This window comes from Xylocopa sonorina, chromosome 4 (assembly GCF_050948175.1).
Source record: "Xylocopa sonorina isolate GNS202 chromosome 4, iyXylSono1_principal, whole genome shotgun sequence".
Taxonomy (NCBI): domain Eukaryota; kingdom Metazoa; phylum Arthropoda; class Insecta; order Hymenoptera; family Apidae; genus Xylocopa; species Xylocopa sonorina.
The window spans coordinates 6,294,603-6,517,991 of record NC_135196.1 but is presented as its reverse complement, the minus strand read 5'-3'; the positions used below and the strand labels follow the sequence as shown (position 1 = coordinate 6,517,991).

At 36.0% G+C, this 223,389-nt stretch overlaps 21 protein-coding genes and 1 long non-coding RNA gene across 49 annotated transcripts; 10 read left to right on the top strand and 12 right to left on the bottom strand.

The window, feature by feature from the left end:
- The first annotated feature begins 811 nt into the window (after positions 1-811).
- LOC143422832 (cyclin-dependent kinase-like 4) lies at positions 812-9,746 on the top strand. 5 transcript variants are annotated; one of them, XM_076893766.1, is made up of 6 exons: positions 812-1,084; positions 6,178-6,367; positions 8,232-8,579; positions 8,822-9,088; positions 9,201-9,359; positions 9,483-9,746. In XM_076893766.1, the coding sequence occupies exons 1-6, from the start codon at positions 1,017-1,019 to the stop codon at positions 9,627-9,629; spliced, it is 1,179 nt and encodes a 392-aa protein (XP_076749881.1). In that variant the 5' UTR covers positions 812-1,016; the 3' UTR covers positions 9,630-9,746. The 5 variants fall into 5 exon arrangements, with proteins under 5 accessions (XP_076749881.1, XP_076749885.1, XP_076749884.1 ...); XM_076893770.1 differs by having other exon boundaries at positions 1,032-1,131; XM_076893769.1 differs by lacking the exon at positions 812-1,084 and adding an exon at positions 2,507-2,563.
- Positions 9,747-12,482: 2,736 nt separating this feature from the next.
- Dnapol-epsilon58 (DNA polymerase epsilon subunit 2) lies at positions 12,483-14,662 on the top strand. Its single transcript, XM_076893369.1, has 4 exons — positions 12,483-12,555; positions 12,633-13,176; positions 13,593-14,276; positions 14,337-14,662. Exons 1-4 carry the CDS (start codon positions 12,488-12,490, stop codon positions 14,610-14,612), a joined length of 1,572 nt encoding a protein of 523 aa, XP_076749484.1. The 5' UTR covers positions 12,483-12,487; the 3' UTR covers positions 14,613-14,662.
- A 55-nt stretch (positions 14,663-14,717) lies between these two features.
- Positions 14,718-31,408, bottom strand: Hph (HIF prolyl hydroxylase). 2 transcript variants are annotated; one of them, XM_076893358.1, is made up of 5 exons: positions 30,870-31,408; positions 29,933-30,609; positions 18,144-18,263; positions 16,628-16,835; positions 14,718-16,218 (listed from the first exon to the last, which is right to left on the bottom strand). In XM_076893358.1, exons 1-5 carry the CDS (start codon positions 31,264-31,266, stop codon positions 16,187-16,189), a joined length of 1,434 nt encoding a protein of 477 aa, XP_076749473.1. In that variant the 5' UTR covers positions 31,267-31,408; the 3' UTR covers positions 14,718-16,186. The 2 variants fall into 2 exon arrangements, with proteins under 2 accessions (XP_076749473.1, XP_076749474.1); XM_076893359.1 differs by lacking the exon at positions 18,144-18,263.
- LOC143422599 (uncharacterized) lies at positions 18,597-29,249 on the bottom strand. Its single transcript, XM_076893368.1, has 2 exons — positions 28,554-29,249; positions 18,597-18,681 (listed from the first exon to the last, which is right to left on the bottom strand). The coding sequence occupies exon 1, from the start codon at positions 29,027-29,029 to the stop codon at positions 28,658-28,660; it is 372 nt and encodes a 123-aa protein (XP_076749483.1). The 5' UTR covers positions 29,030-29,249; the 3' UTR covers positions 18,597-18,681; positions 28,554-28,657.
- Positions 19,378-20,977, bottom strand: LOC143423170 (uncharacterized). Its single transcript, XM_076894295.1, has 4 exons — positions 20,668-20,977; positions 19,667-19,898; positions 19,575-19,594; positions 19,378-19,506 (listed from the first exon to the last, which is right to left on the bottom strand). The coding sequence occupies exons 1-4, from the start codon at positions 20,740-20,742 to the stop codon at positions 19,378-19,380; spliced, it is 456 nt and encodes a 151-aa protein (XP_076750410.1). The 5' UTR covers positions 20,743-20,977.
- Positions 31,409-31,460: 52 nt separating the features above from the next.
- Positions 31,461-96,391, bottom strand: LOC143422601 (uncharacterized). The gene is made up of 2 exons (XR_013101744.1): positions 96,381-96,391; positions 31,461-31,735 (listed from the first exon to the last, which is right to left on the bottom strand). It is a non-coding gene; the product is annotated as an uncharacterized LOC143422601 (long non-coding RNA).
- Ttc30 (tetratricopeptide repeat domain 30) lies at positions 32,163-36,541 on the top strand. The gene is made up of 9 exons (XM_076893349.1): positions 32,163-32,291; positions 32,448-32,513; positions 32,598-32,936; positions 33,004-33,139; positions 33,227-33,391; positions 33,469-33,737; positions 35,382-35,789; positions 35,873-36,257; positions 36,342-36,541. The coding sequence occupies exons 1-9, from the start codon at positions 32,226-32,228 to the stop codon at positions 36,482-36,484; spliced, it is 1,977 nt and encodes a 658-aa protein (XP_076749464.1). The 5' UTR covers positions 32,163-32,225; the 3' UTR covers positions 36,485-36,541.
- LOC143422594 (zinc finger CCHC domain-containing protein 17) lies at positions 33,164-34,930 on the bottom strand. Its single transcript, XM_076893362.1, has 2 exons — positions 34,642-34,930; positions 33,164-34,560 (listed from the first exon to the last, which is right to left on the bottom strand). The coding sequence occupies exons 1-2, from the start codon at positions 34,756-34,758 to the stop codon at positions 33,892-33,894; spliced, it is 786 nt and encodes a 261-aa protein (XP_076749477.1). The 5' UTR covers positions 34,759-34,930; the 3' UTR covers positions 33,164-33,891.
- Positions 36,692-37,745, top strand: LOC143423090 (26S proteasome non-ATPase regulatory subunit 9). The gene is made up of 4 exons (XM_076894161.1): positions 36,692-36,837; positions 36,979-37,078; positions 37,158-37,342; positions 37,426-37,745. The coding sequence occupies exons 1-4, from the start codon at positions 36,727-36,729 to the stop codon at positions 37,651-37,653; spliced, it is 624 nt and encodes a 207-aa protein (XP_076750276.1). The 5' UTR covers positions 36,692-36,726; the 3' UTR covers positions 37,654-37,745.
- LOC143423091 (uncharacterized) lies at positions 37,743-38,655 on the top strand. Its single transcript, XM_076894162.1, has 3 exons — positions 37,743-37,991; positions 38,053-38,394; positions 38,453-38,655. The coding sequence occupies exons 1-3, from the start codon at positions 37,917-37,919 to the stop codon at positions 38,489-38,491; spliced, it is 456 nt and encodes a 151-aa protein (XP_076750277.1). The 5' UTR covers positions 37,743-37,916; the 3' UTR covers positions 38,492-38,655.
- Positions 39,060-43,829, top strand: Uvrag (UV-resistance associated gene). Of its 2 annotated transcripts, XM_076893869.1 has the most exons (10): positions 39,060-39,075; positions 39,396-39,525; positions 39,834-40,038; positions 40,184-40,771; positions 40,858-41,030; positions 41,132-41,358; positions 41,616-41,786; positions 42,266-43,219; positions 43,314-43,380; positions 43,460-43,829. In XM_076893869.1, exons 2-10 carry the CDS (start codon positions 39,421-39,423, stop codon positions 43,649-43,651), a joined length of 2,682 nt encoding a protein of 893 aa, XP_076749984.1. In that variant the 5' UTR covers positions 39,060-39,075; positions 39,396-39,420; the 3' UTR covers positions 43,652-43,829. The 2 variants fall into 2 exon arrangements, with proteins under 2 accessions (XP_076749984.1, XP_076749985.1); XM_076893870.1 differs by lacking the exons at positions 39,060-39,075; positions 43,314-43,380 and having other exon boundaries at positions 39,111-39,525; positions 43,460-43,624.
- On the bottom strand, positions 45,088-46,947 carry LOC143423065 (retinol dehydrogenase 11). Its single transcript, XM_076894130.1, has 5 exons — positions 46,554-46,947; positions 46,176-46,464; positions 45,828-46,063; positions 45,447-45,744; positions 45,088-45,372 (listed from the first exon to the last, which is right to left on the bottom strand). Exons 2-5 carry the CDS (start codon positions 46,446-46,448, stop codon positions 45,199-45,201), a joined length of 981 nt encoding a protein of 326 aa, XP_076750245.1. The 5' UTR covers positions 46,449-46,464; positions 46,554-46,947; the 3' UTR covers positions 45,088-45,198.
- Svip (small VCP interacting protein) lies at positions 47,655-49,562 on the top strand. Its single transcript, XM_076893794.1, has 3 exons — positions 47,655-47,984; positions 48,073-48,240; positions 48,727-49,562. The coding sequence occupies exons 1-3, from the start codon at positions 47,919-47,921 to the stop codon at positions 48,739-48,741; spliced, it is 249 nt and encodes an 82-aa protein (XP_076749909.1). The 5' UTR covers positions 47,655-47,918; the 3' UTR covers positions 48,742-49,562.
- LOC143422843 (uncharacterized) lies at positions 49,671-75,155 on the bottom strand. Of its 6 annotated transcripts, XM_076893790.1 has the most exons (22): positions 69,589-69,791; positions 65,966-66,141; positions 61,153-61,403; positions 58,276-58,361; positions 57,618-57,810; positions 56,931-57,039; positions 56,675-56,846; positions 56,207-56,432; positions 55,962-56,110; positions 55,607-55,642; positions 55,340-55,434; positions 55,077-55,250; positions 54,850-54,951; positions 53,394-53,489; positions 53,038-53,307; positions 52,680-52,853; positions 52,120-52,318; positions 51,773-51,990; positions 51,448-51,667; positions 50,663-50,783; positions 50,378-50,592; positions 49,671-50,009 (listed from the first exon to the last, which is right to left on the bottom strand). In XM_076893790.1, the coding sequence occupies exons 1-22, from the start codon at positions 69,647-69,649 to the stop codon at positions 49,855-49,857; spliced, it is 3,498 nt and encodes a 1,165-aa protein (XP_076749905.1). In that variant the 5' UTR covers positions 69,650-69,791; the 3' UTR covers positions 49,671-49,854. The 6 variants fall into 6 exon arrangements, with proteins under 6 accessions (XP_076749905.1, XP_076749908.1, XP_076749906.1 ...); XM_076893793.1 differs by lacking the exon at positions 69,589-69,791 and adding an exon at positions 74,940-75,155 and having other exon boundaries at positions 56,675-57,039; XM_076893791.1 differs by lacking the exon at positions 69,589-69,791 and adding an exon at positions 74,001-74,282 and having other exon boundaries at positions 56,675-57,039.
- On the top strand, positions 76,504-79,705 carry Klp64d (kinesin-like protein 64D). The gene is made up of 9 exons (XM_076893727.1): positions 76,504-76,641; positions 76,870-77,288; positions 77,584-77,774; positions 77,849-77,988; positions 78,061-78,258; positions 78,330-78,721; positions 78,787-79,204; positions 79,314-79,439; positions 79,521-79,705. The coding sequence occupies exons 1-9, from the start codon at positions 76,627-76,629 to the stop codon at positions 79,656-79,658; spliced, it is 2,037 nt and encodes a 678-aa protein (XP_076749842.1). The 5' UTR covers positions 76,504-76,626; the 3' UTR covers positions 79,659-79,705.
- On the bottom strand, positions 81,011-83,263 carry LOC143422802 (lysosomal Pro-X carboxypeptidase). Its single transcript, XM_076893728.1, has 7 exons — positions 83,011-83,263; positions 82,667-82,807; positions 82,248-82,528; positions 82,017-82,174; positions 81,778-81,950; positions 81,287-81,636; positions 81,011-81,222 (listed from the first exon to the last, which is right to left on the bottom strand). Exons 1-7 carry the CDS (start codon positions 83,176-83,178, stop codon positions 81,024-81,026), a joined length of 1,470 nt encoding a protein of 489 aa, XP_076749843.1. The 5' UTR covers positions 83,179-83,263; the 3' UTR covers positions 81,011-81,023.
- A 1,818-nt stretch (positions 96,392-98,209) lies between the features above and the next one.
- Positions 98,210-105,361, bottom strand: LOC143422886 (uncharacterized). Of its 2 annotated transcripts, XM_076893857.1 has the most exons (12): positions 104,920-105,361; positions 103,913-104,786; positions 103,749-103,837; positions 103,462-103,662; positions 102,977-103,012; positions 102,553-102,792; positions 102,272-102,444; positions 101,722-102,183; positions 101,311-101,633; positions 101,095-101,198; positions 99,646-101,007; positions 98,210-99,560 (listed from the first exon to the last, which is right to left on the bottom strand). In XM_076893857.1, exons 1-12 carry the CDS (start codon positions 105,034-105,036, stop codon positions 99,345-99,347), a joined length of 4,197 nt encoding a protein of 1,398 aa, XP_076749972.1. In that variant the 5' UTR covers positions 105,037-105,361; the 3' UTR covers positions 98,210-99,344. The 2 variants fall into 2 exon arrangements, with proteins under 2 accessions (XP_076749972.1, XP_076749974.1); XM_076893859.1 differs by lacking the exon at positions 102,977-103,012.
- Positions 105,362-105,372: 11 nt separating this feature from the next.
- On the top strand, positions 105,373-106,625 carry Dtd (D-aminoacyl-tRNA deacylase). The gene is made up of 4 exons (XM_076893860.1): positions 105,373-105,556; positions 105,916-106,006; positions 106,093-106,328; positions 106,493-106,625. The coding sequence occupies exons 1-4, from the start codon at positions 105,514-105,516 to the stop codon at positions 106,591-106,593; spliced, it is 471 nt and encodes a 156-aa protein (XP_076749975.1). The 5' UTR covers positions 105,373-105,513; the 3' UTR covers positions 106,594-106,625.
- A 976-nt stretch (positions 106,626-107,601) lies between these two features.
- Gcc88 (GRIP and coiled-coil domain containing 88 kDa) lies at positions 107,602-117,812 on the top strand. Its single transcript, XM_076894198.1, has 10 exons — positions 107,602-107,708; positions 107,795-107,959; positions 108,021-108,166; positions 108,244-108,478; positions 108,561-108,870; positions 109,085-109,383; positions 109,467-109,924; positions 110,056-110,079; positions 110,160-110,313; positions 117,707-117,812. The coding sequence occupies exons 2-10, from the start codon at positions 107,867-107,869 to the stop codon at positions 117,710-117,712; spliced, it is 1,725 nt and encodes a 574-aa protein (XP_076750313.1). The 5' UTR covers positions 107,602-107,708; positions 107,795-107,866; the 3' UTR covers positions 117,713-117,812.
- Cic (Putative transcription factor capicua) lies at positions 117,805-158,829 on the bottom strand. Of its 14 annotated transcripts, none has more exons than XM_076894183.1 (24): positions 156,785-158,496; positions 156,117-156,333; positions 133,943-134,229; positions 131,055-131,443; positions 129,634-130,204; positions 129,283-129,546; positions 129,067-129,175; positions 128,755-128,961; positions 128,542-128,657; positions 127,582-128,441; positions 127,065-127,281; positions 126,616-126,696; positions 125,685-125,968; positions 125,151-125,561; positions 124,531-124,840; positions 124,120-124,442; positions 123,168-123,393; positions 122,516-122,719; positions 122,112-122,378; positions 121,811-122,009; positions 121,321-121,538; positions 120,755-121,234; positions 119,414-120,347; positions 117,805-119,359 (listed from the first exon to the last, which is right to left on the bottom strand). In XM_076894183.1, the coding sequence occupies exons 4-23, from the start codon at positions 131,421-131,423 to the stop codon at positions 120,277-120,279; spliced, it is 5,787 nt and encodes a 1,928-aa protein (XP_076750298.1). In that variant the 5' UTR covers positions 131,424-131,443; positions 133,943-134,229; positions 156,117-156,333; positions 156,785-158,496; the 3' UTR covers positions 117,805-119,359; positions 119,414-120,276. The 14 variants fall into 14 exon arrangements, with proteins under 14 accessions (XP_076750298.1, XP_076750300.1, XP_076750299.1 ...); XM_076894185.1 differs by having other exon boundaries at positions 157,628-158,496; XM_076894184.1 differs by lacking the exon at positions 156,117-156,333 and having other exon boundaries at positions 156,785-157,077; positions 157,637-158,496.
- LOC143423110 (uncharacterized) lies at positions 155,256-174,287 on the bottom strand. Its single transcript, XM_076894199.1, has 2 exons — positions 174,001-174,287; positions 155,256-155,388 (listed from the first exon to the last, which is right to left on the bottom strand). Exons 1-2 carry the CDS (start codon positions 174,269-174,271, stop codon positions 155,333-155,335), a joined length of 327 nt encoding a protein of 108 aa, XP_076750314.1. The 5' UTR covers positions 174,272-174,287; the 3' UTR covers positions 155,256-155,332.
- Positions 174,288-176,538: 2,251 nt separating this feature from the next.
- Positions 176,539-194,520, bottom strand: Trx (histone lysine N-methyltransferase trithorax). Of its 3 annotated transcripts, XM_076894324.1 has the most exons (11): positions 194,258-194,520; positions 192,192-193,611; positions 190,755-191,306; positions 190,137-190,561; positions 189,862-190,023; positions 189,406-189,801; positions 182,460-189,253; positions 182,105-182,267; positions 181,805-181,951; positions 181,193-181,385; positions 176,539-181,082 (listed from the first exon to the last, which is right to left on the bottom strand). In XM_076894324.1, exons 1-10 carry the CDS (start codon positions 194,420-194,422, stop codon positions 181,212-181,214), a joined length of 10,398 nt encoding a protein of 3,465 aa, XP_076750439.1. In that variant the 5' UTR covers positions 194,423-194,520; the 3' UTR covers positions 176,539-181,082; positions 181,193-181,211. The 3 variants fall into 3 exon arrangements, with proteins under 3 accessions (XP_076750439.1, XP_076750438.1, XP_076750440.1); XM_076894323.1 differs by having other exon boundaries at positions 176,539-181,385; XM_076894325.1 differs by lacking the exon at positions 189,406-189,801 and having other exon boundaries at positions 176,539-181,385.
- Between the last annotated feature and the right edge of the window lie 28,869 nt (positions 194,521-223,389).

Sequence of the window (223,389 nt, the reverse complement as noted above, 5' to 3'; positions counted from 1 at the left end):
TTACATTCTTAATGGAGCATTGAAGAGTGCATTCTTAACGGAGCTAGTCTGAAGAGTAAGGAATTCATTAAAAGATATAAAAACTGCCAGAGATAAACGTTCGTGTATAAATTCGTACGAAGTACATATAAAATAAGAAGAATCCTCTATGTAAATCCCATCGATTTCACTGTACAAATGTTAAATAGTATAAAAATGTGTAATTTATGGTAAAACGACTCACGGTCGAAATGTTCGCACGAAATTTACGAAATTAATTATATGCCTGAATGCTGGTCAGAAAGATACGAATTTATTCCACGTGTACAATAAAAAATATCACGTTCTTGCAGAAGCAGGGGCTACCTCGCGATCAACGCATACGTATTCTGTATATTTATGTAAAAGGAGTCGCTACCATTTAATTCTATGTAAAATAAAACAAAGTTACAAACCGTACAACCCTTACCCTACATCGTTTAATTATTAACTAAGAACGAACGAAGCACTCCAACATTCCAAGAAGTCGCAGCTACATCCCTCGACCCTTTCCATAATAAATAAACATTAATTCACAACGGTTGAAAGAACAATTAATATAAAAAAGAATTAATCCCAAAAACCTCAATTTAATTCCAAACAGAAAGCTGGTGAAATATTAACCAAAGGACAGTTACCAACCAAAGGTACCCTCCCTTTGTCATCATCGATGTTTCGATCTCGATACCAGCAAGTGTGGCATCATCGCGTAAGGGTGCCGTCATTAGGGCGTAGTATTAGAAACGAATTGGCGAACCTGGTCTCATCCGTACAACTCGCACGTATTATCGATCAGTGGTTGATGACGTAGCCAAACAAATGGTCGAACGTCTAATCGGTTTGATTCACTGGTGAAACGTGCCGCTGCCAGTAAAATACGCGCCCTCGCGAATAATGCCGACACACCGTGCACGGTCAACAGCATTCGCAACGAGACCAGCAACGATGCATCTTAAATATTCGATCGAGCAGACGAGATTCCTGTGAGAAGCCTTCGCATGGACAAATGGCTCCAAGATAGGAAGCTTTGGCTTTTCGGTAGCACACTACCCCTGCTACCAAGGAGGTAAACGTTCGCGCTTTCTTCACGCGTTTCTTCTCCATGATTATCGTGTGAGTTTGCTATTATTTTTGCTTCTATATCATTGCACACTGAAATTAAATAAGTGATTCGCACGATAAATAGAAAGGTTGATTTCTTTGTGAGATATCTTTTGTGGTAGCTATTTTATTGCTCGACGATGATGTTTGTCATTTCTTCAGTGGAGAACGTATTAACCGTTCAGCAAAATCCTTTTATCGAATATTCTGAAATGTTTGTCGATTGTGTATTTTTAAAAAGGTGAAAATTCTGAGGTATCTTGCAATATTTTGCTTTCTAGTATCGATGAATATATTCTTCTTTCTTTCTTTGGGATGATTTTTTATGTAATTTTGTGGCAATGCTGCAATTCTTAGTTGATTCATATTTAGAAGAGCTAAATTTTCTTTTATTTCAGTTACTTGTTTTAATTTAGTTATTGTGAGTTTTAGTTTTCGCGAGAGAAATGTATGCGATAGAAAAATACGGGTAAAGAGTACGCTTGCTGGAATCCGAAGAGTTATTCTTTCCAGAACACACGGCTTTGACATTGAATTGAGTCGATCGATATTTGTTACATAGTTTTAACACGCAAGACCGACTGTATGCATTTAAGCACTTTGTGGATGGTCGTTGGATGTGGTCGGTGTATCAACAGGAAAGCAAACTTTTCGCACCTTCTTCAAACTTGAATAATTTTCTTATATTAGTGCAATTGTTCGTGCGTGAACTTTCGGTTACTGAATACTAGAACGAATTAAAAAATTAAAAAATTATGAGAAAATTTATTCCACAACTGATGAGGTACACACTGACATACTTTGATTGCTTTCTACTTAACGAAGTAGAAACGCGCAACTAGTTATCTTAAACTATTATCTCAGTTTGAAATTAAAGAGCAGATTCAACAAATTTTTCATATAAATTATTTATAAGTCTCGTTTACAATTATGTTTAAGACTCTAAAGGAAACGAGATACTCCACTCATGAAATTTATAATTGTTCCACGTTTTAATTACATCATCTGTTTTACTCAAACCTATTTTCGCTACCATCAGTCGTGTATGAATAATACATTATCCACAAACTTTCCTAGTCACTACCGTTCCATTATTAAATAATGAATTTTCTATCTATTTGGTAGATCTGTTTCCTATACACGCGAACGATCGATAAACACGATCTACTTCAGAGCGTAAATCGTCTCTGCGCTGTCGTTGGTGAAATTGACGAAGTTCGTTAGACTATAACTATTGACACCCGCATCTATGACAAAAATAATTCAACCTCGTTCACAGTCGTCATTTAAACATGGACAGTACCGCTAGCTTGATATCGATTGTCAATAATCAAGAGTTCAACAACTACGTAAAGTAGCGCTTTCAACACATTTAGTAGTGCTCGGCATGTTCGACGACGAGGGTGTTGCGCCGTCGAAATTCAATGAACATCTTCGGATTTCTGTACGTATAGAAAAGTTCGTGGTTTATTCGTTGGTTCTGTGGAATAATTAAAAGAGAACACGTATTAACAATTCTTGGAATATTTCACTTAATTATGAGTATTTCAAACGACGATAATAATTTGTTTGACGCAAAGACTGTTGATACTCTTCCATTTCTTATGGTTGGTTCTCGTTTGAATACACAGTTATTTGGGGCTTCTCTAAAATAATAATTATACAAAGTTTTCTCTTCAAGAAGTGCATTGTAATATAAAAATAGAAAGAAGAAGAAATATCGGTTTTGGCAAAGTCTCTAATTCCGTTTCTCACAATGACACAAATCAGAGAATTTTTATTTCTACCTTCTCTGCAGAAAAATGTTCGTTTAATTTCATTTTAGTAACAATTTCCACGCCGTCGTTATAAATACTGTAGCATATAATTATGAACCAGTTTGTATCGTTTCTACCTTCTAATCGAGGTTACAGTACATTATTCATGAAAGGCGAATATGTGCCATTTTCTGTAAGCTTTCTATTGATTACGTCTATGTAATCACAGGATTGGTATCACGATAAACGCACGGAATAAGTATAACTTGGTTCTACGCGCAATTTTAAGTAATAAAGAATTTCTAAATAGGGAAATTTGCCATTTGAAATTAATAGAACTATTTCATACAATTGTTTAAAAGAGAAAATTACTCGATTTTTATAAAATTCTGGCTATAAATACATTTTTAAAAGGTACCATGTACCACCATTTCATTAAAGTGGGTAATTTTCACTTTAAAATGTTTCCTCTTATTAGAGAAAGGTTAAAATAATTATGCGGTTCTTTTGAGGACCTAATTTCGAGCCATTCCAAGTAGCTTACATCAATTCTATTATTTTTCACTTGACGGTAACACGCGAGCCGTTCGATAAGAGTAACAGTAATGGCAGTCATTTTATTGTTCCTTGCACAACCCACTCTTGAAACATCATCCGCAGTGACACAAATTTTTCAATCGGGAACAAGTTCGTTCGCAGACCAACATTTCTTGACCATTACTCGACGAACATTCGATCGTTTGAATTTTACAGAACACCACCGGTTACTACGTAAAAATGGTAACATCAGATGTCGTGACACGTAAAGATTCTACTTTCTACGTTCTTCAAATATTTATAGACATTTCCTGCGCGTTTTCTGTGTGTTATAAAAAATGAAATACCAATTTTCATCCCCTTTCAATTTCGTGTGCCTTTAGTTCGACGCGATGTTGAAAATTGTATGAATCGATTGGAACAATAGGATGGACGATATCGAATGGATTGCAACGAAAATATGAAATACGTATCGAATTGATCTACTGTACGACGTGGTAGCTTGCGATAAAAAAATTTGCGTAATTTCTGATTTCATAAAAAGATCCAATACAGAATTTCGTTATTATATCTTGAATCAATTGGTATATATTTCGACCAGAGAGAATGGACGTTCTATACGTTACAATAAATAATTCGAGCAATCGATTATTTCGCGTATTGGAAAGTACACTCATCGCCCACCATTAACTGAAGTTGATAGATTACGAATGAAGCTCGTGAAATTGGCTAATTCAGTACAATGCAGCTGTGGAGTCGGACCGTTTTCAATTAACACCGTTACAACCCATTTCGATGTCGAGGATGCATTTTCCACCGATTTAAAGCCAATCCCATTGCCAATCGTTACATGATAGGACAGCAAAATTAACGAATACCCGGTGCCACTAATTACTTTTGGTCCCTCACCAAAGAAACACGAATATGCTGATGAACTGTCTTCGTTCGCCTCGATATGGTCAACGATTTAAGATTCGCGAATTATCGGCAGCGCGTGCCACTTTGGTAAGCTGCTGACCTCAACTCTTTTATTAAAACATAAAAATATCAACCGATCGGATAAGAAATGTTGGCTGGCTTGTTGTACAAATTAATTGTGCAAAAGGTAAATAAATCAGAACCACACACGAAACAGCACGAAACATGAAGCTTTCTACCAGAGATTACGCGTTTAGATTTGGTATCCTTGAATTAATCAACTAATTTTAGAGTTGCTGAAATTGTACATATTCTAACAGAAATTTCTTCCATTTCTACATTTCAAATTTTCTACGAACAGCAAGATACCTATCTATTCTTTCGTTTTTCCTTTTCACCATGTGTGTCTTCTCATTTTCTTGCCTTTTTACGTTTCTTACCAATTTTTGACGATTATCCGGAGGACACACGTTACGTATTGCCAGTTGCAATGGGGGGATGAGAGAGTAAATGTTTGCTCGTTACACGAGGTGACACACGAAAGACTCCTCGACATTCGGATGCGAGGCATGAAATTTTTCCAAGAACTAGCCGACATTAGGCGATGAAAGGGCGCCTGCGCCAGATTCCGATTCAAATAAAGCGAAACATGGGAGCTTGACCCTTGGTCATCGACAAGGGTACAGGCCAGTCTACTTCGCAGCCTTTATACCGATAGCATGCTCTTCACGCAACAGTTCACGTCTTTGCCATGCCTTGCCAAATATAAAAAGTGGGTACGAGATCGAGATTTCATTTGAGGCTTCCGGTCTTTTTTCATTCGTCGCTTCTCGAGAAACGTCGAGTACCGCATTACTGCCAACTGTATAGAAGATCGCGCGGAACTTTGGCTACGCTTACGCTTGCTTAAACATAATTTAATTTGCGATTCAGTTTCTCACTTTTGTTTAGACTATTTTTTCATACGCAAACGCAGTGCAAGAAATTACAAACTTGTCTGAAAAAAAACTTCAAACTTTCATCTACTTCTTTGCTTTCGTTTGGCGAACAGTGAAATTCGAGTAATTTCTCTGCTTCAATCGTCGCTTCGCGCTCAGTTCCTCGACCTGAATGTTTAGTTTGTTTAGAATAAGGAAAACGAACGAATGCATCGCCACGGATCGCGATTGTCATTGCACTTCAAAGGGGACACGCGTGCGTTTGCGTGTCACCGTGTACAAAGATAACATCCGCATCGGACTCGTGACTGTGTCACATACTTTAAAATAGGATCCCTCGTCCTCCTCGGCGAAGAAACGAGGAACGCATCGACGTTTTAACATTGTTTCCCTTTTTTGCGGTTTCGTAACCAGCTCGACTGCGATCCTATCGAATAAACAATCGGAAACTCCACGTAACCACGTAATTAAAACAAAACACCGCGAACAATGCAGGATTGTGACAACAATCGTGTATTGTTGCGCATTGGTTGCTTCGAAAAAACAACGTGGAAAAATGACAAAGTCGGAACGTTTTTAGTTACACCTACCATCGCTTTGAAACTCTCTTTTTAATTGTATACAAAAATATCTTCACGACTACTTTATTGCTAACATCACCAATATTTTATCTGATTAAAAGATATTACTTAATTCGTTTATTAAGTAACATCAATTTCTCTCATTTTCTGAGCAATTATCTTTTTAGTAACTCCATCGTTGTTCTTAGAAAACAGCCACGTGGTTACATCAAATAATTACACTGCGACTTATTATCATCCACGATACAGTGTTGCATTTGCAACACTATAATTAATGCAACGAATCGATAGTTATTGTTTAAAAGGAGAAAATTGTCAATTTCGTAGGTCACGCGCGCCCAGCAAGGCGATGGAACGATACGAACGGCTGGCGCGTCTTGGGGAGGGTAGCTATGGTGTCGTCTTCCAGTGTAGAGATCGGCAAACTGGAAAATTGGTCGCTGTGAAGAAGTTCCAGCAGACAGAAGATGATCCTCTGATACGCAAAATCGCATTGCGCGAAATACGACTCCTTAAGGTTAGTGTTTCCATCGAAAACTACGCACGCGTACATTTTAAGAAAATTAAACGCTAACAGTAACGACATAATTGCTATTGCTACTCGCACTTGTCACGACGCAGCTTGCGACATCGTAGAGTATCGTAAATTCGATGCGATACGCTAGATACGATTAGTATAAAATTTCTATACCCTTCTAATCATCCCTGTCGACATTATCACCACTCGAAACTGTAAATATCAACGTTTACAGTTCCGATAGGCACCCGACACGTTTAAAAAGATAACACAGCTTGCACAGCACTTAGAACCGGAAGCTACGCGTCGCACGAGTACAATAAAGTTTCAATATTTAACGTCGAATCGAAAAAGAGATTTCTCCGCCTCTTCAGCATTTGTGGTCTATTTACAAAATTTCGAAGAAGAATCGTCAGATATCAGAAGACGCTTATCATCGACTATCTAGAAAGCAAGGCTCGTGTTTCCACTCGGTTTCTCCGCCCTCTAACACAACTCTAGCTCTCTGTGTAGATACCTTCAGGTGAACGACCTCTTATACCCTGAAAATACTAAAGCTCGCGTCCGCCACCCTCGAATTAAGGAAATTATTCTTGGAAGAATCTTACGAGTCCATCAGTAGGCACGGTTCGAATTAGCCACCCTTCGAACGACGTTAAACGTTACTCTGGCCATTTATGAGGAAAAAAAAAACAGAACGCGACTGACCAATCGAAGAGAAATTCATAATCTTACCGTGCAACGGTATAGCCGCATAAATTCTCCGCTGGCTACAAGAAGTGGCCAACGGTCAATACCGTGGCGGTCAATATCTTGGCGTGTTCTGTTCTAGGCGACCCAACCTTATCGAAATAATCGGTGGGCTCCCTCCGAAACATATGCACATTCAAACGAGCCTCCACTCTGCTCTGACATTTCGCCTCAAGGATATTTTCCTTCGTGCGCGCAATAAATTCAGGCCAGGATGTTAATGATTTCCTTTCGCCACGATCGCTGATCGCGAATCTAAAGCCGGATAGAGGGATTTCGCGCTTGTTTTTACCGCTTATTCGGGTCGCAGAATTTTTATATCTCCTTTTGGGGCTACTTTGCGTATTTAGGTTAAATATATAGTAATTAACTGGGTTGGTATAATAGCCTGAGAGTACAGGAGCTATTCGAGTCCAGTGGGGATTAGTTCCTGATGTTTGGTCAAGCCGAACGGTAGTTGTAGATGACGGTTCTGATTGGAGATTAAATTGACCTATCACGTAAACACGACTACTATATTTACGTTCGAACTACCGGATGCGTGTCGTTTCACTCCTGAGGAAGATACCTGCAATGCTGTCGAAACATCAGGACATAACTTCTATTGGACAACAGTTGTTTAAAGGACAAACATTATAATTGCTAACATTAATTAGAAATCGAGAAATGTATTATTTGGGAATATTCGCTTAAAAATAATTTTTAGTACCTATCATCCTGGACAAATGTATAAAGCTAATAATCGTAATGTAATTACGATCAAGTCTATTGACTAGGAAATTTGAGGCCTACCATTCTGAGTAATTTAATTAAGAAATTTTAAAAACCCTTCTGCCTTGTAATTATAAATATAGGATAATATTGTCCCAGCGATTGAAATATCTTTACGATTTTCTAAATTTCAACCATCAGCAATACTTTACAATAATTACAAGCAACGTACCAAATAATGTTCATTTCAAAGGATTTCTGAGATCTGTGCAGATATATTAACGCGAAGGAAAATTAAGCTAATTAGTTCTTCTTATCGACGAATATTTCCCCAGACCCTGGGAATAATTAAACGAAGCGTCGTTTTCTAAACACGTGGTTCTTTCGATTGCACGGCTTGCAGAATCTTAAGCACCCGAATCTGGTTAATCTTCTGGAGGTGTTCAGGCGGAAGCGGAAATTGCACCTAGTCTTCGAGTACTGCGAGTACACGCTGCTGAACGAGATGGAGAGATATCCGAGCGGGTGCCCGGAAATCACCACGAAGCAACTCACATGGCAAATTCTGCAGGGGATCGCGTATTGCCACAGACTTGGCTGCGTCCATAGGGACGTGAAACCGGAGAATATTTTAATCACTGGCGACGGCGTCGTGAAATTATGCGATTTCGGTTTCGCGCGGATGCTCAGCCCCGGTGAGAATTACACGGAATACGTTGCAACCAGATGGTACAGGGCACCAGAACTGCTGGTAATTTATATTTCCTTTGAGCTACGCTCGTTCATCGCTTATAAAATTAAGCAACTTTAATTATCATCGGACATTAATCGATACAAAGATATTCATAAGACCAGTCATTTATTTAATCTTACAAATAATATATTTCATCGATTAATTTTGTTATTTCTGCGTATATAACGGTTTAGTGATAATTGTATTTTACGAATCGTTTTTAATTACGATTATTAGATGTTACTATGGTATTAAAATAGGTAGGAGATACTCAGTATGGTACACCAGTCGACGTATGGGCAATTGGTTGTGTTTTCGCTGAGCTAATACGAGGAGAGGCACTCTGGCCAGGAAAATCGGATGTCGATCAGTTATATTTAATTCGAAGAACCATTGGCGACTTATTACCAAGGCATATGGCTATATTTCAGCAAAACGAATTCTTCGCTGGTATCACTCTACCAACACCCCAAACCCTCGCACCCCTTGAAACCGCTCTGCCCAATAAAGGCAACACTGCTCTTCAGGTGAATGCTCGCGTCACGTTTTCCATTTCATTCGATTAAAAAAAAAAAATCGTGTAAAACAGCTGCGAGAGAGTGATTGGCACGAAGTTATACATTTTACTTAATTTCACAGCTTGACTTTCTCAAGAAATGTTTAGACAAAGACCCAGACGAGAGATGGTCGTGCGAACGACTTCTGCAGCATCCCTATTTCGAGAACTTTCACTTCAAAATGCCCGAGGCTGAAATGGAAGAGTTCGAGAAGCTTAAAAAGTATCGAGATCGATCACGAGTACGTGCAATCACTTCAAGTTCGAAGTGAAATCGTGCTTCGATATATAATTCGAATAAAACACGATCGTTCAGCGACACTGTCCAAGTGCAACGTTCTAATAATACATCGATTATATTTTAGAATAGCAACTACAGTCAAATGGTATTACCCCAACTTCCCAAAGCTGGTGCTTCGGTGCATAGTCAAAATGAGAATCGGCCGAAAAGCTCCTCCATTCACCATCAGCAGGATTTTGATCACCTGCCTACTATCAAAGGTTGTAATTAAGCTCCTCTGTGATTGTAATATACTTATACATATACATACAAATATATATATATATATTTATTTATTTATTTAATATTTTATAGATTTTCATTGTAAATTAATAATTGTTAAAACATTTGCTTTTTACTTTGCACGTTTGTTTTACTAATTCTTAAAGAGGTTTTGTTCGATTGGCATGATTTCTATGTTACATATACATATTTATTGTATGTATATTATATATGTACATCTTAAAATAAAGTTTTATACAAAACCACCACTCTGTATCGTTTCAACCTGCTATATCAGTAAATGCTATATTCTTCAAAGTGTCAAAGGTTTAATCGAAAACCATACGTGATACAAGTACAGGTACTCGAATTGTTTCTACAAATAGTACATTAATAGATTCAGGTCTGTGTAAACGTAATTAACTTTATCTAGTACTTTAAAAATATATTCTTTTTAAATGTACGTCATAATATATACAAATATTTAAACACGCAGATTAGCTTGAACCTAAATCCGATGTATAAGGCCAGGTTAAGGGCAACCATTCACACCAAAGACTAGCTGTTACGGATCGTTTATTGATAATCATCTTACGCGGCTTTTCGTTTAACTACTCTTCTTTTAAATCTAAATCATCTTCTTTTACATGTAATGGTAATATATAACTTGTAAAGTCCAAAATCTATTACATTCAAATACAATTGTATTTTATTCACCACTTTTTTTCGGCATTATGTATTTGGAATACAGCCTTACAACCGGATGTTCGTGTCGTTGTTGTGGTGGTATAAATTTTTGCTGAACGATGTACCAAGCAACGTGCATACCGAAGAAGGTAATAAGAAACACTTTCGGGAATACATCCATAGTACGTAAAAGATAGTTTACGTTAACAAGAAAATTATCAGCTGAAAATATAAAGGTATAAATACAGAGATCACAGAGCACATTTCTTGATACCGGACGTTTTAGGTTAACTTACAAAGTGTATTATTATAAAGCGTAAACGTAACAACACCGGCTTCTATTAATTATTTACACACTGTTTGAAACGTATAGAGAACATCGTGAGCATATAAATAACTAGGTTATGTAAGTTACATCGACTTCTGTAGCGAATAAAGCTATATCCACAAATGTACAGCAAGATGATTGACAAACTATGCTTTCGATAACACACGTGGATTACGCACAAATTTTACACTATTAAACTTAATTAGATAATTCTTAGCGATAATTGACTACGATACGCATAAAATTTCATTCTATTGGACGTGCAACCATCTCTCCAGAAAGTGCTCAAATTGGTCGCACATCGTTATCGACAACGAAGTGAACTACCGCGCCACTGGCGCCATCTCTGTGGAAAGCGCTGAAACTACTCGCCAATATAGTTCCGCCACCTCTCCGCGAGATGGCGCCACCAGTCGGTCGGTAGTTCACTTCGCTGTCGATAATCGTGAGCGACCAGTTTGAGCACTTTTCACAGAGATGGCGCCACGGGTTCTAGAAGAGGGTTCGTATCGTCTGTCTCACTCTTTCCTATAGCATTCTTATATATCTTTCTCTCTCTTACCTCTAAAGCGCGAGATATACAAGAAATGATAATAAAATTAATGAAATATCTAATAAATTACTGCAAAATTATTGAGGTATACAATAAATTGCAATAATTAATAAAATGTACTATGAATTACTGTAAAACTATCGAAATATACAAGAAATTACAATACAACTATTGAAATATACAATAAATTACAATAAAACTATTGAAATGTACAATAGATTATTATAATACTAGTAAAATGTACAATAAAATATAATGAAATTACTGAAAAATACAAGAACTTGCAATTAAACTATTAAAATATATAAGAAATTGCAATGAGATTAATAGAATTTACAATAAATTATAATATATTAGATTTATTGTAATTTGTTATATATATCATGAGTTTTATTGTAATTTATTGTATATATCATTAATTTTATTGTAATTTATTGTACATTTTACTAGTTTTATTCTAATTTCTTGTATATTTCAATAGTTCTATTTCAATTTCTGGTATATTTGTAATTTCTTACATACTTCAATAGTCTTACTGTAATTAATAGTATGTGTCATTAGTTTTATTGCAGTATATTGTATACTTCAATAGTTTTGCAGTAATTTATTATATATTTCAATAATTTTATTGTCATTTCTTGTATATCTCGCGCTTTAGAGGTAAGAGAGAGAAAGATATATAAAAATGCTATAGGAAAGAGTGAGACAGACGATAGAGACCCTCTTCTGGGACCCGTGGCGCCATCTCTGTGAAAAGTGCTCAAACTGGTCGCTCACGATTATCGACAGCGAAGTGAACTACCGACCGACTGGTGGCGCCATCTCGCGGAGAGGTGGCGGAACTATATTGGCGAGTAGTTTCAGCGCTTTCCACAGAGATGGCGCCAGTGGCGCGGTAGTTCACTTCATCGTCGATAACGATGTGCGACCAGTTTGAACACTTTTCACAGAAATGGCGCCATGGTCGAAAAATGGACTATAGTTCAGTGGCTGTGTAGAACTAATATATGTGAATTTATACAAACGCAAATGCTCTTTCCATGTGACATTACTGTATATTGCAAATAAAAGGCGGGAAATCATTGTGATTGTGCTCTTTAATTACGAAATACCGATTGCATATAGAGATCAATTTCTTCTGTGTGTTAAGATACGATTTTGTAATGTATATTTTATTCTAATTTATGATGTTATTTTTGTGGTATTATCATTAAATTGGAAATAAAAGAGAGTTATTCCTCTAGCTGTAATTCGTAGATTATGTATGTAATATATACTTATCTGTTTATAACTTGTAATTATGGCTGACGAAAAATTGATAAAAACTGTACGCAGTACTTTTTCGTTGTATGGACTTGTACTTTCAAGGTATAGAAATCATTAATTAATGTTTATGTATGTAATGTAATGTATGTACGCAAGAAACAAAATATATTATTGTTTAGAAAGCTCAGCGTTTCACTTGCGAAGGAACTTTTAAATGTAGAGCAGAACGAGCGTGAAGTTTGGCTGACAAAAATAGTGGAGCAAGTTATAGCGCAAAATTTAAGCGATCCGCATGTAACTGTTGAAAATCTAAAATTGGCGATAGAAGAATGTATAAGACCCAATACATTGAAAGATACAGAAACAGTATTAAACGTCATAAATGTATTCCATGTGCCAAAAATTAAATACGACTTGAGTAAGAACAGATTTATTTTGGAATCTGTAACACTGGAATTTTATGGCGATGCACAATATAAATCTACAATATTCAAAGACAGATACGAGTTACTTTGGTACAAAACAATGAGACACGAATTATTTATACCCCCAAAGCTTGGGGAGAAAAAACAGAATTGGATTGAGCTGGTACCAATCGAACATTTACTCAGCGAGAATAAAAAAGGATCTGTTTATGTAATGGGTCTTTTAGCTCAATTAGTAGAGGGTCAATATTATTTAGAGGACCCAGGAGGAAGCATAAAAGTTGATCTCAGAAGAGCAATATCCTTTTAAAACTTTGAAAATAATACCAAACTTTCATGCTATATTCTATATTTAATAATTTTCTTGGTAGCATGAAAACTCTTGGAAACGGTATCGTCTCTCGTGATAAAACTTAAGATAATACTATTGTCAAATAGATTTAATAGTACATGGTGTAAATGTAGCTGCACATAGAAATCGTTTGTTGCAATATTTTTAACTGCATTTTAAGCATTTTTATTATGTTTCTATCTCTCCCGTTATCTCTATCTCTCTCTTACATTCTCTCTATGTCATAAAGATAAGAGTTAATATCTCATTGTCTTTAGACTTATCTTTATGATCTTCTTCTATTCTTAGAAAGAAAAAAATAAACGATCGACGTTTAGTCATTGTGTAAAATAGAAATATTGTTTTCCTTAACATTTCTATACAAGTTTCAAGATGGTTTGGTCATGGAAGCTTCTATAGTAATAGCCAGTGGAGATTTTCGGGATGGTGTTTTACACGTAAATGATATAGGTTTCCCTCCAGCAGAATCGTCTAACAATGCACGCGTTGATTTTGGTAATGCCAATACATTTGGCGGTACACACGATATTTCGTTAAAATTCTCGGAAAAGTTGAAAGCTCACGAAGAGGGTAACAAAGATGGAATGATCGTTTTTGTATCAGAAATGTGGCTAGACGATGAAATCGTCTTACGGAAGTTTAAAGTCATGCTAGAGGGATACTCCGAGTATCCACCTATAGCTTTCGTGTTATGCGGGCATTTTTTAAGCTCTCCTACAAATATATCGAGCGCGCAAAAGTTAAAAGAGGGATTTAAAAGTCTAGCTAATATAATAACGCAGTATCCGGAGATAAAAGAAAATTCCAAATTTATTTTTGTGCCTGCATCAGACGATATCGGAGCGCCGAAAATTTTACCAAGGTTGCCCCTACCGAGGCATCTTACAGAGGATTTTAAGAAGAATGTACCTGGGGCAATATTTGCGACCAATCCATGTAGGATTCAGTATTGTACAAAAGAAATTGTAGTATTAAGAGAAGATATTTTAACAAAAATGTGTAGAAACACCATTCATCTTCCGCAGCATGGCAACATTTATGATCATGTAAGTTTTATCACGAGAAAGGTTTTCCAGTACTCGCTTTAAAATATTGTTTTGTTACAGTACGCAAAATCGATTATCTGCCAGTCGCACTTAACACCTCTAAGCCTTTCGGTGGTACCGATATATTGGAAATACAATCATACGCTGCAACTACATCCCATGCCAGATCTTATCGTAGCTGCGGATAAATTCGAAGCGTACGAGACCACCTACTCGGATTGTCGTGTAATCAATCCTGGATATTTCCCAAAAAATGATCATTCGTTTAAAGTGTACGTTCCAGCGCTAGATTTAATCGAACACTGCGCTATTCCAAAAGATATGGACGGTGCTTGAACATAAATTGTATTTGAAGTTCAAAAATAAACTATGTACCGAGAATACAATACGAAGGGTTCTTGTTGATATAATGCACGATATCTTCCGTTCCTCTATGAACAATTGTGTGCCAATTTTATACAATATTTATTTTCACATCACAATTCTCATCGATTTTACAATACTTCAGGAAAATGCGCCTTCAGTTCATAACTTAATTCACAACAATTTTCACTACTAAAATAAGAGTATATTAAATTAAGTTCGATCACCAAAAATAACTTAATCACTTATTAAAGATACTGGGTAATTTCTTTGTTTTTCGCGTTGAGTGACATAATACAAAATAGACTTGAAGAATAACTTATTAATGATACCTTTACGATCTTATGTACCATCGAGTACGTTTAATATTATCAATATAATACACCTCGCAAAAATTCAACACTTTTTTTCACTCCTTTCTCAGACTGACTAACAAACTTGTATATCAGACTTTCTATGTGGGACACAGGAAGTACGTATTTATTCAATATCTTTCTTTTTTTTTCATTTTTTTTTTGTTATCGATTTATATAAATAGATACATACAATATTAAACACATGTGTTTCTACCTCGTCGCAATGTACATAACAATATTACAGATAAAGACTGGGCCTCGGCGTATCTCAATTCACTGCACTGGAAGCATAAGTCAATTACTGGCCGTTTAATCAAACATCAGTATAAGGATCGTAACTCTGTAGAACAATGCGTAAATATGAGATGCAATAATGAAACGCGATAGTACGATTCGCGAGAACATTACGATTTTGTATTAATAACAAGCATTAATTCTCAAGTATTACAAGTATTAATCGTATTAATACCAGCTATACAGAAGTTAATGGGAACAAATGTATTTATGTAAATATAATAATTAAGGTATAAGTTTCTTTTCTCAGTAAATTTTACGATACATAGAAACATTACTTTTTATTATTTAAATCGCTTTCTTTCGCTAGCACACAACTTTCACTCTCGTTCCACATGCACACACGCACACGCATATATGTATATGCTCGCGCCCCCTCTGTACACTACGTAATTCCAAAAGTCGTACATGAATTACAAATGCTGCAAGGATCTTTTCTTTAGTGCTCCAAATATTAGTAGCTAAATATCGTGTAAATGTAACGAACAAACATTCAACATCGTGACAAGCGAACGCTTAGAACGTTTACTCCTCGAACGTTTGATTACGGTATGAACGTGTTAGAGTGTTAGACGAAAAAAAAAGAGGAAGATTAATAATTAATATATAACTGTGACTCGTAACGGATACGCACACTTACTCGTTGAAATATATTACAGTGCCGCAATATAAAAAAGAAGAAGAACGCGCTTAATATCTATTGCACATCCTTAAATCTTTATATACTCCGATGTCCGTACCTCCTGTAATCTCGACTATATCCATAATACAGAATAATACATAATAATTTATGTACCAGTGCTTTCTTCTTGTAACTATGTACAGGTATAGAAGTTCAGCTAGAAGAGTTACAATTTCAGTCGACGGACGGTGTAACGGTCCTTCAGACTCCATGTCTCACGAACTCTCCTTCTTTGCATGTAACTCTCCTGAAAAGTGAAATGATTCAGATTAGACTATTTAGACTAATTACTAGTACCGTCGGTATTAAAGAGGTACAAAAGGTATTAAAGAACATACAACAAAAATTATATAGACGTTTTAGTATGAAAGGGAAAAATCATGATTAAATAACTTGTTCAGCCTTGTTCGCATATTCTCTCCAATTGGAAAGACTGGAGCAACTCCTATCTCATATACTATGTAGAATGTATACTAAAAGTATCAAACTCGTAAATCTTCTTTCTAATTTAATACACGTTTTACTTTCTTCCTGTAACTGTTGCAAAGCTGTCTGCACTAAATAGTAGTAGAACTAGAGAGCAGCGAAAAATCTACCGCTAATCGAAGCGAAGACTAAATTTATTAAGTAAAACCGAGATATCTATTTCTACCCACTTTCTTTTTGATATCTTAGACAAGCTTGATTCCTTTCGTCTGCGTCGAAGTACCATAGAGTGATCGCGTATCTGGTTTTATATGCCGGTTGTACCTCGTGCGGATTTCTCCTATCGGACCAGAAGAACAGTATTCTATCGAAGAGAGGTTCGATATTCGCCACTTCGTCGCTGCCTTCTGGGAATATCCTCAAGAGGCCACCGTTCTCCTGCAAACACAAAATCAACTATTATATCGATACTATACCGTATTATAATTACTTCAAAATTGTCTTATGATTATGAAAAATAGAGTAGCAAGTGGAGAATTGATTCCAGAAAGTGTTTCTTCATAAATGTATATAAAATTATCGCACACTCAGGGAGAGGCGCGGATGTAAAGCATAACATGGCCATAAGTAGAAATGAATTATGTTTATCATATTATTCTTTATTGAAGTTAATGTTCATTCTTTAAATTATTTATCACATTAATTGCCAGTGTTATCAAATAAAAATCGCACGTGCGATACGTTTACAATCGATATGTTAAGCGCATTGAAACTTACTAGAATGAAAAAACCTAAGAATGTAAATGAACGTTCCAGATTCGATTTGTTCGGTAGGCGGTGAACGCGAAGGTAGCATCATATACGTAAGTTCGTCAACTTTCCTGCCCGTCCTCGTTCGGAGTATGTAATTATGCACGATGAAAGGGTAGGAGTCGCAGGCTGTCGCGCGATATACCTATTTTACACGCTCGACGCTTTTATATATTTCCAAGGTAACACGTGTTTAAACGGCCTCTGCTTCTTTTTTCTTTTTCTGTGCGGGTCAACGTAAATATTGCTCAACGCGAGTTCCTCGTGCATGTCCGGAAGCGTTACATGGAGCAGCTCACGTAGGCCCCTGGACGCCCTTCCTCGTCGGCCCTTGTCCGGAGTATCCGTACTTTTAAAATTCAAATGTTCACGGTCACGTGTACGGGGTGAACGAGAGCCATAAAGTAGCTACGAGAGCACGGCACCGTTCGCGCTGTTACATTACGCCGTTCCAACCGAGGTAATTAGAATCACAGACGGCCTATCCGAGGCGATACATTTTGAGAAACTCACCGTGTTCTCACGCCAACTGTTTCACGCTTCCGTTTCAATCTTCTCTAATTTTCATATCTTATGTTAGCCTCAAATAAATATATAAGCACTAAAGGTACTAAAAATATGATCTGATCGCTTCAATATTATTTTTGTATAAATCTTATAAAGTATCAACTGGAAAGTAGAACCACCTATTGTTCAGATGTTTTTAACGAGTATTAAAACTTTCCAGCTCGTAAAAAAAAGTAAAAAGAAGAGTGTTTCTTCAGACTGTACCTTCTGCGCTCGTGAATAGCGAATAAACGCAATATTGGACGCGACCGTTTTGTACACCACATCGTGGTGTAACGTATATCCATTTGCAGATCGGAAAAGTGTGACAGAGACTGATCTAGAAGCTAGTCGGAACGGCGAGACGGAGGCGATTAAATTGATCCTTACCTTGATATCCCAATCCCGGTTGAGATAGTATATGGCTGTGATGCATCGTCCATCTCGATTGGGATTATCAACGTGTTTCACGTAATGCGAACCGTGACCAGGATAACAAGCCACCATCGCCTGAAAAACAATGCAACGTGTCATTTTCGTCGTGGAAATTAAGCGTCCTTACCAGCAAGCTGTTACCACGAGCTTACGGTCTGAGTAATCACTTAGAATATTGACCAGACGCGTACTCTGTATCCGTGAGTAATCGATTAGCAAATCGCGTGAGATTAGTTCAGGTTTGTACAGTTCATTAATGCCTCGGAGACGCGTGCACACAGCCATCGTGGAGTTCACCAGACATTTTAAATAAAAATGTTACTTCGAAACGTAAATCAATAGTAACAATCGAATCTGGGGAATAGAAGAACAGCAGTACGAGTCTAAATATCACGTTCTATCGTGCTTGCTCCCATTATTCGATTATAGGTACACCATTTACAGTCAACACGGTGATTCAGTTACAATTAACTCTTCTTTCTCCTTCGTTCGTCTAATTTAGAGCAAGAACGATAAGGATAGATGGACGGTGTGATAAAACAAGCGTACGATATCACGGCCAATAGTCTCGAATTATCAAAAGTTAAATAGCTAGGTAGCGTATTTGTAGAAGTTCAATGTGTAAAGAAATAATTTCGTTCTAACACTTTATCAGTGGTTACAAGCTACAACAGATGTTGAAATAAAATATTTTCTCCGGGATTATGGTGTGTACTTAGCGCCGATGGAACACTTTACTCGATCCCAACCTTTCTGGACAATTATCAACTTTACAGGTAAACGTGGTTATTTATATAAAATTGCTGATTAGAAATTATAGAATATTTTGTTTATATTGTAGCAACACCTGTTCTATAGCAAAGTTGTATTGTCTGACGAAGCAGAAGCTTGAAATCAATATTAAAACTCCAAGAATATACTTCATCGATTCAATTTTTGTCAAAGAAACGCTAGATGCACCACTAGTCAACATTCTCTCAGAGACCTTTGAAACATCTTCTAATACATTCATGAATTCAACTAACTTCAATAATTATTTATGCGGCGAATAATGCATGCTTTAATTTCTCAGAATTTTTTTATCAATCCAAGTACTTAAAAAAAACGACATCTTAATTCCAACCGTTGAGACCCAACAATCATATAATTTTCAGATAACTCTTAATCGATGGGGGATGAATTCATTTTTCTACGAAAGTTTAATAAACCATTCGAAAAGCTTCGAGAAGAATTTCGAGCTGCAACTGTTTAAATTTTTACGAAACCTTTCCATAAATCTATTAATTAATCGTGTTATTACACGATTACATATCATATACTGAAATTAATTGGACTAAAATTATTTACTCGTAACAAACTCTTCCTTTAAATCTATTAATATTATACTGCTAAAATGTATGGTTTCACTTTAATGAAATATACAGAGATTAAATTGGGATAAAATTGTACAATTATTTGATCGGATCGTTAAATATCGCAGTTAAAAAGGTATCGGTTATAAATACACACATAGGAAGACAAAAATACAACCCATACAGTAATTGCAGCTGCTTCCTGTTTCCAAAAATATAACCATGAAGATAGCCTGATATTTATGGCTTGTATGCAGTTCAGTGAAACGTACGCAGGAGACATACGTACTATGTACGTGCGGTACCTACTTACATCGCGGTGAATGAAACCTCGTGTACGCCTCGAACCTTTCGTGAGCTACGTCACGTAGCAGAAAGAGCGTGCAATTCCTTTTTAACAATGTTTTCAACAGCTGAAAAGTATGCAACATCAATTTAATCGCCGCAGCAATTGTTTTTAAAGCAACGTTGACAAAATTGATTCACAAGATTCCAAAGGAATTTAAAAATATGTTAGGAACACTTAGTAAACTTTTTCGGCAAACAAACATTGCTTACTTTAATGCTTGTACGTAATGTATGCTAAGAATTCGTTGAAAATGAATTTTGTTTACTTTGAACATTCAGAAAAAGCTTTGTAACAGAAAATAGGTACTTTTCTCAAGAGGATCATCGAGGACAGAGTGATAGATAATCACCAGTAATAAGATAATGAAAATAGTTGTTCCTTTTCTGACTAAATTATGCTTTTCACGAGTGCCGATAAGAATGAATTTTCTACCAAATATGAATGAAAAGATTTCACGATCGTGGAGTATTCAATTAGATCCTTAGACTAATTCTAGAAATGAACTTTGAGGGTGTCTTGTATTGCAAAATAATAATTATAGCATCCACGTTCAAAGAAGACAGAACTTACAAATCGATCATTTCAACAATATTATCAGACTACAGAAATAATATTGTAAAAAGAGTTTAGTTAACGTTTGAGAATGAATGGGGGCCATTTTGAAAGTTTAATAAAGTGAACGTCCACGTGATAAATGTTTCTAAACGTTTCGTGTCACCGATGACAATGTTCGGTTACTAAATAAAGAACAGTGAGTAAGAACAAAGCTTCCTCTCACTGGTTTTCGATTAAATAACATCCTGTCCAGTTGCGATAAAAGGCGGATCACAATTGCCACCGGCTCTCTTCTCATAATTTTCTACGGTTCTCTTTTAATGCGGATTACTAAATACGTCGTCATGTTGATGATTCGAATAGTTACTCAGCACAATGGCACAAGACAACGACCGGCTAGGATCGAATAAAAACAAGATACTTGTTTCGCTGCAACGGGTAAACCGTGTGAGTCACAACTTGCATCAGATGCTATCTGCTACTTGTACGTGGATTCGTGTCTAACAGTACGGGCCCTGATATCTATACAGCTATATCTGAAACACGTACACAATTTTTAATTGACGCTGAGAAACAATTGAAACAATTACATAATTATTCTATTTTAATCACATTCCCTACGATAAACGATATTAATGTTTATAGTATTCCTTGTACAATAAGCGTCTTTTGTTTTTACTAATACTTTTCTGTAACTCTTCTAGCCTATTTTTAACCGAATATAATTGTGGTACGCATGTCTCCAGATTTAGATCTTCCTTCGTCGGGGTTTCAGTTTCTATTTTTAAAAAGGCAGGCAATTGAAGATGTGAAGTTTTACAGATACGCGTTGAATCTCAAGTGTAAGCTGAGATTTATAACAAACCTGGGGGATTCCGTTATTTAATGGCGTATCAGAGGCTACGCGCGTGCTACAATGTCGAGTTCATTGCAAGAAATCTGTGAAACTTTCACGCGCTCGCGACACAATTTTTTACTTCTCGTTCGAACTTAAGCATTTCGTCAAGATTTTTTTCTGCGTTCAATTTTTGTCTGGATACATTGTTGCATTTGAAAAAAGAATTGTATCCATTTCCGTTGAAATGCATAAGAAGCAGAACTCGAAAATAAGGACCGTCTCTGTTTTAATTGTTTCGAAGAATTCAACTGAACACAGCCAAATGTTTTTAAATTGTTTCAAATTGATTCACGCTCCAAATAATATTTGCAACGTAATTAGTATAAAGAAAAGATGTTTCCAACCGAAAATCTTACTCTCCAACATAAATTCGCCGAGCCATAGTTTCCCCGACACATATTTCTTTCTTTCACTGTACAAAATTGTATTCATTAATTCATTTATTCATTCTCGCGCAACGCAAACGTATATTCCCGCAGAAAGAATGGAACACAGCTCTGAACGCCTTTGTTAATTGATTACACAAATTTATTACATCTTCAAGATGGCTGAAACCGTCGTCTTCATCGTGGTACACGGAAACCACAGCCTGCAGACCACAAAGGCGCAAATATTTCTGGTGGGTCTTAATAAATGAAATAAGGTGGTTCGTTTTGAAGTGTAAATATTGAAAGAAAATATATTTCTACGAAGTCTGTTAAGAGACTCGGTAAACCGGATATCGAAGCAGTCGGAGATCTATCAGTGGAACGCTGAACAGCATAGCCAGTCAAAGGTCCCTGAGTGCGCGCACGTGCACAAAAAGGGCTAAGATAGTGGCAAGGTCTCAAGAGGGAGGGCGTATATACAAATGGGGATCGCTTTTCAGCCTTGACCCAAATTGAATGTTAACCTTGCCACTATATCCGGTGGCATGTGTGTCCTCACGTAATCCACGAAGCACGATTTTTCGCCTTTTCGTTTTTATTTTAAAGTATCAACGTACACGTACATCGGCTCGAAGCTTCGCGAGAAATAAGAGACTTTCTCTTAGAAAGAAAAAACTGCTTGTAAATTGCACATTTTCGTCTGTCGTCTTTCCTGTTCGATTCGACCAACATTCCATCGACGTGTTTCGACTAGGCGTAGTGAATTGTTAATACGGCGTTTTTGTGACACGTAAAGTCTGTCTGTACATAAATATAACATTTCGTAAATTCTCTACGAATTTTCCAGCTGCGAAAGCGTTCATGCATTACAAATTGTTGGCTTTCAATGCAGATATCTTTTTCATGATGATGCAACATTAAAATGTGCTTGTATTATGATAATTTGCAAGAATCCAGTATGCACCTTGAGTCATAGTTTGAGTTACAAAAAAAGTACACCTCCTGATCCAAGTGTGTAAAACCCTTATGTCACGCGTTCTTTAAACGTCGAACTAGAATCGCCGATGCCTTTCACCGTGCCAGCTAAAAGAGTAAACTGTGCAAATGGAAAAACCGATCGGTACGAAAGAAAAACATCCAGCCAGAGACAAGCGATACAATTAGAAACAGTTTTTCTTCTAAAGTCTACCATTCAACTTGAAGTACATTCAACATTGATATCAGTAGTTTTCAATAGCTACTATATACAGGCTGATTCACTACTTGTGTGACAAATTTTTACAGCTGACACTACACCTCAAAAGCAACGAAAAAGTTCATATAAACCTAGCTCAGATTTGCAAAAATGGCAGAGAAAATGGCAACGAAAAGGTTGCCGACACTTAGGGTAGTAAAATTGGTTGCTACAAATTTTCTGTAACTTAATGATTAACCCTAATTGAGCTTAATTAACCTTAAAGGCGGCTTCCCACAGAAAATTTGTAATGACCAATTTTAATACCCTAAGTGTTGGCAATCTTTTCATTAAAAAAAATTGGGGGGTTAACCTTTTTTTTTGCGTTGGAGCCCTACATGAGTGAGGAAATCTCTAAAGTATGGAGTGTCTTCTTTAGTGTCCCTAATTTTATAAAAATTTGTCACACGAATAGTGAATCACCCTGTAGAGTACGCCATTAGATTATCTCGACAGACAGACAATTGATACTGAACTTTATCGACGAGCACGTACCGTCTTTTTTTCTTTTTTTTGCGCTAAGACAAGAGACAAACGTTCGTGTAATCGTTCAACTATTGTCTCCCTCGATTTCTATGGTTCGCAAAAGACGTCATTCTTTTCTAACACCAATTATAAAACTACCCACGTAATTCGATGGCTGCAATTAAAAGAGTTACTACGACGTACGCACGTGTTATTTAAACACGTGGCTTTCTTCTTCGAAATTTACGTTTCCCCCTAGGTAAACTCGTTATCTTTGCAGATTATTGAATTTATTAACTGGCAACGACCGATACGATACAGATACGAGTGCAATACGGCGACAAAAAGGCCGATACACTGTACATCTTACGTGCAGCACAGCACGTCTTCCTGATAAGAAATGTAACCTGCCAAAAGTGTCGTTATCGCGATAACAGAGGGATCGCTATCGCTGATTAAAAGCCAGTCGGTACAGAGGATGTGTGCGCACATTACGTGGAAATGTAAAAGGGTCGCTTGATATGAATGGTAACACTGCAGCTGGCGAAATTAATGCAGTCGCATTAAACTGAACAGGAAGTTAAATGGTTCGCGAAACGTGATCATATTGTCACTTTTCCATTTGAGTACATGAAATGCATACACGATAGGATTTTTACAGATTTGAGAAATTCACACAGTTACATACTTGTGAAGTACAACGGTGCACGGTAGGATAACATTCGTGTCATAACTTTAACCCTAAATTATTCGCGTTTAATCGCACAGACATTGCTCCCCAAGAGTACATATACATTACACGTATTGAATTCTTATCATACGATATAAATTATCAGTGTAAAACATTATTTTTTGCCAAATTTCACTACACATACATGTACATGTATCGTAATACCAGTAAATTGTACAAGATAAATATTCAAATGGTTTAAACAATTAAACGCAATATGTTTGATCTAATAATTTCTTAATTTTATCAAGATTGCAGTATTTTAGGATGACCTTCTTTCCTCTCTTAGACTCAAATTTTTAAAATCACAGTGGAATGGAGTACAATGAAGTTGAAGAGTTATAAAAGCTATAAAACTGGTTTTGAAACTTCATTTTATGGAAATAAATTTCAACTTGTACCGTTTGATCGACATTTAGCAAAAAACTCAGTTCCTCTTTTTATCTCTGTATTTGTTTTTCTTTCTTTCCATCAATTCTGTACTTATAAGTTTAATTAAATTGCACCTGTGTGCGAAAATCTAGAAGCATTTAAAATATTAATTAACATTTAACTCGCTTGTGGAGTTTCTCAATCCGTCAGTAAACAAAACCTTCGCTTTGCCGCAACTAACCAATACGAAGCAATGTAATGGATTGAGGAAAGAGGAAAATATTAGAGTATTGTTCGTCTAAAACAAAACAAGCATTACGTAATGTTTCCAGGGAAAAACCGTATCGTCATTACGTGTCTGTCATTATACGTATTTCATAGAACCGGGCGCAAAACATACACATAACATTTGTTACATTTCGAATGGAGGAAATAATTTTGCACTTGAGTCACCGATTAAAATCATACAATTGTTGTACACTGACTAATCGTAGTTAGGTTTCCGCTTAAATGTTTCCAGATAACTCGATTACTCCACGCATTGTTTGAGAAATTTCACTTCGTACTCGACCGCTTATCTTCGCTTAAAACGCTCGTTGCATGTAACAACTGCAGTTTATATGCAAGCAGAAGGATTTAATGTTCTTCGTGGAAACATTTTAAAATACCGCGTACAGTAAATAAGGAAAATTGCATTATTATCTACGTCAAATTTACATCGCGCGCAGATACACGGATGTACGTGCAAATGCGTGTGTCACATACGACGACAATTTTCACGAGCTCAAACACGCGACATTTTACCACGAAGCTAGATTACCTGCTACTGCACAGCTATCAGCAGCTGCAATTGTCGTCTTTTCTATTTTAATGATGTGTGGAACTTGAATTCTTTATTCGATAAATGCAGCCTTCGCTTATTTTTAACATGTAGCTTGTGTATAATTAAGTTAAATCATGATCGTTAAAACTTCCTGCGATAACGGTTAAGAGTAAAAAATTCTGTAATGATACGGTAACAAGACTGTACTTATTTGAGATAGCAATCTAAAAAAGGTAAATATATATGTAAGCAAAGCGAGGAATTTTCGTCTGAGGCCACAAATGAAGACATAATACATGATATGAGCAATATATATTTTATCACTGAAATCTAATAAACTAATCTTTTATATATTAGTAATCAACACTATAAATTAAACATTTTTAGGTCTCTTAAAAGGAGGGATCAATGTAATATTTAGTTAAAATCTAATTCAACATTTACTAAGTATTCTAATAATACAATAGCCAACAGTCTTTTCAACTGGCAGTACTTATTGACAGTCCCGACAGATGATCAAAATTGTTAATAAATTCAGTCGGAAAAGATATCAATTACGTCACGAGACGCAAATCCTTGAAAGTCAGTTTGAAAGAAGACCGTCATCGTCAAGGTACCAGGTAAAAAGATGGACGAGAAGATAGCTAATTTTAATTGCCCAATTGATTAACTTATTTTAATCCATGATACATGTTTCTCAATATTTGTACGTCCTTATTCGTTTAAGTCCACGTGAAAATATCCGCTGCGCGTGAAATAAATAATGAAATATCGAAATGTAAAAATAAGAAAGGAAAAAACATATCATTAAGGACTGCAATGCAGTCATTACAATTACAAATCATACGAAAGACGTGTCAAACCGATCAGAAAGTCAACAAGCACTGGTAAATACCCTTGCGGAAACGCCGTGGTAAAGAAGAATGAAATCGTCCGCAGACGATTGGCACGCTCTCAACCATCCTAACTATATGCGCAAATACATATGAATATATCGTACCTCGTCGATTCTTTCACCTTCACGAAGGTTAAAGAGCGAGATGTAGCCAGGCCGTTTGTAAGGATTTAATCGAAAGTGAACGGCCTGACGCATACATGTTTATTACAATCGTCGAAATAGCTTTTGTATTGTGTACAAATTGAATATTGCATTAAAATAAAAAAAAGAGAACAATTTATTGCAATTATCTGTTCCATAATTAAAGCATTCATTCGGTGATATTTCATTAGGAACATTAGCCTTATATAAAATTATTTTATTTCCTCATTATACCTGCGAAACTTTCAGGTATTTGGTATTAAAGTATAGAATGTAATTTCAGTTTTAACTAAATTGAATTATTTGCAGGAAAAGCAAATGTATTGAACTTGTTCTAGCAAGTACTGTATTCCAAAATTAAAAGAGACTCACGAGCTGCTCGTTATTAGTAGCAACAGCTGCTTTTATTAACCAGAAAGCACGTATATTATAAATAAAGAGATATGTTTCGAAATCTGTGTATATGTCATAAATTTATTATAGAAATTATGTACTTAATTAACTTTGGAATAAAAGTTTTAAGATGTTAAGCTTATGATAATTGTTTTCGACAATATAACACTTCGAAATGCCATTAGACTAAGCTCTTAATGTCACTTAAAGCCTTTAGCCAGGTAGAAATGTCTCTAAATCTATATTAATTTAATAATACTTGTTAAACGCACCATTAATATTTATAAACACACAATTTTATATGAAATAACAAAGTTAAATTAATTTTATAGCACAAATATGCTGTAAAAAATGAGCCTACTTCTACAAGTACTAGCAAAGTTCGAGCAAAATCGACATTAAAACCGTATCGATCCAAAATTTCATTACGTAATGTCGTGCAATTTTATCTATATATAAATATTCAATCACAAAAAATTCTCCATACCGCAATATGTTCAGTTTTCTCATCATATAATATTGATAACAGCAACATACGATATACTTCAAAAAAAAGCTTAATTTTGCCCGTAACTAATTTCTTTCTGTACTGTTCATTTATCATCCACGAGCCAGATTTTGACGCATGTATTTTACAAATACATTTAACCACTATATCATCGTATCTTTTCTGTATTTTACTCAATATGTGAACGAGAAGTTTGGAGTTTCAGCTAGCAATAGCTCAGCAGGATATAATCAAGAATTTATAGTATACAATAAATTTTCTTGTAAGCTATAAGCGGAACCCTGACGAAACAATGTAAACAATCTACACATTTTCAAAAGCGACATGATTTAACAAACTGTCGGACAGCTTCCGTTTCCTAGACTAATTTCTGCCTTTGCTTTACCCCTTAGTAATGTGATTTCAACTAATGTTGATAAAGAAGGAGCGCGAGGAAAAAATCTTTAAACGGAACAACGTTGCGTGAACACAGTGCTAATTGGACGTTCCAATTACAGGCGGCAGATTTGGCGCAAGGCAATAAAAGAATCCGAAGTGTATTGAATATTTTCTCGTCAGCTATAAACGAAAACAGTGACAGAACCGCGCGATATTATTTGATTCAAAAATAGCTATTCGATTGTTCCTCCGACTATTGGACAGACGAAAAAGTTGGATATTTAGTCTGGAAGGAAAATTGATCGTGTGATGATGGGATCGAAACTTTTGTTGAATCATTAGATTCTAACTTTAGAATGATTTTAATCGTCTTTTCTTCATCTTGCGTTACTTGAAAAGAACGTATACGTTGACTACGAATAAAGTCCAACATGAAGTTTAGTGATGCGCATTTCCAAACAGTTTGTTGTGAAATATTACTATACATATTAGCGATAAGTTAACATAGAACAGGGATATTTATAATTTTATACAGAATGTGTACATGTTATGAAGATCAATGAAGAAAAATGAGAACCACTGTTACATGCTGGGAAAACAATGACAAGTGTATATCTTCAATGTTCTTAGTAATATCTTTAAATAAATGCTGTGTAATTCACTAATCCGCTAAAGAAGTACAAATAAAAAAAAGATAATCTTAAAATTTGCAAATCTAATGCTCGTAGAAAACTTCAGTACCGCCATTGCGTTCGCTACTCGCGACCAAATAACGTTCACGCACCCTTTATCCACAAAGTGATCGGACGTATGTACACACGATTAAACACTTGATCTGAATCATAGTAGAGCACATGAATGACGTATTTTCAAAAGATAGACTTTCCCAGTCACAACTGACCATTGATACTTCGAACTTCCCTAAGACCGCCTTGTTTCACTCATTCAGAAGCGATTTGAAGTGTGTTTATAAAAGTCAGGGTAGGTAATCGGAAAAAGCACTTATTATATGTATACATGTTGCTCGGTTTCTGGCATGATATGAAAGCGAGAGTTGGTGAAAGACAAGGAGAAAGAGATAACGAGAAGCGAGCCAGCCGTACGGCGTACGTGACCGACTGCACTTCGTGAGTTCCCACTCTCGTTTCGATTCTCCCGTTCGATGCGCGAGCTACCCAAAAGATCGTTGCAATTTCGGGATCCTGACCTTCTCTGCCTACATACCATTGCTTCTCCACCTCCCTTTCGACAGCCTACGAGATTAAACGCCGATGCTACAGGGACGCAGAGGTCTGGTTTTTCAACGATACGGCGCGGCGCCCGCTCGACGCTGATATCGTTCATCGGAGTTTTACAACAAATCAGGAAACGTGGCATGCTTGTACTTCAATGACTAATTGTAAATGATTCATATTTTCATTATTCTCGCGTCCCGTTAGAAACTTTTCGTCGTCGTCTCTTTTGCACGATATTACTTACGTAGTAATATCAAGCACAACGAATATCGAAGCTGACAGTTGTTTGAAATGTGCGCGACCAATATTATAGTTCTCAAAACGTACAATTTTTAAATAAAGTATTATGTTTCCTGGTTGTATACATTATAATGTACAATCGAAACATAGATACTGAATTGTTTAATTGTTTGGAGAATATATAATTTTGTTTTGACAAATGAAAGTAAAAGTTTAACGAACTAGTTCGAATTTAGTGGTCTAATTATATATTTGATATTTGATATCTTGAGTTGTATTCAACAGAAAACAATTTTCTTGCCAAAGTTTATTTCAAATTAATAGCTATTTAATTATACATTTGAAAAAATGTATATCTCAAATGTAATGAAACATGAGATACATTTATTATCTAATATGAATGTACAAAACAATAGAAATGAAATTTGATTCACTAAAATATTTGAAATATTCTGAGAATTAATTTACTACACACATTAATATTTTATTGTACGATTATAGAAATAATAAAGGAGGTAGTATTGCTAAAAAATATTAGAATAGTAGGAACATTAACATATTCTATTCTAGTCACAAACCTTATTAATAGACATTAATACACTAATTATTAAGATACTACTGTATATCTTATTAATGAATACATAAATGTCCATTTATCATTTAATTGGTATGAATAAACTCTGGCAAAGTTAAACTATTTAAAACAAAATATAGATCAAATTAGGCCAAAGTAATATGTACTTATATGTCATGTATATTAATAATTAAACAAACATGACACTGATGAAAATACATTTATGCTTACCTTTGTTCTTCCATTGATTTGGTAGTTTCCCATTTTCCCATTGTTACACATTTTATTTGCTTTCATAATGACAGCATCGACTCGAGATATGAGCATTCCAATATTTTGACATTGCTTTTCTTTTCCATCGAGCCACGTTATTTGATCACCACGAATTGTCTTTAAGTCATTTGCACCTGTTTTATTGGAAACCAACTGTCCATCCTTAAACAATCCAGCACTGTACAAACTTAAAACTTCGTTCAGCACTGCGAGACCTTTTTCTACTCCTAGAAAATTGTTTACCACGCACAAACCATATTTGTTCATGTCTCTAATCACATCTCTACTCATATTTTCTAGTCTGTCAAAGTTATTTTTATTTTTATGATGGAACGATGGTAGAATGTCTTCCCCGCGAGCTAAACGAATCTCCGGGAAATTCTTCATACCGTTATGATGTTGGGTAGGCATATTTAATTCATCGTCTTGTAAGTTGTCAAGAATTCTTGAACCTTCTAGGCCAGGATTCAGTGATTCTGTTCTGGCACCTAGAATTGTATCCTCAGAACTTCCTTCATACGTTATTGGAGAAGTCCAACCATCCACTCTGCCAGTCCCAGTACCTTTTACTTTGGTGTTACTGGATTTCTTCTTAGAATTTTGGTTTCCTTTATACTCTGTCTGTTTATTGATTTCTGTAAACAAGAGAATGACACAACAATTTTTAATTAAATTACATGAAACCAAAAAAATACGATTGGAAATTTTCTAAAGCATCATACCGAGAATTCATAATATGCAATAAATGATTAGACAACAAAAGGTTATCGTGTTACTGAAACTCATTATGAAACGAGATATTAATTTTACATTCAGTATTTACAGTCGGTGAATTTCTAATAATATCAAACGGTTTGCAGAAACCGTTGCGGAAACAAGATTAAATTTCACGTACCTTCTAGATGTATGGCGTTATTCTGTGTTTTTTGTGCAGTTTTCGATCTTCGCGTTCTTTCTAACACTGACTTCTCGGTTAGGTTATAAACCACTGGGGTAGTTGAAGTCTGGCAGTTCCCGACCGTGGTGTCGTTTTTGGATGGCTTTAGAATGGAATTTTGATTAGCGGTCGAAACTGTGTCCGTTACGATCGATTCCACGACATGAGTCGCGCAAAATTCTTTGTGACGTTTCCAATCCCGCCTTTGATGCTCTTTAGTGCAATAAAAGACGGCCTTGCACCGTGAACACCTTAACAGCTTGTCAGTTCTGTTACAGACAACACAGCCCACCGTTGCACCTATTAGAACATCACCGCCGAGTGTCTGCGCACGACTGACTATCGGTCCGGACATGTTTCGTCGTTTATTTCGCGGCCACGAGTGTCGACATTTCTCCAACGAGGAAAGTCACACACGCACTTAATCTGCGTACGGTACTAGCGCGCTATCGGAATTCCGCAGTGCTTATACGTACGATCGCGGTTCGTTTACACACTACTTACACATGTGTTATCGGATCTGCAAAACACCCATTGGCGAACTGGCTATCAAAACGGCGATTCTCGACATTCGTTAGCTTTTCCAACGCACACACGCGATTTAACGTCCATACGGTCCTCTATCAATATATCCAGTTGTACTGTATTAAATATTTTCTTGGAAAATTCATTTAAAAGTTGGGTTATGTGTGTATGTGTGCGTGCATGGCATTTGCTATTTTGCCCATTCATCCTCCTCAAGAGAGCGCCACTTTATAGCTACGTTTTTGCAGTCAAGTGCATGGATTCGCTGTTTTGCAATCTGATTGTAAAACCATCTTTAACTGTCTGTAGCTGTGTAATTTTTATATGTTCATTTATATATATATTATATTTTGTGGTTAGTTCATGTAGTGAGTTTAAGTAAACGTAAATAAAAAGTAAAGATACTATTGGTAGTGTAATTTTGTACTGTAAGTTATTACAGTTTCTCTATACGAATGAACGTAATAAATATTGCAATGTAATAAAAATACAATATTTGTACGTGTACGAAATGTAATAAAATGTTTTAAAGATACCAAGTTCTTGTGTAGCTATTTTATAACGTATCCCTCTGTTTTTTAAATGCGTATCTTTTTAGTAATAAACATACATATATGTATATGTCTGTAAATCTATATAGAAGAGGCAACTGTTTCCATAGCTACTATACAAGCGCCTATATCAAAACATTAGACACTATACCTATTTACTTATACACTAGACAGTTCATATTTTGTGGTATCAGTAATTTGTTTCTGTTTTTTGAATAAAGAAATATTCTGAAAAAGAATGACTACTTTTATACAAAATGTGCACATTAAAGATGGAGAATACACAAAAACAATTTACTCAATGGTAGAATACTACATTTACATGTAACACGTTTCAACATTTTACTTTCCAATATTTAGAAATGAAACTTTTTTTTCTTAATTATAAGTATTAATATTTAAATAGTTGGTATAATTCTTTTGATATCAAATAGATACTATACAAACATCAATTTTTTAGATTAAAGAACAGCGATATGCAGAAACAATAAAAGTTCTAATTACACTTTTAGATATTTACCCTACTGTACGTACAATTTTGTTAAAGTATCAATTTCTTTACCAACAAATAGTTTCAAGTATTCTAAAGCTTTGATGAATTATTTTACAGTCCAGACCTTGCTTATCTCTACTTGCTCACTGTTACTTTTACACACAAGATTTTATAGCTTCTGCACAATGTTATGAAAAATTAGTTCAATTATGTCCCAATGAAAGCATATACAAGTTATATCATGCCCAATCTTTACATCAAGCCTGTATGTATCAAGAGGCATGGACAATATGTTCTAATATCATTAATCAGGATAACTTAGAATTCAAAGTAAAGAAATTACAAGCAGCAATAAAATATGGGCAAGAAGATATGGTTGCTGCAAAAAATCTAGTAGATCAATGTCCAGTAGATGATGTTGATACAGAAATTAATCTAGGATGCCTTTTATATAAGGTACTAAAGGAATATAGAAATTCTCTTGTAAAAAAAATATTTGATTTTGTATTTTTCTTCTTTTCAGGAAGAACAATACGAACAAGGTTTAAAAAAGTTTGCAAATGCATTACAAATTGCAGGTTTCAAGCCTCACTTATCATATAATGTAGCACTTTGTTACTTTAAATTGAAAGAATATGCTGCATCATTAAAACATATTGGTAAAATTGATATTATACATACTTCAAACTTTATGAGATACTAAAAAATGAACTAAAGATTAAATTTTTATATTAATAATATTTCAGCTGATATTATTGAACAAGGAATAAGAGAACATCCAGAATTAGGAGTGGGCATGACAACTGAAGGTATAGAAGTACGTAGTGTCGGAAATACACTGACACTTCACGAGACAGCCTTAACAGAAGCATTTAACTTAAAAGCAGCTATAGAATTTCAATTACAAAATTGTAATAATTATTATCCTATGAATTAAATTTTGTATAATGTATTTAGTATTACACAATTATTTTTTTGTTATTTGCAGATGAAGCAGCAAAAGAAGCATTAACAGACATGCCTCCTAGATCTGAAGAAGAACTTGATGCTGTTACTTTGCATAACCAAGCTTTAATAAACATGGATACAAAACCAAGTGAAGGATTTGAGAAACTTCAGTTTCTACTACAACAAAATCCATTTCCTCCTGAAACTTTTGCAAATTTATTATTATTATATTGCAAATACCAATATTATGATTTAGCAGCTGATGTTCTTGCTGAAAATGTACATTTGACGTATAAATACTTAACACCAGTAAGTATGATTTTTATTGTTACAGTATTATTTATATATATGTTTACTATGAATATACCTGTCACAATTATTTATTGGAAATACTCTAATATTTTCAAAAGTTACAAAATCAAATTCAAAATTATTTAAAAATTCTAATGTTTTTTTGCATGTTTTACTCATCAGGGTATTTACTTTTCGAATGTTTACACTTCTTCGTACGTTTTTCTGAACTTCCTGAATGCTTTCGTTTATGAGCTTTCACATCGTGACTAGAAAAGCTATCATTAGAATTTTCATTACTAGAAGAATTGTCATATTTCTTCTTCTTCTTCTTCTTTTGATCCTTAGAATACTTCTTCTTTTTCTTTTTTACTACTTCCTTTTCATCAGAATCACTATCAACTGTATCTTGTTTGACCTTTTTTGCTTTCTTCTTCTTTTTTAATTTCTTCTCTTTATGTTTTTTCTCTTTCTGATTTGTATCAGTTTGTGGTTGAGCAGCAACTTCTTCAATTTCTGGGATCAATTCATACTTTTTCCCATCAGGACTCATAAAACAGTCTTTGGATAAGTGACCATCGGTACCACACTTTGTACATGTAGTATTAAGAACTGCTTCTAAATGTATCACTTTACGTTCATGCTTCCCCAAAGTTTTTTTCTTCTGTAGATCTCTTTGCAATTGCACTCCATTTGGATCTAAATCCGTACCATTTCCCTGATTCACATATTTCATGGATAGACCTATTTTACCATCATCTCCGATAGAAATAACTTTGCACCATACACGTTCACCCTTTTGCAAAATCTCTGCAACATTATCTACATGGGCAGAGCTTACCTGATGAAATTAAATGCACATCAGTCACTTGTCTTACAAGATATAAATAAGTAATTTATCCTAAAATATATCTTATAGTACCTGTGATCTGTGTATCAACCCTTGAACAGAGCAGCCTGGAATTCTAATAAAAGCTCCATAATTTTGTACGGACGCAATTTCTCCAAGAAATAATTGATTTAACTTACAGCTAGACATAGTTATAAAAGTTAAGAAAAACACTTCTACCTCATGAGTTATACGGTTAACGCAGTTATTCAGAAAGTAACAAACAAGCGTCCGTCGAACTTGATTGAAAGGTTAGGTTTGTCAACATTATTAAATGCAGGGCTGTAGTAAGTACACTAATTTGAAGGCGCGAGTAGTGTACAGCAGGGTTAAATAATTTTTTACTAATTTTTCATGCGAGTTATAATAATTGCAATCTAAAGTAAGAACAAAAAACTACCGACAAAAAATATTTAAAAAAAATATTCGTTGATTTAATAAAATTGAAAGACAATTATCAAGTATACTTCGATTAAATTAAATTTTCATGTTTTGATTTTATTTATGATTATCAGATTTATGTATAATGAACTATGTGTATTTTTGCCTCAAAAATATGAACTATGGTGTTTCAATCGTTGATACTTTTTAATTTATAAAGCGAAACCGCTTTATTTAAAGATGGATCGTACACGGATCACAAGCCTCAGATTGCTTGTAATTGATATCGCATAAAAATTTAAACGCTTTTACTTGTATCTACTAATTAAACAAAATTTGAAATTCGTAACCGAATTAATTCTATTATAATTAATATTAATGCTTATTCTTAGTATTTATATGACTTTCTTGATGCGCTAATTACACAACAAACATCACCGGAAGAAGCGTATCGTAAATTTGATGATCTCGGTAATAAGCATATGGAAATATTACGAAAAGCAACTAAACGCGTTCAAGAAGCACGATTGAACCATGACGATAGTGCTGTTAAAAAAGCAGTGAACGATTACGAAGAAGCTTTGGAAAGATACGTGCCAGTTTTAATGGCACAAGCTAAAATTTATTGGGAACTTGGAAACTATACGCAAGTTGAGAAAATTTTTAGAAAAAGCGTAGAATTTTGTAATGAACACGATGTGTGGAAACTAAATGTAGCTCATACGCTTTTCATGCAAGAAAATAAGTTTAAAGAAGCGACAGGATTTTATGAGCCAATTGTTAGAAAAAAATACGATAATGTTAGTTATTGTTCAGCTTTTGATACTTCATAACGGCGTTTATAAATCGATATATTCTTTGTTAAATATTATATGAATTTCAGATTTTGGATGTAAGCGCTATAGTACTTGCTAACTTATGCGTAAGCTATATTATGACATCGCAAAATGCGGAAGCTGAGGGATTAATGAAAAAAATAGAAAAAGAAGAGCAAGCAGTTTCGCGAGAAGATCAAGATAAAAAGTTGTTTCACTTATGCATTGTAAATTTAGTAATTGGAACGTTGTATTGCTCGAAAGGAAATTATGAATTTGGTATATCTAGAGTCATGAAAAGTTTGGAACCTTATAACAAAAAATTGGGAACCGATACTTGGTTTTACGCGAAGAGATGTTTTCTCTCCCTTTTAGAGCAATTGGCTAAACAATTAGTAGTTCTAAAAGATACTACACTTCAAGAATGTATACAGTTTTTAGAGCATTGCGAAGGTATATTAAACTTTTCATTTTTGCACAGAACAAACTTTATAAAAGCAGTTATTCGAATTATTCTTATCGCCTTTCTTCTTTTAGTATACGGTAAGGATATTGTAACAGTGGTGGAACAGGCTTTTGATGTGCAAGATATGCTTTCCATTAGCCCACAAAGTAAACAAACGGTAGTTTATGAAGCTCGATATTTGAAAGCTCTGTTTTTAAAATTACAGATGTCCTAGGTATAAATATGTACACGTATATTGTTAATAAACTTTGTACGATATTCATGAACAATGTTTATAAAAATTAAATAAAAACTATTATATACAACTATATATGTGACCTTTCATAAATATGTAACGTGTTGTTAAATATTAGGAATGTTGAAATAAAATTTGTTTTCACACATTTAAATACTTAAATAGGCGGGTATAATAAGTACCTTCCTATCGATTTACTACATACGTCACTGTAAACGAAAATGGTGATCGACATGGAGTTGCAGGAAGCAAAGGATCACGTTCTTCAGCTTATGAAAGATAAAGATAAAATTGAATCCGATTTGAAGGCTTTAAAAGAAATCCTAGATGTTGTATGTATATTAATATACATTAAGAATTACATTAGAGGTTTCTCGAATCGTGTCACTAAAAATATGCTCTCTTTCGCAACAGAATAATCTGTCAAATTTTTGCAAGAATGATCGAATGTTTATATACTATGTAAATTGCAGAATCATGTTGGCATGGATGATCCACTTGTGGACAGCGAAGGGTATCCGCGAAACGACATTGATGTCTATCAAGTCAGACATACAAGATATAAGATAATATGTACGTGAAAATAATTACACAATTTTCTCGCCTGAAATTTTACAACCTCAAACTTATTAATTTGTTCTTAAGTAACTAGGTCTCAGAAACGATCATAAAGCATTGATGAAGAAAATAGAGGAGGGTTTACACAAAGTGCACGCTCTAGCAGGGAATCAATCAGAAACTTCTACCGCAGCTGCAATTAATGTTCAAGATATTACGCAGTTGGATCCTTTCTTAAGGGTGAATTTAGTATCACCAGGTTCTCCAGCTGAAGCAGCGGTAAGAAACATATTTCAAGCCTCTATAATGAAACATGTAAAAGTGATAACTACCTATTTCATTAAATGTTCAATTTTACATAGGGAATCCAAGTGGAAGATCTTATCTTGGAGTTTGGTTCTATTGACTGTCGAAATTTTAAATCATTGAAAGATATTGCGACATTGGTACAAAACAGTAGATATAAAACAGTCAATGTGAAAATTAAACGTGGATCTAATGTCATAGCCTTGACATTAATTCCACGTCCCTGGCTTGGTAATGGTCTCCTGGGTTGCAATGTAATACCTATAGAGACAGTTGAGAGATAAATTCATTTCAGAAATTTTATATTTATAATAATATATTGATTTTGTGTGTATATTATCAATAAAAGGATATTTATAAATTGTTCCATTTGCAATCATTGTGTTAACATTTTTTCATTGTTTGATAACCTTGGGGGTAGCATTAAGGAAATGTTAAATGTATAATCCCAAGATGATGGTCATTTAAACCTTGAAATTTAATATACATAATCTGTTACTGCAAATTCTTGTTCGAGTATTTAAAGTGTTAGAGCTGGTATAAAAACATGCAGATTCTAAGGAGTAACCAGTGGCAAGATAAGAAGCAACAAAACAGTGGCAAGATGCATTTTCCATTGATTGTAAGTTATAATTTATACATATAGTAATATTTGTTGCTTATAAAAATTTCACCTTACATAGGCGATACTCAGTTTAATTGGTTGCGTATGTCAAGTATTAAGTCAAGCTAATACTTACGAATATACTGACCAACGTCCATGGTCAGTTATTTATACCTTACATCCATTTTACAATTCTGAAACATTATTTGAGGTATGGCGCGGAGACAAGAATATCGATATTTCTAGCAATCTAGCAACTATAGCTCCACACGAACAAGAACAGACAGTTTTATATTCTAATGATGTTCAACGTAATGGTACAAACTTAAAGTCACAAGATAATCTATCTTATCTTTTAAGTGAAACAAAAAACATAAATGAAGAACAATTGTCAAAAAATAGACAATGGCTTTCCAGTTACGTAAGTATTTATAATAACAATTTTAAACTCTTGTTATAATAGAATTTCAATGTTACAGAGAAACAGACATAAAGATATGAATCTTCAAAATGAGTAACAAGATACTGTCTGGCTATTAACTGGTTTTACATTCTGATGGAATTATACCATGCATTTACATTTTACATTTTAGTATTGCTATACCTTGGTATTGAATTGTAGAAAATGTGCTTTTAGAAAATTTTATTAAACTAATTCATGTGCAAATTATGGATATTCTTATTTCTAATTCCTAGTAAACAATTATAATATATATGTATATATGTATAGTCTAACTATGTCTAGTATAAACAATTTTATAAAAAACTTTTAAACAAAAATTGTATGATATTAAAAGAACGATAGTTTAGAAGTGTAAAGGTAAAGTAGATAATAAATTTATACGATATAAAGCAAGCATTTCACGTAACATTATTGTGTATACACTATTGTATAAAATACTTGCACAACTCATTTTTATCTTTCGAAGGACGTTATGAAGAATGGTATTTCTATCTATAATAGAGTATTTTATGACGCTGTCGGCATTGAAATGAATCTATTGCTGATAAAACGACTGCTTATATCGCTATGTTCTGCGCCACAGAATATCGTATCATAGATGGGAATACCATTTACTAGAGCGTCCTTTGGATAGTAAGAGTGAGTGAGATGAACAAGCATTATACATATTTAGTGTCAATGCGAAAAACTGTCAAAACTTAGAAAATCATAATGTTTTATAACGGATCTACGTTTAGTTAAGAGAAATAATAATCGTTAACAAATAGAATTAATAAGATTTAATTTTTATGCTAGAGAAATACAATTATTCTACATTATTTCTCATTGTTTACCCAAGTTTTAATAACATATACACTTGTATAACCTAAAAGCTGACTATAATTTTAAATATTATTTAAATTCTGTCATGTAATTATACTGTATCTGTAGATTACTCTATTTTCTTTTAATTGTATTAGTTGTACGGTATTATGAAAGTATACAATGGAGGTTTCAGAGACCAGAAACCTTGTTAGAGATTTAGATTTAACCTTACAACCTCGTATCGCTCCACGGTATAAAACTTGGCTTCCTTTAGCTACACAACAGGTAATTACTCCTACAGAAATTATTCATACGGTGTTTTTAGTTGTCCAAATTTTACATATTATAAATTCACAGTAGTAACCAGTAATGATTGATTTTTAATACAAATAAAGCTCTGAAACATATATAATAATTTATAATACTGTGTACAAAATATGTTTTCTTTTTACATAATCTAAATTACTTTAAATAATTAGAAATAAATTTCATTATCATCACCGTAGCATTTATTTATGTTTTATTATGTTATATAGATTATAAGACTTTATGGATATGCTAATTTAATGTTTATCTTAATAAATGATTTTCAGTTAAGGCTTAGGAATCTTATACAAGTGATAGGATGTAATCTAAAACCAAATGTGAATAATGAAGTTTACTGGTTTTATTATACCTTGCATAGAACAAGTATGTCTTCTCCTTTATACACAAGCGAAGCAATTGATAATATGAATCCAAGATGGTCAAATCTTGAAGTACCAACTATGCATGCCACCGGCTACTCTACTGCCAGTGGTGAGCTTTATAATCTGTTAGTACCTTAAATGTAATCGTGTGTTTATAGGTATATCTAAAATTTAATTTTTGTAATTATACATATTGTAATGTATTCTATGACTTTCTATTTCTACTAAATGAAAAGATATATTTCTTTTGGCAGAAGTTATTATACGATTATGGAAAAGGACAATTGTGGATAACATAACTACTGATGTAACTGTATTTACATGGGGCATATTTTTTACTGGCTTAGCATATATCGGCCCAAAATTGCCAAATAATTTAGAAGTTATTTTAAAAGAAAATTCTCTAATTTTTCAATTTCATGGTGGTTTTTTCACTCCAGTATATTGTTTTATTGAAGCTCCTGAGTTAAAAAGGTATCTGCGAATAAAAGTTAATGCATCTGAAATAAAAGACAGTTACACTGTCAGTAAGCTCGGTAGTTTAAGGAATAAAATGCAAGCACTAAAACAGCAGACAGAATCAGTACAGGTACTTCGGATGCGAATTGCTTCTGGTGATAGCTTTCACACTCCAAAGTACCTTCAATCTTCATTAAATAGATTATTTCAACCTCGTAAAGTGAACAGGGAGAAAAAAGCTGAAATAATAAAAATACGTAAAGAATTAGAGATGGCAAAATTTAGAACAAAATTGTTAGAACAAGAAAGGGCAAGGAAAATGGGAGAATTAAGAATATTAAATCAAATGCATTCTAGTATTATGGAAGAGAATCAAGATTATGGTACTAACTGTCAAATAACATACTTAATAAGATATTTTAATGTAATTAAAATAACTCTGACTGATTCATTTATATTCTATGTATAGGTTCAGATTTAATGGAAAAATATAGAGAACTGTACAAAGACATTGAAAAACTACATGAATGGCGGCAAAATCAAATAGATACAAGAGAAACGTATGTTCAGTTGAGTAGTCAACTTGCTCATAGAAGAAGACAATTGATCTCAGAATTAAGCTTAATATACCCTATTTCTCAGGTACACATGACATTTTACAAGATATTAAATTGCATAAAAAAATAATATAAAATAATATAAATAAATGTATTAAAATAAGTAAATGTATTTACATGCAACAGGATGGGAATGAAAAATTTAGAATACATGACGTTCATTTACCAGATAGTGAAAGTTTAGAATTATCAAATGATACTGAGGTCGCTGTAGCATTGGGATTTGTTGCACATACTACACAAATGATTGCCAATTTTCTTAATATACCAGCTAGATATCCTATTGTACATTATGGATCACGTAGTAAAGTCATAGATCATATTACTGAAAATCTACCCGATAATGAAAGACAGTAAGTTATTTATTTTTGTTCATTTCTCAATTTCTATTTATATTATTGAGCTTTGTTTTGCTCAACTCTTTTCAATTAAGATATCATATGATAGAAGAGATAACTCATGAGTTTTAACAATGTACACAGCAGAAGTTTAATCTATCTAAATTTATATATGTTTTGATAAGTAATTCAACATTTTAAAGAGTATTTTAATCATTACATTCAGTTCAGTATACAGACCAAATGACTGCAATCTAGTTATACTTTTACAGATTTCCTTTATTTGCTCGAAGTAAAGATAAATTACAGTTTCGTTATGCTGTTTACTTACTCAATAAAAATATAGCTCAATTAAGATGGTATTGCGGCCTTCCAACAACGGACTTAAGGGCAACACTTCCGAATCTTGCTACACTGATTAATATTAAACCAAATCAATCGCAGTAAGTTACAGCATAATCATAATTAAATTACACAAGGTATTTGTCAGGATTTTATAAAAACTTTGTTAAATGTATTCTACAATTAAAAATACAATTAAAATATGATATAACAAAAAGTAAATGCTTTATTAACAAGTTACAATAAAAATATTAATCATAAAGAACACCATAATGCTTTTCTTTTTAGTTAATAAGCAATATTCTAGATAATAGATTGATTGAAGGTAGCCCAATCTTTTGACCTCCTAGGCTGTGATTTTAAGTCACAGAAATATATATTCTATAGGTACAGCATTTATATACATATACTTGAAATTTAATATTTAACTTCTTAGTAAAGCATTTATAGGCTTTTTCTTATATAATATTTCAATTTTATTTTAGAATGTAAAATACAGTTGTAAGGTTTATATGGAAACCTGAGAGGCAATTTCTTCATTCAAACATTTTTTAATTAAGAAATTGTTTTTCTTTTGTAGTTTGGATAATTCAAAACGTACATACTCTGCTTCATCATTGGATATTGAAGTAGGAAATAGTAAACAAAGTCTAACGCCACCAATACAGAAAATAATATTTGAAAAATGTCATCGATCTTCACAGTCCATGAGTCAATTGAAAAGCATAAAATCTTCTCTCGGTTCTTCTTTAGATCAAGGTCTAGATAAACCTGTACAGTCACTTGTTCTAGGCAGTCAATCGAAACGAATTTGTAAATCTGAAGAAAGTGCCATAGACAATAAAATGCTGGTACTAGCAAAAGACAGATCAAGCAATAGTAGTAGTGAAACTTTAAATAACGCTATTTTAAATAATATAAACGATACAAACGTTAAAGAAAGCCCTGAGGTGAACAATGAAATCGAAATAGAAAACAATATCGAAGTCATGATACCAACATCAGTATCGAAGTCAACCAATGTTACAGATAGTTTCGAAGGTTCAGTTAGTGTAAGAGATAGAAGCTCCAATTCTATAAGTAGTTGTGAAATGGCACTTAATAGTAGCCAAAATGGAGATGATAGTTCGAACGATAATAACATAATCAAGAAAGACGAAGCTGGAGAGTTTATTTCAGTTACTAACAAAGTCTTAATAAATGTCAACGATGTTGTAAATAATAGTTTAAAAAATGGAAAGCATAGCGAAGAATGTAATTCAGAAAATGAAGCTCCACAAGATTGTGATAATCCTAGAACATTAGTTAATGAAAAAAGTTGCGATATTCAAGAACATGCAACTATTGCAACCGAATCTTTAACGCATAGTAAGGAACATTTCGCTAAGTCGTGTTTGTCATTAGATGACATAATATGTTGTACTTATGAAGAAATTGAGAAGAAACAGAGGACAAGTTCTATTTGTAGTTATCCAGAAGAATGTTCTTCACCGAAAGGTCTAAATTCCCGAAAACGATATAATTCTGAGTCAAAGTAAGGTCTTATTAAAATACATGTATATAAATAATATGTGTATGTTTGTATACGTGCGTGTATAATAACTGTTAAATGATCATTTTTCATGAAGGCAAGATGGAATGGATTCTTTACATTCTAAAAATTGGTGCCGTAATAATACGAGTAGAGAATCAATGGTAAATATATACATATAAATTCTTGTTTATAAATGTATTATTTTACTTGTTATTAATTTAATTTTTACTATTATTCCAGTTGGAAGCGGAACTAATACAAACAGCGCAGAAGACGGATTGTTATGCGTACGACGAAAGGAATAAATGTGACTTTCAAGCATCAAGCGAATACATGGACATTATTAGACGTAGTTCAGAAAATGTATATGCACGCACTGAAGCTTTAGCCAACAAGAAAACCAGTTTTAAAGTTATGAAACCGCGACTGTAATATTTGCATTCTAAAATTTAACGAAGTGCTGTTAATTATTGTGTAATAGTTGATATCTAAATGCACTAGACTAAATAAAAATACAGTGCATGTCATATAGAAAAAATTAAATTGATATGAATGCTAACGTTACATGAAAAACGAAAACCAAATCATCTTGTACATTTTTTTCATTATAAAATATATATAAAAGTTTATATTTATTACATAATAAATTATATATTTTTTGTTAAGTAGAAAATAAATTAATTGCAATTGATGTGTTAAAAATATGTGCTATAAGTTTATATTGCATTTTCTAATTTTTAAATTCAATGAAAAATTTAAGTATAATGTATATACATTTCAGATAATATTATATTTATGTATAATAAATTTCAGTATGCGTGTGTGTATATTTGAATTTTTTATGCATGCGTGCGCGCGGGCGCGTGTGCAATATATGATAAATCGTACAATTAATAATTGTGTTTCCTATCGACTGTGTAATATTGAAAAATATGAGAAAAAATTTCATAAGAATGATTCCTACATATAATATTAACATATGTTTATATTTTTTTAATTATTATGTTACTATGTGATATCTTTAGCATTCCTATATTCAGGTAATATTATTGAATTTACATATATATTTAATAGGGGTTTCGACATACTTAAAACTGAATTCAATGGTATTAATGGAAATTACTATAGTATGCAAAAATTAGATTGTTGATTCTAATACTTTTGTCATAAAACATTCTAATATTTATGCAAACTATGTGTAAGAGGACCAATTGAAACAGTAAAAAGTTATTATTTAATTAAAATACCTTTGTATTAAACATGTGATATAAAATTCATAATCTAAGAATAATGATATTTAATGGAGGAAAACATACAGAAAATAAATTGTTGTTTTATTGTTACAATAAAGTATTTCGTTATAAAAAAAAAGGAAGAGTAGAAGAACGTTAAGTTTGTTATGGAACGTGGCACGTTTTGAATTTTCATTTAAAAACTATATTTAATTATTCCTTACGAATACTACCCTTGCTAAAAATTAATGTAACATATATATTTTGTTCAATTACACAATGAAAATGGAGTATGTTATTTTTTATAAAACATGGTGATATGATATTCTATAAGTTAATTTAGGGTAAGTATATGCCTTTTACTGTCTACCATTGTGTAATATAATTCAATCACAATGAATAGTATATTAAAATATTATATACATATCTGCACACTATAGTACAGAAATGCAATTACAAAATCGCTATTCTTCTTGACGGCGTCAACACTTTTATTTTTCCTGCAGTTTTAAGTATTTAATAAAATTTGACATTTTTTCAACGTTTTAGTGTTTTACAAAATTATATAGTAATATTTTATTCATAACAGTAAGAACAAAAATGTTGCTATTTCTTACAAGATCTATGGCAATAGTTTCTTAAGATTGACTATATTATTACGTTATATTTCCATATAAAAATAAATATTGAATGGCCATTGAGTATATTAAAAGTAAACTAATATGTATATGTTATGCATAAAAATGTTCACTTTAAAGTATCATTAATTCTGGTTAATTTTTCACTCAAATCCCACAAGCGTAGCGCTATATCAGGATCTAAATTCTTTTTTGAGACATAAAGTTTACAATCACGGTAAATATTACCACTTTCGTTAGATATAGATGGCTCTATTGCACAGTGTAACACAGTTTGCGCACCCTGTAATAAAAATACAAATATGAATGCAGTAGGCACCTAAAAGATTAAGATATATAATGTATGACAATATTTACCTGATTTGCAGTACGTAAAAATAATAGAGCAACAGGAGAAAAAATAATATAATGGAACCAACTTCTTTTAACGTTTCTGAATAGTCCTGTATAAGTAAATCCAGGACATACCATGTAGACATTAACACCACTATTTTCTAATCGTTTTGCGAGTTCAATACCAAAATAAGTATTTGCTAATTTCGAATTGCAATAAGCAGGATTCATGCGCCCTTTGATTGTCAATCCTTTCTCACCATTTAGATTTGAAAAATCAATTGTCCCAGATTCAAAAAGCTTGGACGTCACAATAATAATTCTATTGTCAGAAAGCAGCATTAAATATAAACAACTTACAAATTTGCAAAATTATCTAAATAAATATTTTACTTTGTTACATACCTGCTTGGCGTATTTTTTTTCAAATGATCTAAAAGTAAATTTGTTAATAAAAAGTGACCTAAATGATTTATTCCGAAATGAATCTCAAATCCATCTTCAGTTAAAGCGTGTTCTTTGAAAGGAACATATACTCCAGCATTATTAATTAATACATGAACCTCTGCAAAGTTTTTTATTACTTCTGTAGCAAATTCTCTGATCGATTGGAACGATGCCAGATTTAATTGCATTGGTATCTAAAAACATGCATAATAATATATTTTGTTATTAGTTGTTATGTTAATGTATATTGTGTATTATTTTTAATAATTGTTAGAGACAGAGAGGCAATTAAAAAATGATATTTACCAATTCTCCTGTAGATATTTGACTACGTATTTCAGATATAGCACTTCGAGCATTTTGTAAATTTCTACAAGCTAGAATAATTGTAGCTTTCCTTTTAGCCAATTCCTTTACTGTTTCTTTACCGATACCCGAGTTAGCACCTGTCACAATAAATACTCGACCTTGTAAACAATCTGTATTTTTGCATTTCCCCCATATACTTTCACGACATTTTCGTAGTAGTCCGATAAATAATACTACCGGCAAAATGATGTAACACCACGAAGATACCATATTTGCTTGTCAGGAACTATAATAATGCATATAGCTTTCAAACATTTAAGTTAAAAACAATTTGCGTACAATGATTAATCAAAATGAAATACTGTTGATACATACATACTTATGTCCTGTAGTATGTATATATATGTACGTATATATATATTTACTACTTATAAACAAAGAAGTAACAGAATTTTAGAGATCCTTTCGTCTTACAATAAAACCTTGTTTATCACATATTTCGATGCTAGATTTATACTTCACAGATTATACTTTCTTGCAAAAACAAAGATTGTAACTGAGTATGCCTGTAACAATCATAATCTTTATTATATTCTTATTTTCATATTGTTAAGGTTTTAGGATTTCATAGATGAAGACGAGAAAACTAGTTGCTTGTCCAATAAATTGTTGATTTAATTTATAATTGGAATAAAATTAGAAAAAAGAACATTCAGTTCCATGCCGCACGCCATTCCATACAACACAACTTAATAAGATACACTCTAGACTCTGTGCTTTTACTCCAAACCAGCACACAACTATCTGGTGGAGTACACAGGAACTATACGCAGTTTATTTGTAATTTAACTGGGAATCATTCTTATAACCAGATAGAAAACGAAAGTGCTCAATATCTTCCCGGATTTCATTGTCCCGAGGAAAGCGTTGCATCGTGCGACCTTTCCTAAAAAGAGTACAGATCTATCTCTGATTAAGAAGGATAAAAATATCTCCAATACTATTGTATTTTATAGGTTGAGCTAAATTTTAAACTTTTTAAAGCCATATAAGGTGACCAGCAATCCTTTTCAATAGAATCGTCCTTATTTCGTACAATTGACTTGCGCCAAAATGCTAAATAATGTTTCGTAACATTTTGAGTTTCATTTTAAGTTTCAATTGTTAAAACTCTTATTTGTAGGCATTATTTTCATGCAAAATTTCAATTGAATCCGGTGTGATATGTTTCCAGAAGTACAACCGAATCTATTTGTTACATGTATAATTGTTGTACTTTTTCGAATAAACACAATTCTGACGTAATAAATACATATAATCAAGCTCTTTTAAGTTTTTAAGTAATTGCAAAAAATGATTGGTAAAGGATAGACCAATGAGTGACTCATCATAATTAATTATCCCACCATTATTGCTGTTTTGCTTTCTAAAGAAGTTATACAAGAAGTATATAATAATTGTAGGACTCTGTTTAATAAACGGAATTCTATCAAAATTTTGTGTAAATTAAGTGCCATGATCCAAATATTTTGTTATAGTCATTATATATTGTAAAATACCTGTAAATATATACTTGAAAATACCTGTTAAGTGGCAACTCTTATCATTTATGTGATCATATGAAAATCAAAGAGTTATTTATTTGAAGAAGTTTAAGCACACATAAGAAACAAAATTATTATAACACAAATATATAAATTTATCTTCTTAACTCTGTAATAAAATTTAATTATATCTATCATGGGAAATTTATGTTTATCTTGTTGTAAAGAATCATCTTCATGTGAGGATTTAACGCCAGATTTGGTAAGATTTTTAACTGTTTAGGTTATTCAAGTTTTATACTTATTTTTATTCTTACTCTTGCACGACGTTTTTGCACATATGTCTTCAGGAAACTAGAAGAAGGAAGCAGATGGAAGCTGCACAGAGAAGGATTGCTGAGCAACAAACTCGAGGTATTAAAAATGTTGATGCTGTTAGAAGACAAGAAAGATTAGATCAATTACGTGATAAACGCCAAGAACAAGCTGGTAATATGAGTGAACAAAGTAATTTGAAGGTAAGGTGTTCAATTTTTCCACTGTTTATAAATATATATTGTGTATATATATTTTTGTATACATATAATACTTATGCGAGTAATATAAAGTAAATATTTGAAAAATGAAAGGATAGATCTTCATAAAATAAGTAAACAAGTTATCCTTGCATTGTAAAGTACTTCTTGAACCTATTAAGTGAGTAATATAACATATAAATGGCTTTTTTTTCACGAATCAAGATAAAATTATTGTATTAATATTGTACCACCAATATGTGGACTTTTAATAATTAGTCCAATCTTTTCTAGTCATCTCAATTCTTCAAGATTTTTCAAGATCAACATTCTTTCTTTACATTTTTCAAGTCTTTACTGTAGTATTATTTATGTAGTAGCATTACTACATTTATATATTTCCAATAAAATAAAGTATTTATGAGAATTAAATCTTTAGTAAATTTGTATAGTACTATAATGTAATAAACATTTCATTGTTTATTTTAGTGGCAAGTAAGTTAATGAACGAATTGGATGGAAACTAATTTGGTTTATCTGTAAATGTGTATTACAAAACATACAATTATTGTCTAAACTAAGGTTATTAATGATATACACAATGCACAAATGATGTGTACCATACGTGTGTACCAATGGTGTGTGACACTGTATCTTAATTAAATATTGAAAACAGATTTGCATTTTTTGAAATTTAAGTATTGAAAGATTTATACACATGTATACATACACACAAACACAGACATATATATGTATGTTTTTATATTATGTTCTCTATAGTGCCTTAAATACTAATTATAGTAATATTTTATATGATATACAATTGAGAGTATAATTATAAAGCGATTAAGTATGTCAGGAAAGTATAGACACAATGTTATGAACAATTATCATTACAGGTAAATGGTATTTGTTTAGATATTACTGATATTTTTTATATTCCAACACTAAAGATGTCACATGCTTTAACTTTTTAATTAGTAATAATATATTATTAATATTGTTATGAAGAATGTTATTTGTTTGTTGTTATTGAATATATTGTTACTAAAAGATATGTTTTCATAATGTTAACTCAATAGAGATTTATTTATATGGCATATTTAGTAATGAAATTCCAAGCAATTTAATATTTTTTAAAAATTTCTTTCTACAATAAGACAATTGTATGATACAAGGCTAATGACATATTTAAATTATATTTATTTTCTATAATGCAACAAACGCGTTTAGAAATATATAGAATTATTTTGTTAATTATTAAGTGTATAGAATTACTTAAAAATTATATTTTTGTTTTTAATAAATATATTAAAGAGGTTTAAATCGTTTTGTAACGAAAAATGAAATATTATTTTATACACACATTTTGTGGTACGAAAAAGAATGTTAAAATTTTCATTATAAAATAATATTAGAAAATTTATTTATATAAATATATATATGTACACGTAATAAAATATGTAAAATGTGAACTGAATTCGTAAATATGATTATTATTATATTATGCTTCTTCGAAGGAAATTTTTTAATTTGTACAATATGGTGTTTGTTAAATTATAATTCTCAACAAATATATGTACGATTAATTTTAAAATGTACAATTTTAAAGCATTCTTATATCTTTCCTATTCGATGTACCGACCAGGATCGAAATAATTTTTTAGTGGATTTATTTTTCAGTTCTCTTCCATGAGCAATTTGTACTTCTAATGATGCTCCATTATTTAAGGCCAACCATGTATGAATTTCATCAGTCACTGCAGATACACCTAAATACAGTATGAAATATTACTACTGTATACAGGGCTGCATACAATCTAAGTTATCAAATTAAAAATGATTGTTGATATAAACGATTGAAGTGTAACAATATTTCTTTTATTGCTTTTTAGGATCATTCAATGATCGCATTATATATTTTTTAGTAGACTTATTATAGGGTGCATCCTATATTGTAATGTACATATGTATTTCTAAGGATTTTTATTTTCTGTTTAATGAGTTTAAAGTTCACTGACATAGTAGAAATTGCTGCTTACGTTCTATACTAATGTATTATATTGAGAGTATAGGTGAAAAATCGTAAGAAACTTGTTGAAAATGAACAGAATAATTAATAGATTGGACTTAAACGTACCTAATAATTCGTGAAGAGTAATGCGCCGGCTCGCTAATAACTCTTTACCAGCACTTCTGATTTCGAATATTAATAAAGATTGCCTTGGAACGTTATCACCTTCTATGTGAAAGTCTATGCTAAACTGAGGATTAGGCATTGCTGGTAACAGCCGAGATTTCGCTAATGTTTTACCACTATTCGACGAAGATATAATTTTATCAGGACTGGTACATCTAATAATTGTAAATAAAAATCCTTATATTATTTTTATATTAATCTATAAACTTTCAAAAGTATACTCACATTTGAAACTTAATTCGACAATACAATTGAGCGATATGTGCAACGTGGAGACCTTGAGCCTGTAAAACTTTACCTTCTATTCCTGAATATTTTTCCTTAGTGCCATTGGCAACTTGTAATTCTGATTGAATAAATATAGTTGATTAATAAATTCATTAATTTATTGCATAAATATTACGTAATAAAATATTCAACCATCACTAGAATTGTAACCAGTACTAGAAAGATATAATTATCTATTATAGGGTCGAGGAGAGGGTGGTGACGATGAGAGGGTCTAATTTTTGCTGTCCTTCAGAAAGTAAAAAATAATGTTTTATGTTTCTTACGAAGAAATTATTGCTTTTCAATTTTATAGTTGCGAACTCTATAAAGAAATGCGAAAAAGTTCAAGAACATTGCTATGTGAACATGTTTTTTTAAAATAGCTTAGAAACTTTTAAAACTTATGGTTCCATATTTATAATAAGCAAAATAGAGCAGAAATCGATAATTCGAATTTTCCGTGTAATTATTTTCATGATAGAGTGTTGAAACTTGGTGTACAATGTTTCGTATTGATATGATGTCGAATGGTGTAGTGAGAGTCTAATTTGGTACTTTTGACACCTTTTGCTGTCAAATTTGGTATTTTAAAACTTTGCTATAAATAGACTTGATTAGCTGAGTGAGAACTAGAAAATGGTACTATGGGATTATCGCGAAATGTAATAAAAATATTCTCACCGTGAGCCGCCTCCTCCTCTTCCCCCGACCCTTTAATTTTAGTCATGTAATTCACGAACCATTTGATCTTAATCTCAAACGCGGACTAGGTTGTCTTATTCTGCCAAGCATATCTGGTTGTGATATAGCATGGGCTAAACTAGATCCCTGTAAAAGTTCTGTAGCATCAGCTTCTCCTCCGCCTCTAGGTTCCAAGCTCAATGTTATGCCTTTTGACTCGTTTTTGTCCTCTATATTGACTTCTGAGCGAAATCTGCGTAGTTTTAGTCCTCTTTTTACCTAAAATCATTTGTGATAATATTCTATTTTTTATAGCAGTATAAAGTTAACAGTATATTATTTTTAATATTTAAAATATCTGTTTATTGTTTATTATGTGATCACCTTTTGTTTCATAACTCGAAAGCTATTATATTGCGGCAATTTTTTCCCAAAACTTTGTTCTGGACTTGGAGTCAAACTGTTGTGAGAAGATCGTCGTTCTGTTAACTTTGTTGTATCATCAATTGTGTCTGTTACAGATTCCGTAATGACTCTAGGTATCCACGAATTTTGAGTTCCATTCGTTTCGTTAGAGTCTTTACTTCCAATGCTAGTTTTGTCTGTTTCAAGCAGTTAAAATTTAAAAGAAATTGTCAGATGTAAAAACTTCATGCGTAGTTTTTAGTTATTTTTTTAGTTTTAATTTAATTAGTATTTGATGTACGTTGAATTTTTAAGATATAATTTACCAGATTGGCTAGAAATAGTTGGTTTTAACAAAGTGACCGTACGCGGAGGTGGTGGTGGTGGTACCACATCTAAATGCAATCTCATTTTCGATTTTTCCGTTGATGATCTTCTTATTACGTTTGACGTTATTTCGGAACTTTCTATATTTAATTGAGTAGAACTTTCGCTGATATTGCTGGCTGTATAGGTACTTTGAGACTAAAGCAAAATAAAAAAAGATAATTAAATTAGGAAACTTAAAATTATTCTGCAGTTGCCTAGATAATACGCAGATTTTTATGTGAACAGTTTTAAAAGCATCTATTTTAAACGCACAAAATATTTTTCAGACGATTGGTACATCGTGTGTACCCTATCAATACATAGCGTAGCCTAAAAATACACACTTTCTAAACACCTCGTGCTTCATAGACATTTTAAAGATGTTTTAACGATATACCATCTCTAATATTTTTAAGCATCTATACATTACAAGTTCAGGTCAATCGTGAACGTAAACTTGGAATCTGGAAAGTGTGTTACACCGTTTGAACGGAGATGGAAATCTTTCAGGACATACCTCATACTCTTCGGACAAGATTTTAATCTTTAGTTCAACAGATCCCGTTTTGGTTCCCCTTAACGTGAACCAATGGGACTGATCATTATTTGATAATCTTCTAATGTCATCAAGAGTCAATGATACTTTTCCAAGATAATCCTTCATACCAAAAGTATCATGATCCCATAATACCTATGTACAAAAATTCTATTAAGAAAATGTAATTAAATCAAGTGCAACATTTTTCACGATTTGGTGTCTGATTTTTTCTTTTCTTCCTTTTTTCTTTTTTGATATGTAAATTGTATTGAAACATTATTAATAGCAAGATTTCAGACTGTCAATTTTTAAAAAAGATATTAAAGAAATATCTTACTACATCCAAACTTTCTCCGTTTCTGGGCAAACCCATAATGGAACTTTCATCCCAGCAAGGATTTAGGGTTTTCTTCTTTATGCTACTCTTGTATTTTGTCTCGTTATTTAATTTCAGTTCACAAAAAGGGTCACTAAAACCATTCAAATCTTTTGCAACCAGATCTTTGGCGCGTATTAACGTCACTTCCATTAACCCACTTCCAGTGGAGAGTAGACTGGATACATCTGACGAGGCAGGATCTACATCCTTGTGAGTTAATAAGAGTTTCTGAAAAAAATACGTAATGTGTGGAAGATAGAAATAAAATACAATTACGATGGTATTAAATAATTCTTTGTATCGATTGTACTAACTGCTTGTTGCATCCACGGTAGACTATTTCTTTTAGATTTTGATTCATCATCTGACACTGGAAAGCTCATACTACTTCTTCGGCTGGTGATCACTTGCTGTACATAACATGGTTTAATAGAATTAATAATTATGATTTTAGAAGATTAATCTACAGCTCTGTTAGTGGTTATTTATAAAAAAAAGAACTTGCTGCAAGTTGGTGTATAAAGTCGAAAATTAATGTTATATTTTTTATCAACATGTTCTTTTCAATAAAAAATAAAAAGTTTTAAAAGAGTTATATATTGCAAACAAATAATTTTCAAAAGAAAATCTCAAGTTTGGTAAGAATTTGATCATTATGTTCGATAGTATCCAGCTATGTGGTAGATGTGTTATGTACTAGCATGTATATCTCTATACGAGCGACAATTAAAAGGAAAGCAATATTTGAGGAGGCGAAAGAGAATTGTATAGATATAAATCAAGTAAACCTTTTTCCCCCCAAATAATTAAATTGTAAGTATTTAATACCAGAATATAAACGGAACGTTGCAAAGTAAACTGATATTTCTAAATGATATTGTTATGAGCACTGAGTATGTGTAGTACCATGACTAATTAGTATTGGCAAAGAAACAATTATTGGTTGTGGTAGACCAGATAATCGATAACGATAAGCAGTCAGTTGATAGTGAGAACTGTTAAGGAGCAGACGTCTTACCAGTTGCTACAATATTTGTATGTTAATAGTTCATTAAAGTGTTATAATCAATGGTTAGTAATTTATATTTAAAATAACAAAGGAACTTCAGATTCGCAACGTTGGTGTCAAAAATGGGATACGAACAAGAGCATCTACCGAAAAAGAAGTATTTCTTTAAGAAGTTTTCCTAGGCTCCTAGAAGAGTCTCTTAGAAGCGCGAGGCTGCGGAAGAAGCCGTAGATTCTAGGATTCTAGGATGACTAGATTGTAGCACAGAATTTAGGTGCTGACTTTCTCGAATGGATCTTGTTTCTTGGGTAGCAGGACGTGACGGTTTTGACTCGTGTAAATAATATAAACAATATGCAAAAGGTAGCTGTTTCGTCCGCAGTAGTTAGTAATTTATTGTTAAAATAACCGAGGAACGTTAGATTCGTAACAATATAAATGAAAGCAGTAGGGTTCTGCGAATAAGGAATAAATGTTAGAACAAATATGTGAAACATAATTAGTGAGCAAGGATAATTAATTGTTTTTGTAATATTGCCAATTTTTATCTCTAAAATTGTTTGTTTGCATTGTATGATTCTTTTGAAACCTTTGCTCTTCTTGTCCAATTTAACACGTTAATATAAACAATATTAACATTTAACTTTTAAAATTGTAAAAAATTTTTCTGTAAGCTACATTAATTTAAGAAATTGTTTTATATTTGTCCAGAAATCCAGAAGTGGGCATTCAGTTTCTGATAACGTGTTCACTATTTCTACCTGCACACTTTTGACGGGATAGAACAGTACAGACACTGTCATTGTTGATGTATTGTTCGAACCACTTAGAATCAATTCCTTCCTAATTATCCATGAACTTTCCTGTAAAAAGATTAGTAATGTGTATACAAGAATTTGTGTAAAAGAATTCGATTTTTAATCTTTAGTTAATTTGTTTATATAAAGAATCACTGTTACTTCTTTTGCAATAATTATTGCAATCTTACTTGAGATAAAGACAATATAGCAAGTCCAAGCATGTCACTATCAGAGGATTTCGAAATGTTCCATGAATGTACGACAAAACTTAGGGATACTTGAGTATAATCTTGAACAAGAAATTGTGCTCTTGATTCCCAACGTGGCGATGTGGTGTTTCGAACGTAATGTGTCGTTTTTACCTTAATATTGAATTAAATTTTTATCAATAGAAAATATAGAATAGAAAATTCAAAACTGAAACTATCTTCTGTTGTATAGGAGAACGTACCTTTTTACGATTATTGAACAACATGCAGTAAGGATTACATTGAGAACTGTCGCTATTAAGGTTCTCCGCGGAATGAATATAAACTACAAGTACACCTGAAAATAATTTCTTTTTAAATAAATTATTCCATGATACATCAGACATCATCACACAATACTATATCACAGTTTAATAATATATCATAACACGAAGATGAATGATTCATGCTTAAAAGATGCTGAAAAGGCGCATTCAATACCAATACTACAATATTTCTTTGTAATTTACCTGATTTCTGTGCTCGATTGGAATATTTTCGTATCACTGAAAATATCAGATAGCATAACACCGATCATGGTAACTACATTTTATAAAGAATAAATGTAATATTTGACAGGCACAATTTGTAACTTAATCTCTGCACGTATGGTATAGCACAAAATATTAGAATAACAATATTTTAGATTACAGCTAAAGTGACTAGACGTCCCACATTTGGGTTTCTTGTTCCATATCGAGAACGTCCCACGAAGTGTCCCACAATGGATTATCTTTTGCCGTTTGTAGTTACATCTGGTCACTTCAGATTAGGGTAATGAAACTAATGACTAGAGTTACAAGTAGGGGTGTAAGCAAGTTTTACCTGATAAGTGTGAATTTTCTTCCGGTATTTCTGGTTGTGGTAAATCTGGATCCAGTTTCGGCAGAGTTGTGTATTCTAATCGAGCATTAATGTTCGGAATGTTGGCGCTATTCCGGGTCGGTTTCTTTTGTTGCAGCACGGTTTCGATTCTTTTGTACAAAGGCATAACAAAACATATGTTTCTGTTAATTTATATTCTTCTTCTTTTCATCAAATCGGTATTTTTTCGAACTCTGTCAACTTACACTTGCGAGTTATCCCAATTATAAACTCCCAGCGCAAATTCGAATTGCGCTAAAGTAATAGTACTGACAAATCGTTTTGCTTTTAATTTAACAGAGAGTTTCTCATTATCCAAGGCACCCACTAAGAACGAGACGTCCTCGTTCCACGTGGAATTTAAAGGAGCTGTGACTCGTCTCTCATCTCCTATTCTTACCACCAACCACTTAACTTCATCTCCATTGGGAACTACGAATTAAGAAATATTAACTAATTACAGATTATATTATCAAAGTTTGCAGTATTGCAAACAGTAATGCAGTATTTTCAGAAGTAGTTGACTGCAGTTTCCTGCTAAATAGCCGCAAACCAGAGAGAAAGAGAGATAGATAGATAGATAGATAGATAGATAGATAGAGAGAGAGAGATAGATAGATAGATAGAGAGAGAGAGAGAGAGAGAGAGAGAGAGAAAGATGATTTTCCATTTACTTGGACATCCATTTTGTGACAAAACTACAGTAAGCACTCCTTGAGGTATGGAGTTTGCCAGCAAATCGAGTGTCGGGCCAGGCCGTTCTTTCGCTTTCAGATTGATCTCCAAGTGACCTGGATCAACGATCCAGCTAGCCAGAGCATCCGTGACCACCTCATGAATCCAGGTCTTAATTAAAGGCATTTCCATCATTTGTACAGTTCGTAGAATTCTCACGCTGAACCAAACGTCCGGTTTCTCCAAGAAACTCACGCTTAAAGAGGTTGCATGAGGAAATGGTGCCGTGGAGTTAAGGGTCAGGGTGGCAAGAACGGTACCGGAGAGAGACAGCTTTTCCACAGCCAGATCGACATCCACGCCTCTTTAATTCGAAATCAAATATTGATTTTAGATAGATGATTTTTTTTTTAAATATAGAATTATGATAAATTATAATATAATGTAATATATTTATATTTACGTTATATTTCTCTAAAATATATTTATATGTTTTACAATAATTTTAGAGTTTATGATTTTAATTTTTTTTCATACAAAGTATGGAATATTCTTTTTAAAAATTTTATTTTAAAGTAAAGTACATTTACTTTCATACTTTTTCATTGTCGAAAAACTTTTTCCAGAATAAGTAATTTACATAAATTTCTACTCCTATTAAAATGTATATAAAAAATCATAACTCCTCACTCATTAAATTTCACTTATTTGCCATAAAAGCTTTCTGAAAGAGATTTAACTGTCGAATCTAATTTAATTAGATTAACATACAGTAAGCAGTAATTATATTTAATTAAATTAACATATTTGGGTCAATCTAATTATATACATTTTTGTTACTTAATTTTTCCTTTCCTTCCTTTCACGTGTCTCATTATCTAGTTTAAACATAAAGTAATGAATAAAATTTTACCAGGAGTGCTAACGTTGATACATACTAACCCTGCTCCAAATATCTTTGTCGCGATGAGCATACGAAATTGTTCACAATCGAGACGTATATCGGCTTCGATTGACAATTTCGTTTGCCCCATTTCACCGTCAGTATCATCGTCGTCCGTGTAATCTATAGTTCTTATACGTGTAATGCAAGGAGTTTCGTCGCCAAGGGTAAGTTCTTTCAGTTCCAGTGGTCCTAAAATAATATTTCTTACCTAAGAGGGTTGGATTTGCTAGCACGCTTTTGAAGAAACTTTTAGATTACAAAGAGGTAGTATTAAAATATAAAAGTATAAAATATTATTATTATATATTATAACAAAAGAAGGCTTGGAAGTCAGTGTGAGCGTTAGGAGTTCCAAAGAGGTATTGAAGTCACAGAAATAGATAAAAATGTCCGTCAAGTACATGTAGGGCAGTGTTAGGATAGCAATGTGTTAAATATGGTGTCCATGTTATTGATTTTTAGTTAAACAATGCACCATGTTATGGACGTTCAAAGACAATAGGAGGGAATCTATAAATCAGTGTCATAAGTTGTCACGTCTTTGTTGAGAGTAATACAAATAGATATATGGAGATTATATTACTGAATATTGATTAAAAGTGTTTTTTGAAAAGTAACGAAAAATTCGTATGTTTAATATTCGTCAAAACTTACCGAGTATTCCTGGTTTAGCTTCATTTAGAAGCGGTTCCAACCTTTCCTTTGATAAAGTAAATATACTGGCGGCACTAAATCTCCACCTGCATAACAGAACATTAAGATTAAGATTCGAGAACGGAAAGCAGTATTTATGCTAAAATCTTTAACTAACAGTTCATCGTTCGTTCTAAAAGAAGTTCTACATTCAATGTAACATACATTTGCAAAGATGAATTTAAAGAAATCAAGTTCTTGTAAATAAAAAAGAATCACTTTTCGAAGTTTTTCATTCAAATGAAAAATATTACGTTTACTATTTTTTAAAAAAAGTTAGCACAAATTTTAAAAACTTGTAAGAAATCTAGTAAATGAATGGTTAAAATATGTACGTTCTCAAGGTCAACGCTCTTGTAGTAATTTTACCAATGTACATAAGCGCGGTTCAGCCTTAGTTTCAGGGGTACAGAGTATATACAAAAGTATTTTTGGCACTATAGAATGTATTCCTAATGCTTAGGATAGATTCGAGTTAGTTTGAGTTAGATTTGCATTAGATTTGCGTTAGATTTGTTTTATATTTTCAATTTGGTCATCAGGAGGAACGTGTGTAAAGAAATATAAATCAACTTTACATCGGGTGCAGAATCGAGATTTGCATTTTCTCGTAAATTCCATTTTGATAAGGATATAATGATAAGAATTTTTCATATAATGGCAGAAATATTTCCAATTATCAATTCAACTTCGACATAATGACATACAATTAATCCTTTGCTCTCGTCCGTCGAGTGTGATTCCTTTTGTCACTTCATTTTCCACGTGCATAATTAGTAGCTCTGATCCATTTTTTCAGTTAAAAAAATCTAATAGAATACTTGCATCCAGTTTTTTCGTATTTCTTATAATTTTTTATAAACATTACTCTAGATGTAAGTACTTCGGTTAAGTTCCAAGTTAGTAATATAAGGATCTTGTATGTTGAAGTAATGTGTTTGTTTGAATGAAAAAGTAGATATTATATATTATATTACGTATTTTGTACTGTGTGTCTCATTTTGTACTAAGTGTGCGAAAGAATTCTCGATTTTTTACTGCTTCCGTTAGTTTTAAACGTGGTAAATGGTCACAAACGCATGAACGGGTCTATCAAGTATCCAAATAAGTAGTATTCTTTCTGGACGACCTCTCGCGCGTTGTTTTAACGTTTCCAAGACTCTGACAAATAAAAAACGTTGAAGAGGGTCTCACTCAAGAGCGATATACGGCTAGCAACTGCAACACGTCTCAAGAATGCAACGATGTGAAATAATTATTATTTCTGATGCAGGTATTAACATTACATTGAAAGTTTCCAAATTTATTTGGAACTAATTTCCAATTCGTGCACAACTTCCCATTTGAAATTTAGAACAAGACTCGATATAGTTAGGGCAAGTTGAAAGGACGTGTTTTATACAGTTACATATCTGACATTCACGTTGATAGACTGCACATTTGCATGATAGACTGCAAAGTTTATTTTAGAGAGTAAGTGTTAATGTAGGTACACTTCGCATGACCCATCCATTTGTCTTTTCCTTTTCAAGGGGAACTGGAGAACGAAAGGTGTAGGAGCGTAAAAAACTGTTTCGAACTATAATAGCATTAACCATTTGCATTCTAAATTATTTTTTAATTTTGTTCTTAGCAACTCCCTAGTATTTAAAGTGTCTTATTTGAAATTTACTTCAAAGGGCAGGTTCTACTACTACTTATTTTAAACAATTTTGTTTACTAATTATATTGAATATAGTTCTTAAACTTTGTTACAATTTATATTTGTGAAATTTATACTTGTTTCTCTTTTTCATTTATTGATGTCGATGTCGCATCTCGACAAAGGAGAGCGAAGGATTAAAGAGGATGTTACCATGCACAATGTACAGATTGATATGCGGATAAAATGCATATTAAGTGTCTAATCTGATTCCACTGAAAATTCCGTGATATTATTGCATATTTCATTCATCATAATGAGCCAAGTAAATAAAGACTTAGAAAAGATAAGATTTCATACATTTTTTAAGTCATGATATCGCGATTCCACTTTCGATGTCCATTAAGCGACAGTAGTCTATGTTTACTACTTTGAATATAAGTAAAGTAGTTTAATTATAACAGAAGAAGGATTTTGCTTGAACTGGAAAACATACTTTCTGATACTTTTGTATATAAATGTTAAAATAAATATGCTTTCCCTTTTTTAGTTACATACTATATTATATTACTCTAATATTTAAACAAAATTCAGACAATGTAATAGTGTTCATTGTTGATGAATGTGTTCAGAGAAACTAGTTTTAAAATTGAATTCTTTTGATCTTATCAACAATACATCAGCAACAGTAGTACCCCCACAAACATGCAGTAAAATATCAGTGAAACGTGAAAGGGAACGGTTACACCCGAGGAATGTGGAATGTTTATAAATACCTACATAGTATTGATTCTTGAACAACGTTCATTCACCTACAAGGAACATTCGAAGGACTAACAATAAATTATAATTTTCATCTGTGCTTAAATTTGTAGTTAGACTAAAATTGTTGATGTGACATCAAAGAAAATTGAAACTAAATTTAAGAAGCAGAAGCGTCTTCGTTTAGTTAGTATGTATAAAATATTTAAGAAAAGTAGATACCATAGTTTAAAAATTGTAATTACAAATGAGTAGTATTTTAAGTAACAAAGGAGTAATAAAATGACTTTCTAACTAATTTATACAGTGTGCATGAATAATTTGAATCTTAATCCTTTGCACTCCTTTGTCGAGCCTTACTCGGCATCAATAAAGGAAAAAAAGGAATCAAATATGAGTCATTTTGAATATATTAATCTAAAATTGATAATTACCACTTGTTGATAAGTAAACTGAGCCATTCGGCAGTTTCATCCTTGTATAGAGCCCTTTTTCGACGTAATCTGGCTAATTCACGTTGATGCGTCGTTTCGAGAACACGGGATATTCTTGCTTTAATTATCGTAACTGATAGCGCTAACAACAGCACTAACCATGCCGCTGATAAGTCTGCTGTGCCGATTATCCATGCAACTGTAAGAGCCACGCCAAAGTACAGTGTTCCACGTATGGCTTCTGCATCCCTCTGTAAAAAAATAATCTATGTTGGTCACTTTGCTTTTAAATTGAGATACTTAAGGGTTTGCGTTTTACAAAATCTATTAAGAAAACCTATTAAGCCAGTATAGTAAAAAATGGTATACATAATAAAGCGAAAGTCGTGGATAACAGAAATCATTATTCCTTCCCTTGCTAGGATATAGGACACGATTCGTGTATACTCACGCAACATTGCGTGCACGTATATTTAAGTGGTTTTTGTAGCGTCATAGAAAACGTCATGAATTTTAGAATGATCAGATTAGTTTCCATAAATAGAAGCAATTGAAAAAGAATTTTACAAGTTCTTCATTTCTACGAATAATTGACAAAATTACCTTCAAGTATTTCATTCGTGTGAGAAGCAAATTGAAGAATATACTAATATATTTATTTACAGCGTAAAATAATTATAAATAATTAGTATTATCTAATATTAAAATCATTTAAACGTTATTCTTTGTATCCCTTTTTTATCCTTCTTACTAATTAGTAGTAATACGTGACGAGTATTACATATGAAGATATGTATAAGGATATAAAGTATTCATGACAGAAAAAAATGACTTCGAGTTTTATCATGTTTGTATACACCGTTAACAATAGAAACATAATAAGTATAATATCGTACATACAGGCGGCAGTAAGTCTCAATTAAACCAATGTAATGGTACGAATTATACTGAAGTGGAGAAAGTTTCATTGTGAAACCTGTTTTTATGAAAAAAAAAGTTATAACAATACGAAATATGTCTATGTGAGATTGTTCTGATTGTGATGAGTATATAAAGAAATGTTTAAAAATCAAAAGGCAAACACAGTTATCCAATTAAGTGTGTTAACATGATTTAATAAATTAGAATGTCGTAAAATGGTTTCGTCTGGAATCTATTTATTTTCTTCGATTTCACACGATAAACTACAGATTTCAAGAGCATAAAAAATCACATTATTGTTCCTTGTCTCATATTGTACGTTTACGCAACAGTAATACTACCTGTCCTGCCAAGAACGTAACATTTCATTAATTAGAAAGTTGTTCAATGGTAAGGGATCGACTTCGAAACGGATCCTTGAGACACACAATTATTTTCACCATTCACGGTGTAACAAAAGGTAATAACAATCATTAGATTCTACACACCCAACTTTTTTTTTTATCATTTGAATTCAAGTTTTTCCTGAATAATGCTCTGCTTTGGCCATCCATGAGGGTCATTTTCAAGGCTTTTATCCCTGGTTTCTAATTTTTGATACCATCGACGAACTGTGTGCTCATTGACTGCCTCATGGTCAAATGCATCATTAATGTTTCGAGCAGCAGTTGCTATGTCTTTACCACTTTTCCACTCGTACAAGAAAAGTACGCGAAAATCACGCTGTTTCATGTCGTGAAGCGAATCGTAAATCTGTGAGGTAAGATGAACTTGTTTGCTCATGTGGAAGCCGAATCTGACAAATGAAGGTCTGCTCTTACAATTACGTAGAAAGTATATACAAAAATTTTATTGTTTTTGTTAAAACAGAACTTGAATTCATATAACCACCAACCTAATATATAATTTGTACGGTGTTATAACAATGTTCTTACCGCGGCAATGAGACCGCGTAGCGTAAACAAATAGCAGAGCAATATTCTGGAATTTTTGAAAGCGTACCAGACTTAGCAAACGTGTTACATCGTTTTTCAACGTGTACTTATTTTCTCGTATTCCCCTATGTTCCTCACATCCGTGTCCACCATCTCTAATCATTTTGGACAAGAATTAAGCCATGTTTCAAACTGATTCACGTCATGCAAATGATAAATAACTAATTATAAGAGTTCGTGAATTGTGGTCTATTAAAGAATATGAGGGTGGTTATTTTTGATGGTTTGAAGGATGTTTTAGAAGGGGATTTAAAACTGCAAAGTGTTACTGAAGCGGAAAAAACAGCGCAGTATTTATGGTACAATGTTGGTGCGAATCGATATCGGATTTGTATCTTCACAAAATTTTGTATTTCATGAATTCTAACAATGTACTTCAATTTATTGTATATAAGAATATCTATCCTCTATTGAATGATTTACAAAAGGATGAATTTGAAGTATAAAATAAAATCGGATTGCTTTCATGGCTACAAAGTGTATACTATTGAAGTGCAAGCATCGATTTTTTAATCAATTTTGAACCAACAGTATCCTGAATGAAGAGTAACAGTAATGCTTTTATAAAATATAAGTAAAAATTTCGTTGTAAATTTTACACCTACGCAAGAGAATACTTTTACATGTCTTAAACTTTAATTACAGTGGCAGATGTGCTTTTCAATTTGTATATTGTTATAGCATAGGTATATATTTAAATAACAAAAGTAAAGTAACAGCAAAGAATTTTAAGTTACTTATGAATGAAGTTTCAACGCAATTTAACGTAGCTCGTTTTTATGCTATTAATCTCCCGCACCAAATGTGGATGTAACATCTAACGTCGTCACTTAGAGAAGTTTTCTTTTTCTATAAATTACACTGTGTAAAGAATGAAGACTTTCTGTAATAGCAGCGGATACTTTTTCTTCAAAGAATTCACGCCTTAATAGGGAAACCTATTCTTCTCCCTTTAGCGTCGACACGGTAAGGAATGCAACGATAAAAATCTTTGGTGAAGTCTCACGAGTTCCACGCCGGAAAGCATTACTCCGTGTATTTCCCACGTACACAATAATTTCTTCTTTGCATCCATAAACTGCAGACTACGATATCGTATATTATACTCGTCGATTGTGAACCTCTTTAACTCGATACATACTGTTTACGCTCTTGTACTGATGCAAAATGTAAGGACGAAGCTGTGGTCATTGCGATTTAACTGACATTAATTATTCATACATGAAAGCACATAACAGCCACAATAGAATTGGGCTGGTTAAAATGACCAAATTAATTTACTGTCAAAAATGAATTCTAATTTCTAAAAAAATATATATTATTGTTTTCATTTATCTAACTATACTTTCCTATCCTATATATATTACATTATATATTGCCTTTCGTGTTACAAAAGATATCATACTTTTCATCGCGAAAAGTATTACATCTGCACGGTAAATGGTCGGTGGGGTATAATAAGAATATATAGTATCCGTTTAGATTTTGTTGTAGATATATTCGTAAAAATATTAAGTATAATGTATTAACTTTCGCTGAATAATCTAATACGCAAGGTGTTTCAACAGACGTGGTATTAATTGCACATTTTCTATTGGTAGAAATCTACTTTTGTTTATATTTGAATTTGTAAACATAAGCACCATTATTATCTGCTTTTTGTTATCGTTATTTTATAAGGGGTCTGCTGTAATGTGTACTTAAGAGAGGAGAGAAGGGAGAGAAGAGGAAATGGAAGGAAGAACGTCTTGGACCTGCTGGTGAACTCGTCAGTCAAGCTACCTAGCAGACCCGCGCTTTAGACGTAAGGGATGGTAGAGACAGGTCAGTATTTTTTTACAGAAACTGAAAGCAGAAGTGAGGACTTGTGAGAGACTGTATGTGTTGTTATCTACCTGGTCGGAGAATCGTTAAATTTAATTTTAAAAGGTGCTCGTCTCTTATCATTATTTGTAAACTCATATTAGTTACACACAGACTAAAAGAGATTACAAATTGACTGCATGTACAATACCACAGATTGACAGTAAGAATACATTGTCTATGATTATAAATACAAACATCAGTAGAAAGAAAAATGTGCCAACTTTGAGATGTGTGACTTGATTAAAATGAAACGATTTTTAACTATACCATTTCTCTCAATTAAGCTATTATTTCTTATAATATTCAGGGTCATTTCAAGATCTTGCTATAGCACGTGGTTGAACTGATGGGATAAAAAAACAGAGAAAATATTGCATTGTATTTTCGAAACCACAAGAAAGTGGTGATTCAACAGCCGTTACGTTGCATGTACCAAAGTAGCCCGAAGGAACATTTCCCAGGAAACACTACTGTGTCTGGACGTTTGATGAGGTTGACGATTCGAATCACGTAAACTGCATCGAAAAAATTCCTATCGTTACAAGAACACGAACCATTGAAACTACACATGTACTTACATATACACGCGTGATGCATATTATATCAAGTGAAAAGGAGACTAAAATACGACAGCTGTTTACAATTGTACGTAGTACACGTGTATCGCGTAAGCATAATGGTAATTTCGTACGACAATATTTTCCTTCGTTACTCTTACACTTCAGCTCGAAAGTAGAAAGACACTTTCGGTATCTGTACTTTTTATAAAACTATCAAGAATTTGTTACACTGTACGCGGACGCGGTTTAGTAGCGAACAAAGCCAAATTTTTCGTGTTAGTTGACTTGATAATTTACGAATGTTATTGATGTAAAGAAACTTAACTTTTTAAGTAAATGATTCACTGTTGTTTATCACGTATTCGGTATTACAGTCCTTTAGCTTTGATTTTTGTGACCTAGTTTTATTTCTTAAGAAACGCAAAAAGAATGAGTAAAAGTATATAAAAGAGGTAGCAAAATCATTCTTACCTGAGTTTTTTGAGTAACAGCTAAAGTGATCTCTTCATCAAGAGCAGTATTCTCGGAGGACATATTGGCATCCCCAAGCGCAATGCCGTAACCAGCTATATTGTTAACGACTCTGGGTGGATTCCCTATCGTACCCGGACCTGCACAGTTTCCGCCTCCAGTAATTTCTCGCTTTCCTGTAAAAGAAGAGCAAAAACGATGTTAATACAAAAATTAAAATTTCAAAAACTACAAAAACCTGTAAACATCTATAATTACTTGTTATCAAATTTTTAGCAACACTCTATGAACATCATTTGAAATGCTAAAAGGATACGACTGATGAAGAAGACCGTGAAAAATCGAGAAGAATGTCTTCTTCTTAGAAATAGCCCGCCTCTTTTTCACACGTACTAACAACCGTAGTATCGCACAATCTTGGCTTCCTTTTGCGCATAATGTCCTCCTAACTGATGTGCATATCAATTACAGTGCAACTAGGGGTGCAAGGACGAACAAGGTTTGAACGCAATTAACGATACCGCAATGTACATACGCGATGAATCCAGGACGGTCCCCGAGGAATGTCGCGTTTACTTGATCCATTTGTTAAGTCGTCTACCTCAATTTATGCTCGTCCCTCGGTAAACGTCGCGTGGATATTGAACGCGGGATGGAATCAAAACAGATTTCGATAAATGAAATGTTTATTCCGTGCGTTTGATATTTTATTCTTGTTATTTATGTGCTTCTTTAATAATTCTTATTATATATGTTGCTTCTTTAATGATAGAATCGATTTAATAATCAATTTCTCAGATAAAAGTAATAAGTAAATATGTGTAAAAAATATTGGCTGATTTCTGAAAAGTATCTACACTCATTAACCTAGGCTTCATATGTTACCAAGGTCACCTGCGAAACCTTGAGGAAGTTTAAATGCTGGTCATACCATCTTAACTTAAAAACCTGCTCATTACTCAATTCTTGATTTAAACCTTTTGAAGGTTATTCAGGTGGGTGAATAATATATGTTAAAATCACGGTCATTGTATGTATGTGCTTTTCGAAAATGTATCCAAAATATTTTCAACACTGCCTTGGGCAGAAGAAGCTAAAACAACCGACATGATAATTTCTAATAATTAATGTAAAGAGATTTAATTTCACGATTGAAATGCCAGTAGAATTGTATCGTCTAACATACTTAGAAGCGCAAGTAGGGACAATCGAGGACGAGACCTTGGCATTACAGGCACTCTTTTGCACAGAAATTGATACCACAACCTTTCCAAGTGTCTACTCCTCAGGTTGCAGGACTATAAATCTATGTTCCTTTTTGTGCGATAAAGAATTAATCTTTTTCCTAAAAATAATGAATCAGCTAAAAAACAAAATAGGGGAAACATACGTTGCGATAAAGAAAATTAAACAAAAATTAAATCAGTTACCGTTGAGTGCACAGTTTTTTTATAATTATGTAAAATTATTTTTAAACATTTTGCTCCGTATATTGAACACACCGCATGGAACGGTGAAAATTTTAATGTTGAATTATATCTATAAAAATCTCACTTCTCACGTATACTTCGATTATGCTGAGCAATGTTTCAGTTAAGAATCGTAGGAACATCCGTACTGAGCGTACAATACTAATATCGCGTGATTATAACCAGTTCTTTTGGACTTCGTCAGATATTTTGGTTCGTATTGATCAAATAAGGTAGATCATGCGCTTTCTATCTTTTCTATAGTGAAAAACACGGAAGGAATAGAATCGTAAGTAACTACACGAATAAGAAACTGTGTGACATCGTACCTTCAATCATGTAAGTAAATAATTTATAATAATTAATTATTAAATCCTGTCAAAGCTAAATTCTTGCTTATACGTGACGATTAACAATGCATTAAATGAGTACAGGCATATCAAGCTTAATCATATTTTCCTGCATTATTAGCAACAAAAATTAACGCACAATAATCTAATTTGTAGGTGATTTAAATTCGAGTAAACAAGTGTAAAGTATTCAATAGTAACAATAGTAACAATATTTCAGACGTTATTAAATGGTATTTTACTTGTGTAAACTTTTTATTTAAATTTACCCCCATATGTGTTCGCCTAAATTGCACAGTTTGTACCTCAACTGATTCGATGATGGCGCCAATTAACGATGCTTGTGTTTTCTTTTTGTGTTTGTCTTAATTATACACGAACTAGATATCTAGTGACCTGGATATACATATAAGTATATTGTTTTACATTTCAATTTTGCCCTATTTTCAGCATTTACGTTTTCCTTTTAGTGTATAATACTTCGCTTGATAACTGGTAATTCGAATAATTGAGATTCATTTGCATGAACGATTACTACAAAAATTTCGATTTTTATGGAGCGTGTCTGACGACCAATGCTCCAAAAGCATTATTGACACAAAACCTAAGGAAAATGTTTTACATACGTATCAGGTACCAGCACAAGAGGCTGACAAGTGTAGTTTTGAACTTTGAACTTTTTAGTCAACTTAGTTACTTAACATTTTAGTTATATTTTTTTTATTTTATATCCATCATGCTTTTCACATCTAGCATTTGTATATCCATTCCGTAAGTACAAAGTGTAGAAAGAATAAATATTGTAAATAGTATATCGTGATTTTACACTTTTAGAATTGGTGAGTGTTTATTAGAAAACATCGATACAAAATTCACCTTGACCTATTCAAGATCAAGGTTAAATTCTTTTATTGTTGCACCGTATTTTCCATACTTTTTAATACTCTATACAGTTAAAAAGTTATGGTTAAGAATACTTTTCTAGGAAAAAACCTCAGAGATATCAGATAGCAATTTAAAGTTATAAATGGGTCTTAGGTATTCACACATTGAAATGACAATTGAATGAATAATTTAATTTTATAATAAGCGTGAAGGAGAAGTCTGCAAAATTGCTTTGATGCATATTATACCTGATACTCGCTGCATAAAATTAAACACTCATTCAGTCTCTTTCCTCCAAACATAAACCCTTTTTATTATAAAATCTAATCGTTTCTATCAGTATGTAGATATCTAAAGACTACTTTCAACCTTCAATTATTTTCAGACACTCTTTCTGAGATTACCTATAAAAAGATAATCCTTGGCCATAGCTGTCTTTTAACTATACAGAATATTAAAAAATGTTCCTTAGAATCTCCATTTACGTTTCCCCTAAATAGGCATACCTTCCTTTCGTAACAATGTATACATTTTCAATAAAACAATTATTTACTAAAAAAGCATTTCATGTGCCTTGCTTCATTGCAAAAATTTGTAAAACTAGAAATTCGCTTTAAGAAAGCTCGCAGCGGATACCACGAAGAGGTAATTATCAAAGTGATAAATCAAAGAGGGAAAGAAAAGAGCATTGTTAATCAAGCCTGACGAAAGGAAAGTCTTTTGACGTGACGGGAACGACAAAAACTACTCTCGAGCAGTGGTAAATCTTCCGATCGTGGGAGAATCATTATCAATTGCCCCTGTGTCTCTGGTAAAAGCAAAGAGTCGACGGCCCGAGCCGAAGTATTTCTAAAGTAGTAATTACGATGGCATTGTTCCAAATGAGTGTTCGCCTGGTGCCTCGACCGCGGTGCCATACCTTTTTTCAAGGATGCGCCTCGCTTTAGGTGTCTAGCCATAAAGCTGGAAAGTAGCTGCATACTTTTCTTTCGAGGAATTTCTTGCTTCTCACCACCGATCACTTTTGTCACGATAAAATGATCGATGAACCGCCGCGTAAAAAACTTCACTCAGCCCGCGAATCTTCCGGTGATCCTCGGCTTTTAACGGTCTTTATCAGAACTGCGGGCATTGAGAATTCGAAAAAAAGTTCAATTCTTCCTAGCTGATCCGAGGAACAATTTCAGAGCGTTTATTCCCGTACTGATTATTCCGAATCCTTGAAAAACAAATACCTTTTATTACCGATGCGGAAGCTATATTTAAATGTAAATCTCGACTTCTCTTCGCTAGCAAACGTAAACATTTAGAGACAGACACACTGTGGAAGCGATCATTGAATACATCGAATGCTCATACGACTGAATACACGCAAATAATTAGAGGATCACGAACCAGATAGCTTCTTGCAAAATTAATAAATATTGTAATTTCAAATCGAAGCCCATTTCCTACTTATCGTGACACTGAAACGATTGATCGAACACGTTGAACCACCACGGGAATTCGTTTCCGGATGTCCCATTGCCGGCAGGAGCATTAACGGATGCTTTTCTATCGGTACACGGGCTCCAACTGACATGAGTGCGAACAAATTGTTGGTACCGCGGATACCACCAACCATCTGTTTTTCTCAGAAACTAGTAGCTACATTCGCGCTTGCGCTAACCATATCACGACCATCGCTATACAAGGTGTTCTACTAGTAATGAAAAGGACCATGATAATGTTTAAAAGGCAACAAATTAAATGGTCGATATTCAAATCAACTTTCAATTTCAATCAATTCGCTTCTTAAATGCTACCAATCTCTGTTGTTTGTCAATACTTAAAGAAACGAATATCAGTAATTTATAATTCTTGCATTGTTTTCTGAAATCTCCTGAATCAAAATGTTACCACAAAATGTTGATCATCGCTAAACTATCTCTTATAAGAAACATTAATATCTATCCTTTATAATGAAACTTCTACAACGCCTTGAATTATCAAAGAAGGTTGTACCAAGTATAAATCAGAGCCGTAGTAAAAGATATCATTCAATCTTTTGCCTATCGCGTGTGTAAACGTACTAATGCCATATAGTGGCCAACACTTTGAACAAGTAATAAAAAACCTATATAATTTAGCGTTCTCTTCGTGTTTGGCGACCTGTATATTGTGCTCAGGTAAACTGATAACTGGTACGGCCTTAATGAAATTTGAAGTTTTCGTTTATTCAGTCGTATCAAGGACATGTAATGTCATATATCATTGAACTCATTTTAACCTTCTATGGGTCGAACTTTTTTGATCTGCAGATAACTTGTAAGGCATTAACTTTGATATTTCTGGTTAATAGTGCTGCCAGTCGTCATCAATATTGTTATACGCCATATAAGTTTAGATATTTTCAATTGAATCAGTAATTAATTGTTCCGTTTTATTACGTGTGGTTAACGTTATTAAAATATTCAGAATTATTCAATGTGATCTCGATTATTGGTATTAGTTATATTATTCATGTTATACCTAGTTGTAAACAAGACATAATTAACAGCAATAATTTTGAGCAACGATTAATTGCTTATTTATGAGTCTCGTAGATCTCCGTTTTTGTATAAAGACAATTTTATTCGTTTTTATATGGAATCTGATCAAGCGTATTGTATATAATAAACTTTTTTAATCTTTCCATTTATCTTCCTTTTCTTTCCGAATACAATTAGTATAAATTGAGTCAAAGTCGGAAGTAATTGCAACATAAAGGAGGATTACTTTCTCCTTTAATATTCTATTATACTTTCTCATGCTTGAAAACATGAGATACCCTTCACATTCTTGTGTGTTTAAAAAATGTTACATCAATTTTATTTTACCTTTTTAATACCAATTATTTTTCTGTTGTTTAGTCCCGGAAGATATGATACTTGCATAGAATCTACTTTTATTGCAGATATGTATGCACATACGTGCATTACATAAATCACTATTATAAACCTAACGTTATTCTCGTGTTACAACGAACATTGTTATTTATTCGTTGTTGCTTCACGAAATGACATGTTACAGCCGGTGCACTATGTTACAACATCGCCAAGGTAAAACAGTAATTGTACCGAAAATATATCATGTTATATTCATATGTCCACGTGAATGTCTTACAGATGGCCTCCAATAAATCGAAGAAACGAATGAGCCGAAGGTTTATTAATTTTTCTAAGGAAGAAAAAAGCTCGCACGTCGGCGAGCACATAATTGGCTAAAAATTAAGAGGGCTAAACCATCAGGACCTTTTGCAGAGATATCACGAAATGGTTAATGACAGTAATATAGTGCTCGTCCGATTGTGACATTGGTTTCGGGCTACCAGTGCTCTTGCCGTCGATCTCCCTTTTCCCCTTTCTTTCTCTTTTATTTGTTTCACTGGCCAACATCTGTCTTACGCGCCATACCTCACTATGCCGTATTACATTGCCACAACCCGTACACATAACATGCCGCGATCCGACGAGTCCAACTTTATAGCGCAAGGTGCACCGTCCACCTCGAGAATTTCAGAGAATTTCTCAGGGAAAAAGCGTTACAGGGACGGATCACTAATTGCGTGTCGCCCCCGGGTTGATTAAGCGCGGCAATCAACGCTTCCGAGAGCCTTTTCACTGCGAATCACCAACAGTTTGGAAACGGATTACTTCGAAACAGCAAGAATCTTAAAGAATACAATTTTTAATTAATTTTCGAGTAATTTCACCTTACTATAAGTTCCAATTTAATTACATTTCGCGTTTAAATAAAAAAACTTAAAAAGTCATAAGAATTGTTATAGTACGTATAAAAAACTTTATGCTTAATAGATACTCGACTTTTATAAAAAAGTGACAGTCTATGTGAAACAAGTATGGATTGAATCGACAGATTTTATAAACTTGCAATTAATACAAACAGCATAACGAAATTAAGTGTAGTAGTTATTTGAAGTATAGCATTACCGATAGAGCTTATAGTAAGCTTCTAATCAGTACATCAATAAATTGGAGATTACTGTATCTATTTCTTTCGTCATTTTGTGAAAACTATTGCAGATATAGAAGAGTAACTACATATGACGTCGTGTAAGAAATGAAATGAAATTGATATGTAAGGTCATCATTCTTAAAAATCGTATGACTTCCTGAAAACCGTCGATGAAACAAATTTAATGTATATTAATGAATAATGAAATAAGTAAATAATTTATAAGTATAAATAACAATTTTTGTATGCAAGATAGAGAACAAAAAGAATGTATATTTTAAAGAAATACACATTAATTATAATCGGTCTGAATCGAATAATATGTTAAATAAAATTTGTACATTTTATGGATTTTGTGAAAAATTCCCCATCTACGAGAGAAGTATTCTTTTTTTTTAATTTGTTTCTATACACGTGCAAATGACTTAAAGGCACCTTTTACAGAGTTAGTGAAGTTCTTTTTCAAACCTGTTCTTGTTTTACCGAAGGAATCGACGCCCTGACTAGCTTCCTATTCTGAACTTATTTACATATTTATACAAACGTACGTGTAAGTCGTAGGAAATATGCACCGGTTTACTTTCCACGACGAATGTTACCAGCCTTCATTTCTAAAATTATCCGCGGGCTATTTGTTTGTTCTCTTATTTTAACTTTTGAATGAAGCGAAACAGCAGTTGCGTTAATTTAACAACAAAACATGCTTGAAAAGGTGTGTCTTTTCTGAAAAATAAAAACTTCAATTTCACCGAAATCTTTAGTCTCTTATTTAATTTACGAGAAATGACCTAAGCATCAAATATTCAGTAAAATAGTAATATAATAATTTCTAAATAATTGCTGTGCATAGGCATTTATAATACAGCACATCCAAGAAAATATTACGTCTACGATCGAAGTAAACTTCCGTTACACCAGTTTCATAAATCACACAAGCGGCTAGCATATCAATCTTGGAGTATAGCGAAACATGGCAATTCATTACATAGACAAAATTCATACGGTAACAGCACGTGCACTGGAAAACGGTTCGTTCTATCCACGTTTCATGGCACGTCGATCATATATACATACCTACATACATGTAGATTATTTGGTATAAACAACTATACATGATACCAACGATTCAACACGCGTGACACACGCGACGCTGTTCACCATGCGAACAGGAGCGGCGTTTAACCCATTAACCGAACGTTTTACTTTTTCGCGGATATTGCGTTGACCTTCATAACTTATATGAGATATCTATTGTACTTTCACGAATGACATAATTTCGCGTTCTATGTGACTACTGGTGGATTGCAATTAAAAGTTAAACGGTAATATACATACCCAATCAAAATAATTGAAGTATCTTACTTTGCGACGAAACTGTTGGTCCACGTCACATTTCCACGCGTAAATGTTTTCACTGACTATATACGATTCCGACGACAACGACGCAGAGACGAGAGACCGACTTTCTTGCGTGAAAATACTAACATATAACCGGTCAATGCGTCCGTCCCCATCCACGAGTACAGCAACACTGACCTGCCATCACAGAGGGAGAGGAGAGCGGACCAGGTAACAGAACCTCTCTCGAGAGTGCTCTCTTCTTGCGTCTTCCTTCTTCATTACTTTTCTGCGTCTCCTTTTTTCACCTTCTTTCTTTTCTTCTTATCGTTAAAATACTTCATTTCCTTTCTTTCTCCTCTCCTTTTCTTTCCTGTACCTGTATTCTTCTTTACTTCTTCCAGTTTGTTTTCCTATTTCTCTCGCCCTTCTACTTCACTTTACGTATTATCCTTTTCAATTTTTGCCTGGTTCACTTCTTCCTTTCTTTTCACAAGTCTCTCTACCGTTTTTTTTCTGTGTTATATTCATTCTGCTTGTATTGTCACTGAAGTGACAGACTTCTGTATATTATTTGTATAGCATCAGATGCAAACGAGTCAAAATATAAATAAATATAAGCTTTACCTCGAACGTTTCAGTACTTTTTCATTCATGAAATTATGGATATATTGCTTGCTATGTATATTAATTACCATAAAAAATATATAAGTTATACTTAAATAACTTACATATTACTATCAAATTATTCACTTATTTATCAATTGTAAATATAGGTCTCAAACGTGGTAGCAACGAGAAAGTCGAAAGAAGAAAATTTCAATGTATTTTACAATCGATGAACACGTAATTTCTACATTAAAAGCCTGATCACCCCCTTCGGTGATATATTAGACGAGCAAGATCGATATCTGGCCAAAGCAAATAAGTCCTTACCTGCAGCCTCTGCGCGTCCCAATGGCTTTACATCGTCGTAATCTAACGGCCAGTGGCGTGTATATACACAACAAAGTTCACCGTCTTCTCTTGTAACCCTGCGTAGAACATTTTGCTCTCCGCGTGCGGAGAACGTATTGTTACGGTCGTCAGCTGCTGTTTCACTTCCAACGAATATTCTTTCTAGGTGGGGGTATACGACATCAGGGTTTCAGGGTACGGGATATGTAGGGGAACCGCTAGTATGCAGGAAGGGGGATTTGTTCCCCATTGTTCACGCTGCATATGCATGCAATTTTCGTCCAACAATTATCTCCGTAAATTAAGCATTCGTCGCCTCTGGAACTTTTGTATTTTTAAGGGAACCTTTTTGTCTTGGACTCCTTTAGTTTCCCTATTCCCTTCATTTTTACTTCTTCGGATTAATGGAAGTACTGATTTATCTTCACACGAGTTACAATACTTGTAAATGATGAATTTTACTCTGAAAAGCAGTAATTATCATGTAGCTGTTTATACTTTATGCCATACTATTGTATTGTTATTGATGTAAACGTAAAAGATTTATGCACACAAGAGTCATTAATATGAAATGTACCCTCACGGAAGTGAAATTTACCTCCGTGGAAGCCAACTTGATTGTCATTAACCACTTCAATTAAAACACAGTCATAATACCAGTAAACATTTTGACATCCGGCTTTGCATAATTGTCATTATATTTTCATTAAAGAAAAATGCAGTAACTAGAAAATAATTAAAGAAACTAAGTATTTATGAATGGAATGGTATTTACTAAAAAATGCAAAAATAAAACAAAATAAAGGACAATTGTTGGGCTTACAGTATCCGCCAAGCAGAGCGAAATATCTAATCAATATAGGTTCTGCAATCTATCCATATCCTATCTATCCATTCAATGTACATACAATCAATTTTTATCATTTACAAACACTCAATATTGCTAGTCAATTTTCTCATTGAACATCTACAAATAAAAGGATTGATTAATCTAGAAAATATTTAGCTTAAAGTTAACACATAATTACTAATATCATCAGGAAATACCTCAAAGATCTGGACGAAGTAAAAACCTTCATGTATAGTAAAATTTTGTGGTATAGCAAATGTTCAATGGATTTCAACATTGGAATAATAAGCAGACATTGTTAGTGGTCGAGAGTAACTCTCCACATTCAGCATTAAATAGACGCTGAAAATTTTTGTATAAATATATTATTTCGATAAAAATTAAATTGTTCAACTAAATTTGTACAAATTAAAATAACGAATAATACCAGTTGCATTTCTCATAAACAATTGCAATTACTTTAATAGCATATGTTTGGAAAGGATTTACTAACAAATAAATGTAAAAATATAAACTGTCTGTCTAACTGTTAATAACGAATATTTTAAAAGGCGTCACATTTTACACGATTGAAAGGAAAAGACATATATGTATAACATGCGATGTCGATAAACTATCTACCGAGTTTTTAGCTGCACCAGTTATAGATGACGTGACTTGCTCGTAGCTATTTTCACGCAATCCAACCATACAAATCGATCCATTTGTTTACGGAGGTCGTCTGCTAGTCCATTGTGTTTTACCAATATTTTAAGATTAAATATTATGCTGTAAATCGTGAGTTTTTATGTGACTTTAAAAAGAAATAGAGCTGCAATGCCGGGGACTGAAGTTAGTAGTTTTACATATCGCAGAAATATTCATTTTAAACAGAAACTAGTATAAAATATTTATTTGACAGTTCTACCTGTCAAAACGTATTATTATCGTAATTATACGTATTATTTAACTAGAAAGTCAGGAAAGAGATAATAAATAATTTAAAGTCTTCAGTAATTTAGTGTTTTTCCAATGCAGTCGAGTATTTTTTCTACTAATTGCACAATATTTGTTATGTAGGACAACACGACGGAACTCGGAGAAATAGAAAATGTCAGAGTTGTGGTCCGTGTTCGACCTTTAAATGGAAAGGAGTTGGACGGGCACTGTAAAAATATTGTATGCGTGGATACCATTAATAGTGAAATAACTGTCGAAAATCCTAATGCTGCTCAAGGAGAACCACCTAAAGTTTTTTCTTTCGATGCTGTCTTTGATACCGATTCGACTCAAGTTGATATTTACAATGAAACTGCAAGACCTATTGTGGACAAAGTCCTTCAAGGATACAATGGAACTATATTTGCGTATGGACAAACAGGCACTGGTAAAACTTATACTATGTCTGGTGCAAAAACGTCTCCGCAACTTAGGGGTATCATTCCTAATACCTTTGCACACATCTTTGGGCACATAGCTAAAGCACATGACAACCAAAAGTGAGTATGTTAGTTTAAAGGAGAAACTTAGTTGGCAACCACTACTTTTGCATTTAACTCTTGTGTAGTATCAAGACAAATGTTACTGTTAAAGGAAATGAATATCGTTAAATATTTGTCATAATTTACCAGGTCAATTTTGTAACAAAGTTAATAATATTTACATGCATATTAAGTAGTTGTATATGAAGTTATTAAATATGCTCAATTATTGCTTTAAGTCATATTGTACAGTGCACAAGAGTTAAAAGTGCTCAATGAATTAACATGCAAATGAATAATGTTCAATTAATAGATTCCTTGTACGTGCAACATACTTAGAGATTTATAATGAAGAAGTTAGAGATTTACTAGGAAAAGATCAAAATACTAGATTAGACGTAAAAGAACGACCTGACATTGGAGTATTTGTAAAAGATCTTAGTGGCTATGTCGTGAATAATGCTGATGATTTAGATCGAATAATGTCTCTTGGCAATAAAAACCGTAAGTATTTTCTGACATGTTACTGTGCAATAAATAGAACACTGTATAGTATATGATATTCATTTTATTCATAGGTGTTGTTGGAGCTACTGCAATGAATGTATCAAGCTCAAGGTCTCATGCAATATTTACAATTACTGTTGAATCTAGTCAACTTGGAGAAGATGGTGAACAACATGTTAAAATGGGGAAACTTCATTTAGTTGATTTAGCTGTATGAATCTCTCATAACTGCAATAACATTTTCTCTCTAAAGTGCATAATTTAATTTATAATATTATTTTAGGGTTCAGAAAGACAAAGCAAAACCAAAGCTTCTGGAGTCCGTTTAAGAGAAGCAACAAAAATTAATTTATCACTTTCAACATTAGGTAATGTAATATCTGCATTGGTTGATGGTCAGAGTTCACACGTGCCTTACAGAAACTCCAAACTAACAAGATTACTACAAGACTCTTTGGGTGGTAACTCAAAAACTTTAATGGTACTATTGTTAATCTTCTCATTTGCTTTCACAAATATTGTTCAGCAAATAATAGTCCTAATTAAATTTAGTGCGCAAATGTAAGCCCAGCTGATATAAATTATGACGAAACTATCAGCACACTCCGATATGCGAACCGTGCTAAAAATATTAAGAATCGAGCGAGAATTAATGAAGATCCGAAGGATGCTTTACTCCGGCAATTTCAAGTTGAAATTGAACAGTTACGCAAACAATTGGAAGAAAATGGCGCTGAAATATCAGAATCTTCGGAATCATCCTCAGATTCTGAGGAAACAGGAGAGACTAAACATGAGAAAAAAGCACGACGTAGAAGAAGTCAAATATTAACAATGGAAGAACTGGAAGATAGAGATGCAGAGTCCAATGAAAAAATTGACAAAGCTGAAAGAGAAGACAAAAGTCCTGATGACAAAGACGTTATTGAATTAAAAAGAACTCAGTAAGTTTTTAAAAAATTGTTCAAAGGAATATGACATGTGTAAAACAAAACATTAATTATTGTAGGAGTGAAAAAGAAGCGTTACGAGAGAAGATGCAAAATTTACAAAATAAGATTCTAGTTGGTGGTGAAAATTTGTTAGAAAAAGCAGAAGCTCAAGAACAGCTATTAGCTGCTGCAGCAATTGAACTCGAACAACGGAAAAGCAGAGAGGAACAGTTGAAAAAAGCTATTGAAGCAAAAGAAGCTGAACGTATTGACATAGAAGAAAAATATTCTTCTTTACAAGAGGAAGCAGCAGGAAAAACTAAGAAACTAGCTCGGGTACATACAATGTTAATGTCTGTCAAAGCAGAGTTATCTGATTTACAACAAGAACATCAAAGAGAAATGGAAGGACTTTTGGAAGGAGTCAGAGGTATCGGACGGGAATTACAACTTCAGGAATTAATAGTTAATAGTTACATTCCTATCCAATATCAGGTATATATATATACATAACATATCACACATTTTTATAAAAAAATGGTAGGAACTTTTTGTAAAGAAGTGGTAGGTACACTATAAATTTTACCTATTGATGTTATTTTAGACAATGATTGAAAGATATGTTCATTGGAACGAAGATATCGGAGAATGGCAGTTAAAATGTGTAGCATATACAGGTAACAATATGCGTAAAGCACAAGCTACCCCATCTGTGGGAACTAATAAAGATGTATGTATTTATTTTTTTAAATTAATTCTAACGTATTTAATAAATAAAAGTCCTAATATTCATAGTATTTCGTATTTACAGCAAATCCAACCTGACATGTCAAATATATATCTCTCTTATAATAATGGAATAGACAATACTTTTGTGCAACCAAAAAAGATACGAGGTCGATCTGGGGTTCCAAGGCCAACTACGGCACATAGACGTACCCCGCACTAAAACTATGTTTAAACTATAAAATAATAGAAATATTTATTTTTCGCGAAGTACCTTTTTTTAGAGTTTTTTTTTAAGAATTATTCCAACTTATTATTGTGTGTGTGTTTATACGATATATACGATGAAATCAGTATTTTCTGTAATCATATATTTATTTTCTCTTTAAGCGAAATATGTTTAAACTTATTTTGAATATTGCGTGGAAACAAAGAATATATAATACAATAGGACAATATTTCTAATTGAAAGCATCATTTCACTGAAAGCTACAATTTCTGTGCTATATTAACTATACATTTTAATACTGCATAATGCAAACAAATTTTTTTACTTTTTTTTAATTTATATAAATTGTTACACGGTAAAAAAATTAAACCTAAATTCTATAAAACTTAAGATTATATATTTCAACTCAGGTAATTGTCAAATATAAAAAGAAATATAACAAATTATACAAACTTCAACGAAATACCGTAATAGTAAAAATTTACATACTTTGTGTTTTCTTATTTCTGTAATGTCTACGAGATGTTAGATGATGAAATTTAAATATTGATAATGAATATAAACTTTAATAGAAATTACGTTTTCATATTTAATAGCATGCACAATATAAGTTACTACTAAATAGAGAATTGGTATAAAGATTCTAGAGAGGAAAATGTGTGCTGTACCTGTGTGATAAAAAATAAAATGTTTTGCTCTATATATAAAAATATCAGAAATAAATAGTAACTGAAAACAACGGGAATTCAACCTATATCAAAAACTTTTTAGCAATCTTACGTCTTTTTACATTGCCATTTATGTATATTTTGATAAAAACTAGATTTTGTAGTATGATAATAATACCGCAATATTTCATTGTATCTTTTTGTTTAAATAATTTACAATAATTATTTAAAGGAAAACACAATAATCTAAACTGTTTATAGAAACTGATATTTATTAATTTTTGCTTAGTCACGTAAGTCAAAAGAACTTATGAGAGAATTAAAGATAGCACATCACTATAGTAACATAGTATTTCAAATGTATTTACATTTTCTTTATTTATTATTATCGGAAATATTTTAGAAGTATGTCTGTGTTTTAATATTTCATTAAAACATATGCATTCTTTAAGTACTGTGATAATAAAATACTTGTATTATTTCCAATTTTGTTTGCTTATTACTTAAAATAATTAAGATATATTGGATGTTTGTAATTATTATTGTGTGTATGTTATGCTTTTTTATATATAATTTACAAAATAAAATAAATAATTATAAATGTATATATTTGTCTCTTTTTTCAAATTTACCTTGTACAATACAAATATTATTAATGTTACTGATCACAGCAGTTAATAACTTCTCCTTTCTATTGGTTATATTCTTTAATCCATTCTTTAATAAATTTACGATAATATTTTCGTGCTAAAATAACACTATATGGATCATTAGCTTCACTACTTCTTAAATCAAGGTGATGAGCACTTTCTGGGATTACAATTGCTATTGCTGAAGAAGATAAGTTTCGTAATACTCCACCACTAGACCATGGATCCATTAAACCATTACTAAATAACATAAATAAAATATATAAACAAATAAGTACTTATACTAGACAATGAAAATATATACCTGAAAATAATATTTGTTGCAGTGGATAAATCCTGACATCCATACTGTTCGCATATTGTGTTTGCCTGTGGTTTCACTGAAAATTGTTTTATACAATCTTTGCTATATTCATCTAAATTCCATGATTCAGGTTCAAACATGTCATTCATTCCATCTGAACACATTGGCATCACCATTTCTGTACATGCTTGAAAAGGCCACCCAATAGCACCTAACTGAGGAGTGGAATCATTTAAATTCAAACATTTTGTTTCACTAGTATAATTTGTAAATACACTAATTGCTTTGTATATTGCTGTCAACAGTTCTGTTCCTGTTAGTGACTCATTCGTTAAATGTTTGCATACAGCCTGTAACAAATGTTTTTGTAAATTGTTATATAAGTAAATAAAAAATAAGATAAAATGAGAATATCATTTAAAAACTGTTATAATAAATTTCTAATTTAAATTTCCTTAACTAATACAATAAACAAATATTCAAATCCTTACATTAACTGGATAAGCAGGTAATGGTGCCAAAAAGTTAGCTTTATATGGATAGTTCACTTCAGCAACATTTGTATAGATATCTTTTAAATAAGATTTTAATAATTTAACATCACTTGAGTTCTTTAATGGTTCGCATAACTTCCAATTGTCTGATAACCACTTTCTTCCATTACCTGTTAGCATAAATAAAGTAATAAGATATCGTAAATAAGCAATATACAAATAATCAACTTTATTACCAGTTGATGTCATATTGGTAATAACACTCCATGATTTACGAATAAGTTTTGGGCAATTTGAATGAGCAGCTTTAAAATCTGAAGTAACTATGCGTGCAAAAGCCTCACATTCTGTAACTCCAGTAAATTGCAATATGGGAGCTGAAGATGCAATTGCTCTATAATGTTATGAAATTTTTAATTATGTTACAAAAAAAATGCATTATATTTGTACTGACTTTTTTCACTAACCCTTGCACAATATGAGGATATTTTATGCGCATCCATGCACTAAGCATACCACCATAGGAACCACCGAACAGTATAACAGGGCTATGTTTATATTTTAATTTAGATCTGAAATGTTGAATCAAATAAACATAATCTGCTAAGGCTTGTTGAGATGTCAAATATCCCAAATGTTTAAGATCTGCATAAGATTTATTGCCGTAAGGCATAGACTCTCCATAGTAACGGTGTTCAGCAAAAATTAATAATGCTCCAAATTCTGGTGCTATCTCCCACATAAATCCCTGTAAAATACGATAACTAATTTGAAATTTTAATTGAGTTAAACAAAAATACTAGAAAAGTATAAAAGCAAGATTAAGGAAAAATAAATTATGCTTGTGGAATTCATAAAATTTGGTTGCGTTATAATTTATACTTACTGTATTTTCGGCAAAAGTTTCAATACTACCTTCATTTCCAGTATAAAAGAAAATGGGTGGATTATGTGTTTTTTGCCAAGTGTTGTTTACAAGGTATCGTAATTTAAATACATCCGATACTGCATAGCTGAAGTGATCCACCTGGAAAGTTTTAAAAACAGTTAAATTAAGTCCAACATATACATAGAAATAAATACATGTGCACAAATTGGAATTGACTATGTTACCGGAATTTAAGAAATATGAAAATACATATACAGTAAGTAATTGGAAGTTAAATATAGAATTATTTTCAGGAAAGATAATATTGTTAGAAAATCTATCACTTATCATGAAACACATACTGGCATATTAATTGTTTTAGTCTCATATTTGTATTTCGCGCTGTCTATATTGTGTGGAGTACGTAATTGTCTTTGATATGTTGTATAAAAATTGTTTTGGAAAATGTATTGCGTGGTAGGTTGCCACGATGCAACAAAAATTAAAAGTAAAAAGTTGCAGAGCTCCATCGCAGACTTATTAATGAGTTCCCAGTCACAACTGACAATGAGAGTTAATTTGCGATGATCAACACCGGTATCCCAGCATTTCTATATACACGGTGTACTAAAAGTTTTGCACAATTATGCATGTAACATTTTTACATATTTAAGTAATATTAAATAACACTATTAAATTCTCTAATGTATTTTTTATTTCATATACATTAATCAGTATTTAATTATTATTCTTATACATAAAACGTTATACATACATACAGATTATGTATGAATAGATATATAATCAACCGTCTTCACTGACAGTACAATTATGTGTTAGTAATAATATATATAGGGTGTCCCATGTGAAATCGATTATATTTTATTACTAAAACAAATACGTAACAGATATATTATTTTGCATTTTCATTTTATTTTTGTAAGAAAAATCTCATTGACCAATTATACACGATTGCTGGGTCACTCTGTATATAATTACAATTATGTGAAATCATTTAGACTTTGATTTTGGTTCAATACAGATAAAATATAAATTCACATTGATAAAATGTATCATAAATTTAATTACGTTAATAACATATTATATTAATTGTGTATGTGCTATTTATTATCTGACATCATTTTAAATCGTAAAAAGAAATATGAGTGATATATATCAATAATAGATATCATTACGTACAAAAACAAAATTTATCTGCTCAGCACGTGACAGTGGTGTGAGCTGACATTTACTGATGGGGAGCTGTTTCCATAAAAATTATAAACGAACACTAAAAATGACTAAACTAAGTAGTTTATTTATTTTGATTCTAAAATAGATGCACTGACATGAAACAAAATTTGAAACCTATTGTACTAATTCCTATGGCAGCCATTAGCTCGAATTATTTGCTACATAATTTTTGATTACATCATACTACTGTATGATGTAATTAACAATTATATATCAAATACACGGTGCCCGAGTCTCACCACGTGGAGGTTGCTGCGAATGGAGACCCACCCTAACCGCGTCCCATCCACCCTCCTTTTGTACAAGTTATCATTAAATAGCACCTCCTTTTAATGTACATTTGCAACGCGGTTATCCTTCAATCGCTATGCAAATGGACAGTAAAATGAGTATTGTAAAGAATATTGAGATATGAGTATTGTAAAGAAACTATCTTAACAATACCTTACGTAGCTAAAAATTTACTTAATCTACTAAGCGTACTACATTTACTTAATCTACTAAGCGTACTAAATCTACTTAGTCTACTTAAAAATTACCCATCCAACCAGAAATCTACATAAATTTAAGGGTAATTATTCCTACCTATCAATAATTGAAACATGTTTCATCCTACCTACGTAAAAATCTAATAGAATTGAACCCATGATACATCCAGAAACAGAAACATACATCTTTCAACCTGCCTGTGTAAAAATCTAATGGATCTGAATCCATGTGATACACTCACAAACAAAGACAAAACACCGATTCAGGAAATCAAATCCAAAGGAAACTAACGTGCGACACACACGTATATGATAACAGAAAATTCAATTTTTCGAAGAAATTACAATAGCCAAGAAAGACTAACACCACCAAGAAAGAAAAACAACGAAGAAAAATATATGAAGGAAAACTGGAAACACTGGAACATCTGAAACAACAATATATAACACACAAAAGATTAAGATATCATGTAATTGTATAGCTTGTATAAAAATAGGATACCTATTACTTATACTACAAGAGCACCCACCCCAGGGTGCTTGTTATAATATAATAATATATAAAGATTATAAAAACAAATGCTTACCACCCAATTTACCATTTTATACCAATTTACCACTCTCTACCTTGCCGCATTACTTCAATCATCTGAATATCTTCCTCAAATCGTGAATCTAAAACAAACTTACTCAATGGATTAGTCAAAGCTCATTAATTAAACATTAACATCAATAAAATATTAATTAAACAATAACGATAAACAAGACACATTTGACGCATGAAATATTATAAGTCTTGTGGCGTAGTAAAACCTAATAACTCATTTTTAATTTATACAAAATATTAACTTTAAAAAAAAATTAATAATTCTCTAGTGAAATATTAATAGTTTTCTTCTTAATGCTCAATAAATTTCAAAGCTGTCATAAATAATGATACACAAAAGATATCTAGAATATTTACAGATCAATCATGAAAAGTACATACCAATACTAAACAAATTCTGACTTCACAAGTGTACAGATTATTCTTTATTTTAATGACAAACGCTCGATTCTCAACGACATAAAGATAAACATAACACTCATTATAATTAATTTTTATTGTCATTAAAAATGATGAGTGAAATATTTTATCTTTTTCGTTATTTTTTATCCATTAAATGAAAGAAAAGTAAGGAATATGTCAATCAACCGAGAAAAAAGTGAGAAAATTATCACGAAAATTGCCTGGCAATTTGCCAGGGCCTTCTTTATAATTCGCAATATTAATTAATCGCGAGGTGCGTCATAAAAAAGCAATACGCGAGCAGTCACCTAAGGACGCTTTTTGTGGTTCGGAAATCTAATTTATGCACCCAGAATTTAAATACGCAACACTAATAAACTAGATTTTAGAAGAAATGATCTACTTAGGTGCAATGTCACCATAGTGCAATGTAGCTTTTTCAGCTACGTAGGTGACTCTAAGTGCAAGATCATACTTCCATTTATGAAACAATCATGAAAAAAATGAGCAAAAATATCGCGAAAATTGCCTGCCAAATAAGACAGGGCCTTTTTTATAATTCACAACTTTATGTTCGCAACACTAATTAAGGTACTTTTATATTATTTCCACATTACCTTTCAAGTGTGATTCCACAGTGTTAGTGGAATATTTGGGCATTACGTTGAACGCTACACTATCATGAAGAACACGTTATTCGTTATCGCAACACTAAATAGAATTAAGAAATTAACAATTGAAGAAATATCAAATATAATTTAATCATATTCGCGAAGCAAATGTAAACAAGCAATAATTACAAATTGAGCAAACAATCGCGATTTCATGATTCGCAACACTAAGAGAGCAATCACGATTATCATTTTTACGCAACTCTAATTCAAAGCGCGATGTATTAATTAATACGCAACTCTAATAAACATCGCGACATAGGGTTAATCGCAACTCTATTAACAATCACGATCTGTAGATAATCGCAACTCTAATAAAAAACGCGACCTGGAATTGATCGCAACTCTAATAACAATCACGATCTGGAGATAATCGCAACTCTAATTGAAACCGTAATTAATTATTCGCAACACTACAATTGAAAACCGCGATTTGCCCAACATCCGATGAGCCAGCAAGCTCTGCTGGCTAAAATATACTACGCTACACAAATATGAGCATAATGACAAACTACTGACAAGCAATGACTCTGCATCGAGAGGGTTGCCTGCCTCTGAATGCATAGTCATTAGTAGTTGCCCTCTTCTCCGGGCCTCTTCGGCATATAGCCTCTTCTTTCTTCGGGCATGAAGCCCAGGACCCTGAAACTTATATCTAAGCTCGAGATTCCCTAATCACAAACCAACAAATGACTCAAAAAATCAATCAAAACATTAAACGAGACAGCTAACGGCACGCAAGACGACCAACGAGTAAAGAAATCGTTGCCCGTGCAAAACGTGCCAAATCTCGAGCAGTAAACGTTCGTTTCGTGCAAATCGCGACCGCGACCGCGGGGCGATTCGAAAAATCGATCGAGTAAAGCCAGTGGCGAATGGCATACCCCGTTCGCGCCAGCTAGACCGTCGATCTTTCAAATCTAATTTCCTGAAACAGGTTGAACCACGCGAGAAAAAACGCGCCTGCCCGATCGGTGACTGTGGTCAACCTGCCCGGCCCTACCTACTTAATTCTATCACACAATCATACCAGAGTAAACTACCTATCCTACCGAACGCTATATTTAAAAAATGGCAACAGACTCATACCAACACATACATACAACACACGGAATAGTCGCGAACTTGCATACTATCTCACACTTTTTCACATCTATTGCAATCTGAGGGATATTACCGATCGTTGTACATTACTAATATTATATGTAATAATATATTTTATGGAATGAATGCAATAGTTAACGTTTATTAAAAACTCACGTATTCCCACCGTCTAATCACACGTGTGGTAAATACGTCATACAATACACTAAGACATCAGATTGCAAAAAATCTTATAAACTAGTGGGGAATCATCGTGACCATCACCTTTTCCCCATCCAAGTAGCACATGGGCACGTGAATGGGGTCCTGGCAACGAACACGGAAAAGGAAGCTGAAAATCCTGATCTAAATATCATGATTAGTACAAAAGCAACAACACATATCAACCGTACTTCGATTCCTACTGTTTTATTTTATTCAACCACATATCAAGTTATTCATTGATAGTTATTACACTGCATGGAGGTGTAAAGAATTCTATTGTCAATCCTAACTCAAACACGATCTGTACTCATGATCTTAGAAATGATCAAGTGAAAAATACACGAGATTGCCGGTATAGCCACCAGCGTGGTTGACGCATTTTCGCGTCCGCGAAAATGGTTAACGTGACCAGAATGTCATCGACTAACATTCCAGACACGGCCTCCCATGAGGCAGGAATTGAGATACGCTCAATTAGCGCGCCACGAACCCCTAAGCGAGATCCGCAGCTACCAATACCCTTGGTGGGGGTGGCGGGCTCCCCCGTCTGCCCTTCGGAATAGCCGAGGGCCTTACGGACGGGGCAGGGCGCCCGTACTGGGACGCGATATCGGCAACGATAAACTACTTCAACTTACTTTATGCAGCGTAAAATTAACTATGAATTATTAAATATTTCCTCGAGACATGAAAGGGGAGCTTCACAATTCATTTTAACATTATAACGTACAGAAGTGAGTAAAGAAGCGCGGCGCGACGCGAACAAAGTGAGAGAGAAACTATCGACATCCTTTCGGATGTAACCCTTCCTTCGAAACGGACCCTCCCCCCATGGAAACTCAAAAAGAAGCAAAGCAAACACATATGAGGTTACTACTACAGCCACCAGTACCATTTGACGTATTTTCACGTCCGCGAGATGTTTAACGTGACCAGGTGCCGACGGTGACACCCAGGCACGACCTCCCTTGAGGCAGGGATTGGGATACGCCCAATCAGCCGGCAGTGAACCCAGTGCAGTATCTAGTACGCAGTCCACCACTACCGAAGCCCTCGGTGGGGGTGACGGACTACCCCGTCTGCCTTTTGGAATAACCAAGGGCCTTACGCAACGGGGTAGAGGCCAATACTGGGACGCTATAGTGGGAACACTTCGCTACTCGACCATGAACGCAAAAAGTTCATTTATTGACTGACAAGAATAATTGAATTTAAATTCAAAATTAAATTTCAAATTATAGTTAAATTCGATATTAAAATTAAATTTAAAATCAATTGTTTACACCCCGCACATTTAATGATAGAAGGAAATGGGAAGTGCCTCTCTCATTGTCTCGACGAATATTTAATTCGATATATATTTAATATAGACCATTTATATATATATATATGTAGACACACAATTATAAATATACTAATTTCGAGCGATCTCGTCATCAAAGCAATCATTCTAAGATATGAAAATAATATTCAAGCTCGATGCTTTGATTTCAAAATCTACTCGACACAAAATGTTTTCTTGCACATGTAATATGACATAGTTTCGGTAATCCAACAAATAGACTTTAATTACAACAAAAGCTATACCATAAAGTTACAATATATTTCATATATATGATATTTATCATATATATTTATCATATATTTCATGTGATCAATTTTCAATAAATATTATACAATTACGATTAGATCAATCTATTAACATCATGGTACAATAACTATAATTATCACAGGAACGAAATCGGAGGGGGTATCCGACTTCACCACTACGCACTGCTACAACAAGGCAGTTGTTATATATACTACTTATTTATTCATTAAAATATATAATACTCATATATCTATACATGTATATGTAATTATTATTATTCATAATATTTAATTCTCATACATATTTACATCTAGAATATTACTTTCAGTCAAAGCTTTCGAAATATTCGTACCATGTGCATCGAATATTATAATACCCGTATTTACTTATTTAATAATTATCAATATTACTAATTATTATATTGTTACAGTTAAAAACGCGAAGTGCAAGAAAACCTATCCTGAGCTAATATATAATACACAAAATAAATGTTACTACTCATGGATATAGGAGTATATCCACGGTCATTATGCTCGTAAAAGAAAGTCTACGTAATTACAACCAGTCACCCGTGCCGATTTGGACCCTTCGTCCTACGACATGATTGAGTGCCCAGAGGAACTTAAAGGCATGCGACTCACCGACCGTAGATCGATGATGCTGCTGATGTCTGAAAGATGTCATCAGAGATGCTTATGATGTCCAGAAGAAGTCATCGGAGATGCAGCTGACGTCTGGAGGAACTGCTGTTGTTGCTGCTGCTGCTGCTGCTGCTCCAGTGAAGTCGTCGTAGAAATTGAAAATGCCTGAAGAAAGTCAAATTATGAATTAAAATTCATGTTACCATAGAATGAATCAGTTAAGAATAAATGTTAAGTAATGCTGCTTACCTCTAGGAGGACATCATGAACGTTGTCGTCAGGATAGGAATGGTAGGATGAATCCATCGTAGAAATCCACCGCTGAAAAACTTGAACAGAAATCATATTATTATAATTTGGTCTTTTAAAGTTCTTGTTAAAATTTTCAATTATCAATTTAATTCAATGTGTCAAATTAACTACAATTATGTTAATTTATTATTTAAAAAGATTAAAAGTTAAACAAATTTTGATTTGTAAATAAAGTACGAAAGATACTTACATTTTTGGCTTTTGAAGCACAGCTAGATCCTTTAGGTAAGCAGCAATTTGTCTCTAATACCGAGGCAGCAGATATTAAAAAAAAAAATTAAGAATAAAAAAATATATAAATAAATGACTACAATGTTAATTGCCATTTACGAAACAAACACTGACTCTACTTTTCCGCGTATGAATATTATAAAAAAAAATGTAATTAAAATTAGAGCAGCTGTGCTCTAAAAAATTATTTATCGGAACAAACACTGACTCTACCGACCGCATTGCGCGCGGTCACTAAATTTTTCTGAAAGAAAAACATTGTTAAAAGGGGAACAAGGGGTAAATAAAACACAACACACAATTTACTTTCTTATTGTTCTTCATCTTTTCCTAATCGAGCGTTTGTCAAAAAGAATATTATTTTCTATTTGAATTATCGAACTATGCAAGAATATGTATACATAAATAAATGAGCACATTAAACAATTCGTGATTGATCTATAAAGAATCTATTATGATTATCTGGTATCATAATTTAAAACATATTCAATATTTATAATTAATAAGCTGTATTATATGTTATAAGTATTTAAAATTGCTTGCGAAAGTGATTATTAAACAAGTAACATATCTCTTATTACATACATCATGAGTTCATAATCAATCACATATCAAATGTTTCCAAGCGATTAATAAAAAGATAATATAAATTTATACGATACGTTGAACCTTCTAATAGTCTTCGCGGCATACCACTCTGAATAATATTACCATCTCTCCATGTAGGATATCCTTTGCCATTGATCAATTATTAATTGTGATCTTCGTTACTTATTATGTCCATCGGTTGAACGATATCTTATTAAAAATCTGTAACAGAACGAAACAAAATAATTAGAACAAATATACAAAGGTATAATTAGTTATATTAAGATTATATTTATTTTATAATAATCGAGTTCATAAATCATATTTTCAAAATTCAAACAATGTCTATGGATAACTATGATCAATGAAACGAATAATAAAATGAAGAGCAAAAAGAAAATTCAAAGATATATTCATATTTATAATGATAATGTTTAATGAATAGTTAATCAAGTGCATATAACGATTAAATAAAGTTACTAATAGAACAAAGGTATAATAGAATCGTAATTGAGAATATTACGCAGTTGATAAGCAAGCGTGTGCACGTACCTCGAAAGGACGTACTAAGGACAACTATGAACAATGAAACGTGTAACAAAAGGAAAAACAGAAGAAAATTCTTAAATGCAGAAGAAAATTCAAATAATTGAATTACATTTAGAATACTAATAATGTTCAATATATTATTAACCAAGAGTAGGTATCAGTTGAATAAAGAGATGGTAACGATAAAGATGATTGTAGGATAACAACTGTGAATATTCGGCAGTCGATAAGCACGTTTGTTACATACCTCGGAAACAGCGAGACAGGTTCTGACAGGTACGGCAGCACAACACCCACTCCAGTCACGCTGTAAACAGAGCACCAAATTGAAATTGTTTTTAGAATACCATGTACACGCGCAAGAATGCCAAACGACAACTCATTTAATATTAAAACTTCGAAATGAAAATTTACAGCTAAGATGAGAAAAGACGCTACCGCCATGACAGCTTGAACTATTCAACAAGGGATTTGAATCTCGACGCGTGCGTATTCGAACATTAAAACATTCACTATTTCAAACTCAAATGTATCTTAGCAAGGACAAATATACAATTGTACTCACCAACTTATTGAGATGATAGTTGTTGCGTAGCTAATGGTTCTTTGTATCGCCTGTATGATCAGAGAATCCAAATTTACTTGTAAATTTCTTGAAGGAGAGTTATTTTGTTCCTACGATTTTTACTGTATCAAGTACAGTTTATGTTTAGTGAACAGCAGATGAATTATAAATTTCTTGAACGAGAGTTTAGTGAACTGGAGTTGCTTCGTTCCTACGTTGTTCCTCGTAGCAAGTCAAGATTAATAATGCGGATTGTGTAAAAAACTCGGCGCTTATATACTAAACGTGAGTGCAACAGGTTAACCAATCAGATCGTTCGAGTAAAAAGCGTTAACCAATTAGAGTTGAAATGAACAATAGTCACCCTCGTATCGATGCTGTGAGCGATTTGATTGGTTAACGGCTGCTACTGACTTTTGGTATATAAAGGGCAATTTTTTTAGCACAAACTTTAATATCAAACTTGACTTGCTAGAGGGAGGAACGTCAGCGCTTGCACTTACACTTAGTATATAAGGACAGTTAGTTAGTTTCTTCTACAGTTTGTTTTTCTTAGAACTGAGGACCTAACCACCTCAAATCATATCAGGTTACGAATATTCTGGTGCAACAAGGAGACACTGCTTTAGTAAGTTATAGACGCAAATGTTGTATTTTATAGAAGAAAGCATAAAGTGATACACAGGAACGAGTGTAGTTTCATTTAAAAAGTAGGTTAAGAATAATTATATCAGGATTTGATTTGCTTGTCATGTTTCTTTCTTAATATGTAGATAAAATATTGCGCTTATAAATTTAGGCTTATAATAAATATTATTATTATTAAATATAAAGTAGAGATTAAAAATGTGTATGTAATTTTTACATCTTGTATAACGATAAATGCAATACGTGTTCAATACATGAACAAGAAGACATTTCAGGAAGAATATTTGTTATTTTATTTAAGTATATTATATGTTATAATATTCGCAATACGAGTCATAAATGATAAAGTGACATATATAGTTGCGTTGTACATAATAGTGTACATACATATTTAATAAAAATCTAATTTTATTAAATTAAAACACGTATCTCTTTCCCGCAGAAATTTCTCATTGGAATTTCATCAATCACGATCGTCTATTTGCGTTGACCGAAAAGAATTTGGTTCTTTCGCTCTTTTCGCCTAGGATCTCATCGCGGAAGCATCTTCTGCATAGCGGTGAGTAATAATCTTTCATAAATCATATTAAATTGTGCTTCGAATGTTGCAAATCTTAAAATGAGAAAGGAAAGCTTGAACGGTACTTAAATTAATAATTTTTTCTGCAAATATTTAACATTTCTTTCCGAAAGTACGAAAGTAAAAATTGTGCGTGCATGTACATACATGTATATATATATGCTCTTGATAAACTATACATTAATAGTACGTAATATTTCACTTTTAATGGCTAAAATTATTAGAATCTTGTTACATTATTACACTTTGATCTATTCATGGTATATTTTTATATATAATCGATTATTTTTCTTCGCTGAAGGAAAATAATTTTATTTCGTTGATTTGCAATAGTCCTTATGGTAGCCATAATGGATCAGACATTTTCGACCAATCACGTTCAAGCATTCAAAGTTCTTCTAGTCTAGTCCAAGCTTTCGTGGCGATAGCGTCTCCTTTTGTCTTTCCTCAGTTTTGATATTTTTTAGTTAGATAAAATGTGTTCAAGTAGCTAAATTTTTAAAAAAGTGTGAAAATATAACTTCGAGAAAGATTAGTGATAGTTTGTGATACAAATTTCCAACGATATACGGAGAAATGTAAGTTGAAATATTCTTTCCTTCCGATAGTTGTCTTTCGTCTCGAAACAAAGAGATTTATTGCAATAAAGTCCTTTCTACGACAAAAATTCGAATATTTCAATATATAATGTATTGCAATATTGGCAATTAACATCTCATAGATAATAAAATAATATATGTAGTAAAATATTATGTATGTTATATGTGTTATACATGTAGATATATATTTGGAAGGCAGTAAAATTTTTTCTGTGAACAATGTTTGGGAAAGTGTACATCATAACAAAATAGTATGCACTCTTCCGAGGAAAATACGCACGACAGTTTTCCTGGAACTCGTATTTTTGAGACGTGTCTTTTGTAGTAGATTTTCAATTAGCTGATTTGTTTACAGTTGAAGCAGATAGCGAAATACCAAGGCCAGGGATTGGAAGGTAATAGCGTAGTAGAAAATTATGTTTGTACGCCTTCAGCCTCACTCGGACGCCTTCGACGTCGCTCGGATGTCTACGGTCTTCGACTGCTGGTAAGTCTTTTATTGCCGATAAAACCTATCGAGACACGCTTCTATTTTCGAAATACATTCACACGCTTGCTTATCGACTGCGTAGCATTTTTAATTACTATTCTATTACACTTTTGTTCTATTATAAACTTTGTTCAATCATTGCATACTTGATTAATTATTTATTGAATATTATCATTATAAATATAAATTTATCTTTAAATTTTCTTTTTGCTTTTCATTTTCTCATGCGTTTCATTGTTCGTAGTTGCCTATAGACTTTGTTTGAATTTTGAAAATATGATTTATGAACTCGTTTATTATAAAGTCTGAATATAACTAATTATACCTTTGTATATTTATTTTAATTGTGACACAATGAATTAAATTAATAATTGAAAATATTAACAAGAACTTTAAAAGATCAAATTATAATAATATGGTTCCTGTTTAAGATTCTCAGTATTTCTCTGATGAAATTCATCCTACCACTTCTACCCTGACGACAACGTTTATGATGTCCTAGAGGTAAGCAACATTTCTTAACATTTATTCTTAACTGATTCATTGTGTGGTAACATGAATTTTAATTCATAATTTGACTTTCTTCAGGCATTTTTAATATCTACGACGACTTCACTGGGGCAGCAGCAGCAGCAGCAGCAGCAGCAACAGCAGCAACAGCAACAGCAGCAGTTCCTCCAGACGTCAGCAGCATTTCCGATGACTTCTTCTGGACATTATAAGCATCTCTGATGACTTCTTCCAGACATCATAAGCATCTCTAATGACATCTTCCAGACATCAGCAGCATCATCGATCTACGGTCGGTGAGTCGCATGCCTTTAAGTTCCTCTGGTCACTCAATCATGTCGTAGGACGAAAGGTCCAAATCGGCACGGGTGACTGGTTGTAATTACGTAGACTTTCTTTTACGAGCATAATGACCGTGGATATACTCCTATATCCATGAGTAGTAACATTTATTTTGTGTATTATATATTAGCTCAGGATAGGTTTTCTTGCACTTCGCGTTTTTAAATTACGTTATACATATAAAAATAACGTTAATGCAATAATAATAGTATTGTTAATTATAAAATAAATAAATATGAGCAATGTAGTATTCATGATCTATACACGTCCAGTATAAATGTCGTAAATATAAAAGTAATAGATTATATATGAATGAAATATTTGTATGAATATGAAATGAAATATGTGTATATTATACACAAATGAAATATTTTTATTAGTATTAATTATAATTTTACGTACGTGCATATACATTTATATATAAATATATATGAATTTAATATCTTTAATTGTTCTTATATAAAGAAATGAATAAGATCATATACTACCTTAATTCAGGGGTATTTAGTGGTGAAGTCGGATGTCCTCCGACTTCGTATCTATAACAATTATAATCATTATATAAGCATTTAATAAAGTGACGTGTATCATTATTAATTATACTATTTACGCTTATTAAGAATATTAAATGTCCCAGTCATTTAATATTCCTGTTAATATCATATAATAGAAATTATCTAATAAGTTTATATTTGATGTAATTAGAGATTTAAAAATATTAAAGTCTATTTATTTACTTACCGAAACTATGTTAAATTACATGTGCAAGAAAACATTTAATTTTATTTCAACGGGTTGATTTCGAAATTGAAGCATTAAGCTTAAATGATATTTTGATATCTTAGAACAATTGCTCTGATGATGAAATCGCCCGAATATTATTGTGTGTCTACATACCCTCCTACCCTCCCTATATCTCACCTATCCAATAATAAAAATAAAATAAAAAATAACCCGAAGTACGGTTGATATGCGCTGTTGCTTTTGTACTAATCATATTTAGATCAGGATTTTCAGGTTCCTTTTCCGTGTTCGTTGCCAGGACCCCATTCACGTGCCCATGTGCTACTTGGATGGGAAAAAGGTGATGGGCACGATGATTCCCCACTAGTTTATAAGATTTTTTTGCAATCTGATGTCTTAGCGTATTGTGCGACCTATTTACCACACGTGTGATTAGACTGTGGGAATACGTACGTTTTTAATAAACATTAACTATTGCTTTCATTCCATGAAATATATTATTACATATAATAATAGTAATGTACAATGATCGGTAACATCCCTCAGATTGCAATAAATGGTATGCAAGTAAGTAAAATTGAAAAAGTGTGAGATTGCATGCAAGTTCGCGACTATTCCGTGTGTTGAATGTATGTGTTGGTACGAGTCTGTTGCCATTTTTTAAATATAGCGTTCGGTAGGACAGGTAGTTTACTCTGGTATGATTGTGTGATAGATTTAAGTAGGTAGGGCCGGGCAGGTTGACCACAGTCACCGATCGGGCAGGCGGCTTTTTTTTCGCGTGGTTCAACCTGTTTCAGGAAATTAGATTTGAAAGATCGACGGTCTAGCTGGCGCGAACGGGGTATGCCATTCGCCACTGGCTTTACTCGATCGATTTTTCGAATCGCCCCGCGGTCGCGGTCGCGATTTGCACGAAACGAACGTTTACTGCTCGAGATTTGGCACGTTTTGCACGGGCAACGATTTCTTTACTCGTTGGTCGTCTTGCGTGCCGTTAGCTGTCTCGTTTAATGTTTTGATTGATTTTTTGAGTCATTTGTTGGTTTGTGATTAGGGAATCTCGAGCTTACATATAAGTTTCAGGGTCCTGGGCTTCATGCCCGAAGAAAGAAGAGGCTATATGCCGAAGAGGCCCGGAGAAGAGGGCAACTACTAATGACTATGCATTCAGAGGCAGGCAACCCTCTCGATGCAAATTCATTGCTTGTTACTGCTTTGTCATTATGCTCGTATTTGTGTAGTATAGTATATTTTAGCCAGCAGAGCCTGCTGGCCCGCCGGATGTTGGACGAATCGCGGTTTCAATTGTAGTGTTGCGTATAATTAATTACGGTTCCAATTAGAGTTGCGTATTCATCCAGATCGCGATTTTTATTAGAGTTACGTATTAATCCAGATCGCGAATTCTTTTATTAGAGTTGCGTATTAATTAATATATCACGTTTTGAATTAAAGTTGCGTAAAAATGATAATCGTGATTGCTCTTTTAGTGTTACGAATCATGAGATCGCGATTGTTTGTTAAATTTATAATTATTGTTTATTAATATTTGCTTGGCGTATAAGATTAAATTGTATTTGATATTTTTTCAATTGTTTAGTCTTTAATTCCATTTAGTGTTGCGATAATTAATGACGCGTTTCTCACGATAGTGTTGCGTTTAATGAAGTGCCCAAACCTTCCACTTATTCTGTGAAAACCATAAGTCGCATCAGGATGCGATATCGTATCTATAAATTCTTCCACTTAGGCTGTGGATGATGTGGATAAGATATAATAAATATCTGTTTTCTTTTTTCTTTTTTGAGGATCCTTACATATACTTCGAGTACTTTGAATATCGATTTCAAGTCGCACTTTTACAACTCTATGGCAGAGTTTACGTTTTCTTGTTAACATAGAAATTAAAAGCTGATGTACCTACTGAAAATTATCTATTTTGCATGAAAAAGTTTCTGGTTTTGCCACGATACATTTAATCGTCGATGTGTGCGATTTTATCGTAGCACACTATAACTTTAAATACGTACAGCTAAACAAGGTTTTAATTAATTTAAACTGAACAATTAATAGACACTGACATAAAATCTTTATTACAAAAAATAAATTAATTCACTCTACATACAAAAATACATAACTAATATTAATAATACTCTCTATTCAGTGATGGTTTAATAATTATACTATTATCAAGTATCATTATTATCAAAGACAATATATAATGACACTGGTAAAATTAATAGTGTATAATGTATAATATATAATGCATAAATGTCATGAGTCTTTTTTCAAGACACGATAAATTTCTGAAATTTCAATCATAAAGCTTCTTTTAAAAATGAGTTTCTATCATATTTAAGAATTAGAAAAAAAAATAGTTAATAACTACAATTTTTAGATTGACGTAAAAATTTGATAAAACGAAACTAATTGCAGCAGTCTGTAGTTTGATAATCGAGAGTATATTACACGCACATTAATTGATCTTACATAATAAATATAAGATTAGAAAAAATTATGGCTTCTTAATTCATTTACAAAAATTGTTTACAAATACTAGTTTGTACAAAACATTCTATGTATGTGCTCAGAGATTAAATAAAATCGAAATATAATTTTGCACATTCAACTTTCACGTTTTGAACGTCAAATCGATATAACTTTCTCAAATTTTCAATGTTCAATATGTTGAATATATAGTTTGACTTTGCGTGTCAAGCATAAATGTAAAATTTATATATTATAACATGAATTAATAAGATCATCATTCATTTTGTACAACCTTAATATTAATATTTCTATAATTCCTCTTAGGATATATAAATTGCAAATAATTTCTTAATACTCAAAGGTATACTTTAACATATTGAGTTAAAAAGAAGTTATTACAACGATTTAATTTGTCTTAAAGTCTCTAAAGACTACCTACTTCGTAAGAAAAAAGATCTAATAAAGATCCAGTCTTGCATTACAATATTATGTCAAAATGTTCAGTTGGAACACGTGACTAAGAATTTGTATCTCACTTATACACACAGGAGTTTTCATTTATACTTCATACATAGATAATCTGCAGAATTATTTAATAAAATTAATAAACGTATATAGAAATGGTTTTTTTCGCTTTTTACAAATTCGCATTGCTTCAACTAATATATTTTTAATAATTGACCCATTCGCGCGGCAGTCACTTTGTATACATTATGCACAAAATGCCAATCATGCATGCAAAGGTTTGTTGCGACGCTTACACGAGTTTAACTCGTTATTCCGCGCGAGTGGATTAATCAGTATTCTCTATTAATTAACCGGGAATTGTACTTCAGTATTCTCGTTTAGAAAAATTACATTACTATCTGCTGTGCTGTCGCTAAAGTACAGCAAACAAGTATCATTAATTCTATATCAATATACATATGGTCAATTTTAACTTATTGGTCCCTAACATAAAATTTTCTAATAGAGTGTTGTACAATAAAGTGCTTTAAATTAAAAAATATCTAGCCTCTTCTAACTACGTTTTATTTTTAAACTACGAAAGCTATATTGTATACTAAAATATTAATACATACTTCAACATTTACTTTTGTACTTCAGTGTAAGTCGCATTTGTTCTATCCTTTCAGTGTATTGACATTCAATTTCTTTAAGCCTTGTCGCCACTTGTTCTTCTTGAGTACTAACGATTGCTTCAAGTTTTTGTTGTACTTGATTCATGGCTCTTTTATATCCTTCTTCTATACGTTTACATTCACTTAATAAAAATTTCTCTTTATTTTTCGCATGCTCCTAAAGTAATTTAAATATTAAATTCAAAGAAATAGAATCAAATTGATAAGAACTGTAAGAGGGATCCTTTATTAAGATAAATTACCTTGTAATTGTTTGCAGTTTTTTTTGCAGTCTGATATCTATCCTTTAACGTGTCTATATTACTTTTCATTTCTTTTTCGTTCTCCTTTAATGTTTTTATTTCTGCTTTCAAATTTTCCTCGCTTTCCCTTAATTGTTGCAATTTTTCGTTCATCTCAATTTCTTTATCCTTTATCTCTCTAATTTCTGCAGCCCACTTAGTCATTACCTGAGCCATTAAATTTCTCTCCTCGTCCACGTCACTTTCTTTTTGCTTTAACTCTTCCTGTAACTTTTCGATTTTCAACTTTCGTGCTACCAATTCTTTGTAGTACGTTTCAAGTTTGGTTTCGATCATTTGACTAACAAATTGCTCCTTTGCTTTAAAAGATGAATGTATTTTTACCTTTTCTGTAAGCATAGCCTCTTTTAAAGCTTCCACTTCTTGTGTCTTTTCATTACATCTGGTTTGTAGCTCTAATAAAACCGTTTTATATCTTTCCTCTAATTCCTTTCTCTTTTCGCGATGTTGTTCCTCTATACCTCTAAGCTCTTCAACTACTTTCTGTTCCATCTCTTCGCGGACCTCTTTTATCATAGTTTCCTTTATTTTTTGAAAGTCCGTACCGTCGCTAGAACTACGTGGTGACAAGTTTAATTCGGCAGATACTTGTTTTTGATTCTTCACATACTGTTCAAATTGCTTGGCCTGATTTTTCAATTTGAAAACAAGCTGATCTCTCTCTTCTTTTATCTTCTCAAAGTCTTTCAATCGTTCCAGTTCTTCATCTTTCTCTTGTAAATCTTTTTCCAATTGTTTGATTTTTTGCTCCGTGGCAATGTCACTCTTTCTTCCTGCTTTCAAATGGCTTATTTTGCTACTTAATTGTGTTACGAGATCTTTATAATGAGAAAGTTCTTTTTCCAGTTCACATTTCGAATTTAGTGATATTTCGCTACTTTTTTTGAACCTACTTTCGAAATTTCCAATTATCTTTTTCGTTTCCGATAGTTCTGCTTCTAATTGCGAGATTTTATCTTTATAAATGCTTCTTTCATTTATTAAACTTTCACATTTACTTTTTAGACCTTCATTTTCTACTTGATACCGTGCAACTTTTAATTTAACATCATCGGAATCTTCAATTTTTGAATTTCGCTTGATATTTGACAATTCAGAATCAAGTTTCGAAATTTTTGCAATAAGTTCATTTCTTTCGCTAATTGTGTTTTCATATTTCTTTTTCCACGATTCCTGAGATATTTCTATTTGTGCTATTTTCAATTTAGCATCGTCTAATTCTAATTGATATTCGGAAACTTTTTTATGTTCATCAACTGCAGCATGTAGTTTTTCTTCTAAACGTTTACAATCTTCTTCTAGCTATATGGACATGTATTAAAACTTATGAATTATATTAAAACTCATGTGAAATATATGAAAGAATTGTTTCAAATAAGATGTATATACCTGATTAATTTTCTCTAAATGTTCCGAACAATGATCTGGCAAAAGAACACTTATTTCCTGATTAGGGTGGGCGTTACGTAATTCATTTAAGGCTTCTTCTTTAGCTAAAATTATTATTTTTTTTTTATTTAAAGAAAAGCCAAGAAATTTCATATTAGAGCATTTACATAATAAATATTCAGATATAGAAGACGCTACCATAAGTATATTACTTACCCCTTTCAATTTCTTGATGAATTTTCTTGGTATATTCTTCCTTTTTCCTTTTTTCACAATTTAAATCTTTTTCTAATTCAATTACTTTACTTCTATACATGTCACATTCTTGCGTTAACTTTTCTACTATTTTTGCTTGTGCTCGCAAATCATGCTCGTATTTTTCAATATCTTTCTGACGTTCATCTAAATTGGCATATTTTTCTTTTAGCATTTTGATTTCAGACTTGTGTTCACTTATTAATTGTTCCTTTGTACTACAAACATCTATATACAATTCCTTAACACGATCCAACTCTTTCTGCGTTTGTTCTAATTGCACGCTAAAAGTTAAAACATTTACTTTGTTAAAAAAATGCATTTACGTTATACACCAGGGTTTTATTTTATAAACGGAATGTTAATACTTACGACAATTGCACTACTTCCACTTGCGCTTCTTGCCTAACTCTTTCTACAGCCTTAGCATGTATCTCTAAATATTCTTTATTGTACTCATCAATGGCATTTTTCTCTTGCTGATTTATAGTTTCTTGGTGCAGTTTCTTAAGAGTTTCTTGATTAATTGCTAAAGTTTCTTCTAACTTTTCTTCTAATCCTACTTTTTCTTCTCGCAACGATTCATATTGCTTCTTTACATCACTAAGGTGATTCGATAACTTTTGTATTTGAGCATTTGCTTTCAAAGCTTGATCTGTAAGTACAGATTTCAATTCTTGTTCTAATTCGTTAATACGTTTAGCGTATCGAGACGCTTCTTGGCGACACGTGTCTGCTACGATTAAAGCTTTATCAAGTTCTTTCTCTTTCTGCGATAAAGTATTTTCTAATCGAGTTATTTCCTTCCTTTTAACGGCATGTCCAGCTAAACATCTAAAAGTTAACAACATTATAATGAAGATAACGCTATGCATAATAATAATTTAATGCAATGTAAAACAATATGGTGAAAATGAATTACCTTTGCAACTCCCCTCTTAATTTATTTGTAATGTCATCATAAGGTTTTGATTTCGATTTATTGTGTAAATCACCTAGTTTCATCTGTCTAATAGAATCAGATTCCTCCTCTAATGTTGTTGTTAGTAATGAATCATATTGTGCTACGTCACTTTTTGCTATTTCCAATTTATTCTGTAAATACACCATTAATTGCAATATGTTCTATCCAGATTTTGAAATTTGTTTCGGAATATATTGTGAATAAATTATTCATTAAATATAAATTAACGCATTAAGCACCTGTAATTCTTGAATTGTTTTCTGCATTTCATCTCTCTCCTGCGTTACAATTTTAACCTGTGTTTGAAGTTGCATTATTTGTTGAGCATTATTAGTAGCCATGAGGTTTCGGCATTGTGCTTGACTTTCCTCTAACGCTTGTGCTAGACGATTCATAGTATCTCCTTTTTCTACCATAAGTGCTTCATGCGCTCTTCGTACATCCGCCAATTTATTTTCCAAGGCAACGTAAGATGTTTCCTGTTAAAATTTAATGAAATAAAAGAACTAAAATTATTGTAACATAATCAAAAAATATCTTTCTCTAGCATAAATTTTCATTTTCAGTAATATCGCGTCATGCAAAGCGTACAGATACTGAAAAATCAGTGAAATAATTTACATGAAAAAATAGTTTTCAAAGAATACAATATCAGAAACTTGCCCAGATACAATGAGTGTTGGAATCCGCATTGAGCAGCTATGACAAATATTAATATTATAAATATATATGTTAATTTTTAAATACACACAAAAAACTCAGTTCATTAATGAATAAGATGTGCTGTTTTATACAAACTCTGTTAGTGTGTACAATTAAAATATTATGTATCCTAGCAAACAGATATCACAAAAGATATCAAACCTTAAATCAATCTTACATTTCATAATTTTTATTTAGAAAAATTGTAGAAAAAGAAGTTTATAATATGGAAATTGAGTGGTCCTTAATATTAAATTCATTGGAGAAAACTGGACAAAATTACAATGAAATTTAATTTACAATGGATATATATATGATGTTTTAATCTTATTTTTAGCTGTAGAATACGCTGTAGAAGTTCGTACAGGAACATATAGAGTAATCTGTGCATCATTAAATCAGAAATCAATATAATTAAATTTTGATACAGTATATATCAGAAATACCTTTGCATTGAGTTTATCTGTAAGGACATCTATTTGAGTTTGCATATTTTTCATTTCAACTGCATGTTTCTCTTGTGCCTGCTTTAAAAATTTTTCATGTGTCTTATCACTTGCTTGCAAAGCTTGTACTCTTTCTAATACAGTTATTTTTTGTTGCAATTCTATTACAGAGTCTCTCGCGACATTTAATTCTTCTGTCATCTAAAATTTGTTATTTGCATCATTACGTTTATTTGCCATGTATGATATTGTGATAGTGAAAATATGTATTGTGAGAAAAATCTTACATTTTGATTTGTTTTCTCTAAAACTGCATTCTTTTCTTTTAGCGATGTTATTTGATTATGAAGATCAGCAATTTCGGCTTTTGCATCAACTATAAGAAAATAGGAACTGTTATCATCTCTTTTACATGGATATTTATTTACAATATTATTTCATCAAAACTTACCCAAAGCATGTTGTGTTTGATTCCTAGATATATTCGATCTTTCAATTTCAGCTTGTAAAAGAGTTATTTTTCTATTAAGCTGATTTTTTTCTTCTCCTCTTTCCAACTGCAGTTGTTGTAATTCTTCTGTTAATCGCTTCACCTCTCTCATTCGAACTGTATATAAAACTTCTAATTGTTCCTTACTATCATATTCTGCTGTCTTATAAATTACATTCTCATCTATCGGTCTACCATTTGGACTTGTTTTATAACAATGATTCAAATGATCCGATGTAACATTATCACCTCCGCCAAACTCAGAAATTTGTTTACACTGTACATTATTTTCATATCCATCAATGTAACCATTATTCGAATAATTTTTACTTTGAGCATCATAATGATTAGCTGGTGTTTGATAATTATACGAATAATTTTCATTAAATGTATATTCTTCTTGAACTTGAACTCTTAAATCTCTAGAAAATGCAGAGTTTGGTGGTCTTGCTAACTCATAAGGCGTTTCGGCAGTAAAATTATGCGCATCATTACTTCTATTACTTTTAGAATATGGCGTGTCTGTTTGACCATAAGCATTATAGTCTCTCTGTATATCAGAGATCGAAGGGACAATTTCTAACTCTGACCTATGATTTGTCATAGTATTGTCATAGTTATTCAAATTTTCAATACGATCATAAATACCAAATTCTTTCTGCACCTGAGACATATTATGTTCTTTGGATGATATAACTCCTTGGGCAGAAGAATTCAACATTGTACTAGAAACTTCTGCCTCTTTAGTACTGTCCTGATAATGACTACTGTTAATAGAACTAGTGTCATTGTCATCATCTAAATCATCAAATGCATTGGTCAAGAGATCTGTAATCTAAAACATAAAAACTTGTCTATTAAAGTTATAGCCATCAGATCTCATACTTTTGCATTAAACAGTTTACACGAACAGAAGGCTAATTCAATGTTACGCGATAATTCTTTTGGTAAAATGAATGAAAGTGCACCTCTTTATTGCGCCGTTTAATGTCTTCTTGTTCTTCATCTTCCTCTAAGCCTTGTGCACTTGTATTTAGCTGGATACTTTCTGAGCCCTGAAACAAGCTCAGACCTGGACCCTCCATTCCTATCGTCTGGCATACACGAATTTATCATGAAAACCAAACATTTATATCCAACATATTTTTGTTTATAACACCATAACCTAAACGCAACAAGTGGGTCAGAGAAAATCAGTTTGAACTACGATCCTAGATTTAGCAATAGATTACAACTCTTAATAAGCTCATTTTTTATTAATCTCAACAGGTCCACGACAAACAACGTCGTGATTATTAAACTTTTTGAACGATTGTGCACTCAGCAATTTGCTTGTAAACAATCTTTGAAAAGTCAAACTGCATCACAGGAAGTCTATATGCGGAAGTAAGCTTTCTGACTATCCAGCTCTTCTATTGGTCTGTTCATGGAGTATTACTGTATCTATAGTGACTGTAGTAGCGTATTTTCTTTAAGAAATATTTAACTGTAAATAGTTTACTTACGTATATACGCTGATAACGATTACTTGTACGATATAAGAGGCAACGGTTAGTCTTAATATGAAAGCGGTAATACAACGAGTGACAAAAGCTAATGTTTCAGGTAATGAATTAGGTTATACATGTTTTATTGTAATAGCTAAAAAAATTATCGTCTTTATGAGAGACAAGAATCAAAAAGAAACGTTAAATGTCTCGCCATATGTTTACGAAATAAAAACTGTATATACATTGTATCAATTTAATAAAACCTAGTCAGAAGACAATGTTTTCTCTTTTCTAATTCTTCAAATACAATAATATAATACCAAGCACAATATAAACCTATTATATAGAAATTAATTATATGAAAATAGCTCATCAAGTGCTTCTCTGAATCTTTTACCATTAGAACATACATTTTATTGTTACAGTTGTATGCAATTCGTTTAACATTAATATGATAATAGAATAATTTTTCAGTCGATGGTGAAATTATTAGTAGCATTGGGAATGGTCTCTGTGTCTTAATTGGCATAAAAAGGGATGATTCAACGGAGGACATAAAATATATGTAATAAATAACATTAGTGTATTTGGTATTATAATATAAAATAGTTTTGTTTCATAAAGTGAAAGATAAATTGTTATCTGCCTTAGAGTAAAAAAGATATTGAATATTAAAATGTTTGATGATGATAACAATAAAAAATGGGCTGCTAATGTTATGGATAAACAATATGAGATATTGTGTATTAGTCAGTTTACACTGTACCATACTCTGAAAGGAAATAGATTAGATTTCCATAGAGCTATGCCTGCTCAAGAATCGCAACCATTTTATAACAAATTCCTTGCTGAACTTAGTAAAAATTACAAGCCAGAATTAATCAAAGGTAAATAATCAATAAATAGAAGCAAGTAATTTTTTATAAACAATACATGTACAATAAATATTTATTTATCTTGAATTGGAATCAAATCCAAAAATATTACTATCGGTTTGTTAAGTATTTGCTGATGAAAGTAACGCATCTATTTTCTTGAATACTTTCTACAGATGGTAAATTTGGAGCAATGATGGAAGTTAATATACAAAACAATGGACCTGTAACATTAGAAATAGAATCTCCAATTAAGTCTAATGAATCAAATGAATGAGTATAATGAAGTGCAATGAATATTGATGGAATTAAAAATAATATTATGTAATAAATATTACTTATTAGTTTTGCAAGTTTCTAGAATTCTCTCTCCCTTTTTATGTTTTATATATTTTTTATAATAAATTTATTATATGTACCTAATAATGTTCAACATTTACTTTATTTTTCAATGGCATAAGTTGTGTATAATAAATATATTTGAATATAATTTCACATACATAATTTTTTAATGTAATATATTGTGTAAGTACAAAAACTAGTAATTTCCTTAAAAATGATGCCTTCTTTATTATACTTAAACTTATTTTTTATATTCATATATCTTTTTAACAAACAGAAGCATAAAACAGTTTATATAACTCGCGTTGCCGTTATGTATATTATATATATATATATATTATATATATATATATATATATATATATATATATATATATATATATATATATATATACATACATATAGCTGTAGATATAACATTTAAACAGTCGAACATGCATACGTATTTTGCCGCGTTGCAAAGCTCCTTTGTTCTTCACATAGAAAAGTATCAGAAAATACCTATTAAAATGAATGAAATGTTAACCCTGTTTAATATTTATAAAAATCATGTAAATTTTTATTTTGTAATACGCTTAAACATAACAAATTTTGGTTTCCGTTTCAGCTGTAAATATAGTTATATAAAAAAGAACATACGTATATAGATATACACATGTGCAAATTATCCAAAGATGACAACGAACTGAATAATACAAGAATTATTTAATAATTTCTAAATATTAATTTTAATTTTGCTGTATTTTTTGTTCAAAAATTTGAAATTTTATTAAATTTAAAATAATTTAATTTATTAATATATTATTGAGAGACAATGGAAAAAGAGTTGAAAGGACATAAAAAACAAACGGATGTAGAAACTGAACATTCGAGAGGTATATAATATTATCTTTAAAACGTAAATTTCATATACAAGTAATTAGTATTTATATTTTAAATAAATTTGGTATTGCTTCGCAAGTAGAAAATGCGGACAATACGAAGAATACGGAGTCACGTATATCTAAAGCTACGAATACTGCAGATGATGAATTCATTAATGCGAGACAAGTATGATAATGTTTATTATGGAAATTTTATATTATTCTTAAATTAAATAATTAAATTTTATATTATTCTTAAATATCTATTTTTAGTCACGCGAAATACAAACAGATGCAACGGATGTGGAAACAGTAGAAAAATTAAAAAGTCGACTAGATACTTTAATGAATTCTCTGGCTACCCTATCAGCAGAAAAATCTAAAATGGAAGCGAATTTTCAGCAAGATAAAAAACAACTAAGAAGTGAACGAGACGAAGTAAGTTTATATTGTATATATTTATTACTTTACGTTATGTTAACATGCAAAATTTCTGCAGTATGAAAAAATAATTAAAGATTTGAAAGAAAAGTTAAAAAGAACGCAAACTACGAATCATTCAGAAATCGAACATATAAAATGTAAATTAATTATGGAACGACACGAAAGAGAAAAAGAACTGGCGGATCATGTAAAAACGATAAAGTAAGTGGCAAACTGTACAAAAATATGATTAACAAATATACGATTCGTAAATGTAATACTAATTTTTCTTTTTTTAGAGAACTTCAAAAATTATTATATGACGAACGACGAAGTAAAGAACAACTGGAAGCACAATTAAAGAGTCAGTTTGCAAACAAGACTCAGTGTAAAATACTAGAGGCTGAATTAGAAATCACTAGAAATAAGCTAAAACAAGCGGAAGAAGCAGCTAAAGAGACTCCTCCAATTCTATTATCACTCCAATCTGAAATGGCTCTTATGAAGAAACAACATTTAAATGCAATACATGAAGTAATTGTGAAAGTTATATATATTTGTATAAAATAGTTTCGTCCATATTATTGGAATAAAGTAATTAATTTATGTATTGTAGGAACAAAAAAGGGCTGCTGCTGCAGAGCAGCAAGCTCGAGCTTTAGCAATGACTCATGAAGCAAGAGTAGCTGGCTTAGAAGCAAGATTGGCTGAGCTTTCTGAAGTTGTTGGAGGATATGATAGACTCAGACAACAAGATCAACAAGCAATTCAGAAATTAAAAGACCAATTAGTTAGTCTACAAGACTCTGAACATGATTATATTAGTTCAAATAACGAGCCTGAAGAAATTGTTTCTAGGATAAAAAATCTCTACACAAAATTGTTGGATTTAGATAACAAAAAAAGCGAATCAGCGCATGTTAAATGTAAGTGTATTAATAGTTTTTACATACGAAGTGTATTTGAAACATATGGCCACGTAAAAAGATAAACTTATAAACGATATAAAAGAAGAAAATCATTTGCAGCAATTTTGTTTAATCAATCATAAAATCTGACCATTTACTTCATTTACATCTTGTATGCATGAATCTAGTAGGGAAACGTATACTTAAGATTATTGATAAATTTTATTTATAGCCCTATTGCATAGTTTGGACTTGTATGATAAACAACAAGTTTGTGACTACAAAGAAAAATACGAAACTCTATTACAAGAATTCGAGGATTATAAACAACAAATGAAATGCAGTAATGTCGCAAATATGTCGTATAATATTCAAAGCCAAAATATGACATCACACGATAAGAATAATAAGACGCAACTACATTTTTTGAAAGCACATAACAGTAATTTAGAAGAGAGAATACGTGTTTTAAATAATGAAATTATCAATAAAGAAAGAGAGTTACAGTTGAAACTAGAGCATCAGGAAAAGGCAATGTTCTTTCTTTTTGATCGATTTTTAATAGATACGTTTGTAATTAAATTGATTACTGTAACTAATAATCATTATTACAGTCATTTCAAGAGGAACGTGGAAAATTAAAACATTTGTTATTACAAAAGGACAGTGAATTTCGCAGTAAGGTATCTACACTGGAGCAACAATTATTACGCCAACGAGAGCGATCGATGGCTCTTATTGATGAAAAGGACAAAGAAATTTTAACTTTAAAAACGTCCTTTCATGCATTAATACCCAATAAAGAAAGTACGGTTGAAAACAAATCAAGTGCATCAAAGCACGAAAGTGGAGCAGAATCGGTAACCGATTTAGTAACAGGACTATTAACAAGCGATAGTCCTCCAATATTGCATTACAGTCAAGAATTAGCAAGAAAAGAAGTTCAGGTATCAGCTTCTAGGAAGAAGGTTTTACAGTTAGAAGCTACATTACGTGAAAAACAAAGAGAAATTGTTCATATCAAAGAGAAACAAAAGGAAGATACAAAAACTTTACAAGCTCAGATTGCAAGGTAAGTTTCTTTGATTTACTATTGTATGAAAAAGCTTCTCAGCACAAGGTTGCATTGCTTCAAGGGGCACATATGCTGATGTGTGTATTAATATTATTATGGGTGTTGCTAGGGTGTATTATGTATGTTAGCGATGTTAGTGCCACCATCCAAGGGTATAATTTACAGAATATTTTGGTTCGTACTAAGGTAAATCTTTTTGTATATATATTTATATACGAATAATGGTTTCTAGGCTCGAAGCTTGCAAATCTAGAGAAGGTGCAAATCTTGAATATTTGAAGAACGTCTTTATAAATTACTTAACTACAAACGATGTTTCCAGCAAACGTCATATGCTGAATGCTATTTCTACAGTATTACGTTTCACTCCAGAGGAAATGAACAAGGTAAAACATTAATTAATACTATGAAAACGTGTGCAAAAAAAACATTGGCTAAATGGACGTAATTTTGGCATATTTCTACTTCATTGTATTCCTATGGTGCTAATCTATAAATAATAATATTTAACTAATGTATATTCAGTGGCGGCTCGCGTATAGGCAGTGTGGAACTGGAGCAGCCCCTATTTTCATTTGATATTAACGATAACATTTAATATAATGAATCTTTTTCTTCTTTAATTCTTTCTCTATACTTGTACAACATATAATTCTTGAGCTTTCTGAGTCAATAAGCATCCCCAGTTTATGAAAAAGATACAAAAATCTTTGTATGGATCTGTGCGCTTCACAGTTCCAGCGGTGTGGCGCTTGGCTGTTGTGCGCATGCGCGCGTAGGAAACTGCACGCGACACTACGAGGGAGAGAGAGAACACTGTCGCTCCCGCAGTACCAATCCTGACGCGTTAGTGGAAGGTAGTTTTTTTTTTACTCCGCGTGTGTTGTGCTTAACAATCTAAACAAGTAAGAAATAGAATTTTATCGAGTCTTTGAATAAGTTATCCTTTTATACATGGTCGTCTCCTTTCACAAAATTTGAAAACACCTCCACTAATTTTCGTTACGAGCCGCCATTGTATATATTATTAGTACTATTATGCTCGCGTAAACGAAAAAGAAAGCAGGTTAGCTATTTTTGAACACAATCGATTATTTATTTTTTAAAATTTTACCTTCGGATTATCGTTAAAAAATAAATATTGAATAAAATAAAATTATTCTCCTATTATTTAATGAAATTCATAAACAATATAAAGTAATTGGACACTAACATATTGACATTCCTTGCATTATTTATATATATATAGATTTCACTTATAATAAAATAAAAAACCAGAAAAAAGTTGTAATTTGTAAATCTATTTTTTACTTAAGATACGTAAATACTAATTATATTCACTATTTTAAACAAATGTATATTACTATTTCAAAATCTCATATTGAATAAATATAAACGGTAAAACATTTTGAAATAAAATTTAAGCAAATCGTCGTGTTACATAAATCTCTCTCTCTCTCTCTCTCTCTCTCTCTCTCTCTCTCTCTCTCTCTCACTCACAAATACTTATACTAAATGTAGGAAGAAGTGAAATATAAATTTGACAATCGATTTATATTATTTATAATCTTACAATTATATTATGTGGCAAGTGTGTGGACAACTCAGAAAAAGAAATGAAGCTTCTTGTTGACATATGTTGTACAAAGTATGTTGTACATTTCGATACATTGATTAATAACATTGCCATTATATGCTTGAAACTTACGTTGTCGATGTCGGAGTAATCAATTTTAAATGCGCGTCGACGTTTATATTACGTTCTCTTATGTTTACTTTTAGATGTGTGATCTCATTCCCTGAAATTAATAACACCAAAATTTCATACGTATCACGTATATATTCTGTCGTATTTAATTATAATCCTGTTTGTATTCTATGTGCATTGTGTGTGTGCATGTGTATATAAACACACGCGCACACAAAAAGAACGACTGAATCGTGACCACGTTTAGCATATAAAAAAAGAACTGAACAGCTTGTTGATAGCGTGTTTGATAAGTTTCAATGCACTCGATGACTGCGCATATTTTATTCGTTTATCCAAGATACACACGTTTTGAAGCTGGTTGAGTGTTCTCCTCCGCGAATTCTCCAATGATGCATAACTTAATTTCGTATATTCGTCTCTCTCCACCAGGGTAATAATACGTCTTCGAAGCAAGATCATCGATTATGTATAAATGAAAAATCCACGCTTCGTTCGATCGTTGAACGTACGTTGAAATTTCAACATTTGGCGTTATCAATAAAATACGGGCAAACGGGCAGATTATTAAACGGTCAGGGTATTCGTTAATCGGCTTGCATCTTTTACGAATAATTTTCGATCATACAACTTGCGATCTACGAGTTTTGACTACATACAGGGAACGAGCGTCCCTCGCGCAGACTTCAGTCTGAAAACTCTTGCACGCGCCACCTTTCATTTATTTAGCTCCTTTTTCTCTCTTATCGTCCCGTGACACGCGATTAAAATGTTTCATTAAGTATCTCGAAGGCATGACGATGTGCACCTGTTCGATGGTTGTATTTCAGGCTCAGAATGTCGGCGATTGTCAACACAGATTACAACATTTTATTTGATAACACTTGATCAATATTTTATAATTAGACATCGGTATATAATATATATGATTCTTTAATATATATACTTTTCATGAAGAATATTTCTTGCGAATAATTCATCAGTATTTATTTGTTCTTTGAAAATTTGTAAATGGTAATCTGCTAAGATTCTTCTTTCTTTTGTTTTTTTTTGTTTGTTTCTTTTTTTACAATAATATAATATATATATTATTATATTAATATATATTAATATATATTAATATATATATTAATAATATATATATACGTATATAATGATGTTAGTGTAATACTAATGTACAGAGGCCCTTAAATAACATTTCCCCGAGAAGAGTGCATATCTCTGTATATGTATACGTTGGAATAACATCATTTTCTTTGTGCACGTCACCGAAAAATATTGATGCGCGTTCGCATTAATACTTTGAGTCGCTCGAAAAAAAAAAAGAAAACCAGTCGATAGACTCTTTCGTGAAAGAAGTCTTTTATCGACTATGATGGACTACCTCCTGTGTATCATTTCCAACTATCTTTCCTTTCTCTCTTTATTATAATCTTAATACAAACGCTAACACAACATTTTATATAACAATAATATTATACCTATTATAATATTTATAACCTTAATATAAATATTATAGTATCGGCATAAATTATCTTACAACTTGTATTAAAATTATAATAAATCTGAATTCTTCAGTCTAACGGAAGTGAGATTTTAAAATGCTGTCCTGTTACACGTTAAATAGTCTTTATCGGTGGTGTACCGATTTAATGCCGTTCAACCTTATCGTATTCTTATTTCATAACGTCTTTACGTGTGTATGCGAAGCTTCTAAAAGCCAAGGGAGTAAAATAGTCCATCAACTGTACGGCATTGCCTTTGGGCTGCGACAAATAAACGAATCGTCGTTGAAACATGATTCGTGACGTCGAATACAATCGTGTCAAGCTGTATGGTACATCGATGTTGCTATTGTTTCCTTTTTCTCCTCTTTCTCTCCGAATGACAAATACAACAGACAGGTGTGAAACTATTTTTGTTATAGATCTAGTATAACCGTTTGCGTTATATTCGAGTTTCGACTTCGTTATTTACAGATTTACTGTACGAAATTAAATACAAAACATTCGTCGAAGAGAGTTCACGTTAGAACGTTACGTATTGTGTCGTTTGTAATCCTACGGTTAGTGTTTTATTTCACTTGTTATCTTTTATAGTGATAACGGATAACTGCAAACGGCTATAATTTGGATTCGTATCGCTGGACAAAATGAGATTCCCTTTCGTCCTTTTAACTTTTCGGGGCTCGGTGGGTTAAATCCTGTGCCTCAAAGAGTTAAATACAACAACCTCGATACATGACCGGACAAATGAACTTGCTGATTCGTGAAAGAAGCTTTAATGAATAAATAAGTACCGTTTCCTACTCTCTCTCTCTCTCTCTCTCTCTCTCTCTCTTTCTTTCTTTCTTTCGCGCGCACACACACACCCACACACACGCGCGCGCGCATTAGAGCAATGTGACATTATACGGTTCCTATCGAACAAATAATTGATAAATATTTCTTATATTCAAAGGTATCTGCACTTTTTGTTATGCTAAAGTAAATCGTACTCAAAGTCATGGATCCTTTTGCTACATAAAAGATTCTCTCAGCAGCAAATATTAGCACTGATTTAACGTATAAAGAATGAGCACACAATAACTTTTACTAAAGAAAAATACAAGAAATAATTCTGGCGAACGTTCGATATTTTTTCTTGTATATAACGAATAATATTATTCCTTGTACCATCATTATTCACAGTGTGGTGAAAGTAAACTGCTATTGATTCACGGGTTTATTAAAAAAAAGATTTATCCTTTCAAAATTATTATAGATCAAATCATCAAAATAATCTCGTCGATTTATTCTGTATCCTTTCATTGTATCGCTGCGTACATGTACGCTCAAAATATCTTTTTAACACGTTGACGTAAATGTCGTCTGTAGACGTTCAGTGACTGGGATTGAACACACAAATGATGGCTATATATTCTTAATATTATAAATAAATGATTAAAATTTATATCAGTGTTGTAGGAAATAGGAGAAAAAAAATCAGCTGATATTGGATTTCCTTGCCATAAAATGTCACAGTGCTCCCGAGCAAGTTCCGTGTTACTTTTTTTTCCTTTTGTTATACTAACGTCTCGTATCGTTCGGTTCTTTTCTTAGAAAAAGTAACGCATTTGTAAGTCAAAATGGCCACACTGGCGATTTGGTCCAACAAGTGGTTCTCGTATAAGGGCATCGGAGTTAAAATCTGCCAATCGCGACTCAATCGTCTGCATACCTTTGTTCACGTGTTTGCAATTCAAAAATTATATACACCGTTGCTAAAATTCATGAGAAAAGAGGAATATCAAATTATTAATATAAATTTAACAACTATGATTATTATAAAATTGCGTCGATGTGCAACGTTTTATTAAAATTCCTTTCACAATAAATTTATAAAGAGTAATTTAAAAAATTGCTTTATGTGTATGCCTGTGTATGTCTGTGTGTGTCTGTGCTTTAAGCACATATTTGATAGAGTAGCATCAAATTGTTAGTGGCTGTGTCCAAAAAATAATATTATACTTCGTTTATGACAACGGTTAGAAGTAATCTGCACGTAACTACAGACGTACTTGTACGTGTAAGTTGTTCAGTTTTCCATAAATGAGCTCAACTAGAAATGACAATTATTTATAAATATTTAATACGTAACAAGAATCGATTGATGTTAAATTATTAAGTAAAATTTACATACAAAATTATAGATCCTAGCTTACGTTTATGATTATAAAAATTAAGATTAATTGCTTTTGATACTTATAATATTTACATAGATACATGTACAGTGCTCTATTATAATTGACTCGATATATAACTTAAAATTTGTCGTTTATATTGTTTTTGACGGTATTAATTTCTCACATTTCCGTTTTTTAGTTCTCTTCTGATATGTATATATAATTTAAGTTACCCTTGCATTTTTTTTATGAAATTTTGAACAAACCAAATTTGAAACAATAACACTTCAATGCCCTTTACGTAATTTAATTTAGTACCGACTATCACGAGTAACGTCAGATCATTTCTTCGAATGATCGTACAGTCGAATTTAATATGAACATGGGAATGTACCCGGCGACACTAATTTCACGTCAACGAAAAATTGATTTTCTGTGCAGCTTGCCTTAAAAAGAAATAGCTTTAACTAAATGACAATAATTGAATTTGCAAGTCATGCTTGAAACTCACAAAAAAAACATTTCCACTTCGGATATTAATGGTAAATGAAGCGGAAGAAAAAGAAATGTGCTTAAATTTCCATCTTTTTTATGTAATCTCGAATTCTTGTGACAGAAGAGTTTGTAAAAAGATATATGCACTCGTTTGAAACAGTGATGAAACATTGTTAGGAGAGAAAAAGAACAAATTAGTATGTACAATTAGAATTTTCAGAATCTAGTATTGTATATCTTTTAGTGCGACACTGACAACATTAGTTTCTTCGCTTAAATAATTTATCTTCAACACGATTGTCCATATATATTGTTGATCCAAGTTAAAAATCGATCCTTACAAGAATATTTCCAGATTTTCATGCAGACGGCGTTGCATAGATTGGTACAGATTTTAATACCTCAGCCGTATCATTTGTTTCTATAATATGTGTTTTATATATATGCATATGTATCGCGTGTATATATGTATATGCGTTTGCAAGTTGTTAAATATTTCGCTGTGTCCTTACTTTTTTTTTTCTCCATACAATTACCCTTTATTACCTACGCCACACGTAGATACGCACGTACGTTTCCGGTACCACGCATCGATGCTGTATATAACGAAGTTTCACTGTACGTTTTTTACACAGTCGGTTAATCGCTTCTACGTACAACTTATTACTTCTTCTATGCTCGGTATCGTTTCATTTTACAACATTATCCATGTGATTGAATATTATAATCGTATAACAATTTTAAAAATATATCAGAATTAAACGAGGAATAATAGAATGACTATAATAGATGAATAGCAACTTAGATCGTAATAAAAATACATTGAAGCAAATAGAGTAATAAAAAAAAAAAAAAAAAAAGAAAAGAAGAGAAAGGATGGAAAAATGGTGCGCTAGGGTTCGTTCGAGTGCGTGTCATTTTATACAATTGGAGTTGGGAGGAGGAACGGATCGGGTAAGGAATTGTAATGTGGTGAAGAAAATGCCTGTAGAGTAGCCGCCACTTTACTTTACTTCTGTTTTCCTAGATCACAGTCACATGTATGGCTGCTAAATCACGGCACATGTTTCATCACCATATTTTTGTTCTTTTTTTTTCCTTTTTTAATGAAACAAAGAGACAGGGAAAGAGGGGAGATAGTATGAAAAGTAGCTTCAAAATCTTATCAATACTGGAAAATAGTTCGCTAGTTGACACAAGTAGAAAATATAATAATCCGTTTAAATTCTTTGAGAAGGGCAAGTGCGAGAGACACTTGATCCCTGTTTAAGATCTATTCCTGCACGCAACAAAACTGATCCCAACAGATAATTTAATTGCTCGAGGAATGAATGTTTCGCTTTGAGACGTAAGGGATTTTTATTAAAAATCGCTATTGTTATGCATTTGATCGTTACTTCTTTTATATCAATTTAGATGGTTGACATAAAATGCTCGCGAAAGCCAAAAACAAGCTTTAAAATAAAGATACGCATTACATCTAAAACATTTTTCATAATAAAACGATGTATACGCAAAATAACAAATTGCAGCGTAACATTGAATTCAAGTTAAAGTGTGTTTTTACAAACGACTTAAAAAAATTCTTTTTCTCTAAATGAGCGTGTATAAAAAGTATTGTAAACCGCGATCGTGATGCACGCGTGTACTAGTTTTCTTCTTCAAGAAATAATACTATTTTTGTTAGGGCAGTTGCAGCGCGATATTTTTCAAAACGTAAGAAACAGATAAACACAATGTGAATAACAGGAATATTGTTTAAAAGGTGCGATAGAAACGCAAAATTGATGATATCTAATAAACACGATTAACGAATGCGTGAATACGAATATTAACTTATATTTTTTCTACATAATAAATACACCTCTAGAAAGAAAAAAAAGAAAGAAACTTTTCGATGTACCGTTCACAGGAGTGATCAGTGCAGATTTCAAGTGTCTCCTCTCTTCAGTTATTTGCTTGCCACCGGTGCGTTTAACGCTCCGTTAGAAGTAATAAATCAAGAAATGGTAAGAGAGTAATGTAATATATTATATACAAATAATAATATCCTAACACTTTAGGAAAGGGTTAACTTTGGAGAAGGGTGAGGGGGACCATGCCGTTGCTCAACAATCTACGACATACGAAGGCCCATAATCTTTAAATCGTTTTTTTTCTTCTTCTCATATCCTAATCCTGCCTGCGCTCTCATTATAATTACTATACTACAAATTACAATGCTCTACTCAACCGTTTCGTATATACCCTAAATTTCTTTTATATAATATATACTTAGTTAGTATATATATTGTATTTGTTTTCTATGTACAAAGTATGTAGAATAGACATTGTACCTATCCTAACTACAATATGCGTGCCGTGGCCCGAGACTTTTAAACCTTTCAAGGTGCGCTTTTTTTTTTATAAACATATCACTAATTACATAATCTATTTTACAGCCAAATTCAACAATCTCCGTTAAAATTCAACGCGTTCCCACCAAAAATACTAAGAAAATCTCTGTATAACGTAAAAATAATCATTTGATCGATAAAATGCGTTAAAATAAGCGAAATAGATTATTGTATATATATATATTATATTATATATATATATAAAATTTGCATCATGAGCAACGAGTTCTGTTAAAAGCGTAGTAACAAAATTCAAATCGCAACAACATATCCACTAAATTTAAACGTTAAATCTTCTCGGTACTTTTTCTCCCACCTCGGTGCTCGATAGTAATATTAAATTTGATCCAGTCGCAAATGTATCTTTCATTAGATCACGTACGCATTTGGTTACGACATGCTAAAGGTAAAAACAAATAATTTGTCACGGCCAAAAAAAAAAAAAGATTAAAAAAAAAATACGGCCCGTATAAAACCGCTTACATCTAATTTGGCCCAAAAAAAAATGTAAAGAAAAAAGCAGATCAACTTTAAAATATTTATAAAACGTAAATCAAACGCGCTGAATTTAAGCGGAGCTCTAAAAACAGTAGATAAGTACTTTCGAGAATATTGGAAACATATTACATATTATCTATATCAAGTGGCGTCTAACAATTAATTCTTTACTATTAAGGGACTTATTACGCATGCATTCCCTTGTTTTGTCGCCGCACAATGGCACGATTTTTATCTCCATTGTTTAATATAATCTATCTCAATCACCAAAAGAATGCTTTCGTCTTAAAATATTTAGACACAGCATCGTAGATACTTTTAAACTCTTCGGATATCTCCCACTCCAAGCCATGCCATATTATTTACAAGTAAAATAAACATATCTGCTGACTGCATTACATAAATTTTTGTGCAATGTTTATCGCAGTTCTCCATCTATAGTTTTCTTTTTTTATCTATATCATATATATAAAGTATAACTAAAGTATATAAACTCTGATTTCATTTTATAATGCTTCGTTAATTCTAATACTCTCTGATTACGATTCTTTTCCTTTTTTCTCACATAAAAAAAAAAAAAGAAAAAAAAAGAAAAAAAAACCCATACATGTCCCACACACACGCGAAAGTTCGTTTTCTATATATCACACATACTCTCTCTTTCTCTCTTTCTTTCTTTCTCTCTCTCTCTCTCTCTCTCTCTCTCTTTCTTTCTTTTTCTCTACTTGGATCTCGTAATATTTTCTTTAACAATGTTTAACAATGGCTTAGGCCTTCCGTAATCCTTCCAAGGTGTTTCGATGTACAAATATCGTCCGCGTATATTTGAAATTGTAGAACTATGAATTGCGACTTTATAACGTAGTAAAATAATTTCCTCGCCTTTGTATTATCATAAATTATCTCTAAATTTAGAATCCATAGAGATATTGTTTTTTTTTTCTTTCCGAAAGAAGAGAACCCTTTTCTCTTCGAATTACATATCTCGAAACAAGTTGCTTCACGCAATTATATCATTTCTTTTTCTCATCTCGTTATAAAAAGAATAACATGATTAAGCTTGTAATATGAGCTTCTAATTTCACTAATGAGCGTTATCGTTGTTATAGTACAGTAAAGTTTTTTTATCACGCGAACATTTCACAATTTTATATGTCATTATATTTCCAATATAACACAGATTCTCGAACACACACGTAAGTCAACATTGGTAATCTTGAGTAATATTCGGTACGATACCTCCGTTCTTTAACTTTATATATAATATGATGAACTTTACTGATATGTGTACATCAACTCACCTTGATATGCCTTTCTATAAGTTACCTGCACCAGGTTACATCAAAGTTCGAATTGCACTAAAGCCTTGCAGCACTTTACAACTCGCAAAAACTTGTACATCAACAATTTTCCCAATAAAATTTTCTTCTCTCTCTCTCTCTCTCTCTCTCTCTCTTGCTCTCTCTCTCTTTCTCTCGCTCTCTCTCTCTCTCTCCCTCTCTCTCTCTCTCGCTCACTCTCAATGAATAATGATGTACTCATGTTGTGAAGTAAGGGGATGCATAGTATCACAGTTGGCACGTGGGCGCTAGCTACCACTACTGCTTACAGGCAGTGAATGTGGAGCTCCCATCGATGTAGGAGGAGCAGTCAATGGTCCTAAAGAAAATCTCTCTGTCAGCTATCTGTATTATAACGGATACACTGGTATCCGTTTAAACTCGTAGCGAATCCCTGCAATTTAAATTCAGACGATTCATCCCAATCACTTTCGACCAATTTGGTACCTCAAGTATAGCAAGACCTAAACCTAGTTATTAGTAAATATACATACATTGCAGTGTATTTCATCTCTTCTTATTTCATTGATGCACAAAACAAATATATAGAAATAAATGTTGAAATGTTCTTAATTTTTGTATGGCTAAATTAAATTTCCAAAAATCATTTTCTGGATGCTTTAAGTTACCCGATTAAATTCGAATATGCTGGTTCGATACCTGGTCGATTTAAATTTAAGCGGATACCAGTGTATTTAGAAACGCAAAAAAGTATTCAATAATTACCAGTCACGTTAGGTGAAGGTTCAGAAACAGGTAGTGGACTAACCAGACTATTAGCACTCATAGGTGTTGCGTTAGCTTTCAACTTTTGCCTGACTTCTCTGATTTTCAATTGCAAGCTTGTCTTATTAGGAAATATATCTGAATGCTTAGCTTGAAAAGTCGTGGTAGCTTGCGTTGAAGGAAAGTAGCCGTGTTCTTGAAATAATTGCATAACAAGATGCCGGCGCTGTTCCAGTACTTTCCTATGGCCCCGTTCGTTTTCACTCCTACCAATTCCTATAGAGTTCCCAGCACCTCCTCCAGGCGTTTTTGGTGTCCTGGGAGAACTAGCATCAACGTCCCCTACCAGGTCGGTGTTAGTTCTATACGCGTCAACGTTAAAATCTGGACCAAAGAACGTATTTCCCGTCAACTTAACACTGGAAGTTGATTTTGGAGTTGCGGACACTGACGTGTCTGACTCGATATCGTCCTCATTCACTGTTAAACGAATGAAACATTTTCATTAAAGTAAAATTACGATTCGTATGACGGATGCATTTTTCTAAAATCATCGAAATGATTACTTGTGGGCCTATGAGGTCCTTGCGCAGATTTTTTCCGATAACTTTGCATTTGCATTGACGATTGTAAATTAGATGGGTGTAAGCCAGATGTTACTACCGAACCGTGACCAGACGAACCCGCTGTGTTCATACTGATTGCACTTGGACTTTGTATGTCTTCTGGTTTAAATTCTGGTAAAGATGAGAATTTTTCTTGGAAATTCACTTGCTCGAGAACTCTGTAATTACAATTCTAATGTGTATTATATATTATATACTGCAAATTTCAATTAATTTATCTCTTATTCAATATCTTAACATTGTATACAATGTACCTCTCTCTTTCTCTCTTTCTCTTTCTCTTTTACAAACTGAAACTATGGTTAATGTTACAATTAAACTTTGCTATAAATGCAGTACGGTCTCTGTGTAGCATTACTTTGACCATAATCTATATGAGATCTGTGATTATAAACGGTTAAATAATTATAAACTATTTATCCCGTTATACCTGTCCATTCCATCTTCAACATTTTTCTTGAAGAACGAACCCTTTTTCGTAGATGGCGATGGAGAAGCATGAGATTCTGAGAAATTTTGTTGCTGTTGTATCTGCTCTGCAGTTTGAGATGTATTCGTTTGTGAACGATTGTCGCAATGTTGAGACGTCAGAGGCCCATGGTCTCCTGCATTTGATGTGGGAGGCATTGCTGTGGGAAAGAGTAAATGAAACGCAAAATATACGAGTGATATTTATTAAAGCAGTGTTTATATTTAGTATCTAAATTTTAAAAGATTCTATAATATCATACCCATTGATTGTCTCCTTTGTAACGGTGCACGACCCAGTTGTGCCGGAGTAGGAGCAAGCATAAAAGTACCCTTACTTGGACCTATATCGTTAGATTGGGACTCATCCATCGAATATGATTTATTTGTAGTAATTTCGGTACTACCGTGGTTACTAAGAGGTGTATGAGGAGTATGTGGAGTAGATGGTTGTTTCAGTTTATCGTTTGTAGCAGGCAAAAGAATATTCACTGTGTCTTTTCTATCTTGTTCGGATTTAACATTAGTCACTAAAAAGGAACAACGGTGATTTTTAATTCTTTCTCGATGTATGCACACAAGTTGAATAATCAGAATTATTTTAACAACATTAAAGATTATATGATTATTAAGACTAACGTTGTTCAGAAAGTTATGTGTAACATACCATAAAATTGGGCATGATTAGTTCCTATTTGATTCTCATTTTTCTCAAGTTCTGCAAGACGTGCTATTGGATGGCCAATTCCTCGATAAGTCGATGTAGTGGGAGTTGTCGAAACTGAATAGGGTTTGCTCACTATAACACTTTGGGTTTCCATCTTATTACCAGAAACTAAACCTTGCGAAGATATGTTGCGATTGCCAGCATCTGTAATAATACACATTTATTCTATATACACATTATGCTTTTCGAATATGTTGTGAAAATCAACATTTTGAACAACATTTTTTTCAGTACATGTTACTACCAATCTCTTAACTTTCAAGATATTCGCAAAAGGCTGTCACTACAGTGAATTCTATCTGTTATTGTGCATTCGTGGCAGCGTATAGTAACAGACCTTTCTTATAGCCTCGCTTATGCAGATATACAAAAGATTTCCATCTAAAGAATGAAATGGATCAATGTATTTAGAGAGTAACCGATACTGACACGTATATGGCCACGGATACACGATTGTGAGGCAGAATTCATTATATATAGGTAGTAATTTTTCTTCGCAAATGTCTCGAAAATTAAGAAAATCCGACAGTTAAAAAATTGTTCAAATTTGGTTGAATGCATGAAATGATTTGATGGTGATAAATCAGCTTACCTGAGATAGGTATATGGAATCCGTACATCCGGGGATGTGGTGGTGTTGGACCAAGAAACTGCGATCCCTGCTGCGGTTTGGAAACAGCCACCAAATCGTTATCGAGAAATGTTAGAGTGAACGATGGTTGATAAGGGACAGCTGAAGTAAGGGGGCGAAGAATAGTGCCTAAAGACTGCAACGGCTGCTGTTGTTTAAACAGAGCCATCATAGGTTTCGATCCAATCTGTCAGTATTGTTAAACTTTTGTAGTTTAATCTTTGAGTTTATTCGCATGTGTTTACGTAGAACTCTTTGAAGAAAATCTAAGAGTTCGCTGCTCCCTCAATTCAGGTTTTAATATTAAAAAGTAAAAAAAGAAAAAGAAAATAACATCGCAGCAAGGCAAGTAGGCACGTGCGAATAGCACTCGAATTACACATAAATATCATAGTAACTATTCATACCCTATTCTCAGACAGTTTTTAAAAACAACTATCTTAAGGATAAATAATTAACTACTCGTTTGAGCACAAAAAAAAGTAATTGTATATACATACATTAAAAGTACTCCTTATGGTGGATATTGCCTTTTATATTCTTTTTTTTCTGTCGAGATCATATTTTCTTTATTTAAAACGAAGTTATATTGCCCGGAATATTTGTTATAATTATTTATGTAAAAGCCGGTACAAATAATCCACAAAATGTTGCTTACTTCTAAAAGTAAGGTAGACGTTGAAACACGTACCATAGATTTTTTACTCAAACGATAATTATAGATTTTTCTAGGTATTCACACATGCCTGAATGAAAAGGAGTATTTTACAGAGGATTTTAGGAGAATAAGATATTTTAAGCCTCTCAATTCTATCATTCATCATTATATACAGGTTTACTTCGTCTGGATTATTTTAGGTATGTATGTTACTATTATTATACATGTTCAAATGTCTATAGCTATAATACTTACAGAATGTAAAACCGGTGCAGCCGTAAATTTAGGCATGTTCCTTCCATTCTCGTGAATGCTCGCTACTAGATTGCTCATACTGTATTGAGTACTGTACTGTTGTTCAGTTTTTACTGGTTCCGGTTTGATTACTTTTGGGGATATTGGCATGGTTATGAAAGCTCCACCAGTAGGTTGAAAGCCTGATACTCCAGTCGGGTTTACAGGACTATGATAAGGATATGTGCTGGACAAAACCGATACAGTTCCTCCTTTATCCATAGAAGTATGGTGGTATTTCGTTGTGGTTTCAATACCTGTCGAAGGTATACTGGACAAACGTGCTAGACAGATGAATAAATTCACTGTACTATACTACATTACGATGTTATATATTACAATATATTAATTTAATCGAACATCAAAACGAACCTTTTATTGGTTTAGGCCTACACGTTACTTCCTGCTTCACGGTTATCGACTCTCTCTTTTGACCACTCATAGGAGAGAATCTTGGTTGTGTATAACATTTCTTCTCACCATCCTCATCTTGCACATCATTGTCACTATCCGTTAACTTGTCTTTACATTTTAAATCTATCTCTGGCTGTGGATCCTCACAGATTACCATTTGATCTTCGTCCGATGCATTACCATCTTCATCCTGTTTTATGTCGGGTTCTGTATTTTCGACAGGCATAGGCATTTCCATTATCCGATGTGTGTGCGACTGATTGATAACCTGAATAAAAGAAACCCCATCAGCAAAAATGAAAATAAAAATGTCTAAAATATAAGTTTAGTTCTAATTATTTTTCTTGTCTAAAAAATAAAAAAAAAAAAAGAAAAAACTGGTTTGGCATCAGAAGAGATAAATACAAATCTTAAAAAATAGAATATAAAAATTGTTTGTTAAAATACAACGCAAATGAGTAGTGTGCTTTCTTTTTTCAGACACTTTCGCTTAGCTTATAATCCTAGTCGGTATATAAGTGCTTATTTTTCACCTCTCACATATAGAATATATGTTCTAATCAAGATTAAATATTTACCTCAATCGTAGGAGCTTCATTATACACTGCCGTAACTGGTACAGTAATTTCATCGGTGGCCCTTGGCGTTAAAGGTATGTCATCCGCTGGTGGTCCCATATCCGTATCTTCTCCGGTACTATTCAGTTTTCCTCGAGATTCACTACCCTTGAAACTTGTCGTCGAAGATTTTCGCCTGTCCTTACTGCACCATTTCCAATCTGGATGCGCTTTAAAATGTGCCTCCTTCACCTCTGAAGCAAGATCGTGGTACTTCTGCTTTTCTTCCGAACCTAAAGCGTACCACCATTCTCCCAATATTTTAGATACAGTACGGTTATCTTGATTTGGATGTCTCTGGTGCACCAATGCGCGATGCCGTTTAGAGAAAATCATAAATGCGTTCATCGGTCTACGTATTCTGTCTTTAGTCTGAAAAATTGGATCAATTATCAAATTTTGTAAGTAGAGAACCGTAATATATATCTAATTTTTTTAAAACAACGTCATGTATTTCAAAATAGAATTGGTAATATCTTCGACATTTAAACTTACTTTAAGTGGACTTTGAGGTTCTTTAGAATGCAAAGCGCTAAGGGATTGACTGCGTCGCTTATTAGCATTAGCCTCGACTTCTGCAGGAGTTGTCGGTTCTGCTTCGAAAACATCGTCGTCTTCTTCTTCAGCAGGTGTAATAGGATCTGGACCGGGTCCAGATCCATCCTCGCCAGGTGTGCTCATGCTAATTGGAATCGGCGGTGCACTCAAAGGTGGACTCAGTGCAGATGGTGGAGGACTTACTTCCGATTGATCCAGTACTGTTGTCTGCCAGGGGAAAGCTGAAATTAAATTCTTCATATTAGTTACAATGTCCTAATTAAATAAGGGTACGAAACGACGCCTAATAATTGAATATCTCAGTTATAATTATACATTGCAGTGATTAAAGAAAGACATCCGAACAAAATTTTCTGTAGTTGATCTATGTACTGGTACTTATATATAATGGACAAAAATCGCTAGTCACCCCTCCCCAACATTAAAGCAACATTAAATAGTAAATATAACTTGTTTTCAGATTAAGATCTGATGAAACACAATTGAAAGTGACTAAAAAAGTTAATTAGCAACATTTTTCTTTTATATGCACAATGATACACATTCTAATATATAATTAACAAATAATGAAAAAATGTAAGTTAAATGTTATAAAATGTATAAGTTAAGATATTTTACCCAAAATGTTGATGTTGACAATTAGTTATGTAAGAGGTATTCGTACAATTTGTATCAATTATTTTCTTAATACATAACATAGAAGAATATATCCAGTGTCCCCATTTTTCAATATAAAATTACATATTTATTAAGTATAATTTATATTTATTTAACGATCGACAAGGAAAATGATATGTACCATTGATAGCATAGTTTACAACAAATATGAGGGTAATCATAAATCTTTTTTGGCAGTGAGAACTCAAACCTTTTTTCCAGTTGCGCACTGCATTGTTCAGTAATGATGGGGGATGGGGCTGATATGCAGGAGGAACGTCATGGCTGCCATCTGTGAAAGCCTTATAGTTTAGTCATATTCACTAATATTACAATGGTATTAATACAAACTAATGAAATGAAATAGTACATTAAAATATGGCCATTTCGTGACACTGATAACTTACTGATATCTGACACTGATCTAGTTTAATTTACATAACAATATGTAGGCTTGATTAAGATATGCAAAGTAAAAGTGAGCTTTTGACGCAAAGTTATTTAGGTAAAGTTTCACGCGAGTTATAACAGTGATGTTAAAAAAAACAAGACAACAGAAATGTTTAATTATATAAGAATAAGAAAAAAGATGAAACGTAGACGATAAACTGTTGCATATATATAAAAACATGGTGATTATGATGTCCGTTTTGAACTTACACAAAACTCCGTTATTTTTCGAATTTTCTTCTCTAGATGGTTGCGTTTTAGGAATTTGTACCAAATGCCCAGATTGTACGATTACGTGCTGGAAGACACTTGTTGGGGTAGATGGATTTGAAGCTTCAGTAGCGGTTGTCATCACAACGCTTGTGGGTGGTGGTTGTGTTCTTTGCATGTCCATATGCGTAGATACGTGGGTGGCCACTTTACTTGCCTAATAATGAAAGATATTTTATATTATTTTATAGTTTTTAACAATATATACAGTACATAGCCGATCCAACAAGACAAGGCAATAGATATGAGTAACACGTTCGCATGCTCAATTACAGTTTACTGTCACTCGTCGTGGGGTTCTCGAATCCATGAATCGACCCTATCCTGGAATAAGCATATGCTTCGATCGCATATTTGCGTGATATAATTTATATGTACTACTTCGTCTCGTTTGATCAACTATATAATTCTCTTCGTCGTAGAAAAATAAGTAAACTGTAATACTAAAGCTGCTTACTTGTTGCAAACCGGACAATTTTTCAACATGGACGGACGAGACAGCAGGTGACTGTGGAGGTTGACATTGCGTTTGATGTAACGTTACCGGATGCTGATTTAAGTGATTCATTAACGCTGGTCTGTATTTATCATCCTGGTTAGTTATATGGCCTGCTGCGGACACATCCATACTGTTCTTTATCACAAGATACTTTTTTTCGTGTTGATGATGCTGCTGCATCACGTAAATTGGCTGATTTTGTGTTTGAGGCTGAGCATAATCAACCGGCTGTTCCAAAGGCTTATGCAGTAGCGTCAGGTTTTGCGGCGTTGGCGCAGATAATGACATATGAGGCGAATGAGATGGTTTCAGTATTTGTGGGTTTTGCTCTGGAATTTCAGAATGCCCGGGAAAACCGTTATTCGTCGTAAGCGCATGTTGAAGGATGATGCCTTGCTGTTGAGCTATAGTCGTTACAACCGATGGATGTCGCGGCGGCGGGCTTTGCTCCGACCATGACATGTTAGATCCAGGTATGCCACGACTAACGGGAGAGATTCTTATCACGCTTGTTCCTATGCTAGCAGGGGCAGTTGGAGCTGGTCGATTTGATCTAACCACTCGATTAGGTTCAGGTTTTATCACCTGCTGTTGATACTGAGTAATGAAAGTGGATTGAGTAGGTGAATGTTTCCACTTCGCACCAGGCGAAATTAATGGAGCTGCATGATGAGCAGGACTTGAAATGGGCATAAACACGTTGTTTTGATTGAGACCCAAAGGCGGTACTGGAGACTGATTAATGCAAGGGGATATCGAAGATTGTCCAGTTGGCGACGAAAAGGCTGGAGTTGCTGATCTGGAACTTCCCAAGGAAACTGTAAAAAAAGTAATATTAAAATATCGTTGTTAAATTAAAAATATAGATTTCTTGGTACAATATTAAAATTGTCGCGCGGTGTATAAAAAAATGTTTACCAAGCATGTTAGCTGCTTCGGTTTCATCTTGATCAAATCGACCGGTAATTCTCCTGTCTCCATAATTCGGAGAAGTGTCAGAATCTCTGGATGTTTCTTCGCCATCCATTTTACCACTGAAAAAAGAAACATTAAATAGTTCACTTCTATTATTTTTCTTCTAACTATCTAATATAGTAACTATAATAGTTGTAAATTGCAGCATTTTCTTACCCAGAAAAGGTATTCGCCGGACCTCTGAGACAAGATCCTTTCAAGTTAAGATGACGAGAACAATATCCTCTTCGTTGACTTTCTTTGGAACATCCTTCTTTACTACAGAGTCTACGCCATTGTTTACCGTTGAATTTTTTCCTAACTCCACTTGGTGCAGCCACTACATCACCTTTTTTATATCTATGTGGCGTCGCCGCCTGAGATCTATTTAGGATTTCGATATACAACGATAGGTTTATACTTTCGCTAGATCCCTTAGACTTTTTATCAAACATAATAATCAAACATAATTGAATAAATCCTTATTACCTGGGCGTGGCTGCTTGAGAACGAGGAGTTATACTGCGTTCAACTAAACTACTGGTACTTCCTCGACTTTGCATGCTGCTTCTTTTACTGCTCCCTGACAATTTTGCGTCTGTCAGTTGAATATATTTACGTTACTATCGTTTTTTCACTAACTTCGTAATCGATGGAGCATACAACATAGACCATAATATCTAGGCAAAACGAATTTAATCTGACCTGCATCTGAAGGGAATGTAATATCTTCCCTATCTAAGTCATCTTCACTTTCTAAATCATCATACGGTCGGCTTCCATTACTTAATGCTGTAGTGGCAGGATGTGCAGATGTGCCTAAAGTCATAAGAGGACTAGTTCCAGTCGTTCTGTAGTAACCACCTGTGTCGCTATGAGTTGATATATGAGATGTGTGGTGAGAAGTGTGATGGAGTTGCATAATTGGCACTGCTGTCGGAGCTTCTGAGGAATTTCGATACCCATGTTCTGAAACGGATAAAGATACGGGCGACGGATGATTTAAGATGAGCACAGAGGCAAGTTTCGTGGTTGATATGCGTGTAACTATTATACCGTATACAGCAAACTCCGTACCAATTCCTTCGATCCTCGAAGAATCACAGTCTTCCAGTCCCTCTTCTAATTCGTCCCACCATGGAGGTAACACTAATCGCAGATCCGCGCGTTTCACGACAAAACTTTCACTTTGATCATCTTCCCTTGGTATTTTAACAACAAAACGCTTAGGCTTCGTTAGAATCTTGCACACTGTCCCTTTTACAAACACCTGATTGTTCGACGTCGGACACCTGATACAAACTTTCGCATCCAAAGTCACTTGCCCAACCGACGGGCTCGCGTCACCTATCACATCGTATCTACCGGCGCCGAGAACGTCAGTGTAACGCATCAGTTTTCTCTCCCCGTCGAACTCTATGTAAATTTCGCCTTGGACAACGTTACGTATAACACCCGGATAATAATATGAATCCCTTAAAGCTAACACTCTGTGGTCGCGCCACTCACTGAGATCAATAGCAACAGTAGCAGGCCGAGGACGAGAACGTAACGGCTCTTCTCGAACAGAATAATCCACTGCTGTACTTTGGGGTGGTAAAACTACCACCGAATGTGCCGGAGATACCTGTTAAAATACCAACGATCAATTAGTGTGTATATATATATATATATGTTCAGTGCTCAAGACTGCCAGCTATTCGATGAGAAGAGCAAAATTGATTGCGCGTTGAATACTGACAAGAATGGCACAGCAACAATAACGCAAGATTCGCTAGTGATAAGTAGCAAAAAAGTTTTGGTAACCACGATTTAACAATTCCCCATAAAACGAAATAATTGAATACGAATTACGATCTAAATGAGCTTAATCTGAATATTGTCAAACGGGGGGAGTGTTCTATGTTTATGACATATTGGAAGAAAAAGTCGCTGGTATACGTAAAAACAGAAGCAGTTAATCGAGAAAAAGTTTCGCTACAGCTCATAAATATCCGAATATTATACCAGACTCGTAGTAATAGTGCATGAATGTTAAGTATGTAAATTAATGACAAATTGGTGACTAATAACAGGTACTTAACACCTTTTTACGCATCCTATGAATCATTACGTTTAGATTGCTTATTAAAAAAAAATTGTATGAATAGCGCACAAAAATGAAATATAATATAATTGATTTGCCATTTGGCCTGCCAATAAAACAATTGATTCGAACAATTAACGAATAACAGAGTAGTTCGATACAATTTATCAACTACAAACGCCAATTGTAGTACTGACTTGTTGTACTGACTTTAATGAATTAGTAATTGCTTTTAAATATATAAATGTGCCTTTTTTCGTATTAATTGAGCTACCTGATTCGCAAAAGGATGCACTTCCTAAAGAATATCCCTGAAAATTTAATCGTCGATTCGTCTGTTCGATTATCTCACCAATTCGTTGATACTGCTACCGTGGTTTATTATACGCACTTGATAACAATCGGATTCTTGCTGTTGCGGAGACTGCCGGGTGGCTAGGGTTGATTGCTGAACTAAACTTGATTGACCGAGTGGCATATTCGGTGTCCGCATGTTCATATTGTTTATGTTGCTGGTTACATTACTGGTTTTGTCCATCTCCTCTAGCTCGGATGGATCAAACTTTCGTTTCTTTGGAAGTTTCTTAGCACTGATCGTTGGATCCGAAGGATCCCGCTGTGGAGGCGCCGGCGGCGGGGGTGGTTGTTCCGGAATAGATTTTTCTTCAATCGAACTGCCGCCACCACCCCCGCCTGCTCCATACTGTCCGCCTCCAAGGGGATCCCGTTTTTCGTGCATCTCAGAATGAGCAGTCAGCATTGTGGCCACCTCACGCTGCTCTGAAAATTAAAAACGATTTATCAGAATTTCCTCTGCCAAACACGTTTCACCAACAGTTTTTAGATCTTCGTATTTTCTAACTTTTCAGAAATTGGAGATAATACACTCGGATTCGATTCTAATAGTTTGCAGCTATATCTTATCCTTGTGCATTCATACTATTTACTTGAGTTTTAATATCGAAGAAGAAAATTTATAAAAATTGGGCATACTTTAAAAAACTCCTGGACCAACTTCTGTTCTGTTAAATTTCGCTCTGGAGAATTAAAAATAGAAAATAACATGGATCGATATTTTTGTACATTACGCAAGTGTATAATGTAGAAAGTACTTTTGTAAAAGAATTTTTTCGAATTCAAAAGACTGATGTGACTTATGATCGTTAAAATGGAACGGTGTACGATACGATAAAATTCCTGTTTAAAAACTGTTTTTGTTTCAATATTTTCGTCCCATAATCGTATCATATATGTAGAGTAATATAAAATAAAACGCAATTGATTAAACTCGCGCAAGACAGTATAAATGCACTCTCTTTAATTTACTTAATTCATTTAATAGATATTAATAAGTGACCATAAAATATTTGGTATCGATATCTCTATGCGCTAATTAAATCAACAAAATAACAATAAAGAGTGTTCATTTTTCGTTCGTCCGCATCAATACCCCTTTTGAACGTTCATGAATAACGTCAGTTGTGAAAAAATGATTTATAAAGCGAAAATGACAACACAGTAATGAAATTAACAATAAAAAATGATACGAAGGCTATAAAAGCGATAAAGACCATTAAAATAAAGTCATTAATTTCGGTTTTGTGCTATTTCGACACCAGCACATTATCTTGGCTATACAAATTTTGTTGCTATAAAAAGTTTTCCTTCGGTTCGTTCATTGTTGTACAAATTGACCGACTTGCAAAAACTTAATTTCTCAGGACAGCAAGAAATTTTTTATTTCTCGCATAGAAGCCATTTTCACTGGGATACGTTTTATATCATACTTTTATGAGTGCATTTAAATACCTGTTTAGCGCATCAAGTAAAATAAAAAATATAAACATGCCGTGTAAACAACCATGTTAGTATTTATCTTAATTTTGCTAAAAATCGTAATTTCACAACTTTACACAGACATAATCGAGATGTAATTTTTTTCTTCTACCTTCTGCATTTTACTGTCTCAAATTATCTTTATACGAATCTAAATTCCTAATATTATCTCCATCTACATATGGGTCGTGGCAATACATGATATTACTTGAATGAACCTGCAAAAATTTACAGGGCACTTAAATAATGTATTGCCAAATTATTCCAACTTTTGCAAGATAGATTAATTATAGATTTATTGCTAATTCACGGTAAAGTGAAATAATATTATATAATCACTTGGAAGTTGATATCCTTTTTCCTGTTCATTAAAATATACTCGTCACGAATTATCAAAGTTTTTCTGGGGCAGAAATCATAAAGAAAGTAACATACCTAACTGTTATGCAATACACTCTCTTAATCGTAGGATGAAAAACGTATCAAATACTTTTCAACATTCAATGTATTGCAATACAAACTTTTTAACATTATATATTTAAAATGACTTTCTCCCGAGCGCATTAAGGACTTGTAACATAATATGTATTCATTACCATTATGCACTTTTCACATCGTATGAAATTTAATATGTACCGACCATAAAAACTTTAATAAACTCTACATATACTTATAGAATATTGGTGAATTAAATACTTCTTCTTGAAGTAACTAACATAATAATTGTTAAGCCAGATCAGAAATAGGTATTAACGCGAAACTATTTTAAAGATATTACAGTGAAAGAACAATGTCGCAAATATCTACGTATTCATATATTTAAATATCTTACACAGTGGTGTTCCACATTTGAAACTTATAGAACCGTTTGGTTACAACAAATGGCAGACATTTCTATCCTTGATTTCGTAATACGTATGAGCAGCGGTTACCTGCTATTACCTGATATATAAGTACATGTTGTCTCATTAAATTCCCATTTCATAACTCGCAGAGATTTATTTTAATAAGAAAACAAAAACTACGAATAGCTTTTAAATTTTACATTAGACGTTAATAATTCTTATACTCGATGTGTATAAAAAACAATTTCTTAAGAACGAAGAATCATCTGTTTTCACCATACGCGAATCAAATGTTTCTAATCAAATTAAACATACACATATGCAACGGATCGCAGACTCGTTCCTACTCTTCACTCCTCATTCTCAATTCCGATTTTTCGAAAATCTTTTATCCTCACATACGAAACTATGTGATGGAATGGACGTAATCTGACGCGAGAGAACGTTGACTCAAATTCTCAGTTATTCATCCATGAATCACCCTATCGTCCTTTCAATTTTTCCCGTTCTTTCTTCTTTTAATCCCCAGCGAATCGTCTACTCGTGATAACGAAACGATGCGATATCGAGATGTTAACATAATGAGATATATACTCACAGTCCGTACAGTCGAGAGGAGGCTGTGTGCTGAAATGTGGCGAGTTGAAGCTGGGAGGGTGGTGACACCGGCTGGGTGCATACCTCAGCACCCGGCTGTCGGGGACAGGATGCGTCGAGTCTGGGCTCTCTCGTCTTTGTCTATCTTGCGACAGGGTTGCTGTTCCCTCTCCCAACTCCAATTCTTCTTCCCAGCCCCAACTGCCGAGCATCCTCCTCCGAAAATTCTCCTCTCAGGCGAACACTTTCCTCTTCTTTCTTAATTATCTTGCACCTCTAGTCAATGTCCTGCGTAACAGAACGTGTTTCGGAACGGTTACTGAATAGGCCTCGCCGAGAGATGGTCAAGAAGTTCTTGCAACGGGATTTAGGGCTTGTGCCGTTTTTTCTCGGACGATCTCGTAAGAAAAAGGAGAAGACCGAGAAGAACGGCTGGAACGTTATTATGCCCCCTTTACGTGTATCGGCAATCGTCGCGTCATTAACCACCTAATTATTCGCGTTGTACAAGTTCGGGAGGATATTAACACGTTCAGTGCCACGTGGGGTGGAGTCCAAGGAAATTTGTAATCTGAACACCTCGAAAATGAAATTTATTCCTTTGATGTATTACGCGTCTTAACTCTACACCCCTTCCCTGGTATTTATGGTCTTTGTACTATTGTAAAGATTGCAAAGTGTATGCCAGAAGCAATATTAATTGGAAAGCGTGGCCTACGCTGGCCCACGCGTACCCCACGTGGCCTACATGAAGAGTATCCAAAAATCGACTCAGCACGTTGACTAACTAAAAAAAGTGCGATACATTGGTAACACGTGTATGTCTGTGGTTGTACGGTGCACGTGTTAAAATTGTATCTGAGGAAGACAAGATACAAAATTGTATAATATAAAGAAGCGTTGAATTTTTCTCTTGGGTATAAAATTTAACTTTCCACTTGATTTACTCGGTTTTTAATTAGGGAATTAAACCATGCGTTTTCTAATACAATGTCAATGGCATGGTATAACTAAAAAGATCGAAACACTTGCCAACTAAAGGAAATGTCAACGGTGACATTTAATAAAACTGGTTATACGATTCTGTATCTGCATGGTAGATGTAGATAGATGGAAAGACAGAGTAGATAAAGATAGGGACAAATACTTATGCGTAAGTAGATACATATATATATATATGTACATTTATGCATAAATGTAGAAAGACAAAGAATAACGGCAAAGTGGAAATTATGACTCAACGTAACTACTAACAGCTAAGAGTTAATATTTTCCACATTTCACGAACTATCAAACGGTGTAAGTCTGTATCCCGAAGAAAAGGATTTCCATCTTTTCTTCTAAACAATTCTATTGGTATTGATCGTTAAAGAAGAATATCGAAACTACATCACATTTGGGCAAATGTATAAATTTCAATCCTTAAAACGTAAATACCTATATAAATGACACACGTATACGGATACACATACAAAATCACCGCTAATATCTAATTATTGGCTTGAATCGATCTTACTGAAAAACAACTTCAATCTCGCCCTAACAGCAGCATTGCAAGTATATTCGTGTAGAATCGTGTAGCGACTCGTTTCAGCAAGATAACACAGGAGATTAATGTTTAAACGATAACTTGCCCATTCGAATGCGAAGATTCCACCGTTAAACGAAGTTTAACGGTCTGAACGAATTACGGGAATCGTTCTTGAATTACAAAACGAAGAGGAACCGCGTTTTCGAATATCACTCGTAATAGAAAGGACCCGTACCTCCTTCCTCTCGACTCATCGTTTGAACACGCGCGAGCTATATCGTCTTCGCTATGAAAAAAAGAATCGCGCGCGAGCCAAAATCAATTTATTCGATCATCAATTGACACCAAATATAATTTTTACGTTCTCGATGGCACCACTCGACACGTCGAACTGCGATGCGTAACAAAAAGCATTCAGTATGTGCATAATCAGATTTTACGCACATCATTAAAAAACAATTGCGAAACTTTATGAAACAACTGTTGATCGCGTTCCTCCGAACACTTTTTTTTTATACGAACGGAATATCGACGATAAAAACAGCACTGAATATAGTCAATTTGTTGCGCGTACAAACATCTCCGTAGATAAGGAATAGTAATTTTTTTAAAATAGTAAAAATTGGAGGAACGAAGTAACTATTCAAAGACGATGTACCTGTTAATCTGGAAACGAGTACTGAATAATCGTTTATCCTTTATAAGTGTAATAACTATAATAACGAAATTGAAACCATTACTATAAAAAAAAGGAAATTGTCTGGACAACCTGTTCATATTGAATACGTGAAACGTAGTAACATATAATTACACACAACTTAATATCAGATAAATGGCGGGCTAGGTTTATGTAATAAAAGAATAAATTGTAGCGTAATTCCTTGTTTCTAGTAGCAACTTTCGTGTAGATGACTCATCGACGGCGACGCTGAACGAAAAAATATTTTTAGGAAATATTTGCAACGTTAGGTAAATCGAGGGACTCACAGGGCACAGAGCGCGTGTTAGCGGTTTCGGGAATTGGCCGATAATTGCGCAAACAAAACCAATACACTAATTCACACTGGCCACCGTGCGTTCGGATTTTTCTATCCATTCGGACGATTCAATAATTTATTATCGGAATAAAATGAGAAAGGGCGGAAAAACGTTCGAGCCGCGGCATCGAGTATCACCTCGACCTTCAGGCTGACAGGAATCGTGTTGAAAAAACACAGGATGACAGAACTGTATACACAAGCCAGGATTCACGTGTACGAGAGCCAGAGTAACAAGAAACGGAGATTGGCACGCGCGACATGGCCTATTCAAGAAATCATCGCGTTTCTTTCTTTAGCCGGCGAGGAACGATTGCGCGTCGAGCGGACTCTCACTTCCGTGCCGGCACCCGACGAAGATTTTCAGGGGCGACTAACGAGTAGTCAACAGGCACTTGGTCGTGGTCGTCGCTGCTGCCACCGTAGCCACGAACTACGAACAAGTGGAAGCGTGTACAGACGCATCGCATCGCGTCACATCACATCCGACCGGGGAACGTACGCGCACCCGTCGAGGGGGAGTACGGCACTTGCGAAAACGAGCAAACGAATACCGGAGGCGAGGATAGGAAAAGTTTCACGGTGAGGTGAAACAAAGTGAATCTCGCGCATCGATTGGAAATCACGCGCAACGCACGACGACAACAATGTGTGTATGTCCACCCCAATCGCGTCTCGGTTCTCCGCGTCTAGAAAAACGACGGGAAGGAAGATGAAGAGGATGCGACGCCAGACAAGGATAAAACCCGTATGCGCGACGTTCTTATCGCCGGTTCGAGTGAGCGAGCCGGTAAACAGAGGGCAAGAACAGAAAGAAAGCGATAGGAGATACAAGGGGAGAGGGGACGGAATGAAAGAGAAAGAGCGAGGAAAAGAGAGATGTTACCACATTTCTCCGCGTCCTACCACCTTCAACGCGATCGCTGCACTGACACTGAGCCGAGTTCGTCCCGTGGCCGAGGTTTCTCAGAGGAAAACAACGTTCCCGTGATTGCCGTAGTGTGGGTAAAGGACTAAGGGGGAATGCACTAACATCCCTACTCTCTACCACGAAGCTGACTCACGTTGGCTTGGCTGCCTTGCCTGCTCTGAAACCCTCCGCCATTGTGTCGTGTTGCTCGCCGTGCTCTCTCTCCCTCTCTCTCTCTCTCTCATTCCCCTTACTGTCTTATTCTTTCTCCTTTTAAAACTTCTCTCTCTTCTTCTTTTCCATCGTTCGCAAGCTTACTATACGAGTGTGCCGCACATCCCTGTGCGGTGGGGATCAGAATACACCCACAGTATCCTCTGCTTGTCGTAAGAGGCGACTAAAAGGGGGAAGAAAGAGTTAACTAAGATGTACAGAAGAGTAACGAATTCTAGTTAAGAAGAAGAACAATGTATGCAAAGATATTAAATGCGAAAAGTATGTAAGTAGGGATGCGAAGAAGAGAAAAAAAGATGGATATCTTCGCAAACGCCATCTACTGGCTATAAAAGACTAATTTGTAAAACCAGTGGAGAATAATAAACTGAGAAGCGAGTGTGGCGCGCGTGTTCACAGAAACACATGCGAGGGTGGCCGAATGTCTCTACATGTGTATCGGGACGAAATTCAAAACCTGTTACGTGACGGCCAGAAGATAGTACCGATGTCCGAGCCCAACCTGTCCATTTCTTCGCTCGTTTTCTTCCACCAAGAAAATCATTCTCGACCGATGCCTCGCTGTTACTTGTTCAGATGTTGCGCAAATACAGATTTCCCATTATTTTTACCTCGCCACCGGGAAGCAGACTCCCCTCGGCATTAAACCATGCCTGCCATTTTAAGAATGCAAACAGCGTCAAATATTCGCCGGTCTTTTCAATGAAACCGCTACACGTGGCTTACGTACGCCTTGAGCGTAACGCAGCAGATTATTGTTGCTTATATATGGAAAAAATTGAAACTTCAATACGTTTTACCTTGGCTATAATTACATGCCTCGCTCGTTTAGAAGTTCGGAAGCTTTCGAATGAATTCTACGTTTTTATCTAAAATTGCCCACGAGTTAAACATTTCAAGTATTAACGTACGTTTTTATATCCATCAAATTTATCAAATTTATGGTGTGCTCCGAAATTGTACGTTCTAGAAATTTAAGGAAAAATAGTCGATATGCAAATTAGAAGCCTGCAATTATCAATCGTACAGGAACTTATACCACGTAGATCGGTTAAATTTGCGACACTGATACACGAGTGTATCGTTAAGATTAACTTGCTACCATCAAGGTAGAAATGAGTCATCGCGTGTGAGTAATATGATAAAAGTAGGTTTCTAATTGTTGTATAGTCATACAACTACAAAATACTCCACGGTAGGAACGAGAAAGAAAATAATCTAATGGGTTGCGTATCCCAGTACATGTACACCTCATTGAACGTTCGCCGAAGTTAAATGAGTTATTAAATAATTCACAAATACGAAAGATAACGTGAGTATCGGTGAACGTGTTTGATATTCGTTTCGCTTACTCAGCACGCACTACGTACTTTCAAAGAAAAAAACATGAGTACGAAACGTAGAAAGAAGGGGAGAAGCACGTAGAAAGTAAAGTCTGAAGAACTTTTAGGCATTTCTTCGGCGTACTTGTTTACGCGGATACCAGCGGCGTGTCGCGTTACTAGTCATTCGATATTGTCAAAACAGGAGACTTCTTTAGCAAAGACAACCGAGGGCCGAAGTCACCCCCAATGGCGATCGAAAAGAGCCTACCGAAAATACCGTTCTAATTCAATTAGAGTAGGGTGCACGTGATGCGTGACGGAAAACAAGTGTATTCGAGGAATTACGTTTCCGAAAGTAATTAAATTGGCTACGAGAACGTAAACATCGATGGGAACTGGAACATACCGCGAGCCTACAATTTTATACGATCAACAAAGTCGAGTAAATGATTGGTATAAAAATCAAATTAACTGATACGTATTTAATATAATTTAATGACTAATATGCATCGAATTTTCATGAATAAAAAAGAAGAAGAAGAAGAAAGACGGATGCAAAGGTAAAGGGAAATGGCGGCGGATCGAAACAATCGTTTCGTACGCAACGTGAAATCCCACGATACAATGGACGAAATGAGTACATATTTTTGAAATGTCAGGCAGATGTTCCGTAAGATTGCGGAGATTCGAAAAGAAGAGTGCGCTTCTACGCAGGTTGCAACACACGCGGCGTACTCTAGCATGTAGGTAACACGTGGAAATCCGAGTGCGAGTTATATACACGAATGCCCACGCGATACACCGCGTATTATGCAAAAAGTTACTTACGTGCTTTGCGCAACGTCTTTATTAGGAGGCCGCTTTCCCACTGTGCAATAATCGTGACCGAGTGAAAAAAAGGAAAAAATCGTTTCTACTTCAATTTATCGCGATCATAACGTTATACCATCCGACGAGAATTAATCAATTTCTACTACGCGCTCGCTCGTTCGCGAACAGCTTTCTACCCGGAGTTTCGTGTGGCCGGCCCTCTTCGATTCATTTCCCAACAATTACCGGAATGCAAACGGAAGACGTGTAAATCTCGGTCTTGGAGAAGAACTTTAGTCACAATAACATTCATGGTGTAATAAACACCATGTAGAAAGAGGAGGAAGAACAGATCGACAGACGAAGATTAGATATATTTGTTTTTTAGATAAAGTTATTTGACGAGATAATCCTTTTCTTAAGAAGCAAACGAGCGAGAGACGGGGGAGAGGGCCGCTCTAGTATTTAGTAACTGTAGTGCGTAATGAATCATTACAACGTGTCAGTGGTATCGAGGTAAATACCGATGTTGTCCGGAACATAGTACGATTATGTTCTTTTTTCAAATACGCTGACCTTGTCAGACCCTCTGATCGTTTTCGACCAAATAAACAATCGCCTTTCTCGTGGCAAACAATTTGCTAAAATAAATAATTGTACAGTTTGGTGTCTTACTTGCTTCGCTTGAAATAATCGGCTATTTGGATAACTCTAATGTCCCGTAAAATACTGGAACGTTATGAAACATGAAAATGAAGCCTCTAAAGCTCTTTTCATTTCTGATACGAGATTTCTATTCCAATCTATTCAAGTATACATAAAAATATTTCACCGTCCTTCCGAATGGCATCCATTGTCGATCGACATGAAATTTAGACCAAAGTGGATGGAACGCGAATCGAAATTTTCAGTAGTTTTTGAAGTATGAAGAAAGAACATTTAGTACCATACATGGAACGCTACCTATAGGCTGCTAGACGTTACTAATACATCCGTTTTCGCTATAGTATTGTAGTTATCACGGTCGAAAGTGTCGAGTGGCTGATGACCCAAACAGCGATATCAGCCTCAGTGTCTACAGGGTGTCCCATCTAAATAAAAACACAACTAACCTTCATTCGATATTATTTAACAAATTGATTTATACATCAGTAATATTTCGTAACTGGGCACACGATCTCTATTTCAATAAATAATAAAATATAATCGATTTTACGTAAGATATCCTATAGGTATCAAACTGACTATTATATTAACGATAGTAACGTCCGTATAGCTAACATTCTGTGTGTGATGCTGAAAGCTGTTGATCAATATCTTGAAAACTATTCAAATCGACAGCTAAAATTTTGAATTTCGCTTCTACCCTCTCTGCCAGATTCTATGCTGGTCAGCGATGGTTTCCATTCGGAAAAACACCCAAATAGAAGAAGAAAACACCCATGTGAGGAATAAGGATATATGTAGATAAATCATAGACATACTTGGTTTGCAAAAGAGTGAATTTAAAGTGCCAATACCGTATATAACATGCTGTGAGCCGACTTGCACCGGGATGAAAACCCTGTGTACACCTGCATATGCGACAAATAGAATAACCGAGTGCCCTAAAGCGATTTAGCCCATAGCTCAACCCTAATCTAATTAATACATTAATTAATTCGACTTGCGAGAATAGGATTAGAGTTGGACTCTTCTAAGTTTCAGTTTGGCTATGTATGAGTGTTTATTACACTCTCGGGTATATAGATGTATATGAGGTATTAAGTTCGCTCAAACTTTAGAATAAATGGGAATGAAATGACCGATAACCAACACTGATACACAGAATTAAACGGACGGACATTTGTAAATAGAATTCACTGTAACGATTACGATCGTTAATTTAAAAATTTGTGAATACCCTTAAAACTAAAATCAATACCATTCGTTTTTCAACAGAAGAATTACCGATCGTCTTTTATCTCGTTGTTTACAACGAACAAAAAATTGTTCTATATAGTAAAAAAAAGTATGCAATATAGCATAATAATCAATCCTGTTAAATATAAGCAAAAAATATTCCGAAGGGAAGTTTCTTTTTTCATTTGGGTATATTGAACCTCCATATCTCATCTCAGGCGGTAACTGTATACTAAATGGATAAGTGTCGATCACGACGAGATCCATTATTTTGAAACTGATCCTCATAAAAGCCGCTGTATTTATAAAATGACCTAATACATACGATACACTGGACGTTTAATTAATAATCCAACAGAATCGCGCGCGATTACCATACATGTAACGCACCGACACGAACGTGAGCCAATGAAACTATTGTTTCGGCTATGATGCTCCGCGATTTCGTCCACGTTGCTCACTTTTCTTCGTCGATTTTACGATCGTGAAAGCAACGACGTTCGCGCGTTAAAATATATACTATCCGTAGAAAATGTTGAGCCTGTAACCGATACTTCTCCCGGCGTCTGTTCCGGAAACGGCGTACCGGGTGTACAGGTGCCATTCAAGTTCAAGTACGGTGTACACCATCGTTCCCCCCGTCGTATTATAGCCACGGTATTAGTTTCCTGACTTTCGACCGGAGTCGGGACGAGGGTTTTTCGCCGGGCTCTGAAAGCGAGCGTATCGGCTACACGAATTACGCGTGGAAAAGAAAACAGTGGATGATACCTCCGGCCATCACCGTCGGGTGTATACCACCCGCGGATCCGCCGTTCACTCGCAAGGCCCCCGAGGAGCTTTCCTTTTAACGGGCCTTAACAACTTGTAACCGATACCTGTGCCCCTTCTCTCTCTTTCGCCCTTTTTCTTTTTTCTCGCTCTTTCGCCTTTCTTCCGTCTACGGTGAATGGTCTGAATGAAAGGAGGCAAATCGTCGCGCGAATATTGTATACGTAGCCCTGTCGGCCGTGGTCCACGAGGCAGCTCGCCACAATGGAACGCGAGAGCAGAGGGGTTGGGGGTGCGTCCTCGGTTAGCTCGGACATAAATCAGATATACGGCGGGTACTACTTCGCCACGGCAGGTAGACAGCCGAGGATCCACTCCGTGACAATTGTCCGTCTATTCGTTTCCTAAGCTATTGTTAAGCATCCCTATCTCTCTGTCTTCCGAAACACCTGCTTTTCCAGCTGATATCTCCACCGCGTGCTTTCACCCACGATTGTCTTACTTAAAGTCTACCCAGCTCGACTAGTGCACGCTCGAGGTACGCTAGATGATCTAGTTCTTCCACTTTTTACCCCCGTATTTTAAGGCTCCCGCGGCCGACCCTGAGGGTGCGCGGCAAGGCCAAGATAACTCGTGCGACGCGAATCAATCGGGCAATTAATAATGAACATCTGGAATATTTTACCAGACTTATGCCACATAATATGTACGATTGAACGATGAGTTATTGAGACGATTGTGTTTAGAAGAAAATTACGATGCACGATTGTCTATAGTAGTGGTTGTTGTACAAATGACATCAATTACTAAGCTTAACTCCTTATTGAGAAGCTGACGTTCGGTCATGAAGATTTCACGAAACCTTGATCATTTATGGTATAAAACTGCGCTAGTTACGTCCGCTGATTTTCAGTCACATTACGTCCAGTCATACGATTATAATGCAAATGACAGTCATAGATCGCTCGTACATCGATTCTATGAATGTCTAATATGCGAATAGTAAGAGTATTGTTTTACCTGTTCTAAACGTATAGTTCGTGCATATTATTTAACGACATACCGTTTTCATAAAATATAAATATGATACAAAAGTTCGTTTATAAATATCACAGCACATTTCCAATCACTATACATTTTCCAAAAAAAAAACAAAGTAAAAAGCAAAACTTTTAACAGACACCATACTCTAATGCCCTCGTTAAAATTGAACAAATAGAAAGAACAGAAATATAACGTAGTGCCAACTATAAATTAAAGCATACTCGACAAAAGAAAAGGATTCCTTGTACCTACAACTAGAAGCGACGAAAACTGTATGGAATATGTTAAGAAACGACACCAGACAACAATACTTTTTTTTATTCCTATTTGTAAAATTAAAATTCAATGGGGGGAAACAACCCATTCGAATCACGTCCTCTGCATTACGCACGCGAACATCGTAACGCAGGACCTACCTTCCGAAGAATATATAAGTTCCAAATAGCCATAAAATTATTCTCGTTTTTTCTTCCAACGAAGACACGAAGTTTTTTCACGCGATGGGGTGAAAACATCAGAATTTCGTAGCGATGAATATAATTATTAAGAAACGGGTGTAGAGTTCAAGACGCGTATACAACAAAGCGATAAATTTCATTTTCGAGGAGATTTCACGTTACAAGCTCGTTTGGATTCTTCGTTTTAAAATGAGAATTTCAAATGGCTCGAACGGGAAGTTCAGCATGAGGCGCATGGGTCTGACATGGCGTGGAACGTGTTAAATCTGGGGTCTATGGTGTGTCCACTCATTGTCACGGGCCAGCGAAGGTATCTCCGCATGCGCAAGAAGAACCTATAACATCCGGCGAACAAAAAGTCCGAAAGCGACGCTGCTCGAAACGAAGAAAGCCGGATACGAATAAACGACTTACGCTACGACAGAGAGATCGATGGAAAATATAATACGACGCGAAAGCTTAAGAAATAGTAATCTAGCTAATCGCTTCTTTATGATTTGCCGGTATTTCAGGTTTGTACGAAAATATGACGCGCGATACGGCGTAAAGGCGGTAAACGAACGTACTCTTGAACAACTCGTGCCTACACACGAGTATGGTGCGACTTCCTGCCCGTTCTGAAGATAATAGTATCGCTGGAATGCATGGCTGCTTGAAAAATGCAGTCGCCGTCACCGCAACCAAGTCGATTGCATTCGACTCTTCACAAGATTCTGACAGAGCTACGTAGGAATAATTGATGCAATACAATTCGTACAACTCGATGACACTGAAAAATTCAATTGTTCTCTACTTCTTAATGGCAAGTCCTGCCTAATCGTTCATCTAAATGAAAATAAGATTACGTACGGTATCTGGCAAATACTATTTCCACGCGATTATATTCATTTTTAGCATTTACTTACAATTAATCTGATTTAAATATATTCAAAGTCTTGCATCAATTAATAGTATTTACAAGTAATCAAGGAGACCGCGTTCTTCTATTAATCGCAAGTGTATCGTGGAAATGAAATGAGAAACTAAATCGAAGAACTAACTGAAAAATAATGTATGTACAAGTAGTTTTTCTAGCTACTGCAAATACTGTTTCACCTATTTTACTGAAACAAATTTTCCAATATCTCACCTACGCTAGAATAAACCAATTATTCTACGCTGGTGAATAAATTAATGCAAATACGAGAGGAATTCCAAGAAAAAGAAAACGTCTACGATTAATTAGTTGCTACGCGTAAGATCTACGAACCAATTTATACCATCCACGTCAGCATAAAAGAGAGTGTAGGTACTGAACGTTTAATATTATACGACGGAGAAAAAACAAAATAACTAAGTTAAAATATTGAACCGTGACAACAGATGGGACACCCTCTCCTTCGTGTACGTGTTTTCAGAAATTTCGAGTCAACACGATGTGCAGAGATATCAGAGCGAAAAAAGGAAACGACGCGCGACGTGTACCAAGTGACATTTATAAGCTTTTTAACGAGGTATCAATAAATTTCCGGACTCGTAACAGCATGACATTACCCTTTAACGCGACATCGGTATATGCCCACAGTCTGCACGAAAACAAACGCGTGCAAAACTTCTTCGAGTAACAAGCCCACGTACCTTACATACACGTAACGCGAACCATTCCGCGACGTTATGTCACACCGTCACCTCCCGTTCGACACGATGCAAGAACAGGAAATCTAATTGCAAGTATCAAGGAGACAGCGTTTTTCTCTTTTCCTTTTCTTTTTCCTTATTCGGATCACGCCTCGAGCAGCTCTCCTATGATTTCCAACAATTTACCAAGCTATAGACGGCTGCTAGGTGATACGATCTCGCTCGGATCGTAAATTCACGCGGAGCTATGACGACGATGCGCGCGTGAAACGTTTTCAGCTTGAATGAAATCGATTTACGAACCAATTAGCGTACACGCGCCCCTGTGTACAATCTTCCCGTTAAATACGCAACGATGAAGATATCCGAACTAGAAATCGATCCGCTGTCGCGCGTCCGTCCCGTTTCGGTCGGTGTTTCAAAAATTTAACTGCTCCCCATTTAAACAGAATCAATACCCGCGGCTCGGCCGAGTAAAAATATACGGTAACCCGATAACGATTATTTCACGTACCCGGTGTTCATTCACCTGCATTAATCTAATTACAAATGTCCACCTCTATTCGCGCCTCGGAGCGTTGTCTCCACGCGGGACCATTTCTGCCAGTTTCCTTGTCGCCGCGAAAAATGAATTTTGATAACGTCCACGTTTCCATTCGAAAGCCGAGGAGGCGCGGTTATTATCGGAGCCACGCTTCGGACTATCGAGCGAGGTAAGTTCCGATTGATTCGTTCGATTAAAATTTAACCGTCGAACGAATCGACGAGTTCATTGATCGGTTGAGTGTACCGTCGCCTCGAAATCAGTGAAAAGTGACCCGTCTTCAACTGCGACACTCGGAAAGATGGCGGTTAGGGGAATTATCTATTCCTAGCGATTTCAGGGCGGATAATGCATTCTACTGGTGGCAATTAGAACTACACAGCTATTCCATCACGAAAGCTTATATGATAGAAATATCCGCGCGAGATAACGGTAAATATTTAATGTATTGATCAAAAGCAGGGAGAGTTCGTCATTTCATATTGAGACGAGACTAGAAATATCCATTTCTCGTTCGAACGATACAAGGAAAGCCACCGCCTTTCCTATTTGCGCTAATTCTAATTAACGTCAGTTCTTGTTACGTCGGTCGACGATAGTTTGATGTCCTCCTAGACCTCAGTTTGCGTCGCGATCGGTGTCTTCTGGACGCCTTCGACTAAATGCATTTAATTGCACAGATGTGCATTCTTAGCGATATCGCTTAACGTTGTTGCTCTCTTTCTAAAAGATCTTGAAAGCAAAAATACGAAGCACACGAAGGCATCGTCGCACCAAGTATTTGCCACACGCCGGAAAATAAGCGAGGCATAGAAATGACGAGACACGTGTGTAGAGCGAACCGAGGTGCTCTTAAAAATTCAGAACAATTTTCAATTTTCATTTGGATCGATGGTAACCGTCTCAATTCAATGCTGATCAAAATTATGCGCGCAAACAGTGGATGTCTACCACGAGGCGGAGAAGCGAGAGACTGTTTCATCCTGGAGTATATAGGCAGCGTTAGAATGGCAACTCGAGGGTTCGCCAACGAGCCACAATTGAGTTACACGCGAGAAGTCACCCTCTTCCTTCCATAAACAGATTGCCCGACACGTAGTCAAGACGCAGCTACGTATTTACCTACTTTGTACGAACCATTCCGAGATGACGTCACATTTTTTGCAACACCCGCCGTGCACGGATGCGTTATCTGCTGAAACATTCGAGTTACACCGCGTGCACATGTATGGGACCAGTAATCAGCTTTGCGGTGTTAGTTGAAATCGTCGATCGGAAAGATACGTGTGATTAAAATTCAAACAATCTCGAATATTATTCCGGTAAATCACTTTTGCAATGACTCTGCTTCCACGTGCTGTTTAATTCCGTTGCGCACGGACCCATTAATGAATTTACTAGTCAGCCATATTTTATTCGGGGCTGCTTCACTTTCTCTTATACGTGGTATATTGATACAGAAGGAAAGGACTTATTGCAAGTCTATGGAAAAGTCTCTGAACGGAATTCCTAATTTCTTAAATACGTTTCTGTATGAAAAATTCGGCGCAGTTAATAGTAATCTATATGTACATAACAATGGTGTAAGCAATCCATATGTGCAGGGAATATAAGTATTAATATATATCTGTAACACGTGTCTATGCATGAGTAACATATGATATATAGAACAACAGTGCACACGCACTGGAAAAATCCAAACACATTCAATTTCAACTGCACGATTTTCTCACTGTCAGATTGTGCAATTTATGTAGTCTGTTCGCGTTTTCTTGGGTGAATGTGATATGCTGCAATTTTTGATGAGCCTTGCATAATCAATGACATTTGCAATTTTGTTCAATGATCCTTGCTTATCTTTTGGGTAACTTATGTGTGTATTCTTTTAGAATACAACTGTTCCCCTTTTTTTTATTAAAGAAATTCAAATATACGCAAGTTTTTAGTGACTCTCCTTGGACGTACTGTGAGAAGTGCAACAATTTTTATCGCGTTGCAAGATATAATGTATGCAGTACCGTGTTATCGCGAAAAAGAAAACATTTCTTAAGGATACGAGTGATGGCCACTTGTCTCGCATTACTGTTTTTAATCTATTCAATTTTGAATAGCGTTTGTTATCAACCAATTGAATGGTAAAAGTTCATAATTAATCAGTTCATGATATACATATATATTTGCAAGTTTTTAACGATTAAATTTAGTTGCTTCTAATTAGTAGATTTTGGAGAGCTATTTTAGGGTGTTTCAAGATAATTCGAAAGCATGCCAAGTACGTGACAGGAAGTTCTTTCACAATTTATAAATACGAATATTTATGTCGTTTAATAACATGTTTCGCGAAGTTTTTAACTCTTATCTGCATAGTGAAGTCCCTCACACAACTTTAGGCTTTACACGATTTCATGCTTTAATGTATGAATGTTCATGTATTCTTCTGTCAAGTTTGTAATACTACAAAGAGTAGATTTATTTGCATTTCTCAGTTTGGCAAAATGCCTCCATTTAAGACCTTAGAATCGGAGAGAGGGGTTAGAGGTGGTAAAAATTATCTAACAAATATTTTTCGATTGAACATTCCGTGGACGTTGTTTTATCGTGAACGAAATAAAAATTGCAAATTAGTCGGCTGCAAGATATGTTAATTCGTATTAGCTGTATATCGCGAAAAATCGCTGATAACGTTCGGGTAAACAGATTTCTTAAATAAAATACACAACGAAAAAACTAATTTACCATTAATCACCTAAAGATAAAACGCGATTCGCTGTGTAACTCGATGTCTCACAGATAACGCGATTCCACTATAAAGGTAACGCGAACATAATTTGAACGTACAAAGATTACTTCGATTCACTTACTTTTTTGCTAATCGCGCAAATACATTAGCGCAATCGGTCTATCAAAATACAAATCCATGAAAGTACAATTGCACATAAGGTACGATTAAAACACAAGTGAATCAAAGTACCAAATCCAATTAACGCAGCAAAGGGTTAACCTACTCCAATTACTCCGACCAATTTCTCTGATCCAACCCATTCAAAGCATTCACGCATACCGTACTCAATCCGATTCGAAGAATAAGAGTCCAGCTCGCCTCCTAACTACTCAAACAGGCCGTACGCGACGAAGAGAAGAGGAATAGCGAACGCGACGCGCATCGGATGCAACGCAACCAACGAGAACGCGTACGTTGTGGACGTTCGAATAAAAACGGCTTCCAAGTGCCCTGCGATTCGCCTTTTCTCATGCGAAATCTAATGCAATCAAATTCTACACCGTTTATGCTATTTCTAGCGTAAATATCGCATTTGTATAGACTGATACGTTAACCAGTCAACCGCGTTCGACGTGTACACACGTCATCGCTTGATTTTAATTACGCGCCGTGTGAGGGAATTTTAAAAACAAATTCCACAGCTAACTGGTTAATTGTGGCCAATGTTGAGACATTTGTTCAACCCAAACGCGGGATAGTGGTAAGAGTGTACGGCATAGCGATCGGTCGTTTACATACCAGAATGCAACAGGAATAAATAATGAATGATAAGTGGGAATTTGATAAATTTGGAAATGAAATTAATGCTAAATAACTCTCTTTGTACAGGGTTCATCCTCTGACATTAACTCTTTGCACTCTGAATTGTTTTTACAATTTTGTTGCCAACAACTTGCTACTATTTCAAGTGCTTCGTGTATCTATACTTTTACGATTCCAATTTTTCACTTTTTTAAATTAAATATTGAAGCAGAAGTGCTTAGAACATTTTCCTTTCACGAAAACATCGAGCTCTTTTAGCTCGCGAGATATTTATCAAAAAATCGTCGCTACAACCACCATGGATTCCGTCCACAGCGAAGCGTCCGTGGGAATTCATGTGTCAATATTAATTGCCGGCTGGGTATTCGACGGGTGTCTCGAACGAAAGACTCGTGCACAACTGCACATGCAAGACCGTAACGAATGTCTGTTACCACGTACCGCGAGTTTATCGTTTGGCAATCATCTAAACTTAGGACACAGTCCAACCGAAACATAACAATCGCGAATCGAGTCGATTAACGGATCGACTCGACCAGTCACCGAATTAAAGTTGGACCATCTTCCTAGCTTCGGATCACTTACAGCGGTTGGTTGCGTCGTGTGTCATCTCATACGCAAGTGTGCATGGGGCTTTCGTCCGAATCCGAGCTCGTGGAAAACTCTATTTATACAGATTATAAACGAAAGATAAGCCGAGGAGCGACGAACAACCAATACCAACGTGTCGGCTTTCACGAACGCACAGTTACGCGTATGCATTCACTGTAGCCGTGGCGAACATTTTCTTGGAAATATCTCGAATCTGAGATAGAGAGGAATTCGACATCCTTGCCACGAGAAATGATTGTTCAATGTGTTTAAAAGTCATCGAAATTGTCGAGGGTACAACTGGTCTACAAGTTCACCGGAAACTCATACGTACAACAGATCCACTGGAACGATTAATTCTACAAAATCGAAATGATGATACAATTACTTCTAATCAAAAAATATGAAGTCGAATACATAACGCAAGTATATTCCAGTTGGTAATCGATGAGACGTTCGAAGCTTGGTAAGATAAGGGTGATTCGTAGGGCAGGTTCTCTCGAATAGGCAACTCTAGTTCAATATTTATTAGGATGTAGCCGGAGGTCGTGGAGTTAAAGCTACAAAGGCGACTGGCTAAGTATCAATGCCTCGAACGAAGGAGGCAATAAAAGGAATGCGATAGAAGAGTTTGGGGTTTCTTATCGATACCGTTTGCGAATATGCGACGACGCTGCGTGGAAAGGGAAGTCGTTAATACACGACGCACCGGCGAGAAACGAAACGATAACGTATCGCGGATTTTCATCGACCTTTTTTTTTTAGCTAAGAAATCCTAGCAGCAGCGAGGGCGCACTTATAAGTTTGAACAGAGATGGGAGGCAAATAAATCCGCGTAAATTGCAACTGGGCAAACTTACGACTATATATATGTGCGTGTAATATACATACGATAACGACGCTATTAATATAATATGTTAAGAGCTTTTTCTATGCCGTTGCGTTCATTGTTGCTATCTTGTGGCACGTACTACGCTAATATTTTAATGTATCAATCAGTGGCCTTGAGAAGTGGAGCCTAGTCATAGAAAATAATTCTATTTCTTCTTCTAGAGATTATATGTATACTTGCTTACAGATTATTTGCATCTATCTCATGTTCTTCTTTTGCAAATAATATAGCTTCAGCTTCGAGTTTTATTAAGATCGCGTAGATGAATTTGATTGTACTCTAGTTTGTTCGCGCGACAGAGAAAATGCAAGTAAATGGTAGTATGAATAATGAGTGACAGTGATATAAGCGATCAGATGACTACAGCGTTTCGCAAAGTCTAATTTTTTAAATATATTATTTGAAGAAAACAAGCGCTACAATTTGATAAAAGAAATACTTTCGCGTAAAGATTTATTATCGGAGAAGAATTTAAGTTTCTGTCTTAACCAGATACTCGTTGAATATGCTTTATATATAAATCGCACATTTCCATATCTAAATTGAAACTATTTGCCGAGGTGATTTCTTATTCGATGAAAAATAGCACAACTTCGCCCCTCCGATTAGCATCTCGAATATACCAGAGTATTTTCTTCGCGCGTTTTCGTTCCAACGATCAATCGCGAACAATAGTTTCGTACTCGAAATGAAACGGCGGAAAGCGCAAGTTCTAACGATCTTTGCTCTTATTAATTATTAATCTCGCCCGTTATGTAAGTATTAAGATAATTGTTCCGGCTAATTGAATAATTGATTAAAGATATTTAGGATTCACGGCCCGGAAGGAATAACATGTATTTCACGGATTTATCGGCTGCCGATAACGCGGGACCGATAAGGACGCTACTCGTCCACCGTGGACCTTCGTGTACCACTCTGTGTCCTACCTTATTTTTCGAACGATACAATTCGCAAAAAGAAAAAGAGCAAAAAAAAAAAAAATCGCTGACGCTTGCATTCCAACTATAGCTACACACGTGCCAGCCTCGACGGTATAAACAATCTTGTCAAAATACGTTCGGAACGGCAGATGTTCTAGATGCTGTCGGAACCGAGAGGAGATAATGTAATAAATATAAATGTATTGCAGCCGGCTTCAAAAATCATTAAACAGCAGCGCGGCCTTATCGTGACCCGCGGGACGAAGATACCGATTTTTCTTTACGCTATCAGCGTACATCGAGACGTGTGTTTTTCTTCTCCTTTTTTCTTTATTGAGCATAAATGATGCCGTTGCTTGTTTTGTTCGTGCACGGAACAAGAAATCCTTGAGGAATGATATCGTCAGCATTGAAGATCTTTTCAATCACGAAACGCACGGTTTTTTTTCATGGATACTTTTTATCGACCTACTTAATATGTTTTGCAGCATTTCGAATAATCAAGGGAATACCGAATCGAAATTAGTAAAGAGGCGACCAAGTGCAAGGATTTATCGATCTTCATTTCTACTAAAATACCCTTCGTCTACGTATCTTCTTCGTTCTCGATATTTCTAACCACGTGGCAGATTGAAAAATAATAGAAGAAATGTTTAATCGCGAATTACGAATGCTTCTGCCCTCCCCCTAACGGTAGACAGAAAATATCCTGTTTCACTAAAGACATTTTAAACTTGAGGATGAAAAAAGTTTTTCCTATTCATATATTTTGATACTAGGCAAGACATCTCAAGAATACGCTATTAAAATTTTATAACGAAATTCCTAATAGTAATACAGCCATCGTAGTGATACAACTTCCTATGTTAAGATAGAGAAAATGAACTTTAAACGGGTTATTCGTGAAAATAGCTGTTCAGAATCTATGCAGAAATCCAAACGGAAACAATTATCGAGCGATACGATAAAAATCTTACACTGAACAAATATTGCGTCGAAAAATAGTAGACTGTCTTCGATCATTTCTCTGTTTCCTGCTTAATTGCAATCGGAGAAAGGATACGACTTGCTTCAGATGCGTGAATCACTTGATACAGCATAGCCTGAAATGTGCGGTGTGTGAATGTCACGAATTCAAACTGGCAATTATCTCGTTTAAAATTGTACTATTGAATTTACTTTTCCGTTTATATCTTATCCTGCGGTAACAGTGCGTTGCTTTCTTAACATTTCAGCGAAATGCCACTAACCTTAGCTGCCAACCGCGATTAGGGGAACACGTGTCTACTCTTGTATTTCGAACGGCACATTTCGAGTAAATAACGTAATCCGTTACAAAATTTATTAAACGGCGACACTTTAACAGCATCAATTCAAATCGTTATTACCACAATATATCGCTACGGTAGTTTAGAAATTATTCTTCAGCAAATGCAAAAAAGAACAGCGATTATCTTTCTAATATCTATGAGAGTCATAATAGAGTAGAATTTTTTTAATTTTACACTAATCATTATTTTTCTATGAATAATTATTGTGCACGAAATTTCTCATTCCTTATCTTCCTTTTAACTTTGATCAAACTTTTGTAAAATTCTAAATTCTGTAATTTAATTATCGTCGTGGTTCATCCTACGTCATGGTATCACGGACTATAAAAGATTCTTCGTTTTTTTTTTGCTTGAAATAATCTAATGTGAAATTAAGACGAGCGTTTAATTATGAGCATATATTGTGATTAATAAACGATTGAATAGGATAATGGTTTCTAATATCGCCAGTCGTTCTATCTCGCAAAGTAAACACTAAAATTGATCCGTTATGAGCCGAATTAATGCCTGAACACATGTAGGAAGACAAGCTGTATTTGCAGCGTCACGTGATCGACTATTTAAAGAAAAGGAATTATGATTCAGTGAATCTTAGCAGTATTATCTAATTAACGATAACACACTTGAGAAATGTAGTCGATTCAAGTAATTTTCTCAATGAAAATAGGGTTTCTCTTTTATCGGTACACGTGTCCTCTCGATACCTTTTTAACTATAATTTTCTCCATTTCGCTAGTAGTTGTATCTGTAACAAGTGAAATTACGACACATTCGTTTATCGACTAAAATTAACTGAATTCCTCCAGTACGTATATAAAACATCTTTTCTATCTAATTCAGCTTAAGAAAAATTGATGAAAAAACATTTACGCAGCGATAGATAAAGAAGCATACATGAGAATGACTTCAGAAATAGATATATGCATAAATTAATCAACGTTTCACGAGTAAAAGATGTTGGTCACTTTTCCAGGACATGATCTCTGCCACGTTTCGTATTTCTCGTGCGTCAATTAAAAATTGATAGATTTCAAGGGTTTTGATTTATGCTGTACACGAAACGCGAGCAATATCTCCGTACTTGGAGATAAATCGCGTAGAAAAATTTCAATCACCGTTCAATTAGCAGCTATTTAACTTCTTCTAGACGATATTAGGTAACTCGCCGCCATATGAAATTATGCGTGCGCATACATTCAAAAGTTTTTCACCTTCAAGTGCAATTCGTCCGAGTATCTTGCACGAGTATCATGCGAACGCACTCGTACACGCAAAATCATCGTACATCAAATGGATGGTGAAAATTATATTCTTCGCTGGCCATTCGGAAACGCGGAAAAATGTAACGCAACGCTTCTCGGCCTGGTATCATTGCAATCTACACAATCGCCTTTGAATAAAACATAAATATGTATATTTCGTAACATACGTTTATGTAAAAAGCGACATCGCTAAATTAAAACACGATGAAAATTAATGGTGCATAAATCAATCGACTTGTAGAAGTAATGGAACACAATCAGACCATCTCGAGACATTCAAGAACAATGGTTAATTTTATTCGAAATAAGTAGACGATAATCGAATCATTTACCAGAAATACCTACACGAAACTGATTTATCCATCAAATTTTCTACTGCCAACGAGAATCTAAACGATCAAAGAACAATCAAATACGCGTATCGATATCTTCCTGGGCGTTCGTAAAACGAGAAATATGTATAGAGCCTAAAGATGAAAATGTTCGTGCATATGCGTGTATGCTCCTCAAATTAAAACGATCATAACGGAAAGCAAGATATGAGGATCGATTAAGATCAAGTTTATAGAGTGGACTTATTTAAATTTAACACCAGTCACGACGTTTGATGGAAGACGAATGCAGGAAGATCGGTTGGTAAACGCGGCTAGTATCGTAATACGTTCTCATCTTAACGCTCGCGATACTCCAGACAGCCAATTAACGACTAATTCGTACAACTCTGTTCAAGATATAAATGCATATCTGAATTGTGTAACTCGACTAACGATCGACGCGTTGTGTCATTGAAATGGAACACGAATGATTGCCGTACTGAAAAACGAAACGGAGAATGTCTTCGCCGCTTTATTATTACTCGCTAACCGAGCAACGAACCGCTCGAAATTGTCTAAATTAAATTGAACGTATCGTAACTTCGGCCTAGCCTGAATAGAATCTGTGCCGGGGATGTTAAACACGATCTTTGGACCATTATAATAACAACGAACGATAGACGTACGCAAATCAGAAGGTACGAGGCGTATAAATGTCAAATAGAAATCGGCAGTAATAAACTAAATAAAGAAGTTGTACAGGGAAACGATAGCGTTTCTCGTAGAAAACTGATGTAACGGTAATAAGTGTATAAATAACAATGATAATTAATCTTAAAAACTGTTACCGTATCGATATATTTTTTTTTTGTTCAGTAAACTATTCTACGTTAATGGTTCTTGGCAACTAAATATAGAGTATCGATAAACATTATTTTTACCAAGTATTAAAGAATAAACCAACGTGAGCGTAAACTTCGATACAGATTTCGCAGAAAAGATGTATCGCACAAAATTCTATATTAGAGCGCAAACCTCGCCTGACGCGTTTCAGAATGATAATACGCGCGAAGAACTATTATATATTCTCACGTAGGTATAAATTAGGGTTCGAGATAGTATGCGCAACACTTACTAGGGCTCAGCACCATTTAAGGATTACAGCGAATTGATAATCTTTGCCCACTGGTTGCGTTTACAGCTCTTTTGTGCGCGCAGAACCATTCGGTTTAATTATTATCCCAAGTCACCGAGAGAGTTACTTTCCATTCAGATAGTTTCGCCGCAGCATGATCAATCGTATCGTGTCGATAAGCCAAATGTAATACGTACGAGGCACTATCGTCTAGGTTCTGGAAACGTATTCGATGATTTTCACAAAACACTTTTAGGCGAAAACCTCAATAGACACGATAAAGTGAAAGAACATCAGTCTGTACGTATACATATCTATATATACATATATATATATATGTATATATGTATATACAAAACGACCGATTAAATCCGTCGAGAACTATGTACGCTTAACGGAACGTGAAAGGTTATGGAAGAACAGATTCTAGGATACGAATCGGGGTTTGGCAAAGAAAAAAAAAGGGACACGAAAATGTGTTGAGCAAAATATAAACGTCGCGCGAATCAGAGACACGAAAATAACAAAGAAAACCACGAGGAAAGAACGTAGCACGAGCGACTGACGACAAACGCGAGGAGAGATCGCGGCATTAGGTTTTACATGGCGTACACACTAGCCGCACTATTCTTACTAAAAATCACACCGAATTTACGAAATTCACGTACCGCGTCTACTAGCTCCATCTTGATTCGTGAGTTAAGCCGGACGCGCACGTTCTTTTCTGTTCGTCGTCCTCTTCGTCTTCGTCGTCGTCGTCGCCGTCGTCGTCGTCGTCGTCGTACTCGTCGTCGTCGTCGTACTCGTCGTCGTAGTAGTGGTCGTGGTCGCGGTCTTAGTCGTGGTTCCCGTCGTTGTCGTTCTGGTCAGTGTCTTCTGATCATTTCTCACTCACGATATACTATCACGCACACGTCGCTGTTACTCACTAACACAATAAATCCATTGTAAGAGAGAATTCCTGGCAGCACATTCCGCGTGTACGTAAGTACGGATACGAGGGTGTACGACGGACTTCGGCGCGCTGCTCTCTCGGCTCGAGTCGCCTCGAGTCGAGCCGAGTCGCTTGCTCGTTCGCGGATGTCGTCACGAGGCGAGGGAAGAGACAGAAGAAGAGAAAGACGTAGGGAGAGAGGCGGGAGAAAGGAAGCCGATACGAGGGGGGAAACCTGGTGGGGCGGCGGACTGAATGCAAAACAGAGACGGAGAAACTACGAGAGAGAAAGAGAGAGCAGAAGAAAGGAAGGAAGAGTGAGCGAGCGAGCGAGCAACTGTGGGAAGGAGGAGAGAGGGTGGAGAAAGAGAGAGAGAGAGAGAGAGAGAGAGAGAGCAAAAGAGGGGAAAAGGGGGTTAAAGAGAAAGAAGATTAGAGTGACCGAGAAAAGGTGAGGGAGGAGAGGTAAGTACGAGTCGTGTATGGTCGTCGTATAAATAGACGAGAGACGATATAGGCATCGTATAGTAAGACTCCTAGGGCAGGTAGTGAATGCTCGTGACAGCGATGAAACTACCTCACTTACTTCCACCATGAGCACGGAGAGTCACTGACACACAATGCAAAAGGTTCGCGCACGTGCACACACGTACACCACTGGCACGCAGACATGTTCGGTACGCAACTGTGTTCTCACGAGGAAGCTCACGAACGGACGCGAGCAAGCGAGCAAACGAATAACACGCACACAAAAGAACATTCTCGCGGAGCGACTTCACACGCGCACGCGTAGCAACACACACGTATAGAGAGAGCCAGGGCTGTGAATGCAGTCGTCGGTTTGTGGTTGTGTTGTCGTCGCGGTCTCGTAGACCGTGTCACTCCGCCGTGTCACCTATGCCGTGAGTATTGACGATCAACCTAAGAATCGACACGAATCCCCAGCAACTATCGGCCCCGCCGCCACAACGACCCGGGTTTTATATCCTGCCCTTGCCGCTGCTGCTGCTGCTGTAATTTTCGTCGGCTCGTTCGAGCGAATGCGCGTGCACTTCGCGTCACGAAAATCCGTCACAGTAGACCGACCGACCGACCGGGAGGAGATGGCGACTACAATACCGCGACACGGTCATGACGTCCTCATCGGAGCACGCTCCCTGATATTCTTACTTATCATAGTTGAGAGAAACGCGAACCAAACGAATTATTGACATCTTTCCCGTCGAGCGTACGTGTTTCGTACTAGTCCGTTCTCTCCCTCTCTCTCTCTTTCTCACTCGCACCACACGCGATCCCTCTCTCTTTCCTTCCGCCTCGCTCTTTCTCGTCGCATGCACACGTATGGACTCAGGCTCAGTTGCTCAACTGAACTGGCTGCGACTTGTCGAGCCATATAACCGAGCAGCCAACACGCACACACACACACACACTCTACTACTACTACCATACTACTATTACCACCACCATACCCGCCACTGCCACCACCGCTGCTGCTGCTGCTACTACTACCTTCTTCTCCTCGTCCTCCTCCTCCGCCGCCGCCTTTACTTCATATCTTGTCGGCCGCGTACGGACGTGTACGCGCGCATGGCTGCGTACACACCACTGAACCGTTCGAACCAGCCGAGACGACGCGCGCGCATTCACTGACAGCCGCGCTACTTCACTCACACTCCCTACGTGCTACTTCACGGACTCACCGTTGCCTTACTCGACCAAACTGGCGAACCTACCGTACGAAACGATCTCTCATAGAAGTGCGCCAGCTCGTATATATGTGGAACCCTCTAACCCGGAGCACACACCTACGCACACTGCTCAACGCGCTACACTACCGACGGACTGTAGCCTCAGGACCGTCCTCACGCTCCCCGCGGACCCGTGGGTTTACGTTTGTACCGCCACCGTTTTAACAAATACCAAACATCCACCCGTTCTTTTACTTTAAACTTACTCCAGCTTTTGCTTTAAACAATGATGCGCGCGCGTTACGTTTCACTTGTTCGACACTTTTTCATCCAAATATTCTACGAAATATTTAACTCTAAATAAACTAATATAGAGAGAAAAATACATTTGAAAAATAAACTTGTTCATCGGTGAAGCTTCTTGTTCCTAACTTTGTCGGTATAGGCGTAGGAAGGTAACATTAATAGTCACGCTTGTTTTCGACGCAAGAATTAACTCACGATTTATCATTCAATAATAGTTGGCCAAGCGTTAGATTATCAAATGTCTTAGTTAACAGATTAATAGAAATTTGTATTATTCAGAAGAATTTTTCCGTACAGTTGTATCTCTCTCCGTATACGATACATTTTTACACCGTAAATATTCATATTAATCAATATGAAAACAATTAAATGTATCATCTGAACTTTGTTCATAAAGACGTAAGAAATTCTATTCTTGGTGCTCACTGTCGGAACATAATTTTGACCCATCCTTTAACGAGCAAGCAGCGCATACTAATTTATCGACATTAAGTAATGATCAATAGTTTGATAAAGTTTGAAGTACACGATGTTCAATATGTGCAAGGAGTAAAAAAGAGTATTTTAAAAAAGCGCAATGCATTGCATAAAAAGAACATAAGAAGTTGCTACTATATAAAACCGTTTATATACGTCATATTATGTGCTGTGAAATGCTTTTTATCATATTTAATAACTCACGCTTCACCGTGTTATTAATCGTAAATTTAAGATTGTTCAACAGATGCACAATAAAACTCACATTGATCGAGTTTTTAAGGAGACAGAAGAATAGTATAATTTCCTGTAATAACGGAAATAACATTTACAGCTATCTATTTATTTCGACCTTATTAAAATGATATACAAATGCGATAATTATATACTTCCGACTGCATTTGCAAACTATTCGTAAACTACAAATATTTGCTCAAGATATTCAAACTGTTCGTGAGAGGTGATCATCTGCTTGTCTAGACGTAGCAACTTCTAAGTCAACATCATTATTCATCGTTCAAATCCGTCAAATAATACAACACACGAATCAGAAGTGAATACTAGGGAGACACGATGTCCATATCTATTTTTTATAAACATACCAATCTCTATTATTATCCCTCAATCTATACCCTCTTGCCAAAACCGCCAGGAATGTTATTTGTAAGAATTTGTGAGGGAAAGAAAATCGATCCATTCACGCTCTGATTTATAACGTATGAATGGTCATACGTTGAGACGTTTGAAAAGTGTCCATCATTGTACGATTCAATTTTTCGGAAATTCCCAACCGGAACACTTGTTCTTTTTTTCCTTTTTCTTTTTTTGTCAAGTGTCATGAGCATACATTGAAATCTACGCATGCCTCGTAGAGACATAGTAGACATCTGGCGTAACAGTAGCCTCTCGTATCCCGTGCGTAAGCGTTTGTAGAAGGCTCATGCGTCACACACACTTGCACGTGCATACATACAGTGCTGGACAAAAGTATTGGCACAGCATGATTGTTATGATAAAAATGCTTATAACTATGAAACAAATTGTTAAAAAGGAAAAATTTGTTTACACGTTTATTTATTTATTATTCTAGATTATTATTTAACAGAAACAGTAATATAAATAAAGTGATATGCGAAATAATAACAAAAACATATTTATTGAGCGTTTTAAGCATGGACAAAAGTATTGGCACATTATACAAAATTTAGTGTAGTTGTATCTCTCCGAAAAAAATCCGATTGTCACTTGATGGTATAGGTAGGGGATTCCCTGATAGTCATTTTTTCTAACAGTCATCCTTAAGTTCAGTCGATTAGCAACATAGGAAATATAACAAGCAACAATGTCAAGAAGAGGGAAAGAAACTACAAGTGAAGAGAGAAAAATAATATTAAATTTGCACAAAATGCGAAAATCTTATAGTGAAATAGCAAAAAGTGTTAATAGAAGTCGATTCACTATTAGAAGTGTCGTAAAACGATTTGAGAATCAATCAGATTTCAAAAGTAGGAATCGAAGTGGACGTCCCTCAAAGTTAACAGTTAGAGAAAAACGGAAAATTGTAAAGGAAGTGAAAATAAATTGTAAATTAAACTCATCACAACTTAGAGCAAAGTTAAATGAAGAAAATAAAAAAGAAGTAAGTTCGAAAACTATACGGAGAGTGTTAAAAGATGCGGGATATTCTGCGTGTGTCGCAAGAAGGAAACCATACATATCCAAGAAGAATCGGAAGATGAGAAAAGAATTTGCAAAAGAATTTATAAAAAAGGATCCCACATTCTGGAATAACGTATTATTTTCAGATGAAACTAAATTTAATATATTTAAATCAGATGGCAGAGTATTAGTTTGGAGAAAGCCAAATACGGAAATGGATCCACAACATTTACAAGCCACTGTGAAACATGGAGGAGGTGGAGTCATGGTATGGGGTTCCATTGCAGCGTCTGGGGTTGGCGAATTAGTATTCATAGATGAGATTATGGACAAATATGTATATTTAAATATATTAAAGGAAAATTTATTTAAAAGTGCTAATAAATTAAATCTCCCGCGTGATTTTTATTTTCAACAAGACCATGATCCAAAACATACTGCCTATATTGTACGACAATGGATCGTTTACAATACCGCACATACATTAAATACCCCACCCCAGAGTCCAGACATGAATCCCATCGAACATGTTTGGAATGAATTAGAAAAAAAAATTAGAAAATATAATATAACAAACAAAAACCAATTAAAAGCTATTATTTTACAAGAATGGAACAATATAGAGCCGGATTTTACAAAAAAATTGGTAACTTCAATGCCAAAACGATTGAAGGAAGTTATCATGAGGAATGGAGGGCCAACCAAATATTAATTTTTAATTTCTAAGTACTTTCAATCATTTGTGCCAATACTTTTGTCCATGCTTAAAACGCTCAATAAATATGTTTTTGTTATTATTTCGCATATCACTTTATTTATATTACTGTTTCTGTTAAATAATAATCTAGAATAATAAATAAATAAACGTGTAAACAAATTTTTCCTTTTTAACAATTTGTTTCATAGTTATAAGCATTTTTATCATAACAATCATGCTGTGCCAATACTTTTGTCCAGCACTGTATTTACTGGGCGCAGAAGTAGCAGCGTGCAGGAACGAATATATATAGAAGCTTCTATTATACTATATATACCACCATTATACCAGGAACAATAATAACCCCTAAAGAATACGGGGAACAATAATAATCACGATATTAGAGTTTTGGTGGAACAAGAATGTTTCTTGGTCAAACGTAGAACAAATAATCGTAATTTTACGATTGTCCATGCTACGATGCATCCAGGCGCGATTATGCACGATCGTTTCTAAATAAATCGTTGCCTGCCCGCGATACAGACACGTATATAATTGTCGATCGCTTTGATATAAAATTTGATTAGGAAAATTTTCAAACAAGCGTTGTCTCCATGACTACAGCCCTGTACACAATCCGTACACAAGCGCGCAAGTACAACGCGCGTAAGAAACAAAAAGAGAGAAAGAGAGACTCGGTGCATGCGTACACACGCAACGCACACACCTAGCTGTACTATACAGCCGTCCGTGCATCTCATTGGCGTCGGAACATTTTCTTTACGCGTTTCCTCTCAACAATCAAACACACTTTCCCTAAATCGCCACGGATTACCCAGTAATTTTGCAGTTTTCTACTCTGCTGTTTGCTTAAGCGTAAAATTATGATTTATTACCTCGACGCGTACAATGTAGGCTTTACGCGAAACTGGTTGGTTAAAGAAAAAAAGGCAATAACGTCTAAATGATGTTGGTTCACCGAGGAATTAGCAAATACTGCACAATCGCGCGTTCAAGTTCCTGTTAACCCTTTTAACTTTTGTTGCCTTTAAATTATTCCTACCGCGGGAACAGATATGATCCACGAAAATTGCGAAACGCTTTGCGAATGAAATGAAATAGAATCTGCAGAACGAAACGTCGTGGAGTGCGTTATACACGCGAAGAAGGCTTTTAAGAGACCCGATCGTTCGAGAACGGATTTGTCATCTCGCGGCCGTGGTATCAATCCGCGGCATTTAAAAATCTGTTGCTCGAGAAAGGTCATTTAGAAAACGGTTATATGAATTCCACTTGAATTCTCTGTCAAAGGTAGAATACGTCCGGTAAAGACTTTATCAATGAGGTACTGTGGAGTACCTTGTAGTGACTCAACTCCCCTTCTGCATTTCCCTTCATAGACTTTCGTGCGCTGTCGATGAATGGCGTAACCTCGTTATGGGACTTCACGTGGATAGGTCTGTGTTCTCACCGACTCCACGTGAGACACGAAAAAGGTTTCTTAGAAATTCGAAGGGAAGTAACGACGTGCGTTATCCTCGAGTCCGGCAGAGCACGGATCGCAGCGAGAAATTAAATTTTTACCGAACACTATCACAGTTTAACAAGTTACGAGCGAACGTTAAGGAAACTATGGCTCCGTTGTTTCACCATTGAGTACAAGTTAGAGCTAATTAAGTTAAATTATTGATTAATGTGTACTAGCGATCAATGCACGGCTATTCGAGCGTTACAGAAGCTATCGTGGTTCGTTACATTCATTGTTATCGCGAAATTAACGGAGTTGGATATAAGTAAAAGAGAACTTACAAGTGAAAAGATATCGAGTACGGAAGAACTTCTTTTCTTGTAGTTTCTTAATATATATCCTTGGTTCCTTATGAATGATTGAACTGTATTTTAATTAAAAAATATCCCTCGATCGAAATAAGACACTAATTTCATCACAACCAAGTTACACGTGCAATAGTGTTGCAGTGAAAAATTCAACACGTTTCTTTAATACTACGTGCAAGTACATCACGTCAATTTCGGTTAATTACCACACCAAAAAACTGCAACTCTCATACGTGCACCAACGTAAAAGTGTCTGGATTTTCCAGCCGAAGCTATCGCGAGTCCGCGTTACACTGAAGGCGAGGATGCGAAAGTCGAGCAATCTCGACAAAGTTGTACACGATAAATCCAGCAAGATATCTATTATCTATCTCACGTGTATTTTGCCGGGAAAAATGGCGATACAATTGGCTTATCCGACCAAGAAGTACATTTCCACTAGGAGGAATTAAACTCTGACTGAATGGCTACGATGGAACTGCGAACGGAAGATTTCGCGCAGCTAGATGACGAATGGTATAAATCGACGAGGGCAAGTTGGTCAGAGAGACGGAGAACGAAGGGACGGTGTGACGAGGGGGCGGTTTTTCGAATTTCACGGGACAAATTCAATGAGTAGACGCGTTATCGACTATATCGCATATTTATCTTTGAATACGGGATACAATGCGCCAAGTAGATACGACACTGCAGCCAAAGCAGTGTTGAATGGGTCTCAGCCTATTGGCCGATCTCGGGTCACGTGCACACCGCTAGACATTCATTTTACCGCCACAACTGGTCTGCATATGTTTGTAACGTGCATGAGTGGTTTGATAGGACCGATACCGAACCGCTGTTTTACCTTTCTCGCAAAAATGCGCGTCGCTCGAGAGGTCAAACGAGAAACAGTTAAACGACACTTTATCCGAAGAGATTATTTTAACAGAGTTACCCAGAGTAACGCGTGATTTTGATTACACGCGGACCTTTTCCCTTGACAAATTTCACCGCTGATTTTCAATCGATTCAACGTACAGCATTATTTTCTCTATCATGGCGAATGAAGAGAGTTCAGAAAAAGTGAACGTGAACTCATTCGCGTGAACAAGTAATAGCGTAAGTATTTTGTATTACATAGTTGTACGTACGTGTGTGTACGTGCAGCAATAGTGTGAGTAATCCATATGTATATAACATAAATATAATATTATTGCACATGCACGCGTCCATGAATAATGTAGTTACGTGATACGTAAATATATATGTATATATGTGTATATATGTACGTATAAAAATGTACACATACACCTCCATTGGAAAAATACAAACATACCCACTTCCAGATACGCACGCGGTTTTCTAGCTACGTGGATAGATGACGTCCCTAACCGCCGCATTGTTTCAAGGAGTACCGTGTACGTGATTAAACGGCATTTGCCGGGAGTGTATGCACGTTATTTACTATTGGATATGTGGGCTGAATGGATTTAAGCTAATTCATGATTTAAAACGTTGTATCTTTCTGATGCATGCTCTGCTGGTTAAATGGAACATCAATAATAAAGTTATCACAAAGATTCAGAGTGATGCTATGGGAATGCGCGTACGCGTTCTCTATAGGAAATCAACCATTTTAGGCTGGCTGCTTCTATTTCGTTACACTTGAAATTTTATACACATTTTAAACGTAGAGCAGCTTTTTTTTCATTGACATAATGTACGGTGCTCTGTATCGTACAAGTATCGTTTAACAGTAGATATACGAAAGTTAATTTTATTCCCTAATATAAATTAGCCCGGAACGTGTTAATTGTGCATATGGTCCATCATTAAACTGTATCACTTAAAAAGTTTTCTCGAAATAGATTAATACATTCTACGTGATAATGAGATTTCATACAATTCAAATTACTTTTGTAGTACTGGCTCTTTAAATTCACCGTTTTGCAAATCAAATTTGTCCTTTTGCAAATCAAGTGCTTCTGCTTAAATAGCTTACTTAAAGAAACACCTCGCATAAACGAGGTAGTAACAAATAAAAAATTTCATTCATAAAAATACGGATATTTATTTAAAAGGAATTACCGACTCATTAAAGGCAGTATATTTCTTTATTATGTAATTCATAATTACATATTTTAACGTGTGTAATATGCATGTATGGTAAACTGCAAATATCAACAAGACTATCGCCAACTCTGTAAGTTACTAGCAATTACTACAGTAGAACGATTATGTGTGCATATATATAAACTAAGATATATAAATTATATTTACACACCATTTTCACATATGTACATATCATTAATTACATAATTATAAATCAAGTACGAAGTGGTAATTACTTTTAAAGAAATATCTGTACCTGTTTGAATCAAATTGTCGATTTCTTACTACTTGGTGTTGAATTGGATGAATTTGATCTACAGAAGGGTGAATTTAAAGTACCAACATTGTGCAACATTTATCTAACCCAATGTTAATCAAATTTACGACTCCCCCAACACACTTTTTTTTATGACACGGTATGGAGAATTTTATTCCTATATTTATTGCGCGTCTACGTTATTACAACTGTCATGATGTTTACCTGTTGTAAAAGCAAAGAACAATATGTTTTAAGGTAAATATCTGTACACATAAGACATACGATGCTGACTTTCAAAATCATGATTCACTTTACATATTTCAACATAAATCCATTAACTTTTTCTATTCTTTTTTACAATTACCTCTTTTTCATCCAATTAATGAATATATGTATCACTACATGTAAGTAATGCCTCGTTATGATAAACTCTATTTACATACATCACGACATGTGAGAACACATTTTTTTTTATTTATTTAATTATCTTTTCATTTATCAGCAAGTAACTAATATATAATGCTGGTAGTGGATATTTTCCTGTAAGGCTATAAAAATTGCAACAACGCCCCATTCGAATTATCTTATCGTAGATACAATTTTACTGAATCAAATCTAATAATCTAAATAATCTAAGAATCAACAGTAAATCGAAATCTGCTGCTATTTGAACAAACGCGAGCAAGGTAAAAACGCGTAACCAAACGTCGAGTGTGTAGAAATTGATTTGTAATTTAAATTGCAACGAATATGTACATAACATCTTATACCCGAATTACTATTCCCCGGGAAACGTTGCGAATGGACTAAAAATTATTCATGCTCGATTGAAATGAACGTAACTTCGATGCCCAATTCTTTAATGAAACTCGTCAACAGATAATCGATTAAAAAGAGAATCTTATCGATACAACGCGATGATAATCACGAACGATTATCTGCACCATCGTACTACGACACGGAAAGAGAGAGAAAAAGAAAAACAGAATCGTATCAGTGAGCGTAATTCGCGAGCGCAGTAAGTACCTGGTGAAGACTGGCGGTTTAGTCGCTCCAGTCAGACTGGTAATGATAATACTTGCGAATGAGTAATCGCCGTCGTCGACGACCTACGTTCATTGAATACTGACCACGCATATGACGTACATTCATTTATTCGACAACTGAAGAAGCAACAAATCACACCGGGGAGCTCACGTCGGTCATAGAACCGATATTAACGATACGTACGTTACATGGGAACGAAAACATACACGTACAATGAGTATGGAGGACATTCAGACACTCTGGGATAATTTTCATTCTCATCAATTGCAATCCGAATAAATATACAACAAGCAACGATAAGTCGTTATCGCTAAACAATGCGTTTCGATACTTGAACGTTCCAAGAGGTAGTTCTTAAGGTGAGTTATTAATGAAAAAACACTGACCAATCGCAGAGCGCAAGTAGGAGTCAGTGTTTTTCATTAACAGCTCATTAACGAAGCCGAAGCGAGCTGACTCACGAGTGGAGAAGTTACTTGAGGATCGCCTTAGAAATCATCCCTTAAATGACTGTGAGGTATTGCAACAATTACTCTAGCAGCGTAAAATCATGCGAAGCGTTTAAATGTCGGATCGTACTTGTGCACTTCATTGTAGTACGATACAGCAAACTTTAAAGCATAGATTAGGAAAATTGGAATTCTACCAACGTTCAAACATTTCCATTGTTATAAATATTTACGAAATACGCGCATTCTAATGCAGAATTTCTGTTCGAAATTTAGTCCCGATTCAACAGGTCGCAGCTTAAATGAATGGTCAATTTCAAAGATCGCAATCGCCGCGGAGCATTTCGGGAGATCGCGTAAAAATCAGTTGGAATGTGCCTCGAGTTTTGAAAAGGAGAAAAGCCGCGCGAACGACTCGACGAAACCACGTCTTCGAAGTAAACCGACGGTTCGTATTTTAAAATAACATCGGGCTCGCGATCAGTGACACAATCAAAGCTCGATCGTTTCGATAACCGGCGCGATTACGGAATCGTTCGTACGACATGTCCCAAGACGAGGTACCGATTACATAATAAATCTCCTGCTCGCTCTACAGATGTGCCGCGGTAACCGCACGGCATAATGTCTCTTTTCCTTCTTCATTGGCTGTAATAGTTAATCGATAACTGGTTGTCGTCTGCGAGCGAAGAAAAAAAAAAGAAAGAGAAAAAACGAACGGCGGCGACAACGACGAAGGACGTCAATAAGTTACAGTTAGCATTTAACAGTACTCGGTGAATGAAAATCCACAAATAAATGCGTGAACGACGCGAGACGATGCGTAATCACGAGCTGGTAACAGAATCGATAGCGTTGCGCGCGCTACGTGTAAATAGTCGCCCGGGAGGAAACGTAAAATAATTTTCTGACGACGCTAATACAATTAGACGTACGATAATGCAAAGTGCCACTGAACGTCAATTATCTAACACTTTTTCATCGCATTAGTGTTCGCATTGCTGTCTAATTGAATGGCACAATGGCCGGACATTTCTGTGAAAACTTGTTGAACCCCGTGCAGATTTCTCTTCGAAACTAACCTATGCACATGCGCCTTCTCTCGAAGCGATACTCTGAATTATTTTCGAATGCGAGACAGCAAACTATTCGGACGGAAACTAAACTACTCTTTAAAATTCTTTTGGAAAAGGAAACATTAGTTCTTCCATGCCTTTACAACCAGTAAATCTAAAAAGTATAAACTTCAAGTCAGTCGTTATGATATATGTGTATAATGCGATGTAATCGCGATGCGATTAACACATACTAAACGTATTTACTCGTAATAAACGTTATTTATATTTTCTGTCGTCTCTCGATGTTAAATTTTATACGTGCCCCAATACTACAACAGCAAACATTGGTATAACTGTAAAAATATTTATTGTTCGTATATATATATATATATATATATATGAATGACGAACCTAACCTCCCCTCGAGGACAGCGCGTATCGAATTGAACATACCTGTTAAAGCACGATCGCGACGGTGACACGCACAATCACTTAGACTGCTGCATAATTGGCTTCTGATTTAGTGACACGCGCGAGAAAAGTGGAAAGTCTTTTAAGATAATCGGAACCAACCGCGCTGTCGCGACGTTTACCGGCGTATCAATTTAAGAGGTGCCCCTCGACGCGCGTATCGCGAGTTATCGAAGGAAAACTGCGGGAATTCGATATGTAGATTACTCTGTATCGATCTCTCGCTGGCAATAAGTAATGATGCGCGCGATTGATTTCACGTCTTAAAATCGTTCGACCCCTCGGCATTTCCGCGGCAAGAATCAAATTTTAACGGTATAAATATTTCACGATAATAAAACCTAGCTGCTTTATTAATAGCTGCCCATCTCTGGATAATATAAAAATTGGCTAAAATCAACGCAACAGTTTTTCAAAATGTCAGAAGAACGACTATGCATCGCACATGATATACGAGTAAGAACAGCGAACTAAACGTGTAACGTTCTACATGATGTCTACAATTCTCAATAAGATACACATTTATGCCTCCTATTAATAACTTTCATATCCTTTCCGTCGACTCGTCTCGATTGTTTTACCATTTTCACACAGTTCTACCTCCGCGACTGACGCGCGAACAAAGAGAGACGAATCGATGGAAGTATGAAAATTTGATCAAGCTGGAAATTCATTTACACGTGGTGGCCGATGACGGTAATTGACAAGAGTCATCTTGGCGATTCTGCCTTGTGCACCTCATAATCAGTTGCGCACTACCAGACTGCCCGGCAGCACCACCCCGTTGTGCTATTATTACACGCAGAATCAATCGAAAGTCTCTATATATTTGCGTCACGCGTATCTCGTTCGTATGCATACACACGTATACCAACGCAGTCCACAGACGGCGGTTAATAGATGGGCTTTTGAGCTTGCAATTCCACATAATGTAATTTGTTTGATCACCCACTAGAGTATACAGGCGACGCGCCTCAATTGAGCCTCATGATCGAAGAACATCCAGACTGACGCTAGTCGTTCTAAAAACGGGGAGAGAGACCTTGTATACTGTGCTTCTGTTACCCCTTTCCTCGCCTTTCTTTTTTCTATTTTCTTTTAGAAAACTCTGATTATGGTTCGCTTCTATTTGATTTACAAATTTTCGAATACACGTGGAGAAACGCACGTTTCTTTATTCGATTTCGGTCGGTCGTTTCTATTTGTAAAAAAGAACTGAAATGAAGGAAGGAAGATTCGACGAGAAAATCTCACGAAGTTCACTGAACAGCGTTCTACTGAGTGTTAATTTCACACATATGGAAGTATAAACTGTTCCGTTTCTATGATCAGATGGGATCGATAAATTCTCAAATATTTGCACAAAATACTTCTAAATCAATTAATTTAACGTAATTCTACATCCAATTTAAATCATCAATACCTAAATTCAACGCTGTGTGTACAAACAGCACAAGTTTCTTGCAATAAAGCGACATCTGCACGTTTACTGCAATTTAAGTAAGTGAATACCCGCAAACGGTCGAGGAGACAAACTTTTAAGTTGAACATTAATACTTCCGTTACAATTGAACAGCAATCGGGGCAGGATAAAAAAAATAGGAGAATATGCACCGAGCAAAAATTCGATCTTTCATCCGATTCGGTAACGATAAAGTCGACATCGAACCCGGTCGATCGTCGGGTGCGTGCGAACGCAACCGGATACGCTCCCGAAAATATTTCATTCAACGTTCGGTCCCGGTGTCGCCACGTGCCAAGCATTGACCGTGGACGACGTCTAGCGTGCGTCTATACATCTATTCCTACATCTATTAAAAGAGTTAGTAGGTTAGAAGTCTCGCAATTACATATACCTGCGGCCAGCGTATACAGTAATACGTGTACGAGGAGGCACGGTCGCTACGCGTACACGACGACAACGACGACGACGACGAAGACGACGACGACGACGACGACGACAGTTGCATGCGCGGGCGTCTCGACGCGCTACTCGGTGGCTCCCGTAGAGCGTCGACTCGGCGATGAACGCGGTTAGCAACAGATTTGACTACGATCGGGCTAACGAGTAATCAAAAGGGCGCCGCCGCCTTATTCGGGTGTACGGTAGAACGGCGGAATTCGCAATCTGATTTCACCTCGATCATAATAAAATGCACCGCCGTCGAAAGACAAACTCCACCGTGTAAGGCTGGCTAACGCGTTCATCGTGCCGCGGCTGGTTACAGGTGAACTTTTGGATGGGATCACTTCATAAGCAATGGCGAGCTGCCCAACGTGTCTCATTGATTGGCACCGATGATAGGAGGCATAGGTGGAAACGACAATCAAATTTTTCGGCCCCTTGGCATGCACCGGCGAATACCACGGCTGAATTGTTTTTTTGCGCTTTTGTCTTCTACGCTACGACTGCTATTGCCACTTTAATATGCGAACGTTAATATTAATAACCTGTGTTTCGTTGTAATGCGTTATTTATAGAAAAATTCGATAATCGCGTGGCGAGAATGCATACCTTAAACGGAAACTGGCACTCGGGATTCAATTCCCCTTCGCTGCGTAAATTTAATTGTCGCGAGAATTAAAAAAAAAAGAATCAACCAAGGCAAATATAGCAGAACTTTTTAAAAAGAAATAACGGGCGTCCTGGCGCACGGGAAAGAGCAAGAAACTGCACATAGCAACAACCATTTGGCTCGGAATATACCAGAAATCTGTATCCAGTGATGTATTTCATAGATAAAACAGAAAACTGATCTCTTTATCCCCTTGATCCCGTCAACGTATTCCCCATTTTGCGTATAAAGTCTACGAAAAATGATTAGCATATCAAGAACAATGAAACGTGCTGAACGACAGCGGACTGTATCGGTAAATCATAATTCAACTACATTTCCCCTGCAAGAAGAGAGGAAGAAAGAGAAGATACGTTCAACTACACTTCACCGATGAAACGTAGAAAAGACAGAAACCGTAGAAACAAGCAACGTGCTATTCCAGAGTACACGAGAATGGTTATGCGCATAATGCAATGGCTGTAGCGGAACATCCTATCGAAGAGTCTTCTAACTTCATAAAAATGCCAAAGATATTCTTTGCCGCGCAACGTCATTAGTCGGCCGTGCGCACGGGTTGCACGGCTTGTTCATCGTGTGCGCTGCATCAGTGACCCGAGCAGCGAAAGTTCTTTTGTTCACCTGAGAATCACCACCTCATGCACTTGCATGAACTCTTTTTGCGAAATAACATTTCGTATAAGGACAAAACGTACGTAACCCAACCGTAAGGGAAGCGTAATGCGCGCCGTGGTGCGACCATTCGAAACATAACCTCCCTAATTAACGCGTCTTCGAATAGTCTTTCGTTCGGCAGAATGCAGAAAGAATGATTACCGCAAGTAAAGCCGAGCGCTACCGAAAGGCAGTAAAAGCGTGGTGAAGCCATTACGAGACTAAGCCACTTATAGTACTTGCGCGATAGTCGCCGCCGATACTGGCAAGAAACGGTCTGAATTACATTTAACCGTGAAGATTCCGCGCGTTTCGAAATTTCAGTGCTCGGTCTCATCCGTGCTCTCTTATTATCCTGCTTCGTGTGCCGCATTACGTCGGAATAAATCCATCGCGACACAATCGCGTTGTAATTGTACACGAAACGCTTCGTCGTGTACGATCAAAATACGGCCAATGCGACAGCGTAACATTTACGATTGTATTCGAAGGAATTAAGCTGCATACGTGTAGCCTGGCGATTACACATGTGCAATTGATACACGGTAACGCGCAAGGATGTCGTGTAATGTATTACCGAATGAATTTGTTGTCAGACCTATTGCAACTTTCACGAACGGCCGTTTGGCTTGCTGCCTATTCACGCTGCACTTATATACCGCCGGGTCACGCCTAACCATCGCGCCGAGATAAGCATACGTATCTTTGATTCATATAGAATATTGCTTGTGTCACGAACACGTTCGATCCCGTGGAGCTCACGTGCCGTAAATTATTCGGTGAGAATAGCAGAGCAACCGTATCGCAACGCATGCGCATGCTCTCGCACCCGAGGCAGAAATTAAACCGTGGATCGCTGCGATCGAAATAACTCGCGACAGAGAACAGGTTTCCACGAGATCGCACGACAGGATTTGCACCATAGATGAACCTATGGATCTACAATGCTAAAAAAAAAAAAAAGGGCGCGCCAACCTCTCGTGACCGAATTTAACAGTACTCCCTTGACGAGCAACGGCAATCCATTTACCGTCAAGTTTTCCCGACACGTTTCCCACTTCTATTAACGTAAACGCGTTCACGTGTTCCACAAGAATTTTGCCAACAATTCAAACAAAATGTCCCCATTTAAAAGAAAAAGAAAAAAAAAAACATAGTTATCGTAAGTTTTATACGAACGTTTGTTCCACAATTTTCATCAATGATCAGAATGGTAAATACTATGCTGCACATGACGTAACCCGAAAGCAAAATGAATACCAACGAAAAACCGAGCAAGAGTCCACAACACGTGATTGCACAAAAGACTAAGGTCGTCTACCTCTTTAGATCTTGCTCTGTCTTCGGTGTTTGTTTTCAGGTCGCACATCATGCGCTGGATTGGTAATATTTCGCACTTTATTCGCATGTATTACGCGTAGGCTAAGTCAGAGGTTCGCGTTGGCGCACGGTTTCACGTCAGCCGAGTGGAACGGAACTTAATTGCATTTTCACCTACGTTGCTGGCTGCGAACAGTTGCTCAGTTCCTAACCTCGCTCTTTATTCTTTTTGTCCGCTCTTCTCACCGAGAATGACGAAACCCGGACGGCGCATCACGACGAGCATTCTCCTTTTCCATCCACCTATCTTTCTCTTTCGCTCTTCTATCTTGTGACAGTGTTGGCCCTGAATCGGTCTTTACCTGCGGCCTCCGTTGTGTCCATGGCAACGAGCTCGCGCGAGTCCGAACAAAAGCGAAGAGGCGGCTGCGTGTTGATAGTAGAGGCAAGGAAGAAGAGGAGGGAAACGACGAGGAGAAGTAGGAGGCGATAGCACTCGATATACTCTTCGTTCCGTGTACAGGCGGCGTTGCTGTCGCGGAACTCTCCTCGCTTGGAAACCACTATCGTAGCACCAACGCACCTCCTTCCATGTTGCACGGACGCGAATTCAACGCGGTGTATCACTAACATTGACGCTCTCACTTACAGCAAAATGCAACGGCGGCACGCCACGACCGAGAGCACGGAGGGGGGGAGGGAGAAAAAAAAAAGATACGTCACCGGTGACCGCGCATTCGCGTCGACTTTTCGCGTATCTCACGGCTTAACCTCCGGTCCAGAACTGATGCACCAGAGCTACGACGCGCGGGGACCCTGGTCACGGCTACCATAAGAAAGAGAAAGAGAGAATGGTGACGTGCGACGCGCTCGGCCAGACGCCATTTACAGAAACGCACGCATCGCCGCTCGCTCTTTCTAACACTGCTCGTCTCTCGCTCTTTACAACTTTCGTTCCCCTTTCCACTCTCCTACTCTCGACGTGCCCTCCCTCCATCTCTTTAAACTCCCTCCCTCTCTCTCTTTCTTTCCTTCCCCCTCTGACGCATCTATCCGACCTATCCCAATTACAGCGAACGTCCTTGAGGTGACTAACACCTTGTCGTCCATTGCTTGTGGGAACGGAGAGAGAGATGCATGAAAGTGTGCTGTCGAGGAGGTGGAAAAGATGGTGATGGTAGCGGCGGTGGCGAACGAGGAAAAGGAGGAGGTGAGTGGAACCACCAAACCCTTGTTACCGAGAACACGCGGCGTCGCGGGGAGGGCAACCGTACTTTGATGTTACTCGAAAGAACAAAGACAGAAAGAAAAGAGCGGCGAATGTCCGCGCGTAACGCTTGGGCTTTCTTGAAGCTGTAAGTAAAAGAGGAGGGAGTAGGATAATCATGCCTCCTAAGTGTCCGTACGTGAGAACGAGGAGGTTATTCACTGTTCTACGGAAACGTTCGAGCACGACGATGTTGCTATAGTAATACGCCTTTCATAATCTCCTGAAAATTATACGAATCTGTTTCTATTCATTTCTCGATCTAACGTCGACTCTCTATAAGGTAATAAATGTCGCTGTTCTTCGTTCTCTATACTCGTTCAACTGTTGCGATCTATCGCTATTATGCGTAAAAATAAAGTTGAGTTATTTCATAATTAATTTTATTAAAAATATCTTTTTGCCTTTCCCTCCTTTTTTATGAAAATTACTAATTGAACTCGTAACGCGCATCCCTAGGTAATATATAATTATGTATATGTATATATAATATAATATAATATGTATATTTCTTATTTAAATACCCAAGAAACCAAGCAAATGTATTAGTAAAATTTCATTTGTTAAGCGATACATTACCATATTTACATTGTATATCTACATCGTCTAATATTTTATTACGCTACATTCATTTAATAATGTAATTAAGATAGTTTGTAGAAGGACTGTGCAGTAATAATAGACGCGAAAAGAGCGACAATAATGTACTTATGTATGCCTATCGTTACAACATACTCTGCTTCTACGATTTCCGCTATATCTTATCCGGCAATTGTATTTTACTCAAATGAGATAAATGCGATACATTACTGTAATGCCGATTGATTATTATTACAAGAGTTTTAATGCTTGAAAACGATTACTTATTGCTCCTAGGAATTTATACGTTCTCTCTGGAGACTTTTCGTATTGATGTTTCTCCCAAAAATCACAGAATTCAATTCCATTTTTCCTTATACTTGTTTAAGTACCAATAAACTTCACTCGTACAATCGTCTCTCCTGCGAAAATATTTGAATCAATTTCTATTACGATTACATCGTCGAACGACGGCAATAAACTTTGATTACATTATTTCAAATTACACGATCTCGTGGTTATCTCGTTTTCTTTTTCTTTTTTCTCTTTCGTTTCGTTTTATAGAAGGTACGCACAACATCAGAGCAGCGCGCGTGAGTCAGCGACGCGCGCTCAACTGAGTGAAAATACGTACATAGAAAAAAAAAAAAAAAGAAAAAAAGAAGCGGATTCTCATGCGTAGAAAAAGTATGACTTATAACGTACGTCGCTGTTACAATGAACAAGTGGTATCGTAGATTACAATATGGTACTTGCTCGGTTTACCCGTTTGTGAGAACGGACAAAGAACAGATAAGATTGCTGCTTTATGCTTAAACTAATTGCGCGCTGACAATATTTAAAATTAACAAGACACAAGCGAAAGCCACTGTTTTTGCTCTTCTTTCCTCTCAGCAATTTAATCGAACGCTGGCGATGCGTAGGTTAAAGGATGCCCGGAAAATAATGTCGCCGAGACGAACCTCGAGCCCCAGAATTCTCTCGTTTCGCTTCCCATTCGTGAACGTAACATAGTAGCAGCAGTATAGGGTACTCTTACATAGCACGGAACATGTTTATACTTCCATTTGTGTTTTTTATTCTGTTAATTTCTCATATAATACTAACAAAACATTTAATTACAAAACATGGGCGTACGGGTGTGTGGTGTAATCTTTCTGTGTGTAGGGTATGTGTACATATGTATCGTATGATGAAAGCAGTTATGTGTTTCTATGTGGTATGCATATCATCTGGTTAATGTAAATATTACGATTACTTCATAAGTTCTCTACAATAAGCAGATGGATTTTATAACGACAATTTGCACGCCGAACACGTGCAGTAAATACGTCCCATTTGCCCGCAGCGTTTCTTCGTTTAATTTTACATTCATCGCGACTTCGTCTTGTATGGGCCTACGACCAATTCCGTCTCTAATCTATTCCGATGAATATGCAAACGCAAAAGAGATAAAAACGCTACTATAGTATGCGATACAATAATATATAATCGTACCTCGATATTAGTCGTTATAAATAGTTTTTAATAATTATTTGTCCAAACACTGAATATTTTACAACAGCCATCGATCTTAACTATTTATAATTCTATTAAACACTTTGCAACTTTTACAGTTTCAATTTTTTTTTTTTTTCATTTTACTTTAATATTATGCGTAGCGTGTCTGATCCAATATCATATCAATAATAGGGGTATATCATAAATTTTGTAATTTGCTAAAAAATATTCTCTAAAAAATATGTCGACCTAAAGATTATTATGACTGATAATCACAGACAATTTTTTCAATTTTCCTTTCATTCCCTTTTCTACATTTCTTTTTTTTTTTCTTCCACTTAATTCCTCAATATTATTTATCTTTCTTTCGTTTCTCCTTCATCTTTGTTCTCCTCTGCTTTTTTTTCTTCTCTTTTTTCTTTAAATAAGTACAATATTCAAAATTTTACAATTCATTTAAACATTAGAATAATACTATGTTTTTCTGTTTGTTTATATATGATTTAAAAAGCGTTTTACATTTCAATCCTTTTTTCATTTGTTGTTGTTGTTGTTGTTGTTTTAAATCCCTTACTTTTACGAATAAAACGAAGAACCCAAAGACTCTCGAAGAGATGAAACACTCGATTACAAGAGAATGCAACGCTGCGATGTTTTGAAATTGTCGTAAGAACTAATAACGGGCACCGTACAGTTCCATGAATAACTTAACCACTCGTTTCATTTATCACACCAAAACTAGCAAATGTCCAACACTTCCATTACCTAAAGCAAATTCATCTCGCGGTAAAGTATACATATACATATTCGAGTTTGAAGATTATGCATGTATGCATATACACACGCACACACACACACACATATATATGTATAACTTCTTTTTGCTCTCCGACGACGAAATTCTTGCTCTTTTTCACACGAATCACTTTTCAAAGGTGCTGACACACACAGGTGTAATTAAACAAACGGTGCGTAATATGAGTGACGGTGTATTATGCTATCATCTCGAGTAGATTATAATTAATTGGTAATAATAATAACCATAATAATGAAGGCTGGATGCGTAATACTAAGGAGCTTCTACAGACTCCGCGAGTTAGAGGGAATCGTTTAAAAAGATACAGAGTATGTTTCAGAAAAGAAAAACGCACGATAAACTTATTAAAAAAATTCGTTAGAGTAGTGTACATAGAACGTAATTCTCCGTATCATATCACGCGGACGCTACGCTACTTTTTATTTTCCTTTTTCAGAGCATAGAATATTTTATATGAATTTTTTATAAATAAAAAAATAATTAAAAAACAGTGTCCTTAGTTTGTCTACCGACACGTGTAAATATATATATGTATATATTACGAGTGTATATATATATATATGTACTCGTAGATATTATTGTTACAGAGTCACCATAGATATTACAATCCGTAATGGGAATATAAAGTATACTGAAATACGTCGCATATATTTCATAATCCCAAACTGTTTTCTAAACCCAAAACTGGTGATATCGTGTAACAATTGCGAGAATGCATTTATTCCTTCGTCTCTTTAAAGAGAAGAGAATGCTTCCTTCCCCTTCATAAAAAAGCTGATATTCGTATCTTTTCAACAATATTAGACCATCGTGTGCACCATGTTCTCTAAATCATGTTTAATTCAATTAGTACATCTCGTTAACCCTAGAACCGTCATCCATAAGTAATAAATATCAATAAAATATCTAACATTGCTATTATATTTTCAAGTAAATTACCTTTCTTATGTCGTATTACCATTTTTACAGATTAAAATTAATTATCATTATATTAACAATATTCATCTTTCAATAATAGTTATTAATTATTGGTAATCATAATGTTAAAAAAAAAGAAAAAAAAAAGAGAGAAAAAAGATTCAAAATACCTAAAAAATGGCAATTTCTCGTGACCAGAACAAGTTTCCATTTTTTTTGTTTTCTTCACCTTGTTTTATAACTTTTTACAAATCAGCATACGCATTTTGTACCAAACCAGGCCGATTAAAATGTTGCACGACCGACGAATACTTGCGTGCTCAAATAATGTTCCTGCCATCATTTACATCTTTATATTACTTCGTTAAATAAATTCGCGATCAATATTCCTCGTATAACGCATTTTCTTATTATTATCAAACTCTTCCGCTGTCACCCCCTACTATTTCTTACTCTAGGCCATTTTTTCGTATAAAGTGCACTTAACGGTGTCCATGGAGCACCAAATTTAAGGGACAACCACCTCGGCAGAAATTGATTAACCGCACTAAAATACATATTATTATAGCTTAATGGATTCATAGACACAATTACAGTTCATTTTCAGTTTGAATATAAGTCATATCGGGATATATCTAAATCTATCACCGGGTTTAAAGCGTAGGTACATTAAAGGTAAGGCAAAACTGCATTTCACAGAAAGGTGCTTCTTACGGAGTACGTAATATATATCCGTAAAAATTTGAAATATATTCCTATAAAGAACATTCGTAACTTTTTTTTTCCCAGTGTGGGAAAATATCACAAACATTTTCTAGACACACCTCTAGAAAAGTTTACTCGAAACAATGATCTAATTATATATTTTTACACTTTGTCAACATAATCGGTCGCGTGATACACTTCTCTCTTACGAAGACGGTAGAAAAAATTTTGAACGGAAACCACCGTAAAACAATGATCGACGATTGTACAATCCCGTCGCGTATTAGTAATGTTTAAAATTCCCTCCTTCCCTCCAGCGATTCACACTCTTTAAATATATAAAAATAAAGTAATGAAATTAATATTGTAATATTGGCAAGGCGGAAGCACAAACGCATAGGTGCATTATTTTAAAGATCTATAAAAACGTATCAAAATAATATTGCGCATAATCAGAATCCTCCGTTTGGGACTTGAATCATTTTGGGAAGTAAGTACTCGCTTCCCATTTTCTTCGTACATTTTCAACTATTATAAGACTTAAAACATCATCAATGTCTGCCAAAGTAGGTACACCTTCAAACAGTATCCCACGCTAGGAAACTGTTCTTTCTTGTCACTCTCTCTCTCTCTCTCCCTCTCGTCTCCATCTCCGCTCTCTCGTTCTCACTCTCTCCCGCGCACGTCCTATTTTTTTTTTTCCCTCCTTAACGCGTGTATTACTAACTTAAGTCAAAGTGGTAGCTGTACTTACGTGAAGACAGTGTTCTAATCTAACAATTACATATTTTACAAGAACATTTTGAAATCTGGCCCTACATCAGACATAAAATGCCACGAAGTTAGTCGTACACTATACACTAAATTTTAGATTTACATAAAATATTTAAAAATATGTAACTATATATATATATATTTATATTTATATTTATATTTATATCGTTATATGTAAAATTAAAATTCATAATAAAGTTATGCGCCTTTTTTGCACAATTTTCACAAGTTTTGCTTCGTAGCGTGACCGTTCGATATCTCTCACATGGCAAGCCGTGTGTTCGTACGTTGAGGCATGTGAGGTAAAGTAAATCACGGTCATGGAAAACCAGTTAATTTTCCTCTAAGTACACGTCAGTTTTGTTTTTTCTTTTTTTTTTTCTTTTTTTACGCATTTCGTTCAATTTCATACATCTCAGCTTGGTCCAATTACGCTAAACTCAATATAAGGTAATGTGTAAAGGAAATTCGTGTGTACCAGTGTGTTTTTCCGTGTCTGTATGTTTTACGTGTGGATACGTGTATGTATACGCGCGTATAAGCTAAAAGCATGTCAGATTTAGTGTAAAGTGACGATAACTTGTACACTTAAGCCTCAATAGTAGATAAGAAGTAGAATCTAGAAGACGTGCGTGAAAGCACAGGCGTGGATAAAGTAACACTTTCATGAGCCCACGACGCGAGACACGCGAGGCCCATTGGATACGAAAGCAGGACATATTCAATCGTTTATTGCTATAAGTATACCCCCTTAAATCAACTACGAATTGTAGCTGTTTAAAGTAACATTGTCATAACGCGATGTTTCATGTACTATATCTGGCCTTCTAATATTTTTAATATGTTATATCTATTTCCTTTATAGTAATAAAAAGCTGCAATCTCTGAAAATAGTTTGATGATTAAATGAATAACGTTCAATAAAATGAATCCTATTCCAAAGCGCACATAATTATAGCACGTTATCATTTTGCTGTGCCGGTTGGCTGCTTACGATAGCTGTATATGCAGTCTCAATTGAGGTATTTACGACATCTGCGGGAACCGCAGGTACATGGAATCTTGATATCCTCGAAAGGAAATTTGTAGTCATACGTTAACTCTTCGCCTTGAGTAATACGACGGAGAGCGAAAATTAAAATGTGTTTTTTACCTAAGATGTCCACCACTCGTGAGTAACAGTTTGGCTGAAAGATAATTCACAGATGAGTCTTCTATCGGTTCAGTATAATCTCTTTTCTGAATTAATATTCTACGAAGTAAGACTAAAACACGTTTGTTTTCAATCAACCCTTTGCACTCGCAACTATTTCTCGATATTGTAGTTAACAGCAGCCTATTATTTCAAGTGTTTTCTCCAATTAACGATGATGCTGAAAATGCACTAACTGTCAATTTTCATTCAACTTTTAAGATTATAAACAGCTGATGCACTTCTGTCACCGATGGCCACCCTGAGACGCAACGTGTTCAGTATGGCTCTCAAACCTCGCTCTAATTTACATTTGTTTCTTTTTTTTTTATTTACCGACGTCGAGTCACAGCCGACAAAGAAGTGCAAAGGATTAAACAACGCATATGTAATTCTCATTGAAAAAATCGGTACCTCGCATGAGTGGTTAATGAATCTGGCTGCGTTTCCTTTCATCGTAGCATCGACGACAAGGTGATCGTCAATTTTAAACATGTAACATCCTATGTTTTTACTGTCATAATATTTTTCACGTTTGTCAGTTAACGAAGCTCGAATTACCTACAAATATTTCTCAAATGTTACTAACAGAACAGAAGTTATGCACGATACACTAATAATACTAATAACATTCACGCATTTTGCTTAAAAAAGAGCCAGAAGAAAGCTGGAATACATATAATAATGTATTTCAGGTTCTTTTTTTTTACATACCTCACCGGCATACTCGATAACCATCTCCCCAGCTTCGATATCTCTCAAGCAAAACAAACCTCTGCCATGTATGTGAGAATGATACACGCCAACTGATTCTTTCGACGTCTCCTTAAGTATTCTAAAGCGCATTGCCATCGGTAAATTTGTGCTTGCCACTCGTCTGCAAGAGTAAACGAAAATTAAGCTCTCCCACAATGTAGCACGGAATACTAATTAAAGTACAACATAATTTTAATCTATAAGCTAGCTGGCTAAAAAATAGTATCTCAATTAATGTTACCGAGCTTCTACCTTCCTTGTATTTAATGGAAGTTTAAAAGTGATCGTGTTCATAGCGTGTTATTAGCTTTACCTAGACTCAGCTTCTGATATAGCAATCATCTTCGGTTGCTGCCTGTGCCTTGAAGCAAGCCAACTGAACATGTCGTGAACCTTTCTACCTCTGAACGGTTCGGCGCGGGCAGCACCATTGTCGCATGCCTTCGGTAGATCGTTCTCAATTTCACCGGATTTAGGCGGCGCCAAGTTGTGGAACTTGGGCTTGTACTTGGTGCACTTGTTCACGTCCGGTAGCTGTTCCACCAGGTAGACCGTGGCGTTATTTTCCAGGCCCAAGTTCTCGCTAAGGGGATTGTGTGGCAACGGGGGCAGGTTGTGAGCCTTTCGAGCATTTTGAACGGCTTGGAACACAGTCTCCCATACCTCAGCCATCGAAGAGGCGGTATGAGTGAAACCATCTTGCGACTTGATCTCGTACATCAGCGTCGGCCCCTTCGAGGCGTTCTTCTGCGTTTGGGTGTTCGATAAAGTCGGCTGGATGGATTTAATCGATTTACTGATCGCTCTTGGCTTCTTCACGGCTACTGGCGGGGTCTTCGTTTTCAGGATATTTAATTTATTATCGATCGGTTTCACCTTCTCCTCGATCTTGTTCGTCTTCAACGTGAACGTTTTTATCGGCAACAATTGCAAAGAGGCTATCTGCGGTACCTGCTTCGAGGGCAGTATTTCTACAGACGTTACTTGCGGGGATTTCTTGTTTTGGGTCACTGCTTTCATGTTATGCGTAATTTTGTAAGAACCATCCTGCAGCTGCTTTTGCAGCACTATCTTCAACGAGGTGTTCTGCAGTTTCTCTTTGTCCAGTTCTAACTTGAGATTTTCCTTCACCTTTTCGATCGTTTCGGTGTTCAATTTCAACGTTTCGTTCATGTTGTTTATGGCCGTCTCCGATTTCTTGACCGTCGGCGCTACCGCCTCGACGATCTGTTTCTTCGGCTCCGCAAGCTTTTGCTCTGGTTCCGCTGGCTTGATCACCGGCTTCGTTGGCTCCTCTATAATCATTTCTGTTTTCTGTATGGATTTCGTCGTGTCCTGTTTCGGCGTGACCGCTTGCATCGGTAGCACTCTATTCATCGGCCGGCTCGTCGGCACGTTGCTTGTAGACATTGTAATCTTATTTTGTACACTCGAGCTAACGATAACTGGATTATTACTTGTACTTACATTAATATTATTCGAATTCGGTATAGTATCGCTATAACTATTATGCACATTATTTACATCATGGTTTAACTTATTTACAATTATATCCTTCTGAGTTATACAGTGATTCGGTAATGGGGGTATTTTAGATGATATGCTAGACTTTATCATACTGGTATTCTGCGATACGTGCTTCGAGTCGAAATACGGTCGGACGCTGTTGTTCATCATCTGCTCCGAGCCAAATAACGGCTCTGTGATCTTCCATGGTCCGTTGTTCGGCTGCGCGACAGAGTTTGCGACCGGACTTGGCCGTACAGCCACTCTCGGTATCGTTGGCATCGAGTTCTGCAATAACTTAGAGGACGACGTTACGTTCGCTACACCTTGAGATTCTGATGGGCACGTATCCGGTAGCTGTATCGACGTTACCGGCTCCCCGACACTCTGACACGGCACAGACAGTATGGTGTTACACGTGGCTGGTGCGAAGTTCTGTTCAGGCGTCGCGGGTATATTCATTTGCGGCGTTACCATGGGCTCTGGTTGAGCCGTCGATTGATTTACGACCACGTAACCACCGGGTACTGCGGGTATATTGGAGACGTTGCCTACGTTGGGCGGCAACGTGGAAACATTCGATATATTCTGAACAGTAGGTACAGCTGGCATGTTAGACATGTTAGAAGTACTAGGTAAAGCAGGTGCGTTGGATATATTGGACACGTTGGACACGCTAGGTACACTGTGTACGCTAGGCATGCTGGGTGTGGTAGGTAAGTTGGGTATACCGGGTGCAGCGGATATATTTGGTACACCAGAAGTGTTGGGCATGTTGGGTACGGTAGGTGCATGGGGTATGTTAGGTATACTAGGTGTGTTGGACACCGTGGGTATACCAGATACATTAGGCACGCTAGGTATGCTGGGCACACTCGAGACATTCGGTATGTTCGTAATGGTCGGCATGTTGGATACGTTAGGTACGTTGGATACTGTGGGTACAGTGGATATAGTCGGTATAGCGGGTACGCTCGGTACGTTAGGTACATTGGTTACACTAGGTACATTGGGTATGCTGGCTATATTGGTTACACTGGATACGTTGGGCACGGTAGTAACGTTAGGTGCGCTGGGCACCCCAGGTACTCCGGGTACATTCTGTACAGATTGTACTGCTGTTACAGTGGGGACACCTGGGACAGCCTGAACGTCCACGATAGGTTCCATAAGTTTCGAGGCTTGGAAAACTTGCGTTGTCGTTTGGTAACTGCTTGCCAACACCTGCGGTACTGTGCCAGCCATGAATTGACTGGAAGACATTACTGTGTTGCTCACAATAGTTTCCAAACCGTAATACATTGGTTGGTTCGAAAGAAACATACTTCCTGTTGAATCTGTGAACATTTCTAGTGTCGGTGTCGAGCTCAATAGTAACTGTTCAGAAGATATAACTCCGCATTGAATCGCGCTAGGTTGTTGCTGTATAATTGTCCCGAGGACCGTCGGTTGCGTTTGAGCAATTTGTACACCTGGCAATATCGATATACTCCCATTTTGTAATGCCAATAAGTTGTCAGAAGACGCTTGTATGTACGCACCAGGAACTAAGTGATTAGTGGTTATGAACTGAGGTTTGAACGCAGTCTCGTGCTGGCCACCGATTGTTGTTACATACTGAAGATTCTGCCCGGACTGCTGTTGCAACGTTTCGACGTACGCGGACATGATACCAGGAGATGCTTGTTGTAATATTACAGTTGGCCCACTTGGTCTTTGAGTTTGCTGCAATTGTATAACCGGGGTATTATTTTGCATTGGTTGAAACCTAGTGTGTCCGTTGTGCGGTTGCATGGTGTTCTTCACGATTTGCGTTTTAATTCCTTTCGTTCGAGATTTCGGCGCCCTTGGCGATTTCGATTTAGCCAACTTCGTTATCTGAACGTTCGCCTGTGACTCGTTACTTGCAGTTTGCACGCCCGTAGAGGAGAATGTAGGCGACACCTGTGGACTTGGAACCACTTGAGAACTTGCACCATCCGGGGAATTCATGGGCGTGGTGACCATATTTTGCGACACACTGGAATCGCTTGCAACAGATGGTGGGTCTGTAATCTCTGTTATTTGAACAGTACTTTCTTGAGGTAATACTGTAGCATTTGGTAATGTAGTTGTTGTCCTGGTATACTGTGTTTGTACAATCATGTCGTTAGATGTTAATACTGTTTGATGAACAGTTTCTACAGTAGCGTGCGTGTGAATTTGTGGTGTAATAATTGCCTGTGCTATCGGTTCAATTTGAATGGCTGGATGAGGCGACGGTACAGAAGCTTCCAACGGTGAAGTTGCTTGAATATCGGGGTAATCGGACGAAAGAGTGTGTCCTTCGGATGGTGATAACGTTATAAATTGTGGAGATACGGATCCAATGCTTGGAGAGAATCTAGAATCAGGCGATGCCAATTTATTATCCATTGTTTCTGAGTCACTGTCACTTGTTATCATGATATCACAATTTGCCAAATGCCTGTTGTAACTATCTTGCGTTCGATAGGTGCAGCGGCATCGTTTACAAGTTACTGGACGATCTATGTGATCAAATGGCGCATCGCACTGAGAAGCAATGATAGTTCTTTCGTTCTCAACGTGTTGCGGTGATATGCACTCGTCATCGCTGGAAATATCATCAGCTCCATCTAATTGAGGTATCTCCAGGTTCAGCTTCAAATTATTTTCTTTAAAGTTACTCTGGTGCGTCACGGACGTTTGACAAGTGGATAATTCGTCGGCTTCTTTCACATTTTGCGACTTATCGTTAGACTTTGCGATTTGTGGCCTAATGAATCCGTATATTCGTTTTGATCGTAAAATATTGTTTGAAGATTTTGTACAAGAATTGAAATCTTTCTCGGTAAATAAAGAAAATTCACCGCTGTCGCACGAAGACTCATCGTTAATACCATCTAACTGCGGAATCGATAAATGTTCTGCCACGTTTAGTCCCGTAGTTTTCTCTTCGATATTATACTCTGGCGAACTGCATTCACTAGCGCTACTCAGATCAGCAGGGCCATCGACTTGCAATATCCGCGGCTGTTGTCTTGGATGCCAAAACAGCCGTTTATGTTCTTTCCCTTCTTCGCGACTAGTAGATATTACCCTGCGGTTGATACCACTGGCATCTTCGATACAATACTTCAGTTCCCGCATAGAATCCGACAAAATGTTTGGTGTGTTTGCTCTACCTACAGTAACCATAATATCCGGAATCCTCAATTCGTGCAAGGTCGGTGGCCGTTCATTCTGCGAATCCAACAGCATTACGCTAGCTTCGTTTGACTTTGTCATACTCGAGTTTCTGGACAATTTCCTCCTTTTGATGCTGGGGCCGTAAGAGCCGTCCAATTTACAGCTCCAAGTCAAACTGCAAGATCGTTGATGATGTCTTTGTCCTCCAACAATTAACGGACTGTTCGACATTACCTCTGATTTCGATCGTTTCAGTTCTCTGCCGCTCCGTTTTTGATTCTTCGAACTGAACAGGTCATCCATTAGATCCTGAACGGAAGTTTTCGTTTCCAAATGAACCCATAAATCGTTATGCGATCCCAATTCAACCAACGAAGGGTCTATCTTCGAAATTTTATTTTCAGGTGGTTTTATGATTTCGTCTACTTCGGATGCCAGCATATCATCTTTGAACAGATCAGTTGCGAACGTGCCATCGTTTTTCAGGTCCATCGCTAAAAAATCTTCGTACGTCATTTTTGGAAATATATCTTGCATGGAAATACCGTCCAACAGATCGTGCGGCAAATCTTCAAATATAGCTTCCTTTAATTCGGGAGGTAAAAGATCAGTATTGTTCTGTTCCGCTAAGTTTTCGTCGACTTCCTTATTGCATACAGCATCGATTAAAGCATCCAAGGTTTGTTTCACAGCTAGATATTCGTTCTTCTGTATGTTCAACGAGTCTTCTTTCTCTTGTTCTTTCGAGTGATCAATAGTTATATTATTTTCTAGGTCGGAAGAAACTTCTGGTACATACACTTGTACGTATGTTCTAATATAATATCTTACAATTTTAAACGGATTTATCGTAGACCAGTACAGCCGAGAACATTTATAATCGCAGGGTATAATCTTTTCAGCCGTGTCAGAGTATTCTGGTATAACCGTGCCTAAACAATCGATCATTAATGAACCTATCATAACTTTCACTTTGCTTGGTTCTGCGTATTTTTTTTTCTTACGATCTAATTCCACGTAGACGGGTCTTCGTAAGCTAAATTCGTTCTCGTTCTGTAACGTTCTATGCGTACAGTTATTTAAATGCGAAGAACAAAATACTGTTTTGTCGTCGTTAAAAGCAAGCCCGACGTTTCTTGCGCAGGGATAATGAAAGGTACTGTTACAATTTCTCGCACAACAACCAACACTCGCCCCTTTCTTCCCGCATTCCGTGCAACGTATCAAGCGACCTCTCGAGATAGCACTATGAACGTTTTGCAATGAACCATCGATCTCTTCGAATACCTCGTTAGACCAAAGAGCACAATTCGAATGTACCCACTCGTTTTTCCCACAATACAACAGCCGCCCCTCCTTCGTTTCCGAACCGTCACCTAAACCTTTGCACAAACAACATGATCTACTATCTTCAACGTGAACATTATATAAATTCGCTGTTTTGGCCGCAATCACTTTTGGTGCTTTCGTTACTTCCTCCTTCCATACCTCCAGAACAGAATCATCGAGTTTGGTAACTGGAGCGTCATCTTTACTAGCGTCCTTGGAAGATGTTACCGCGTCGCATCCTCCGTTGTTAGTCTTAATACTTTTCAGATTGAACCATGGAAACACTTCTCTTAAAATTTCATGGTAAGCATCGATCAGATCCCTGGTTCCACTACGACCGATCACGTATTCCATGTCGTAATGGAACTGGGACAGTGTTTTGTATTCATTGTTATTAACTTTTCGTTTGACCGACATCAGCGTTGGCGAAGGCCTAACAATAATTTGCTGATCCGAGCAATGGCATTCCGTATCGTTCGAATTACCATTTGAATTCTCCTGGGTTACCAAATCTTTTCTGTCGCCGTCCTGAGTATCTTTCACGGCACAGTTTTTTACACGAACAGAGCATTCCCTTAAATGAAACTTTTGCCGAAGGCGTCTTAATCCTCTTCTATTAGAACAATCGTTCGATTGATTCTCGTCCAGTGTGGTTAACGAATCAAACTTTGAATTATTGTTAAAATTCAATTCCGTATTTTTAGTTTTTTCGCTATTACCTTCTTCGCTATCCTCCACGTTAAGACATTCTTTACCACTCGCCAGATTCGAGTCTGTCTTTTCACTGAAAAAATCTAACTTCTTCCCGGTAGAAACGGATCTACATAAACACTCCTTTCTGGGACTCCACTTTAATGCAGCGCAGACCGTTTTATTTTTACTCAACGATTTTATGACCCCTATGAAACCAGCTTTAAGTTCAGTTTCTATGGCATTTCTCCAAACTGAATTAGGATTCGAGGAACATTGGCTGCATGTAAATTCAATAGTATCAGGTAAATAGCTAAGGATCTGGTACCGTTCGTCAGACAGTCCTTCACAATGAGCGTGTACCCAATAAGAACATTCGCTACACTCCATCATCTGAAAAATAGTATACAAAATTAAAAAATTGATGTGCTACTTAAAAGAATAAAATTTTTATTGTTTAACTGCTTGTCCAGAGGTGGAGATCGTCACTTTATTTTTCTGACATAATTACCAATTTTTATTAAGATCAATATATTGAAACCTACCTTAGTATCAAAATCATTCTCGTTGTAACATCTTTGACATAGAGGACAGTAATTTCCTTGTTGACGTAACTTGAAACACATGGAGCATAATGGTAAATTGCCCACGTGAATGTTAACTCCTTCGCTACCACAGCTTTTACACTTGACACAACTTTGACACACATAAGGTCTTTCAGGACTGTAAAGTCTCGCATTGACACCAGATTTCGACAAACACGAGTAATGAAATGATTGACGACAACGAATACAGGACAATTTTGGACCAGATCTTAGATGGCAGGATTGGCATATTGTACATCGAGGACAGCACCAGTTTGGTTGAGCACAAGCATTCCACTCACTGGGTTCCAAACAAAAGGCATGATATGGCTCACAACAGCACTGACAGTGGATCAGCTGCAAAGATTGTTACAATGTACAATTATATACAATACTGTATTTAAATTGATTACTTACTGGTTCTTTTCCGGCACTTCCGCAAAGATAACAAACAGCAGGAATATGAAAGAGTTCGGAACCGATAAGGGCAAAACCTTTTGCTCCGATTTCTGTAGGATCATACTGTTCCCAAAAGTCTATAGATACTGTATGCAATGCGTCATTGTTTGTTTTTGATACCTGCAACAATCGATTTTCTCCTTTTAACTACAAGTTGTAATGAAACGAATCCATTACATTTTAGATATAACATATTATATCTGGGAAATTACTTAAATTTTCTCTTTACTTACCGCTTGAATATTCGACGATTGTTGTGGTTTTCCTCTTTTCGAGTGAGATTGCTGTGTTACATTAACAGTATTGTGATTTACAGTATTTTCATCGTTATATTTTTGTGATTCTTTCTCTTTTACTTCATCCTTTTTCTCCGTTCTATCAATTTCCTTTGAAGTTTTCGGAATGTGCTTATTGCTTTCGGTATCTACTTTTCCGTCTGCAGATGGAAAAGTGGCAATTGGTTGACCAAGAGCGACACTCGCACTTCGGCAAACATGTTTAACTCTTGGCCCCTTCAATTCAAGTCTCTGCCTCAGAGGTTGCGGACACTGATTTAAAGACGGTGAAGAGAACATTGGATTCTTTAATTTCTTCCTTACTTTTATCCTATTGTTTTTTCTTCTCTTTTTACTAGGTGAGATATTCAGTGATGAATCGACTTGAAAATTAAAAACAGTATACAATTATTAAAACAAACAAACATTACATTATATGTAGAAGTATATTAACACATTAGTTGCCTCAATGTACACGCAAAGTTCATTTTTAACTCATACATACCAGGTTTAGAAAATATAAAATAATGCATCTTGTAGCAACCAATGTATTATTAGAAAACTTTGGTAACTTACATTTATCTAATTTTGTATAGAGAAAACCAGCAGTTCCTTGATAGCTAGTTTTTTGACCCATTTCTATATTTCTCCAACTCATGGCTGATTTGAATAAGTTCTTTTCTGAGCTATCCTCTGCGGGCCAGCCTAACTTTGAAGATATTAATTTTTGTCCTTGATTATCGTTATCTTCTTGCGTCAGTGTTAATGGAATACTCAAAGAATCTCTCATTATTGGTGGTAGTAATGCATTCAAGCCTGTTCTCAATGAAGAAGGAATGTTGTAACACTTTAAACACATTTTTAACCAACAAGCTGGGCACCTAGCCTTGTAAACACATCTCATAAGATTCCACTGTTGACTTCTTACAACAGGCGGTACCAAGCATAAACCATCGCCTTTATGACATTGAAGAACTGGAAGGGAACCACAAGCTTGTCGTTTAATCATTTTGCTGATAAACTTTCTACAAGACTCACAACTGTGAATACCAAATTTTCGTGCCTGTTTCACAAATCGATAAAACCGTACAGCACCACAAACACCACATTTAATTGTACCTGTTAAGCCTGCAGTATTGTAGAAATAAAATAATTCTATTAATTTATTATCTTATCAACTTCTAATTTAAATTATTGAGTTGTCCAGAAAGCTTGTGCCGAGATGTGAAAATCTTATATTTTAGTTTAATTATTTCTCTTATCTAATAAAAGATACATCAATTTTTTCTAAGATCCTTCACCATTTTCGAGGCAATTTGAAAATTCTTTTCTCAAAAGGCGTCGGATTTTTATCATCTCGAATAGAGAGTAAACTTTCAAAGTGATCTTGATCTTTAAAATTATTAAATCATTAGGAAAAAGTTAGATTTAATGGAATATCTTCTGTAAGCATCATAAACTTTAGTTTCATCTGAATAACGAAGAAATTTTCTCTGTTCGATAAAGGAAAGGCATTAAAGATTAAAAGTATATCCTACCTACAAAAAGTCAACTAATTATAACGATGCAATCAGAAATCAGCTTAAACTTTCCAGATAATTCAATAAACTTTTCTATCATAAATATTTATACTATCCCTTATTGGTGAGGTATTACCTGCAATATGACATTAGAATTTTATTGGAAAAATTGTACTTCTCATTGATTATGAAAAGATGACAAGACTTAGCAAGTTGAACGTTTCAACTATTATTGTATATTATTATAAAAGATAAAAATAAATGATAAAAGTTATACAACATTTTCCATACCAATAAAAGTGCAATCTTAAAAATGTACTATTGTTGTAAAAAATAATTAATACTATCTTAAAAAAGTCTTAAAATCTTAAAAAAAAGCCTATCAAATAAAACTTTGAGCAGAAGTTATACATGCAAAGTACTAGCGACCAATAAGGGTTAAAAGCAATATTTTTGGGAAGTAGTAAATTGTAAAGAAACATTGAATGCGTACCTAAGTTAGTATTTCCACTTGTAATGCTATTACTATTTGTTGTTGAAAAGGGACCTTCAGTTCCACCGACACATTTATTATCCAATTTTAACCTTGCTTTCCTTAAAATAACTTTCCCACCATTCAGCTTCATTCCAGTCCATTCGGACTGTTCGTCTTCTGTATGATTACTATGTTCGCTTCCGCTTTCAGACAATGTGCTTTCCGTGTCAAAATTATCTGAATTTCCCTCTGTAGTTTTATTCCCGTTATCGGCACTCTCTTGACCTTTCGTGCTAGCATTTTTTTTCATTTTCGCTGTGCCTTCAAAATTTGTCTGAACATCTAAATCAATGGCCTCGCTTTGAGTTCCTGACCTTGTTTGAATTCTGGAAGACTCCGAACTTGGAACATCAGAATCAGGAAGAACTTTTATAGGAACAGAAACGAGTTTCTGGTTTTTAGAGACAGTTAATTTTGTATTTTGAGCTTTCCGGATTACATTTTGCGTACCATCTTGGATACTAGCAGATTCGTTGGATGAAGCTTTCACAATTTTGTTTTTACTCAATAAATTAGTTCTTTTAACATCTGTATTAACAGTTTTTGATACTTGTGCGTCTTTATGTTCTAATTTCTCAAGATTTTTCGCCGATTGCGTTACAGTCTGTGCATTGGAATTTACACGTTGAATTACTTTTTTGGCCTTGTTTCTTGCCTCTTTGTCCTTTAATTTTGTACACGTTAATTTACTAATATTCCCCTCCTTTAATTTTGTTTCTTGGTTACAAAGTTTGCTCAATGCAAATTTAGCTTTCTTTACGTGTGTACCAACTTCATTTTCACTGTGCTCCGCTCCAGAAATCTCCTCTAATTCTTCGATAAATCTCTTATTCGGTTTAATAACTCTGGACGAGTGGGCACTTCGCACCGGCAAAATGAATTTCCTCACAGCATTTGGCTTATCTCCGCATTGAGCTGCCATGTTACGCACGCTATTGCTATTAGACTTTGCCCTTTGCAATAATCTCTTTGCCGTACTGTTACGCAGATGTCTCGTTCGTTGATGCTGATCCAAAATATTGTTCACGGATTTTAATACTGGCGTTTTCATGAAATTGGAAAACTTAATATTCTTGCAACTTCTGCGACTCTTGGGTCTATGGAACTTGGCTGTACGCTTGGAATTTACTAGGGTCACATCTTTCGTAACCTCCTCAGCCGGTTCGTTACTTTTGTCGCACGATTTTTCTGTATTATCTTTAGTATTCGATGGAGAATTTTTTGCATCCGTGACGTTCTGTTGTTGCGGTACGGGATTGTTAACAGCATCAGGCGGTGATTTAACAGTTTTGTTTTCTGTGTCATGTTGTTGAGTTTTTATATAAGACACCGAAAGATTAGCCTCTTTAGTGCTAAAACCATGGAATGGCGGATGTTCCTACGGGATAAATTTATCGAACGTTAAAAATAAACTGTATTAATAGTATCGGCTCTGTTTTTTTTTATTTTAATAACGCATTAAACGTATAAGCTATCGAATGGAATATCTGAAATTTGTATATTTCACGTTTCATTGTAAAAATTGCGTTCTTATTAAATGATTTAAACGCGACGAACGATGTTTCCAGGCGTTTAAAAAAAAAAAAATAGTAGTATACTGTTGCAAGATACACGGAAAACGTACGTACGAGTGTACATAACAAATTAAAATTTCTGTTTTCCAGAGAAACTAAAGTAGAGAGTCGGTATTAACAATATAAATAAAGGAGGTATTCCGCAGAGCGAAAAGAAAATTGGCAGAGCAGTTTGAATCGAATCGTTGACATTTTCAAGTGTAGCGGTACGTCAGTACGTATTATACACATCTGCCATTCCGAGTCTGTGATTCCATTCTAAGAGGTTAACTTTCATTATAGAGGCAAATGTTGGGGCATTTCTGGGCACCGAATCGGCGCCGTATGCGTCTCTACGATGGTTGGAAAACAGTTAGAGTTGTTTGTAACCCGAGTGAAATCTATTTAGAGGGTGACTCCGATCAGGCAGCCTCCGCGAATCAGTCCTAACGAAAGTAAACTACGAATTACCTTCTCGTTGTCACCAAATGTTTCGTTGAACAGGGAAAGTCCGTAGTAGATGTTCTCGGCGACGGTTACCGAATCGCTTTGGGTTGTCTCGGGTTGGCCGAGAACTTTTATCCGTTTCCTGGTGACCGTCTTCGGCGGCTTCCCGGGAAACTTGGACCTTCCCATGTTCACTTATTTCAACGGCCAACCTCAACCTCACAACGAAATTCTGTTTCCATTTTACGCGATTTTGCCCAGTCGAGGCGCACCAACTGAACACCAACGAATACTTAACACACACGGAACTCACAGGCTTCGTTAAACATCGGTTAACGTCGGCTAAATTCGATGATAGCCGCGAAATACGCGCGTACTGTCAAACACAGAATCACTAGTAGTAAGGTGGGTACATGTGTTTTCGAATACAAACGCGCGTATTCATCTAGTGATTTTTACGCGAGCGAAACTCAAGTTACGCGCGCTCGACCGTTTACTCTCTCATTTTAATCCGTCCTACGTGCGATTACCATTTCCGTCAGCATTCGTACCGAAATTCTTTTACACAGATTTATCAACCTCTTCGTTTATCGATTATCGATACCTTCTATCAATTAAACTATAATTCATTCAAAACTATTTAGAAAATATGGAACATTTTTAATACGCGTCGACTTTTTATCGTGCCTCCTTCAGCTACGATTTTGTTATGACAGCATATTATTACATTAAGTAATCGTAACCTGCGATGGCCAGCACGCGATTGGTTCCATGTGTTGCGTATCGAGCGCTGTCCTGTTTGAATCCACCATAATACATTTTATTCTAGGGAATATTAATTTGCCTTTTATAATGCATTCATTAATGGAACTCTTATTTTTCTAGAGGATGCGTTTTCTTCGCATTCAAATTATTTAACGAGGCTTATTATACTTTACTTCCTACTTCCTACAGGATTGAAAAAGGTGAGATTTTTTAACACTTCAATGAATCCTATTCAACCTGTTGTTAAGTATAATATTGACAATATATTTGTTGCAAATATATAATATATATTAAAACAGTATAATTCCTTTTTTCTTTCAGGTATCAGATACATTACATATAAATAAAGAAATTTCAATAATCCTGTAAAATATTCCGTTTATTCGTTTATATTTCTCTTTGAGTAAATAATAATAGTTTTGAATCGTGCACACATTTAAACATTTAAAATGTAACACGTAAAACATGCTCGATGAAATATAAAATAAAAGCTTATTTAAAAGCGTAGAAATAATGCACACCGTTTAGAACAGGCGTGTCAAATGAACACGGTGTTAATTGACTTTATTTTTAGGAGGGTATTCTCGCTATATTCGACTAAAAAAACAGCCAATCGATAATATTTGTTTATTCGTTGTAACGTGGTGGGTCGCCGCGTAAAATATAAAAGTTTTTCCCGTTCTTTTTCCATTCCCTTCGGAATATTCTCTATTTTTAATCGAAAAGGTTTGCACGATGCGTATCAAGTTAAATAAAATTGATAAAACAATGCGTCAGGAAGAAAAAGTTAATTAATCTCGGTGGAAAATTCGCGATTCCTTTTTTCACGTTCCGCGATTCAAGCTATTGTTAACTAATAAGAAGGAAGCATTAAGGTTTTTTAATTAAATGAGTTCGTTCGTAGCTGGTATACGAAAACGCGTTCGTTAAAACAAGGTACACATGAATTACAAATCTAGTGTTCCGTGTGCACTGACCTGTGCTCCATTTAAAAGAGCCTTCGTTGATACAATCATCAAGTACCACTTTTAGAACCATATTGTACTTGCTTTTCCTTTGTATGTCCACTGTGTCTTTAAAGCTCTCCCTCTCTCTCCCTCCCTACACTTTATGAGCACACAGTTCCCTACATTTTATTTCATTTCCCTCTAGGCATCTGCCTATATATCATTAATGTCAATTCCTTTGTCCGGTGAAGATAAACAAAGCGAAGTATCCATTTTTCCACAGTAATTAAAGGAAAGATTCTTAACTCGTATTATCAACGTGACCAATATTAGTCGTCGTTAAATTTCTGTCGTTCTCCTTTCAAATATATATACTGATCAAGAGAAAGAAGTGAATATTTTTTTTACTTTCTTCGAACTAGAATAATTTCTAAGCAAACTGAGAAAGTAATTAATCGAGCAATTTGTTTTGTGCTGCAATTAAAATTGAAATTTGAAGCTATCTGTTTCGTACCGTAATTAAAAATTGAAGCGATACCAAAGACTAATCTAGTGCCTTTTTTTATGTCGAACCTTCTTTAGTTCGTCGTACAATTTACCATAATTCCCGCAATTTTCAAACACAAGCGAATCAGAAACTCGTCTCTATTTAATCTCCGCTGTTGGAGATTACTTTCTTCCTCTTAATACCCACATCTTTCTAACTTCTTCAGAGCTTAGTTGCACCGCATGATCCATTACCTCGCTTTCGGACTCTTTAAAATATAAATTCATCCTCGTTTACTTCTATAAGCTATTGACTTTTTATTATTCATATGTCCAAATACGTATATTTTCGCAGATATAAAAATATGGATGGAATTAAAATACGCATTGATATGCTCAGACGTAAAAAAAAAAAAAAAAAAAAAGTGGAACGCTTCATATATTTTACGTAACATTTTATTCCACGGACTTTATATAGAAATTACGTCAATTTTCGCTGTTTGTAGCATTTCATTTCTAAAGGCAATACCTTCAAAGCATTTTACAATTGTCTAAATATTTATAAGACATCACATGCTTGCTGCCTGTATATTCGGTTACTAAAGTTGAAAGTTAATGCTTTTCCTATTGCAAGAGTTTCCCTTTCTCTTATTTTTTTATTACAACTGTATATAAATATACTGATACATAAATAATTATTTATCCAATTAAAGGTTTACTTGCTATTTAATCAAACTACTATCTACACATTTTCTTTTTTCCGTAGTTTCCCCATCAATTGATGATTGTACGTATGCGGGCAAGCTTGTTAATAATCACACAAAAAATCGCAGCTACGCTGGGTAAACTCTTTCCACGATCGGTAAGAATTGTAAATAATCAACAGCATTGTAATAAATTTCATTCGAAATAAAAACAGGCACGGTATAAATGATATAAAAAATTGATGTAGGAAATGGGAGATAATAGACGCCCTGATAAATGAGAATCGTAAATAAATCGCCTCGTTTCGCTTTACCTCGAAAAATAAACAGGCCAAATCCCTACCTTTATTAAATATATTCATCGAAACGCCAGAGCAAATCACATGAAACGAGAAATAAAAAAAAAAAAAAGAAAAATGAGACAACCCAAACGATTAAATGTGAAAATGAAATTTCAACCCTTTGCATTCCTTTGTCGAGCGTCACTCGACATTGGTAAATAAAAAAAGAAAAGAGAACAAATGTAATTAAAGATAACAGAATCGTTTACAAGTAGCAGTCAAATGAAACGCTTAAAATAGCAAGAAATCGTTGGCAAAAAGAAAATCGTAATGCAATTTGCAACGGAGAGAGTTCGATATTATATAGAGTAACAAACGCGATACTGAGGGGGGCGCAAAAGAGGGGAATGCACGGGAAGTTGTCGCGTTGAGTCAAATTCAAATTGGACACGATCTAACGCGATAGTTTACCTGCACGTCGGGAAACCTGAGACTCGTTACGCCGGGCGTACTCGTTTAAAAGCAGCGAGCGAACGAACGAGTTTATCTCTCGATCATTCCGCTCGAAATGCCCGAGCGGGTGTGGTACCCAGCCGTATTCGTTGGGATCAGTCAGCTAGCCGGTTGTAACGGAGCTAGAAGATCTACTGTTCCGTTTCGTTGCTTTGCATTGCGTACTTTCTCTCCCGTATGCCGCGCGCCGTCGTCGTTACTGCACAGAGCTCACCTCGCCCGAACAAGTGTGCGATCCTGGAAGGATAACGCGTGTATGCACCGCCCCGGTTCGCTGGACCATTTCTGGACCCATGAGAAAGACCGATGAACGCTTATACATATTAATATCTACGCTTATTACTCATACCGCGAGCCAAACATCTCCTCTTCCATCGTCCCACGCGAATCTAACTCTCTTTACCTTCGTTCTTTGTGCCCGCGATATACTTTGTTTCTCTTTGCGTCGTGTCACGGTATCAGTGCCCAAGCGACTAACGCCCACCACCGCAAATCTACAGTATTACGATCATATTTGATTTTTATCAATTATTTATCGATCTCAGTTCGTTATCGCTTCGTTAGAACGCAAAGATTGGAAGAGTGTGTAATTTGCGATGCGATCGAAAAATGAAGCGATTGGAGTTCCATTACTTTGCGTTCTCGCAAAGTTGTCGGAAGCATTAGTAACAGAGGTTGGTTATGGCGAACCGTTTCCCTACCGGAGCCTCGGAATTAATTATAAGATACGCGTTACATTACGTACCGATGAATGAATTTTCTTGCTCCTTTTGTTTGCGGCTGGTATGCATACGAGGCTTAGAAAGTTGGAAGTTGGTTCATTGTCCCCTGGCAGACGTGAGAAATACGTGAAACGCTTCAAATGACATTCCGCCGGTCTCTTTCGAGAGAAAAGGAGGAAGGAAGATCGCGTAACGCATTCATCGAGCAGGCTAAGCAAATACTTTTTTTCACGCTCATTAAACGGGCATAGAGCCGGAACGTGACACAATATCCGAGGTCGCGTTTTCACGCAGCGGCGGCGGCGGGCGGTTCGTTAAAAATCGCGTGTCCCGATTCCGTTCGAGATGGGATTAACGACGCCACTCGAAGCTTAATCTCGATCCGTTCGAAAACCCGAAAAGTTGCGTTCGCTCCGTGGAAAATGTGATTGATTAAACGAGGGTGGGTTCCCCCGCTATTTTCGCCGATTGTTATTTCGCGCACCGCGGTCGCCGCCGCGTGATTATCCGCGAAACTCGCGAGCAGCACGCGTCGGGGAAAAACCCGTGGCGAACAAAAAGGACGCGTGTGCACGCGTGTTTCCATCGATATCGAGGCGTGTGTGCACGGGGAGACCAGAATAAGTCTCGCGCCGCGCTTTTCACCCGTATTTTTGCATCGCGAGCGGATCGCGCAATTTACGCATGCAATGAGCGTAGAAAGCTAGAAGACGGTTCATCGCACCGGGGTGAACGTGAGAAATACTTACACCATTCTACTTTTTTCCTCCCCGCCTCGCCTCTACTCCTGTTCCTGCTCCTGCTCCACCTTCTCCCTACCGCCTCGGCTCGCATTCTCCAACGCGCGCGTGTATACTAAACTGCGGCGTGTGTTGCGAAAAATAAAACCGCCTTCCCCGCCCCTATTAAACAGGTAGTTGCTGGATAAAAACGAAACCACTTTTCTGCGTGCCGCGGTTTGAAAAAAGCCTCGTACCGGGGAATCTAATAAAGGGCGGGGTGGTTGCGGAGGGCAGAGAGGGTACCAGGAGGAGAAGATTGTTCGGAGCATCGAATAGATACGATTTTATTCATAGAACCGTGATTTCACGGGAATTATCCGGTTACTACGCGAGATTCGATGAAGCCTCTCGGTAAAACGCGCGTTGCTCGATGAATCGTTGCTTAATTCTGCTATCGTTCGAATAAGCAGAAAAGGGAAGGAAGGCCGGTGAAAAAGTAGGGAAATAAAAACGTCCACCGGTGAACAAGAGAAAAAGAGGGGAAAAAGCAGGGCGAACAGTTGGTTCTATATACATATTAATGGCTATAGATATACAATGACTCACGAAATTGATCAAACGATAACATTGTTACGAGGTTATTTCGTACGTGGCCTTTTTTTTGGAGCCATTGAATCGCGAGCTAAGTCGTATCGTTCGCTTCAACCTAATTAATGCTATAAATTTCGATCAACAAATACACTCGAACGATTGGAAACAATCATTGACGCAGAAAGCGACGAGATATACAAAATATTAAAGCTATTAAGCACTTTTATTCCCCCTAGGCGTTTATCGAAAACACAGCGCGAGGAAGTGCCTCTGATCGATTTCGTGAGTCACTGTACGTGCATACGCGTAGATCTACGAGTGCATGCACAGGAATCGGGGAGACCGGTTCGTTCTTTCGCGCCGACAACCTAGAACGTTTCCAAGGGAAGCAACAACCGCATACATATGGCCACGCTCCGTGGACCGATCCAGTTTAGACACCCACGTGGTGCTGCCCATTATCCAGCTCGTGTCCGACGTTCGAGGAAAGAAATCTGTTTTATTATCCCCGTCCCTATATTCATATTCTTCGCTGAAATCGCTGCTTAGTCACGGATAACGCGTTGTCCTCGCAGCCGCTCTTTTCGACCGCTCGAAGGGACACTACGGACGAGGAAAACCAATACGCGGGAGCAAAAGAGTGTGAAACGTACGATAGCGAGCCGAAGGAGGACAGACGGATAGGGATATAGGTACCAATAGCCAGGGACATACACGTATGCAGGTATATACACGCTAAGAGACAGAGACCGGTTCACGCTTTACGACAATGTAACCGTGCTATTCACAGGACTCAATAGATAGGATCTATACGCTCGGAGAAGTAAACCGATGCAAACGCCCACGTGGTGCCCATTATCCATGTCGCGTTACGTTTTTCTCATCGAGGATATAATTTCCACGAAATAATCGGTACCGTTCTTAGATAACTCTTTCGCTGCGAGATGTAGACGTGTTCCGGGACACTGAACACTGCAGGGTAAACCACAAATAATATAATTATCTACAATTCCACCCTCCTTGTTAATGTATCGCAAAAGTCGAAACTTTTTTCCTTACATGCGTGTAAATCGTTGCTCGGATTTAGTGTCTCAGATATTAGTGAAAACCGCTGCCACCACTTCATCGAAACTTGCTTGCTTACACGTGCACTGTGGTCTGTAGCAGTGTGCGTGTCAGTGCAACTACTTATCTGCTCTTTCTATAAACACAACCCAGCGACGGGCGGACAATTTCTATAGCGGGTGAGCCTTGAGCTTTTTCAACGCACAAATCTCGCATGCGTTGGGCAGCTGTCTGCCAGTGCCCGATATTAAAGACAACGCGACCCGTGGTTTGTCCTAAGGGAATGAAAATCTGGGATAAGATACGAGCTCGCATAATTTTTAATAGCAAACGCGTAGCGTATTTAAAAGATTCAACGCTCACCCGTTGCATCGATATTGTTTGGGGACTGCGAAGATGCGTTTACGGGAACAGTAGATAAGTGATCGCATCGTGCTAACGCATACGCTGCCACGAGCGAATATGTGCAGACGAGAAATTAATAATTCATCGTTAAAAAAAGATGCTGTCGTTGAAAAAAATTGAGAGAAATTCAGAGCAAAGAGCCTTCTTAGTTCGCGCGGCTTATTTACATTATTGCGATTGCTATCGAGGACTTGGGTACAAGGTAAGGTAGGCAAAACAATACGAAATATACTCGATGCATTCGATGGAAATGATCAACCAGGGGAATAACCTTTGTGCCAAAGAATTTAACCTATTTTCATTTGAAATTTGTAACTAGTTTACTATTAACATAAAGGAAACATAATGCTAAATGATGTGTCTACGTTGCGTGTTACCGAAACTATGAGTTTTTCTATCGAGTGATAATTCTTTATTTCCTACAACATGTATACACGTGAACCGCGCCGTAATTGAGATTCGAATTGACGCGTGTACACTTCGAACGCAATTCAACCAATGGCGTGCAATCGATGGAAGCTGTGGAAGCGTTGTTTCCCTTTGTAATTTTTTATTTTTGTTACAGTAAACTATGTTGCATCTATCTTAGAATTAAAACAAACGAACTGTTTACCTTTGTCATTGTTAGTATCTGTTCATAAGTTTTATGGGAACACACAGCTTCCTTACCAGCAAATGTCACCGCGCGCCATTGCGATTGACCGATCGATCCGCTGATCTCCTTCGAGAAATCGCTACTACGGTGCATTTCGTTCACAAATACGTGTTCGTAAAAAGATACACGTGTAAGTAAACCCCTGTCTGACGTGTTTCGATGTTACCAACGTTTGACTAAGGACGATTGAAATGCAGGACGATGTTATGACGTTTGCCATTCGACGCCAGCACCTCGCACCTTAAAGATCGCCTGGGAAGAATCAACAAGGGCGCCTACGAAGGTTACAGGTTAGTCAGTCAACCTTCGACATTCGCTGATCGAACGTACGATAATGCATCGCTCGGTTTTGCAGGCCTTATTCGATTTTATTATCTAACCTGTCCTCGAGCGCGTTAACTTATCTCCTGTCTACGTAACGACAAGATTTGGGGAAGCTTAAGGCTTCGTGTACGGTGACATACCGTAAAAAACGTTATGGGATCTCAGACAATGACCCAATTTATACTGGATTAGATAGTTAGGTGGTTAGGTTACATTTTAATTTCTAGTCGACGTAAATCAGCTGCTGGTTATACTGTTTTGTCGCATCCAAGCCCAAGCTGGCTCAAATTCTGTTTCTATAGATTGTAAAAAGAAGATAAACCAGGAAGCGATCGGCAAGCAATATTGACGTATGCCGGTGTTATGAACGCGCGTTTATGGACAGAATTCGAGGTAGCGATCTTTTTTGCCAATATCTCGGAAACTAAAAGAGATAGACAGAAGTTGTTCAAAATATTGACTTCTACTGTGTACTGCGAAATGATTAAAATCGAGGAAGAGAAGGTTATTTGGTAGCTTCAGTCGTTTTGCACATGTAACGTTATTTATTATCATTCGCGTGCAAAAAGTTGCTAAGTAGATTACAATAGGTTAATGGTTAAGCAATACGTAGGCGTGCTTGCAAAAAATACTTTATTCAGTTGTTCTCACCACGAGGCTAATGCGAACGACCTAAGAAGGCATTATTGTACGAACTCTCGCAGTGAGAGACTGAATAAAGTGTTTTTTAGAAGCACGCCTACGTATCGCTTAGCCATTGAACCTATTGTAATCTACTTTGCAACTTTTTATACGTATATTCATAAGAATATGAGATAGCATGTAAACTTTTTGTTGCCCATATATATACTTTTCTGCACAGAAAGAGATTAAGAAAGATGATGAGACGAAACACATGTCGTATGCTTTTGTCGTCCACCATTGAATTCAAAGTCAGAGCGTCAACGTGTTAAAGGACCGTCTCCTCGCTTGTTCAAAAGTATCGTAACTCGTTTTATTCCTTCTGAAATAAATATTCCTCTTTTCCCAACATTTAAAAAATAAACCGATGCCGCTATCAAACTTGTATTACATGTGTATACCTTTATTACATACACAGAAATATGAATCTTAATCCGTTTACTTAGTTCTTTATCATCTCGTTCCTCCTGGGTTATTTCCAAACGTTCGAATAAAAAATAAACATTGCAAAGTGAACGTTAACAGGAAAGCTACCGCGTCATTAAACGATCGCATAAATATTACTCTCGTTTAATTGAATTTAGTTGGGAAATAAATTTTCGATTCCCTCAATTGGAACAATAATGCCCACTATTCGTTCTCCCTTCGCTTATGTATAAAATTATTCGTTACACCTCGTCCAAATGAATTCCTTCCGTTTATTAAGTCGTAACCACCTCCCCTTGGCGTTCGAACCGAACGAAAGTAATACAAACGTTCCGCGGTCAACACAATTAACGCGATAAATTTTAACCACCGTACAAATATACCGGCGACGAGTGGTGCGGGTCTGCGCGTGAAAATATTACAATCGAATGGTAAAAGGAGGGAATGAAAAATTGGCGGGCCGGCATTGTGCGGGCCTTCGCGCAGGGTTCAACGCTATGAAATGTTTCGAGAAACCGAATCAGGTGCGCCAACCCGTGTTACGGATCGAATATTTTCTCGCTCGTTTCAGCCGTTTTATTATATACATATATATAGATGTGTGTGTACATATACGTACATATATGCATGTATATCGGAACCCTGGAAACATTATGGAAATTCAACAGTAGAAAGGGGACTGGGTGGGAAGAAGGGTTGGGCGTAACTGCGTGAGGCAAATATACGAAGATCGACAAGTTATATACGGCCAGAGTCCTCGACCGACTCACTCGACGATGCGAAACGACTCGTTTCAAACTTGTTTCGCACCACCGTCATCTAGATGCGTTTTAACTCGCCAAAGTATTTACTTTAAACACACCTGCATTTATAATACACCTCCGCTCTTTGATCGAACCTTGGAACCGGAGGCAATTATTCGATCGGCATATTCTCTTTACCGTATAGCGTGAAAAAAAGGGACACTGAACGTTCATGGGGTCCCGTCCTTAAGTGATTCCTTCGGATTCATTATTTACCTTACACGAGAAACTTTAAACTGCTTCTTTAAAACTCTCTCACTCTAATATTTAGTTTTACATAAGTAGTTTTACATAGTTTTACATAAATATAAGATTTAAATTATGTAAGAAAATATAATAAAAACTTGTTGGTGTTTCTCTGGTTTACCGTGTGCGTAATTAATGCTCGATACTCGCGAAGGATAGAATTAATAAAGTTGTCGTCTCTGTCAGTTTTTATACACGAAATGTAACGATAACTGTCGTGCGAGACAAGTTTATCAGCGTATCATTGTACATCTATAGAGCGTATAAAACGGAGACACATTGTTCCCGTATCCTGTTTTCGAATCCCATTTACTGCGTCCCAGAGTGTTCTTCGCAGCCCCGCGATCCGGAATTGTATACAAAATAAAGAGAAACCAGGAAACAGATGCTCGGTTATATCGTGGCGCCAGCAAATCAACGAAAAGTATCGTTCCCGTATTTGTATACAAATTTAATTAAATCATTTATTTCGACCACACCTGTACCGTGAATTTGTCAGCTTTAGACAGCAATGCTCTTTTGATTGTCAGTTCCTCGTATCGCGTTTCATTTCTATTACAAATTGCGCATCCAAAAAGAGGAAAAAATATGCTAAATGATATCCATGAAAGAAAGAAATGAAAATGCTAACAGATTGGCCGTCACGACGAAATCACACGTGTCGTTCAGGACGTAATAAAATAAAAATGAGTTTTTCATCCTTGATAATAAAGATTTCTAATTGTTCGATACTGAATATTTCATTTAAAAGCATTCCCTAATTAACGATGATAAGGAGAATGCATTAACTGTCAATTTTCATTCAACTTTTACAATTATAAATAGTCGATGCACTCTCGCCATTGATGACTACCGTGACGTTCGACGTGTTGAAGAAAAAAGTTGTAAGGAATTCATTCGATTGATCAGGTACTTCTAAGTATATTTTGCAAATCGAATATTAAAATTGTTTATGTTCTGCGATAAAAAAAGAAATCTTACTCTGGGTACATTTCGTTAGGGATGAAAATGCCATAGATATATTATATGCGATAAAAACTGTCAATTTCGATTCGAATGAAATAATTTTTTTCGCAATATTCGCTCATTAAAGATTTTTAATTGTCCATCTGGCGAAACAGTTAATTTAATATTGATCGTAATCTTTTTTTGCGATGCGCAGAAAATGAATGAAAAGATTGCTCACTGCTTTGTAGTGTGACGCCATTGATATTGGTATGCCATCATTAATTTCGATTTAGGTCAAATTCAGCATTCCTTTCAAATTTATTTGGAAAATACAAGTATCCAATGGAGAGAGAAAAAGTATGAACGAAGGGAGGAGAAAAAGTCAGAGAAATGCTATTTCTACTTCAGCGCGAATACCGTTTCCCAATTTATTATGTTTCAAAAAAACATAAAAGACATTCTTCTACGTTCCTACGTTTCTACGTTATCTTTCTACATTCTTCTTGCCTGCGCTTAACTTCTTATGTAGGAACATGAAATAAGAACGAAGCAAATCAATACACGGTATTTTCTAATCCTAAGTACGCGTCTCCCCGCCCGCCCCTCGGAAATTCTCAAGCTCAACGGAAGTTAGATATTTGTGTTTCAATAAGAATGCTGTTTACGTTGAAAAGTATGTGAAACGTAACCACGGAACGATGAAATCACTAACATCAGCATTCTATTCTTCCTTCTTGTTTGAATAAAATTCTCTTAAACTTCCAAATTCGATATAAAGTTACACGAATACGTTAAACAAGGAACGAACAAATATGAATAATATATTACCCATTATCTTGAACGGAATAAAAATGTTCAGAACCTAGTAAAGTATTTAATCACGTCAAGAAATTGCATATTTTGTCCAAAGTGGGCCAATTTTAAATAGATATTATTCTCGATATACGAACTTTTCGAACGGAACAAAGCTAATTATTTGGAATTTGTTGAATTAGAATTAATTTGCAAATTCGCAGATAGAAGTAGTCACCCTCGCGGACATTAAAGGCATTAATAATTACTGAATATTGAAAATTTGAATACTGCAGGATTCGTGTCATTTTGTATCAAAATGGAAATGAACGCTATAGCGTTCACGTCCGCGAGCTTGTTATACCATTTCTTGCGACCTTGCATATGCATTTGTGAACGAGGTTTTCGATGAGAAGCTCTATGTTTAAATCCCTAAAATGTGGTACAAGGATGAAGAGTTCGATACTTGATGGATGTACCTAAATAGATTGCCAAGCGACGAACGTGGCCGGTTTCTCGTGCTAGTATTGTCTCACAGATACATGCATCTACCTAGCATTCATGGTAGTGGTACGGACAGATTTTCACCAGATTTTTATCTGGAAAACTAATATGGAGTGGCTGTTACACGTATGAAGAAAAATTGTGCAAGATAATAACCTCGATAACATATGCTAATATGTTAAGGTCAGTGCAATCGATGTCCCAAATAATAGCCCAAGTAATTATTCACTTTATTACAGAAAATCGACTTCGCTTAAATAAATAATCCTGTACCTCGAACAATTTTAATATTATTTTTTTTGTTCCACCGCGTGTGTACGCACGCAGTACATAAATGCAGACAAAAATAAAAGAAAAAAAAATTACGATATTAAAGAGATATTACAATATACAAATACTGAAATAAATATGCGTAGAACGGGAACTTTGACGTCGACATTTTCTCATTGCCAGTATTGAATAGCTTTTTCAGCTACACAGAGCGAAGCGGATAAAAAAAAGGGAAGAGAATATGGTACACAAAATAATTTTCAGTTTTTCTCTCCGACGTGTATTTATACACGACCCAATTATGTACGATGCGGTTCCATAATAAGAAAGGAATGATGAAAAACACGTCGATTAAATGGCATTTAATTCGTTACTATTGATGCGGTATCGCTCAACGAACGTTAATTCGCTGTCTCGAGTAATAAGCAGACGGTTTATTAGAAACATAAAAAAGAATAGAAGGAACCCGCATGAGCGACACACCGGAATCATTGACATCGGTGTTCTTTCTCATTGTCAGTTTCGGTTTGGGACCGTACTTATCGATTAGCCCCGCCGCGTCTCTTTCCACGATTGTTCCGCTCTTGTCTCCGGTGTCGCATTGGTGCGCGCCCCAGAAACGCCGCACGCTGGTATGCGAGGCACGGTAATTACGAGGAAACGAGGAGGACTCTGTAGGCGCATCCAACAAACGAACCAACGAACATGGAGGATCCGCAAGGACGTGCAATTCGCCACGAGGCAACGATTTTTGGGGGAGCAAGCACCACCGGCCCTTCCGCCTGCTGGATCATGCCAATTTTTCTTCTGCCACGGGAACGGTGATATAGTATTTATCCGTGTCTCGTTTATGAAGACCTCGTATTAAACTGCTCCTATCGTTCCGATACATTGATATTTTTATACGCGTTCGCCTGATAATTTCATCCGAATGTTTCTTCTCAATTTAAAGTCGCATTCAACTTTTTTTTATTGCTCCAAGCTAAAAGCGTATAGCGTTGTTCAAAAGTATTTAAGTATTAATGTAAGATGCACGAAAGAGATTGTTATTTCTCATAAATCTCTTTAAATAATATGTATCTTATCGAATAACGTTTAATTAATAAATATTCAAACAGGAATCTAATGAAGAAGAAATGCTGTTTAATACTAATTTACGTGACGTAACAGGGTTTCTCAAATGGCGGTACGCCGTGGCTTTCCAGGTGGTACGCCAGCTACGATTCGTGTAATTTATTTCAATTTTTTAATACCTTTTGTGCGCGCAATAAATCAGCCAAGTCCATAGCGCGTTTTTTTAAGCATGTTATAACGTTACCGAGGTGTGATATGCGCATACTGCACAGCGGTATTCATCTTAATTTTAATTGGTGGCACGTGACCGAACGTGCAAACGTTTCAGTGACAAATAACGCCAACTTTCATTCAAAGAATGCCGTTGTTTTCAAGTAATTCACGGCAATAAACGATTTTTAACGATTTAGTTATTTATACTCCTGAATGGCCACGGTAATTATAAGCTGACTTCTTCTCTTATTTCTATCTATTAATCCTAATTCAGCGGATTCCAAACGATTAGCTTTGTTCCATTTAAAAAATTAAGACATACTGAAAATAATTATTTAAAATTGACGAACTTTGTACAAAATATGCAACTTCTTGAACTTGAAGGTCTCTTATTTTAAAATTTTAAGCTTGAAATCTCTATAGATTGCTGGTAACTAAGAATATCGTTCGCCAAAACGGGAATGACAAGAGTCTAATGCGCTCATTTTAAATCATCCTGAAAAAGGGATTTTAATACAAGTATAATGATAATAGTTATATACGTTGCAAAACCTCCGGCAGACCGTTGAAAACATTACTTAAGCAGAGAAGTAATACTGGAGCCTTAAAAATGAGTTCAATTCGCTCGCAGAACACACTTATGATTTACGACTCCAAGAAAACGTGCGAAATCATTTTGCCATACCGCGAGTGCAACAATACGCGAACTTAACCGATCCCGCCTTTAGATTTATTAGTTCCGTTTTACCTCTTTCAATAATAGTTTACCCACATAGCTCGCGTAGAAAGTTAGAAGGCGGCTAGCTACATTGTGAACGTGAGAAATACGCACACTGTTTTGCCTGTTTTTCTTTCATTCACCCGGAACGTTCGTGTTAAAGCCATTATTGAAGAATTCTCGAAGGATGAAACGAATAGAACTGCTAATACACTCGTATCGCGTCAACCAAGCGGAAATAATTAAGTAGTTGACCTTAATATTCACGGTACGCGAGTTTCCCTGAAATATTTTTTTTAATCGATTCCAGTAAATAGTTATCTTGCGTTAAAAGGAGCATCGTTCGAAATTAATTAGCCAAGATGCATAATAATAATAATAATAATTCTGAAATACACGGTTCGAGGCGTACGCGGTAGCATCATCGCTGAGCAATGCGATAAAGTTTGGACATATTACATCTTGGCTCCAACCGTTGTCAGCTTTAGGCAGATTAGTGTGAGAAATGGGTTTTCAGGCTTGAGTTAGTCGAACCAAACTGATATTAAACAAAATAACCGCTATTTACGAAAATCGATTACCACCTCTTCATTGCTCTTATTAGCAGGAATTAATGAATTTCATTCGCGGCGTTCCCGTGGATATTTAAGGGCGGTCGTGTGTAACTGCGTCTGCCACGATCGGAGAAGAAAAAGAATAACGAAAATTATAACGACGCTGTAATTTAATTACTCGTAATTTCGCGAACTACCCGGCCGCTTCTGTTTTTGCTTGTTACCCCTCATTGTTGCGCCATTCGCGAGAAACAAAAAAAAAAGAAGGAAAGCTCGCCACAAGCCGGCCATGACAAACGAGCACGCGACAAACCCCTGATAACAATTGCAATAATTTCGATAACAATTTATAGGTTCTGAACGCGCGTGCGAAGTTTCGAGATAACGAACGGGCTGGAATTAAAAATGACGAACCGTCGCCTGGTGGCACAGGCCGCGTTAATACGTCGGGCTTCAATGTCTCGCATTAAAAGCACAACGAGACGTCCATTATTAAAACAGAAAACGAGCAATAAGAATAATAAACGGTGGAAAAAAAAAAGAAAAACAGACGGAAGAGAGAAAGAGCTGGACTGGGATGGGGTGAAAAAGAGAACAAAAAAAGGAAAAAAAGAAAAAAAAAGCAGGGGAAAAAAAAAGAGAAACGGGACGAGAGTGCAACGGAACGTTAGACAAAACATGCAGAAAGCGAACACGCATTCACGTCTATCGAATCCACGGCTTCGTTCCTCCGACGAGCGCGTGCACGCGTGTTGTACACACACCGGCGTTCATCATCGATCTACGATGCCGGGCGAAGAATGCGCGCGACCATATCGTTCCGCTTCTAACGAGCGATTATTCGTCACACGTTCCATCTTATTATCCTTTGTGCGGTAGACGGCGAGCAGTGAGTCATTTCTTTAAACTCGTTAACTCGTTACAAGCCAGCAGCTTCGAGAGAGAGTTCCCTCCCCTGGCTTGATTCCGTCCTGTCCGTGTGCAACGAGGCCGGCTGGTCGATCATCGTATAATATGAAAAGAGAGAACGAGAAAGAGCGGAGAGAAAGAGAGGCGATGGAGAAGGGAGGAGGGGAGCGTGAGAAAGAGAGAGAGAGAGGGAAAAAGTGCCCTCGCGAGGGTGTGCAGAGCGTGTAGTGTGTACGCGCGCGGAAAGGTGCAAATAATAATAACGGCAATAACTAAGGGCCCGAGCGTGGCGCAATCGAGAAGTCAAGAGAGACGATGGTGGAAATCGGGGTCGGGATTGGGTCGAAGGGTTTGCGCCTCGTGCTCTCGAAGGTTCACAATCGGTCAGGCTCGCTACGCGTTCGGTTCTATCCGAGCCGTGCTGCCCGATGACGAAGACGGAAGAGAGCGAAGTGCCGCGAGCGGTACTGTGTGAGAGACAAAGAGAAAACTAGCAACGCCGGGCCAATGGTAAAGGAGCGAACGAGGAAGAAGGACAAAGGTACCGAGTGGACGCGCGAGCGAGAAAGAAGAAGAGAGACACGCCCTGCTGCAGGTCGATAACGGAACCAACGCATCCTCTCGTGGCTCTCCGGTAGCTCTTCTTGCTCTACCAACGACCACCTTCTCTCTATCGCTTCTTCGTTCCACTCGCTACCCTCCAGCCGCTACTCTTCCCTCTAACTCACCCTCGCTTCACCCCCACGTCTCTCTTCCGTCCTCTCCTTCGACCTTCTCCTTCTATCGCGCATAGTCACGTACCACACCCGCCATTCTATCCGTGCCGACAGAGCGGACTTTGCCGACCGTACATACCTACTCCTACTTCATTGCGAGCAAGGGTATATACCTTACCAACTCTTTCTCTCCTTTGCCCTCTCTTCTACCGTGCTTGCTTTCGTTCTGTCCTCTTCTCACCGCCGCCTTATGCTTTTCCTTTTCCTTTTCCTTTTCCTACATCCTTTGCCGCTCTACTCCGCCAAGCTTCTTCGAGGATACTATGTGCCGTGGATCGCATTATCAGGCGCATCTAACCTCCGAGAAGGCTACGCCTGTCGGCGTAGCGTGCCAACCGAGCGAACGAGTAGTCCGTTTTCTCACCGAATCGAATAGTATGTATCTGTCGCGGGCCAACTGCGAAATCAATCCTTTTCTCAAATTCCGAAAATCCCTTTCTCACAGTTTTTCCTTCGATCGAACCGAACAATCGCCAATCTCGACGGAAACACTTGGACGGAACAGAACCGCCATCGTGTCGCGCGATAATAATTGTCAAAGTTTGCCTTCTTATGGAACGCGATTTCGTCCTTCGCTGTTCACCGCCCTTCAGATTTTACATAGCGTGCCCGAACAGAGATTTTAAGTTTCCGTATCCTTCGCCAACCAGAAATGACTTTTTAACAAACCAAGGACTAAAGGACTTTCTGACCACAAAAAGGTGACTCGAAAGCAGGTGGCTCGAGATATTAGAAAACAGCTGATCCGACAAAATTGCACGTTCCACGACGCATCTGTATACACGCCTAACAACGTGCACCCGTAACTAGCCTCCTCTAATAAATACATGGAATACGTCTTCGGTACGCATTATTATGTATAGCTTATATCGTGCTTACTACGAGACCGCGTTTCTTTGCGTGCGGACACGTGCTCATGTACGCGTCGTACGCGTGTATGCTCCTGGCACGCATACAGGGTAGGTCTGTGCGCGGGTATATACACGCACCCGTCGAGAGATACGTATCATCGTATCGAACGATGGTAGCCGGGGAACCGGAGCAGGCAAGTCCCAACGCCTCTCCCTTCTTGTCACCCATCCCCCTTTTTTTGTCACGACGTCAACCCAACGAGGCAAAAACAGCGAGGGGTACACCGGGGGACGTTCTCGAGATCCTTGTTTTCGCCGGCCTCGAACGCGCGCCCTCGTCCCTCCCGCTCCTCGTTTCCTCGCCCGGCCGATTGCTCCGTTTACTGCACTTCCAGGACGCGATCCCCGCTAAGAAAAGATCGAGCACGAAGAAATACACCGTCCAGCCCTTGCTCCTTGCCGTTGGCCACCGTGGTTCGATCGCTCGCGCGCCTATTCCCTTCGGCCATCTCGCTTAGTGACGAGACCGATTCCGACGCGAATCGATCGGAAACAATCTATCGACCAGAAGATTTAATTGGCTTTACCGAATGAACGAATGGACGTTTACCGATCGCGCTTATCACCGGATCGGTAGCTACGATCCTAGCCCGTACAGATTCGCGTACGATTGCGCGGGTTGCACGTGCACGTTTAGTCCTTCCGATGGGACCAACGGGTATCGCGTATTATAAGTCCTAGTCGGTTCGAGCAATACGCTGAATGGAAATTTGCTCGAGTCGGGTAAATATATCGTTTTTAAAGCAATTTACTTGAGTTCGAGTAAACTTGAGTAAATATCTTTCGTTCGATCGATAGAATGTTTGTCCTCGAGAGTTTAAGTGCACCACATTTACCTTAACCGATGCTACATTATTTAAATATGAATAGGGGAATTACATTTTTTTAACTAATTCCGAATTTTGAATAAACTTTTGATTAAATTTACATTTTAATCTTTTTAATAAACGTTTACTTAATACCTTCGATAAATAATAGTGAATTTTTATTTAATCGAAAAAAGGGTAATTGTGTTCGCAATAGGAGAAGTATATCCGGTTACCTTGATATTTACGTATACTTGTCGCCCAGATTTTAATGTCCAAGATATTCGCAAAAAGCTTAATTTCTATGTTTCGAATAAATTTCATTAAACTAGAAACGTTCAATTCGACCTAACATAAATATCGCGATATTAATATAATCTGCTTATTTAAATGAACGTGTGGATGTATTTCTTTGCTTTCACAGCTAAAAAGGGAAATATCCGTGTGAAAATCGAACACGCGGCCGTGATGCTGATAGAAAGCACTCGTCTGTGTCGAACTTAAACGTTAACGTTGCCGATTATGACCCATTAATGTTTCTCTTTCATTGACATCAACCCTTTGCACCCTGAATTCCTATTAATTTTATTGCCAAGTGTTTTACTCTAAATTTATTTCAAAGGACAATTCCTCGATTGCTACTTGCAAACAATATTAAGTATAGATCTCAAACTTTCTTGTAATTTATATTTATGAAACTTATATCTGTTTTTTTTTTATTTACTGATACCAAGTCACACTCGACGAAGGAGTGTAAAGGGTTAAAAATACCCAACCACCTAACCACGAATTAACTTGAGCCATGAACATATTTAAAAATGGGGTCGTCGTTAAGGGACTGTCTACGTCCGAATCAACTGCATTTGTAACCTAAGTCTAACTAAAGATTTTTATAAATAATCCAAATGCTTCCCCCATTGCGAATAACTACACAAGGAAGTCCGCTTTGCTTGAGCAAATATTTTTTGTTTTAAGCAATTTTAATGTCTCTCCCTCTCTCTTAACCGGATGTCTTTAGTACTATGAAAAGGAATCATTTATTTGAGACAATATCAAATAAACGCAAGTTCCAGCTGCCTGCTGGTATTTATCACACACTTAAACTCCGTTCAGATTGATTAAGCCACTCGAATTCAGAGCTACCGATCATACTACGCAAGCAGCATCGGTTTCAGTTTTTAAAGAACATGTATTATATAATTCTGTCTAAGGCTAGAATTACATATATGACAGATTGTTAACAAAATGTTGAAAAAAGGGTCTTCGTTCGATCAGAAAAGTGAAAAGCTATGTTAGAGTAGTCTATTCCTTAGATGGACAACCACTTGTGAACTCCGTCCGTATTGTCTGTGGTTTACTACTTTGGGAGAGACAATTTCAGTGACGGCTATTCGCTGGCCCAATAACTCTGGAGACTGCAAACCCAGCGTAGTCTGTCACGTTATAGGTAATGTGGCTAGTTCGTCATTGGATGGTAGAAACGAGTAGGTCTCGACAGTCTGTTTACCCGCGTTCCGTAAGGGCGTTATAGACCGAGAAGTCGGATCTTTTCCATTTCTTACGTAACGATGGACAGTATAACCTGGAATGGTCGCAGATTCGAAGACAAAGTTCCTACGCAACACTCTTTACTATTATTATATTAATATTTGTACGCAAGATACGAATTTGTTATGTACTTAGAGCACGTTCAGTGCCACGCTGAAGTCACGTTTCGCTCAGGACGTCACGAATGGAAATTAACTTTTCATTCCTGATCTAATAAAAATTTTTAATTGTCCAATAGCGTACGTTTTATTTCAAAGCATTCACTAATTAGCAGTACTGCTGAAAATGCATTAATCGTCAATTTTCATTCAACTTTTACAATTATAAGTAATCGATACACTCTCGCCATTGATGACCACCCTGGCATTGCAGGAGAAGCAAGTTGCTCGTAGCGTTCAACGCGTTAATCTAAAATATTCTTTCAGGTATTATTTTCCTCAGTTGCGAGGACAAGCCCCTTTAACTTCGTTTCACTCGAAAATACCAACTTGAAAACGGTTTTGCCACCCCTTTGATGTTACACGACATATGAGTCTATTGATCATATCAAAACAATATGTGCACGTGGGATGTCTCGTCGCACGCGAGAAATAGTGCAGAAGCGAATTCAGGAAACAAAAACGATTTAAAATATTCGTACAGACATATAACCGATGCGACATAGTTTTTGATCTGCAGCCGGATTTATGTTACAGCAATTTTTCCCTCGCATATATCCAGCCTATGAATGATGCAAAAAGCATAGACTATTTTCAATGGAGAAAAATATGTTTATTGTGGGCCAGCTATAGCGGTAAAGCAATGGAGATAAGTTTATCAAAGAACAAATTGACAAATACTTTACATAAGAATTGCCAGAGTACAATATTATCAAAATGCTGTAACAATGCTGTACAATAACTCGGAAAACGTTTGTAATATGTGTAGATGTATACATATTTATATACGTATATATAGTCAATCATAAAAGTGTAAACACATACCAGAAATTCAAATATTTACAAAAAGCCAAAGGTTTTTTTCAGCATTTTATAAATGTTCATTCATTTATCGGTTAAAATTAAATTAATCATGAAAAGAGCAACGACGTTTTGGAAGTTTGTTTCCAAGAGGACATATAGAATTTGAAAATACGTTTTTATAAAAATGTAGATCAAATTATCATGAATATATCGAACGGCCCAAATTTTATTATCATACACGTTCTATTTATATTTTGTTAGAGTTTGCAAGGGATTTGCGATGTTCACCATTCGATTGAAGCAAAATAACATCTTTTATATTTAAAACGAAATTTTATGCATCTCATAAATCATTTATAATACATTTTATAGAAATTGTTGGCTTATCATTTTATGTTATATTTATATAAAATATGTAAAACCTTAGCTTTGCTTTTAATATGGAAAATTTCCATATACGAGTACAAATACTTTTGTGTGTGTGACTGACTTAAATATACGTATATATAAACTTTTTTTTTATCATTTTCGTGTCCTGAATTTAACATTCTCAGTATTTCCCACACATTACCATTATTTTGTACAATTTTAACTAGGAATTCTCATTTTCATCGTATAATATTCCACTGGACTCATTTTAATGCCGCCAGCACGAGAACGTTGATTCTTAAATATAAAGTGTTAATATTCAACACTAGAAGCAACACTTTCCAATATAATAGACACACACAAAATTGAAAAGTGTGAGAAACGTGAAATTTGGCCGCGTCCTTATAAAAATAATTTCCTTAACGACTTAGTTTACAATTTGTTTCCACGTTTCCATCTCTTAACTATATAGATACTTTTTTTTGAATTAAAGAAACAATTGGCGATAGCAAGATATTGAATTGCTGTTCGAAAAGCGTGTATTCGAGAGTTAAATTATTCTTCGAGGTTTGTCGAGGGAAAAGCAGAAAGGATTAACGAGAATACCGTCGAATACTGTTAGGGGTTGTAACAGGCTAACGTTCGCGAAGATGTAAATCTTATCGCGACTGCGAAGGATAAATTTCGAGGATTTTTTTACACGTGATTGTATTCTTCGAAGTAGAGGAAACAACGTTTTCGATGACAATAAAGCTCGATTCGGGCTAAACCCGTTATTTGTCGTGCTGATTTGTCCAGCGAATTTGCGGAATTCTCCTCACAATGCGTCGCGAAAAAGACACAGAGGGGGTATTAGCCGACGAGGTTTCATTCAGAGGGATTTCCTGATGCAGTTGGGGAAAAATATTGAATCATAGATAGCTGTTACGATCTGGCGCGTATTTCATTCGGTTACGCGAAAGTTCCAGCGATTTCTTTTTTTTTTTGCACAAGGCATACACTACGCCCGTGTACACAGGCGCTTAGTCCCGTGCACAGGATGATAAAGCACCGCGTTAATTTATATTACAAAGACTCTGTTCTGCGTATATATACGCGGGCGCTATTTTAATTAATTTTTCTCTCCCGTTAATGCTCGTCCCGCGCAAAATATTTACCTAATTAACCACGCGAGCAAATCGATTTCGCGTTAATGCACCAGCGTTCGCGAAAAACTGTATTTTTGCCTGGGTACGCGTGCGTTATTATGCGATATTAAAAACGCGAGCACCGCGGGAATGTTCGACGTTAATTTCCGAGCAACGTCACGTTCGAACTGGTTGCGTTTCCCGCGGCACACGAAATCGCGAAACGTCGAAAGCGTGTCCCCGTTGAAAAAATAGAACGGCTGCTTTTCGTTCGCGTCTCGCCCTTAATCGAATCACTGATTCGCCCCCAAAATTTGGGACACTCCGCAGAGCTAGCCTTAGTTACTTTATGCAGCGGCTACGTTTGTTGCACGCGCGCACAAGCGTACACGCGCGAGACTTACATACGCGGCTAGAGATAGAGGGGTTGTGGAAACGTGCGGGGCACGTAATGCGGAGGTATGCCCGAGGATACGTTTCGCTACGACGCAACGGTTCGATGCATAAGTCAAGATTACACGGAACCGGGCGGGCACTTCGGTAAAAACCAGTCGAAAAATTTCACCTCCCCCGGTTTTAAATGGAACCGCGTCAAACGTGACGACAACATGTTTTATTCGCCGAGAGCAGGTACGAATATTTTAAGAGTACGGGAACGTTTCCCATATTTATACGCGGTGCTCGGTTCGTTTAACACTGGCGAGCGTTTAATAATTGGTAGGAGAAAGAATGGCGCCCGATTTCCTCTACGTTCCCATTCTCTCTGCCTATTTTTTTCTTTCTTTTTTACTTTCGTTTCTTCTCTTTTTCGCTTTTTTTTTTCTCTCTTTTCTTTCGTTTCCGTTCGTTGTTTTTGCGAACGGCACGCTGCATCGACGTGTGTATTCTTCGCGATGGAAAATGTTCGTCGGCATCGTTATTGTTCGATCGCGATCCGCGCGATTCGCTGCGTTTGATACGGCGCGCGCCGGCTCGCGGCATGACTGGCGGATGGCTTGGCGAGAAACAAAACGAAATACACCCGATGAAAGGTTGATTCTCCGGTGATTTCCATCTGTGACTTTGGCGGGCCGCACCCCCCTCTCTCCCTCTCCCCCCTTCCCCGTGGACAATTAGCGGGGAGAATCGATCGAAGATAAATTCGATTTTTCACCGGATAGCCAACGCCACACTCGACGCGAACCGGGATGTCGCGCTCTACGAGCCCCCGTCCCTCTTCCTCGTCTCTGTTTTCCGGCACCGTTTTCAAACGGGCGAATTAAACAGCGGGAGAGGTGAACGGCGAGGGACGGGGGAAAAAAAAGGAAAGAAACGAGCCGGAAAAATATGAAACGGCGAGCAAAATTGCACGCGGGAAAGGTGGCGAAGTAGGATAGCGTGGTGGGTCATCGGGAACGGACAGTGTAATAGTTTCGGTGCTGTACGCGGCTGGGCAGCAATTACACGGGAACCGTTTCGAACGTTACACCAGTTTTAATGCGATAATGCGAGGCTGAAAAACAGCGAGCTCGTTCCTTTAGAAACGGGACAGGTCGCGGGTTCGCGCTAGTCTGGAGCGACGAGAGAGGTCTGGGGCCAGCGACCATCGCTCGCGAAGCCTGCGCAACGGATAATAGCGTTACGTGTAGAGCTAAGAGAACGGGCCAGCCGTTGTTCGATCTTTTCAGTTACGATTCTATGCGGATCGCTGCGCTCGGGGGGCCCCAGCAACGAGTTCGTGAATATATGGGTGGTCGATACGCGCAGACCAGCCGGGTGGCTACCTGGTGTTCGCAGCCAGGTACCCACGCCCCGTTGGTTGAAAGAAACGGCGAGGGAGCCGAGGAAAAAAGTGGTCGTCGCTGCGTGGCAGTTGGTATCTGTTCGTGGCGTCGGACAGTCTACCCTCCTAGTATTGTTGCGGCTTGTCATCGCAAGGGGGTGCGAGCCAGGGAGACGAGGGGTGGCCAGAGTGAATGGTCGAGGAAGCCGGCGCGGCTGGGTAGGTGGGCTTAGAGGCCCGCAAAGGTGCTCTCGAAAACCTGGAACGAGGAAGGAGCGTATAGCCGCGGGAAGGGAGCTCGCCGGCCGAGTAAATATGCGACAAGTTAGCATCCGCGTATAAATCTAACGGCGTTTCACGGTGACAGGTCACGCAGCGGAGCCTTCTACTTTAGATCGCGGTGCCCGTCCCATTTGCCCGCCTCATTCAAGGCGTACGCGCGTGCTTCGGCCCGGGGAGGCCGCCGGGATTTTAATGCGTCCCCGTAACCCGGGATAATTACAAAATGAACCGAGGTGAACGCTAGAGAACGGACATCTCTCTTTTTTTTATCGAATATCGGAAAAGAAAACGGGGTTTCGACGGAAGAGGGATCGCGATCGCTCGTGAATCGAGCGTCGCAATTAAGAATTAAAGAAATTGTTACTCGACGTCGCGACGGAACAGTTGGCAATAGGACGGTGAAATGTCAGGATAGGATCGCGTGCGGACCCGTGGTATTCGCGTTGTTGTTCTCGTCGTCGTCGTGGTCGTCGTCGTCGTCTTCGCCGGTGATAGCCAGCGTGGCAGTGGGTAGCGTGCGGAAGCGGGGAAATGGGAAAGGAGAAAAGAGGAAAAGGGGGGAAAGAGCGCAGCGACAGCGACAGTGACGGCGGTGGTGGCAGTTTTCGCGAAATTACTGGGTTCACCGGTGTACGCTTAACAGGTACCAGCACGGGATAAAGGGTAAGGGATGGTGGTGTTGGTCGACGGGGAGACGAGGCGAGGGGCGGATTCCGTGGTCGTATGTATATCAGCGCTGGTAGAAAGCACAGGTAACGGCGCAGGTGGCGCGACGGGGCGAGCCGCGCTAACTTCTCTCTGCAAACATGGCAGTCGTCACGCAAGTAGCAAAACCCGCCAACGATATCGCGGCTTTCGAACTCGCCGGCGAATACTAGGAAAAAAGCGGGTATTCGAAAGCCATCGCACGCAATGGTCAACGAATATCGTTTGTCGCTGGGCCGATAAAATTTTGTCAGATTTACCGGGGAGGATTTGCTGAAAACGCGCGATCGGGAATCTCAGCCCCGCGTATGCGAAAGTTTCTATTAAATAGTCGGGTTAACCGAGCGCAAAAGCGATATTACCGGGCAGGACGGGGAGAGCCGGCGACAAAAAGGATCAGAACCAGATCTCCCTGGGCTTGGCATTGCAACGAGACCGGGGCAGTGCAGAGGCGTAGCCGTCGTGGACTGCGGTGAAACGTGGCGCAAAATTGATTTCATTATCGATAAAAAGGAGTCGCCGATCGGAGGAGCGATCTAGAAACGGATAGATTATTACGATCTCGTAGTCGCGCGGCAGAAGGAAGGGAGGAGGAACTTAAACGTAACGAACGGTAGTATAGAGAGCATAGGAAGCGTGGATACGTGACGCTGGCATGTAAATTGCGGAGCGCATCGGATTAGATGCAGGCCAATGTCCTGCCGGTTGCGCCATTGGGATCGAGCGCGGTCTTCAAGGCCGAGAATTGCTCAGCTTTAGTACTACTGAATGGTGTTTCGCAAGAACGACCCATATAACGAACTTGACGCGACGCGTGGCGCCCACCCTCCTTTTGATCTCCGGTGAAAGGTGCTCTCGCGAATCTCGAGGACGCTCGACCGTTTTATCGCGAGTTCCCTTTCCCCTGAATCGCTCGGCGTAGCAGTGAGAGCAAACCTCGTGGAATCGACCCGCCTTGCACTCTTACCGGCGTTGCACGGGAACGGAAGTTATCGCGGCCGTGAGATACCGCAAAGATCGGGCCGAGCGAACGCCCGGCCGCTTGGCATGCCGCGGATAATGCCCCGTAAACTCGATCCCTATGGCTAGATTCGATCACGTGGCCGGTAAGTACGGTGTGGAAGTAATTACAGCTGTACTTACATTCCGCGGGATACCGAGAGAGAACTGGTTTCGAGCGGACTACCCGCGCGGATTCGATTACCGGCCGCACCGCGGAAATCATATTTTACTCTTACGTCTATGCTCTTGTACTCGCGTTTCAACGACACCTGGCTGCTCGCGCGACGGGGTGGCGCGGTGGCAAATAGGCGAGGCAAACAAGAAACAAGGAAATTTCTATCAGCACTTGGAACAACTATGCGCTTAAAACTTTACGGGGAAACTTTTTTTCCTCCGGCTGGTTTTATTTTCCGCGCTTACTAAACTCGTCTCCGTGGAATAAAGGCGAACGTGTACGCTCATCGTTGAACGGGAGCGACGCGCGTGACCTCCTTCCCGCTGTCGCCGTTCTATGAAACGGGCCGTTTCGAATTTCCGAAACGAGGAAACTTCAACGCGGTAACGCGATCGGCCGGAAACAATTTCTGCGTCGCTATTGCCGAGGGCACTCGACGATTTACGGGATTCGGGCTGCTCGAGGAAGCAGGCAAATGTCCCTAGTCGCGGTGTCTCCGTTTGTCGGGAGAAAAAGATTTTCCAAACAGAAACATTGGTCTCTGTGGTACGCGCAGCCTGCGGCAGTGGTGTAGGCGCATTAATAATGTAAGTGTGCAGATGGTGTGCAGTGAGTGCGCGGTGGCGCTGACTAGGATCAATGTTCCGTTCGCGATCTATATAGTATATAGAGTACAGTATATGTAACGACAACGTTGCCCATGTGGGAACAACACCGTTACACAAGTCATTTCCACAGAATATATTTGCAAGTATTCTGATCAAACGTAGGATGGAATATGTATTTGAAAACAAGCATACGCGGCGCAAACACACGATCAATTCGGCTTGTACCTCGTTGGATTTGTTTGAACAATGCTAGGTAAAATATGGTGGCAAAAATACGGTATGAATAACGATTGACAAAAGCGAAAAATAAAAAAAAAAAAGGAAGAAAAAATACGGCACGAGCGGATAAGAGAACGAACGAGTGTTTTCCTGTGCACGGATATATATAGGTACACACGTGCACTGTGAAATATTTACGCGTCGATGCTAGTTTTATCGCTACGCGACGTTAATTTTGTCGAGAAAACTCAATCGAAACTAAGGAGTAAAGCGGAGAACATATGTCGTTACAGGCATTACGCACACGTGAACTCACCGAGCGGATCGGGAAACGGTTGCGGATCGGGATATATGCTCCCAAGCGTGTAATAACGTATTTTATAAATTTATTCACATGATTTAAATAAATCAAGTATACAGTTAAATTTTTACGACACACGCGCAACCTGTGTCGTGCTTCACAGTATCGCAAGCGCATGCTTTTTCATTTTGTTTCTCACTCATAATTACCGGTTTCTTATTTTTTCTTCTTGTTTTCCTCCCCTCCTTCCCCTTCCTTTGTTATCCTTACGCGATGAGTAATATTTTACATGAGGCGGCGTTCGATATACTTACATATTTACATATCGTACAATATCATCGGATCAGACATATAAAATTACAAAAAGTCATCGTCTACCTAGTCGAGAATTCAAAATCGAAGCTAAAACTCTCTCTCTTTCTACGCGGCGACGAAGAACGACATGTCCGAGTCGACGTGTCGCTCCTTCTCGTGTATATATATATATATATTAAATACATACGTTACGCCTGTTTATATATTTAATACATATATAATATACATACGTACACATACGCTGATACAAGCGTAACGACTCGCAACCCTATTTACATATTGCATTTCCTTTCCTCCATCCTTCCCTTTCCGTATAGAATAGATATGTACAGACGCGTGTGGATCTAAATCGCCATTTAGACGATTTTTCTGGCGATTCCGGCGCAAAGGAGGCCGCGTGTTTATACTTTATCGCACGTTGAAAAGTCGTCAAGTGAAGTGGCAGTGGGAGTAGAAGAGTCCCTGTCGAATTAGATTCTCGCGAGACGCCATTCAGAAATTCGCGTCGTACGGTTTGCGCGCGCAATCTGTTCGCGAACATACATACACAGAGAGAGAGAGAGAGAGAAAGAGAGAGAGAGAGAGAAAGAGAGACAGAGAGAAAGAGAGAGAGAGAGAAAAGGCTCTGATATCGAGGAAACTAGACGAGGACCAGAGACAACGAAACAGAAAGAAAGAGAGAGAGAGAAAGAGTGAGTGAAAGAGAAATAAGTGGAGAAAGGTAGCGAAAGAAATAGAAAAGAGAGAGAGAGAGAGAGAGAGAGACCGAACGAGGGGAAAGGAAAGAAGAGATGGAAAAAAGAGTAGAAGCCAGGAGTGGAGAAGTGAACAATCACGCTTTTACCGTCGAAACAAAGGAAGAGCGAGCGCGTTTCACGAGAAAAGAAAAAGGACCGGTCGCGAACAAATATTTCCAAAGTAGTCGGTGGAATATACTCCCGGCTAATCGCGTGTTCTTCTATCATGAGGC

Bases quoted from the DNA above. Each gene is read 5' to 3' on its own strand.
- LOC143422832 (XM_076893766.1), top strand. From the start codon at position 1,017: ATGGACAAATGGCTCCAAGATAGGAAGCTTTGGCTTTTCGGTAGCACA. The intron at 8,580-8,821 runs GTAATTTATATT...GTATTAAAATAG, and splicing joins ACAGGGCACCAGAACTGCTG to GTAGGAGATACTCAGTATGG. The intron at 9,360-9,482 runs GTACGTGCAATC...ATTATATTTTAG, and splicing joins AGTATCGAGATCGATCACGA to AATAGCAACTACAGTCAAAT.
- Dnapol-epsilon58 (XM_076893369.1), top strand. From the start codon at position 12,488: ATGGCTGACGAAAAATTGATAAAAACTGTACGCAGTACTTTTTCGTTG. The intron at 13,177-13,592 runs ATATCCTTTTAA...ACATTTCTATAC, and splicing joins AAGTTGATCTCAGAAGAGCA to AAGTTTCAAGATGGTTTGGT. The intron at 14,277-14,336 runs GTAAGTTTTATC...GTTTTGTTACAG, and splicing joins ATGGCAACATTTATGATCAT to TACGCAAAATCGATTATCTG.
- LOC143423170 (XM_076894295.1), bottom strand. From the start codon at position 20,742: ATGAGAAGAGAGCCGGTGGCAATTGTGATCCGCCTTTTATCGCAACTG. The intron at 19,595-19,666 runs GCGATATTTAAC...ATTTCATTAAAG, and splicing joins TAACCGATACCTTTTTAACT to TGAAACCATACATTTTAGCA. The intron at 19,507-19,574 runs GTATAATATTAA...AATTAATTTCAG, and splicing joins TGAAACCATACATTTTAGCA to TATATGATATGTAATCGTGT.
- LOC143422599 (XM_076893368.1), bottom strand. From the start codon at position 29,029: ATGCCACGTTTCCTGATTTGTTGTAAAACTCCGATGAACGATATCAGC.
- Hph (XM_076893358.1), bottom strand. From the start codon at position 31,266: ATGTCCGGACCGATAGTCAGTCGTGCGCAGACACTCGGCGGTGATGTT. The intron at 30,610-30,869 runs GTACGTGAAATT...TCTTGTTTACAG, and splicing joins TAACGCCATACATCTAGAAG to AAATCAATAAACAGACAGAG. The intron at 16,219-16,627 runs GTGGGTAGAAAT...TTCACTTTTCAG, and splicing joins TCTAAGATATCAAAAAGAAA to GAGAGTTACATGCAAAGAAG.
- Ttc30 (XM_076893349.1), top strand. From the start codon at position 32,226: ATGACTACTTTTATACAAAATGTGCACATTAAAGATGGAGAATACACA. The intron at 32,514-32,597 runs GTACGTACAATT...ATTATTTTACAG, and splicing joins TTTTAGATATTTACCCTACT to TCCAGACCTTGCTTATCTCT. The intron at 33,738-35,381 runs GTAAGTATGATT...GCTTATTCTTAG, and splicing joins CGTATAAATACTTAACACCA to TATTTATATGACTTTCTTGA.
- LOC143422594 (XM_076893362.1), bottom strand. From the start codon at position 34,758: ATGTCTAGCTGTAAGTTAAATCAATTATTTCTTGGAGAAATTGCGTCC. The intron at 34,561-34,641 runs GTACTATAAGAT...TAATTTCATCAG, and splicing joins GGTTGATACACAGATCACAG to GTAAGCTCTGCCCATGTAGA.
- LOC143423090 (XM_076894161.1), top strand. From the start codon at position 36,727: ATGGTGATCGACATGGAGTTGCAGGAAGCAAAGGATCACGTTCTTCAG. The intron at 36,838-36,978 runs GTATGTATATTA...TGTAAATTGCAG, and splicing joins TAAAAGAAATCCTAGATGTT to AATCATGTTGGCATGGATGA. The intron at 37,343-37,425 runs GTAAGAAACATA...AATTTTACATAG, and splicing joins GTTCTCCAGCTGAAGCAGCG to GGAATCCAAGTGGAAGATCT.
- LOC143423091 (XM_076894162.1), top strand. From the start codon at position 37,917: ATGCAGATTCTAAGGAGTAACCAGTGGCAAGATAAGAAGCAACAAAAC. The intron at 37,992-38,052 runs GTAAGTTATAAT...CACCTTACATAG, and splicing joins AGATGCATTTTCCATTGATT to GCGATACTCAGTTTAATTGG. The intron at 38,395-38,452 runs GTAAGTATTTAT...TCAATGTTACAG, and splicing joins GACAATGGCTTTCCAGTTAC to AGAAACAGACATAAAGATAT.
- Uvrag (XM_076893869.1), top strand. From the start codon at position 39,421: ATGGAGGTTTCAGAGACCAGAAACCTTGTTAGAGATTTAGATTTAACC. The intron at 41,359-41,615 runs GTAAGTTATTTA...ATACTTTTACAG, and splicing joins CTACCCGATAATGAAAGACA to ATTTCCTTTATTTGCTCGAA. The intron at 43,381-43,459 runs GTAAATATATAC...CTATTATTCCAG, and splicing joins ATACGAGTAGAGAATCAATG to TTGGAAGCGGAACTAATACA.
- LOC143423065 (XM_076894130.1), bottom strand. From the start codon at position 46,448: ATGGTATCTTCGTGGTGTTACATCATTTTGCCGGTAGTATTATTTATC. The intron at 45,745-45,827 runs GTATGTAACAAA...TTCTGACAATAG, and splicing joins AAAAAAAATACGCCAAGCAG to AATTATTATTGTGACGTCCA. The intron at 45,373-45,446 runs GTAAATATTGTC...TTTTTATTACAG, and splicing joins TTTTACGTACTGCAAATCAG to GGTGCGCAAACTGTGTTACA.
- Svip (XM_076893794.1), top strand. From the start codon at position 47,919: ATGGGAAATTTATGTTTATCTTGTTGTAAAGAATCATCTTCATGTGAG. The intron at 47,985-48,072 runs GTAAGATTTTTA...ATATGTCTTCAG, and splicing joins AGGATTTAACGCCAGATTTG to GAAACTAGAAGAAGGAAGCA.
- LOC143422843 (XM_076893788.1), bottom strand. From the start codon at position 69,649: ATGCAGCTACTTTCCAGCTTTATGGCTAGACACCTAAAGCGAGGCGCA. The intron at 61,404-65,965 runs GTAAGAATGATT...ATTTTTTTACAG, and splicing joins CTGTTACTCAAAAAACTCAG to AGGGATGCAGAAGCCATACG. The intron at 57,040-57,617 runs GTTAGTATGTAT...TTCGAATTAAAG, and splicing joins ACAAAGATATTTGGAGCAGG to AGGCGTGGATGTCGATCTGG.
- Klp64d (XM_076893727.1), top strand. The intron at 77,775-77,848 runs GTAAGTATTTTC...TTTTATTCATAG, and splicing joins GTCTCTTGGCAATAAAAACC to GTGTTGTTGGAGCTACTGCA. The intron at 79,205-79,313 runs GTATATATATAT...ATGTTATTTTAG, and splicing joins ACATTCCTATCCAATATCAG to ACAATGATTGAAAGATATGT.
- LOC143422802 (XM_076893728.1), bottom strand. From the start codon at position 83,178: ATGGAGCTCTGCAACTTTTTACTTTTAATTTTTGTTGCATCGTGGCAA. The intron at 82,529-82,666 runs GTAAGTATAAAT...CGTATTTTACAG, and splicing joins AAACTTTTGCCGAAAATACA to GGATTTATGTGGGAGATAGC. The intron at 81,223-81,286 runs GTATATATTTTC...TATGTTATTTAG, and splicing joins GCAACAAATATTATTTTCAG to TAATGGTTTAATGGATCCAT.
- LOC143422886 (XM_076893857.1), bottom strand. From the start codon at position 105,036: ATGGAGGGTCCAGGTCTGAGCTTGTTTCAGGGCTCAGAAAGTATCCAG. The intron at 101,008-101,094 runs GTATATACATCT...ATGTCCATATAG, and splicing joins ATTTAGAGAAAATTAATCAG to CTAGAAGAAGATTGTAAACG. The intron at 99,561-99,645 runs GTAATTTATCTT...AAATTACTTTAG, and splicing joins AAACTGCAAACAATTACAAG to GAGCATGCGAAAAATAAAGA.
- Dtd (XM_076893860.1), top strand. From the start codon at position 105,514: ATGAAAGCGGTAATACAACGAGTGACAAAAGCTAATGTTTCAG. The intron at 105,557-105,915 runs GTAATGAATTAG...ATAATTTTTCAG, and splicing joins GACAAAAGCTAATGTTTCAG to TCGATGGTGAAATTATTAGT. The intron at 106,007-106,092 runs GTAATAAATAAC...TATCTGCCTTAG, and splicing joins ACGGAGGACATAAAATATAT to AGTAAAAAAGATATTGAATA.
- Gcc88 (XM_076894198.1), top strand. From the start codon at position 107,867: ATGAATTCTCTGGCTACCCTATCAGCAGAAAAATCTAAAATGGAAGCG. The intron at 107,960-108,020 runs GTAAGTTTATAT...AAATTTCTGCAG, and splicing joins TAAGAAGTGAACGAGACGAA to TATGAAAAAATAATTAAAGA. The intron at 110,080-110,159 runs GTATAATTTACA...AATGGTTTCTAG, and splicing joins GTTAGTGCCACCATCCAAGG to GCTCGAAGCTTGCAAATCTA.
- Cic (XM_076894188.1), bottom strand. From the start codon at position 131,423: ATGCTGACTGCTCATTCTGAGATGCACGAAAAACGGGATCCCCTTGGA. The intron at 125,562-125,684 runs GTAAGTTTAAAT...CCAATTTTTCAG, and splicing joins AACCTCAAAGTCCACTTAAA to ACTAAAGACAGAATACGTAG. The intron at 124,841-125,150 runs GTAAATATTTAA...TCTTTTATTCAG, and splicing joins ATGAAGCTCCTACGATTGAG to GTTATCAATCAGTCGCACAC.
- LOC143423110 (XM_076894199.1), bottom strand. From the start codon at position 174,271: ATGTTAGTGATACACCGCGTTGAATTCGCGTCCGTGCAACATGGAAGG. The intron at 155,389-174,000 runs GTAAAGACCGAT...TATCTTGAACAG, and splicing joins GGACACAACGGAGGCCGCAG to AGTTGTACGAATTAGTCGTT.
- Trx (XM_076894323.1), bottom strand. From the start codon at position 194,422: ATGGGAAGGTCCAAGTTTCCCGGGAAGCCGCCGAAGACGGTCACCAGG. The intron at 191,307-192,191 runs GTACGCATTCAA...ACAATACTGCAG, and splicing joins AAGTGGAAATACTAACTTAG to GCTTAACAGGTACAATTAAA. The intron at 181,952-182,104 runs GTATGTAAAAAA...AAATATTTGTAG, and splicing joins TTATCGAGTATGCCGGTGAG to GTAATTCGAGCTTCGTTAAC.